The sequence below is a fragment of the Globicephala melas genome, chromosome X (assembly GCF_963455315.2).
Source record: "Globicephala melas chromosome X, mGloMel1.2, whole genome shotgun sequence".
NCBI classification, from domain to species: domain Eukaryota; kingdom Metazoa; phylum Chordata; class Mammalia; order Artiodactyla; family Delphinidae; genus Globicephala; species Globicephala melas.
The window spans coordinates 65,862,912-66,151,269 of NC_083335.1; the positions used below are offsets into that span (position 1 = coordinate 65,862,912).

General features: G+C 40.8%; 2 protein-coding genes and 1 pseudogene across 5 annotated transcripts; 2 read left to right on the plus strand and 1 right to left on the minus strand.

Annotated features, from left to right (window-relative positions):
• The first annotated feature begins 27,184 nt into the window (after positions 1–27,184).
• Positions 27,185–63,688, plus strand: RLIM (ring finger protein, LIM domain interacting). Of its 3 annotated transcripts, none has more exons than XM_060292463.2 (5): positions 27,740–27,754; positions 29,228–29,293; positions 54,228–54,420; positions 55,330–55,413; positions 56,706–63,688. In XM_060292463.2, the coding sequence occupies exons 2-5, from the start codon at positions 29,276–29,278 to the stop codon at positions 58,319–58,321; spliced, it is 1,911 nt and encodes a 636-aa protein (XP_060148446.1). In that variant the 5' UTR covers positions 27,740–27,754; positions 29,228–29,275; the 3' UTR covers positions 58,322–63,688. The 3 variants fall into 3 exon arrangements, with proteins under 3 accessions (XP_030703054.1, XP_060148446.1, XP_060148445.1); XM_060292462.2 differs by lacking the exon at positions 27,740–27,754 and adding an exon at positions 28,270–28,386; XM_030847194.2 differs by lacking the exons at positions 27,740–27,754; positions 29,228–29,293 and adding an exon at positions 27,185–27,402.
• A 30,434-nt stretch (positions 63,689–94,122) lies between these two features.
• On the minus strand, positions 94,123–212,954 carry SLC16A2 (solute carrier family 16 member 2). 2 transcript variants are annotated; one of them, XM_030847183.3, is made up of 7 exons: positions 212,939–212,954; positions 212,182–212,747; positions 107,494–107,638; positions 103,809–104,259; positions 102,351–102,494; positions 98,274–98,502; positions 94,123–96,669 (listed from the first exon to the last, which is right to left on the minus strand). In XM_030847183.3, exons 2-7 carry the CDS (start codon positions 212,615–212,617, stop codon positions 96,449–96,451), a joined length of 1,626 nt encoding a protein of 541 aa, XP_030703043.1. In that variant the 5' UTR covers positions 212,618–212,747; positions 212,939–212,954; the 3' UTR covers positions 94,123–96,448. The 2 variants fall into 2 exon arrangements, with proteins under 2 accessions (XP_030703043.1, XP_030703044.1); XM_030847184.2 differs by lacking the exon at positions 212,939–212,954 and having other exon boundaries at positions 103,809–103,977; positions 212,182–212,737.
• A 70,308-nt stretch (positions 212,955–283,262) lies between these two features.
• LOC115847408 (N-alpha-acetyltransferase 50 pseudogene) lies at positions 283,263–283,758 on the plus strand (annotated as a pseudogene).
• Positions 283,759–288,358: the final 4,600 nt, after the last annotated feature.

A 288,358-nucleotide genomic window follows, 5' to 3' on the forward strand; every position in this document is an offset into this window, starting at 1 on the left:
GCCTCTTGGTGGCTGCGGAAGCAGCCTTAGCATTTCATGCCTGTCTCTGGTGTCTGTGCTGATAGCCGAGGCTCACACCCGTCTCATTTAGGCGGTGCTCTGAATCCCTTCTCCTCGCGCACCCCGGAACAATGGTCTCTTGCCTCTTAGGCAGTTCCAGACATTTTCCCGGACTCCCTCCCGGCTAGCTGTGGCACACTAGCCTCCTTCAGGCTGTGTTCACACAGCCAACCCCACTCCTCTCCCTGGGCTCTGACTTCCAAAGCCAGAGCCTCAGCTCCAAGCCCCCATCCACTCTGGCAGGTGAGCAGACAAGCCTCTCAGGCTGGTGAGTGCTGGTCAGCACCAATACTCTGTGTGGGTATCTCTCCGATTTGCCCTCTGCATCTCTGTGGCTGTGCTCTCCTCCATGGCTCCAAAGCTTCCCCACCACCACCACCCATCTCCACCACTGAAGTGGCTTCCTAGTGTGTGGAAACTTTTCCTTCTTCACAGTTCCCTCCCAGAGGTGCAGGTCCCATCCCTATTCTTTTGTCTCTGTTTTTTCTTTTGCCCTACCCAGGTACATGGGGAGTTTCTTGCCTTTTGGGAAGTCTGAGGTCTTCTGCCAGCGTTCATTAGGTGTTCTGTAGGAGTTGTTCCATATGTAGATGTATTTCTGATGTATTTGTGGGGAGGAAGGTGATCTCCACGTCTTACTCCTCCGCCATCTTGAAGGTCTCTCTGTATCTATTTTTTTTCAGCTTCTTTTCCCTTAGAGCTTATTAGAAAATATTGAGCATAGTTCCCGGTGCTATACAGTAGGACCTTGTTGTTCATCTCTTTTATATGTGGTAATTTGTATCTGTTAATCCCAAACTCCTAATTTTTCCCTCCTCCCTTCCCCTTTAATAAACATAAGTTCGTTTTCCATGTCTGTGGGTCTATTTCTATTTTGTATATAAGTTCATTTGTATCATTTTTTTTAGATTCCATATATAAGTGATATCATTTGATATTTGTCTTTCTATGTCTGGCTTACTTCACTTAGTATGATAATCTCTAAGTCCATCCATGTTGCTGCAAATGGCATTTTTTCATTCTTTTTTATGGCTGATTAATATTCCATTGTATAAATATACCACACCTTCTGTATCCATTCATCTGTTGATAGACACTTAGGTTGCTCCCATGCCCTGGCTATTGTAAATAGTGATGCAGTGAACATTGGGGTACATGTATCTTTTCAAATTATAGTGTTCTCTGGATATATGCCCAGGAGTGGAATAGCAGGATCATACAGCAGCTCTATTTTTCATTTTTTAAGGAATCTCCACACTGTTCTCCACATCAACCACATACATTTTCTTTATCAATTCATCTGTTGATGGACATTTAGGTTGCTTCCATATCTTGGCAATTATGAATAAATAATGCTGCTATGAACATTGGGGTGCATGTATCTTTTCAAACTAGTGCTTTTGTTGCTTTCAGATATATAACCAGGGTTGGAATTGTTGGGTCATATGGTAGCTCTATTTTTAGTTTTTTGAGAAATCTCCATACTGTTTTCCACAATGGCTGTACCAATTTACATTCCCACCAACAGAGTACAGAGGTTCCCTTTTCTCCACATTTTTGTTCTTTTTGATGATAGCCATTCTGAGAGGTGTGAGGTGAGAGCTCATTGTGGTTTTGATTTGCATTTCCTTGGTAATTAGCAATGGTGAGCGTCTTTTCATGTGCTTGTTGGCCATCTTCAATTCCTCTTTGGAAAAATGTCTATTCAGGTCTTCTGCCCATTTTATAATCAGGTTGGTTGTTTTTGATGTTGAGTTGTATGAGCTGTTTATATGTGTTGGATATTAACCCCTTATAGGTCATATAATTTGCAAATATTTTCTCCCATTCAGTAGATTGTCTTTTTGTTTTGTCAATAGTTTCCTTAGCTGTGGAAAAGCTTTTAAGTTTAATTAGGTCCCATTTGTTTATTTTTGCTTTTATTTCCTTTGCTTTAGGAGACAGATCAAAAAAAATATTGCTGATTTATGTCAAAGAGTGTTCCATATACATTTTCTTCTAGGAGTTTTATGGTTTCAGGTCTTACATTTAGGTTTTTAATCCATTTTTAGTTTATTTTTGTATATAGTGTTAGAGAATGTTCTAATTTTCTTCTTTCACATGTAGCTGTCCAGTTTTCCCAGCACCACTTATTGAAGAGACTGTCTTTTCTCCAGTGTATGTTGTTGCCTCCTTTGTCATAGATTAGTTGACCACAAGTATGTGGGTTTATTTCTTGGTTCTCTATTCCGTTCCATTGATTTATGTGTTTGTTTTTGTGTCAGTAGCATACTGTTTTGATTACCATAGCTTTGTAGTATAGTCTGATGTCTGGGGGCATGATTTCTCCAGCTCTGTTCTTCTTTCTGAAGATTATTTTGGCTATTCAGGGTCTTTTGTCTTTCCATACAAATTTTAAAATTATTCATTCTAGTTCTGTGAAAAATGCTCTTGGTATTTTGATAGGAATTGCATTGAATCTGTTGATTGCCTTGGGTAGTATGGTCATTTTAACAATATTAATTCTTCCAACCTATGAACACGATATATCTTTTCATCTGTTTGTGTCATCTTCAGTTTCTTTCATCAGTGTCTTATAGTTTTCCGAGTACAGGTCTCTCACCTCTTTATGTAGGTTTATTCCTAGATATTTTATTCTTTTCAATATGATGGCAAAAGACATTGTTTCCTCAGTTTCTCTGATAATTTATTCTTAGTGTATAGAAATGCAACAGATTTCTTAACCATATTAAATGTTAGTGAGGATGTGGAACAACTAGAACTCTCTTATGGTGCTGGTGGGAATGTAAACTGGTGTAATCACTTTGGAAGTTTCTCACAAAGGTAAAACACATCTACCATCTGTTCCAGCCATCTCATTCCTAGGTATTTACCTAAAAGAAATAAAAGCACTACAAATAACTCAATTTCATTTCTTTTTATGGCTGAGTAATATTCCATTATATATATCTGTCACACCTTCTTTATCCATTCACCTGTTGATGGACACTTAGGTTGTTTCCATGTCCTGGCCATTGTAAATAGTGTTGCAATGAACATTGTGGTACATGTCTCTTTTTGAATTATAGTTTTCTCAGGGTATATGCCTAGTGGGATTGCTGGGTCATATAGTACTGTTTTTAGTTTTTTAAGGAACCTCCATACTGTTCTCCATAGTGGCTGCATCAATTTACATTCCCACCAACAGTGCAAGAGGATTCCGTTTTCTCCACACCCTCTCCAGCTTTTATTGTTTCTAGATTTTTTGATGATGGCCATTCTGACTGGTGTGAGGTGATATCTCATTGTAGTTTTGATTTGCATTTCTCTAATGATTAGTGATGTTGAGCATCCTTTCATGTTTGTTGGCAATCTGTATATCTTCTTTGGAGAAATGTCTGTTTAGGTCTTCTGCCCATTTTTGGATTAGGTTGTTTGTTTTTATGATATTGAGCTTCATGAGCTGCTTGTATATTTTGGAGATTAATCCTTTGTCAGTTGCTTCATTTGCAAATATTTTCTCCCATTCTGAGGGTTGTCTTTTCATTTTGTTTATGGCTTCCTTTGCTGTGCAAAAGCTTTTAAGTTTCATTAGGTCCCATTTGTTTATTTTTGTTTTTATTTCCATTTCTCTAGGAGGTAGGTCAAAAAGAACCTAGGGTCTGTCATGCAGAGTGAAGTCAGAAAGGGAAAAACAAATACTGTTAGCTAACACATATATATGGAATCTAAAAAAAAATGGTTCTGAAGAACCTAGGGACAGGACAGGAATAAAGACACAGATGTAGAGAATGGACTTGAGGACATGGGGAGGGGGAAGGGTAAGCTGGGACAAAGTGAGAGTGGCATGGACATATATACACTACCAAACGTAAAATAGATAGCTAGTGGGAAGCAGCCACATAGCACAGGGAGATCAGCTCGGTGCTTTGTGACCACCTAGAGGGGTGGGATGGGGAGGGTGGGAGGGAGATGCAAGAGGGAGGCGGTATGGTGATATATGTAAACATATAGCTGATCACTTTGTTATACAGCAGAAACTAACACAACAATGTAAAACAATTACAATACAATAAAAAATAAAAGGGGTAGGGTGGACTGACTAAACTGAGATATTTAATAGCTATTGTAAAATATATGTGCTATTTTCCTTGTAGCAAAGTTTTCATACTTAAAAAATATATATATTTTTACAGATAAATTTCAACTTAAGACATGTGATTAGTGATTTTAAAATGTACTGAACAGTTTGAGAATGTTAATATTAGACTCTATTAATTGATAAAGTCAAATGTGAAACCTGTACTCATTTATACATGAGAATACATATGCAACTTATTCATTAAAAAAAAAACTAAAAACATAATTCCATACAATGTTCATAGCAGCATTATCAATAGTAGCCAAAAAGTAAAGACAACCTAAATGTCCATTACCGGATGTGTGGATCAATGAATCATGCTATTATCTATACAATGGAATACTTTTTAGGAATAAAAAGAAACAAACTATTCACAGTAGAATATGGCTGAATCTCAAAATAATTCTGCTGAGTGAAACAAGTCAGAAAAAAGTACTTACTGTTTGATTCCATTTACATAAAACTTCAAAAATGTAAAATAATCTAGAATTGTGATGGTGGTTGTCTATAGACAGGGAGCGTGGGGGAGGTTGGGAAGTGATGAGGGTTGGGAGGGAGGGATTAAAATGTGGAATGAGGAAAGTTTGGGAGGGATAGATATATTTATTATCTTGATTTTGGGGCTTCATGGTGATATACATATGTCAAAACTTCTCAGAATTTATGTATTAATTACTAATCCTTGTTTCATTCTTTTCTCAACAAAGTATTTTTTCAAAATAAAATAAATTAAAATGACAAATGTAACATAGCTCTACCTCTGGACCATTCTCAGGATTATGAGAATGACCTGATTACTTTTTATCTTGTACCCAATGAACAGAAGATATATCAGGGTAACTGCCTCTGTGTGTGTTAATTCCTAATGTTTAATTATCTTTTAGGTTAATCTTATGTTTCTCATGCCGGACTCTGGGTTGCCTAAGAAGAATTCTTTGTTTCTCTGAATTTAGAGTGGAAACAAAATCCTAAAAGTTAAACCATAAGGCAAATCTTTGGTAAATTTGAATATGTTTAAGGATTTCTATTCAACATAAAACACCATGGATAAAACTAATACGGAGATGATAAAATTAGAGAAAATTTTTTCAATGTCTGAAACTGACAAAGAATACCTAAAGCATACAAGAACTCTGGCAAATCAGCAACAAAAAATCAGCAACTTGGAGAGACCTTCAAGATGGCAGAGGAGTAAAAAGTGGAGATCACCTTCCTCCCCACAAATACATCCAAAATACATCTACATATGGAACAACTCCTACAGAACACCTACTGAGGCAGAAGACCTGAGACTTCCCAAAAGGCAAGAAAATCCCCACATACCTGGGTAGGGCAAAAAGTAAGAGAAAAAACAGAGACAAAAGAATAGGGACAGGACCTGCACCTCTGGGAGGGAGCTGAGAAGGAGGAAAGATTTCCACACACTAGGGAGCCCCTTCACTTTTGGGGATGGGGGTGGGGGGGGAAGCTTTGGAGCCATGGAGGAGAGCACAGCCACAGGGGTGCAGAGGGCAAAGCAGAGAGATTCCCACACAAAAGATCGGTGCCAACCAGCCCTCACCAACTGAGACGCTTGTGTGCTCACCTGCCAGTGCATGTGGGGGCTGGGAACTGAGGCTCGGGCTTCGGAGGTCAGATCCCAGGGAGAAGACTGGGGTTGGCTGTGTGAAGACAGCCTGAAGGGGGCTAGTGCATCACAGCTAGCCAGGAGGGAGTCTGGGGAAAAGTCTGGAATTGCCAAAGAGGCAAGAGACTATTGTTTTGGGGTGTGCAAGGGGAAGGGATTCCTTCCCTGTGTGCCCACAGAAGGCAGAGCACCGCCTAAGTGAGCTCCAGAGATGGGCATGAGCCGCGGCTATCAGCTCAGACCCCAGAGACAGGTATGAACTGTTAACGCTGCTGCTGCTGCCAGCAAGAATCCTGTGTGCAAGTGCAGGTCACTACCCACACCCCCTTGGGAACCTGTGCAGCATGCCACTGCCAGGGTCCTGTGATCCATGGACAACTTCCGTGGGAGAGCACATGGCACGCCTCAGGCTGTTGCAATGTTACGCCAGTGGCCACAGGCTTGCCCCACATTCCAGTTATGACTTCTGTACCCTCCTTTGCCCAGGTCTGGTGAGCAAGAGAGCCCTAATCAGCTGCTGCTTTAAGCCCTTTGTCTGGGTGGGGAACAGACTCCTGAGGGTGGTCTACACACAGAGGTGGGGCCATAACCAAAGCTGAACCCCAGGATCTCTGTGAACAAAGAAGAGAAAGGGAAATTTCTCTGTGCAGCCTCAGGAGCAGCAGATTAAGTCCCCACAATCAACCTGATAAACCCTGCATCTGTGGAATACCTGAATAGACAATGAATGTTCCCAAAATTGTGCCAGTGAACTTTGGGAGCAACTGTAGACTTGGGGTTTGCTTTCTGCATTTAATTTGTTTCTAGTTTTATGTTTATCTTAGTTTAGTATTTAGTGCTTATTATCATTGGTGGATTTGTTTATTGGTTTGGTTGCTCTCTTTTTAAAATTTTTTATTTTTAATTTTTTATTATTTTTTAACTTTTACTTTTTTTAATTAAAATTTTTTTTTCCTTTTTTTCTTTTTGTGTGTATGCTTCTTTGTGTGATTTTGTCTGTTTGGGTTTGCTTTTACCATTTGTCTTGGGGATTCTTTCTGTTCTTTTTTTTTTTTTCCTTTCTTCCTTCTTTTCTTCTGAGCTGCGTGGCTGGCAGGGCTTTGGTGCTCCAGCCGGATATTGGGCCTGAGCCTCAGAGGAGGCAGGGCTGAGGCTAGGACACTGGACCACCAAAAACCTCCCAGCCCCACATAATATCAATCGGAAAGAGCTCTCCCAGATATCTTTGTCTCAGCACTAAAACCCAGCTCCATGCAATGGCCAGCAAGCTCCAGTGCTGGACACCCCGTGCCAAACACCTAGCAAGACAGGAACACAGCCCTGCCCATTAGCAAAGAGGCTGTTAAAGCCATACTAAGTTCACAGACACCCCAAAACACACCACCGGGTGTGGCCCTGCCCACCAGAAGGACAAGATACAGCCACACCCACCAGAACACAGGCACCTGTCCCCACCACCAGGAAGCCTACATAACCCACTGAACCAATCTCACCCACTGGGGGTAGACACCAAAAATAATGGGAACTAGGAACCTGCAGCCTGTGAAAAGGAGACCCAAACACAGTAAGTTAAACAAAATGAGAAGACAGAGAGATATGCAGCAGATGAAGGAGCAAGGTAAAAACCCACCAGGCCAAACAAATGAAGAGGAAATATGCAGTCTACCTGAAAAAGAATTCAGAGTAATGATAGTAAAGATGATCCAAAATCCTGGAAATTGAATGGAGAAAATACAAGAAACGTTTAACAAGGACCTAGAAGAAGTAAAGAGCAAATAAACAATGATGAATGACACAATAAGTGAAATTAAAAATACTCTGGAAGGAATCAATAGCAGAATAGCTAAGCAGAAGAATGGATACGTGACCTGGAAGATAAAATAGTGGAAATAACTACTGCAGAGCATAATAAAGAAAAAAGAATGAAAAGAATTTAGGACAGTCTCAGAGACCTCTGGGACAATATTAAATGCACCAACATGCGAATTATAGGGGCCCCAGAAGAAGAAGAAAAAAAGAAAGGGACTGAGAAAATATTTGAAGAGATTATAGTTGAAAATTTCCCTAATTTGGGAAAGGAAATAGTTAATCAAGTCCAGGAAGCACAGAGAGTCCCATAAAGGATAAATTCAAGGAGAAATACACCAAGACACATAATAATCAAACTATCAAAAATTAAATACAAAGAAAAAATATTAAAAGCAGCAAGGGAAAAACAACAAATAACATACAAGGGAATGCCCATAAGGTTAACAGTTGATCTTTCAGCAGAAACTCTGCAAGCCAGAAGGGAGTGGCAGGACATATTTAAAATGATGAAAGGGAAAAACCTACAACCAAGATTACTCTACCCAGCAAGGATCTCATTCAGATTCGACAGAGTAAGTAAAACCTTTACAGACAAGCAAAAGTTAAGAGAATTCAGCACCACCAAACCAGCTTTACAACAAATGCTAAAGGAACTTCTCTAGGCAGGAAACACAAGGGAAGGGAATAACCTACAATAACAAACCAAAAACAATTAAGAAAATGGTAATAGGAACATACATATCGATAATTACCTTAAATGTAAATGGATTAAATGCTCCCACCAAAAGACACAGACTGGCTGAATGAATACAAAAACAACACCCGTAGATATGCTGTCTATAAGAGACCCACTTCAGATCTAGAGACACATACAGACTGAAAGTAAGGGGATGGAAAAAGATATTCCATGCAAATGGAAATCAAAAGAAAGCTGGATTAGCAATTCTCATATCAGACAAAATAGACTTTAAAATAAAGACTATTACAAGAGACAAAGAAGGACACTACATAATGATCAAGGGATCGATCCAAGAAGAAGATATAACAATTGCAAATATATATGCACCCAACAGAGGAGCACCTCAATACATAAGGCAAATGCTAACAGCCATCAAAGGGGAAATCGACAGTAACACAATAATAGTAGGGGACTTTAACATTCCACTTTCACCAATGGGCAGATCATCCAAAATGAAATTAAACAAGCAAACACAAGGTTTAGAAGACACATTAGAACAGATAGGCTTAATTGATATTTATAGGACATTCCATCCAAAAACAACAGAATACACTCTTCTCAAGCATTCACGGAACATTCTCCAGGATAGATTACATCTTGGGTTACAAAACAAGCCTCAGTAAATTTAAGAAAACTGAATCTGTTTCAAGTATCTTTTCTGAGCACAACGCTATAGGACTAGATATCATGTACAGGAAAATAAACTGTAAAAAATACAAACACATGGAGGTTAAACAATATGCTACTAAATAACCAAGAGATCACTGAAGAAATCAAAGAGGAAATCAAAAAATACGTAGAAAAAATTGACAATGAAAACACGATGACCCAAAACCTATGGGATGCAGCAAAAGCAGTTCTAAGAGGGAAGATTATAGCAATACAGTCCTACCTCAAGAAACAAGAAACATCTCAAATAAACAACCTAACCTTACATCTAAAGCAATTAGAGAAAGAAGAAGAAGAAGAAAAACAAAAACCCAAAGTTAGCAGAAGAAAAAAATCATAAAGATCAGATCAAAAATAAATGAAAAAATGAAGGAAACAATAACAAAGATCGATAAAACTAAAAGCTGGTTCTTTGAGAAAATAAACAAAATTGATAAATCATTAGCCAGACTCATCAAGAGAAAAAGGAAGACTCAAACCAATAGAATTAGAAATGAAAAAGGAGAAGTAGCAACTTACACTGCAGAAATACAAAGGATCGTGAGAGACTATTACAGGCAACTATATGCCAATAAAATGGACAACCTGGAAGAAATGGTTAAATTCTTAGAAAAGTACAACCTTCCAAGACGGAAGCAGGAAGAAACAGAAAATATGAAGAGACCAATCACAAGCACTGAAATCGAAATTGTGATTTAAAATCTTCTAAGAAGCACAAGCCCAGGACCAGATGGCTTCATAGGTGAATTCTATCAAACATTTAGAGATGAGCTAGCACCTACCCTTCTCAAACTCTTCCAAAATATAGCAGAGGTAGTAAAACTGGAAAGCTACAAGTAAAAGAATGAAATTAGAACACTCCCTAACACCATACACAAAAATAAAATCAAAATGGATTAAAGACCTAAATATAAGACCAGAGACTATCAAACTCTTAGAGGAAAACATAAGCAGAACACTCTATGACATAAATCACAGCAAGATCCTTTTTGACCCACCTCCTAGAGAAATGGAAATAAAAACAAAAATAAACAAATGGGACCGAATGAAACTTCAAAGCTTTTGAACAGCAAAGGAAACCATAAACAAGACCAAAAGACAACCCTCAGAATGGAAGAAAATATTTGCAAATGAAGCAACTGACAAAGGATTAATTTCCAAAATTTACAAGCAGCTCATGCAGCTCAATAACAAAAAAACAAACAACCCAATCCAAAAATGGGCAGAAGACCTAAACAGACGTTTCTCCAAAGAAGATATACAGACTGCCAACAAACACATGAAAGAATTCTCAACATCATTAATCATTAGAGAAATGCAAATCAAAACTACAATGAGATATCATCTCACACTGGTCAGAATGGCCATCATCAAAAAATATAGAATCAATAAAAGCTGGAGAGGGTGTGGAGAAAACGGAAGCCTCTTGCACTGCTGGTGGGAATGTGAATTGGTACAGCCACTATGGAGAACAGTATGGAGGTTCCTTCAAAAACTACAAATAGAACTACCATATGACCCAGCAATCCCACTACTGGGCATATACCCTGAGAAAACCATAATTCAAAAAGAGTCATGTACCAAAATGTCTATTGCAGCTCTATTTATAATAGCCCAGAGATGGAAACAACCTAAGTGCCCATCATCGGATGAATGGATAAAGAAGATGTGGCACATATATACAATGGAATATTACTCAGCCATAAAAAGAAACGAAATTGAGCTATTTGTAATGAGGTGGATAGACCTAGAGTCTGTCATACAGAGTGAAGTAAGTCAGAAATAGAAAGACAAATACCATATGCTAACACATATATATGGAATTTAAGGGAAAAAATGTCATGAAGAACCTAGGGGTAAGACAGGAATAAAGACACAGACCTACTGGAGAACGGACTCGAGGATATGGGGAGGGGGAAGGGTAAGCTGTGACAAAGCGAGAGAGAGGCATGGACCTATATACACTACCAAACGTAAGGTAGATAGGTAGTGGGAAGCAGCCACATAGCACAGGGATATCAGCTCGGTGCTTTGTGACCACCTGGAGGGGTGGGATAGGGAGGGTGGTAAGGGGGGAGATGGAAGAGGGAAGAGATATGGGAACATATGTATATGTATAACTGATTCACTTTGTTATAAAGCAGAAACTAACACACCATTGTAAAGCAATTATACCCCAATAAAGATATTTTAAAAAAAAAGCTTTTGCACAGCAAAGGAAACCATAAACAAGACGAACAGACAACCCTCAGAATGGGAGAAAATATTTGCAAACAAAGCAACTGACAAAGGATTAATCTCCAACATATACAAACAGCACAGGCAGCTTAATATCAGAAAAACAAACAAACCCAATCCAAAAATCGGCAGAAGACCTAAACAGACATTTCTCCAAAGAAAATGTACAGATTGCCAGCAAACACAAGAAAGGATGCTCAACATCACTAATCATTAGAGAAATGCAAATCAGAACCACAATGAGATATCACCTCACACCAGTCAAAATGGCCATCATCAAAAAGCAATAAGTGCTGGAGATGGTGTGAAGAAAAGGAAATCCTCTTGCACTGTTGGTGGGAATGTAAATTGATACAGCCACTATGGAGAATAGTATGGAGGTTCCTTAAAAAACTAAAAATAGACTACCATATGACCCAGCAATCCCACTTCTGGGCATATACCCTGAGAAAACCATAATTCAAAGAGAGACATGGGGCTTCCCTGATGGTGCAGTGGTTAGGAGTCCGTCTGCCATTGCGGGGGACGCGGGTTCGTGCCCTGGTCCTGGAGAATCCCACATGCCGCGGAGCGCCTGGGCCCATGGGCCATGGCCACTGAGCCTGCATGTCCGGGGCCTGTGCTCCACGACAGGAGAGACCACAGCAGTGAGAGGCCTGCTTACCGTAAAAAAAAAAGAAGAGAGAGACATGTACCACAGCGTTCATTGCAGCACTATTTACGATAGCCAGGACATGGAAGTAACCTAAGTGTCCATTGACAGATGAATAGATAAAGAAGATGTGGCACATATATACAATGGAATATTACTTAGTCATAAAAAGAAATGGAGTTCTTCGTAGTGAGGTGGATGGACCTATAGTCTGTCATACAGAGTGAAGTAAGTCAGAAAGAGAAAAACAAATACCATATGCTAACACATATATATGGAATCTAAAAAAAAAAATGGTTCTGATGAACCTAGGGGCAGGACAGGAATAAAGACGCAGACATAGTAAATGGACTTGAGGACACAGGGAGGGGGAATGGTAAGCTGGAACCAAGTGAGAGAGTGGCATGGACATATATATCCTACCTAATGTAAAAGCGATAGCTAGTAGGAAGCAGCTGCATAGCACAAGGAGATCAGCTCAGTGCTCTGTGACCTCCTAGAGGGGTGGGATGGGGGGTGGGAGGGAGGCGCAAGAGGGAGGGGATATGGGGATATATGTATACATATAACTCTGATTCACTTTTTTATACAGCAGAAACTGACACAACATTTTAAAGCAATTGTACTCCAGTAAAGATGTTTCGGGGGTTTCCCTGGTGGCGCTGTTGTTGAGAGTCCGCCTGCCGATGCAGGGGACACGGGTTCATGCCCCGGTCCGGGAAGATCCCACATGCCGCGGAGCGGCTGGGCCCGTGGGCCATGGCCACTGAGCCTGCGCGTCCGGAGCCTGTGCTCCACAACGGGAGAAGCCACAACAGTGAGAGGCCCGAGTACCGCAAATAATAATAATAATAATAAATAAAATAAAGATGTTTAAAAATATCAGCAACTTCAGTAGAAAAATAGGCAAATGATATTTATAGGCAATTTACATAACAGCAAACCCAGAAGACTAATAAAGCATATGTAGAGATGCTGAAACTCATTCTTAATCAGAGAAATGTAAATTTAAAAAACAATGAAATATCTCTTTGTACCTATTAAATGATAAAAATTAGAAAGCAGGGTCGGGCCAAGTGCTGGTGGAGACTGGGGATGTAGGAACTCTCATGCAGTTAGGTTGTAGATTTGTAGTATCACTCTGAAGATCTAACGTGAAGGAGTTAAATTTAATGCATGTCCCATGCCCCAGCAATCTTCTTCCTGAGCTGGTATCCCGAATTCTTACATGGGTTTAGGCAGGGCTATGTTCACTGCAGCATAGTTTGTGGTAGTGGGAAGTTGAAGATGCTTGGAGAGTGAATGCAGCAGAAAAAACAGTGTGTTAGATGTGCACCTAGCAACACGGATGGAGCTTTTAAATGGTGCTAAGGAAGAAGTAAGATATACAACATAATGCCATTAGCATCTATTGGAAAAAAATATGCATATAGGGCTTCCCTAGTGGCGCAGTGGTTGAGAGTCCGCCTGCCGATGCAGAGAACACGGGTTCGTGCCCCAGTCCGGGAAGATCCCACATGCCGCGGAGCGGCTGGGCCCGTGAGCCATGGCCGCTGAGCCTGTGCGTCTCGAGCCTGTGCTCCGCAACGGGAGAGGCCACAACAGTGAGAGGTCCGCGTACCACAAAAGAAAAAAAATGCATATACACGTTTTGCAAGAATACCTATAAATGAAAAGACACACACTAAACACATTAGAATAGTTGTATATGGAGAGTGGGGAAGTGAAACGGGAGTCTCAAATGAGGATGAAAAGGAATATATTAACAAGGAGCAGGCATTGGCCAGACCAATGACAATGTGGAAATAAAATATCAGAATATAAAATCATTCAGCCAGGAGGCAGTAAAAGTAGCCAGTGTGCAGATTTCTACAAAGAGCTACAAAGGCCAGATTTCTGACTCTTCTAAAATCTGTAGGATAAGTAACAAAAAGGCAAATCGAGTGGCTCAGCCTAGAAGCTGAAATGCTAAAGAAAAATATCTAGAACTCATTCTCAGATGTCACTTTTAGACAACCTCTCTTTCCAAGGGTCCAATCCCTACAGTTGATCACACATTTTAAGATGGACTATATTTTGAAAGCTCACTTCTATGCAATTTAACACTAGCAGGCACTTTAAAAATACCATTTCTCTAGATTTATTTATTTATTCATCTAACAAATATTTATTTAGCACCTAGTATGCAAGGGTGAGACTGAGGATGTAGTCACTAGATTAGAGGCTGGGAGTATATTCTATAAGGGTACAGACTTTGCCAGTGGTATAGAAGTTTCACAGGACAAGGGTTTGAGTGGGGCCATAAGCTCCTGGACTAGGAATTTATTGCTTAGAAACCTATAATTCTCACTGACTCCTGTGCCACTTCCCATGTTTTCTTCATCACAAGGGTAATCCCTGCATCTCCCCACAAAATGCAAATTATAGGATTTTTAGCAGATATCATTCCCAGTGTAGGATCTGATGTGGTTGAGGGGCCTCAAAGTGGGTTAGAATTTTAATTATTCACAAATGAACACTTCCAGGTTAATTTGAAAAAGGAGTACACCTGGGTCACATGAGACCTCACTAGTGCTCTCTGCTATTAAATCTTTACTGAGTGTAGGGATCCTGCTGCCAGGATTTGAGTGTGGGAGACTTATAGGGCTTGCTGATGAGCAGAAGGAATATTAAGCCAACGTCTGCTGCATAGCACTTTGGATTTTCATAGTGACATTTATACCTTGACAGCCCAATAAATATGTAAGAAGACAGTGGCATTAGTGTGTCCCCCAGAATTTATACTGCCTCATTATCTTAACCCATTATAAATTCACAGTTGTTCAATCGGCCCATATTTCTAAACTCCCACCTCTACAGTCACCACTTCCCTGTGTAAAAACATACTACAGGAGATTTCAGAATCAATAATTCTCTATCAGAGGCTTTGAGGAAGCAAAAGTACTATCCAGTTACCTGCTGTGTCTCTGAGAGATGATTAGGCTCCAACCCATGTCCTCAGCTCAGCTGCAGCTATAATTAAGGATAAGCCATAATCTGCCTTTAAAATGTCCTCCACGTTCCATGCCTTCCTTGTACAGCCATAAATATTTTAAAAAATCAAATCATCAAGGGCTCAAATCTGGTCTTTATCCTGTCCTCCTATTTCTGAGATCAAATGTATAAATCCTTGAGCTCTGCTATCTGATTCTGAAGAGCTTGTTAGAAACCTTTTAAAATAATTTAGTGGTTTTAGGGGTTTTAACACTTATTCTCTCTTGGGCACCTGCTGATATCCTGAAGTATAAACTTTGTACTCTCATCTCAGTTTTGATGTGGAGTATGGAGTTCTGAAGATGAGAAATGAAATGTGACTAAAGACGTGTAAACCTGTCCTGCTTACCAGCCTCCCAACAGCACAAAGCCCTTATCACTTCAGCTGATTTAACACTGGCTTATAACAAGGAGCCCAGAGTGGGTACAGATAGCCCATTTACCAGTTGCCCTGGTATGTGGATTTTTATTTAAATATTACCAATAAAATGCCCAGAGAAGCTAATTAGTAGAGTCATAGAAGATTGGGACTAGACCCAATATCATCCAAACAGAGATAGCACAAGAAAATAATTGTTTGGGCTAAAGTTGACAAGCTTGACTGGTATGCCCCCCCAAATCTTTAATGGTCATTTGTACTCTTAGCCTTGGCAAGTACTTTCCTTTCCCAACATATGGAAAAAAGCCTGTAGAACTATAGCACTATTTTTAAAAAACCCTGTCATTTTTTTCTCATTACTGATGAGAAAGAAGTTGGCATATCTAAATATGCATGCCCACATAGGTACATAGGCTTATATGTATGCACATGCACGAATGCAGTTAGTCAACATTTATTGAATGCAGAACTCTATGTGGCAGGAAGTGCCAGGGGAAATTTTTTTTAAATGCCTAATCTCTGCCCACATGATAGTTATAGTCTAATGGACAATTTGAGATGCACAGGAAGATGAGCAAAAATTGATTACTCTAGAGATAAAAACCTCTTTCTCTTCCATAACATTTACTTTTTTTTCTTCTGAGTACAAAAATAATACATGTTTCTTGCAAAAACTTTGGGAAATAATCACCTATAATGCCAGTACCCAGAAATATATGTATATATTTAAATATATATCCCTCCAGACTTGTTTTTCCTATGCTTATAAAATGTCTTTAAAGGCTACAAACGGTATGATTCCAACTATATTACATTCTAGAAAAGGAAAAACTGTGGAGATAATAACAGGATCGGTGGTTCCCAGAGGTTGAGGGAGAAGGATGGAGGGATGAATAGAGCACAGAGGAGTCAGAGAACAGAGAACTTTAGGGAGTGAAAATGCTTTGTATGATACTATAACAATGGATACATGTCATTATACATTTGTGCAAAACCACAGACTGTACAACATGAAGAGTGAATCCTAATGTAAACTATGGACTTTGGGTGATAATGATGTGTCAATGTCGGTTCATCAATTGTAATAACAAAGGTACCACTCTGGTGAGTGATGTTGATAGTGGGAAAGGCTAGCCATGTGTGCAGGCAGGGGGTAAAGGGGAAAGCTCTATATCTTCCTCTAATTTTGCTGTGAAACTAAAACTTCTCCAAAACGTAAATTCTTTTTTAAAAAGTTGTTTTACAGAAACAGAATTACGGACATAGAGAACAGACTGGCGGTTGCCAAGGGGGAGAGGGTTGGGGGAGGGATGGAGTGGGAGTTTGGTGTTAGCAGATATAGGCTTTTATATATGGAATGGATAAGCAGCAAGGTCCTACTGTATGGCACAGAGAACTATGTTCAATATCCTATGATAAACCATAATGGAAAATATTTTTTTAAAAAGAATGTATAGGGCTTCCCTGGTGGCACAGTGGTTGAGAATCTGCCTGCTAATGCAGGGGACACGGGTTCGAGTCCTGGTCTGGGAGAATCCCACATGCCGCGAAGCAACTAGGCCCGTGAGCCACAACTACTGAGCCTGCGCAACTGGAGCCTGTGCTCCGCAACAAGAGAGGCCGCGATAGTGAGAGGCCCGCGCACCGCGATGAAGAGTGGCCCCCGCTTGCCACAACTAGAGAAAACCCTCACACAGAAACGAAGACCTAACACAGCAAAAATAAATTAATTAATTAATAAACTCCTACCCCCAACATCTTCTTTAAAAAAAAATGTATAGATATGTATAATTGAATCACTTTGCTGTACAGCAGTAATTAACACATTGTAAATCAACTATACTTCAATAAAAATATTGTTTTAAATGTCTTTAAAACAAAATTAGAATCATACTATGCATACAAAGTTATGAACTGTTTTTTCTTACCTGAGAATATGCCACAAAGTTTTCCACATCAATAATATCTCATCATAAAGTATGCAATAATTTATTAACAAATATCATAATTCACAACAATGTGAATATACTTAACACTACTAAACTGTACACTTAAAAATGGTTAAGATGGTTAAAAATAACTTTCAAAACAAACCAAAAACTCCCTAATTATTGAAGAGAGGGTATTTTAATTTTTTGCTATTATAAATAATTCCATAATGAGCAATCTTTGAGTGTTATTTTTGTGCATGTGCATATCTCTGATACTTTCTATAGGTAAAATTCCTAGAATTGGGACTGCTAAGCTCCCAATTATGAGCAAGGGTATGAGCAAAAATAGAAATATCTTTACTGTTTTTCCTTATTTTAAAAATAATTTGTGCTTGTAAATTTTTTCAGAAAATGTCAAAAAAATGTAAAAGAAACCCAAAACTTACTTTTAACCCCACTATCCAGAGATTAAACACTATTAATATTTTGGTAACTATCCAGACTTTTTTTCTTATATACAAATATGTATATATTATTATACATATCTTAAAAGGAGCATACTGTATTTGGTAACCTGGATTTTCATATCATAAATGTCTTTCCATACAAATAAATATAGGCAGGCATAATCATATTTCATTTCTGAAATACATTTCACTGAACATGTGTACCATAAGTTTTGTAAGCAATACCATATTTCTGAATATTTTGTTTCTAGTTTTGCATTATTAGCAACATTTTCTGAGCACTTATGTGATTTCCTCAGGATAAATTTCTAAATGTAGAATTGCTAAGTAAAATATTTATAAGGTTTCTGGGATATAATGTCAAATTTTACTTCAGAAAGGATGGACCAATGTATACTTTCACTAATTACAGGAGTTTCATTTTTTTAGGAGTTTCATTTTTTATCTATAAAGTGGTTTCATCCATACAGATGTTATTTTCGTACTTTTTTGTTCAAAGTTAATTAATTGTCTCAACATCACTGATTAAAAAGTAATCTATCATTCAGTTGATTTGGAATTCCATCTTTATCAGATATTTACTTGGAATATTTGCATATGGTTCAGGTTTTCTATTGCCCCCCTCCCCAAACTTGTATCTGGCACTACTTCTTTGAAATTCTCTTAAAATAATAATAATATTAAACGTCATTTGCTCTCAATTAAACTCTTCTTTAGGTACTCAAGTCTACAGAATTAACCTTGTCTGTAGTAACTGCCTACAGTGTGATTTAAAATGCCATCAAGCACTCCCACTTGAAAATATCTTCCCCACCAATCTGTTATGGCTCCCCCAAGAGACCTCTCTTTTGGTTATACCAAAGTTACCAAACAGGTTGCACATTCAAATTACTTGGGGAGGTTTGTTTGTTTGTTTGTTTTTAAGTACAGATATCAGTCCTACTGGAATCAGACTCGTCAGGGCAGGCTCTGGCACCAGTGATTTGGAGGTTTGGCAATCATTGGATTCTAGCAAAAAGATAACAGTTATCTCAAGAAGGCAAGAGTTAAAACCCATATATATTATCTGGAGAGAATCTCTCCCAATCCTCCTCCTAAGCTGAAAATTGATTTATTCAATTTGAGCTAATTATCACTTTGGAATAGGCCACCAATGAGGCTTGAACCCTAAGAGGAAAAGTACAGAACTGGCTTAATTTGGGAGGGAAGGAAGGAACATAATGCAGTAATAATATCTGGACAGCATTGGGTTCCAGGCCGGGAATACCAATCCATAAACAAAGTTTCTCTTCCTTATGTTTGTCAGCATGTTAAGTGTAATCAGCATGATCTTAGGTGATATTCAGGTGAACAGTCTCTATTTTACTAATTATGTATTGATTTTCCTCCATTTATGACAAGTGATACTGGTTTCCCATTTATAATAGTGATACAAAATATCCTTTTAAATAAACATATTTACGTTTTAAAAGGTGAGTCAATTTAAAGGGAAAAAATCACTGATAGAAAGAGGATATAACAAACTTTTGAATATAATTAGAAATAACTGAAGTTGGCTAAACACTGACAATGAGATTCCTGGGGTAGATGCTTGGAAGTCTAGTTTGGGGAAGAATGCCAAAGGGACAACTAAAATGAGCTTTGTCTATCTGGCAGCTTTGCTCAGGGTTAGAGCTAATACCAACTACATTGGTGCCTCTTAGGTTCCTCACCTCATCTTGTGCTGTCTTTTACTACATTTATTCAACTGGCAGCATGAATCATTCAAACTGTACAATTTCAACTTTACCCTAATGGAAAGTGACCTGTCCAGCTACACCGCTGCCTAAGTCTGATATTCCATTTAAGACTTTAGGCTTCTTGCTCAATCAAGTTCTGGACCAAAGAAGCAGGTGACCACTGCCCAGGCTTTCCGGAAGTCAGAAACTGCACCATTTCTGTAGGTATTTCCAAGTGCTTTTGTCCTGCCAAACCAAAACCAAAACCAAAACAAGAAAACAAGGAATTAACCTAAGCCAAAGAAATAAGTGACTTTAGCTGATTTCTGTAATGGGGGTGGGGCGGGGAGGGGAGAGAGAACTTTTATTTGAAAAGACCATGCCCATTCAAGATCTTTAGTATTGTAAGATATATAGAAATTCTGAGGAACAAAATTTCCAGCAAAGCCAGGTTTTCTATCTTTTCAATCATCTTTAAGAAAATATTTTTTAATGTATTATTTACTTGAGCCCTTGGTTTAGGAGCTTGGAGATCTGGGTTGTTAGAAGCAGCATCCAATTATAGTACAGATCTCTCCATTATTTACTAGTTGTGTGATCTCATGCAAAGTTTGGTTTTGCTGCTTTAAGCTTCATTTTCCTCAACTATGAAATGTTCATAACATCTCTCAAGGTTTTTTTGGTAAAAGTTAAATGAGATAATGTGCATTCTGTTCTTGGCACATATTAGGGACACAATGGAGGGTAACTATTAGTATCGTTTTAACTAAAGTCCATCTTCCAAACATTTCTCTGCAGATAACCTACATCTGAATCTTGTAAAGAGTTTATTTAAAACGAATATTCCTGAGTTCTACCCTAAGATGTCTGAATCAGATTCTTAGGATGAGGCCTAGGAATCTGTATTTTAACTAAATGCCCCTCCCATCTCTCCTTCTGGGTTTGAGATATAAAGGCTTTGTGAGGAAAGAAGTCTGCACTTGATTTTTTATTTCTCAGTGAGTCTGTGGGGAGAAGAGGTCTTTTGGAAGTTGGCACTTTTCAAAGTGCTGAGGACAGACCTTTCTATGAAGAGACTAAGAAAGCAGAGGTGTGTGTTAGTATTGACTGTGCAGTCCCAGAGGGCTCGATGGGAAGTGTTGAGAGAGTGCAAAACAGTGCAGATCATGATGGAAGTGGATTTACAGCTGACCTCTATGGAAATGAGAGTTTAGATGGGTGCAGGACCAGATGAGCTTGAAGCTTTCATGACGACTGAAGAGGATGGAGATAAGAAGCAGAGACAGAGTCATCCTCTCTCTAAACTTGGTATAAAGTTGTTTGATGCCAGAGAAAGTGCATAGTCAACTGAATCTATTTTAAACATTTTATTATTCACAGTTTATATAAATGACAAAGTATTTATTAAAATAGATTAATAATTGGAGATAAGATGGGTGTTTCTTCTCTAAATCCAAGTCTTCTGTCTTCTCCTTGGTATATTGCACTTAATTTGTTACAGGAAGATCACTTTCTGGTTGTTTTTGGCATGAGTTGAAAAACTGCCCTGTGCTTTCTAAACCAGAGCATCTGAAACCTTCATGTTTGGATACATAAGGTGCTTGATACTGCTTCCTTAAGCAGTCATTTTTATATCTCCCAAAAGTATAGAATGGAAAGAGAGATATTTCATTGCTGCTGTAATAGCTGGAAAAAAAGACATGACAGTGAATCTACTGAGTTCCCCTACTACTAATGTAATTAACCAGGCATCAGTACATATTTTATTTCTACTATGTTTGAATATTTGCAATATAATATTTCTTATTTCTAGAGTATAATTTACTGAAGGAGAACAACCCCAGTTAATTAACTTACAGGGCATTTGTGGGAGGAATGATATACATCACTATATACACTTTCAAAAAGATGAACTGAGTTCTAGAGCAACTAAGTCTTCAATAACAATGCTAGTATAAACATGGCATTGTGCTGCTAGGAATGAAAGCAATTGTAATCTTTTCTACTAATCTAAGGTGAATATACAAGATGTTCTTCAGGCTTTTAGGTTAAAAATATCTTCCACAGATGGTATGGAATAAAAGGGATTTACTCTTATGCTTTGTGTGCTTCACTCCCTCATCTTTCATTTATTTTTTTAACATCTTTATTGGAGTATAATTGCTTTACAGTGTTGTGTTAGTTTCTGCTGTATAACAAAGTGAATCAGTTATATGCATATGTATATCCTCCTTATCCCACCCCTCTAGGTGGTTGCAGAGCACCGAGCTGATCTCCCTGTGCCATGCAGCTGCTTCCCACTAGCTATCTATTTTACATTTGGTAGTGTATATATGTCAGTGCTACTCTCTCACTTTGTCCCAGCTTACCCTTCCCCCTCTCCGTGTCCTCAAGTCCATTCTCTATGTCTGTGTCTTTATTCCTGTCCTGCCCCTAGGTTCATCAGAACCATTTTTTTAGATTTCATCTATATGTGTTAGCATATGGTATTTGTTTTTCTCTTTCTGACTTACTTCACTTTGTATGACAGAATCTAGGTCCATCCGAACCATTTTTTTTAGATTTCATCTATATGTGTTAGCATATGGTATTTGTTTTTCTCTTTCTGACTTACTTCACTTTGTATGACAGACTCTAGGTCCATCCACCTCACTACGAATAACTCAATTTCCTTTCTTTTTATGGCTGACCTCAAACATTTTATAAATATAAACTTGTGGCTGACTTCCTAAAAAGTGTTGCCTGGGCCCCTACAATGGAACCAACACATCAGTTTTAGCTTCCACATATCTTCACAAAATGACTGTAGATGAAATTACATCCTCAGGATGCCTCCCTTCTAGACTGTGAACTCCCTCAGGACAGAGACTATATCTTTTATATCTGTAACCCCAAGACCTAGCACAGTGCCATGGTACACAATAAATATTGTTGAATGAATGACAACTGAATGAATAAAGGAATGAATGGATTACTGATTACCTTTCAGTTGTCCCTTCTCATCCTGCTATCCCTTTCCTCAGGGCAGACTGAAGAAAACATTTAAAATCCATTCATATCTTGAATATTATTATGAACTCCTAAAGGAATGACCTTAAGCAAAATGGAAGTGCTAAGAGGCAGATACTGGTTTTCTAGTTAATTGATTTTGATCAGTAATTCTTATGCAAAAAATTTTAATAAAGACATTAGAGGCAGCATCTAGACTAAATAAATATATATTTGGGTGGTGTCACTTTCTAAAAACAAAACCAGTTTAATTTCTTAAAGATAAAGGAGTTTGGACCCTTAAAATAGTAAATAAATCCACCATAAAGAAAATGCAGTCACAAACACATAGCAGCCATAAAGATCTTTAAAAAAACAAACAAAAAAACCCTTCATCAGATCATTTTTAAATGATCCCTTTTTAAACCTCTTTAAGAACTTCCCATTGCTTTTAGGATATGATCCAAAATCTCTAATTTGAACTATAAGCTAACTCATTGATTCATTCCAGAAATATTGATGAGTGTCTATTAGTATTTTAGGCTTGAAAAATACAGTGGTGAAGCACTGGGGCAAAGCCTCAGTTCCCACAAAACTTTACACTGGGAGTGGGCCAGTGGGAAGACTGACAGACTATAAACATAGAAATACAATCAATAAACATCATAAACAAATAGACAAGATAAATTCCAATGTGATGAGTGCTATGAAGAAAAGAAAATAGAATGATTTTCTAGAGAAAATGAGCTACTCTTTCAGTTTCCCAGGCTCCATTTTCTCACCCCAGGAAATCTGTGCAGGTTATTCCCTCAGGGCTCCTCCTTTATTATCCTTCTTTCCCTAACCATCATTCTTCCTTCAGCTCAAGTCTCAGCTAAAAATGGCAACTCTATGGGTTAAATATTCCTTTTATATACTAGTCCCAATGTACCAATATGTTGTCTCCTTTGTAATGTTCATTACATTTACGAGTATTCGGTCAATGTCTGTCTTGCCACAAGGGCAGGATCTTCTTGTCTGTGGTCTACTGATCTATTCCCAGCCACCAGCTGGGAAATAAAGTAGATGATCAACCTACAGTAGATGATCATCATATAATAGGTGATCAATACATTTTGTTGAGTAAATGAACAGAAGGAAAATTGGAAAATTCTTTTATTATTTTCCTGTTAAGGAAGGGATAAAAATATGTGAACATCACACATATGTAAAAAGCACATGGGAGAGAAATGCAATTAGGCTGAAGAGAAACTCAATGAGAATTATTCAGTGGGTTGCTTCCCTGGGTTCTAAGGTGGCACTGAATGCCATCATGGGATAAATTGTTTTGAGAAGAAGTGATATCCTAGGTGTTGGAAGTAAGCAGCCTCTTGGTTATAAAAGAGCATGGAAAAGTACATGGGAGGGAGAGAGGGGGAGAGAGAGAGAGAGAGAGAGAAGAAAGAAGGGAGGCAGAGGGGGAGGGAGGAAGGAAGGAAGGGAGGAAGGAAGAAGGAAGAGTAGACTTGTTGAAGCGTGGAAGGAATAAGCAGATGGGGAGATGCTCTTTCTTTTCATTTTCAGATTCAGACAGATTTTTCTTTTAAAATAAAAATGGCCCCTCCTCCCAATACCAAGAAATACATGCATATTGTAAATAATCAAGACAATACAGAAAGAGGTAAAGAATTAAAAATGACTAATAATCCTTTCACATTTTATTTGCATGTATATTCATCTAGACTTTTTTCTATGTATATTTACACATATCTTAATATAAAAATAGAATAATACATGCTATTTTATAAATTGTCTTTTTATTTAAAAACATATTTCCAGATCTAGCTACTCATTTCTAATGGCTGTGTAGGAGTCCATTATGTGGATGCACTGTATTTAACTAATTATTGTTGAATAGTTATTTTTCTGATATTTCAGTATTTCAATATTATACAACTCACTATGATTAACATCTTTGTACATTTATTACGTATATTTTTGAAAACTTGTCCATTTATTTTCCTTAAAATAAATTTCTGTTTGTGGATTTGTTGATCAAACAATATGGATATTTAGGCTTTTGATACGTGTTGCCAAATTACCTAAAAAAGGTTATATCAGTTTGTACCAGTAGCATATAAGTGTGCCCATTTCATAGTAACTTCATCAACACTTAATATTAAAAACTTTTAATCTTTGACATTCTGATAGGCAAAAAAGAGATATCACTGTTTTTATTTTTATTTCTGATTATGAGTGAGGTTGATTACTCTGATTAATATTATCATATGCTTATCAGCCAAATATTTTCTCCTTCTTTGAATTGTCTATTCATGCTCTTTGCACGTTTAATTGGGATATTTATCTTTAAAAAAAATTTATAATAGCACTTTTAGACTACAGATCTTCCTCAATTTACGATGGGGTTACGTCCCGAGAAATCCATCCTAAGTTGAAAATATCCTAAGTGGAAAATGCATTTAATACACATAACATATCAAACATCATAGTTTAGCCTAGCCTACCTTAAACATGCTCAGAAGACTTAAATTAGCCTACAGTCGAGCAAAAACATCTAACACAAAGCCTATTTTATAATAAAGTGATGAATATCTCATGTAATTTATTGAATACTGTACTGAAATACGGAATGGTTGTGTGGGTACAGAATTGCTATCAGTGTCTGGGTTGTTTACCCTCATGATGTGGCTGACTGGGAACTGCAGCTTGCTGCTGCTGCCCAGCATCACCAGAAAGTATCATACTGCATATCGCTAGCCCAGAGAAAGATCAAAATTCAAATCTGAAGTACAGTTTCTACTGAATGAGTATCTCTTTTGCACCATAGTAAAGTCAAAAAATCGTAAGTCGAACCACGTAAATTGGGGACTGTCTGTAGTGATACTAGCCATACATGCTTATCATATGTTTATCATATGTAGCATTTCTGCCAATTTCTCATTTCTCTTTTAATTTTATTATAAATCAGTACTACCCCTTAGCTGTCATATGGAAATTATTTTTCTCAGTTTGTCATTTGTCTTTTAACTTTATTAACCTTGTGTTTTGACATTCAGAAGCTTTACTTTCATTTATGAAGTTGTATTTAACAGTAATTCCTTTTATGGACTTTTTGTCATGTTTAGAAAGTCCTTCCACCTCCCCAAGGCTATAGACATATTCACCTACATTTTCCACTTCTTTTCTGATTTTATATTTTACATTAAGCCACGTTTGCCTCAAGAATATGTCAAGGAGTGGCTAATGTTATTGCCATAATCTCAATATCTGGCTTAATAGCAATTGCAGGCCACTGAAGAACTCATTTTACACATTCTAGGTAAAAGTTCTAGTATATGACATGTAATATAAGACAAAAGCTGAGTAGAGACACAATACCAAACTCATATTCCCATACTGTCAAAAATGACAATATCAAGCCTGTTGGAAAGTTGAACAGGGAAGTATGAGGGATATTGTTGTAACTGCTTGGAGTGAAATATATTTCTGGCTGATGAAATGGCCGTCATGCCGAGGCCGGCACTCTATCAAAAAATATTTGAGGGCCTACTATGAGCTCGCTGCGGATATAACAGTGAACAAAACAAAAAGGTTTACTGTTCTTAAGGGGGTGGGGTAAACAAATAAATAATATATTTTCAGATGAAGTGCTCTAAAGAAAATTAAGCAGGTAAGGGGACGGGTAAGACGTTATTTCAGATAGGGTGGTTAGGGAAGTCTTCTCTGGGGAGGTGACAGTTGAGAAAAGGTAAAGTAGAGGTGAGAACAAGTTTAGTTCGCTGGAATAATACTAAGAAAGCCAGTGTAGCTGGAGTGTTACCTGAAAACACAGAAAACAGAAAAATGGGGGAAAAAAAAACAGGGACACACCCTAAAACCGTGGTTGTTTTTCTTTAACTGTGAAAACGGCAGTTGGATGCTGGGTAGCTCATTCTCTACCTTCCTTCACACATTACCATCTAAGAAAGGCCTTCCTTAACCGCCCTTAAATTCCAACCTTATCAGATTTTCCCACCGTTTTACAGTCACCGCCCTCTTCCAAGGATTTCAGAATTACCATCTCAGAGAGGCCACCTCTGACCACTCTTTTTAAAACTGCAATTCCCGTTTGCCCCCACTGGGCGTTCTCCCGCCCACCTCCCCCCGCTTTATTTTTCTCCCTAGCATTTATCATCAACTATATATATGTTATACATATATATATACACATATATATATATAGTAATTATTGTCCCTCCCCCAAGTAGAATATGAAGACCCACGAGAACTGGGATTTTGGTCCGCTTTAATTTCCGCTGTATCCCCAACATCTATAATAGTGCTTGACACTACAGCTGGCGCTCGATAGATGTCGAATAAAGGTAGGATGCTGTATTAACCGGTCCGGACTAACTGTGTGAATCGACGTCAGGTTAGACTAGTATCGCATTTCTCACTCTGAAAAGGGTTTCCAGCAGTCAGACGATGACATCCTCCAGCTTTCAAAACTGGAAAGCCAACTTTCCCACAATTCTCAGAACACGAAATTTCTCGCCACAATTCAAAATGGCGGAGGAGGGTGGGGCCTGTCACATGGTGGGCGTCACAGCGGTTTTCCTTTTCCAGGCCGCGGCCCGCCTTGCCGCGTCGTCAGCCGGCAGCCTTCTCCTCCCACTGAGCCTTTTCAAGCAATCGCCTGGGATTGGCTACTCGGCTGGGAGTCGGGCTGCGGGGCCCGGACGCGGCATCATCACTTCCTGTTGTGGGCAAGCGTTTCCTGTCGCTGCTTGGTAACAATGGGGAAGATAATGGCTGCCTGAGCAACGTCTCCGAGCAGGCGCTGGGCTAGAGGCGGGTCTCAACCAGCGACTCATCGGAGGCGGGCTTGAGAGCGGCGGTAGGGGAGGCGCGCAGGAGCCCCGGCGGCGGCGGCGGCGGCGGCGGCGGCGGCGGCGGCCGGACCGACCGAGTCGGATCCCGACACTAAAACCGAGTAAGTGAAGCCTTGGGAATCCTGAGAAATGGATGGAGAGCGAGAGGAAGACAGCGGAGCCGCGGTTACTGCGTTCTCTCAAAATGGCCTGAGTGGCGCATCGTGGCGGAGGCTCAGCGCCGCCTCCGGACCCCAGGCGCAGGTTGCTGCGGGGGGCTCCGTGGCGTAGTCGCCGCTGCCATTTTAGTTGGGTGTATGGCCGACAGGCTCTTTGAAGAAGGGGAAGGAGGTGGGAAGTACTTCCTCTTCGTGGCCGCTCGAGCCGCGGCCGGGGCCCTCCAGAACCTTAAGAATTTTGGGCAGGCGATTTTCGAGTGTTGGCTTCAGGCGTGAGAATCTTTGACCGTCTCAGGTTTTTCTCTCCTCGGTTCTCTGGAGACTTCCCTCGCGTCCTCCTCCCCCCCTCCCTTTTACATGGCGGGCTTGGGTTTAGGAAATGGGGGAAAAATCAGGCTGCTCTAAGTTAGATGCTGAGAACTTGCGGGCCTTTATATTTCCCAGGATTTGCAAAACCCCGTTTTGAGCCCTTCTGCAGGGCACTATCAATTAGGCGCCCCCTGGGGCCACGATGACATCTTCCCTGAGGATCTGAGGCAAATGTGGTTTACTCCCTTGCTCGAATAACCCTGGCATATCCTTTGGCAGATATCACTGCAAGGATCCCCCCAAAAGGGAGGGAAAAGCTGTTGCGTGTTTGTTGTTTTTCCCTGGGTGAGGGTGGGAATTGGGCCAAATGATTTTGAAGTTAATTTCCGTTCAATCCGTGAGCAACCCAACCCCTCCCCCCTCAAAAAAATGCCTAAGGGTCTCGGCTTCTGCGGGCGGTACCTGCCACGTACGCCATAGCTTTAGTAACTAGTATTAACCGGTTGGGCTTCTGCTTCCTGAATACTCAGTCCCTTTTTCCCTTATGCTGATTAATTTCAAGATGGAGGAGACAGCCACGTTCCTTCCCTAGACAGTTTCACCATACTTATTCCACAGGTTAGTCCGGGATTCTGAGGACTAGCAGGCTTGTTATTTAGGTCATTCTTTAGTTTGGGGGCAAGAGGAAGCATTTATATCAGGTTGTCATCCACTGTTTGCAAGGTCCCAGAATAATTTTTTGCTGGAAATAAGGAGCCCGCATTTCCTGAATCAGAATTAAGCGCAGTGGCTTTGGATGATTGAAGGAAGAAATAGACATACTATTACTAATCATTTTTTGATTCTTCTCCTTATTAAAGACAGAATACTTATATCACCCCATCAGGTACATTATGTCCGTCCTGGATGACTTGAGAGCAGGCAGGCACAGTTATCGCTCCCCCAAAATCGGTTTTCTAAGTTGTAAAAATAAAGTACCCAGGAAGACCAATCTAAATATCTTTTAGTTGGATTTTAGTATACTCTTACTGAAAAAATGTTTTTCTTTAGCCTAAGATGTCCTGATGATCTTTCATACTTTAATTACTGCCTTAGGCTAGTGTAATGTGCCAAATAAGTTTTTGGAAGTAACTGAGAATCTGAAAATAATTAATGGTCTCATGAGAAAAGGCCTATTTTAAGTAACTTTATATTAAAAGGTAGATTGGCTCTCGGCCTTTAAAGGCTATCTTATATATAACATATAAGATTCCTGGTTCCCTCTGACCTTCTCAGTCTCCCCAAATATCCTAATACTAATGTTGAGTTACGTTGGGTTGTGGTGAGTGTGTGTGTGTATGTATGTGTGTGTATCTGTATCTAAAATATATAGGATATGTATTTTTTTGGGATGTGTCTGTTTCAAAGAAAATGTCTATCTTATAAAAGAGGAAGAATAATGGATTCTTTTTTTTTCTAGAGCAGAGAGTGAAGAAAACTAAAATCCAGTTTATTGTATTACAATACTATGTCATATAACAGTCAGGTAATTTATTTTTTGTTGCGTCTCCTGATGATTTATGTGTAGAATGCATGTTTAAAAATATTTATTCTGTTTTGCAGGCCCTGTAATTGGATGGGCTTATTTGATATATGTTAGTTGGTCTTGGGTATTCTTCATGATCAGAATGGGTGTTTTTCACTGGGAATTCAAAAGGTAGTGTTCCTGAGTAGCTGGAACCTCATTAGTGCTGTACCTGTCAATTTTTTTCCTTTAAAATAACGTTTGAAATTTACCAGTACCTGTATGGAACAGAAAAAACAATACAGAAATTTGCTGCCTTAAATTACTGTTGGAATGAGATGGGTATAAATAAATAGTGTTTAAATGTTTATTGAATAACAAAATGAATTATCAGTAGACTGTATTACAGGAATATAATCTCATTATTTTGTGTGACATTCGATTTTTTTCCTTCAAGGTCCAAAAAGTCATAAATGATATATAATACTCTAATTGGTATTAACTCCTTTCACCATCATTGTTAAGGTAGCCACATAATTTATTGCCCTAGCCAGGATGCTTTTAAGAGCAAAAGGGACATTATTAATAATGCATCCAGGTGCAAACCTGCATTGTCCCAGGCAAACTGCGATGGGTAGTTAGCCTAAATTCATAACTAATTTGTATTGAATACTTATGTGCTAGGTCCTGTGCTTCACATGCATCATTTTGTACTCCTTACAGCAAAGCTTCATGAGGATGTTACCTATTTTACAGAGGTAACTGAGACTCAAAGGAGAGATTAGGTAATTTGTCCTCAATTACATAGCTAATAAGTGGTAGAGCCCCCATTTTAACTCAGGTCTGTCTGATGCCAAAGTCACTAAGGTTTTATGTCTTTAGACTTAATTGCTATCTAATTAGATTGGAAATGCAAAGAAAATGAAAGGTTGTAATTTTTAAAATCTGTAGGTTATTTGCATCAAAAACTTTTGTTAAAGGAAATTTGCTTTATGAAGCAGGTGAGACTTATTTAGCAATTACACCCTCTTTTTTGGTCTGTCAAGGTTCCTATTTCAGCTGTTAACTGCTTGTGAAAAAGTTTGATAAACTTAATTTAAAATCAGAAGTGGCTTTAAGAAATAGCTTAATAATGAAGTCATCTAGAACTGTTAGGCTGATTGGATATATTCTTTCAGATTAGTGAACATGTAGTGAGGCCTTAAATAATACAGTAGATCAAATGCATTTATGGAATTATAATGTGTATATTACTTTTCCCAAAGCTCTAGCGGTTTGGGAAATAGAGCAAACCACTCACCAACCTCCTGTTCCCTTGATTTACTGTAAAGTAGATAACAAATTAGAAAGTAAAAAGTCCTCTGTCAAACCCAGACCAATCAGGTGCTAGAATTTTGGGCCACTGACTAGGGCTGGGACATGTTTTTCTTTTGTAAGTCTAATTCCTTAACATTTCTGTATAACACAGACATTTCCAAAACTTTATGGCCCATTGATTTTAAAAAGTATCCAACTTACGTGATCCTTTGACATTTTGATACCCAGTGTAAGAAAGCAGTAACACTTCTGTGTCTATTTTTCCTTCGTTATTTTTTTTTCCAACCTGGAATATGGAAGTTTCCCAGATAATCAAGCAGTTCATTTTACATGTAAAAATCTTGACAATCTTGAACAATTTGGGAATATATTTGTGAACTTGTGGTTTTGCACTTGAAATATATACTTGATATTTTTGCTGTAGATATTCTTGTATTTTAGTGCTTCAACCCAAGGTTTTAATTTCATTAGTCATAATATCACCAACATATGTGGGAGACAAATATCTGTAGACAGTGCATGGTATATGTATGTAGATTTGTGGACCTCTTGCAATAATTTCACTACTACAGGTTTGGCTGCTATTACAGCGTTTACATGGTGATGAACGTGATACTTTCTGTGGGGGAGAGGAGATATTTGTGTTCAGTGTTTTCAGTTTTTTCTGGAATGAAAAATGATCTCTTTCCTCTTGTTCTTCACTTGAGTGTATGAAGAAAGGATTTAACTCTAATTACAATTTTCATTTTTTATTGACCAAAGTTCCTGTTAGTGTCAATTACATCTAAGATGACCATATAATTTATCCAAACTGGGACACTTAGGCGTGAAAGAGGGCCATATTAATAATTACTACAGGACAACAGTTGTAGACTGCTACTCTTCTGGACAGACCGTGGATATATGGTCAACTTTGTCACCATTTCTGTGTAGGAGCACTGGTTCAGGGATCACAGTTGTCAACGTGTTTGGTTCTGTAACACAGTATTGTTTTCCTCAAACAATATAGCAGTCATTTGTATTTGTGTAGATAATATTTTCTTTTTTGGTCAAGTGATTTTAATTTTAAAAATTGACTTCACTCTTTTAAATAGTTCACTTTGGTGGAAAACTTATTTCTTAAAAAGTAGTACTTTACCATGAGATATCATCTCACACCAGTCAGAATGGCCATCATCAAAAAATCTAGAAACAATAAATGCTGGAGAGGGTGTGGAGAAAAGGGAACACTCTTGCACTGCTGGTGGGAATATGAATTGGTTCAGCCACTATGGAGAACAGTATGGAGGTTCCTTCAAACACTACAAATAGAACTACCATATGACCCAGCAATCCCACTACTGGGCATATACCCTGAGAAAACCAAAATTCAAAAAGAGTCATGTACCAAAATGTTCATTGCAGCTCTATTTACAATAGCCCGGAGATGGAAACAACCTAAGTGCCCATCATCAGATGAATGGATAAAGAAGATGTGGCACATATATACAATGGAATATTACTCAGCCATAAAAAGAAACGAAATTGAGCTATTTGTAATGAGGTGGATAGACCTAGAGTCTGTCATACAGAGTAAAGTAAGTCAGAAAGAAAAAGACAAATACCATATGCTAACACATATATATGGAATTTAAGAAAAAAAAAGTCATGAAGAACCTAGGGGTAAGACAGGAATAAAGACGCAGACCTACTGGAGAACGGAGTTGAGGATATGGGGAGGGGGAAGGGTGAGCTGTGACAGGACGAGAGAGTCATGGACATATACACACTACCAAACGTAAGGTAGATAGCTAGTGGGAAGCAGCCGCATGGCACAGGGATATTGGCTTGGTGCTTTGTGACCACCTGGAGGGGTGGGATAGGGAGGGTGGGAGGGAGGGAGACGCAAGAGGGAAGACATATGGGAACATATGTATATGTATAACTGATTCACTTTGTTATAAAGCAGAAACTAACACACCATTGTAAAGCAATTATACCCCAATAAAGATGTTTTAAAAAAAAGTAGTACTTTACCAATTAACACCAAAATTGCCAGTAATCAGTGACATTTACATTAATAACTTAAAAATAAACACATGAATCTTTTGGGTTTTTGAGTCATTTTTTGACTTCTTGAGAATAATGAGAAGTCAGAATTGAGTTAGTGTGAATAAGACCAAATTCTAATTTAGTGGCGTAGCTTGATAATAAAAGAGCATGAACTGGGTTGAACTGGGTAATTGAAGATTAAATTCACTGTCTAAAGTACTTGAGTGAATTGAAATGTCATTATAATGGTTTCTTTTTTTAACTAACTTGATCCTGTGAATTGGCAGCATTTGGCTTGGTCTCCATCCTTTGATTTGTTGACATTGTTAATATTCTTCGGTTTAACTGTTTTAGAGGGTTGTTGTAAATCAGAATTATTTGTGAGCTGCAGACTTCCTGCCAAGAGATTAGACACATGCTGAATCCTTTTTTTCCTGCTGTCCTTTTCAAGTGGTAGAGGTAGAAGAATATAAACCAGGCTAAGCTAACATTGCCATGCAGATATTTTATAATCCCATTTTGCTCTAGTAGTATCAGCAGTGGTGGAGGCCTTAGTAGCATCCTCTGATAGGCCAGTAATGGAAGTGATCAGCAAATTGTGTGGGTGGTGAGAGGTACCGTGCAATAAGTAAAGGCAGTGAAATATAAACCCTGCCCTGTTTTTTAAAGAGGAATGCTTTATATTTCTTTAAAAAAAAATAAGATAGTCATAAAAAGAGACAGAAGTGTATGAGTGAAATAGCAGTAAGAAAAGCACAGCTTCTAAGCTTACATCCTAGTTATTCATGTTTTTTCTTAAGCTTTATTTTTCTGACTTAGTATTGTAATGTGATGCAGGTTATATCTTATTCATAGTCACAGATTCATAGAATTGGAAAGGTATCTTGTAGATAGCTTAATCCAGTACTCTAATATTGATGGAGATCCTGAGACACAAAAGGTTAAATAAATTGGCCAAATTTACAGTTACTGTTACAGCCAAGAGTAGAATCTAGTATCCTGTCTTTTTCCATTTTCACAGAGCTAAATTCCACCCTGCTACTCATAGAATAAAAAAGCTATCTGGTAATCAACCTTTGATTTGCTACAAATGCTGTAAAATTTTAATGAAACATTCTATATAGGAACAATTCCCAACACTTTTGTATATAACTACATATACGATGGTATTTTATTTTCATGACCTCAGATTCAGCAGTTCTTTGTGATTTGACCTTTTTTTGTTTTTAACTATATTGAGTATTTTTCATTTTGGTGATGATATTATTGAGCTGACATTTTCATTATTCACAAGGCTTGCATGTCATTAATTCTCATCTACTCTGAGCTTCTTAATGAAGAAGCTCTGTTGCAAACACAATAATGTTTGCCCTTCTCTTTTCAGTATGACACATTTTTATGTTGGTACCTATGTTTTTTTTAATTGGCATGTTGTGCTTTAGAACACTATAGAGTTTTGGAGCTTGTATGAACACATCCAAAAGGTGACGATGCTCAAGGTATAATACTTTAGTAGTTGGTTGGTATTAGGTTACCTTGATTCCTCCCTCACACCATACCTTTTTGGTTTTTTGTTGTTGTTTTTGTTTTTCTTGTTTTTTTTGTTGTTGTTTGTTTGTTTGGGTTTTTTTTGGCAGTACGCGGGCCTCTCACTGTTGTGGCCTCTCTCGTTGCGGAGCACAGGCTCCGGACACGCAGGTTCAGTGGCCATGGCTCACGGGCCTAGCCGCTCCACAGCATGTGGGATCTTCCCAGACCAGGGCATGAACCCGTGTCCCCTGCATCGGCAGGCAGACTCTCAACCACTGCGCCACCAGGGAAGCCCTACCTTTTTGTTTTTGTTTTTGTTTTGTTTTGTTTTTTTACCTTTTTGTTTTTAAAAAGAGGTTATTTCTTCCAGACTTAATAGATGTGGCTTATTTTAAAACTGATATTCACACAGGCATTTGAATTCCAGAATTCAGTTTTTTAAGTCTGTTGTTTTGTTAACGATATATTTTAGTGCCTTAAATCTTCTTAATTGATGCAGTATGTCCATTGAATATAGTATGCATGTACTTATACTTAGCACCAGGTCTTCTGACCCATTAGTACTGAGCAGTATGTTTTCTATGTTTTTTTTTGTTTTTGTTTTTTTTTTTTTTTTGCGGTACAGGGGCCTCTCACTGTTGTGGCCTCTCCTGTTGCAGAGCACAGGCTCCGGACGCGCAGGCTCAGTGGCCATGGCTCACGGGCCCAGCCGCTCCGCGGCATGTGGAATCTTCCCGGACCGGGGCATGAACCCATGTCCCCTGCATTGGCAGGCGGACTCCCAATGACTGCGCCACCAGGGAAGCCCGCTTGCTGTTATTTTTGATATTATACATTCGTCCCTATTCTATAATATATACTCAATTCTCATTATTCTTGTAGATATTTTCTATAAACTCACCATAAGCACTGAATTAATGAGTACTGAATCCCAGCCCCTAGGGGAAATATGCACACACACACACACACACACACACACACACACACACACACAGTGGTAAGTAGACAGATATGTATGTATACAAATATCTCAGATTATGATCTTAAATTATAAAATCAATTCTTGGTAGTTTCCATTTTCTTTACAGTATTTTCTTTTTTTTTGCGGTACACGGGCCTCTCACTGTTGTGGCCTCTCCTGTTGTGGAGCACAGGCTCCGGATGCGCAGGCTCAGCGGCCATGGTTCACGGGCCCAGCTGCTCTGCGGCATGTGGGATCTTCCCGGACCGGGGCACGAACCCATGTCCCCTGCATTGGCAGGCGGACTCTCAGCCACTGCGCCACCAGGGAAGCCCCTGAACAGTATGTTTTAACTGACTTTTTGCCCTAACGTTATAACAAAATTACATTTTTTAAAGATTGGCGTACGTGGATTAGGAGAATTAAATGAAATACTTTTAGCAGTGGTTAGAAACATAGTAATCTGCATAATTTTTATTAATATATGATAATGACTGTAGGAGAATTGGAGATCACTAAAAATGCTTTAAAATTCTCAAGGTGAATAAAATCTGCTTTAAACTCCCTAGTTACAGAATAAATCTCAGGTTTGGTTTTCTTGCTGGCTTTTCCTCCCCGGAATTAAATTTACCTGACACAGTCATACATTTATTGACCAAATGAGTAGTTTTTGAAATGACTGGGCAAATTTTCTAATTTGGCTGCTTGTGTTCCAGGAATGGATTTGGATATATTGGCACACAGTATTCTGAAAGAAATAAGGGTAATAAAACATATTATTTATCCGAGGGGCAACTCTATTTAAAACAAAAATACTAAAAGTTGACTTATTAAAAAATAAGCCCTGCTGGGTTCAGACTGCTTATAAAAGCTGTTTTGTCATTTTGGAAGTTTTCGTACCGGAAATGAACATGGTCTAAATAGCTCACAGTGAGGATGAATACGTTGGACATGCCTATTGGGACTGAAGGAATGTATTTAGTTTATAGTCTTGTATACTACAAAGCTACAGTAATCAAGACAGTATGGTACTGGCACAAAAACAGAAAAATAGATCAATGGAGCAGGGTAGAAAGCCCAGAGATAAACCCAAACACATACGGTCACCTTATCTTTGATAAAGGAGGCAGGAATGTACAGTGGAGAAAGGACAGCCTCTTCAATAAGTGGTGCTTGGAAAACTGGACATGTTCATGTAAAAGGATGAGATTAGATCACTCCCTAACACCATACACAAAAATAAGCTCAAAATGGATTAAAGACCTAAATGTAAGGCCAGAAACTATCAAACTCTTAGAGGAAAACATAGGCAGAACACTCTATGACATAAAACACAGCAAGATCCTTTTTGATCCACCTCCCAGAGAAATGGAAATAAAAACAAAAATAAATGGGACCTAATGAAACTTCAAAGCTTTTGCACAGCAAAGGAAACCATAAACAAGACCAAAAGACAACCCTCAGAATGGGAGAAGATATTTGCAAATGAAGCAACTGACAAAGGATTAATCTCCAAAATTTACAAGCAGCTCATGCAGCTCAATAACAAACAACCCAATCCAAAAATGGGCAGAAGACCCAAATTTCTCCAAAGAAGACATTTCTCCAAAGAAGATATACAGACTGCCAACAAACACATGAAAGAATGCTCAACATCATTAATCATTAGAGAAATGCAAATCAAAACTACAATGAGATACCATCTCACACCAGTCAGAATGGCCATCACCAAAAAATCTAGAAACAATAAATGCTGGAGAGGGTGTGGACAAAAGGGAACACTCTTGCACTGCTGGTGGGAATGTGAATTGGTACAGCCACTATGGAGAACAGTATGGAGGTTCCTTAAAAAACTACAAATAGAACTACCATATGACCCAGCAATCCCACTACTGGGCATATACCCTGAGAAAACCGTAATTCAAAAAGAGTCATGTACCAAAATGTTCATTGCAGCTCTATTTATAATAGCCAGGAGATGGAAACAACCTAAGTGTCCATCATCGGATGAATGGATAAAGAAGATGTGGCACATATACACAATGGAATATTACTCAGCCATAAAAAGAAACGAAATTGAGCTATTTGTAATGAGGTGGATAGACCTAGAGTCTGTCATACAGAGTGAAGTAAGTCAGAGAAAGACAAACACCGTATGCTAACAGATATATATGGAATTTAAGGAAAAAAATGTCATGAAGAACCTAGGGGTAAGACAGGAATAAAGACACAGAAGTACTAGAGAACGTACTTGAGTATATGGGGAGGGGGAAGGGTAAGCTGTGACAAAGCGAGAGAGAGGTATGGACATATATACACTACCAAATGTAAGGTAGAGAGCTAGTGGGAAGCAGCCGCATAGCACAGGGAGATCAGCTCCGTGCTTTGTGACCGCTTGGAGGGGTGGGATAGGGAGGGTGGGAGGGAGGGGGATGCAAGAGGGAATAGATAAGGGAGCATATGTATATGTATAACTGATTCACTTTGTTATAAAGCAGAAACTAACACACCATTGTAAAGCAATTATACTCTAATAAAGATGTAAAAATAAATATAAAAAATAAAAATAAGCCCTGCTGGGTTAAGCCTGCTTATAAAAGGTGTTTTGTCATTTGGAAGTTTTCATACCGGAAATGAACATGGTCTAAATAGCTCATAGTGAGGTTGAATACATTGGACATGCCTATTGGGACTGAAGGAATGTATTTATTTAAAGTTTATAGTCTTGTATACTACAAAGCTACAGTAATCAAGACAGTATGGTACTGGCACAAAAACAGAAAGATAGATCAGTGGAACAGGATAAAAAGCCCAGAGATAAACCCACACACATATGGTCACCTTATCTTTGATAAAGGAGGCAGGAATGTATAGTGGAGAAAGAACAGCCTCTTCATTAAGTGGTGCTGGGACAACTGGACAGGTACATGTAAAAGTATGAGATTAGATCACTCCCTAACACCATACACAAAAATAAGCTCAAAATGGATTAAAGACCTAAATGTAAGGCCAGAAACTATCAAACTCTTAGAGGAAAACATAGGCAAAACACTGACATAAATCACAGCAAGATCCTTTTTGACCCACCTCCTAGAGAAATGGAAATAAAAACAAAAATAAACAAATGGGACCTAATAAACTTCAAAGCTTTTGCACAGCAAAGGAAACCATAAACAAGACCAAAAGACAACCCTCAGAATGGTAGAAGATATTTGCAAATGAAGCAATTGACAAAGGATTAATCTCCAAAATTTACAAGCAGCTCATGCAGCTCAATAACAAACAACCCAATCCAAAAATGGGCAGAAGACCTAAATTTCTCCAAAGAAGACATTTCTCCAAAGAAGATATACAGACTGCTAACAAACACATGAAAGAATGCTCAACATCATTAATCATTAGAGAAATGCAAATCAAAACTACAATGAGATATCATCTCACACCAGTCAGAATGGCCATCACCAAAAAATCTAGAAACAATAAATGCTGGAGAGGGTGTGGACAAAAGGGAACACTCTTGCACTGCTGGTGGGAATGTGAATTGGTACAGCCACTATGGAGAACAGTATGGAGGTTCCTGAAAAAACTACAAATAGAACTACCATATGACCCAGCAATCCCACTACTGGGCATATACCCTGAGAAAACCATAATTCAAAGAGAGTCATGTACCAAAATGTTCATTGCAGCTCTGTTTACAGTAGCCAGGGCATGGAAGCAACCTAAGTGTCCAGCAACAGATGAATGGATAAAGAAGATGTGGCACATATATACAATGGAATATTACTCAGCCATAAAAAGAAACGAAATTGAGCTATTTGTAATGAGGTGGATAGACCTAGAGTCTGTCATACAGAGTGAAGTAAGTCAGAAAGAGAAAGAGAAATACCGTATGCTAACACATATATATGGAATTTAAGGAAAAAAATGTCATGAAGAACCTAGGGGTAAGACAGGAATAAAGACACAGACCTACTGGAGAATGGAGTTGAGGATATGGGGAGGGGGAAGGGTGAGCTGTGACAAAGCAAGAGAGAGGCATGGACATACAAACACTACCAAACTTAAGGTAGATAGCTAGTGGGAAGCAGCCACATAGCACAGGGAGATCAGCTCCATGCTTTGTGACTACCTGGAGGGGTGGGATAGGGAGGGTGGAGGGTGGGAGACACAGGAGGGAAGAGATGTGGGAGCATGTGTGTATGTGTAACTGATTCACTTTGTTGTAGAGCAGGAGCTAACACCATTGTAAAGCAACTGTACTCCAATAAAGATGTGGAAAAAAATAAAAGCAAACAAAATGAAAAAAAAATAAAGTTTATAGTCTTGGCATATATTGGGAGGCAGTTGTCCATTTAGTGAAAAGTTGACTGGATTTGGAATCAGGAGGCCTGGCTTTAATTACTGGCTCTTTCCACTTAGTAAGCACATGGCCTTTGGTAAATCACTTTGTCTGTGCTTCTGTTTTTTATCTGTAAAATAGATTTGGTGGTTCCTACTTCATAGGATTGTTGTAAGGCTTCATTGAAATATAGGTGAAAGGGCTGTATGAATAGGATGGTAAGTATTGCTTATAACTAGGAAGAGACCTAAGTGATTTAAGAACAATTACACATTTGTTCTCTTGTTTTATTGGTAAGCTTTCCCAGAAATATTTAAGTTTAAAAATGGCTGATGCTAACCATATACTCAATCCAAAATTTCTGACTTGTGCACATGAATATTATAACTGAGTATAAGGTAACTAAAAAGATTTAAAATCTTCTCTTTTATGATGATAGAAGGAGCCCGGGGGAGGGGGATGGTGGGGATTCTTTTTTTCTCTTACATAAGTTAAACTGGAAATGTACCACAATGTTTTTCACCACAGAGTAGAATCTACAGACCCATTTTATTAACATAATTCTTAACTGATCTTTTCACACCAAAATGGAGAGAGATCTGTATTTCATCATTTGGACTGCAGTCTCCTGACATCTTTGTCATGCTTTAACCTTTAAAATGTTAGTTTTCACTTACCAAACAATAGTGACATTACATCTGTCGGGCTGAACTGAACTTGGCGGTTTAGAATTATTACATTTTTTTCATTTTTATACCACTTAGGTAGTGAAGGGACTGCTTAAAATGAGACCAGGTTCATTTGGGTGTATGTTAGTAAGATGATTTTACAAGGCATTTGAGGGCATTGCTTACATTCAGGATTTTCTTTTCTTTGAAGATGTATTGATAATTACTTCTAGTCCGGGGGACCTTGGCAGGTGTTACAGCCGTAACTCACCCCTTAAATGTCCATACAGGGTAGAGATGTCTTGCCAGTGCTGGAATCTCTTGACCACCACTCCCAACCTAGGGCAAGTGCAGAATGAGGCAGAAAGAATGAAGGCTTTGGGCAAAAGTAGGGGAGCAAATTGGCTTTTTCTCTCCCTGTGCCCTAATCAACTACAAGAAACAGACTGCATTTTAAATGGAAATCTATACCTTAGCAAAAACATTGTGTTCTGTTTAATGAAGCCTTGCCAGTTTGGTTGCAATTTTGAAATAAATGAGTGCGTTGCAGGGATGCCATGTGGGGAAAATATTTTCCTTTATTTTCTCTGGTGTAGGCAGGGGGAAAGGAGAGCGGCGTGTTATTATGGAAGTAATAGTAATTTGGATTTGTTCACATGTTGCTTTGTGAGTGTGTCTCGTTGCTAAAACTTTGAATTAAAAAGTAAAATTAAACCAAAATAAAAATCCTTCTTGAATAGAATAAAGCAACCTCTAAACTCATCAGGTGGGAGCTATTTAGGATTTAACAGTCTGTAAAATCACAGTGTTTGGGAGGGTTTTGAATGGAGGTATGACTTTTTTGTCTCTAGTTTCCATGTAGGAAATGTTAGAAATTCTAGAATGTCAAGAGTGAACTTGAAGATCGGTGAGTGTAGGAAAGAATCATCTATCCCATGTGTTTTTGTAGAGTATTATTTTATTTTTGGAAAATATAAAGGAGATGCATAAATAGTGGGTTTATAGAGCATAAACTATACATTGAGAACACTTTAAAGCTCTTTCCATATGTGGGGTTGCTGTCTTACAAACAGATTCTTTAAAGCTGCACTGTCCAATATGGTAACCCCTAAGCACATGTGGCTACTGGACACTTGAAATGTCACTAATTAACTGGAACTGAACTTTTAAGTTTCTTTAATTTTAATTAAGCTAAATAAAAAACTGAAAGTGTAAATTTTTTCCATTAAACACAACTTTGTTGTTTCATTAGGACTACATTTCACTTTAATGAAGGTTTAGCATTCAACTTGAGATGTGCTGTAAGTGTAAATTACACACCAGATTTCTGAGACTTAGAATTTTTAAAAAATATAAAACATCTCGCTAATTTTTGTATTGATAACATGTTGAAATGATATTTTGGTTATGTTGGGTAAATAAGATATTAATAAAATTAATATTTCAAAAATATAAAAAGACCATGTAAGGCAGGAAGTGACACTAGTGGTACAGACAAATGCTGTGTGCAGAGATGGATGAAAAATTTGATAGCTGAGATAGTAATAGCTTCTTAGGTGATAAGATTTCATTAAACCTTGAGGCGTGAGGGAAATGGGGAAAGACTAAGCGGGGGCTGAAGGAACAGCATTAGTAGAAGTGTGAAGGTAGTAAAGCGCAAAGTGTGTTGGAGGGAGGGGATGGGGCAATATAAGTGGACTGGTCTTACCAAGAAAACATTATAACAAAATTGTGCCACTGGGAATATGTGGCTTAGTATGACCCTAGGCCCAGAATAGAAAACCGAGGGGCTCTCCATCCTTAATGACATTTTAGTCCAAAGGGTCTTTTGAAATCAGTCTGTTCAAACTCCCACCTAATAAGGACAAACTCCCATCTAATATCTAGCCTCTGCTTGAATATTTCCAGAGATTGGTAATAGCTTGCTTCGAGAGACTGGTTACATCTCCACTTTTAGACAATCTTATTTGTTAGACTATTAAAAGACAGAATTATCTGCTTCCATGTTTCTTCAACTCTTGGCCCTAGTTTGACCCTATGGTTCTGCTCTCTTTCATGTTATAACTCCAAATATTTGAAGATGGTAATCATGTCCATTTTTAGTCTTGTCTTCAGGCTAGACATCTCCAAGTAATTCAACCATTTCTTTTTTTTTTTTTAAGTTATTTTCTTTGGCTGCGTCAGGTCTTAGTTGCAGCATGCAGGGTCTTCGTCACAGCATGCAGGATCTTCCTTGCGGCGAGGGCTCTTTGTTGTGGCACGCGGGTTCCAGAGCACGTGGGCTCTCTCGCTGAGGCGCATGAGCTCAGTAGTCGTGGCATGTGGCATTAGTTGCCCTGCGGCATGTGGGATCTTAGTTCCTTGGCCAGGGATCGAGCCCACTTTCCCTGCATTGGAAGGCGGATTCTTTACCACTGGATCACCGGGAAGTCCCTCAACCGTTTCTTTTATGGTATTCCCTGGCTTCTCACCATCTTGGTCACTCTAGATACTTTCTTGTGTTTGTCGATGTCTTTTTGGAGGTATTTTAAATGTTTCAAATACTCTGCATATAGTCTGAAGTGCAAGTTGCATTGGCACTGTTACCTACTTTTATCTGAACACTATGGCCTGGGAAAACAACATGTGACTCTTAGGTTTCTTAGCAGCCAGGTCAAACGGTCTTTTTATTGAGCTTTTGTTAACTAAAAACTTCAGGTCTTCATGTGAACTCACCAAGACAGGTTTTTTTCCCCTATTCTGTAATCTTTTTTTTTTTAATTTATTTATTTTTGGCTGTGTTGGGTCTTCGTTGCTGCATGCAGTCTTTCTCTAGTTGTGGCAAACGGGGCAGGGGGCTACTCTGCATTGCGGTGCACGGACTTCTCATTGCAGTGGCTTCTCTTGTTGTGGAGCACGGGCTCTAGGTGCAAGGGCTTCAGTAGTTGCGTCACGCGGGCTCAGTAGTTGTGGTACGCGGGCTTAGTTGCTCTGCGGCATGTGGGATCTTCCCGGACCAGGGATTGAACCTGTGTCCTCTGCATTGGCAGGTGGATTCTTAACCACTGCACCACAGGGAAGCCCCCCCTATTCTGTACTCTTACTATGGATTACTTCAGCTTGCTAACCCTTAAAGTGTTTAAGGTAGCACATTTATCATCATTTTGTTGATTTCAGCTCATCTTCACAGCCCAGAGAATTCAGAATATTTTTTGTCGTATACATCTTCATTACTAACTCCCAGCTTTGAGTTGTCTGTAGATTTGTTTAGCATGTCTTTGACATGGTTCTTTTAAAAATGCTAAAGACAGGGCTGTTTGCAGGTTAACATTGCTCCATAATCTTTGAGAGTGTTATTTAACAACTGTGAATCTGTTAAATTGTATTGTCATCAAGCTCCTTGCTACTCAGACTGATCAGCAGCATCAGCATCACTTGGAGGCTTATTTAAAATGCATGCTCTCAGGCCTCACCCCCAACCTACTGAATCAGAATCTGTATTTTTACAAGATTTCCATATGATTCGTTTGTATGCTGAAGTTTGAGAAGCACTGATCTAGTCCACATTTCTCCATAACGATAGGATGCAAAACCTTTTCAGACTCTGTACAGAAACCAAGCTAGACTAGTCGGCAGTATTATCCTGATGCCCCTATCAAAGAGTTTCTCATCCCTGACTGCACAATGGAATTACCTGTGGAATTTTTAAAACATCACTGTCTAGTTCGCCCCAGAGAAAGCTCCCCCAGGTGATTTTAATGTGAGAATCTTGTAAAGCAAGTTGTATGTGAAAGAAAACTATGTAAAGCAAATGAGGTTAATTTGGCAGTGAATTCCACTTCTGGTAAACATATTTCTTCTACGTGTTTGCAATGTATCTGATAGTCTATTGCAGAATTTCCCCCTAGGTTTCTCGTCAGATTTTGCTGTGCTATAGCTTATAGATGTCACTTTCTTTGAAGATTACATCATCTAGCATCTTTCCTGTTCTCTGTGATTTCTCAAAGATTATCATTGGAAATATTGCAGTTTTGGCTCTTGATTCTCTCTGAGAAATTTGGTTTTTTCCACTACTTCCAGTTGGAAGATGATTCTCCGTGTTGAATAAAACAGAAGTTGAGTGACTCTACCTACCATCTTCTGTTAATATACCAACGCCCCCACACACACATGTTTAGTACAAGACTCCATTCTTCTTTCAGCTTTCGTTTTTCAAAGCCATTTTAAAAAATCTTTCCTGTACTTCTGAAAGTTTCTGTTTCTTGTGGGCTTTAACCTCCCTGGCACTATTCTTAAGACTTTGTGCCATACTTGTAACAGTCCTTGGTATGTGAGTTTTCTGTTATCTTTGGTTCATGTCCTGCAAATGTCAGAACTTATCAGATGTTTTTCCCTTCTTTGAAAGCTTTACATTTTTAAAGCCTTTCAGCCCTACTGAGTTGTATATTTTTTTTGAATTTTATTCATTTTTTATACGGCAGGTTCTTATTAGTTATCCATTTTATACATATTACTGTATATATATCAATCCCAATCTCCCAGTTCATCACACCACCACCACTCCCCGCCACTTTCCCCCCTTGATGTCCATACGTTTGTTCTCTGCATCTGTGTCTCTATTTCTGCCCTTGCAAACCGGTTCATCTGTACCATTTTTCTAGGTTCCACATATATGCATTAATATACGATATTTGTTTTTCTCTTTCTGATTTTGCTCTGTGTGACAGTCTCTAGATCCATCAACGTCTCTACAAATAACCCAATTTTATTCCTTTTTAGGGCTGAGTAATGTTGCATTGTATATATGTACCACATCTTTATCCATTTGTCTGTCGATGGGCATTTACGTTGCTTCCATGACCTGGCTATTGTAAATAGTGCTGCGGTGAACATTGGGGTGCATGTATCTTTTAGAATTATGGTTTTCTCTGGGTATATGCCCAGTAGTGGGATTGTTGGGTCATATGGTAATGCTATTTTTAGTTTTTTAAGGCACGTCCATACTGTTCTCCATAGTGGCTGTATCAATTTACATTCCCACCAACAGTGTAAGAGGGTTCCATTTCCTCCCCACCCTCTGCAGCATTTGTTGTTTGTAGATTTTCTCATCATGCCCATTCTAACTGGTGTGAGGTGATACCTCATTGTAGTTTTGACTTGCATTTCTCTAATTAGTGATGTTGAGCAGCTTTTCATGTCCTTCTTGGCCATCTGTATGTCTTCTTTGGAGAAATGTCTATTTAGGTCTTCTGCCCATATTTTGATTGGGTTGTTTGTTTTTTTAATATTGAGCTACATGAGCTGTTTATACATTTCAGAGATTAATCCTTTGTCCATTGATTCGTTTGCAAATATTTTCTCCCATTCCGAGGGTTGTCTTTTCATCTTGTTTGTAGCTTTCTTTGATGTGCAAAAACTTTTAAGTTTCATTAGGTCCCATTTGTTTATTTCTGTTTTTATTTCCATTAGGAGGTGGATCATAAATGACCTTGCTATGATTTATGTCAAAGAGTGTTCTATCCTGTGTTTTCCTCTAACATTTATGTCTCGAATCCATTTTGAGTTTATTTTTGTGTATGGTGTTAGGGAGTGTTCTAATTTCATTCTTTTACATGTAGCTGTCCAGTTTTCCCAGCACCACTTTTTGAAGAGACTGTCTTCTCCATTGTATATCCTTGCCTCCTTTGTCATAGCTTAGCTGGCCATAGGTGCATGGGTTTATCTCTGGGCTTTCTATCCTGTTCCATTGATCTATATTTCTGGTTTTGTGCCAGTACCATATTATCTTGATTACTGTAGCTTTGTAGTATAGTCTAAAGTCAGGGAGTCTGATTTCCCCAAGCTCTGTTTTTTTCCCTCAAGACTGCTTTGGCTCTTCGGGGTCTTCTGTGTCTCCATACAAATTTTAAGATTTTTTGTTCTAGTTCTGTCAAAAATGCCATTGGTAGTTTGATAGGGTTTACATTGAATCTGTAGATTGCTTTGGGTAGTATATTCATTTTCACAATATTGATTCTTCCAATCCAAGAACATGGTATATTTCTCCATCTGTTTGTATCATCTTTAATTTCTTGCATCAGTGTCTTATAGTTTTCTGCATACAGGTCTTTTGTCTCCCTAGGTAGGTTATTTCTAGATATTTTATTCTTTTTGTTGCAGTGGTAAATGGGAGTGTTTCCTTAATTTCTCTTTCAGATTTTTCATCATTAGTGTATAGGAATGCAAGAGATTTCTGTGCATTAATTTTGTATCCTGCAACTTTACAAAATTCATTGATTAGCTCTAGTAGTTTCTGGTGGCATCTTTAGGATTCTCTATGTTTAGTATCACATCATCTTCAAACAGCGACAGCTTTACTTCTTCTTTTCCAATTTGGATTCCTTTTATTTCTTTTTCTTCGCTGATTGCTGTGGCTAAAACTTCCAAAACTATGTTGAATAATAGTGGTGAGAGCGAACATCCTTGTCTTGTTCCTGATCTTAGAGGAAATGCTTTCAGTTTTTCACCATTGAGAATGATGTTTGCTGTGGGTTTGTCATATATGGCCTTTATTATGTTGAGGTAGGTTCCCTCTTTGCCCACTTTCTGGAGCGTTTTTTATCATAAATGGGTGTTAAGTTTTGTCAAAAGCTTTTTCTGCATCTATTGAGATAATCATGTGGTTTTTATTCTTCAATTTGTTAATATGGTGTATCACATTGATTGATTTATGTATATTGAAGAATCCTTGCCTCCCTGGGATAAATCCCACTTGATCATGGTGTATGATCCTTTTATTGTGTTGTTGTATTCTGTTTGCTCGTATTTTGTTGAGGATTTTTGCATCTATATTCATCAGTGATATTGGTCTGTAATTTTCCTTTTTTGTAGTATCTGTGTCTGGTTTTGCTATCAGGGTGATGGTGGCCTTATAGAATGAGTTTGGGAGTGTCCTTCCTCTGCAATTGTTTGGAAGAGTTTGAGACAGATGGGTGTTATCTCTCCTCTAAATGTTTGATAGAATTCACCTGTGAAGCCATCTGGTCCTGGACTTTTGTTTGTTGGAAGGTTTTTTGTTGTTGTTGTTGGAAGGTTTTTAATCACAGTTTCAATTTCGTTACTTGTGATTGGTCTGTTCATTATTTCTGTTTCTTCCTGGTTCCGTCTTGGAAGGTTATATCTTTCTAAGAATTTGTTCATTTCTTCTAGGTTGTCCATTTTATTGGCATAGAGTTGCTTGTGGCAGTCTCTTAGGTTGCTTTGTATTTCTGCGGTGTCTGTTGTAACTTCTCCTTTTTCGTTTCTAATTTTATTGATTTGAGTCCTCTCTGTCTTTTTCTTGGTGAGTCTGGCTAATGGTTTATCAGTTTTGTTTATCTTCTCAAAGAACCAGCTTCAGTTTTATTGATCTTTGCTGTTTTCTTTGTTTCTGTTTCATTTATTTCTGCTCTGATCTTTATGGTATCTTTTGTTCTGCTAACTTAGGGTTTTGTTTGTTCTTCTTCCTCTATTTCCTTTAGGTGTAAGGTTGGATTGTTTATTTGAGATTTTTCTTGTTTCTTGAGGTAGGCTTGTATTGCTATAAACTTCCCTGTTAGAATTGCTTTTGCTGCATCCCATAGGTTTTGGATCGTCGTGTTTTCATTGTCATTTGTCTCTAGGTATTCTTTGATTTCCTCTTTGGTAGCTTCAGTGAGCTCTTGGTTATTGAGTAACGTATTGTTTAGCCTCCATGTGTTTGTGTTTTTTACGGTTTTTTCCTGTAATTGATTTCTAATCTTATAGCGTTGTAGTCAGAAAAGATGCTTGATATGATTTCAGTTTTCTTAAATTTACTGAGGCTTGATGTGACCTTAGATGTGGTCTATTGTGGGGAATGTTCCATGCGCACTTGAGAAGAAAGTGTTGTAATCTCCTGTTTTTGGATGGAATGTCCTATAAATATCAATTTAATCTATCACGTCTGTTGTGTCATTTAGACCTTGTGTTTCCTTATTAATTTTCTGTTTGAATGATCTCTCTATTGGTGTGAGGTGTTAAAATCCTGTACTATTATTGTGTTACTGTCGATTTCTCTTTTATAACTGTTAGCAGTTGCCTTATGTATTGAGATGCTCCTTTGTTGGGCACATATATATTTATAATTGTTATATCTTCTTCTTGGATTGATTTCTTGATCATTATGTAGTGTCCTTCCTTGTCTCTTGTAACATTCTTCATTTTTTATCTGATATGAGTGTTGCTACTCCAGCTTTCTTTTGATTTCCAGTTGCATGGGATATCTTTTTCCCTCCCCTCACTTTCATTCTGTATATGTCCCAGGTCTGAAGTGGGTCTCTTGTAGACAGCATGTGTATGGGTCTTGTTTTTGTGTCCATTCAGCAAGCCTGTGTCTTTTGGTTGGAGCATTTAATCCATTCACATTTAAGGTAATTATCGATATGTTATCCCTCCCTTCCCTCCCTCCTCTTTTTTCACTAACTTGAGTCTTTCCTTGACCTCCCAGGCGAAGCTTATAGCTTCTTTCTCTGTTGAGGAGGTTGGACTAGACCTCTAATGTCCCTTCCTACCCAGAGATGCTATCCTCTTTAGTGTCTTTTGTGTGTATGTGCTGAAAACAGCTTCATTGACTCAGGCATCCTTAATCACTGTGCTCCTTGGATCTGGCTCTATTTTCTTAATTGTTATGGGTTTGTTTTTTTGGGTACTTTTCTTCTCATGTGTTTCCCATTTAGAGAAGTTCCTTTAGCATTTGTTGTGGAGCTGGTTTGCTGGTGCTGAATTCACTTAGCTTTTGCTTGTCTGTAAAGGTTTTGATTTCTCTGTTGAATCTGAATGAGATCCTTGCCGGGTAGAGTAATCTTGGTTGTAGGTTCTTCCCTTTCATCACATAGCCACTCCCTTGTGGCTTGTAGAGTTTCTGCTGAGAAAGCAACTGTTAACCTTATGGAAGTTCCCTTGTATGTTTTTTGTCGTTTTTCCTTTGTTGCTTTTAATAATTTTTCTTTGTCTTTAATTTTTGTCAGCTTGATTACTATGTGTCTCGGCATGTTTCTCCTTCTGTTTATCCTGCCTGGGACTCTCTGTGGTTCCTGGACTTGGGTGGCTATTTCCTGTCCCATGTTAGGGAAGTTTTCAACTGTAACCTCTTTAAGTATTTTCTCGGGTCCTTTCTCTCTTCTCCTTCTGGGACCCCTATAATGCGAATGTTGTTGCGTTTAATGTTGTCCCAGAGGTCTGTTAGGCTGTCTTCATTTCTTTTCATTCTTTTTTCGTCATTCTGTTCCGCACCAGTGAATTACACCATTCTGTCTTCCAGGTCACTTATCCATTCTTTTGCCTCAGTTATTCTGCTATTGATTCCTTCTAGTGTATTTTTCATTTCAGTTATTGTATTGTTCATCTCTGTTTGTTTGTTCTTGAATTCTTCTAGGTGTTTGTTCTTTAATTCTTCTAGGTCTTTTTTAAGCATTTCTTGCGTCTTCTCGTTCTTTGCCTCCATTCTTTTTCCGAGGTCCTGGATCATCTTCACTATCATTATTCTGAATTCTTTTTCTGGAAGGTTATCTATGTCCACTTCTTTTAATTGTTTTTCTGGGGTTTTATCTTGTTCCTTCATCTGGTACATAGCGCTCTGCCTTTTCATCCTGTCTATCTGTGAATGTGGTTTTTGTTCCACAGGCTGCAGGATTGTAGTTCTCCTTGCTTCTGCTCCTGAGTTGTATTTTTTATAAATTACTTTCAGGATTATTTATTGATCCTTCACAAGTGGACTTTGTCATGTTGTTAGTGTTCAGAATATTAACTGCTTAATGTTAGCCAAATGTGGTTTTCTTTGGTTTGAGAAATTATGGATGAACTTTTTCCTTTGTGCTTTTCTGTAGTTTTAAAAATTAGCTGTGTGCTATTACCAATACTAAGTTGTTACTTAGGTACATATGGGAAATTTTGGCTTCCTTTTGTTTGTTTCTTTGATTGCCTGGCCCATATAACTTTTATGAGTGTTTTATTTAAGCTCTTGACTTGTAGTCTTCTTAAAGTTTCAGGTTATTATGAAAACAGTATATTTGAGAAATTTATATAGCTTACTCTTACCAAAAGTAAGGAATCTTGGTTATGAGGTTAGGAAACTCCAAAAATATTGCATCTCCCTCCCCTTCCTTGACATTTTTATCTTATTTGTTTAAACAATGATAGAGTAGTTCTAAAAATAATGATCTAAGAGAGACAATGGGGAGAGCTAGGTGTGCCCATGTACAGCCTGAAATTTGTTTAGACTCATCAGACAGGTAGAGAGGCTTCTTTATTTTTATATCTGAAAGACAGTTTGTTTTTATTTTTCTCTAGTACTGACTTGTAAACATCCAGGTACTTCATGTGTTGTGTGTGGGATTAAATCCTAGTACCAATATAGATTACCTCTTTTCTACAAATTGGATTTTCATATGTTTATGGAATTAACTTTTATTTTGTCAATATGAAGTTCAATAAGGTCAATCTGAGGTTGGAAGGAAAAGAGTTAGAGAATGAAATTTTTTGTTTGGATTCTTCTCTTAGTTTAGATTGTTTACTACCATTGTTTTTTCATTAGAGTGGTTAATGAGTGTGTGGAGGTCTGCCAATACAGTAATTATCTAATGCTGTACAAGTAGTGAATGACAATTAAGAGGTTTTGGCTAAACAGACACGTGAAAGGATGCTCAGTATCACTAATCATTAGAGAAATGCAAATCAAAACTACAATGAGGTATTACCTCACACCAGCCAGAATGGCCATCATCAAAAAATCTAGAAACAATAAATGCTGGAGAGGATGTGGAGAAAAGGCAACCCTCTTGCACTGTTGGTGGGAATGTAAATTGATACAGCCACTACGGAAAACAGTATGGAGGTTCCTTCAAACACTACAAATAGAACTACCATACGACTCAGCAATCCCACTACTGGGCATATACCCTGAGAAAACCATAATTCAAAAAGAGTCATGTACCATAATGTTCACTGCAGCTCTATTTACAGTAGCCAGGACATGGAAGCAACCTAAGTGTCCATCAGGAGATGAATGGATAAGGAAGATGTGGCACATATATACAGTGGAATATTACTCAGCCAGAAAAAGAAACGAAATTGAGTTATATGTAGTGAGGTGGATGGACCTAGAGTCTGTCATAACAGAGTGAAGTAAGTCAGAAAGAGAAAAACAAATACCGTATGCTAACACATATATATGGAATCTAAAAAAACCCAAAATTGTTCTGAAGAGCCTAGGGGCAGGACAGGAATAGAGGTGCAGATGTAGAGAATGGACTTGAGGACACAGGGAGGGGGAAGGGTAAGCTGGGACTAAGTGAGAGAGTGGCATGGATATATATACACTACCAAATGTAAAATAGATAGCTAGTAGGAAGCAGCCGCATAGCACAGGCAGATCAGCTCTGTGCTTTGTGTCCGCCTAGAGGGGTGGGATAGGGAGGGTGGGAGGGAGACGCAAGAGGGAGGGGATATGGGGATATATGTATACGTATAGCTGATTCACTTTGTTATACAGCAGAAACTAACACACCATTGTAAAGCAATTATACTCTAATAAAGTTGTTTAAAAAAAAAAAAAGGAAGTTTTGGCTAGTTTCATGTCCTATCCCAGAGCAGGGGTTGGCAAACTTTCTGTAGAAGTCCAGATAGTAAATTTTTTTCACTTTTCTAATCAAAATTGAGCATATTACATAGTTATTTATTTAAAAACAAAGAAACCAAATTTCCACAAAGTTTTTCTTGATAAAACTCACAATGTAATAATAATTGAGTACAATATTTTGTAATATAGGTCTACTAACGAGAAGAATGGTATTCTTTTGCTGACGGAGGGGTAACATTTTGCTTAATTGGGGCTAAACATCCTCCTTATCAAAATCATTTGCAGATGTTCATTTAGTGTTTTCTGACTTGAAGTGAGATTTTACATATTTCATCTTTGAAAATGTCTATTCACACATATAGGTAGGTCTTGCTCTCTAATCAGTACACAAGCATATAATTTTAATGAAGTATATTCACCCTTTAGAAGGTGTTTATAGAATTTTTCATTAGATTCTTCTCTTGATATTTACCTTTTTAGCAGGCATATCATTAGACGGCAGAGTCATCACTTTCAATTGTAGGGTAGGTGGAAGCTCCTCAGTTACACAGTTAAGTGGATTTTGAAATAAGGAAATTTCCTTTGTACTTGCATTGAGGTCCAAAAAACACTTCTGGAATTGTAGTTTGTGCTTAGAAAATATATCTGCTACAATTTCTATAGGAATGGAGCTCTCATTTCTTTGATAGCACAAGAAGTGCATAAAGCAGCTTGACATTGTGATTCCAGTGTTAGTTATTGTTGAAATGACTTTACTGTAGTATAAGATTTACATATTATAAGCACTGTAATTTTAGGTTGAGTTCATTCAGAAACATTATGAAGTCTTCAGAAAAAGCTAATTTCCCAAGCCATTCCTTGTTTGGTAATAGTAATTGAGAGTAGTTCCTTTCATTCAGAAACAAATCTAATCTTGGACCTGGGTACAACAAATCACAGTAAAACTTTACCAGTGCTAAACCATCAAAATGAGCACCTGGTAGAGCAAGTCAGGATATTCAGCTTCTATTTCTGACAAAAATTCATGGAACTCACTATGTTTAAGTCCACCATAGTGAAGTTCACCATTGACATCACTGGTTCAGTAATGATAGATACAAATATTTTCTACAGACTACCTATAACTACTATATAATGAATAACCATAGACTTTAAACACCTTACATATTCATAGGCATTGTAAATTTGTCCAAGTAGGTCTACACTTTTTTTTTAACCACTGTTTTAGTTGTAACACATCTTAGCAGATTCCACTTCATGTTGTGCTGAATTAGTGTTTCTCAGCTTCTTTGAAAATATTATCACCTGTAGTTAGTTGTTCCATGCAAACTCTTTATAGAGGTCACTTCTTTAGTTACTTCAAACTCCTCAAATAATCAATGTTTGCCTCCTTGAATAAACAGCTGAATAGTATCAGTTATATTTGTCAGCTCATCAAGAACCAAGGAAAACCACTCAAAATCATTTGCTCCCTTGTTTTTCACTTGATTATTGACATATCCCAATATCCTCAACTTTCTGAGCAACTGTTCTCATCAAAAGGCTAATAATCTTAAATTTATTTTCTGTGGACAAATTTCTTTAGCTTCTGCAGTCAAACACAGTTTAACTAACACATCATCAACAAATGGCTTTGCTTGCTTAGCCAACAAATGAGCCACTTGGAAACTTACTCTGGTTGAAGCCTCATTTTTTACTTTTGTGGGGAAATATTTTGTGATGAGATACTTTGTTTTAAATTTTTCAGACTGTAGCTTTCCTGTGAATTGGGAATATTGTGATGAATGCTTATTTAGTCTGATAATATTAATGTATATTTTATTATTTTAGCACAGTTTTAGTGCTGTTGCATTATAAATATAACCTTTGCCATCTAATAACAAAATAATCCATACTCCACTGCACCTTTAGGCATTTGAAGTCCATTTTCTCTTCATTTAATATGATGAGTGTGCATTGGTAATTAAAAAAATATCACAGTTTGGTGATAAGCATGGCACTTGAAATGCTGTCAAGTTATAATTGCATCACTGCAACTTACAATGCACAGATCGCCAGTGCAAAGCAGTGAGAGTGCTACATACAGTCTTGGTCACAACTACTCAGCTCTGCCATTATAGCATGAAGCAGCCATAGAAAATAAGTGAATGTGTATGGCTGTATTCCAATAAAACTTAAACACTGAAATTTGGATTTCATATAATTTTCACACATCACAGAATATTCTCTTAAAAAAACATTTAAAGGTGTAAAAATCATTCTTAGATCTCAAGGAGAAAAAAATAGGCACCAGGGCTAAATTTGGCCCATGGGCCATAGTTTGCCAACCCCTGACCTAGTCTTTTCGTAGTTTAACAGTGCTTTTCAGGAGTTTTTCTGTTAAGAAATTTCATTCATATGAGGTCTTAAAATCCACGTCTGGACCTGCATTCTGGATTTTCCCATAACTAAAACTGTTCTATAGAATACATACTGACTTCTGTTTTCAAGATTGATCTCCTTTCTCCTTTTAGATAATTTTCCACTTGTTCATCAAGATGGAAAGCTCAGATTCTAACGATAAAGGAAGCGGTGATCAGTCTGCAGCACAGCGCAGAAGTCAGATGGACCGATTGGATCGGGAAGAAGCTTTCTATCAATTTGTAAATAACCTCAGTGAAGAAGATTATAGGCTTATGAGGGATAACAATTTGCTAGGCACCCCAGGTATGCAATGTGTAGTTTAAGGATTTATATATGTAAATTGCTGGTCTTAAAAAAAAAGGAAACCTGTATTTTAAAAAAATGTTTCTTTAGCCATTATGAAGTATGATTTTAATACAAAGGATGTAGAGTGACATTAACTGCTGTACTTATTACATGATTTTGTTCACTCATATTTGGAATAATACTATGTCAGGTTTTTTAGTTAGGAATTATATTATGAATTTATAATGAGCTAAATTCAAGAGAGTGGACCTGAAAAATCTTTTTGTTATTTATCTTTATATAACTTACTAGACATTAGTAGTCTTGAGGAGCTAATGGGAACTTCAGTTCTTAGGAGAGACTTACTCTGTCATAATCAATCAAAGCTAGCCTTGGGTAAAATAGTCAATTATTCAGAACTTTGTGCTTGGTTATTCTCCTTTGCCTGATTAGGGCCCATTTGAATCTAGTTAAAATTCATTATCTCCCTTCCTCCTCGTTTCTTGTTAATTCTATTAACTTTGAGTGATTCCTTAAATTTTAAAAGGTAAGGTGTTAGTTAGCATGGCTCTTATAAGAGAGAGTGCATGTTGAGGCAACAGTACCAGACTTGAGTCAGAATGCCAAAGTTGGCATTCTTGCCCTGCCATATATTAATTAACACATCAGTCTCTCACTCAGTCTGTTTCATTGTTTTAAAATGCAGATAATATCTACCTCCCAGAGTTGCAGTTTTAAACAATGAGATACTGTATGCAAAAGCATTTTGTAAACTGGAAAGAAATGTGAATAAATATAAGTTGTAATGTCATGCTCTCAAATAGGTGAATTTTACCCAGGTTTCCTACTCACTCTCTGGTTGTCATCTCAGATGGATAAGTCATTGTTTTTTATTCATAATTTGGCAAACATTTTAAACTATTTTAGGTGAAAGTACTGAGGAAGAGTTGCTGAGAAGACTACAGCAAATTAAAGAGGGCCCACCACCACAAAACTCAGATGAAAATAGAGGTAAATTTTGCTTGGGGGTGGAGGATGGAATGGATAAGGAGCTTCCTAACGATAAATGTCAGCCAAAGATAATCTAGCAATGACACAAATTAATTTGGTGCTAAGTAACTGCTCATAAAAACAACTGGCATTTTCTTGATATTTGGTGAGAATGTTAACTTTTTTTTTCTGCTTCACCTTCGGGTTTTTTGTGTTAATTGGAGCATAGTGAGGAATGGCCTATTTTAAATGTGATTTTTTTTCTTGATTTTCCACCTCCATTGAAATTTCCCCCTACCTACTGTATTATTCCTTCCTTATAAACATGAGTTCCTCACCAGCAGAAAGACATGTTGCATTCTCTAATCTGATGGTTCTCAATGGGGTATAATTTTGCCCCCTAGGGGACATTGCCAATGCCTGGAGACATTTTTGGTTGTCATGACTGGGGGTTTGCTATTGGTATCTAGTGGGTGGAGGTCAGGGATGCTGCTAAACATCCTAAAATGCACAGCACAGCCCCCACAACAAAGAATTATCTGGCTCAAAATATAAATAGTCCCACTGTTGAGAAATCTTGCTCTTACCTGGGGTCTGGTGTTTCTCCCTCAATGTGAAATAGGGAATTTGACTAACATAAGAAACCATGATAACAGTTAGGTTCTCGAATGTGCCATTATATGTACTGTGCTAGGTTCAGACTGTTTACTTGGTCTGATCTCCAATTTCATGTTAATTTAAAATCTTGGTAATGTGAAGAAGTATTCAAATACTTTTAAACCTGTAAATCTCGTTTATATTTTTGCAGTGACTAAAGCAGTCTTGTATTTTTAAATGTCCCATATTATTAAAGGCACTTAAGTCAAGAGCCTAAAGAAATGTAGGCTAATGAAAATTTGACAAAAAAATGTAATTTGAACTAAAATATTAGCCCTGTACCTTAACTGGTGTTTACCTTGTTTGATTACATTAGTGTTGGCAGTGGACTGAAAAAATGTTGTCAGCTCACAGTGGTATGTTAGGCTCTGTATATGATGAAGTGCTAAAAATAGACTTCTTCCCAATTCCCTTTTTTTAAAAAAAAAATTCCCTAAATTTCTCTACGATTAGCTTGCTCTTTTAAAATGGAATTGAAACTTTCCTGCTTTTACTGCAAATCAATGCAGTATGGTTTACAAAAATCTGTAAATGTGAAATCTGTTCAGAATCTTTGTTCTTTTTTTCTAATATGAAGTTTCTGAGTACTCTTACATAATTTCCTAATTTTAATAGTTCCTTTTTCTCCCTCTCTCCCCTCCCTTTTTTAAAAACAGGTGGAGACTCTTCAGATGATGTGTCTAATGGTGACTCTATAATAGACTGGCTTAACTCCGTCAGACAAACTGGAAATACGACAAGAAGTGGGCAAAGAGGAAACCAATCTTGGAGAGCAGTGAGCCGGACTAATCCAAACAGTGGTGATTTCAGATTCAGTTTAGAGATCAATGTTAACCGTAATAATGGGAGCCAAAATCCAGAGAATGAAAATGAGCTATCTGCAAGACGTTCTAGTGGAGAAAGTATGGACAACAGCCAAAGGCAAGTGGAAAATCCACGATCTGAATCAACATCTGCAAGGCCACCCAGATCAGAACGAAATTCAACTGAATCATTAACAGGAGAAGCCCCACCTACCAGAGGTCAGAGAAGGGCAAGAAGTAGGAGCCCAGACCATCGGAGGACCCGAGCAAGAGCTGAAAGAAGTAGATCACCTCTGCATCCAATGAGTGAAATTCCACGAAGATCTCATCATAGTATCTCATCTCAGACTTTTGAGCATCCTTTGGTAAATGAGACTGAGGGAAGTTCTAGAACCCGGCACCACGTGACATTGAGACAGCAAATAAGTGGACCTGACTTGCTAAGTAGAGGTCTCTTTGCAGCTTCTGGAACCAGAAATGCCTCACAAGGAGCAGGGTCTTCAGATACAACTGGCAATGGTGAATCTACAGGATCAGGCCAGAGACCTCCAACCATAGTTCTTGATCTTCAAGTAAGAAGAGTTCGTCCTGGAGAATATCGGCAGAGAGATAGCATAGCTAGCAGAACTCGGTCAAGGTCTCAGACGCCAAACAACACTGTCACTTATGAAAGTGAACGAGGAGGTTTTAGGCGTACGTTTTCACGTTCTGAGCGAGCAGGTGTGAGAACCTATGTCAGTACCATCAGAATTCCGATTCGTAGAATCTTAAATACTGGTTTAAGTGAGACTACATCTGTTGCAATTCAGACCATGTTAAGGCAGATAATGACAGGTTTTGGTGAGTTAAGCTACTTTATGTACAGTGATAGTGATTCAGAGCCTAGTGGCTCAGTCTCAAGTCGAAATATGGAAAGGTCAGAGTCACGGAATGGAAGAGGGGGTTCTGGTGGTAGTAGCAGTTCTGGTTCGAGTTCCAGTTCAAGTTCCAGTTCTAGTTCCAGTTCTAGTTCCAGTTCCAGTCCTAGTTCTAGTTCCAGTGGTGAAAGTTCAGAGACTAGCTCAGAGGTATTTGAAGGCAGTAATGAAGGAAGCTCATCATCAGGCTCATCAGGTGCCAGGCGAGAGGGTCGACACAGGGCCCCAGTAACATTTGATGAAAGTGGCTCTTTGCCCTTCCTTAGTCTGGCTCAGTTTTTCCTCTTAAATGAGGATGATGATGACCAACCTAGAGGACTCACCAAAGAACAGATTGACAACTTGGCAATGAGAAGTTTTGGTGAAAACGATGCATTAAAAACCTGTAGTGTTTGCATTACAGAATACACAGAAGGCAACAAACTTCGTAAACTACCTTGTTCCCATGAGTACCATGTCCACTGCATCGATCGCTGGTTATCTGAGAATTCTACTTGTCCTATATGTCGCAGAGCAGTCTTAGCTTCTGGTAACAGAGAAAGTGTTGTGTGATTAAGGTCTGAACTCTCAGCTATGTAGCTGGTATAGTGATGGGCAAATAGGAATCACTTGCTTTATGTCCACTTTTTGAGTGGTGCTTAAATGTAAAGTAGCAACCTGAATTGAGTCATTGCTTTCTGAATGAATCATTGTCCTTCCTCTAATTTCTGTTCCAGAATAAAAGGAAATATTTAAAAAGCAACGTTTTAGGACATAAAAATCTGATTTCAGTATCAGTAATTGTTATTACTGATGATTTATCACATATAGTTGTCAGTTTCTCCTTTGTTATCTTAAAAGATCTGCCTTAGCAATGGCTCTTATCTGTTTCATGTTGATCTTTAAAGTTTCCTATGCCATAGGAAAGAGGGATGAAGGAAATTCCCAGTTTAGACTAAGTTACAGTACATGTTTCCTAAGTGATTGCTTAAAGCTATACTGTTCCCAGTTATTAGTTGGCACAAATTCACCTACATTCTGAATATCATTTGTTCACCTTTCAGACAAGGTGATATTATTGGACATGTCAGTGTAAATAACACTAAGGTTAGGATCTTCTAAGTGTATAACTGTCTCCTAAGCCCATCACTGTGGCACACTGTAGAGTGAGCTTATAGTTTAATTGAGATATTTATCTTGTGGAAATATTAAAAAAAAGCCTATGCTTGTGTAAGTGAAAAAAAATCACATTCATTTGTTTAAAAATGTAAAGCTATTTTGTAGAGGCTCAGTACTTTTCCAATGCACTGTTGTATTAATGCATTAAAAATTGTAAAGTACCATGCTTAGAAATGAAAAAACTGCTTTTTGTGAGCCAACATAGTAAAAAACACACCAAACAAAGTACAAAGCTGCTTTTGTAAGTGTGTAGATGTAAGAGCAGAACATATCTATGATATTTAATGTATGTGAACAGCTACTGTGACATGCAAAGAGGAAAGGACAGAGTGCAGAATTGAACTGCATTGAAGATCAGTGGAAAGTGTTTATTTTAACTTGGATTTAGGCAGGAAATGAAAGACAGGAGGAGTAAAGAAAACTGCTTGGAAGAACTTAAACTTTTCATGAAGACAGTAGTCATACAGATGTGAGTGAACTGGTTTCATATGGTGAGATCCTGGACACAGTATTCTACTTGAGCAGATGATGCAAATTTGGCAGAGCTTTGGTTTAAGGAAAACAAACCACTACCCCTTAGCACAAGTAACACTGCTGTTTTTTACAAGTCTGCTCCTCAAAAAAAAAAACCCAAAAAGCAAAAGATGGAGGAAAGAGACTATAAACCACTTTTAGCATAGAAATTGAAGTTGGTGCAGATGTGTGTACTAATAGGAAAGTCTCAAATTTGCATCGTTTTCGAGATTTGTCATTCAAGGTACCAATGGCCACTTGTTTAATGTTTTGTTACTATCTCTCTAACACAGACCTAACATCTCACATTTAAAGACAAGGTGAAGAATTAAGGGATTTTTATTCTTTGTGGAAAGTGAGTCGTGTTGGGTTATTTGAAATTGAAATTTTTAAATGTGCTGCCCATATCTGAAGATGAGAATGCTGACTCACAAATCTATGGGATATGCACTTTATGTTGTTTCCTTAGTAAGCTTTGTGAAGAACCCCAGTACTCTTGCCAGCTTTCTCTTGAGGCTCATTGGGGTTAGGATTAGTCTGACTGTGGAGGACTGTCTTTGTTTTTCTGGGAAAAGATAATGGGCCCAAAGAGAGATTGAACACATCCTTGGTCTTTAACAAAGTGAGCTAATTACCCAGGCCTAGTCAGATACTCTACAAAATAAACAAGTCTGCTTTAGAAATTATCTGGCCACCTTAACTGTTATCAACTCAGCTGTAAAGATTATTTCAAAGCTCATTCTTTCGTATTTTCCTCTGGCTTTCAATCCTACCTAAGTATCAAGGAAATTAACTTGTAAATATGGTAGTTGTTTACTAAGGATATGTACTGCTCTTGCAAGGAAATAATGTCCAAACAAAGCTTCACTTATTTTTTTTTAATATAAGCAGATTTTACTGTTTATGGCGCTTATGTAATACATTTTATCTTTTTAAAAAAATTGTCCATGTAAAAGTCAGGATTCCTTTATATTTGTGAGCCATGTCTCCTTTCCTAAGGGTGTATTCTTTGGTTTTCAGATCTGCAGGGTAGTCCTGATTGGCTAAAAACAAACCCAGTTTCCTCTTGGTATAAAATGTCCCATTCTTATATAGGGGTGTTCATTTTAAGTAGTTTAAAAACAACTGCATCACATTCTAAGCATAAAAGAAAGTTATTAACAGGTACCTTCCTAACCTCCCAAGATGTATTTTACTCATTTGTGAAGTATTAAAGAGGTAACTCATGCAGAATGCTGGTTATGAATGTAGATATTGAAGCTATTCATAAACACTGGAAATAGAATTTTAAGTTTTTAGCCTTCAGTAGGATGCACATATTGGACATGTGCATGTGGAAACCTTTTTCAGTAGCACTCATTAATTTCCATTGGATTGTGTAGAATGGATGCAAATATTTTAGTGGAATTTGCTACTTGATTTTTTTTTTGCAAGGTCCATGACCAATATGTACTTACTAGTATGGACATTGAAGACAAGGTCATTTGTAGGTGTCAGATGTACATTGGAGAACAAAAATCTTTTTTCCCACCAGCATCCAAACACCCGTTCTCTTGAGGAAGCATTTTCTTGCAAAAGACTTTACATTTCATTTTGTATCTTTGCACTTTTTCTTTATTACAGAAAGGTTCTGTCTTGAGGACCTAGTTTGAACTTCATGCAGTAATAGGAACAAGAAAAACAATGTTGGAATTACATTGTTCAAGGCATAGGGAAAAGTACTAAAAACGGAATTTCCTTGAATATTTCAGATTATTTTTTAAAATTCACTTACTAGTCTGAAACGTTTGAAGTGTTATGTTTAACTCCAAGCAGTTGACATGATTGAGATTTATTAATACTAAACAAAATTGAACAAGTTAGCTTTAAAGTTTGCAGACTTTATCTGTAGCAACACTAGAAGATGAGCCATATTCTTAATTTGGAATATTTGCTCTAAAAAGAACACATTAGTTATACCTCAGTGGTGTTGATGGAGGTGGGGATTGAGAAAAGTGTTCACATTAGTGTTGGAGTATAGGTAATCAGTTGTACAGTTAACAACGACAAAAAACGTTTAGCACCAGGATTTTATATATATATGTATGTGTGTGTGTATATATATATATATATATGTATAAAATCTCTAAAAACATGATTGTTGGAGTTCATCCAAACTTTAAGATTAGGAAACTATTAGCTATAAGTGTTACCTCAAGTAATTTTTTTTCCCTGGGAAAACACGTTCATTCCGTGCCAAGTATTATCTCCTAGTGTCCGTGTCTCAAATTATATTTATGAAGGGTTATCACTTAATATACTTTGTATTTAATCACCTGCTTCCCAGATGTCCACGACATAAAACGGGTCAAGCATCAGCCATAACTTTTGGCAGTTCGCAAAATACCCATGTGATAGGGAGGTGAGTGGCCATTTTTACAGCTTGCTAGAATACAGTGGCACCTTGTGGTTGTTGTTGATACTTTTAAAGATGGAAGATATTTTTATTCCTCCCTTTACTCCACCCCATTTCTTTGTTCTTTTGTGAACGAAAAATACTTGTAATCTGCCTTATTTGAGTTTTTAAGTTTTACCTTACTGGCTTCCCTGTCAAATGTATTACCAATATTAAATACGTAGAAGCCACGTGTGCAGGGCACTTTTGTTGTCTTATAAGACTATGCTGATTGCTACTTTCTAAAGTATTCTGTACCTTAGTAATGCAAGAGACTGATAAGGCACATGTTAAAGTGTCAGGCGTTTTTTTCCCCTTAGTATAATTCTTCAGTATGTGTAATATTCAGTAACAGTGTTGTAATTCATTGAGTTAACGAGTAAATTGTGCACTTTTGAAAAAACATTTGAAAATGTAAGTCAACTTATAACATGCTTCATTTGGAAAATTAAAGTGCAAGATCCAAGTAACTAGTATTTCAGTTATTTTTAAATCAGATTTTTAATAAGCAACTAAGAAATAGCTGTGAGTTACGTACCTGCCCTTTACAATTTTTAGCATTCTGAAATGAGTTCCTAACTGGAACATTTCTAAAATACTAATATTCCCAACAAGTAAGCAATCTCACTTGATTTAAGTAACTCCATTTTGTATCTAAAATACAGTATAGAATTGAGCTGTTGGACTCTCAAGGAATAACAAGTTTGTATCAGTTTTACGATTATTTTCATGTCTACATAGGTATTCTAATTCAAATTTGAAGAAAATAGGCACACCCTTCAACGCTCAGAGATACTTATTTTTGATTAGGATTTGTTTACTCAAGACCCCCAAGCTGCTTTATAGTTACTTAGATTGAGTGATATCTTAAAGACATGCAGTGAAAGTGAACCCCGTCATACCACTGTGCCTAGTTATTTCAGGGTTCCTCTATCAGTTCCTCATCTTGCAGATTTATCCTAATACCAAGGTATGGCTGAACCAGCTGTCCAGCCTTAACTCCTTTGAGTGCCCCTTTGCTAACGTTCTTTTAACTGAGTGATTTGTGTTTTAACTGTCCAATGTTTGGATTTTACCTCTTGATGGCTCCGTTTGTCCCTGGTGCTGCTTTTAAAGATGTAGGGCCATGTGATCAGGTATCAAGTTGAGTAGGTACGCAATTGGCCTGGTTATGTATCTGTGCCTGTTTTATCTTCTCCCAGGAAGAGCTGCTTTGGTATAGATGTTTACTTAGATTCAGATAAAGAACTGGGCAGCAATTTTGGAAAGCTTTCTGAAGCCTATAATAACCTGAGGGGATTTGGAGGGGGAACAATAACAAAGGCTGCCTTTATGTCTTTGAACATGAAGCACATAAATGTATGTTCTGTAAAGACTAAAGTGATTGTTATACCAGGGCTTCCTGACCTCTGGGAGAGACTTTCAAAAAAGCAGAAAGGAGCACAAAGTGAAGTGAATTTGGTTGGTTTGCTTTATCTGGTTTCTCATTTTCTTTCAATTTAAACCTGAACATAACACCCTTCTCCAATATCTATCCAGCAGACTCCTGGTTGGGAAGCCCTGTGTTAAATTTTGAGAATGTACCCAGTTTCCTTTTTCTTTTCTTTTTTTTTTTTTTGTACAGTGCTTTACACCTGCTAAAAGTTAACTTGTTTAATGCAAAACAAGACCTTGAAAGGTCAGTCATACTAAAGCTGGTTTGATTATTAATAGTTATCTTTTAGGAAGAAGCTTTTTCCCTATGTAAGATGTCATACTGCAGATTTAAAATATAGACTATCAATAAAATGCATGAAGTGATCATTTGTGCTTGATCATCTCTCCTTGGGTTTTTCTTTTAAAAGGGGGATCTGATTAAAGGTTCTGTTGCTTCACACCAATGTCAGATGTGGTTTTTAGAGTCAAGTAGAATTACAGTGCAACCTTGATTTTGATTCCCCTCACTGAGTGTGGGCAGGTACTGGTTTATGGAATATAACTTCCGTATCATGTAATTTAATGGCTTAATCTTTCAGTGGTAAAATAAAAGATTAAACTCTTTCTATATAAGAATCCGGGAAAGATTTATGTAAACGACATTTTAAGTAGGTGCATCTTTGCTGTTTCTTGTATTCTCACCATTGCCCTGACCACTCCCTTGCTTGATCTCTGTAAATACAAAAACTTGTCTAGGTGTGCATGTGTGCTCACACAGCTTTTGTCTTCCATCCCTACTTCCAATCTCTTAAACATGTTGCCTAAGCCACTAAGAGTCTTTGTTTCTAAGTAGGTCATCACATTCTGATACCTGGATGTGAGTTCCCCTTGCTACTGGTATTCATTTAGCTGATGGTGAATTTTATTACCATTTCATTTCCTCTAGTGCCTACAGAGCCCTATCATTGGCATAGGAACACAGTTCCTCGGGATTTTTGGTGTGGTCAGCTCTTCTTTTCCCCATGACCTTCCCAGGGTTTTACTTTTAGTGTCGTTCATGATTCTATTCTTTGAAACTCAAGAACACCAACACCACTGAATAGTTCACATTCTAGACAACAAAGTAAGCCAATACACAGGCATCATGTTGAGGGAAATTTAGTGAAAAGGACCATTACCTAGAACAGAAGATTTGATAAATCAGTGGATTATAGCTATACTCTTAATGGTCATTTAAAAAACAGGAAATGAAAGCTAGGGTCCAGTTTCTTTGAATTCAGGCAATATTTAAATTTAAGACCTTGCAAATGGATTACTAATGGCTATATTAAAAACAGCCAATTTTTTTCTCGTTGCTGTCAGGTGTTTTATTAAGTACTATAAGTTAATCCTCAGTTATTCTGAGGTTTATTATTACCACCCTGTTTTATAAATGATGTGACTGAGATACTGGCATTTGGTAATTTGCCCAAGGTCACATAATGAGTGGCAGAGTATTTCCAAGTCTGATCTCTGATTCCAGAGCTTATTTTCGTTGTGCTTTTAATCCTGCTGCCATAATATGGGCCCTAATTTGTTTTTTAAAATATTTATCTCAAGTCCTAGAGTAATTACTTATGAGGTATGATTTCTTAGAATAAACATTGGTTTTGGGTAGTTTGCCAAGGAAAACTCAAAGGGCAAGTCTGAGAAGGATGAAAGATCATATATTGTAAATTCTGTAAATCACTTTGGGCATTACTAAATACACATTAGCGCTATGTGTAGCAAGGTGTTTCACTTGCAAAAATTTGGAAGGAGGCTGGAATGTGTTGTAGAAATCTTTAATGTTAATGGTCATCTCAGCCTCATTAAATGTGCTCTTGGCCCCAGTTATGACTTGATTTGAAATATGAAATGACTAGAAAAAAATTGTAGCTTTTTTTCTTAGTATGCTAGCCAGTTTTATTGGCATCCAAGTTAATGCCCTTGAAAGTTGCCTTGGGCAACATAGGCATTCCAAGAATGTCATGCTTGCTCAGAAGATACTTGGAACTTGTGAGCAACTGAGAGAAGCAGCCCTCTTCAGTTTGTTCATGTTGTCATCCTTGAGATGAGTCTTGACTGTTTCAAAGAATTATCTTTTTCTCAGTGGATGGAGATTGCCACCCTTAAGCATATTCAGAAAAATACTGTGTTCTGAAAGCAATCACAAACAAGGCAGTTCAAGTAATAGATTTAGGATAAGTAAATGGCTGCCTAGGTGAGTGCTTTGATTATCACGCCTCATTCAACATTTAAACACAGGGAGAAATAGAATCCCTACTCACAAGGAGCAGGCGTTCAGTGGGGAGACAAGTAAAGTATTACAAAAACCTTAAAAGATACACATAGCATAATTATCCATCCCCATGCAAATGATATTTGAGGGGAGCAGTGAGGAGTAACAGAGTGAACAAGGGCTCATCTGAATTTAGAGTTTGTTTCCTCAGCTAATAGGTAAATATGTATTGTGCTTGCACTATGTACTAGGCATTGTGGTGGTCCGAGGTTTCTCTTCCCCTTGTTTTTGGCAGGATGGGGACCCGAAGCCTCTGAAAATGTTGCTGAATTTCTCAGTGGACAGTGTTGCTGACTGTGATGTACCTACTTTTAAAAAAATTCAGTTTCCCCTATCTGTACCAGATGTTCTAGAATAGTGCTGTCCAGTGGGAATATAATGCAAGTCACGTGTAATTTAAAAATCTCTAGCAGCTACATTACAAAAGGAATAAAGATAAGAGTTGCAATTAATTTTAATATGTTTAACCCAATAAAGTAAAACTCTTTTAACATGTGATCAATATAAAAATTATTAGAGATATTTACATTGTTTTTTTTTCATATTGAGTCTTCAAAATCTGCTATTTTACACGTATACTATGTCTCATTTTGGACACCAAATGCTCAGCAACAAGTGGCTAGTGGCTACCATATTGAACAGTACAGTTCTAGAACAGTATGGGAGAGAGTGATTAAAGTGGGTGGGATGCAAATGGTGATATGTTTTAAAAGTTCACCTGTAGATATGCACACCCTATCTGCTCACACTACCCTAGAACTAAATAGGCATCACGCTTTTACTTGCATGTCAAAGCTGTGGCTTAGAGTGTCTATCCAAGCTTACAAAACTACCATCTTTCTCCTCCCCTTTAGAGGTTAAAAGAATACACTCCCTACCAAAGCTTGAAGTCTAACCATTAACAATAGCAAAAGACCTTACTTAGCTGGTTGAGGGCTTTTATGATTAAGATTAGGGAAGCCCATCACAACTCCAGCATTATTTAGCAGCTAATAAATAGCAATTGTTAACATTTACTTATTGCAGGAACCAGCACCCAAAGTTTAATGTGGATTCTCTTAGTTATGTTAAAATAATACAAATAATTTTCAAGCAGTCGCTCTATAATCTGAAAGCTGCGTTTGAATACTCCTGGCATAGGTTAGAAACTGCTAACCTGGATTTACAATCTGTTTCTACTTTGTGGTGATAATATATATGCTTAAATGAGTTTCTTGGAATGGAAGGGGGAAGTTAACATGAGAACAGAGGCTACCAGATCAAACTTCAGCCTCAGTGAAAGTATTTCCCTACACCAAGTCTCTCTGATGCCATTGCTGAAAGTTTGTTTTGTTTGGCAACATGAAGTGAAATATTAACTCCTGTGAAGAAAGAGCTTTTGGAGTTGAGGTTTTAAAAACTGATTCATTTGGCTTGGCTTTACTTACATTTTCTGTGTGAATATAATGTAATATTTTCTGTGGCCTTTTTATTTAAGAATCTGAAAACCCACTTAGTAGTACAGGATGGATGTTGGTTTCTAGCATGGGTGACAAACCTATCTCTAGCACGTGAGTCAGACTGCTTACTTGGAAGAAGCCAGAGGAGCACATCACCCAGCTTCTTTCAGAATCTTCGGTGTAGCCCCTCTAGATTAAAGGTGAAAATTACGGAAGAGTCATTCTGGTCATTCTGTTTTGTCTTGGCCCTGCCCTTTCCTGGGAGAAGGAAAAGAATGGAACAGTGTCTGAGGCTCTGTTAACACGAAGGTACAGGATTGTTCCTAAGGAGAGCCCAACTTGGCAACTAAGCCCAAATTCTGCCCTATTGCTCAAATTAAAAAGAACACTTCCCTAATAATTAATACTATCTTCTCTGGCATCCAAGGTAATCCCTTTTCTCCACATGTGGGGACCAGTAACATCTACATTTTTAAATAGGAAAATCATTCAGCCTAAATCTACTAAATAGAAATATATTCCAAACTTCATTTTAGTGATGTTATCTAACAGCCCTTGTACAAATATGGGCACTGACTGGGCCCTTTCTCCGTTATTTATTTTTTTAAGTCTGAAGTCAAAATCACTTGGAAAAAAAAAAGCTGGAGAAGCCATTCTTCTTTTTTTTTTACCATCTTTATTGGAGTATAATTACTTTACAATGGCGTGTTAGTTTCTGCTTTATAACAAAGTGAATCAGTTATACATATGTCCCCATATCTCTTCCCTCTTGCATCTCCCTCCCACCCTCCCTATCCCACCCCTCTAGGTGGGCACAAAGCACAGAGCTGATCTGCCTGTGCTATGCAGCTGCTTCCCACTAGCTATCTATTTTATATTTGGTAGTGTATATATGTCCATGCCACTCTCTCACTTCGTCCCAACTTACCCTTCCCCCTCCCCGTGTCCTCAAGTCCATTCTCTACATCTGTGTCTTTATTCCTGTCCTGCCCCTAGGTTCTTCACAACCATTTTTTTTTATGATTCCATATATATGTGTTAGCATACGGTATTTGTTTTTCTTTTTCTGACTTACTTCACTCTGTATGACAGATTCTAGGTCCATCCACCTCACTACAAATAGCTCAATTTCGTTTTTTTTTTCTGGCTGAGTAATATTCCATTGTATATATGTGCCACATCTTCTTTATCCATTCATCTATCAACAGACACTTAGGTTGCTTCCAGGTCCTTGCTATTGTAAATAGAGCTGCAATGAACATTGTGGTACATGTCTCTTTTTGAAGTATGGTTTTCTCAGGGTGTATGCCCAGTAGTGGGATTGCTGGGTCGTATGGTAGTTCTATTTGTAGTTTTTTAAGGAACCTCCAAACTGTTCTCCATAGTGACTGTATCAATTTACATTTCCACCAACAGTGCAAGAGGGTTCCCTTTTCTCCACACCCTCTCCAGCATGTATTGTTTGTAGATTTTTTGGTGATGGCCATTCTGACCGGTGTGAGGTGATACGACATTGTATCACATTGTTTTAATTTGCATCTCTCTAATGATTAATGATGTTGAGCATCCTTTCATGTGTTTGTTGGCAATCTTCTTTGGAGAAATGTCTATTTAGGTCTTCTGCCCATTTTTGGATTGAGTTGTTTGTTTTTTTGATATTGAGCTTCATGAGCTGCTTGTGTATTTTGGAGATTAATCCTTTGTCAGTTACTTCATTTGCAAATATTTTCTCCCATTCTGAGGGTTGTCTTTCCGTCTTGTTTATGGTTTCCTTTGCTGTGCAAAAGCTTTGAAGTTTCATTCGGTCCCATTTGTTTATTTTTGTTTTTATTTCCATTTCTCTAGGGGGTGGGTCAGAAAGGATCTTGCTGTGATTTATGTCATAGAGTGTTCTGCCTATGTTTTCCTCTAAGAGTTTGATAGTTTCTGGCCTTACATTTAGGTCTTTAATCCATTTTGAGCTTATTTTTGTGTATGGTGTTAGGGAGTGTTCTAATTTCATTCTTTTACATGTAGCTGTCCAGTTTTCCCAGCACCACTTACTGAAGAGCCTGTCATTTGCAGAAGCCATTCTTGTTCTTTCCCCCACCCCACTCCAAAGTGTTCCCTTCAGTTCACGCTATTGGTGCATTTGATTTTGAATTCCTTATAAGTTAACTGTCCAGCATATATTAACTATGCCTGGCTTTGGCCTTACTTTCTCTTTAAAATGCCCGTTTATAAATCAGCCTAGAAACTCGAGTGGGCAAGATTCCTAACCCTGACATCTTTGTGGATGACTGAAATATCTACTTACAACTGTTTCAGAGAGGTACTGTGGGACCCAGTTGAAAGCACGCTGTGATTTACAGCATCCACCCTCCAATCACCAGTACTGTATACACACTTTGATTGCACTGAAAGGTTAATGTGAACTGTCAGCATGGCCCTGAAAGGAAAAGGGAAGGAGAGATGGCTATGGATTGATGAATAGACCAATAGGTGTCTTGAATATCTATCTGTTTATGGGTCACTGGACTAGGCTTTTTTTTCCCCACGTTTTTCTTCTTATTTGATACTCATAACAACTGGGGGGCAATTGGATATTTGAATTTTATCCCTGAAATAAAATCAGAAGTTAAATGATATGCTCCAGGTCCCACTGCTAGTACTGGTCATCAAAATATTTTTTCATTGGAATATATGTCCCAAGTACCATTCCAGGTGTAGAGGATACAATGGTGAACAAGACAAAGGCCCTTGCCTTCATGGAGCTTACATTCTAGTAGGGAGAGGCAGATACATTTGTAGATATAAATGAAGATGGTGACCAAATGCTGGGAAAAAAAGTAAAATGGTGTGATGTGATTGTGACTGAGATGGAATAGGGTGGTTATAGAAGACCTTTCTGAGGAGGTGACACAAGCTGAGAACTGAATGAAGAGGAAGCAGAACATTCCAGTCCCAGAAAATGAGCTCTGCTTATTATTTAGAGGGAGGAAAAGGAGCAATGTTGGAGGGGGGAAGCTGTAAGAGATAAGTAAGGGCCAGTTCATGAGGGTTTTATAGTCCAGGGAAGGGAGATAGGATTTTATTCCGAGATGAGAAGCTGTTGGGGTCTTGATCATGGGAGTGAAGTGCTGACTTTAACTCCTAAGTGGCAAAATCAAAGACAGATATGACTCTAGGGAGGCTGCTGCAAGTTCCATGATACCAGAGAAGACTCTCTCTTCCCTGCCCCTCTCCTTCCAAGTGTAAGTGCTGGGAAGCTGAGTCCACAGTACCCTGGAGATGGCTCTGCAGTGCTCTAATCTTTTCACTTATCTTTTCTTGTTTTCCTAACAATTTGGCTCTTTGTGTTATTTTATTCTAATCTGATTCGAATGACCCTTTTCTGCCATCACTGAGAAATCCTCAGGTAATGGAACCCAATGTCACAAATGAAGTGGAACAAGCTCTTCTCACTGAAAACTGTGCCAGCATTGCTCTGTTTTTCGTTGCTAATACCTGTAGGGGGCAGTGTTGTCCATAAAATGAACCAAAGAGACAACCGGGTTAATTTTTTCAAGAGCTGACTGTTCAGATCCTTTTCATTGGATGCCTCTTGGTGACTTCTTTACTTGTCAGTGATTTTACTGATGTGTAGGCTAAATTCAGCAAACTCAGATGAATCTAGGAAAGTTAACATACATTTATGGATTAGCTATTATTCCCTGGCATTTTATGAGTGACAGTCACCCAGTTCAGCTGCCTGCATCTAGGCAGGTCTACATTCAAACCATCCCAAGAGCTGAAAAACTGGAGACTCTGGATTGAAAGAATCCATTTATTGATTGGATATAGGGCCCTAACCTAACCATGGGAAAAGCGGTCCCAACCTCAGTGTCCAAGTTACTAGTTCATCTTCTGGGTTTCAGATATAGAAGCAAAGGGCCAAAGGAAATAGGCTCAAAGGAAAGGCAGTTCTGGGCTACCGCATGGGAATCGGGCCAAGCTACATGGAAACTGGCTCCTTTTCTGCTTGTTATGGTGGCATACATTGCTTCCCTAGTCTAGTAGGTCCTACTACCTCATCTCTCTGCCATGCCACCACTAACTTTTGGGATGGGTCTAATGGTGACTTCGTAGCCACAATCCCCCTGGACCCAGCCAAGTCCAGAGATGTTCAGGGCTGTAGGTGAGTGCACATGGAGCCTGGCTCATTTGCAGAAGTATCTCCTCAGGCTAAGCAACAAGTTTTGGGAAAAGGCCCTAGTTCAATTGCTGATTCTAACCTTGCCCTAAGATGATGAGACAAAGTGTCCTGCAAATAGCATATTTGACGTGGACCCTAGTCCTGTGCAAGAAAGACACTTGCCTAGGAAGATTACCTCCTCACAGCTTTTCCCCCACTGAAACTTCCCTCTGTCTTTGTTCCTTCAGAAGAATCTATTCACCTGGAGATCCACCTGAATAGTTAGAATTGTGTCTGGATAAGGACACACAGCCCTAGGAACTTTAAGAGGCAGTATAAGGATAAATATATTCATGCATAAAAACAGGCAATATAAGCGTTCAGGATCTTACCAGTAATGAGCAGCAACGATCCTATTGAGCAAATGGCCCATGGGAAAGGTGATTTGGGGACCTAAAGGTGCAGTGAAAAGACTATAGGTTTAAGAGCCAGTTAGATTCATATGCGTCTTACAAGCTGTGTGGTTTTAGATGACACATCTTCTCTGAGTCTCAATTTTCCTTTCTGCAAAGCGGGACTAATGATGCCTACTTTGTTGGGAAGCTTAGCGATCACGTAGGGAAATTCCCTAGGACTTTATTGGGAGGGACATTCTATTGAGATATTAATAAGATAGGAAAGTAGCATTTCCTAGCGTGGGAGAGGTGGCTGAGCCAACCTCCAATGGCTGTGAAATCTGTACATCTAATTTTTAAAATTAATAAATTTTGAGCTGTGTTGGGTCTTTGTTGCTGCATGCAGACTTTCTCTAGTTGCGGCAAGCGGGGGCTACTCTTCGTTGCGCTATGCGGGCTTCTCATTGCGGTGGCTTCTCTTGTTGCAGAGCACGGGCTCTAGGTGCGCGGGCTTCAGTAGTTGTGGCACGCGGGCTCAGTAGTTGTGGCTTGCAGTCTCTAGAGTGCAGGCTCAGTAGTTGTGACACACAGGCTTAGTTGCTCTGCGGCATATGAGATCTTCCCGGACCAGGGCTCGAACCCGTGTCCCCTGCATTGGCAGGCAGATTCTTAACCACTGCACCACCAGGGAAGTCCCTGTACGTCTAATTTTGAGATGTTTAAAAAGCATTGAGCTTGTGGTCTGGGAAACCAGCTTCAGTAAAGAGGAATGCATCTTCCCAATGTTCTTTGGATACTCAAAGAAGTCTACTAGGTGTATGAAGGAGACAGGCAGGGTACAGACACAGTTTTTCTAGAATAAGATGGGACCTGTCCATTATGAGACAGCAAGAAAAAAAAAACCCAAAAAGCCCATGTAATAGGCACCTGCTTTACCAGGTAAACTAGGATTACACCTAATTGCCTGTGAAGCAACAAATCAATGGCTAAAGATTTGTTGCTATGGCAACTTTTTTTTTTTTTTTTTTTTTTTTTGCTTATTCAGCATCTAGCCGCTATTTAGAGGCTACAGCAGGGCCTGGATAGGCAAGTAACTAGATATACCAGGTGCAAAACAAATGAAAAAAAACCCTACAATCTAGAAAACAACCCTCCAGGGAATTCCCTGGTGGTCCAGTGGTTAAGACTCTGCACTTTCATTGCCATGGGCGTGGGTTCAATCCCTGGTCAGGGAACCAAGATTCTGCAAGTCGTGCAGAGCAGCCAAAACAAAAACAAAAACAAAACAAGAAAAACCCCAAAATCTGCTGGTAAAATAGGATAAGTGGCAAAACTTGCATGCTTCTTTTAAAACTTGCATGTGGCTCAACAAAGATTCCACATATGCTGAGTGACGCTTAAAAAAGAAATCTTTGCTACAGTTGAAAAAGTTTGAAAAAGAAAAGAAATGTGGAAAGTGTGAATTGCTAAGGGCCCAGCAAAAGCTTTTGTCAGAAACCAGTGACTCCCAAAATCTTACCTAGAATTTCTTCTGTTTCCCCTCTCCTATAATTTAGGGGTCCTCTTCACTAGGAGCAGCAGCCCTCAGGTATATTTTAGCAACATTTTAGACACTGTATTTAGCAGCTTTATGTTTGTAATCAGCATGCCCAGGTCTGAGATGAACTGCGATTTTCCTTTGTTCTTCTAAAAGGAGTGAAGGTACTTCTAGGTCAGAGACAACCAGCAAAAAAACAAAAACAGGGCTTCCCTGGTGGCACAGTGGTTGAGAGTCCACCTGCCGATGCAGGGGACGCGGGTTCGTACCTCGGTCTGGGAGGATCTCGCATGCTGTGGAGCGGCTGGGCCCATGAGCCATGGCTGCTGGGCCTGTGCATCCGGAGCCTGTGCTCCGCAACGGGAGGGGCCACAGCAGTGACAGACCCGTGTACCGCAAAACAAAAAAACAAAAAAACAAAAAAAAACAAAAATACAAAAACAAACAAAACAAAACAAAAACAAAAAAATGCTGAAACAATTCATCCAGAGGGAACCCCTCCTCTCATTACCGCCCCATCACACAAAGGCCTGCTACTTTTCCTCAACGTGCTTGGGAACAGTTCAAGGCTTCAACCATCAGAGATCATAGTTCAAAGAAAAAAGCACTGTTAGACCCTTTGTTCTTCTCTAGTTAACACTGTTTGACTTTACTAACCCCCGTGGTATTTTTCCTTTATGTAAGAATTGTTTATCTTATTACAGAAGAAATTTCCCCATGGTTTTAACTATTCTCCATACCCTGATGACTCATCAACCTATATCTCTAAGGTCTGATCTCTCCTTAGAAATTTAGACACTCTTTCCCCCTCCCCCCACCCCAGTTGTTTGTGGGGCATCTCAATCTGAATATTTTATAGGCACTTGTTTTACGTGGAATATCCTCCTTTATTTCTTTAGGTGGTACCATATAGTGATCAACAGTGGATTTGAACTACTAGGCCCAGTTAATGAGTGGGCCATTTCGCAACAGAGGAGATTGTAAAATAGGCAAGAAGCTTCTAAGAAATCTTGAACATGACTAAGCCGGATCCTAAGGCTTAGTGTGAAGAGTTAGGAGTAAGGGTTAAAAAATCCACCTTAGCAATAAATATTTAAGTATATGGCTGCTAAAAAAGGTTAAGCCATCTAGGGGGGGAAAGCCAGTAAGGAGGAACACTCTTAAGGGAAATCTGACCCGCAAGAAAAACTAGAACTTTGATATAAGAGAATGCAATGGAACTGTGGGCGTTGGAAGTCAACGTTGGAAAGTACACTGGTGAAAGTTGAGTTTTGAGAGTCCCAAAGAAAGATAGATCTCAGGACAGTAATAAAGGTTGCAAGGTCTCACTGCTGCACCAACTAATTGTGAAACATTGGGCAGTCACCCGCCCTTTTGGCATCTTAGTTTCCCTATTTGTAAAACAAGGGATTTGGATAAGTTTTTTCCAGCTAACTCAAGTTTTAAATTTTTTACTTTTGAAATAATTATAAATTCACAGGAAATTGGAAAGATAGTAGAGAGAGGTAATATATGCCCTTCACCCAGTTTCCCTCATTAACTGCATCTTAGGTAACTGTAGCACAAAACCAGGTATCAGAACCAGGAAATTGATACTGGTACAAGTACATGTGTAATTTTAAGCCATTTTATCACATATGTAGATTCATATAACCAACACAACTATCAAGATATAGAACAATTCTATCACCCCAAAGATCTCCCTTGTACTACCAATTTATATTCAGAATCACACCTGCTTCCCACCACCACCTTTAAACCCCTGGCAATCACTAATCTCTTTTCCATCTCTATAATTTTGTCATTCCAAGAATGTTATATAAATGGAATCATACAGCATGTGACCTTTTAATTGGCTTTTTGTCATTCACCATAATACCCTTGAGATCCATCCAAGTTGTTGCATGTATCAGTAATTTGTTCCTTTTTATTACTGAGTAGTATTTCATTGTGTAGATGTACTACCCTTTAAATACTCATCTATTTTAGGACATTTTGGTTGTGTCCAGATTTTGGCTATTACAAATAATACTATGAACAATTGTGTAGAGGTTTTATGTGGACCTTTATAAGTTGTATGTAGAAAGTTTATAAGTTTTCATTTCTCAGGAGTGCAATTGCTGAGTCTCATGGTAAATGTATAATTAGCTTTTTAAGAAAGTGCCAACTTATTTTCTAGAGTGGCTGTAACATTTTACATTCCCACAGCAATATGAGAGATTCAGTTTCTCCACATCCCAGCCAGCATTTGGTATTGTCACCATTTATTATTTTAGCTGTTCTAATAAATATATAATGGTATCTCATCATAATCTTAGTTTGTATTTCCCTAATGCAAGAAATGTTAAACATCTTTTCATGTGACTATTTACCAAACATATATCCACTTTGGTAAAATGTCTCTTCATATCTTTTGCCTATTTCCTAACAGAATTGTTTGTGGGGTTTTTTTTCTGTTGAGTTTTATTTATATATTCTGGATATGAGTCTTTGTTAGCTACGCAGTTTGTAAATATTTTCTCCCAGTGTGTAGCTTGTCTTTTCATCCTCTTAACAGAATCTTCTGCAGAGCAAGATTTTACTTTTCATGAAGTCCAATTTATCAATTTTTTTTCCTATGGATTGTACTCTCCTTTTTTTCTTTGTACCTGATATTTGTTTTTTTTGGTTTTTTAAAAACATTTTTATTGGAGTATAATTGCTGTACAATGGTGTGTTAGTTTCTGCTTTATAACAAAGTGAATCAGTTATACATATACATATATCCCCATATCTCTTCCCTCTTGCGTCTCCTTCCCTCCCACCCTCCCTATCCCACCCTTTTAGCTGGTCACAAAGCACCGAGATGATCTCCCTGTGCTATGCGGCTGCTTCCCACTAGCTATCTATTTTACATTTGGTAGTGTATATATGTACAGATATACACTACGACTCTCACTTTGTCCCAGCTTACACTTCCCCCTCCCCGTGTCCTCAAGTCCATTCTCTAGTAGGTCTGCATCTTTATTCCCGTCTTGCCCCTAGGTTCTTCTGACCTTTTTTTTTCTTTTTTTCTTTTAGATTCCATATATATGTGTTAGCATACGGTATTTGTTTTTCTCTTTCTGACTTACTTTACGATGTATGACAGACTCTAGGTCCATCCACCTCACTACAAATAACTCAGTTTCATTCATTTTTATGGCTGAGTAATATTCCATTGTATATATGTGCCACATCTTTATCCATTCATCTGTTGATAGAAACTTAGGTTGCTTCCATGTCCTGGCTATTGTAAATAGAGCTGCAATTAACATTTTGGTACATGACTCTTTTTGAATTACGGTTTTCTCAGGGTATATGCTCAGTAGGGGGATTGCTGAGTTGTATGGTAATGCTTTTGCACAGCAAAGGAAACCATAAACAAGATGAAAAGACAACCCTCGGAATGGATTGTACTTTTGATGTCATGTCTAAAACACTCCTCTCCAAGCCCTAGGTCCTGAAGATTTTCTCCTATGTTTTCTTCTAAAAGTGTTATAGTTTTGCATTTTACATTTAAGTCTATGATCCATTTTGAGTTTATGTTTGTATAAGGCATGATATTTAGTAGGTTGAGATTCTTTTTGCCTATGGATATCCAATTGCTCTGGCATCATTTGTTAAAAAGGTTATAAATTTCTTTTGTACCTTTGTCAAAAATCAGTTGATCATACTTGTGTGGGGCTATGTCAAGGTTTTCTGTTCTGTTGCATTGCTTTATTGGGTTGGCCAAAAATTTCGTTCTTTTATTCCCATAAGATCTTATCTGAACAAACTTTTTGGCCAACCCAATATATATCTAGCCCTCTACCAATACCACACAGTCATGATTACTATAGCTATATAATGTCTTGAAATCAGATGGAGTGATTCTTCTCACTTTATTATTGCTTTTCAAAGAAGTTATTCTATTCCTTTATCTTTCCATATAAATTTTAGAATAATCTTGTCCATTTTTACAAAAAAAAATCTTGCTAGGATTTTGAAAGGAATTGAGTTAAAACTATCAGTTTGGGGAAAATTGACATCTTTACTATGTTGAGTCTTCCAATCCATGAACAGAGTATGCCTTTTGATTTATTTAGCTCTTCTTTGACTTCTTTCATTAGCATTTTGAAATTTTTAGCATACAGATTCAGCACATGTTTTGTTAAGTGTATACCTAAGTATTTCATTTTCTCTCTAATGATTGTAAATATTACTGTGCTTTCAACTTCAGTGTCTGCATGTTCATTGATAGTATATAGAAATGTGATTGATTTTTGTATGTTGATCTTGTCTACTGTGATGTTGCTAAACTTATTAGTTCTGTAAGGTTTTTGTAGATTCCTTGGGATTTTCTATATAGACAATCCTGTTATCTGCAAATACAGTTTTATTTCTTCCTTTCCAATCTGTATACATTTTAGGTATTTTTCCTTGTCTTATTGCAGTGGCTAGAATTTCCAGTACTATGTTAAATAACAGTGGTGAGAACGGGCATCTTTGTCTTGTTCCTGGTATTAGCAGGAAAGGATAGAATATTTCCTAATAAGTATGATGTTGGCTGTAGATGCTCTTCATCAAATTGAAGTAGTTTCCTTCCATTCTCAACTTTCTGAGAGCTTGTAATCATAAATTAGTGTTGTATTTTGTCAAATGCTTTTTCTGCACCAATTGATAGTATCATATGATTTTTCATCTTTAATTTATTGATATGGTACATTATATTGATTGAATTTCAAATATGGAAACAGCATTATATACATGGAATAAATCCCATTTAGGCATGGTGCACAATTCTTTATATTATTGGATTTGGCTTGATAATATTTTGTGGAGGAATTTTGCATCTATATTCATAAGGGATATTGGTGTATAGTTTTCATTTTTTTGTATTGTCTGGTTTTAATATCAGGGTAATGCTGTCCTCATAAAATCAGTTGGGAAGTTTTTTTTTTAATTTTTATTTATTTATTTTGGCTGCATTGGGTCTTCATTGCTGCATGTGGGATTTCTAGTTGCAGCGAGCAGGGGCTACTCTTCGTTGTGGTGCGCAGGCTTCTCATTAGGTGGCTTCTCTTTTGGCAGAGCATGGGCCCTAGTTGCGTGGGCTTCAGTAGTTGTGGCTCGTGGGCTCTAGAGTGCAGGCTCAGTAGTTGTGGTGCACAGGCTTAGTTTCTCCACGGCATGCGGCACCTTCCTGGCCCAGGGCTCGAACCCTTGTCCCCTGCATTGGCAGGCGGATTCTTAACCACTGTGCCGCCAGGGAAGCCCGGGAAGTGTTTTTTTGTCTTAAGTTTTCTAGAATAGAATGTGTAAAATTGCTGTTAATTCTTCTTCGGATGTTTGGTAAAATTTTCCAATGAATCCATATAGGCTTTTCTTTTAGAGGAGATTTTAAATTACAAATTCTATTTCTTTAATGGTTATAGGATTATTCAGGTAATCTATTTCCTTTTGGTTGAGTTCTTGTGGGGTTTGAGGAGTTTGTCCAATTTTCTAGTTATTGAAGTTTTAAGTGAAAAGTTGTTCATAGTATTCTCTTATTATCTTTTTAATAGCTACAGGATCTGTAATATAATCCTGTTTCATTTCAGATATTGGTGATTTGGATCTTCTCTCTGTATTCACTCTTACTAGAGGTTTATAAATATTATTGATTTTTTTCAAAGAGCTAAATTTTGTTTTATTGATTTCCTCTATTGCTTTCCTATTTTCAATTTTATTGATTTCTGCCTTTTATTTCCTTCCTTCTTCTTGCTTTGAGTTTATTTTGCACTTCTTTTTCTAGTTTCTTGAGGTAGGAACTTAGATTATTGATTTGAAACCATTCCTAATTTATACAATAAGCAATCAGTGCTACAAACTTCCCTCTCAGTACTGCTTTAGCTCTGTCCCATGTATTGTGATATGTTGTATTTTAATTTTCATTCAGTTGTCTATATTTTTAAAAATTTCCTTTGAGAGTTCCTCTTTGATCTATGCATTGTTAAGAAGTATATTGCTTAATATCTACTTGTTTAGAGATTTTCCTGTTGTCTTTCTGATTTTGATTTCTACTTTGATTCCGTTATTCTGAGAAAACAGATTATGTATGATTTCAATTATTTTAAATTTGTTGAAGTTGGTTTTAGGCTCGGGATATGGTCTATTTTGGTATATGTTGCATGGGTGCTTGAAAAGAATGTGTATTCTGCTGTTGTGAGGCAGAGTGCTTCTTTTTTAAAATTAAATACATTGTTTATTTAGTTATCTATTTTTTACATATTAGTGTATATATGTCAATCCCAGTCTCCCAATTCATCCCACCACCCCCTCCCCTGCTTCCCCACTTGGTGCCCATATGTTTGTTCTCTACATCTGTGTCTCTATTTCAGGCAGAATGCTTCTTAAATTTGGTTAGATCTCCCTGGTTGATAGTGTTTTTAGTTCTTCTATGTCCTTACTGATTTTTCTGTCTAGTTTTTCTATCAGTTTTTGAGACACAGTGTAAGAGTTACCAACTATATTATCTATTTCCCTTTTATTTTCTCAGTTTTTGCTTCAACTGTTTTGTAACACTGTTTAGGATTGCTATATCTTTTGGTAGTCTAACCCTTTTATCACTATGTTTTGTCTTTTTCTCTCTTGGTAATTTTATTTGCTCTGACATCTACTGGCATAACTTTTCCCATCCTTTTACTTTCAACCTACCTATCATTATATAATTGAGGTGAATTTCCTGCATACAACATATAGTTGTGTCATTTAAAAAATCCACTCTGGGGTTTTCAAGATGGTGGAGTGGAGGAGTAGGAGGACATGGAGTTCATCTCTCTACACAAATGCATCTACAGATGGAACAATTCTCACAGAACACCAGCTGAACAATAGCAGAAGACCTTGGACACCGGAAAGGACAATAAAGGACCTTGCATAACCAGGTAGGACAAAAGAAAGAAGGGAGAAAGAAGAAGAGAGGAAGTGGGATGGGACGTGCACCCCTGGGGGGGGGAACTGAAGCAGAGGAGAGGGTCCCACATCTGGGGAAACCCCTCACTGATGGGGAAATCGGTTGGGACAGAAAGGAAGCATCTGATGCTGTCAGAGGAGGGTGAAACAGCTGGTCTGTGGCAGACAGGATAGAGTGAGAGCTACACAGATGGTCCGTGCCACGGCCCTGCATGCCCCGGACTGGGACATGTGTCCACTGGTGCACGTGGGGGCTGGGAGCTGGAATGTGGGGATTGGAGAGCAAAACCCAGGGGGAGGACTGCTGTTGGCTGTGAGGAGACAACTTGAGGGGACAGGAGGGAGGAAATCCACAACTGGGAATGCCTGTGGAGGAAACCCAGACTGCCATGGAAGAAAGGCACCACTGTTGAGTGATGCGCAGAGGGTGGAGCCACCATTGCAGCCTCTCTCTCCCATGTGCTGGCCCCTGCCCCACCCCCAGCACTAGGAAAGGGCCTTGCTAGTGCTGGCCCTCATGAGCCTGCCTCCAGGCACTAGAAAATGCTCCCACTAGGGCCGAATCTCTCTCACCCATGGCTGCCAGCTTCTGTGCACCTGTCGCCACTGGGGCTTCTATGACCCAGGCAGCTGTGTCACATCCGCGGCCTGTTCTCACCAAGGCGGACCCAAGTGCTCTAGGACAGCCTTGGGAGCAGACTCCTGTGGGTGGCCCACACCCAGAGGTAGGGCTAAAACCACGGCTGAGCCCCAGGGGAGGGACAACTAAGGAAGAGGAACAAAAATCTTTCTGTCACCCACACAAGCTGCAGATTAAATCCCCGTAATTGGCTTAGTAGACCCTGAGTCTGTGGAATATCTGAATGGATGAGTGTTCCCACAAATGAAACCAGTCTAACTCTGACAGCTCTGGACTCTGGGGGCAAGAACACGTGGGAGTTGGGCCAGATCACAATCTGAGCTGTCCCCAAAGAGCCCACAGCAGGTCCAGAGACCAACCTAGAGACATTGGAGGGCCTCCTGGGGAGGTGGAGGTGGGCTGTGGCTCACAGCAGGGGCAAGGACACTGACAGCTGAGACCCCATGAAAATGTTATTATTACTATTATTTTTCTTATGTTTTGATTAGTTCTGTTGTTTGGTTTTTTAAATTATTATTTTTATTCATTTTTATATATTTTGGGGGGGTTGTTTGTTTTTTTCTTTTTAATTTTTAAAATTCTTTTTAATATATTTTTTATTTTTATATTTCTATTTTTACTTTGCTTCTTCATTGTTCTGTGTTTTTTCCTTTTTTAAAATCGTTTTTGTCTGTTTACTTTTCTTTGCTTTATTCTTCAGTTTGCATTCTGCTTTGTTTTGGTTTGTGTTTTTGTTAGTTTTGTTTTTAATTGTTTGATTTCATTTTTGGTTCTTTTGTTTGGTTGTTCTCCTGTTTTCTTTGTTTTTGATTTTGTGTGTGTGTGTTTGTTTTTCTCTGGTTTTGCTTTTACCGTTAGTCTGTTTTTTTTTAATTATTGCTGTTGTTGCTGTTTGTTTTTTGGTCTTTGCTATTTTCTTGGATTTTGTTTCTCTTTTTATTTTTGTTTGTTTTCTTCCCCCACTTCTTTTCCCTTTATTGCCATGACATGCGGCTTGCAGGGGTCGAGCCTGAGCCTCCAGGGTGGGCACGCTAAATACAGGATGCTGGACCACCAGAGAATTCCCGGCCTCGGGGAATATTAATCAGCGAGAGCTCTCCCAGAGCTCTCCATCTCAAATCCAAGACCAGCTACACCCAACTGCCTGCAGGCTCCAGTGCTGGATGCCTCATGCCAGACAACAAGCAAGACAGGAACACAAACCCACCCATTAACAGACAGGCTGCCTAAAGTTGTACTAAGCTCACAGACATCCCCAAACACACCACCTGAAATGGCCCTGCCCATCAGAGGGACAAGGTCCAGCTCCACCCACCAGAACGCAGGCACCAGTCCCTCCCACCAGGAAGCCTACACAAGCCACTGGACCAACCTCACTCACCAGGGGCAGACAAAACCAAGAGGAACTATGACCCTGCAGCCTGTGGAAAGGAGACCTCAAACACAGTAAGTTAGACAACATGAGAAGATGGAGAAATATGTTGCAAATGAAGGAGCAAGGTAAAAACTCACAAGATCAAATAAATGGAGAGGAAATAGGCAGTCTACCTAAAAAAGAATTCAGAGTAATTATAGGAAAGATAATCCAAGATCTTGGAAGTAGAATGGAGGCACTGATCGAGAAAATAGAAGAAATGTTTAACAAGGACTTGGAAGAACTAAAGAACAAACAAACAGTGATGAACAACACAATAACTGAAATTAAAAATACTCTAGAAGGAATCAATAGCAGAATAACTGAGCCAGAAGAACGGATAAGTGACCTGGAAGATAGAATGGTGGAATTCACTGCTGTGGAGCAGAATAAAGAAAAAAGAATGAAAATGGTCTCAGAGACCTCTGAGACAACATTAAATGCATCAACATATGAATTATAGTGGTCCCAGAAGAAGGAAAGAAAGAGAAAGGGTCTGAGAATATATCTGAAGAAATTATAGTTGAAAATTTCCCTAACATGGGAAAGGAAATAGTCAAACAAGTCCAGGAAGCACAGAGAGTCCCATACAGGATAAACCCAAGGAGAAACACAGTGAGACACATATTAATCAGACAAACAACAATTAAATACAAAGAAAAAATATTAAAAGCAGAAAGGGAAAAGCAACAAATAACATACAAGGGAATCCTCATAACATTATCAGCTGATTTTTCAGCAGAAATTCTGCAGGCCAGAAGGGAGTGGCAAAATATATTTAAAATGATGAAAGGGAAAAACCTACAACCAAGATTACTCTACCAAGCAAGGATCTCATTCAGATTCAACAGAGAAATGAAAAGCCTTAGAGACAAGCAAAAGCTAAGAGAATTCAGCACCACCAAACCAGCTTTGCCGCAAATGCTAAAGGAACTTCTCTAGGCAGGAAACACAAGAAAAGAAAGAGACCTACAAGAACAAACCCAAAACAGTTAAGAAAATGGTAATAGGAACCTTAAATGTAAATAGATTAAATGTTCCAACAAAAAGACTCAGACTGGCTGAATGGATACAAAAGCAAGACCCATATATACACTGTCGACAAGAGACCCACTTCAGACCTAGGGACACATACAGACTGAAAGTGAGGGTATGGAAAAAGAGATTCCATGCAAATGGAAATCAAGAGAAAGCTGGAGTAGCAATACTCATATCAGACAAAATAGACTTTAAAATAAAGACAGTTACAAGAGACAAGGAAGGCCACTACCTAATGATCAAAGGATCAATACAAGAAGAAGAAATAACAATAGTAAATATTTATGCACCCAGTATAGGAGCACTTCAGTACTTAAGGCAAATGCCAACAGACATAAAAGGGGAAATTGACAGTAACACAATAACAGTGGGGGACTTAAATATTCCACTTACACTAATGGATAGATCATCCAGACAGAAAATTAATAAGAAAACAAAAGTCTTAAATGACACATTAAATGAGATAGACTTAATTGATATTTATAGGACATTCCATCCCAAAGCAGAAGAATACACTTTCTTCTCAGGTGCACACGGAACATTCTCCAGGATAGATCACATCTTGGGTCACAAATCAAGCCTCAGTAAATTTAAGAAAGTCGAAATTGTATTGAGCATCTTTTCCAACTACAACACTATGCGATTAGAAATCAATTACAGGGGAAAAAACCTGTAAAAACAAAAACACATGGAAGCTAAACAGTATGCTACTAAATAACCAAGAGATCACTGAAAAAAATCAAAGAGGAAATCGAAAAATACCTAGAAACAAATGACAACGAAAACACAACCCGAAACCTATGCGATGCAGCAAACAGTTCTAAAAGGGAAGTTTATAGCAATACAATCTTACGTCAAGAAACAAGAAAAATCTCAAATAAACAGCTTAACCTTACACCTAAAGCAACTAGAGAAAGAACAAACAAAACCCAAAGTTATTAGAAGGAAAGAAATCATAAAGACCAGAGCAGAAATAAATGAAATAGAGATGAAGAAAACAATTCAAAAGATCAATGACACTAAAAGTTGGTTCTCTGAGAAGATAAATAAAATTGATAAACCTTTAGCCAGACTCATCAAGAAAAAAAGGGAGAGGACTCAAATCAATAAAATTAGAAACAAAAAAGAAGTTTCAACTGACACCACAGAAATACAAAGGATCATAAGAGACTCTTACAGGCAACTATATGCCAATAAAATGGACAACCTGGGAGAAATGGAGAAATTCTTAGAAAAGTACAACCTTCCAATACTGAACCAGGAATAAATAGAAAATATGAACAGACCAATCACAAGTACTGAAGTTGAAACTGTGATTAAAACTCTTCCAGCAAACAAAAGTCCAGGACCAGATGGCTTCACCAGCAGATTTTATCAAACGTTTAGAGAAGAGCTAACACCTATCCTTCTCAAGCTCTTCCAAAAAATTGCAGAGAGAGAAACACTCCCAAACTCATTCTACAAGGCCACCATCACCCTGATAACAAAAACAGACAAAGATATTGCAAAAAAAGAAAATTACAGGCCAATTTCACTGATGAATGTAGACGCAAAAATCCTCAACATAACACTACCCAAGAGAATCCAACAACACATTAAAAGGATCATACACCATGGTCAAGTAGTATTTATCCCAGGGATGCAAGAAATTTTCAATATTTTCAAATCAATCAGTGTGATACACCACATCAACAAATTGAAGAAAAACCATATAATCATCTCAATAGATGCAGAAAAGGCTTTCGACAAAATTCAACACCCATTCATGATAAAAAAAAAAAAAAAAAAAAAACCTCTCCAGAAAGTGGGCATAGAGGGAACCTACCTCAACATAATAAAGACCATATATGACAAACCCACAGCAAATATCATTCTCAATGGTGAAAAACTGAAAGCATTTCCTCTAAGATCTGGAAAAAGACAAGGGTGCCCACTCTCACCACTCTTATTCAACATAGTTTTGGAAGTCCTAGCCATGGCAATCAGAGAAAGAAAAGAAATAAAAGGAATCCAAATTGGAAAAGAAGTAAAACTGTCACTGTTTGCAGATGACATGACACTCTACATAGAAAATGCTAAAGATGCCACCAGAAAACACCTAGAACTTATCAATGAATTTAGTCGAGTTGCAGGATACAAAATTAATGCACAGAAATCTCTTGCATTCCTATACACTAACAATGAAAGACCAGAAAGAGAAATTAAGGAAACAATCCCATTCACCATTGCAACAAAAAGAATAAGATACCTAGGAATAAATCTGCCTAAGGAGAAAAAGTCCTGTATGCAGAAAACTGTAAGACACTGATGAAGAATATCAAAAATGGCACAAACAGATGGAGAGATATACCATTTTCCTGGATTGGAAAAATCAATATTTTGAAAATGACTATACTACCCAAAGCAAGCTACAGATTCAATGCAATACCTATCAAATTACCAGTAGCATTTTTCACAGAACTAGAACAAAAAATTTTACAATTTGTATAGAAACTCAAAAGACCATGAATAGCCAAAGTGATCTTGAGAAAGAAAAATGGAGCTGGAGGAATCGGGCTCCCTGACTTCAGACTATACTACAAAGCTACAGTCATCAAACCAGTATGGTACTGGTACAAAAATAGAAATACAGATCAATGGAACAGGATAGAAAGCCCAGTGATAAACCCACTCACCTCTGGTCACCTAATCTATGACACAGGAGGCAAGAATATGCAATGGAGAAAAGACAGCCTATTTAATAAGTAGTGCTGGGAAAAGTGGACAACTACATGTAAAAGAATGAAATTAGAACACTCCCTAACACCATACACAAAAATAAACTCAAAATGGATTAAAGACCTAAATGTAAAGCCAGATACAATAAAACTCTTAGAAGAAAGCATAGGCAGAACACTCTTTGACATAAATTGCAGCAAGATCTTTTTTGACCTACCTCCTAGAATAATGAGATTAAAAACAAAAGTAAACAAATGGCACCTAATTAAACTTAAAAGCTTTTGCACAGCAAATGAAACCATAAACAAGATGAAAAGACAACCCTCAGAATGGGAGAAAATATTTGTAAACAAAGCAACTGACAAAGGATTAATCTCCAAAATATACAAGCAGCTCATGCAGCTCAATTGCAAAAAAAACAAACAACCCAATCCAAAAATGGGCTGAAGACCTAAATAGACATTTTTCCAAAGAGACATACAGATGGCCAAGAGGCTCATGAAAAGATGTTCAACATCACTAATTATTAGAGAAATGAAAATCAAAACTACAATGAGGTATCACCTCACACCAATCAGAATGGTCATCATCAAAAAATCTACAAACAATAAATGCTAGAGAGGGTATGGAGAAAAGGGAGCCTTCTTGCACTGTTGGCGGGAATGTAAGTTGATACAACCACTATGGAGAACAGTATGGAGGTTCCTTAAAATACTAAAATTAGAACTGCCATATGACCTGGCAATCCCACTACTGGGCATATACCCAACAAAAACCGTAATTCAAAAAGGTACATGCACCCCAATGTTCATTGCAGCGCTATTTACAATAGCCAGGATATGGAAGCAACCTAAATGTCCAACAACAGAGCAATGGATAAAGAAGATATGGTACATATATACAATGGAATATTACTCAGCCATAAAATGGAAAATAATTGAGTCATTTGTAGAGACGTGTATCGACCTATAAAGTGTCATACAGAGTGAAGTAAGTCAGAAAGAGAAAAACAAATATCATATATTAACGCATATATATGGAATCTAAAAAAATGGTATAGTTGATCTTATTTGCAAAACAGAAGTAGAGACACATATGTAGAAAACCAATGTATGGATTCCAAGGGGGAAGCAGGGGTGGGATGAATTGGGAGATGGGGATTGACATATATACACTATTGATACTATGTATAAAATAGATAACTAATGAGAACTTACTGTATAACACAGGGAACTCTACTCAGTGCTCTACGGTGATCTAGATGGGAAGGAAGTCCAAAAAAGTGGGGGTATATGTGTACGTATAGCTGATTCACGTTGCTGTACAGTAGAAACTAACACAACATTGCAAAGCAACTATACTCCAATAAAAATAAATTTTAAAAGGAATGTAGGATTAAGTAGATGACCAGGAAAGTTTAAGTATTTAGGGTTAATTATTAGGTTTATTAAATAACCATATTTCTTTCAAAAAAAGTCCACTCTGCAAATCTCTATAGTTGATGTATTTACACCATTTATACTTAATGTAATTATTGATATATTATGGTCTAGTTCTGACATTTATTGTTTGTTTTCTGTTTGTTCCCTCTGTCTTTCATTTATGAATTTTATTCCTGCCTTCCTGTGGGTTAGAATTCTATTTGATTTTCGAGGGTATCTATTTGCATGGCTTCTTTAGTGGTTGATCTAAGTATTACATTATATGTACATAACTTATCACAGTCTATCAGAGTCGGTATTTTACCAGTTTTAGTGAAGTGTAGAAACCTTACCTCCTTTTTTGTCTTTTCACCGTCCCCCATTTATAGTATTGTCTTAGTTTCTCTATATACATTGAGAGCTACATCAGATATTGTTATAGTTTTTGCTTCAATTGTTAAACATAATTTAGAAAGCTCAAGATGATAAGAAAAACCTGTTGTATTTTTGCTCTTTTCATTGTACTTTCTTCCTTCCTGACATTTCAAGATTTCTTCTTTTGTCACTTCTTTTCTGTTGGAAGAGCTTCCTTTAGCCATTCTTTTAGGGTAATTCTGCTGGTAACAAATTTTCTTAGTTCTCTGTCATCTGAGAATTTCTTGATTTCCTCTTAATTCCTCAAGGATTTTTTGCTGGATATACAATTCTGGGTTGATAGTTCTTTTCTTTTAGTACTTGAAAAACTTACGACTTCTTCTAGCTCCCGTCCATGGTTTCTGATGAGAAATCTACTGTCGTTCTAATTGTTTTTTCTCCTATAAATAAGGTGTCATTTTTCTCTCACTGCTTTCAAGATCTTTGTTTGTTTGTGTTTAGTTTTCACATTTGACATGATGAGTTTTTGCATAGATTTCTTTGAGTTCCTCCTGTTTGTGTTTTGCTCAGTTTTTTGAACATACAAGAATATGTCTTTTACCCAGTTTGAGGAGTTTTCTGCCATTAAATAATGACTTTGAATACTTTTTCAGCCCAACTTACTTTCTCCTCTCTTTCTGGGACTCTGATGACATGAATATTAGATCTTTGTTGTAGTTTCAGCAGGCCTCCTCTAACAGTGTGCCACTGAGAGAAAGTGTGCACCACCTCATTACTGTCAAGTTGAGGTAGAAGTCTGGGATTCCCACTGGGCCTTCATTGACACCCAGGTGTTGAGGGGCTCCTCATTACTGCTTTGCAGTTCAGGTACCCACTAGGCTTCCTCTGATACCCACAAGGATGCAAGGGACTGGGATGCCTCATTACTATTTCCTACATTTTTCTGCATGGCTGGGATGAAACTCTGGGCTCCATATTTGGCTTTCTGTGACACAACCATGGTGATGGCGGGGAAAGGTGCTTTGTTATAGCATGATGAAGGTGGAATCTAGGCTCTCCACTTTGCCTTTGCTGCTTGGGGTGGGGGTGGGGCCACAATTTGTCCATGGTGTTTGACTGGAGTAGAACTGTAATTGTGTAAAAGTTTTCTGTTTTTCTAGACTGTCCCTTTCCTGATTCTTTGACTAGAGAGAAAAAAATTTCCTTGGGCTTTTTATGTCAGTGCCCATTGCCATTTCTGGGTTTCTGGCTTCTCCATCACCAAGTCTGGGATATGTAAGGCAAAAAGGAAACCTACAGCACTCACCTCAAGTGAATCACTCCTCAGGTTCTGCCTCAGGTCTTCACTCCTACCTGGTCTGCCTTCTTCTCTCCAACTTTCAGAGTCATCTTAGGTTTGTTTTATATATAATATCCAGCATTAAACTGTTCTTCATTGGAGGAATAAGGAAAACCAGTCCCAGAAATTTTAGCCGTCTTTGAGGTACCTCTGTGAATCCCCCAAAGAGTCACAGAGTACAGTATGAAAATTACTGGATCTGAAGCTCTCCACCATTTCACCTCTGACCTCCTTTGGGTCTTTGATTTCCTCCTGGTAGAGAACAGCCCTTAACTGTGTTGACCAAGGATTGTGAAGAAAGTACTTAGTTAACCAGAAAAACTGAATTAAGGTAAGTTTCTTTGTAGCCCCTGTGTTCTATCATTATAATGTTTAAAGTGCTCCTGAAGTTCACTAGTTACAACTATGTACACAGCTACTGAACTGGAACTAGCTTTGCCTAGAACTTGACTTTTCTTGAAACTTGCCTCTTCCTGCTTTCCGGGCCCAGCCATTGTGGTTGACAGGTGAGTCCTAACCTTGGAGGGACCTGGCTTGGATGCTTGAAGCTATTTACCCTGAAGGAAAGGCTTAGGCTAGGATTTACTGGGATCTGGGAATTTAGAGCCCACCAAAAAAATGTGGTACTGAAGGGTGGGGGCTGCTAGATGACAACAAGCTCCCCTGCAGATATAGGGAATCTCTCAGCTGGGGGCAGGGTAGATGAGGAGGAGGGTAATGGCCACAGTTGCTGAGAGGCATATACAGGACAAGTCCACCTCAGTGAGGTGTGTGGTCAGGGGTTTAGGCATGTTCTCCACTTTTCCTTTCCCCAGGTGCTATCTTGGGAACTCCCCTACCCTTAATTGCATGATATTTGCTACTCCCCCCTCCCCACTGAATCCCCTCTCCGTAGCTTGGCAAAGTGCTAGAAGTCTAGATGAGAGGGAGCCTCTGAGCTAGCTGTGTTGACCACTTAGACACACGAATCCTTTCCCAAGAAAGCAAGGCCTCCCAGGAACTGTTCCTCATGTCCTCTCCCCTCATAAATAGACCAGACAAAGTGTCCTTTGGGGGATCTATGGGCAGTTAGCAAGGCCCTCAGTGCTGATAGTTTTATTGAATAATAAGAGAAGGACTGAGGGAGTAAGGAATAGGAGAGCTCAGTTTGGAGTTTTATACCCATTTTGAGGCAGAGAGGAACCCAGAAAACAGTGTTGTATACCCCCAGGGAAAGGCAGATCAGAGACTCCTAATTCCTCTTCCACATTCCCCTCCCTGTACCATTCCCTCCAAGAGAGAGGCTGGGGTGGGTGGGTAGGGGGTGCACAAGGACTCTGGCTCAGCTTTTTCTCCTTTCCATGCCTCCATCTTGGGGCTGTGGTGCCACTCACTACCCAGAGCCTTCCTTGGCTGGGCCTGGGGAACCACAGGTACTATCTCCAGGAGGAGCAAGCAGGCTTTCTGAGAAGTCAAGGGAAAAGAGAGATTTGCTTACTTCCCTACTTTCTGTGAGGTGGGGTGGAAACAGCCTTGGAGAAGGAGTTTGAAAACTGGCATTCAGTTCCCCTCTGGGGCTTACTTTCCCTATCTGTAAAATAGGCACAGGAACAGCTGCCTTCCAGGGTTGGGGAGAGGGTCAAGCATGATGAGAGATATGTGAGCACCTATGAACTGTAAATTGAGCGCCCCCCTCCCCCACAGATGAAGGTGTCCTGTTATCATTGAAGGGAGTCTCTGTGTCCAAATATGCTGGGGGAAGGCCCTTGTGTTCTTGGAGCTGAAGGATGATGGGAGCGTGTCTGTGCACATGTATGGGGGAGGGGAGGCAAATGAGGAGGCAAGGTAGCTGGAAGGTCTTGGACTGACAGGAGGAAACTCTGGCCTTTGCAGGCTTTAAGGCAGAAGGATCTGCAAGGCTGGGATCCTCAGAAGACTCCACCTTGTGGGAGGAAGGATGTATGTGGATGAGTGTGGGAGGGCAGTGGAGGTGGTTACCCTGGCTCCCTCCCACACCACCACTTAGGCAAGTGGCTGAAGGAAGCAGTTTGATGGAGAGTAGGGTGGAAGAGTGTTCAGTGGGGAGCAAATTGAGGAGGGCAGGTCTTAGAGTTAATCTGGTCCATTCCTGGGGCTCTGTCCAGGTTTGGAGGAGGGTTCTCAAGCCTAGGAAATCCCACTAGTTCACCTCTGTGAACATAGGGCAGCTGGTGGGGGCTCACCTTCACCTTGGGTAGGATCTGGGGACCTTGTAGTGGGAGAGCAGGCCTGAGCTGAGAGCTCCCACCAGCAAGCATGGTTGCCCCCGGGAGTTCTGGGACAGATTTTATGGGGACAGCCGGCCCGGGGTTGGAGGATGGAGAGGAGGGTGAGGAGGATGGCTGCTCAGGACCAGAGCGGAGCGTTTCCTGGAGGCGGTTCTCGCTCCTAGCCCCCTCATCCTGGCAGGCCTCCTGCCTGGAATCACTTAGGTCCTTGGTAGTTTCAGGTCGACCCCGCCCTCGGGACCTCGGGGACAGATCTGGTAGGGGGCCGCTGGTGGGAGGGGGTTGTTGGACTGCGCAGCCCGAATCACCTCCAGGGCTCTGGACCCAACGCTCGATGGGGGCGGCGATGCTGCAATCCCTGGTGGCGGTGGCCCGGGCAGGGTAGTGGGGGTGGGGGAATTGAGGAGGAGCTGAGCTCAGGACACGCGCAGCTGCTGTCTATCCATCTGGCTCCCCAGACAGTTGGCAGGGCCCGAAGCTGCGCCCTCCCGCCTTCCTTCCCATTCACTTCCCCTGGGAGGGAAGGTTTGCTTGTTCTGGGTGGGCTTGATTCCCGTTCGAGCAGCAGGGGCAGATGAGTCTCAGTTGGCGCGTCTCCAGGGTTCTTACCCCTCCCAGGCGGGGAAATGGATGGAGAGCCACGGGGGGGCAGGAACCGCCCACCACTCTGCTTAAAGTGACCGGAAGCCAGCGGCAGGACCAGGAGAGCAGCCAGGGCCACTGGGGCCCCCCAGACCCATCTCCATCCCTAGGCATTCCCCAAGTGTGGGGTGGACATGGGGATACAGTGGGAAACGGTACCGGTTAGCAACCACATCCCCGGATCCCAGGGCCCAGTAGTTGCGAGGGCTGTGTAGGGTGGGTGTGTGGTGGGAAAGGAGGGTAGCTGTAGCCCCGCCCCTTTCTAGTTTCCCATCCCTGGAGCGGGTAGAGCAGGGTGAACGAGTATGCCCTGGGCCGGGGGCGCTGTACCGGTGCCGTTAGTCCCCATGTTGACTGGCCCAGCAGGAGAGCCCATGGGTTACCTTCCCTCCCCCTAACTGGACACGGGTTGACACTTGTTAGTCGTGAGCAATGGGCTAATTTTATCTCGCTCCAGCTCAGCAGGAAACCAACGCTGAAGAGCGCGTAGTTCTTCCGGGAGGCTGTGGCCGGGGTAGGCCAGTCGCAGGGCGATGGGGAGGGGGGAAATGCTGAGGCCTCCATCCCGGAAGGGGCGTGGTGGCCCCTGTCCTGCCCCAAAGGCTTTAAGGTGCATAAGCTCCGGGCCGCTGGGGTCCAGAAGAAGAAAAGGTATCTTGGAAAGAAGACAGTTCAGATTCCTTCTTGTGTTTCTTCTCTTTGTCTTCTCCACCTCTGTTCCTTTCATTTCTGAAATCCCTGGGTTCTAGCAAAGTGCCTGACACAGAGCAGGTCCCTAGAAAATATTGCTGAAATGACTTGAAAACCAGGCATGGAACTTTGTTTCTGGTGACCACTAGAGAGAGCTGAAAGGCAGGATTTGAAAGACCTTCTAAAGTAAAGCCTCCTCAACCCCTGCAGGAGTTGCATATCTAATCCCTTTCCTTGTGCCTCTGGAGTCTCCTCTACATTTCAGCTCATTAGAATTCAGAACTTGCTTCAAAGGCTCTGGTTCAAACCAGCACCCACCCTATCTAAGCACCAGCTGTCAGATACCAGGGATTTACTGGGGGCACCTGTAATTCCCGTCAGCTGGCCTGCTCTGCTGCTGTGAAGTGGCAGGGAACTGCTGGCTGCCTCTTCAGACATGAAAAGGCCCTGGGGGAGAGCATATGCTCATAAAAATTATGGGATTCCACAGCTTTAAAATCTAATGATCCTGAGTGACCAAACACAGACTAGGGCCTTGGGGCTACTGGGGGAGTGACTGAGGGGGCAGCAAACCTTCGTTGGGAGAGCCTGGGGCCAGGCAGCAGGACAGAGTAATTAGTCTCAGTGGAAAGTGATGAGGAGGCTGGCAGCTTGAGGATGTCTGCACTGAGTCAGGGGAGAAACAATAGCCAAGAGCTGGGTGGTAAACCACCCTCTTGCAAAGGAAACCAGTCTCCTCCACCCCTCTCCTGTTCAGTGTATGGCCATAGGGAGATGGACTTTATTTGTACCTTTTGGGTTGCTGAGGGTGGAAGGGCAGTAGGTGGGACCAGCTGTCCATGGCCAAGGCCACGTGGTCTGGAGTGCTTGGGAAGAGAGAACCCCAGAAGTATGTGTTGGTTGGGAGTGAGAGTAATTGTGAAAAGATGGGCTATGCTAAAATTCAGACATGGCTCAGATTTCTTTTTGCTTGGAGCTGGTTCTGCCAACACCCTTTTGGAAATGGGTTCACTATATAGTTGTTGAATGAAGTGTGCAAGTCATGTTCCCCTGCTTGTGTTGGTTTCTTCATCTGCAAAATAAGGAGTTTGGACTGGACTGGAAGTCGACCTGAGTTCAAGGTTTCAGCCTGCTCTGTCACTGACAAACTGTGTGAGCCTGCTGCAGTGCCTTATATACAGGCCTCAGTGTCCTCACTTAAATTCAATGCAGAGTATGGACAAGGGAGACTCTAAGGTTACTCCCAGCTTTGTCATTGTTATAGGTCTCTCTTCTGTATCACCCTCAATTCCAGGCTGCTGCCTGGCTGTATAACCCAGCTATATACTAGCCCATTCAAGTTCCCCCATCAATTACAAGGGAGAAGAAAAGGAGTACAGACCCTGGCATAAATTTGATTTGAAATGAGATTTCAGTTCTGAAACTAAACTTCCTGCTGTTAACCAGGTTAAGACTATTTCACCCATGTAGGCAACATAACACACCAAAGCTGGATTTTTAGATCTGTTTATTTTGTTCCAAACCTTCTGAGGATTTAAATGTCCCAGATCTCAAGCTCCCAAATTTTGTTCGTTCTCCTTGATTTAACTGTGGTGCATAAGAGGCTGCATCTTACCCTAAATATTAATACTGTGCTGCTTTCGCCAACCAACGTTCTCTCCAAAAGTGCACAAGCACGCACATGCACGTGTACATGTGTGGAAGAAGTAAACTGACACCCTGCCACGTTATGTGACACCTGATAGGGCAGATTTGGGACCTGTGAATGTCTTTCCTTCATCTGGAGAGAAGTGGGTAGCACCCTGATTCTTAAGAGCTATCCATACCATGAGCAACAAAGGAGGCCCCTGCAGAACTGCCCTCAGGTGACTTGGTGGGAGTGGGCAGGGAGCAATGGAAGCAGGGGCTTTGTTGCTCCAACATTTTCAATGGCCTCTTCTGGGACTTAAAGAGCTCCTGGGGCCCAGCTCCTCCTGTTCCACTGCTGTTTGGGATAACAGGATCATAATTAGGCAGGCCCCTTCCTATTCACAGAGCCAAGAACCAGTGGGTTTTCCTTTGGGGAATTGATAAGAGCTGGACTGGGACCAAGGGAGGGGGCTTCAGACTTTGGCCTTGAATGAAGCCATCAGAGGCCAACCATGCCCCAGCTGCCTGTTTGTAACGGAAAAACTCATGGGTGGGGACCACTGTCTTCTTTGGAGCTCCTCAGGGGCGATCTCATCCTCCTGGCCCTGGCTCGGGGTGGCAAGTCACTGTTAGCTCTAGGTGACAGCCAGGGATGCCTGGTAAGAAGATGATGAAAGGTTAGGGTAATAGGAACACAGCAGAAAAAGACACAGAATAGGGAGAAATACAAAGAGGCTGAGTGAGGGAGGCTGAGCTCCTAATACGGTGAGTTGTGATGGCCGGACATGGCGTGGCTGGAAATGATCTTCAGCAAGAGTGCTTCCCAGAGCTTAGGCATAGGGAAACATCTGGTACCTACTTCAGAGGGATGAAGATGGTCCAGAGTCTACCTTTCCTGGCACCTTTAATGCCCACTAAGTAGAGTGGTCCAGGATGCCCAGCATGAGAGACACATTAGGTAATAAAGGTTAGGATGGTTTCCTCTTCCTAGAAGTTTTCCAACCCTATGTGCAGCTGCTGCCTCTACCTTTGGGGGATCCAGGTTGGGAATGGGGTTTTCCCTCAAACAGTTCCTTTTCTGGCCTGGCCCAGGTGGAAATGTTGACCCGTCATGAATAATGAGAGATGGAGTTGGTCCTTCCCCAGGTCCATAACTATTGCTCCTCCCCCCACCATGCCATTCCCCCTGTCATCAGTCTTCCTCTGCCTGCTGAGAATGAAAGGAATTTCTTCACATTTTGACAGGTGGATATAAGGATTGGGAGCTGGGACAGCCTGCAGGTTAATGCATTGTCCTGGAAAATCTGTAAAAAATCAGTGAGTGGAATTTTACGGTGTTTAAGGTCCCTTTCCTATGTGATATTCTATTATTCCACTATAGGATTATAGCAGCTTGGGCCAAAATATGAGATGTGGCTCAGCCTGAGATGAGTGGAATTGATGCTAGTGTTAGGGGTGGGCTGGGCCAAGGTGAGGCTGATTGGCCCAAGCTCTGGGTCCCTCCTTTCTTCAAGCACCCACGAGTCTATATGACAGTCATAAAAAGAAATAGAGGGGGATGAGAAGGGAGAAGAGGCAGTAGAGGAAAAAAAGGAGAAAGGAAAGAAGAAAGCAGACTGTTAACCAACCATATGATGGGGAGACTCTCTGTACACTTGTAAAATGATGTCACCCATACCTCTTGGGAAGCCATAGCCCTCAGAGACTCTGAGGCTAAACAAGGCTCCTCATCTCATTTTACCTCTATGCCCTTTCCCTTGCACCCCCCGATGGTTCCTAAGGACAGATGGCAAGGAACTCCTCAGCACACAGGCTTGGATCTTCCCACCAGGCTCCTGGGGACACAGTAGCACCTTTGGCAGTTGCTTTTAGTGGGTGACTAACAAGCTGGGCCAGGAGTTCCCATCCTCCTCCTCCCCCAAGAGTTAGAAAGTATATGGAGAGGGTCCAAAGGCGAGGGGGTGATCCCAAGCTTTCCTAGATCCTGGGAGGAGAGGACCCTGGCAAGTTTAAAGGCATTCACAGGGAGAATTTGGTTAATGAGTTTGGAACACCTGGAGCTTTGGCTCCAGGGGGATGGTCAGGTGGCTGAAATGCTGCATGTGCAGGTTTGGGAACAAGTGTGCTGGTGGCAAAAATGTAAATGCTGAGCAGGGCAGGGTGAAGGGAAAGGTTTGGGGAGGAGCACACGATGGCAAATATGAGGCATTAGATTGGTTCCTCAGGGGTGGGGGAGCCTGGCAGCAGCTCTCCATTGGGGTCTGGGTCAGGGGTCAACATCTTATCCTTGCTGGAATCCCTTTGCTCTTTCTTGAACATCCTTTGATGCATCAGAGGGACAAACAAGAGGATTACAGCTCCGACGATCGGGGGCACACCAGCAAAGTAGAAGGCCACATGATAGTCCCCAAAACAGTTGCGGAGGAGGCCTGAAAAGTCAACAGAGACAAGTCAAGCCCAGCTTTGCCCTCTTGTACAAAGGTGCTCTCTGCCTCTTCTAGGGGCCATCACAATGCCTATCCAGAGACTCTTGGCCTGTACTGCCTTGACCCGAGAGCCCCCTCAGTTTAAACACTCCTAGATGGAAGAAACAAAACCTCTATTACAAAGACAGGCTGCTCCTCTCTGAGGCACTGGGGTTGCAGGCTCTTGAGGTTATGAAAGAAGCAAATGAAGCTTCTCAATTTCTCCATTTCTGACTTTCATGAAGCTACAGCTAACTTCTAGTCACTCCAAGGTATGGAGTTAGGAGGGAAGCTACTCTAAAAGAACTCCAGAGAAGATGACCAAGACTTGTTTTGGTTCACAGTGATATACCCTTCCACCCCCAGCTTGGTCTAGAGTGTTCTTGTGGAACAATTCAGCCAAGTTCCTATTTTCCCTTTCTTTGAAATGCCCATTTGCCCTAAGAGGAGGCTGTATGTGTATCCTTCCTTCTAGTTACAGATATGGTTGGCCCCTCTGGGTTCCTCTAGGTTGCCAATACGGTAGATGTGTTTGGCATGGGATACAGGGCCTTCCCTGCTCACCTCCAGAAGCTAATGTGGGACACCTCATGGGAGGATGAGCCCAGAAACACTACCGAAGAAAGGCAAGTAGGCCCTGAGGCTGCTTAGGAGGTAAGCAAAATGGAAAGAGATATGGATTCTGAGATCCACCTTTGGGATCAGGAGTTGGGTAGAGGCTCCCCTCCCCCAGTGGACAGTGTGGCTGTTGAACAAGGGCCTGAGTAGAAGGTTTTGTCACTGTAACACAGCATGACCAGTGCCCTCACAACACCTTGCACAGAATTGGTATTCAAGGAATACTTGTTGAGCTAGCCCAGTTGGCCAGCCTAGGAGACTCTAGCCTATGAATCAATATTTGCAATAAATCCTAAAGAAAGGAAATGATGTTCTCTTCTTATTAGTTTTCCTCGTTTCCTAAGTTCTCTGGGGTACCAACAATGTCCTTCTTGGAAGTGGACAGAGAAATTGGGAGTGCTGAAAGATGGCAAGCCAACACTTTGCCTGTTGCCTGCAGGAAGTGAGCCTCATTGGTCCAGTCCTGGGTTGTGTTCTTAATCAAATCTTTTCTACAGGCTCAGTTCAGAAGCTGGTAGAGGAGGAGGGGGTATCTCTAAGTCTTAATAAAACCAGGGCCCACTTTCTCTTCTCTTCCTGCTCAACTACCTTCCAAATAATTACTTGCCTGTAAAGAGAGAGAGAGAAGATTCTGGATCAATAGAATGGTCAGGAAGGCCAAACCCATTTCTCTCTCTACCGTCCCAGAATCAGCCATGTTGTCTACAATAAAACCCCACAGCAACAGATATACAGCCATGAAAAGCCCATCCCCCCCAAATGAATCCATGCACATATACTGTCCTTAGTCTCTTTCACCAGTGGTGGTAGGGGGTTTCATGCACTCTGACGAGGCTGCTTAAATAGAAAAGAAGGAGAAAAGGGACTTTAAGCAGAGGTGCTTAGGAGATCTAGGTCCCAAGGAAGACAGGACTCCCCCACTCATGCCCTCCCTGCAATATTAACCTCACCTGCAATGGGGGGTCCGGCAATCATCGGCAGGGCCATCATGCCCAGGAGGTAGCCAATGGCCTGTGAGGCCTGCATTGGGCCCACCAGCTCAAATGCGATGGGGGCCATGATGGTGATGAAGAAGCCATCACACAGGCCCAAGAAGAGGCAGACAACGATGAGGCCCCCGAAGCCCCGGCAGAGGGGAATCATCATGGACATCAGGCCCAGGAGCAGGAAGGAGATGACCTAAAGGAGCAACAGCCTGAGGTCATGTTGTGCTTGCCTGCCAAGACCACATAGTAAATCACATCTCCTTTCTCAGGGCCTCGTTTCTACGTCTGTAAAATGGGGCAAGGGGATATCAACAGAGAGCCCAGTGGACTAGTTACTTAGGCCCCTTCTAAGTCCTGCTTAGAAGGACTTAGGATTTAAAGATTTTAAGAGAGCCCCTATTTAACTTTGATTCTGTCAAGACTTTTAAAAGAGGAGGCATTGCTCCTGTCCTCAAAAAGTTGTCTTTTAATTGGATTCTGAGATAAAGGGAATTGCTGTTGCTGCTTTCTGATCCTGTGTTTGTCTGCCCCAGGCAACAGGGTCTGGGATCAGACCATGCTGGTATTTTCAGATCCATGTTAGATATGGGAAGAGGAAGGGGAGGAAGTGAGGATGACTTGAATAATTGAATAATGATTAGATGGGGGCATGAATGGAAGGCACAGCTTCCTGAAATGAGGAGGGAGCCAGTCCCCATTTTTGTGGGAGACTGATTTTAGAAAACACCTTGGTATGAAGGAGGCCATTGGGAGGTTCACCCAGGTTCCTTAGGCTTTAGGACATGGGACACACCACCCATCTCAGACACTCAGACGTTATGGCTCTGGGGGCTTCTGGGCTTGTCTGGGCACCCTGCGAAGGCAACAAAGGGGGCTCTAAGGAGAACCAAGACACTAGGAAGAGGTCTAGGGTGCCTGAAGCCAGTCCAGGGGTCACTGACTAGCCACTGAGCTTTCTTTGGGCTGAGCAAAATGACTCTGAAGTAAAGAAGCTGCCTTTCCAGAGGCTGGTTTTTCCCTCTCAATAGAGATAAGGGCCACTGGACACACAGCTGGCCTTTTGATGAAAGTCATCTGCAACCTGTGTCCGTGAGCCAGACTGAAGACCTGGGCTCCACCCACTGTAGCCAGCAGAGCCAGGTTGTCCCAGGGTCAGGGCTAAGGCCTGATCTGTTAACCAAGGCCTTGACAGGATCCAGGATTTTCTAATAGTTCACACAAGCAGGTTGACTTACCCAGGAAGCATAAGTCACCACATGGTAAGGGTATGTCACCACATCACCACATGGAAGGCAGGTAGGAGGGTCAAGGCTGTTTCAAGCACTAAAGATTTTCTGTGTTGTTGCTGCCAATGGGTTTGTTAGGCTAATTGGTTGGATTTTGCAGAGGATAAGAAATGTCCTGGTCATGCCATCTGAGGAAATCTCTTTGTTGAGGGACTTTTGAAATTTGCCCAAGATGTTTTGGGATAGCTAGGCAGAATCTAGGAATAAGAACCCAGATATCCCAGTTTCTCCTCTAGGAGATTCATGTACAACTGTAAGATAAAACCAGACCCACTTATCAACCAAGTCATAATGGTATGGCAATTAAGGAGTTAATACCATTATATAATACAAAGGACCCCATTAACTGATTTCAATTGGCTGTAATTACTACCTACTGTATCTAACTGCCTCTTAACATCCTCCACAAGGCCTTGCCAAGGTTCAGAAATTAAAAATCCCTCTTGGAACTGAGAATCAGGCCTCAAGAACTGGCCCAAAGTGAGGTTGTCCTGCAGGTTGTCACCACTTCCTTACCAACAGACTGTCCAGGGCCTTGATACCAGACACGTGCCTGTCTTTGTCAGTAGTAGGAACCACAAAGTCTAGTGGATGGCTCTTCAGAACCTGAAGCTGTGTACACTCCTTTTCTCTCCCAGACCAGTACTCCTGCATCTGACCCAGGGAGAAAGGGAGGCAAATTCTTGTGATGGAGTATCTTGAGTAGCTCAAGAGAGAGAAGTTCATTCATTGTTTTGTGCTTTCAGCCTGAGACACTTACCAGCACAATGAGTTTGAACAAATCACTTTCCCTCTCTGGGCCTCAGTTCCTCAGTTTGTAAAATGGAGAATTTGGACTACAAGTTGATGAAGATATGTTTCAGCTAAAAAGTTCCAAGATTATTTTATATTTTTCTAAGTGGTAAAACTGGGTCAAGTAAGAGTGGAAAAGGGGAGAGATTGTTGGGTGGGTAGGGGAAATGTTCAGCAGAAGCACTGGGCCATAAGCCTAGTTCTTCTTCTGACTAGCTAATGCCTCTGCCTCTCTTGGAACTCCCTCTGCACAATACAAAGCAAAAACTGCTTGGGCCCTACCTTTCTCCTAGGGACTACAGTGAGAAATGAGCTATATGGCTAGGCAAGGGCTTCTGCCTTTCCTCAAGATAAAGCCCTGGCCCAATACTAGCTTACCCTGATCTCCAGCACTCTTTGGCATCTTGGAGTTGCTGATATTGACAGGGAAGACCCACAGGGGTGCCATGTGGAAGAGGCTGGGAAAGCCACACACAGTCCTATGCAAAAAGCCACCCAGGTAAGGTCTTGCTGATATTGGCACAGGAATTTAAAATTTTATAATTGGTTTATCTCAATCACAGCCTTTTGGTTTGACCTTGGTCTAGTCACTTATGTCTGGGACTTGGTTCTGCCATCCATCGCTTAGTGTAAAGTGGAATATGAGAAGAGTGCTACATAGGAGTTCAGTTCTGCCATGACTGTCTGAGTCTTTCCCTCAGTTTCTCCATCAGTGTAATGAGAGGTTGGACTGGATGGACCATAATGGCACCCTGAGCTCTGACAAAGCAGATTCACTAGCTCTTGCAAATCTAACACAAAGTTAAACACAACAGGAAACCTTAATCATATCCTCATCCAAGACATACGAGGGTATTTAGGAAAACACTTGGGGCTATCAGAAGACAGAGAAATCCCTGCTGTGTGTATAGTCAGGGCCCCTTGGAAGTTCTTTTAGGACTTCTCCAGGATAGTCAGAACTCAACCACATTCCTGATGGACTGTGACCCACATGTTTTCTGGGGCTGCTGTTATCCCTTCACAGGGTTCCACACTTGGGCACCTTCTGGTAAACCCAACTGCTGTTGGCTCAAGCAAAAAGCATGAGCCAGGTCAGAAAGACAATATTGTTGCCCAGTAGACAAAGACAGACAGCTTGAGCAGTAGTCTGTATTAAAGCCAAACCAGAGCCCAGATCACACAAAAAGTGGCCTCTTGAGCATCCACATGGCTACTGCCCACAATATGAGGCTACCTGTGTCACTGTGAGAAGGATTAAAACTTCGCATGGCTATAACACTTTTTACTTCTCAAAGCCTGGTCACACCTGTATTCCTTTTGATCCTCACCTGCAAGGTGAGATAGGAAAGGCAAGGATTATTCTCATTGCACGAAAGAGGAAAGTGAGGTGTAGAGAGGGCAAGTGAGGTCTGGCCTTTTCTGGCAATTATTTTGTGTCTGTCAAGAGGATGGCATTTGAGAGCCAGTGTTTGGTGCCAAGTAGCTCTGGAGGTATAAGAAGTGATGGGTCTGGGCCTAGAGGAGAGAGACACTGGGCCACAGAGTACTGCAGATGCTCAAGACCCTCCAAGAGAGTATAAGGTAGCAATGAGTTCAGTCTTCAATGGGGGCAGCATCTAACTCCTGGCTTCAGTTTCCCTCTTTCAGATGGGAGAGCCTTTATTAATAAACATTTTCTTTGAAAGTGTTCTTAGAGGTTCTATTTACACTGACAGCTTTCACTACATCTTCACTCCATTTTGATGAAGGAGGCAGAACAAGGATGATGATCTTCACTTGAAAGCAAGGGAAATGGAGGCTTAGAGAATTTGATTGACTTTCCCATGTCACATAGCAAGCTGGTGTCAGAGCTGGGGCCCAGGCCACAGCAGTTATACATCCTACCATTGTATCCCAAAGGCTGGATAACCTAGCATCTGTGGCAGGCTGTTTTCCCCACAGTAGACAGGGTGGTCACACTCACCTGCAAGTAGATCTTCTTAAGTCCAGGAATGGAGTCACTGACACGGCCTGACACAAGGCGCCCAAGGCCTGAGGTAGCTCCAATACACACCAAGAGCACCCAGGTCTGCTTGATTTCCAAGAATTCCTCTTCCACATACTTCATCTGAAAAGCATAGCATCAGGTCCATGGGATAAGAGGAAGAAGAAGAGCTGGCTGGTTAATTGTTGGCATACCCAGAACCCTCTACTGCTTACTTCCCTGGACCATGGCAAGAGTTCCTTCTCTTGCAGCTCCCTCCTTTATAGCCTTAGCTCCAGAACAAGCTCTCTGGCTGTTTCTAACAGTTTAAAAGGCTGCATATCCCTTGGCTCTCTGGATTCTGGGTTTCTGAGCAACAGCTGAGGGCAGTGGGTGTCTCTAAGCCCCTTCCAAGCCTTGGCAGGACAGAATACAGCCTTAACAACTGAAAAAAGTCCAAGGGTTCCCCTATTTTCTCCTCATTCCCTGACCCAGAACTGACAGCCTAGGGTAACAGCAGGTCACCAAGGGAGAATGATCCACTAACTTCCAGGTAATATTCCAAAAGTGTGCTTTAAGAAACACAAGGTCTGTGGAAGATAACAGTTGGACCACAACCAACAAATCTTTGGTCATGTAAGTTGGGTGTATGGTGGTTAAACAAAGCTTAATTGATTTCTTTACAGCAGGATTTTTGGTACCTTTAAAAGATTGCTACACATTATGAAGCTAGAGAAATCTAGTATATGTTATTTCTTAAACAAAATTACTTGACCCCAAAGACTAGCATTCCATAAGACACACTCTTAGAAAACTCTATCATTGAGGGACTTCCCTGGTGGTCAGTGGTTAAGACTCCATGCTCCCAATGCAGGGGCCTGGTGATCCCTGGCTGGGGAACTAAGATCCTACATACCACAACTAAGCCAGCGTGCTGCAACTACTGAGCCCGTATGCTCTAGAGCCTGCATGCTGCAACTAGAGAGCCCAAGCACTGCAACCACTGAGCCAACATGCTGCGACTACTGAGCCCATGTGCTGCAACTAGAGAAGCCCACACGCCACAACGAAGAGACAAGGCACTGCAACGAAGACCCAGCACTGCCAAATAAATATAAAAAAAAAAGAAAGAAAAGAAAACCCTATCATTGGGTCATCTGAGGCAGCCTCCTGTATCCCGGTGATGCTTATCTTCTCCTGAAAATCCATCTAGATTTATCAGTGGGGGAAACCATAGGCATGGGCCTCCCCGTGAGGAACTTCCCCCATTTCCCATTGAGGTCATCCCTCAGCCTGTGCTCTTTCCTACTCTGGGTCTCTCCAACCACTGTTTTGTCTTTCTCCAAAGGTTCCAGGTCTGCCCTTTCAATGTCTTCTGCTCCTACCCTCTGGACTTCAGGCAGGTTAAGGGCAACTTCTTGGGGTCAGGTAGGGTGGACCCACCCTGGTATTCCTCACCAAGTGTACATAGGGAACGAAGTAGCCAAGGGCAGCAGCAGCGATCCCGAAGGCCCAGATGCGGTAGGTACGTTGGCGGAACACTCGCATGTTGAAGTACTTCCTGAGCTGAGCCAGAAAGCGTTGGCACAGGGTGTGGACACCTCTCTTGCTTGGGGTGTCCTGCGAGCTGGGCAGGAGGGGTCGGTAGGTGAGTGAAAGCAGCGTAAGAATAAACATAAAGGTACTCAGCACCTGGAAGGTTTGGGCGAGCTTGATCTTAGCCCCCAGCGTTTTGATGAGGAGGGGGAAGGATATGGAGAAGATGCTACTCCCAGCAGACACCACACCATTGGCCAGACCCAGACGGCGTTGGAAGTAATGGCCCAGGATGACGAGAGATGGCTGAAAGGCGAAGGAACAGCCACAACCAAAGAGAATCCCGTAGGTGAAGTAACGCAGGCTTAGTGAGCTGTGGGAGAGACACCAAGAGCTATCCTCAGAAGCCTGACCAACAATCCACCTGCCCTTCCCCCCTCACCCTCCTGAGATCTGCATACCCCCACCCTTAACCCATGGCCCCAGTTACTACTGACCCTCAGAATAGACAAGGAATAGGACCTTCTGATCCCCATTTTGTAGATGGGGAGACAGAGGCTCAGAGAAGTAAAGTAATTTACCCAAGGTAGCATAACTGGGAATCAGCAAAGCTTGGACTTGAATCTAAGTCTGTGTGACTCTAGTTTGAATCATAGTACCCCATCAGAGAGTACTGTTCAAAAGAAAGCCAAAACTAGCCTATGCAAAGTCTGGATGAGGGGCTACAAAAAGTAAGTCAGTGCGTTAGAGAGAATAGTTACACCTACTGCTCACCTAGACACCATGGTTGGGCTGGTAACCAAAGCTTTATCCCAAGTAACAAGAAAGTTCTGCAAGGAGCCAAGATTCTAGAAGGTTGAGACCCTCCATAGGACTCTTCAGTGTCTTTCTTCATGCTCAGGGCCCTTAATATTTCACAGAATGGTTGATGGTATTCTGAGAGACGCCCCCTCTCCAACCATGCCCATGGTCTGGATGTCCCAAGACCCTTTACTCCAGGCCCTAGATAATTTCCATGGGGATCCTAAAGTAAGGAGTTTCTATAACTTCCAAAGCCTGGCTCCTGTTGCTGGACATGATATGGACTAGCTTCCCAGAGTAGCTTGGCTGCTTGATGGGAACTGGAAACTCAAAGAAGTTGTGGGCCTGGCCAAGTAAGAGAGGCTCTGGCTTAAAACCCTTAGGCCCTGCTTTGACTATAAACTTCTATAACAGAAGGCAAAGTATCAGAAGGGAAAAGGCCATGGGAAGGTCAGCTTGGCTGGCCATTTGCCCTCAGATGATATTGGCACAAACTAGTGAAAAACTTTGTTTTCTTTTTGATGCCTCCACATATTTTGCAATACTTCTTATCTGACCACGTAATAACCTAATACTTTCCATGGTTGGGCAGTTCCTCTCCATAGATAGATCCAGTCCTCATACTAAAGGACTGGACCTATGCTGCAGAGACGAAGTGGTGCTAGTACTCATGATTCCAAGACAGCTATCATCATCATTTCTTTCTATCTGCTTGCATTCATTGGATATGAGCAAGGGCTTTGGTTTCAAAAGGGTTGCCTCTACTTAGAACACATAGCTAAGCCAAGTGCTCCTCTTCTGTCAGATTCCTTGGGGCTTCCTCCCATTAGAATCTAAGTACATTTGGGATTGACCTGGGCTGGGGGCCTTGTCTAAGGGAGAGGAGTTATGAAGGTCTGAGGGAGACCCTCAGGGAGGGGGCCAGTGGGAGCAAAGCATGGGATTCAGTTCAGGGAGCTGTGTGGTGGATCTATTTCTAGTTGGGCCCAAAGGCAGGAGGCCCCTGAGCAGGCTTGCCAAGGCCTCCCCACCCCTGCCTGAACTTTGCCCCACCTCACACCATCCAAAGGAACTCAGAGCCCTGATTCAAGCAACAGGAAAGATGACTTGGAGTTCTAGCCACAAGCAGAACCATTTTTCCACTGGATGTGAAGCCATCCAGAAAGTTTCTTGGCTTTGAAGATGTTCTTGCAGAAAGGGCAAAGGGGGTGGGGGAGGAGCTTAGGGGCTGGAGAACAGAACGCCTACTCCAATGTGCCTAAAGAAGAATGCCAGGAGAAAGCACATCTGAGCTCCTTCCCCTCCTGTAACTGAGCTCATGTGGATTGGAAGGAAAATGGGATCCGTATGTTGCTAATTTGTTTACACTTTGCTCTGCTTGGCCTTAAAAAACAGGCCTCTGATGTGTAGCTCTGAGACTGGAGCCGCTTCTGAGGCCTAGCTCCTTCCCACAAGGAGCCAGACACGAGCTTGCTGAGGGCAAATGAGGCCGACCACCAGAGGGGTCCTGAAAGGGTTTGGAGCTGCTGCCCTGGGAAGACTGAGCAGATTACAGACAGGATATGGTTTTCCCTGCCTCTGTCCCAGTTGGATGGGACCAAGCCAAGAAACCATTGCAGGCCACATCCAAGCTCTGTTGGAGGGTGGGCTGGGCAGCCGGAAATGCTCAAGTCATAAAGAAAGCTGGCTCAACCTCACAAGGCCCAGTTGTAGCAGAACACAATTATCATCCTCTGCTGTGAGTGGAACCTTAGGCCTGGAGAGCATAACCATGGTCCTTCTCTGGGGAGCCAAGCTCAGAAAGCAAGTCTCTGATAAGCTAGCCACGTCTCCAGGCTGGCATTCTCCTACACCAGCCCAGGCAGATTGGAAGTAGGAGGTACCATAACTCCCAAAGTGTCTTTGGCAGAAAGTCATTGGAGTTCTTTAGGAATCCCATATTCCTCAGGCTGTGGTGGAGGGTTTTTACTTCTCTCCTCCCCTACAGACATGCTTCTGGAGAGCTGGCAGAAAGAAAGCAGAAAATGAACTTGTAGCCTGCTCCTTGCCTGACACTACCAGTTTCTGCCAGTGGGACCTATGGGACCAGAGTTTGAGTTTACCTAGCTTAGGCCTAGTTGGGTAGCTGGGTGCTGGGTCTGTATCTCAGTGAGGGAGGCTGCTAAACATCCCTTCTCACACCCAAGACATGAATCTTTATCTGTTCCAAATCATCCATGCATTGCTATCCAGAAATGGAAAAGGACCAGAAATGCTAAACAGCCTTGGGCTCAGCTGACCTCTTTTTCAGCATAAGATTACCTTAGGAATCCTGTAATGGTAGGTGTTCACATGGGCTTACTCCAGAAGTTCATTTCCAGGAGGGCAGTTGAGGTCATGAGATGTGTGGCATATTGAAGGGAAATAGAATGGCAGAGCTGGAAGACACCTGAAAAGACCTGATCTAATCTCCTCATGTTACAGTATAAAAATTGAGGCCCAAAGAGGGGAATGGTACTCATGAATTGTTCCATTGCCATTCAGTGGCCAAAACTTGACTTGGGCCCAGCAGTATGAATGCCCAAGCTTTGGCTCCTCCCACCACTTTGGAACTCTTGGATCCTCTTTGGGTATATTCCCTACCAATGTGTCCTGGGGACCCTACCAAGATGAGTCCCATTGGACAATAATTCCTGGGAGCAGGGTCTTGAGGACCCTACATGGAAAGGGCCACAGGGGATTCTACAATGAGAAGAGTGTCTAGTTGAGGCCCAGAGAGAAGCCAACCCTCAGCCTTGGGCAAATGGTCGGCAACTCCTAGCCTTACCTGGTGAAGGAGCTGGTATGGAGGCCAATGAAAGCGACGGCAGCCCCTGCAGTTGCTGTGATTCGGCAGCCCAATCGATCAGTGAATATACTCACAATGGGAGAACAGAAGAAGATCATGCCCATTGAGAGGGCTCCTACCCATGCTGCAGAGAAAAGAAGCACAAAGACACCTTAGTTTAATGTGTTACCTGGTGGTGCGGCTGGTATCTCAGATCTTCTCTGGCCTTTCACTGGGGGCATTGCCTTGGTCTGCACTGCCAGCCTGCTAGTCCCTGATGGTCAGTGAGGTTAGGCAATTTTCAAAGTGCCTGTAACAAAGCAATGTGAGAACCAGGAGTCTAGTTCATAAGTATACCCAGAACTTCAAAGCTGGGGCAGGGAGCCTTTAGAGATCAAGTCTGTGATGGAGACTTCTAGCTAGCTACCACACAGCTACACTACATTTCTTAGCCTGTTCAGCTGTTTGGCTTGACCATGTGACTGAATTCTGACCAATAGCATGTGGGTAAAAAAGACTAATACCACTTCCAGGCCTGGACCATAAAAAGACTACCATGATGTTTTTGCTTACTTGGGAGCTATAACGGCAGAGTGACCTTGGAAGCCATGTATTAAGACTGGCAGAACTGCCATCAGTTCTGTCTGGGTCTGTGAATGGAGTGAAGTTTCCCCTCTCTCTCCAATCTGGAACCCCTGCCCTGAATGTTACATAAGAAGTAAAGAAATGTCTTGTCCTTTAAGCTACTGAATTTTCTAGGGCTATTTGTTATAGCAGTTAAACAAACAAACTAAAACAAAGAGATTCCTCTACAACCATTTTACTGATAAAGAAACAGCTCCAGAAATGTGAAGGGACTTGCCAAAGATCACACAGCAAGTTAAGTGGAAGAGCTGGGACTCAAACCTAACTCTCCTTATTTCTAGTCCAATGTTCATTGTATTATATCTCTTACTGGGATGAATGAAGCTTCCCATCATTGGAGGTGTATAAGCAGAGGTAGATATAAAACAGGAGATTTAAGCACTGTGGTCAGATTTGGACCAGCCAACAATTCAAGCTTCCTTCCAGGGATGCTAAGCCAGATTTATAGCCTTAGGCATTGGGCTACTTGGCTTCAGTGCCAAGGAACATGAGAATTAATTAAGCCTTCAGGAGCTTAGGTAAGACTTCTCTTGGTCATTGGAACAGTCCTGTGAAGATGCTAAGACTAAGGAGTAGGGAAGGCCACAGACAAAGGGCTCCTGGAATTGTACAGGGACACAGGGCAGGTTCAGGAGATACTCAAAGATTTATAAGGACACTATGCAAGAGGGTCATGTAACTCTCATGCTGAAATCCTTCATCAGAGCCAACGTTTGGCAAATCTCTGACTCCAAACTCAAATAAGAAGAGTTTATTCTGTTTATAAAGGCTCTTAAGTGTCTGTAACAATCCTCAACAGGGAGGAAGAAATTTTCCCTTTTCCTTGGATTCTTCCAGCCCATTTCCCCTTGCTCAGCCCTCAGAAAGAAAGCCCAAGCTTTTTTTGTTTGAAGGCTGTATCAAGTTTCATCATGGGCCTCTGTTTTCTAGGCTAAACAATTCTTAGTTTCATTAATATTTCTTCTTAGCTTTAATTTCTAAATCTGTATTACTTTGAGAGCTCTCCTGTTAACACATTCCTAGCCTTCATCATCATCATCAAAAAGTATTCATTGAGTGTCACCTGAACAGGATGCCAGGCCAGCTTCTGGCTCTCTTCAGTTGTGGAGCCCCAAATGGGCCAGAGGAGTGCAGTCTGAGGTTAGACTAGTCCACTGTCTGAGTCTCTTTCCTCAGTGCCTAATAGGTTGCTCAGATCTCCACTGGTAATCTTTGCTTTGCTGTGGGTGCCATCTTGAGTCTTAGCTGGCTGGCTCCAACAGTACTGGCCTGAGACCGCAAGAGACCCTAACTCTCATCACAATTTTACCTTATACCTTTCAATTTCACCTCTTATCAGCTATGGGACCTTGAGCAAATTACACAGCACTTCTCTAATCCTCCGACTTCTCATCTGTAAAATGGGGATTAAAATTCTCCATGTGCCTTCCCCAAAGTTTTTTTTAATCTAAAGATTATCAGATGTGATCATATGTATGAGAGCTTTATAAATACCAATAGTCACACCGTACATAAAAATTAATACAAATGGATCATAAACTCAAATGTAAAACTTAAAACTTCTAGAAGAAAGTATAGGAGAAAATCTTTTTGAACTTCAGTTAGGCAAAGATTTCATAGATAATTACCAAAAGTGTGATCCATTAAAAAATTGATACATTAGACTTCATCAAAGTGTAAAACTTCTGTTCTTTGAAAAATACTGTTATGAAAATGAAAGGGCAAACCACAGATTGGGAAAAGTATTTACAATACACACATTGATAAAAGACTGGTATCCAGAGTACAAGTGTGAGTTGACTCTCATAACTCAATAAGACAGCAAACAATCCAATTTAAAATACGGGCAAAAGATTTGAACAGACATTTTACAAACACAGGACGTGAATGGCAATTGAACACATGAAAAGATGCTCAATATCATTAATCATTCAAGAAATCCTTATTAAAACCACAATGAGATACCCCTATACAACCACTAAAAAGGCTTTTTTTTTTTAAAATGACAATACCTAGTACTGGTGAGGATATAGAGGAACTGGAAATCTCATACACTGTTGATGGGAATGTAAAATGGTATACCTGCTTTGGAAAACAGTTTGGCAGCTTCTTAAAAGTTAAACATACAGGGGGACTTCCCTGGTGGTCCAGTGGTAAAGAATCCATCTTACAATGCAGGAGACGCAGGTTCTATCCCTGGTTAGGGAACTAAGATCCCACATGCCAAGGAGCAACTAAGCCTGCACGCCACAACTACTGAGCTCACACGCCTCAACTAGAGCCTGTGTGCCGCAAACTACAGAGCCCACATGCTCTGGAACCCGTGCGCCACAACTACAGAGCCCATGCACCCTGGAGTCTGAGCGCCACAACTAGAGAAGAGAAAACCCTCACGCCACAACTAGAGAGAAGCCCACACGCCACAATGAAGAGCCCGTCTGCCTCAACGAAGATCCCACGTGCCAGAACTAAGACCCAATGCAGCCAAAAATAAATTAAAAAAAAAAAGTTAAACATACAATTACCATATGACCCTAAAATCATTCTCCTGGGTATTTACCCAAGATAAATGAAAAATTATATTCATACAAAAACCTGTGCCTAGATGTTTTTACAGATTTTTCATAACTGCCAAAACGTGGCAATAACTCAAATTGTACTTCAACTGGTGAATGGATAAATACGTGGATATACATTAAGACAATGGGATACAACTCTGCAATAAACAGGAATGAACTATTGATACAGGCAACAACTTGGACAATTCTCAAAGGCATTATGCTAAGTGAAAAGAAGCCAGACACAAATGATTACATTTATATGTAATTCTGGAAAGGCAAAACTGTGGGGTCAAACAGATCAGTGCATGCCAAGAGGAAGGGTGAGGGGAAATGACTCATTGTAGATGATCATGAGGGAACTTTTTGGAGTAATGAAATGTTATATATTTTGACTGTAAGTGGTGATATTCTTTTGTCAAAATTCATAGAACTGAGCATATAAAAAGGGTGAATATTACCATATGTAAATTATACCTCAATAAATCTGTTATAAAAAAAGAAGAGGGGGCAGGGAAGAAGGAAGTGCCAGTGTGAGATCTCATTTATGATGTATGTATTTTTATTCTGGCTGGATTTTCAAAAAAACTAGTTCAAGAGTATTATCAAAAATGAAAAAATACTTAAATTCAGTAAATTATCTTACTGTCATGTTATCAACTACAACTCACCATTATTTGGCCCTTCTGAATTTCTAAAATACAATGAAAGCTGATGATTGGGCTTGAAAGTATCTTTTGCACAGTCAAAGAAAAATTAAATTATATTGGATATAGCTTTTTATGTTAATGACATGTATTCATCATTATGGTATTATACAGAACATTTTCACTGCCTTAAAAATACCATGCTCCACCTATTCATTCCTCCTCCCCTCCCAACCTCTGGCAACCACTGATCTTTTTACTGTCTCCATAGTTTTGCCTTTTCCACAATGTTATATAGTTGGAATCATACAGTATGTAGTCTTTTCAGATTAGCTTCTTTCACTTAGTAATATGCATTTAAGCTTCCCCCATGTATTTTCATGACTTGAAAGCTCTTATTTTTCAGCACTGAAAAATATTCCATTGTCTGGATGTACAACAGTTTATTTACTAACTCACCTACTGATGGACATCTTGTTTGCTTCCACATTTTGGCAATTATGAATAAAGCTGCTATAAATATCTGTGTGCAAATTTTTGTGTGGACGTAAGTTCTTGATTCATTTGGTTAAACACTAAGGAGCATGATTGCTAAATTGTATGTTTAGTTTTGTAAGAAATTGCCAAACTTTCTTCCAATGTGGCTGTACCATTTTGCATTCCCAACAGTAGTGAGTGAGAGTTCTTGTTGCTCTACGTCCTTGCCAGCATTTGGTGGTGTTGGTGTTCCAGATTTTGGTCATTCTAATAAGTATGTAGTGGTATCTCACTGTTGTTTTCATTTGTATTTCCCTGATGGCATATGGTGTTGTGTATCTTTTCATATGCTTATTTGTCATCTGTATATTTTCTTTGATGAGGTCTCTGTTAAGGTCTTTGGCCCATTTTTCAACTGGGTTGTTCATTTTCTCATTGTTGAGTTTAAGGAATTCTTTGTACATTTTGGATAACAGTCCTTTATCAGATATGTCTTTTGTGAATATTTTCTCCCAGTCTGTGGCTTATCTTCTCATTCTCTTGATATTGTCTTCTGCAGAGCAGAAGTTTTTAATTTTAATGAAATCCAACTTATCAATTAGTTCTTTCTTGGATCGTGACTTTGGTCTTGTACCTAAAATGTCATAATCATACCCAAGTTTTCCTAAGTTATTTTCTAGGAGTTTTAGAGTTTCATGTTTTATATTTAGGTCTGTGATCCATTCTGAGTTAATTTTTGATAAGGATGTAAGGTCTGTGTCTAGATTAATTTTTTTGCATGTGGATGTCCAGTCGTTCCAGCACCATTTGTTGAAAAGATTATCTTTGTTCCATTGTATGGTCTTTGCTTCTTGTCAAAGATCAGTTGGCTATATTTATGTGGATCTATTTCTGGGCTTTCTATTCTGTTCCCTTGATCTATTTGTCTATTCTTTCACCAATACCACACTGTCTTGAATATTGTAGCTTCATGGTAAGTCTTGAGGACAAGTAGTGACAGTTCTCCAACTTTGTTCATCTCTTCCAATACTGTGTTGCCTATTTGGGGTCTTTTGCTTCTCCATGTAAACTTTAGAATCAGTTTATCGATATCCACAAAATAAATTGCTGAGATTTTGATTGGGATTGCATTGAATCTATACATCAAGTTGGGAAGAACTGACATCCTGACAATATTGAGTCTTCCTGTGCATGAACATAGAATATCTCCATTTATTTAGTTCTTTGAATTTTAGTTCATCAAAATTTTGTAGTTTTCCTCATATAAATTTGTACATATTTTGTTAGGTTTATACATAAGTATTTCATTTTTGGGTGTGCTAATGTAAATGGCATTCATTTTTAAAGTTTCAAATTCCTCTTGTTCATTGCTGGTTTATAGGAAAGCGATTCACTTTTGTATATTAACCTTGTATCCTGCAACTTTGCTGTAATTGCTTTTAAGTTCCAGAGTTTTTTGTCATTTTTTTCAGATTGTCTACATAGATGATCATGTCATCTGTGAACACAGACAGTTTTATGTCTTCCTTCCCAGCCTGTATACTTATTTCTTTTTCTTGTATTATTATATTAGCTAGAACTTCCACTACAGTGTTGAAAAGGAGTGGTGAGAAGGGACAGCCTTGTCTTGAACCTGATCTTAGTGGGAAAGCTGCAATTTTCTCACCATTTAGTATGATATTATTAGTAGTTTTTAAAATATGATTTTAAAATATTAATCTGAGTTTTTTTCAACTTTTGAAACAATTATAGATTTATAGGAAATAGCTAAGATAATCCAGAGAAGTCCCATGAACACTTCACCCAATTTCCCCCAATGGTTACATCATATATAACTATACTATAATATCAAAACCAGAAAATTGACATTGGTACAATATGTGTGTATAGTTCTATATCATTTTATCACATGTGTAGATTTGTGTAACCACCACTGCAATCAAGATACAGGATTATTCCATCACCATAAAGATCTCCTTTGTGCTACTCTTTCATAATCACACCCAGTCCACTCCCCCACTGTCCCTAACTCTTGGCAACCACTAATTTTTTTTCCATCTCTATAATATTATTTTAAGAAAGTTATAGAAATTGAGTCATATAGTGTGTGACTTGTTGAAATTGGCTTTTTTTCACCCAGCATAATTCCCTGAAGATGTATATTTGAAGTAAGTTTCTTGTAGACAGCTTATAGTTGGGGTATTTTTTTTTCCTGCCAATCTCTGTCTTTTAATCGATGTATTTAGATCATTTGCAAGGAAGTAATCATTGACATGTTAGGGTCATTTTATTTTTGTTTTCTGTTTGTTCCCTCTGTTTTTCCTTTCTCTACTTTCTTTTTCTCTGCTTGCCTGTAGGCTCCCTTAACAATTTTTAGAATTCCAATTTGATTTATTTATAGCGCTTTGAGTGTATCCCTTTGTATACCTTTTTAAGTAGTTGCTCTAGCTATTACATCATAGTTTACTGATGTTGACATTTCACTAGTTTGAGTGGAGTGTAAAAACCTAAACTCCCTCATGTCCTTTCACTATCCTCCATTTATAATATAATTTTCTTAAATATTTCCTCTATATACATTGAAACCACATCAGGAATCATTATAATTTTTGCTTCAACTGTTAAACATAATTTAGAAAATCCAAGAGAAGAAGGAAACTCTATTCTATTTACCCATAATTTTACTCTTTTAATTGTTCTTCCTTCTTGATGATCCAATATTCCTTTTTCTATTGTTTCCTTTTTGTTTAGAGAATTCCTTTGGCCACTCTTTTAGGGTAGGTCTGCTGGTGACAGATTCTCCTATTTTTCCTTCATTTGAAAATGCCTTGATTTCCCCCTTTGTTCCTGAAGGATATTTTCACCAGATATGCAATTCTGGATTGACAGTTTATTCTTTCAGCACTTGAAGAATGTTTTGTGACTTCTTCCTTCTACCCTCCATGGTTTTTGATGAGAAATCCACTATCATTTGAATGTTTTTCCCCTTAATTAAGGCGTCATTTCTCTCAATTTTTTCAAGATGTGTGTGTGTGTGTGTTTATATTTCAGAAGTCTGTGATGTGTTTTGGCATAGATTTCTTTGAGTTCACCCTCTTTGGGATTCACTCAGCTTCTTAATACTGTAGATTTTTCTTTTGCCAAATTTGGGAATTTTTCAACCGTTATTTCTCTGAGTAATTTTTCAGCCCCACCTTCTTTCTCCTCTCCATTCAGGACTCCTCTGATGACAGGAATATTACCTCTTCTGTTATAGCACCACAGTTCTCTGAGGCTCTGTTCATTTTTTAGAAATTTATTTTCCCCCTGTTGTTCAGATTGTATAATTTCTATTGTTCTGTCTTCAAGCTTACTACTTCTTTCCTCTGCCCTCTCCATTATTTAATGGAACCCATCCAGTGAGGTTTTAAAAATTATTATTATTTCAGTTTTTGTATTTTTCAGTTCTAAAATTTCCATTGTTTCTTCTTTGTATTTTCTATTTATTTGTTGAGACTCTATTTTTTCATTTGTCTCAAGTATGATTGTAATTGCTCATTGAAGCATTTTTATAGTGGCTGCTTTAAAATCCTTGTCAAATAATTTCAATATCTGTGTCATCTTGGTGTTTTCTCATTGAAAACAACATGTAGTCTTTTCTCGTTGAAGTTGAGATTTTCCTAGTCTTTGGTGTGACAAGTGGTTTTTCTATTTTACCTGGGAAATGTTGGATATTATGTTATGAGACTCGGTATCGTATTTAAATCTTGTGTTTTAGTAGGCCTACTATGACACTGTGCCAGCAAGGTACCACCACATTATTTCTAGATGGGGTGGAAGAGATGGGGATGGAAGTCCAGGTTCCCTGCTTAGCCTCCATGAACACCCTGGGGAGGATCGGTGCCTTGTTATGCTGAGCAGGGGTTGGTGTTCAAGATCCCCACTGGTCTTCCTCTGATCCTTAACTGGTTGGGAGAGGTCTTCCTCTGATACTTAACTGGTTGGGAGAGGTAAGAGTCTCTCGTTACTATTCTCCACGTTGCTTCAACTGATACTGTACTGAATGATGCTAAAAGTCCTAGTTTCCTACTTGGCCTTCACTGACACCACCTTGGCACCTCTTCAGGAATGGGAGGAGAGCCAGAAGTTACAGACTGGCAAGGGTGAACGTCCAGGTTCCCTGCATGGTCTCCACTGAAACAATGGACAGAGAATAGGCCTTGCTACAACTGAGAGGATGACATTCCTGGCTCCCTACTCAGTTTTCTCTACTACTACCTTGGAATGGTAGGCGGACAGATTGGGGCACCTTGTTATAACTGGGTGAGTATATAAGTCAAGGTTCCTTATTAGGCCTTTGTTGGTAAAGGTCAGAAGGTATGCATTTTTCCCCATGGTGTTTGGCTGGGGTAGAGTGGTTATTGTCTAAAAGTTTTCTGTCTTGATAGGCTCCTCCTTTCTTGGTCTTTTGGTTAGAGAAATCAGGCTTTTCTCAATGCTTATTTTATTTGTTTCTGTTGGCATTTCTGGGTTGCAAGCTTCTTCAGCTCCAGGTGTAAGATATATGAGGCAAAAAGAAAACCCAGGTAATTCACCACTGTGTTGTTCCTTGAGTCCTGAGATACCTAGTCCATCAACTTTCTTCTCTCTACCTTTTAGTCTTCTTATATTTGCTTTACATAATGGCCAGTGTTTTTAGCCATACTTCATGGGAGGAATAGGGAAAAGTACCTTGATATAGTTTTTGACGCTAAATGTACATTTAAAAAAAATGAAGCCATCTATATATGATATTCATTTATTTAAAAGTTATTTAACATCCTTTCTGGCCCAAATACACAGCTATCCCACAGGTACTGAGGATGCTAAATGAGTGACATATGGTCTTTGCCTTCAAGGATCTCACAGTAGAATAAGGAACACTTTTTTGAACAGGACAGTAAAATGTATAAATCCCATGGTTCAAGACCACAGTAAAATTTTCTATTTAAAGATTTTCAGAGAGGTCAGACATTCCAAGGGAAAGAAAATTTGCTACGTTAAGGAAAAGAAAGGTAATTTAATAGCTAGATCAATGACTGAAGAAGAATAGAACAATTGTTAGCAGGAAAGGTTATCAGAGGAAATTTTGTAAGAGAAAAATAATCAGCTATAACTATATTTAAAAAAGAAGAACTAATAGTGATAATAATAATGATAATTATAACCATGTTGATGGTAGAATGAGTGTTGTTGGTTATTCTTTATCTTTCTTGCACTCAATTTCCTTTTTTGGAAAATACAAGGCATGGGTAGAGGTTTTCTAGAACTCTTGACAGTCCTTGGACTCAAAGCTGGGGAGTTTTTGTTGTTCCCCATATTACCCTTGCTCTCATATGAGGAAGACAAAGTGATTTTTTTTTAATTCCCTACTGCTGATGACAAAGTGATTTTGATGAAACAGCTGAATGTGGGAGAGTTCAAAGGGTGAAAAGTAGACTTTAACAGGAGGTATAGAAGGCTACCTTTATAAACAGTCTTGGCAAAATCAGAGATGGCACCCCACAACTTTCCATCAGGCAGAGAGCATTATTTTCAATGCACAACTGTGCTAAGTGCCAAGCGTCTAATTTCTGACTAATAAGCTTTCTGTCCAGCAGAGCCCTAGGACTTTAAGGATTAACTATGTATAAACCCACCATCCACAACTTTCATCCAATGATACCCAGAATTCTCTTCAGCCTCAACCACTACCCTCAGGTGAGTTAAGTACTCCCAAAGAGTTGGCCCCCAAATACCTGTGCCTGAAGTGAACACAATGTCTATATTCACTGGACACCACCTCCTTTCCTCCTCTAAGCACCCATAGCCAGCTGGGCTTCTGTTGAGCCTGAGCAGTGCAAAAGCAGAACCCCAGCCTTTCCAGCTCCATCCTGGACCTATTGGCCCTCAAATTTCCTTATATTCAAAGTCTTTTCACTCAAGTGCCCAATTAGTGCCCTGGCTCCTTACCCAGGCTCACAGTCTAATGTCTTTGAAGTACAGGGAGTCTGCTCAGAAAAGAACTCAAATGCGAGACCAGATTCCCCATTCCTTGGTTTCCAAAAGCCAACTTCTCTGAGCTCTCCCTCTGAGTTGGAAAGTGGGGAGAGAGTACTCTAAGAGCCAAACTCTCTAAATAAATTATAGGCTTTCACAAATTCCTGTTGTTGTGGGGAACTAACAAAAGCTCAAATGAGGGAACGATGGAGCAAAGCCAAAGAAAGGGCAAAGCTGGGGAAGGGTAAAGGAGAGAGAGAGGTGAAAGGGGGTGACACGAGGGCAGAGATATCTCTATTCAGGAGCCCCTGCTTCATGACAAGGTGAACAGTATGATGAAAGACTAGCAAATAGGATTAGGAGCCATGTTCTGAAGCTTGCTATGCAACGCTAAGTGGAGGAAATGTCACTATTAACCAGAGTCCCTGTTGCCAGAAATATTCCCATTTCTGCCCCATCTCCACCCTTCTTCAGAGTCCCCAGAACACAGTAAAGAGACTAAACCTAGATGGGATAAGTGAACATGGTCAGAATGGCATAGGTAGGGCATGGGGACCATGTGGGGTTGGTGGCAGGTAGCTCAGGACTGTGCTGATGGTATGCTGGCACATCTAGCCAGTTGATCAGCACACATTAGTAAGATGACTGAAAGCATTGGTGGAATACATTTAAAAGGAGGCAAGTAAAAGCACTTCAGGGGTCAGCTGGGGCACTCCAGAGGAGAAAAATGCAACACTCTGGTCTTCCTTAGGGACTGAGATGGCAGGAGCCCTGCCTTTCATTCTCTCTGTGGCTGACTGGAGAGTGACCTCCAGCTGAGCTTCATTTATTAACTATTTCTCTAGCCTTGTGCTAGGAGTTAAGTGCTAGGTAGTTATTTTTCTGGTGAATAAATGTAACAATCTTGTTCAGGGAAGCTGATTCCAAAACTTTTTCTATGGTTTGATAAACATTATGTTGAGAAGCTCTTTCTTCCAGCTCTCAGCCTATCGAAGTCCATTTACTTTGGTAGCTACTCACAACCACCGTGTCTAGAACACTACTCCAGATCTGTAGCAAGCCTTTATTTTAAAATTCCAAAAGTGTTTTCATATTTGTCCTGGCAGTGTTTTATTTTTTCTCTTCATTAGAATGTGGTGGCGTTTTTCTGGGTTGGCACAGAAATACTGGAAAACATTCTTTTCCAAGCATTCAACATCTAAACAAACCCCATTTTTAACCTTCTACACTTTGTCTCAAAACATGCCAACTTTAATGGGCTACCTACTTTTGAGTGTCAAAACTTGTAAAGTCAAATAATCACTGAAAACATAAGTTGTCTTATTACCCCCCTTATTATTTTATTTGACCTCATTCTCTGTGCTGCTATTGTTTATTTACTTCCAGTTTTTGGAGTTGGAAGATCTAGACATCCAGTTCCTAATTTTACAGATAGTCAGACTGAGGCCCAGAGAGACTCACTTAGAAGTACCCATGTCAAGTCTGAAAATGCAGTCCTTCTAACTCCTGCCTCAGTCCTTCAGGGATGATGGGCTTTACTTAATGTCTTATGGCCACTGATTTGGCAACCACTGGTTTAGGACAATGGTCAGTTATCTATTCTAATGGCTAAGGTATATTAGAGGTGGTTCTTGAACCCAAACCATCAGTGCTTTGGAAGAACTACGACTTGAAACAGTTTCCTCAGTTTTCTCTGAGGGGGCTGGCTAGCACCTAGAGACTCTGATTGTCAGACACTCACCTGATAAAGAGTATGGAAAAGAGGCAGGAGACAGAGACAGAAAAGAAATAAGGAGACAGAGAGAGAGATGCATATATCTAAAATAGAAAGATTGATGATGAGCATATTATTAGAACTGCAAAGTGTTAAAAATGAAAGGGTCCTCAAGAATCATAGAGGGGGTAACCAAGATGGCTTCACTGGTGAATTACAAACATTTAAGGAAGAAATAATAACAAGGTTACACAAACTGTTGCAAAAAATAAAATAGGAGGCAATACTTTCCAACTCATTCTACGAGTCCAGTGTTACCTTAATACCATAACCACCATAAAGACAGCACAAGAAAAGAAAATTACAAATGAATGTCCCTCATAAACACAGTTGCAAAACGCTTAACAACATTTTAGCAAATTGAATCAAACAATATGTAAAAAGGATAAAACATCATGACCGAGTAATATTTATCCCAGAAATACAAGGTTAGTTCAACATCCAAAAATCAACCAATGCAGTATGTGATTATTAACGACTACAAAATTTTAAAATCCCATATAATTACCTCAGTAGATACAGAAAAACACTTGACAAAATTCAATACCCATTCAAGATAAAAACTCTCAGAAAACCAGTAATAGGTGGGGACTTTCTCAACCTGATAAAGGGCAACTAGTGAAAACCTATAGCTAACATCATACTTAATAATGAAAGACTAAAATCTTTCATCCTAAGACTAAGAACAAGGCAAGGATGTCTGTACTTGCTATTTCTATTTAATATTGCATTGGAGGTTCTCACTAGTGCAATAAGACAAGAAGAAGAAATAGAAGACATACAGATTATAAATAAGAGTTACTTATAGTTTTACAACTATCTCTGTTTACAGACAACATGATTGTCTATCTAGAAAACATTAAAGACTACAAAAAAGCAACTGGAAGTAATAAGTGAGTTAAATAAGCTCACAAGGTACAAATCAACATACAAAAACCAAATGTATTTCTATATATTAGCAATGAATAATTAAAAACTGAGATAAAAATACCATTTACAATACCATCCGAAATATGAAATATTTATGGATAAATTTGATGAAAATATGTACAAGATCTCTACATTGAAAATTACAAAATGTTGATGAGATAAATTAAAGAAGACCTAAATAGGGCTTCCCTGGTGGCACAGTGGTTGAGAGTCCGCCTGCCGATGCAGGGGACACGGGTTCGTGCCCTGGTCTGGGAAGATCCCACATGCCGTGGAAAGGCTAGGCCCGTGAGCCATGGCCACTGAGCCTGCGCGTCCGGAGCCTGTGCTCCACAACGGGAGAGGAGAGGCCACAACAGTGAGAAGCCCACCTACCACAAAAAAAAAAAAAAAAAAGAAGACCTAAATAAATGAAGGATATATCTTGTTCACAGGTCAGAAGACTCAATATTGTTAACATATCAATTCTCCCCCAAGTTGTTTTACACATACAATGCAATCCCAATCAAAACCCCAGCAAGGTTTTTTTTTTTGATAAAATTTGGCAAACCGATTCTCAAATTTATGTGTAAATGTACAGGATATAGAATACAAAAATAATTTTTACATTGAAGAACAAAGTTGGAAGGCTTATAATGACTTGATTTTAAGACTTACTATAAAATTACACCAATCAAGACATTATGGTATTGGGGCTTCTCTGGTGGTACAGAGGTTAAGAATCCGCCTGCCAATACAGGGGACACAGGTTTGATCCCTGATCCAGGAAGATTCCACATGACGTGGAACAACTAAGCCTGTGTGCCACAACTACTGAGCCTGCGCTCTAGAGCCTGCGAGCCACAACTACTGAGCCCACGTGCCACAACTACTGAAGCTCGCGTGTCTAGAGCCCGTGCTCAGCAACAAGAGAAGACACCGCAATGAGAAGCCCGCACACCACAATGAAGAGTAGCCCCCACTCGCCACAACTAGAGAACGCCTGCACTCAGCAACGAAGACCCAATGCAACCAAAAATAAAATAAATAAAATAAACAACAACGAAAAAAGGTATTATGGCATTGGCATAAAGATAGACATATAGATCAATGGAACATAACATAGTCCAGAAATGGGCCCACACATATATGGCTAGTTGATTTTCAATTTAAAAAATGTTAAAAAAATTCAATAGGGAAGGATAATATTTTTCAACAAATGGTGCCGGGTCAACTGGATATCCACATAAAAAAGAATGAAGTTGAACTAATATCTCACACTATACTCAAAAATTAACTCAAAATGGATGGTAGACCTAAATGTAAGAGCTAAAACTATAAAACTTCTAGAAAACATAGGATAAAATCATAGTGAACCTGGGTTAGGCAAAGATTTCTTAAATATAGCACAAAGAGCACAAAGTATAAAAATACATAAAATTAACTTCATCAAAATTTTAAAATTTATTCTTCAAATATACTTTTAAGAGAATTAAAAGACAAGCTACAGACTGGGAGAAAATATTTGCCAATTATACATCTGATAAAGGAGGACTCATATCCAGAGTGTTTAAGAATAATTTCTTATTTACAAAAACAAGAAAATAAAGAACCCAACTGAAAACAGGCAAAAGATTTGAACTGATACTTTACCAAAGATATATGAGTGGTAACCAAATACATGAAAGAATACTCAACATCATTAGCCATTAGGGAAATGAAAGTTAAAACCTAATGAGATGCCAATACACACCCATTAAAACATCTAGTATTTTTAAAACTGACCATACCAAGTGTTAGTGAGGATTTGGAACAACTGAAACTCTGAATTGCAGTTGCATAGTTGCTGGGACTGTAAAATGGTGTAATCACTTTGGAAAACAGTTTGGAAGTTCCTCAACTGGTTACATATAAAGTTACAATGACCCAGCAACCCCCCAAAATTAAAGCATATGTCCACATCAAGACCTGTACATGAATATTTATAGCAACTATATTTGTAGTAGTAAAAAACTAGAAACAACCCATGTCCATCAATATGTAAATGGACAAACACATTGTGGTATATCCATACCAAGAAATGGTACTCAGCAACAAAAAGGAATGAACTATTGATATATGCAACAACTTGGATGAATCTCAAAACAATTGCAGTAAGTAAAAGAAGTCAAATTTTTTAAATACCTACTTTTTATTCCATTTATATAAAAAGTCTAGAAAATACAAACTAATCTGTAGTGACAGAAAGAAGAGCAATGGTTGCCTGTGGATAGGAAGAGGACTTTGGAGGATGATAGATATGCTCATTATCCTGAATATGGTAATGGCTTCATGATGTATACATACGTATATCAAAACTTCTTGTACTGTGCAATTTAAATATGAGCGTGTTTATCGTATGTCAATTATAGCTCAATAAAGCTGTTTAAAAATAAAGTAACATTTTCCTACTTTTAAAAAGAGCTGTATATTTTCACAATTGAAAAATTAGAAAAACAAAGAAGCAAGGCAAAAAAAAATCTCCACAATTCCAATCACTTGGAGACAAGTATTTTTACCTTGATATGTATCCCTCCAGATTTTTCTATACATTTATATCTATATAGTTTTTTCAAATACAGTATATATAGTATACATCACTTATAAGCTGCTTTTAAAATTTTCTCATGTTTTAGAGACCTTTCCATGTTAATAAAATTCAACACCATCTCCCCAAAAGAAATACTGGAAGAATGGAAAGAAGGTAGAAAGGGAGGGGAACGAACAATTGATACATGTAACAACATGGATGAATCTCAAAATAATTATGTTGAGTGAAAAAAGCCAGAGCCTACCAAAAAATACATACCCTATGACTCCAGCTATATAAAACTCAAGAAAAATACAGATTAATCTATAGTGAGAGAAAGCATATTAGTGGTTGCCTGGGAGTGGGGAGGGGCCAGAAGTGGGCTGGGAGAGAAGAATTATAAAAAGACATAAGAAACCTTTTGGAGGTGATGGACATGTCCATTACTTTGATCACAGTGATGGTGTCATGAGTGTGCACATATGTCAAAACTTGTCAAATTGTATACTTGAAATATATGCAGTTTATTGTATGTTAATTATTCCTCAATAAAACTTTAAAAAACCATAGATGGGGAAATCGAGGCTCAGAGAGGACACAAACTACTCAGGGAGACACAGCAGGTCCATTGCTGAGCCAGAACTAAAACCCCATCTTTGGACTCCTAATCTAGTGCTCCTTCCACTGTACCACAATGCCTGACAGGCCTCCAATGATCTGCCCAACCACCAGGGAAGAGCAGCAGGGTCAGATGGCTGATTTTCTAAGCTCTGCTTTCAGCAGAACAAGAACAGAAAACAAATGCTGAAATGATGAGCCCCTTCCTTCCCTGAGACTGAAACTAGATAGGGCTCTGCCCTCAGCTTTGAGAACACTCCTGAGCTAAGGAGGAAGCCAGTTTGGGTAGTTCCTTCAAGTAGGCAGGTAACAGCTCTGTCTCCAGAAATAGCTCTCTCCACACTTGCAGTCCAGCAATTAGGAAGGAAACCTTGGATGGTCAGCCTGAGACAGATGACAAGGTAATCAATCCAGGGAAGACTGGCTGCCAGGATCAATAGGGCTTTGATTCTCAGAGCTGAGATAAACACTAATGTTAGCTACACAGTTAGGGACCTCCTGCTATGGCTTCAGGATGTATCAAAGCCAGAGGAAATCTCACTTCTGATATTAGGCCATGTTCCTGCCTCTGAGCAGGAATCTGCTGACAATCACTAGCACCATTGGATTCCTTATTAGAGCGGAGGGATGGAGGTAGGGAAAAGATGGCAGAGGGAAGGACTGGGGAAACATGGGCAGAACCCATTTTTTCAATGTAAAGTGCTTTTTCTAGGGATACTGACCCTTTCTGTTGAGTGTTTTATGAGAGAGATGGGGAAAATGAGGAAAAGAACAGAGGAAGAAAATCAAATCCCTGCAGACCAGAGAATATTACAGTGGTTGGCAACCTGCTTCCCAACAGAGAAATTTCCTTGAGCCTCAGCTTGGCTATCTTGGAACCAGGCTGTTGGGACCCGTACCACTACAAGGAAGGTTCTGGGATGGATTAGTCTTTCTATAATGTATAGATTAAGAGCACAGTCTCTGAAGTCAGAGAGACATGGGTTTAAGAAAAGATCTACTTACCTGCTGTTTGACTTTGAGCAAATTACTTCATATCTCTAAGCCTCAGTTTCCTCATCTGAAAAATGGATATTATAAAAGTGCCACTAAGTGTTTGTTTTGTGAAGATTAAGTGAGGTAATATAAGAGACCTGGCATGTAGAAATTAAATAATGTCCTGGAGAGAGCAGATGAAGACAGTCACTTCTCTCAGCTGTTACTGAAGGGAATCCCACACCCAGACACATACACCCCTCATTTAACTAGCCCAGATTTGTTGGATGGTCATTATGTAACTGTGTCTTTGTGTGCAGAAGTCAATGACTGTTCAGAGCAGTAAGTCTTCATGGCACCCCATGGGTTCCAGCACACCCCCAAACTTGAAAAGCAGCAACAGCAGCAACTAAGAGCCAGACCCTCGGCAGAGCAAATGCAAAGTGCAGTCTGGGCGGGCGGGGCACAGGCTACTTATCTGAGAGGTGACTCTGCAGTAAGGGTGGGAGTGGAAGTTGGCAGAGGGATGGAGGTCAAGATTTCAAATCTCTTCTTCCAATTCAATCTGCCAGGAGGAGTAAATCATCATGATGGCAAGGATAGGTAGGTGGACAGGGAAGGAAATAGCCAGCACTGAGCAAGTCAGAGATCATAGACTCAAGATAAACCTCTTGGCAGCAAGGAGGAAGGTCCCAACACCTTTATGTTTTAATTTCAATACCATCTCACGTTTGAAAAGTGTTTTTATCTTCCAAATGCTTTTCCAGCACTTACCTCATTACATCCTCATGGCAACTGTATAATAACCTAACATAGATAGGCCAGCAAATGTCCTCCTGCATAACTTCCTTTTCTTCATAGTGGTAGTAGTAATAGCTGAGACTTGTATAGTACTTACTATGTGGCAGGCACTATGTTAAATTCCTTATGCATATTAGCTATGTCATCTCATTTAATCCTCATAACAACCTGATAAAGTAAATACTGTAAGTGACCCCACTTACTTTCCGTCAACTAAGTAAACAGACTAAGAGGGATTTGGTGACTAGACTAGGGCACATGGCTAGTAAGCAGTAGAGCTGAGACACCAGCCCAGGTCTGTCTGATTTTAAAGCCCTTGCTCTTAGCTACTATGCTAAGGTATATAACCCTATTTTGCAAAGGAAGAAAATGGAGCCAGAGAGCTTGAATGGCTTGCCCAAGGACACAAAGCAAGCTAGTACCAGAAGGAGGCCTAACTTTGGGCCTTCTGACCCTCAGCCTAGTGTTTACTCCCTTATTCACTTCCCAGCCATTGGTACTACACTCCAGGTGCCCTGTGGTCAACATGCACTTGGAATGCCAGAGATCAGGTAAACATGCCATCTACCAACAAGGTCACAGTTTAATCTTTCATTATTTTATGATACCTGCTCTATAGATGAAGTAACCAAGGTGCAAAGGAGGCAAACAGCTTACCCCAGATTTTCCACTGTACCAGGAGCAGAGGAATTCCTCAAAGTTCTTAACTTTCAAGTCTGGGCTTGTTTCACTCGAATACCTCTGTGTGCCCACAAGGCAGCAAAGAAAGCAGTGTGGATCAAAAGACAATCAGACAAAAGAAACCCAGTATACTCCCTGTCTCCTTTTAATTGGATCTGTGGAGCCCTTAGGGCTGGGACAAAGAGAGCTGACACAGAAGTGAGGTAGCTGAAGAGAATGTCAGGGGTCTGCAGGGATAGGACAAGAGAGGTTTGAAAAAGCATATAATTTGGGTAGAGGTAGAGGGTAATGTTAGGGTCTTGAAGCCTTGGAGTACCTTTTTGTAGAGGCTCTGTGGTATCCCTTAAGAGGGTATGGAGAAGGCAGGAACACAAGCAGAGCTGTAAACCCATTTCTATCCTGGTCTTCAGCCATGAAAACAACACTGACTAAGAACCTGCCGGGATTTTGGCCTGGTACCAGAGACTGAGGTGGCTATGGTGCATTGCAAGCCAAAGGTCTAGCCAGTCCAAGCAGGAAGCTAACATACATGTAAAGGGAACTTGTCCAGTGATCCCAAATGCCAGGCTTGGGACCATACTTACCTGGTTGCATCTGCACTACCTAGGTAATTCAAGGGCATTGTCAAGTTTGGGAAGGTCTGTATTGGCTCAACTAGTATTTTTCAGTGTCAGTGACCATTGTGGGGAGTGGTCAGAAGGACCATTTGGTTGGAGCTCTCATTCAGAAAAGGTCTCCAATGTAGACCTTATTAATCTTGTAATTATCTTGTGAATGACATATACATATATATATTTTAACATCTTTATTGGAGTATAATTGCTTTACAATGGTGTGTTAGTTTCTGCTTTATAACAAAGTGAATCAGCTATACATATACATATATTCCCATATCTCCTCCCTCTTGCATCTCCCTCCCACCCTCTTGTGAATGACATATATTAATTACCTTGTATTTATGTGACGTGTGTTAAAAGCATATTTTGGCAATTCCTTGTTTAAAAGTACCCAGAGAGCCTCACAAAATACATACTGGAGACCACACACACACACACACACACACACACACACACACACACACACACGGTTCAAGTGGAATGTTAAAAAGATAACTGTGGTCATTGTGTCCGTAAAGGTGTGGAGGCAGGATTGGAAACCACCACTGAGGAGGCCAGTGTCAGAATTTTTTAGGGATGGTAGGAAGAAGCCTGGACTGGAGACCTGCCAATGAGAACAGGCTTAAGACTGAACCACATAAACAAGAGTTTGGAAGAACAACTTTTAGTGTTTATCTAAACCCACCTCCTCACTTTATGCATGGACAAACTGTGGCCCAGAGAGATTAAACATATCACCCAAAGTCACTAATTTGTTACAGCCTAAAGTAACATGTTACATATTTCTAGTACACAAATACTTAAGATATTAAAAAGGGACAGGACTCTTTCTGGAGAGGAGGGAGGAGAGAGCTGAGGAGGACTCCAAGGTTTCAAGTATGTACCTGCATCCCAGATAGTGCCAGAACCCAGGACCCTCCCACCCTGTGGAAGATGAACAGGATTTCAGGGAACACCTCAAAGAAAGTTACTGAGGGCCTACCTCCAGGGGCTCTTTCCATGCAGTGGGCCAGGGGTTGGTCGGGTCCCTGGGTAAGGCTCCCCACCTGATGGGTTTTGGTGGAGAATCAGGTATCAGTAAAAGCCAGGCTACCCAGCTCCCATTGCAGCCTGTTCTACTCTTCTATGTGGGTGGCATTCCCCAAGGGCCAGGGTGGGGGCAGGGTGAACAAGCTAGCAAACACCAAGGTGAAGAGGAGCAGGAGCTATTTGTTAAGACATGTGCTCTTTGGAGGGGGTGGCCTCCATGCCAAGACAAACTCTTTCAGAAATAAATATGGCACATAAAAGACTAATTATGGGTTTGGTCTTTGGGATTTAGTAGGAGAGAACTGGCTCTCTTCAGGATAAAGTTTTGCAGTCTGCAGTACCAGTCTGCAGCAGGGGAACATGAAAGGGCAGGGTGGGAAGGGGTGTCTCCAGTACCCCTCAGCAGGCTCCTCTGGCTAGGAAGTGATGTTTACCTAGGGGGAGACAGTTTTACAAAGTTGGTTTTACTAGGAACTGAAACAAAAGGGAGCCAGAGCAGAGATGCAGCCCACCATAAATGGCAGCAGCTGCATTGGATTCTTCCCTCTTGTGCTACTTGCCCAAGGGGCTTCAACTATACCCTCTCCAATCTTCCTCCTCAACTGGCTTATGCTGTTATCATCAGTTGCCACGAAAAAGCCTCTTCACCACCAGGCCTGGGGATAATAGCACTCTATCCCCTCCCACCCCGAGTTGCTTGCATTGTCTTGTCTGCCCAGCCAGGTAAATACTGTGTCCAACATGGCACAAGTGGAAGCCAGGCAGCTGTTCTGTACGCAGCCCAGGCCACGCTGGTGAGAGACACTAAAGAATACTTTGACAATTGAAGGCCCAGCTCTAGCTTCATCCTTTACCTTCTATATAACTTCAGACAATTAACACCTTCAAATTAATTTTCCTACTCTGTAACATGAGGGTAATAGTAGTCATCTTATAAGGTTAGTATAAGGACTATATAAAATAATGCATATGACTCTCAACCTGTCTCCTGTAATGAAGATAGAAGAAAATTTATTTAAGGGAAAGCAGAATTGCAACCTTTTTCTTTGGATGTAAAGTACCTTGAAAAGCTGTTGCCAGGCCTCTGGACCCAACAGGACCCTATAACTCTTACCTGAATTGGATTGAGCTGAAATAAAGAGGTAAAATCCTAAATCATCCATTGAAATCTTCTTGAAAGGGTTCCTGGACACAAGATGGCAGAGCAGAAGGACATGAACTCACCTTTTCTTATGGAAACCCCAAAATCACAACTAACACTGAACAACCACCAACAAAAAATGCTGGAACCTACCAAATAAGATACTCTATATTGAAAGACAAAGAAGAAGCCACAAAGAGATGGTAGGAGAGGCACAATTGTGATAAAATCAAATCCCATACACACTGGGTGGGTGAGTCACAAAAAGGAAAATAATTATACCACAGAAGTACTCCCACAGGAGTGAAAGTTCTGAACCCACGTCAGGCTCCCCAGTCTGAGGGTCTGGCAATGGGAGGAGGAGACCCCAGAGAATCTAGCTTTGAAATCCAGTGGGGTTTGATTGCGGGAATTCCAAAAGACTGGAGGAAACAGAAACTCCACTCTCAGAGGTCACACAGAGGGTCCCATGCACAGCAGGACACAGGGAAAAAAAGCAGTGACCTCATAAGAGACTGGGCCAGACTTACATGCTAGTATTGGAGGGTAACCTGTGGAGGCAAGGGGCAGCTGTGGCTCACTGTGGGGACAAGGACACTGGTGACTGTAGTTCTGGGGAGTACTCATTGGTATAAGCCCCCTTGAAGGTCGTCATTTTCTGACCAAGACATGGCCCCACACAACAGCCTATAGGCTCCAGTGCTGGGATGCCTCAGGTAAAAAAACCCAACAGGGCAGGAACACAGCTCCACACATCAGCAGAGGGGCTGCTTAACGACTTCCTGAGCACATATCTGCCAAATAAACACACCCCCTAACACGGCTCTGCCCACCAGAGAGACAAGACCCAGCTCCACCCACCAGAGGGCAGGCACCATTCCCTCCCACCAGGAAACCTACACAAGCCCCTGGTGCAACCTCACCCACCAGGGTGCAGGAACCAGAAGCAAGAGGAACTACAAGCCTGCAGCTTGTAGAAAGAGGACCACAAACATAGAAAGTTAGACAAACTGAGACAACAAAGAAATATGTTGCAGGTAAAGGAACAAGATAAAAACCCACAAGAAAACTAAATGAATAGGAGATAGGCAATCTACCTGAAAAACAATTCAGAGTAATGAATCCTATGCATCCTATGGGATGCAGTGAAAACAGTTCTAAGAGGGAAGTTTATAGCAATACAATCTCACCTCAAGAAATAAGAAAACCTGTAGGAACCAAGATGGCGGTGTAGAAGGACGTGCTCTGACTCCCTCTTGTGGAAACACCAGAATCACAACTAGCTGCTGGACAATCATCAACAGCAAGACACTGGAACTCACCAAAAAAAAAATACCCCACATCCAAAGACAAAGGAGAAGCCACAATGAGACAGTAGGAGGGGTGCAATCACAGGAAAATCAAATCCCATAACTTCTGGGTGGGTGACTCACAGACTGGAGAACACTTATACCACAGAAGTCTACCCACTGGAGTGAAGGTTCTGAGCCCCACGTCAGGCTTCCCATCCTGGGGTCCTGGCAACTGGAGGAGGAATTCCTAGAGAATCAGACTTTGAAGACTAGTGGGATTTGATTGCAGGACTTTGACAGGACTGGGGGAAACAGAGACTCCACTCTTGGAGGGCACACACAAAGTAGTGTGCGCATCGGGACCCAGAGGAAGGAGCAGTGACCCCAGGGGAGATTGAACCAGACCTACCTGCTAGTGTTGCAGGGTCTCCTGCAGAGGCGGGGAGTGGGGGGCTGTGGCTCACCGTGGGGATAAGGACACTGGCAGCAGAAGTTCTGGGAAGTACTCCCTGGCATGAGCCCTCCCAGAGTCTGCCATTAGCCCCACCACAGAGCCCAGATAGGCTCCACTGTTGAGTTGCTTCAGGCCAAACAACCAACAGGGAGGGAACCCAGCCCCACCCATCAGCAGTCAAGCAGATTAAAGTTTTACTGAGCTCTGCCCACCAGAGCAACAGTCAGCTCTACCCACCACCAGTCCCTCCCATCAGGAAATTTACACAAGCCTCTTAGATAGCCTCATCCACCAGAGGGCAGACAGTAGAAGCAACAAGAACTACAGTCCTGCAGCCTCTGGAACAGAAACCACATTCACAGAAAGATAGACAAGATGAAAAGGCAGAGGGTTATGTACAAGATGAAGGAACAAGATAAAACCTCAGAAAAACAACTAAATGAAGTGGAGAGAGGCAACCTTCCAGAAAAAGAATTCAGAATAATGATAGTGAAGATGATACAGGACCTAGGGAAAAAAATGGAGGCAAAGATTGAGAAGATGCAAGAAATGTTTAACAAAGACCTAGAAGAATTAAAGAACAAACAGAGATGAACAATACAATAACTGAAATGAAAACTACACTAGAAGGAATCAGTAGCAGAATAACTGAGGCAGAAGAACGGATAAGTGACCTGGAAGACAGAATGGTGGAATTCACTGCTGCGGAACAGAATAAAGAAAAAAGAATGAAAAGAAATGAAGACAGCCTGACAGACCTCTGGGACAACATTAAACGCAACAACATTTGCATTATAGGGGTCCCAGAAGAAGAAGAGAGAGAGAAAGGACCTGAGAAAATATTTGAAGAGATTATAGTCGAAAACTTCCCTAACATGGGAAAGGAAATAGCCACTCAAGTCCAGGAAGCGCAGCGAGTCCCATACAGGATAAACCCAAGGAGAAACATGCTGAGACACATAGTAATCAATTGGCAAAAATTAAAGACAAAGAAAAATTATTGAAAGCAGCAAGGGAAAAATGACAAATAACATACAAGGGAACTCCCATAAGGTTAACAGCTGATTTCTCAGCAGAAACTCTACAAGCCAGAAGGGAGTGTCATAATATACTTAAAGTGATGAAAGGGAAGAACCTACAACCAAGATTACTCTACCCGGCAAGAATCTCATAAAGATTCGAAGGAGAAATCAAAAGCTTTACAGACAAGTAAAACCTAAGAGAATTCAGAACCACCAAAATGGCTCTACAACAAATGCTAAAGAAACTTCTCTAAGTGGGAAACACAAGAGAAGAAAAGGACCTACAAAAACATACCCAAAACAATTAACAAAATGGTCACAGAAACATACATATTGATAATTACCTTAAACGTGAATGGATTAAATGCTCCAACCAAAAGACACAGGCTTGCTGAATGGATACAAAAACAAGACCCGTCTATATGCTGTCTACAAGAGACCCACTTCAGACCTAGGGACACATACAGACTGAAAGTGAGGGGATGGAAAAAGATATTCCATAAAACTGGAAATCAAAAGAAAGCTGGGGTAGCAATACTCATATCAGATAAAATAGACTTTAAAACACAGAATGCTGGGCTTCCCTGGGGGCGCAGTGGTTGAGAGTCTGCCTGCCAATGCAGGGGACATGGGTTCGTGCCCCGGTCCGGGAAGATCCCACATGCCGCAAAGCGGCTAGGCCTGTGAGCCATAGCTGCTAAGCCTGCGCATCCGGAGCCTGTGCTCCACTACGGGAGAGGCCACAACAGTGAGAGGCCCGCGTACTGCAAAAAAAAAAAAAAAAAAAAAAAAAATACAGAATGTTACAAGAGACAAGAAAGGAAAATACATAATGATAAAGGTATCAATCCAATAAAAAGATATAACAATTAGAAATTTATATGCACCCAACATAGGAGCACCTCAATACATAAGGCAACTGCTAACAGCTATAAAAGAGGAAATTGACAGTAACACAATAACAGTAGAGGAATTTATCACCCCACTTACACCAATGGGCAGATCATCCAAACAGAAAATAAATAAGGAAACAGAAGCTTTAAATGAAACAACAGATCAGACAGATTTAATTGATATTTATAGGACATTCCATCTAAAAACAGCAGAATACACGTTCTTCTCAAGTGCGCATGGAACATTCTCCAGGATAGATCACATCTTGGATCACAAATCAAGCCTCAGTAAATTTAAGAAAATTGAAATCATATCAAGCATCTTTTCTGACCACAATGCTATGAGATTAGAAATGAATTACAGGGAAAAAAACTTAAAAAACACAAACACATGGAGGCTAAACAATACGTTACAAAATAACCAAGGGATCACTGAAGAAATCAAAGAGGAAATCAAAAAATACCTAGAGACAAATGACAATGGAAACACGACAATCCAAAACCTATGGGATGCAGCAAAAGCAGTTCTAAGAGGGAAGTTTATAGCTATACAAGCCTACCTCAAGAAACAAGAAAATCTCAAATAAACAATCTAACCCTATACCTAAAGGACCTAGAGAAAGAAGAAGAAACAAAACCGAAAGTTAGCAGAAGGAAAGAAATCATAAAGGTCACAGCAGAAATAAATGAAATAGAAACAAAGAAAACAATACCAAAGATCAATAAAACTAAAAGCTGGTTCTTTGAGAAGATAAACAAAATTAATAAACCATTAGCCAGACTCATCAAGAAAAAGGGGGAGAGGACTCAAATCAATAAAATTAGAAATGAAAAAGGAGAAGTTACAACAGACACTGCAGAAATACAAAGCATCCTAAGAGACTACTACAAGAAACTCTATGCCAATAAAATGGACAACCTAGAAGAAATGTACAAATTCTTAGAAAAGTATAACTTTCCAAGACTGAACCAGGAAGCAATAGAAAATATGAACAGACCAATCACAAGCAATGAACTTGAAACTGTGATTAAAAATCTTCCAACAAACAGAAGTCCAGGACCAGATGGCTTCACAGGTAAATTCTATAAAACGCTTAGAGAAGAACTAACACCTATCCTTCTCAAACTCTTCCAAAAAGTTGCACAGGAAGAAACATTCCCAAACGCATTCTATGAGGCCACCATCACCCTGATATGAAAACCAGACAAGGATACTACAAAAAAAAGAAAATTACAGACCAATATCACTGATGAATATAGATGCAAAAATCCTCAACAAAATACTAGCAAACAGAATCCAACAACACATTAAAAGGATCATACACCATGATCAAGTGGGATTTATTCCAGGGATGCAAGAATTCTTCAATATATGCAAATCAATCAATGTGACACACCATATTAACAAATTGAAGAATAAAAACCATATGATCATCTCAATAGATGCAGAAAAAGCTTTTTACAAAATTCAACACCAATTTATGATAAAAACTCTCCAGAAAGTGGGCATAGAGGGAACCTACCTCAACATAATAAAGGCCATATATGACAAACCACAGCAAACATCATTCTCAATGGTGAAAAACTGAAAGCATTTCCTCTAAGATCAGGAACAAGACAAGGATGTCCACTCTCACCACTCTTATTCAACATAGTTTTGGAAGTCCTACCCATGGCAATCAGAAAAGAAAAAGAAATAAAAGGAATCCAAACAGGAAAAGAAGAAGTAAAACTGTCACTGTTTGCAGATGCAATGATACTATACATAGAAAATCCTAAAAATGCCACCAGAAAACTGCTAGAGCTAATCAATGAATTTGGTAAAGTTGCAGGATACAAAATTAATGCACATAAATCTCTTGCATTCCTAATAATAATGATGAAAAATCTGAAAGAGAAATTAAGGAAACACTTCCATTTACCATTACAACAAAAAGAATAAAATACCTAGGAAGAAACCTACCTAGGGAGACAAAAGACCTGTATGCAGAAAACTATAAGACACTGATGAAAGAAATTAAAGATGATACCAACAGATGGAGAGATATACCATGCTCCTGGATTGGAAGAATCAATATTGTGAAAATGACTATACTACACAAAGCAATCTACAGATTCAGTGCAATCCCTATCAAGTTACCAATGGCATTTTTTACGGAACTAGAACAAAAATCTTAAAATTTGTATGGAGACACAAAAGATCCCGAATAGCCAAAGCAGTCTTGAGGGAAAAAAACGGAGCTGGAGGAATCAGACTCCCTGACTTCAGACTATACTACAAAGGTGCAGTAATCCAAACAATATGGTACTGGCACAAAGACAGAAACATAGATCAATGGAACAAGATAGAAAACCCAAAGATAAACCCACACACCTATGTTCAACTAATCTATGACAAAGGAGGCAAGGATATACAATGGAGAAAAGACAGTCTCTTCATTAAGTGGTGCTGGGAAAACTGGACAGCTATATGTAAAAGAATGAAATTAGAACAATCCCTAATACCATACACAAAAATAAACTCAAAATGAATTAGAGACCTAAATGTAAGACCAGACACTATAAACTTCTTAGAGGAAAACATAGGAAGAACACTCTTTGACATAAATCACAGCAAGATCCTTTTTGACCCACCTCGTAGAGTGATGGAGATAAAAACAAAAATAAACAAATGGGACCTAATGAAACTTAAAACCTTTTGCAAAACAAAGGAAACCATAAACAAGACGAAAAGACAACCCTCAGAATGGGAGAAAATATTTGCAAACGAATCAACGGACAAAGGATTAATCTCCAAAATATATAAACAGCGCATACAGCTCAATATTAGAGAAACAAACAACCCACTCCAAAAATGGGTAGAAGACCTAAATAGACATTTCTCCAAAGAAGGCCTACAGATGGCCAAGAAGCACATGAAAAGCTGCTCAACATCACTAATTATTGGAGAAATGCAAATCAAAACTACAATGAGGTATCACCTCACACCAGTTAGAATGGGCATCATCATAAAATCTACAAACAACAAAGGCTGGAGAGGGTGTGGAGAAATGGGAACCCTCCTGAACTGTTGGTGGGAATGTAAACTGATACAGCCACTATGAAGAACAGTATGGAGGTTCCTTAAAAATCTAAAAGTAGAATTACCACATGATCCAGCAATCCAACTACTGGGTATATACCCAGAGAAAACCATAATTCAAAAAGACACATGCACCCCCATGTTCATTGCAGCACTATTTACAATAGCCCGGTCATGGAAGCAACCTAAATGCCCATCGACAGATGAATGGATAAAGTAGTTGTGATACATATATACAATGGAATATTACTCAGCCATGAAAAGGAACAAAATTGAGTCATTTATTGAGACGTGGATGGATCTAGAGTCTGTCATACAGAGTGAAGTATGTCAGAAAGAGGAAAACAAATATCGTATATTAACGCATGTATGTGGAACCGAGAAAAATGGTACAGATGAACCGGTTTGCAGGGCAGAAGGTGAGACACAGATGTAGAGAACAAATGTATGGGCACAAAGGGGGAAAGCTGCGGGGCGGTGGGGATGATGGTGTGATGAATTCGGTGATTGGGATTGACATGTATACACTTGATGTGTATAAAATTGATGACTAATAAGAACCTGCTGTATAAAAAAATAAATTAAATTTAAAAATTAAAAAAGGAAAAACCTCAAATAAAGAACGTAACCTTACATCTAAAGCAACTAGAGAAAGAATAACAAACAAAACCCCAAGCTACTAGAAGGAAAGAAACCATAAAGATCAGAGATGAAATAGAAATGAAGAAAACAATTCAAAAGATCAATGAAACTAAAAGCTGGTTCTTTGAGAGGATAAACAAAATTGATAAACCATTAGCCAGACTCATCCAGAAAAAAAGGGAGAGGATTCAAATCAATAAAATTAGAAATGAAAAAGGAAAAGTTACAACTGACACCGCAGAAATACAAAGGATCATAAGAGACTACTACAAGCAACTATATGCCAAAAAAATCGACAACCTGTAAGAAATGGACAAATTCTTAGAAAGGTACAACCTTCCAAGACTGAACAAGGGAGAAATAGAAAACATGAATAGACTGATCACAAGTAATGAAATTGAAACTGTGATTAAAAACCTTCCAACAGACAAAAATCCAGGAGCAGATGGCTTCACAGGCAAATTCTGTCAAACATTTAGAGAAGTGCTAACAGCTATCCTTCTCAAAATCGTCCAAAAAATTGCAGAGGGAGAAACACTCTCAAACTCATTCTACGAGGCCACCATCACCCTGATACCAAAACGAGACAAAGACATCACAAAAAAAGAAAACTACAGGCCAATTTCACTGATGAACATAGATGCAAAAATCCTCAACATAATGCTAGCAAACAGAACCCAACAACACATTAAAAGGATCATAGCGCATGATCAAGAGGGATTTATCCCAGGGATGCAAGGATTCTTCAATAATAGCAAATCAATCAATGTGATACACCATATTAACAAATTGAAGAATAAGACCATATGATCATACCAACAGGTGCAGAAAAACCTTTCGACAAAATTCGACACCCATTTATGATAAAAATAACTCTCCAGAAAGTGGTCTTAGTGGGAACCTACCTCAACATACTAAAGGCCACATATGACAAACTCACAGCAAATATCATTTTCAATGGTGAAAAACTGAAAGCATTTCCTCTAAGATGAGAAATGAGACAAAGATGTCCACACTTGCCACTTTTATTCAACACAATTTTGGAAGTCCTAGCCATGGCAATCAGAGAAGAAAAAGAAATAAAAGGAATCCAAACTGGAAAAAAAAAGTAAAACTGTCACTGTTTGCAGATGACATGATACTATACATAGAAAATCCTAAAGATGCCACCAGGAAACTACTAAAGCTCTTCAATGAATTTAGTGAAGTTGCAGGATACAAAATTAATGCACAGAAATCTCTTGCATTCCTATACACTAACAATGAAAGATCAGAAACAGAAATTAAGAAAACAATCTCAGACTTCCCTGGTGGCACAGTTGTTAAGAATCTGCCTGCCAGTGCAGGGGACATGGGTTCAAGACCTGGTCCCGGAAGATCCCACATGCCGTGGAGCAACTGAGCCTGTGTGCCACAACTACTGAGCCTGCACTCTAGAGTCCGTGAGCCACAACTGTTGAGCCTGCATGCTGCAACTACTGAAGCCCGTGCACCTAGAGTCTGTGCTCCACAACAAGAGAAGCCACTGTAATGAGAAACAAGTGCACCGCAACGAAGAGTAGCCCCCGTCGCCGCAACTAGAGAAAGCCAGCGTGCAGCAATGAAGACGCAATGCAGCCAAAAATAAATAAATAAATAATTTTTTTAAAAAAAGAAAACAATCTCATTTACTATCACATCAAAAAGAATAAAATACCTAGGAATAAACCTACCTAAGGAGGCAAAAGACCTGTACTCTGAAAAATATAAGACGCTGATGAAAGAAATCGAAGATGACACAAACAGATGGAAAGATATACCATGTTCTTGGGTTGGAAGAATCAGTACTGTCAAAACGACTATACTACCCATGGCAATCTACAGACTCAATGCAATCCCTATCAAATTACCAATGGCATTTTTCACAGAACCACAACAAAAAAATCTTAAAATTTGTATGGAGACAAAAAAGGTCCCAAACAGCCAAAGCAATCTTGAGAAAGAAAAAGGGAGCTGGGAGAATCAGACTCCCTGACAGAAGACTATCCTACAAAGCTACAGTCATCAAAACAGTATGGTACTGGCACAAGAACAGAAATATAGCACAGTGGAACAGGATAGAAAGCCCAGAAATAAACCCATGCACCTATGGTCAGTTAATATATGACAAAGGAGGCAAGACTATACAATGGAGAAGAGACATCTCTTCAATAAATGGTGCTGTGAAAGCTGGACAACTACATGTAAAAAAATGAAATTAGAACATTCTTTAACATCATACACAAAAGTAAGCTCAAAATGGATTAAAAACCTAAATGTAAGACTGAATACTATAAAACTCTTAGAGGAAAACATAGGCAGAACACTCTTTGACATAAACCACAGCAATATCTTCTTCAATCCATCTCCTAGAGTAATGGAAATACAAACAAAAATAAACAAATGGGACCTAATTAAACTTAAAAGCTTTAGCATAGCAAAGGAAACCATAAGCAAAACAAAAAGACAACCCACAGAATGGGAGAAAATATTTGCAAACAATGTGACTGAAAAGGGATTAGACTCCAAAATTTACAAACAGCTCATGTGGCTCAATATTGAAAAAACAAACAACCCAATCAAAAAATGGGCAGAAGACCTAAATACACATTTCTCCAAAGAAGACATACACATGGCCAAGAGGCCCATGAAAAGATGATCAACGTCACTAATTATTAGAGAACTGCAAATCAAAACTACAATGAGATCTCACCTCACACCAGTCAGGATGGCCATCATGAAAAAGTCTACAAACAGTAGATGCTGGAGAGGGTGTGGAGTAAAGGGGACCCTTCTACACTGTTGGTGGGAATGTAAATTGGTGCAGCCACTATGGAGAACGGTATGGAGGTTACTTAAAAAAACTAAAAATAGAGCAACCATATGATCCAGCAATCCCACTCCTGGGCATATATCTGGAGAAAACCATACTTTGAAAGATACATACACCACAATGTTCACTGCAGCACTATTTACAATAGCAAAGACGTGGAAGCAATCTAAATGTCCATCAACAGAGGAATGGATAAAGAAGATGTGTTTTTTACATATATACAATGGAATATTACTCAGCCATAAAAAAGAAGGAAATAGTGTCAGTTGCAGCAACATGGATGGACCTGGAGATTGTCATACTAAGTGAAGTAAGTCAGCCAGAGAAAGACAAATATCATATGATATCACATATATGCAGAATCTTAAAAAATGATACAAAAGATCTTACAAAACAGAAACAGACTCACAGAAATAGAGAATGCACTTATGGTTACCAGGGGGGAAGGTTGGGGTGGAGGGATAGATTGGGAATTTGGGATTGACATGTACACACGGCTAAAAAAAAAGAGATAAAAAATTTCAAATTTAAACAACAAAATAAAATACTGCATATGAATTAAAATGAATGGTATGTAAAGAAGGGGAGCACTTAATTTATCATGCAAATCATGCCAATTTTGAGAGGAAATTTTAATTTCAATAATTAGAATGTGACAATATACATAAACGGGGACATCCAGTTATTCTATTTATAGAGGTTGCCTATTATTAAGAAACCTGACTTTCATTTCTGCAAATGATCGCTGTGGAACATTGAGCAAATGACCTTCATTATCTGGAACTCAGACTGTCTATATGTGAAATAGAGTAAACAGGGTACAGTGGTAGTCTCAGAATTACACTGACGTTTATAATTGTTTCTTTGAGACCAGTCAGGATTGTGCATTTTACTTCAGAAATTTAAAGCACTGCTTTAAATTGCTAACTGAGTGAAATAGAGATTTTCAGCTTTCTGACCACTGTAATAAGTGTAAGAGCCCTGTGTTCCCTGGGTCTCAGTTCCCAGCTCCGAGAAAGAAGGGGCTGAACGCCACTACACCTATGCTTCCTCTCTCATCCAAAGTCTGACAGGGGTGGGTATGGCATGGGGGCGAGAAGGGAAGTGTGTCCCCCAAAGGACTGGAGGCCCACTGGGATCATTGTTTTTCATGGGCACAGGCCCCAACCCCCAGGGCCAGTGGCAAAGAGAGACCATATGGACAGAGTCTGTGGGTGGGGGCCCCAGGGACCAGAGGGCTCTTCACTTTCTGTTCCAAGGACACATACAGCTTCTCAATGCGTCAGTACTTATGAAACAGCCTGGAAACCAGAAGTCTCAGAAGCCAAACAACAGGAGTGACCAGGCGGGTAAAATAAGGCATTTCCTTATTTTTTCCCTGAAAGTTTCACTTAAACATCCCTGTGTGTCACTGAGCTCAGTAAGTAAAGGATCCACAGGACATTGTCCCATGCTTTTCCCCCCTTCTTTCCTGTGTCACTCCTCCACCCCCACCCCCACATACATAGGAGAAGAGTAGCAGGGATGGAGAAAAGGGGCAGCCTTGCTCCCTGCCCTTTATGTTAATTGTCAAGGTCAATGGAAGCTAAATCACAAACACAGGTTTGAAGAAGGCAATATCTTGGCCCTCTGCATGAGTGGGGGAAAAAGAAAACGGTTTCTCAGAACAATTGAACTGTTGCCATTTTTGGAGGCCTTGCAACCCACACTTTGCATCACAAGAGCCAGCAAGAGAAAGGGCACCCAGTTCATATTCAACTTCTGCTCAGAACAGCCACTGAAGACTCAACAGTGAGCTTTGGGGTCCCTAACCACTACTTTGAGAACCCCTGGCGTGATGAAGGGGAGCCTCACCTCTTCTCCAGGCCCCAGAAGTTGCCCAGTTATCGGTGACGTGACAAAAAGTTCCGGAGGGTAATCCGCACCCTTGACCACGTCTGCCTGGCCTGAAGAGGGGAGACCGATGGCTCCCCAAGGATACCTTCCCAACCAGCTAGAACCGACTCCTCCAGAAATGGGCACGGACAGCCAGGAAAGTGCCTGCAGCACAGGATGGTTCCTGAGCCCCTGAGACGGGCTCCGCTGGGTTCCCACAGCCCCTGGCTTCCTTTAGCCTGGGGGTAGCTCCCTGGGTTGGACTCACCTCTCGAGCGCTTGCCTGCCTAGCTAGGCTGCAAGCTCTGAGAGGGCAGGGACCACGTCCCACTTGTTCACTGTTCGGTTCCCAGTCACTCGGTCACTAGTTGTTGAATAAAAGAAGTAGCTAGGATACTCAGTGGCTCGTGGTGGGTGGTCAAGTTAAGCGTCCCAGCTCAGGCACTTGGTAGTCAGACATGCTTGTGACCTTTCTCCCTGTGGCGTGCATGCATGTGTGCCTGTGTGTGTGTGCATGTGTGTGCGTGTGTCCTGTATTTGCCCAGGAGAACCCAGGAGCTCCCTGAGTGTGGGTTTCATAAACTGGTTTTAGTTCATGCCACAACTCTGCTCCTTAGGGGACTGGCTCTCCACTTCACCATCACCCGCCCTGCCCAGGAAAGATCCCTCCTGAGGAGGTCTCCAGCTCTTTCCTACCCCAAGCTCCTCCCTGTCCCAGCTCTGTGTAACCTTGGACAAGTCCCTGTTTCCTTGTCTGGAAAGTGAGGATGTTGGGCTACATGGAGGGCAAGGAGCCAATCGGTGCCACAGTTGCTCATCTGCATGATGTCTCAACACTGCTACCTCCTGAACGCCTCGGGGATTGGGAGCAGGGACTTGAGGGCTCTAGAGCCCACTCTGCCACCATTGTGACTTGAGTTGTGGTGATGAAAATGGCTGTCACCCACCCAGGCACTTCTGGGTCAGCCAAGAAGCTTAGACAGACCCAGGCCTCGGCCAGAGGAAATGAGGCTCAGAGACAGTGGGACACAGGCAGGAAGACCCTCCTGACTGTAAAGGTAAATAAAACCAGCAATCATTTACCAAGGAATGTTGTGGGTCTCCCTTTCCTGGAGATCACAGAAACGTGGAAGCTAACAGGCCCCTGGAGATCGACTGGTGCAGCCCCCTCATTGTATAGATGAGGAAACCGAGACCCACAGGGAGGAAGTAGCCCACCCAGGGTCACAGAGCAGCGTAATGAAAGAGGAGAGACCCAGACCTGCTACCAGGGCTCTCGGGCCAGAGCTGATTCCATTACTCCAAGCTGAGAGGCCTCCTTCAACCACAGGGCAGCGCAGGCGATTCTCTGGAGTGTCTTCGCTGCACGGATGAAGACTCCCTGAGGCTCTCAGAGGGTAAATGACCTATGGGAGGGAGGGCTGAGGCCAGAGGCCAGAGGCCCCTGTCCTCAGGATGCCCAAGCCCAGGCTGCTCCCTGGGCAATCCCTTGCCTTCTCTGGGGGCAAGAGAGACCCCTATCACTCTGGAGTGTCTGATGGCTGTTCCTGCCTGGGGTCCGGGATCTCTCCTCAAAGCCTTGCCCGTACATTGAGCCCACTCACCCTCCAGAAGGCCCCTCACTCGGGCAGTCAGTCAGTTAGTCAGCTGCCCTTTGGGGAGTACCTTCCAAGTGACTCTGGGTGAGGCTCAGCTGGGGCAGGTCACAGATAACCAGAAATAAGTTCCCCGCACTTGGGGTGCTTCTGGGTGAGGGAGAGACTGAGGTACATGCACCCAAGGGCAGACACTTGGGAATAGAGAGAAATGGGCCAGGGTGGTCAGAGGAGGTGGGAACGCGTGGGTCTTTGACAAGATGCTAGGCAGGACCTGGACTAGGAGGCGGGGACAGAGTGGAGGCCTTCCCTGCCTCCTTCCTAAAGCCTTCCCCCGCCTTTCTGGAGGCAGGACAGGTGGAGGTGGCAGAGTGTGTTTATTAGGAGTTTAGGCTCCTGACATGAGTTCCCGGCCTGGCCCCCCCACCCCGCCCCGTGCCTCAGTAGCTGGGTGACCTTGAGCTCTTCATTTCATTGCTCTGAATCTCAGTCTCCTCATCCCAAGATTTGGGAATTAATAATGCCTCACATAACTCAAGGCAGGGCTCACAGGAGGCCTCAGGAAGAGCCCGGGGGTTAGTGGTTTGCAGGGTAATTTCGGTTTCTTGGGATTTCAGTATATTGTAGGGACATACTCGGGACCCAGAGTTGGTATAAAGATTGTTTTAGCTGAAGACATTTGAGCTTTGATAGACAACAGGGAAAAAAAGCCTTTTCTGTAGCTTCCCTTATCTGACTAAAAACAGCAACTTCTAGGAAATGAGGCTGCCAAAAATTCCTTCTCAGGGCGGATCTACTCCCGGAAGGTAGACTGTGAATAAAAAGTCTACGCCAAATCTTTTCCCCAAGTGAGTTTTGTGGCCCTGAAAAGATAGAAAGGCCACTCACACCTGTATAGACAAACATGACAGCCTCTCTTATCAAGTGTTGGTTCTCCTGAAAATCCGTGTATCTTTCCAAAAAGTCATTTATACTCCTGGCAAGTGCCTTTCTCCCCCACTTCATCTATTAAGATGGTATGTAAGACCCAAATTCCAACCACTCCTTTGAGTTATCATCACTGAGTTCTTCTGTGTATATGGAAGTTGCACATGTAAATACACTCTGTTTCTTTCTCCTGTTAGTCTGTCTTTTATCAGTTTCATTCGCAGGCCCTAGGTACTGAACCTAAGAGAGTAGGAGAAAAGTTTTTTCTCCCCCAAAGTGTTCAGAAAGGGGAACCTCTAGATTACCGTGTGGCCTTTATTTAGACCTTGACTCAAATAAACCGTGAAATCAGAACAAAAAATGAAAAACAATCAGTACTTCATGATATTGATGAGGCATTTGAAGTTTGAACACTGCCTGGATATTTGATGAGATTATGGAATTATTGATAATTACTTTAGGTGCTCTAATGACACTGTAGTTCTGTTAGAAAGAGAGTTCTCATGTTTCAAAGCTAGATACTGAAATGCAGTTACAATGATGTGATATCTGGCCAGGGGTTGATAATTGTTGATGCTGGGTGATGTCCACGGGAGCCTCATTATGCTATTCTCCTTGTATATAGGCTTGAAATTTTCCACAACAAAAAGTTTTTAATATGAAATAGAAAAGGGTGGATCAAGGAGATGTTTACCCAAATGTGGCTTAGCTGTCTGCCTTTGGAAGACTTTTCATTATAGAGAACAACAATCGCAAATTTAAGAAAAGCCTGGTATCTGTTTTGTGAGCAACAGCGACATATGACTAGAGACAGTGATTTCACCCCCTCATTTCAGCCCCCTCATTAGGCAGCATCTGTGCTGCTCCTCTCAGCCTGTGGCAGCCCAGTTTGGTTGCCAGGCAATGGAAGCCAGAAGCCAGAAGCCCTTTACTTGGGAGGGAGAAAGGGGGAAAGGGAGGGAGAAAAGCAAGGAGTGGGGAAGGCAGAAAGAAGCTGCCCAGAGGAAGGCTTGTCCCTGTCTAGCGGCCTGGCCCAGGGGGGATAGATGGGGTGGTGGGGTCCCTTGTTGGACGCTGGTTTCCTACAGCCCCCACTTTCCATGGTTTATTCCTGGGGGCAGCCTCACTGTCAGAGCTTGAGGCCCCACAGAAGGAGTGGGGTGGGGGTGCACACATGTACACCTCCTGCGAAGATCAGTGAGGTCTGCGGTTAAGTAAGATACCAACTAGCACCCACTCAGAGTCAGAATTTCGGACAGGCCTCCCCTGGGGGATGCTCCTGAGCTCTTATTGAGTTAAAAACAATTCTGGGAAAGCAGCTCGTCAAATGGAAATTCTCCACTGGTGATCACCCTTTGCTGGGGCCATTCCAGAAGGCAGGAGGGCAGGAGGCTTCCCCCTCGGGGTGGAGAATTCTGTCCTCGCTGTCTTTTGGGGAGGGAAGGCAGAAGCCTCTGGTGCTGTGCAGTGGCCTGGCAGTCTCATGGACGCTGACTGTGTTGGGGGGCCCTGTGTTCTGGCATTGGTTCAGACCCAGCTCTAACTGTGTGGGCCTGAGCCCATGTCTGACTCTCAATTTCCTGATCTCTAGAAGCCCAGGGAGTATGGTACCTTGCCTCCCTTCAGTCTCAGATGGGCTGGGGTTACAGTGCACACCCCACCCCACCCCCGACCCTGGGCAGGAATTGCTCTCATCCAGGGTAAAAGGAGCCTGGCCCACGCTGAGGCAGGAGGTAGATGGGCCCCAGGCTGAGCAGCTGGAGTTGGTCCCCTGTGGACAGATACTCCAAGATGAAGAGGAGGAGGAGCTGAGCCCTGCCCAGGTAAGAGACAGAGACCACATACTTCTCATTCTCGAGGTCAAGGAGACCTTCCCGACTATACATGTGCAGAAAGGCTCCTTGGAGGTCAAAAAGGGATTGATGTCAACCTACCCATAGGCCTCTTCACTAGAATCCATCTTGGCTAAGAGATGCGTGTGCACACATGGGAGGACCCAGAGATAAACCAAATACGGACTCAGAACCAGGCAAAGCAAGATGATTGGCCAAATTAAACCCGGAAGAAATGCCCCATATAAGTGATTCAAACTACCACAAGGGCGTGACTCTCTCTGAGCCCACCCGTGTGTGTGTGTGTGTGTGTGTGTGTGTGTGTGTGTGTGTGCCTATTCACACGTACTCTTTTTCCTCCTAATAGACACTTGTTTCACTACTTTCTGACTCTCTGTGGAAATTCATTTCTACACAGCTGATGGGCCAGGGCCTTGTTACTGGCCACTGGTCCCTGGTGGTCTAGTGGCAAGGATTCAGCGCTCTCACTGCTGCGGCCTGACTTCAGTCTCTGGCTGGGAACCGAAACCCTGCTTCAAGCCTCTGCAGGCCGAGGCCACCCGAGATCAACTCTACTTCCACCCACCAGGCCAGGCTGGAAGAACCAACACAGTCAGCGACCTCTGAGAGACAGAGTGAGGGCCCTTCCTAGAGCCACCCTGCTATGATCATGAACTACCTCCTGCTGTCCTGGGAGGTGGGATTCAGAGAAGCTCTAGGCAGGCAAGATAGGGGGTGAGGTCAGGCAGCTGCCCCAGAGATCAGCCTTTCAAGACCCAGCATCTGAGAGAGGAAGGCTGGCTGTACTCAGTGAGAAAAAAACGTCAGGGAGGCAGTAGTCAGGAGCTGAGCAGGAGCAGGGCCCAGACAGCCCCCTTTCTCTGCAGCATCTTTGTGGCTCCTGGTTGTTAGGAGCAGGCTCTTCCGTTGCTAAGCAACTGGAGCCTGGTGGATTAAAACCAATTTCCTGAGCTCACTGAAAGGGGGAGGGAGAGGAGGTACAATGCAGATGCCCTGGGGAAGCTCATCCCTGCCTCCAACCTTTGTCAGTGCACGTGGGTGGAGGTGAAGGGAAGGTGAGGTGCAGCTGGGAGCTGATCTCTAGGGAGAAGGTTGGGGGTGGGGTGGCTGGGGGAGGGCTATGCACCAGATATCCATTATAAAGACCAAAAGACCAGAGCGAAACTGGCAATTAAGATGCCAATTAGAGCACTAATGAATGCTAATGCTGCTCCTTTTTGAAACCCCAGAAAAGGCCTGCAGTCCCTGGGGTGTTTCTGAGCCACCTGACCAGGCCAGAAAGGATTGGGCAAGGTTTGTCCTCCAAAGATGGGAGGATCAGAGCATTTTAGGGTCCACGGGCCCCCAACAGTCCTGGGGTCCTACCTCTTGTTGAATGACAGAGGCCCCTCGACACGCTGCCCTCCGCCTAGATAATAACCTCCAGATGACAGGGAGCTCACTTCCTCCTGCAACAGCCCTTTCTGTATCTTTCCCATAGAGAGTGCTTTGCCCCACATGGCCCAAGTCTGTCTTCCTGTGGCTCTTTCCCGCAGGAGCCAAGGGAGTCATCCCAATCTGCCCTGCTGTAGGGACATGTAGCCTCTTTCTTCTGTGAGGCCCACCTCCTACCTCTTGCCACTACTCAAGGGACAGAATGGGTGGGGCCTCACCATCACTTGGTGCCCTCTGATCCCCCACCCCCAGCCTGGTCTTTAGCCTCCTTAAGGAAGAAGCCACTAGGATGGACAAATTTACAAAGAGGTCCTGGATCCAATTCCTGCCCCAGAGTCCAGGCTTCTCCCACTACCCTGCTCAGATGAGATCTTGGGTCAGAAAGAAGAGTCTGTGTCTGTGTTGGGGACTGTGGTGGGGTGTTTACAAACTTAACAGAGAGGGTTCCGGTTCTAGAATAGGGATGTAATAAGCCTTGTGGACCCATTTTCTAGTGAAAAAACCATAATTGGTATAATCTCTTAAACTTATTAAGAAGTTGTTCTAATATCATATAGCAAATGGAGCAGCATTTATTCAAAATACTCTAATAAATCTTGATAGGAACAAGAGTCCATGGCATTTGAGCCATGACTTGCTCCCATCTCTGCCCTCTCTTGCTCAATGTAATATAAGCTCTATTGTAGGTGAGTGTGGCCAATAATAGGGAGCTCTGTCTTCCTCCAGGTCCCAGTACTGGGCTACAGTTTTATTCCTGGAAGGATGGGATACAGGCATCTCTCATCCTTCCTTCAGCTCTGTGTTGCAAAAGCTTTGTTCCAGACAGGCAGGGCCAAGAGGATTGATAAGCCTTTCTACCACTCAGCTCCTATTGGTATGGTGAGAGCTCTACTCCAGACATGGCACCTAGAATATTGTCTCTGATAATCTCTGCCCTAATTCACTCATAGGGTAGAGGTTACATGTTAGGAAAGACAAGTCAAAAAAAGCAGTAGCTACCATCTTGCCTAGCACCCTGCTCATAGAGTTGGGGTGTCACTCTGGGAGATGTGAGATGCTCTCCCCACCTCCAGTTCAAGTACAGTGAAGCAGAAGTTTCCATCCAGAGGAAAGACAGACTTTTAAGATGTGAGAGCCCCTTTAGCTCTCCCTAATGGGACTAACTTTATGTGGAAAAGAGAGCGGAGAAGTTCTTGCCAAAGGGTATTGTCAGAAACAATGAAGTTCTTGATGTTGAGCAATTAAGAGGGGACTTGGAGCTTCAGAATTTTAGTAGCAACTGTAAAATGTTAGACCAGTTAGAAGTTTAACAGAGAGAACCAGGGAAAGAACTAAGAAGAACTATTCTAGGGTCTGAGCAAGCCTCAAGGACTGATAACACCCTGCCCCTGCAATGGAGCAGAAACTTTAATTGGATCAGATTGTGGAATAATTTATGCCCACAGGCATGATTAAAAAAAATAGTGGAATTAAGAAGAAATTAGTAGAGGCTAATAGCTGGGTGTGATACCACTAGAGATAGATCAGTTAGAAGCTAAATGGGAATCTCAATGAAAGAAACAGAGAATCCATTTGAAAGCACAGTAATCACTTGTAGTAGTGATGCTGTGTACATATCCATGGCTGCGACTTTTGAGGAGGTCGTATACTGCAGGAAATAGACCTCACAAACCTAGTCCAGAAAAGCCAGTAACAGTAGCTCGAGTTTTACGGTATATTTTTCAACAAAAAAATTATGAAACATGCAAGAAACAGGAAAGTGTAACCCGTAAACAGGAAAAAAATCAGGCACTAGAAGCTGTCTTGAGGGGGCTAAATGGTGGACTTAGAAGACAAAGCTGCTATTATAAATATTTGCAAAGAACTGAATGAAATCATGTTTAAAGAATTAAAAGAATGCATGATGACAATTTCTAATCACAAAGAGAATATCAATAAAGAGACAGAAAATTTTTAAAAGAACCAAATGGAAATTCTGGAGTTGAAAAGTACTGTATGTGAAATGAAAAATTCAACAAGGAGCTCAACAGTAGATTTAAGGCGGCAGAAGAATAAAATCAGCAGACTTGAAGGTAGATCAAAACATATTATGCAAATTGAAAAACATTGAGAACATAGAATTAAGAAAAATGAACAGAGCCTCAGAGAAATGTAGGGCACCAATAAGCCCACCAATATACATGCAGTGAGATTTCAGAAAGAAAGAATACTCAAAAATAATGAAAACTCCTCAAATTTGAAGAAAACATTAATCTACACATATAAGAAGCTCTACAAATAACAAGAGGATAATAAACACGAGGAGAAACATCCCAGAGACCCCATAATCAAAATGTTGAAAGCCAAAAACAAAGGGAAATCTTGAAAGTGGCAAGAGAAAAATGACTCATCATGGACAAGAGAAACTCCATAAGATTAATGGCTGACTTCTACCAAATAGAATAGAGGTCAGAAGGCAGTGGGATGACATATTCAAAGTGATGAAAGGAAAAAATTCTCAATCAAAAATATTTGCTATGGAATGTCCAAAATAGGCAAATCCATAGAGACAGAAAGTAGACTATTGGTCACCAGGGGCTGGGGAATGGGGAGGTTGAGAAGAGATAGCTACTAGGAAGAATCTTCTTGGGATGATGAAAACATTCAGAAATTAGAGAGTGGTATTGGTTGGAAAAAATTGGAAATATACTAAAAACACCAAATTATACACTTTAAAAGGGCAAATGTTATGGTATGTGAATTTTATCTCAACAAAAAATTTTAAAAAGTAAAGAGCTCAAATCATGAACCTAACTTTCCAGCTAAAGAAACTAGAAAAAGAAGAGCCAACTAAACCCATAGCATGCAGAAGAAAGGCAAAAATTAAGACTAGAACAGAAATAACTCAAATAGAGAATAAAAAGTGGAGAAAATCAATAAAACCACAAGTTGGTTCTTTGCAAATATCTATAAAATTGGCAAACCTTTAACCAGATGGACCAAGACAATAAAAGAGAGAAGACTCAAATTAGTAAAATTAAGTACAAAGAGGAGATATCACTGCAACCTTACAGAAATAAAGGAGCATAAGTGAATACTGTGAACAGTTGTATGATATAGACAAATTCATACAAAACCTCTACTCATAGGGTAGAGGTTACATGTTAGGAAAGACAAGTCAAAAAAAGCAGATAACAGATGATATAGACAAATTCATACATTAGATAACAGATGATATAGACAAATTCATACAAAACCACAAACTACCAAAACTGATGCAAGAAGAAACAGAAAACCTGAATAGAGATATAACAAAAGATTGAATAAGTAATTGAAATACTTCTCCCATCCTCAAAAATAAAAAACCTAAGCCAAATACTTTTACTAGTGAATGGTACCAAACATTAGAGAATTAATACCAAACTTCACAAACTCTCCACAAATAGCAGGGAACATTTCTCAACTCATGAGGCCAGTATTACCCTGATACCAAAGCTAGCCAAAGACATCACAAGAGAAGAAAACTACAGACCAATATCTCTTATGAATATTGATGTAAAAGCCCTCAACAAAACACTAGCAAATTGATTACACTAATATATAAAAAACGATTATACATCATGACCAAGTGAGGTTTATCTCAGGAATGCAAGATTGACTTAAAATCTGAAAATCAACCAATGTAATACACTGTATCAATAGAATGAAAGAAAAAAAACACATGATTATCTCAAGAGATACAGAAAATGCATTTGAAAAATCACAACATTCCTTCAAGATAAAACATTCAACAAATGAGGAATAGAAGGGAACTTCCTTGACCTGATAAAGGTGATTTATGAAAAACCCAAGGGCAATATCATATATGTTGGTGAAAGACTGATTACTTTCCCTCTAAAATCAGAAACAAGACAAGGATGTCTGCTGTCATCATGTCTGTTCAACATTGAACTCAAGGTTTCAGCTAGGCCAATTAGGCTAGAAAAATAAATAAAAGGCATCCAGATTGAAAAGGAAAAAATAAAACTATCTGTTTGCAGATAACATGATCTTGTATATAGAAAATCCTGAGGAATCTACCGAAAAAAAGAAAAAACTTCAAATAACCTAGCTCAGCAAGGTTGCAGGATACGAGATCAATATACAAAGATCAGTAGTACTTCTGTACAATAACAAACAATTTGAAAATGAAATTAAGAAAAAATTCCATTAACAATAGCATCAAAACATAAATTACTTAGAAATAAATTTAACAAAAGAAGTATAAAACTTACACTCTGAAAACTATAAAATATTGTTGAAAGAAGTTAAAGAAAACCTAAATACATGAAAATACATCCCATCTTCATAGGTAAAAAGATGTAATATTGTTAAGATGGCAATCTCTCCAAGTTGATCTACGGGTTCCATATCAAAATCCCAGCTGCATTGTTTTTTGCAAAGATTGACAGGTTGACCCTAAAATTTGCATGGAAATACAAGAGACCCAGATAGCCAAAAAAAACTTGAAAAAGAAAAAGTTGAGGACCCACACTTTCTGATTTAAAATTTGCTACAAATCTATAATAATCAAGGCAGTGTAGTACTGGCATAAGGATAGATACATCTATTAATGGAATAAAATGGAAAGTCCACAAAAATTACATTTATTGTGAATTTACTGCTTGCAAGAGTGCCAAAATAATTCAGTGTAGAAAAAGTAGACTGTTCAATGAAAGGTGATGAGTCAATTAGATATTCACATGCAAAAGAATGAAGACCCCTACATCACACCATATACAAAAATTACCTCAAAATGAAGCATAGTCCTAAATGTAAGAACTAAAACTATAAAACTCTTAAAAGAAAGCATAGAAGTAAATCTTCACGACCTTAGATTAGGCAATGGTTTCTTAGATATAACAATAAAAGCACAAGCAACAAAAGAAAACTGTAGATAAACTGGACTTCATGAAAATTAAGAACAGTTTTGGGGTTATATACCCAAAATAATTGAAAACAGGGACTTAAACAGATATTTGTACACTCATATTCATAGCAGCATTGTTCACAACAGCCAAAATGTGGAAACACCCAAATGTCCATCAATGGATGAATGGATAAACAAAATGTTGTATATACAAACAATGGAATATTATTCAACATTAAAAAGAAAAGAAATTCTGACACATGCTACAACATGGATGAACCTTGAAGACATTATGCTAAGTGAAACAAACCAGTTACAAAAGGACAAATATTGTATGATTTCACTTATAATGAAGTACATAGAGTAATCAAATGCATAGACACAGAAAGTAGAATGTTGGTTGCCAAGGGGTCAGAGGAGGAGAAAATGGGGAGTTATTATTTAAAGGGCATAGAGTTTCAGTTTGGGAAGATAAAAAATGTTCTGGATATGGGTGGTGGTGGTGCTTGTACAACAACGTGAATGTACTTAATACCACTGAAACATATGCTTAAAAATGGTAAATTTTGTTATGTATATTTTAGCACAATAAAATATTAAAAACTTTTGTGCTTCAAAGGACACCAGCAAGAAAGTGAAAAGACACCAACACAATAGGATAAAATATTTGCATATCATTTATCTGAAAAGTGCTTGTAAGGCCAACTGGCTCGAGGCAGGGGAACGCAATCAGACTCACAGGTTGCATCAGACCAAAACTTTCCAGACCACCCAGTTCCAGGAACTGACCTGGGGACTTTCCACCCGGCCCAGCCTTCCCACCTTTCGAGGGGCGGGACTAACGGTCCCAAGACTGACGCAACCGGCACCGGATATTGCCACGATACCCGAAGAGACGACGAAATAAGGAATAACCTGCGCCCTCCCGGATTCACCACACCCCTTTCCCTTCTTCCCCTATAAATTCTGCCCAAACCCTCGCCCGGGCACGACTTCTCTGGCCCCTTTCTCTCGGACCAGTGAACCTCGCCCAGGAGCGTTCCCAAATAAAGCTTGTTTAAGCTCTCCTCCGTTTCTTGGTGCCGTTCCTTACAGTGCTGAGTATCCAGAATATATAAAGAACACTTACAATTCAACAATAAAAAGACAACTCCATTTTTTTTTGCCACGCCATGCGTGGCCTGTGGGATCTTAGTTCCCCAACCAGGGATTGAACCCACGCTCCCTGCATTGGAAGCATGGAGTCTTAACCACTGGACCACCAGGGAAGTCCCAGCAACTCCATTTTAAATAGGCAAAGATTTTATGGTCTGGCATGTAAGGAGCTTGGAAGTCATCACTCCATCCTAACAACAAATAAAAAGCTGAACAAACTAAAAAATCAACAACTCTTCTTAGATTCATTAGAGAAGTGAGGTCACAGGGCAAATTACTATACTAAAAATTATAGAGACATACAGCTGAATACAGAGAATCACAGCTTACTAGAGCAGAAACCCATGAGCAGAAAGTTCCGTGAAACAAGCATCAGGGTAAGAAAACCTAAATTGTAACTGACAAATTGCTGGAGGCTCAGTGTGGACAAGTGTGAGTCTTAAAAACTCCACGGGAGCCTATCATGGTGGGGGTTGGGGGGCAACCCTTTTGTGAATTTTACCTCAGGAGCTCTACCAGGTTCTCACAGTGAAGACTGGAGAAAAATTCTTTCATGTTTCTAGCAAGGGGAGGGGGAAATGTAGCTATTTTGAAATATATCAGAGCATTCTGTTCTTAACAAGGTCTGTCCACAAGAGAAACTATTTTACCAGAGCCTAAACTGTTGAGGTTTTATCAGAGTCTAACTGATCTGGGGGAAGAGAAATACCCAATCAACCCCTTTTAGCCATCCTGTCCCACCTAAAGGGGAAAAAGAACTGTGACATACTTTTGAAGTTCACAGCCCAGAAGCACAGGCTCACTAAGAGACTGAGACTTAATGATAGGACTATAAAATACTTTCTCTCCCTCCCCACCACACCATACGACCACATCACTAAAGGCCTATTTACCAGAGTTCATTTTACCTAGTACATCATGTCTGACTTTCAACGAAAAATTACAAGCATACTAAAAAGCTAAAAACAGAGTGTAAAGAGACAGAGTGAGCATCAGAACCAGACAAGATATGGCTGGGTTGTTGGAATTATCAGACAAAGACTTTTTAAAAACTATGATTAATAATATGGTAAGGGGTTCTAATGGACAAAGTAGACAACATACAAGAACAGATGGACAATGTAAGCAGAGAGAAGGAAATTCTAAGAAAGAATCAAAAAGAAATGCTAGAGGGACTTCCCTGGTGGTGCAGTGGTTAAGAATCCGCTTGCCAATGCAGGGGACATGGGTTCGAGCCCTGGTCCGGGAAGATCCCACATGCCACGGAGCAACTAAGCCCGTGCGCCACAACTACTGAGTCTGCGCTCTAGAGCCTGTGTGCCACAACTACTGAGCCTGAGTGCCACAACTACTGAAGCCCGCACACCCAGAGCCTTTGCTCCACAACAAGAGAAGCCACGGCAGTGAGAAACCTGCACACCGCAACAAAGAGTACGCCCCGCTCACCGCAACTAGAGAAAGCCCGCGTGCAGCAACGAAGACCCAACACAGCCAAATAAATAAATAATTTTAAAAAAAAAAAGAAATGCTAGAGATATAAAAACAGTGTAACCGAAATGAAGAATGCCTTTAATAGGCTCATTAGTATTAGTAGATTGGATATGGTTGAGGAAAGTCAGTGAGACTGAGGATATGTCAATAGAAACTTCCAAAATGGAAAAGCAAAGAAAAAGAGACTGGAAAAAATGGAACAGAATATCCAAGAACTGAGGGACAAGTACAAAAGATGTAACATATGCACAATGGGAGTACCAGAAGGAGACAAAAGAGAGAAAGGAGCAGAAAAAATATTTGAAGCAATAAGGACTGAGAATTTCCCCAATTAATGTCAGACACAAAATCACAGATCCAGGAAATTCAGAGAACACCAAGCAGAATAAATGTCCCAAAACAACACCTAGGCGTATTATATTCAAACTGCAGAGAATGAAAGATAAAGAAAAAAAAATCTTGAAAGAAATTATCTTACCTAAAGAAAAGATAAGAATTACATCTGACTTCTCCTCAGAAATCATGTAAGCAAGAAGAGAGTGGGGTGAAATATTTAAAATGTTGAGAGAAAAATAGCACCAACCTGGAATTCTGTACCATGGGAAATTAACCTCCAAAAGTAAAGGAGAAATACTTTCTCAGAAAAATAACAATTGAGGGAATTTGTTGCCAGTGAACCTGCCATGCAAAAAAATGTTAGAAGAAGTTCTTCAGTGAGAAGGAAAATAGTGGGTGGGCCAAAAGGTTCATTCGGTTTTTTCCTTAAGATGGCTCTAGTAGCACCTAGCTGTCTTTCGGCTCTGTGCTTTGTGACCAGCTAGAAGGGTGGGATAGGGAGGGTGGGTGGGACGGAGGCGCAAGAGGGAAGAGATATGGAGATATATGTATAACTGATTCACTTTGTTATAAAGCAGAAACTAACACACCATTGTAAAGCAATTATACTCCAATAAAGATGTTAAAAAAATAAATAAATTTAAAAATATATTAAAAAAATAAAGTTGGTGAATTTTTGTGTAGCCATTTTAATATTGAAGACAAAAGAAAAAAAAGCAACATTTTCAGCATATTATGCTTTATTATTTCAAGAAAGGTAAATATGCAACTGAAACACACAAAAAGATTTGTGCAGTGTATGGAGAAGGTGCTGTGACTGATCAAACATGTCAAAAGCGGTTTGCAAAGTTTCGTGCTGGAGATTTCTTGCTGGATGATGCTCCATGGTCAGGTAGACCAGCTGAAATTGACAGCGATCAAACCGAAACAATAATTGAAAACAATGAACGTTATACCATGCAGGAGCTAGCCGACATACTCAAAATATCCAAATAAAGCACTGAAAATCATTTGCACCAGCTTGGGTATGTTCATTACTTTGATGTTTGGGTTCCACATAAGTTAAGTGAAAAAAACCTTCTTGACCATTATTTCTGCATGCAATTCTCTACTAAAACTTAATGAAAATGTTCCATTTTTAAAATCAATTGTGACGGGCGATGAGAAGTAGATACTGTACAACAACGTGGAATGGAAGAGATCGTTGGGCAAGCGAAAGGAACCACTACCAACCACACCAAAGGCCAGTCTTCATCCAAAGAAGGTGATGTTGTGTATATGGTGGAATTGGAAGGGAGTCCTCTATTATGACCTCCTTCTGGAAAACCAAACGATTAATTCCAACAAGTACTGCTCCCAATTAGACCAGCTGAAAGTGGCACTCGACAAAAAGCGTCCAGAATTAGTCAACAGAAAATGCATAATCTTCTATCAGGATAACACAAGACCACATGTTTCTTTGATGACCAGGCAAAAACTGTTACAGCTTGGCTGGGAAGTTCTGATTCATCCGCCATATTTACCAGATATTACACCTTCGGATTTCCATTTATTTCAGTCTTTACAAAATTCTCTTAATGGAAAAAATTTCAGTTCCCTGGAAGACTGTAAAAGGCACCTGGAACAGTTCTTTGCTCAAAAAGATAAAAAGTTTTGGGAAGATGGAATTATGAAGTTGCCTGAAAAATGGCAGAAGGTAGTAGAACAAAAGGGTGAATACACTGTTCAATAAAGTTCTTGGTGAAAATGAAAAATGTGTCTTCTATTTTTACTTAAAAAACCGAAGGCACTTTTTGGCCCACCCAACAATATAGGTCATAACTTTTGATCTACATAAAGAAAGGAAGAGCATTGGAGAACAGATGAGCGAAAGTAAAATAAAAACTTTATTTTTAATTGATCTAAGAGATCAATTTTTTGCTCAAAATAATAATAGCAACAGCATTCAATTACGTATACTTACATATAAGTGAAATAAATGACAGCAATGATAGAAGGGACAGCAAGGAAGAATTAGGATTATTTTGTTTTTATAAGATACTTGCACTACTCATGAGGCAGTATAGTGTTATATAAAAGTGGTCTTGGATTAGTTGGTTATGACTTTTTAGATATGATCCATAAAAGGAAGAATTGATAAGCTGTATTTCATTAAAATGTAAAACTTTTGCTCTGCAAAAGACACTGTCAAGAAATGAGAAAATAAGCCACAGACTGGGAGAAAATATCTGCAGAGGATATATTTGATAAAGGACTGTTTGTTATCCAAAATATACAAAGAACTCAAAATTCAACAATAAGAAAATAACAACCCGATTAAAAAATGCGCAAAACATCTGAACAGACACCTCACTAAAGAAGATATATAGAGGGCAAATAAGCATATGAAAAGACGTTCCACATCATGTGTCATTAGGGAATTGCAAATGAAAACAACGAGATCCACTACATACCTATAAGAATGGACAAAATCCAAAACACTGACAACACAAAATGCTGGCCAAAATGTGCAGCAACAGAAACTGTTATTCGTTGCTGGTGAGAATGCAAAATGGTACAGCCACTTTGGAAGATAGTTTGGCAGTTTCCTACAAAACTAAACATACTCTTACCATATGATCTAGTGATTGTGCTCCTTGGTATTTAAGGAAATGAATCAAAAAACCTATGTCCACACAAAAACTTGCACATGATTATTTATATCAGCTATATTCATAACTGCCTAAACTTGGAAACAATCAAGATGTCTTCAGCAGGTGAATGGATAAATAAACTGTGGTTCATCCAGAAAATGGAATATTATTCAGTGCTAAAAAGAAATGAAGTATCAAGACATGAAAAGACATGGAGGAAATTTAAATGCATGTTACTAAGTGAAAGAAGCCAACCTGAAAAGGCTACATACCATATAATTTCAACTATATGACAGCCTGAAAAAGGCAAAACTATGGAGACAGTAAAAGAATCAGTGGTTGCCAGGGGTTCAGGGGGAAGGAGAGAGGAATAGGTAGAGCATAGAGGATTTTTATGGCTGTGAAACTATTCTGTATGATACTTAATGGTGGAGTTCGACGTTTGTCAGAGTTCATAGAATGTACTGATACAAAGAGAGAACGCAATGTAAACTATGGACTTTGGGCACTGATGATGTACCAATGTAGGTTCACTCATTGTAATAAATGTATCACTCTGGTTTGGGATGTTAATATTAGGGGAGGCTCTGTGTGTGTTGGGGCAGGGGGTATATGAGAAATCTCTGTACCTTCCACTCAATTTTGCTGTGAGCCTAAAACTGCTCTAAAAAATATAGTCTTTTAAAACATCAGGCAAAAATAACTATTTAGATAGACATTTCTCCAAAGAAGAAATATGAATGTCCAATAAGCATACGATAACATGCCCAACATCATTAGAGAACTGTAAATCAAAAGAAAAAAAGAGATACCACTTGATACTCACTAGGATGGTTACAATAATAATAATTAAAAAGGAAAATAAATATTGGTAAGGATGTGGAGAAATTGAAATCGTCATTCACTGCTGGTGGGGATGGAAAATGATTCAGTTGCTTTAGAAAATATTTTGGCAGTTCCTTAAAATGTTAAACATAGAGTTATCATATAATCTAATAATTCTACTCTTAGGTATATATCCAAGACAAATGAAAATATATGCCTACAAAAAAAAACTTGACACAAATGTTCATAGCAGCATTATTTATAATACCCAAAAAAATGGAAACAACCCAACTGTGCATGAATTGATGAATGGATAAACAAAATGTGATATATCCATACAATAGAATATTATTCAGCCATAAAAATGAATAAATTAATGATACATGCCACAACATAGGAGAACCCTGAAAACATTATGCTACGTGAAAGAAGCCAGTCAAAAAGACCGCATATTGTATAATTCCATTTACATGAAATGTCCAGAACATGCAAAGACATGTGGACAGAAAGTAGATTAGTGTTTGCTGAGATGATTGTATGGCATATGAATTTTGTCTCGATAAAGCTGTTATTTAAAAAAAAAAGCTTAATAGAACAGAAAGTGATCTTTGAGTTGAGTCCTGAAGGATAATCAAATAATTACAAATGGTTTGGAGGCTCTTGAAATATGAATGATACAGTGTGAATGGAAAAGGTATGTGTGGGTGGTTTAGGTAGGTGCTGGGCGGAAAAATATAAGCCTGGAAAAGCAGCCTGGGAACTTGAATGGCATGCTCAGGAGTCTGGATCAAATCTCACCAAGTCAATGGAGATTCATGAGTTGTTTCTGGGCTGGGAACTGACAAAGTCAGATTTTCATTTTTATGGAGCATGTCCTGACAACGGTCAGTCTGCGGAATATATGGGAGGAGGCAAGAATACCAGTTAGGCTTTTGTAAACTGTGTAGTCTGCAAAGGCTGTCACTGGGGGCTTTCTCAATTATCTTCTCTGAGCTGCCTCCCTCAGGGCCTGCCCTGATCCTCGTTCCCACAGGGTCTCGTCTATACTAAGATTTTATTTTTGGAAAATTAAATATGCACAATTTTCAAGCTCCAAAAGAATTACTCAGAGGTGGCATCTCTGTTTCTGAGAGATACTTTGGTGACAGTGCCAGGAGCCTACCAGGTCAAAAGCAAACCAACCCTAGAGGTGGCCACAAAGTCCAGAGTAAGGGTCTTAATCTGCTTTCTGCATGCCACCCACACACTTAACTTAGGATATTCTCTGTTTTAGAAGCTTCCCTTCAACCCATAGCCCTAGACTCCAGTTCTCAGCTCTACCACTAATCTGCTATGAGGCCTAAGTCAAGTCCCTTACTCTTCTAGATCTTTGTTTCTCTGCCTATATCATGAAGGATTCTGAAAATATTTGCTCTAAGGGTCCTTGTCACTTTCCAGCTGAGCTTTCTTTAAATAGAGCTAAGGCTGAGTGGGCAGAGGAGGAACAGAGACAGAGACAGGAAAATAGAGAAGAGGGGTAAGCCCTTAGACCTCTCTCTCTGGCTGAGAGCTACCTGGGTATATGGTAATCTGGTTCAGCCTGGGAAGGGTGGGGACTGTCCCTAAGCCAAACATGCTCCCCTCAACCTGGCATCTGCCCTTTGGGAGTGTTCCACTTTCAAATTCAAAATGTACTTCATATTTTCCAATGTTCTCTGGTTCTCCAAATCTCAGGAGAACATATTGTTTTGGGTAAGATCGGAACCTATAAGAAGCATACCCTTCATTAACAATCTGAACAGTCCACTGAACAATGGCAAGCAGACCAAAAGAAACTTGGAGATCAGGCTTGGCTTAACTGTGGTGAGGATCCTTGCCCTCATCCCTCTAGCCTGTCTGGGTTCCTGCCCATACTTCACAGAGGCCTTATAACTGAGGAGAGACAACCCAGAGAAGAAGGCCTACCACTCTACAAAGCAGCCACAGTTTGAAAGGCTAGTATGGCAGTGTCACAGAAACTGGGGAGCCAGGTTTGAAGGCAGCAAGTTGAGAGCAGGGACTCATTCTCTGGGGCACCTAAAGGGCTGATGGGAGCTTAGTGACCGTCTATTCCAGCAGCTTTTTTTTTTTTTTTTTTTTTTTTTTGCGATACACGGGCCTCTCACTGTTGTGGCCTCTCCCGTTGCGGAGCACAGGCTCCGGACGCACAGGCTCAGCAGCCATGGCTCACGGGTCCAGCCGCTCCGCGGCATGTGGGATCTTCCCGGACCGGGGCACGAACCCGTGTCCTCTGCATCGGCAGGTGGACTCTCAACCACTGCGCCACCAGGGAAGCCCTCCAGCAGCTTTTAACTGAAAATGGTAGAAGGTAGTAAAGAGGGAATGGAGGGAAGGAGAGACGTCTTTGAATGAATCTGAAACCCTCACAGAAATTCTAGGTTGACCCAGGATAAGGTGACATACAGCACATGCTCACTAAAGTGTGAAGTTTCTTTCTTTTTGGCTATAACAGTCATTATCTTTGCTGGTCAGAAGTTCTGATTGGCAGTTATGACTTAGGCTAATAAGATGAGGAAATAAATTATAACATAATCAATATATTTATTAGTAAAAAAAAAAAAATCTCGCAAAATACATGGCCCAGGAGGGGAAATATTTTTAAGGGTGAAAAATTTGGGAACTGCTAATGGAATCCAAATATTTAATTTTACTCATGAGGAAACTGGGACCCAAGGAAGAGAAGTAACTTCTCTGAAGTCACATAGTGAGTGGACCTGTCAGTTATGGAGCCCAGATCTCTTAACTACCAGCCAGAACCCTGTTTCTTCTACTCCACTCCAGGACTGCCTGTTCCTCCACAATAAAGCAGGTGCTCAGAAAAGGTTTGTTGAATTGAACAAAACCCATCCATTTTGCCAGGAAAAATGTCTGGCTAGATTGGTTCCATGGTCATAAAGTGATCTGGGTTGGCAGAATTGGGCCAAGAAACTAGAACCCAGGCTAAAATGTATAACACCTCTCTAAGGCCACATCACTAAGTATTGGGTACTGTTGCAAAGCCATGGACTTCTGAACCATGCTAGATCTATGGCAACCTTAACTTAGATCAGGACATCATAGTCTCAATCCAAACCACAAGTTCCAGAACTCCCAGACCCCTCCTACTAGGTGAGTGTTTTATTGTGTCCCCAGTGTCACTGAACTGGTGCTCAGAGTGGCTGTGACTGGGTTGGAGCTTGGTAAAATAACTCAGGGAAAGGCAACTTTGTTTTCACCAGGCACAATTGGTCAATTTCTTTGTGTGGAGGAGAGGCACAGAGAATGAGAGTCCTAGAAGAAGCATGGGTCTGCAGAAGATCCCAGATAAAATATATTCAGGTGAGAGGAATGGTGAGTAGGGAGTCAGAGAAGTGGATGGAAAAATGCTGTCGCCTGAGCAGCTGTTTGGCATTTGTAGCTTTTTAGGAGCCAGGTCTAGAAGAAGCTCATAAAGACAATGAAAGTAAAAAATTCACACCAGCCCCAAGCACCATGGCTTTGAAGCATTGGTGAGAGAGTACGCAGTCTGAATCCACCGCCCATCCGGACTCCTGGAACCCTGGGGCCTTGGATGGAGCCTGTATCCTTCTTCCTAGGCTTCCCCCAATGGCGTTGCCTGCTGGGTTTGCAGTTCTCCGGGTTCCCTTCTCATTTCTCCTTGGAGGTGGTATTGACCAGCCCTCTCCCACCAGATAAGGACATCGTGTTCTTCCTGATCTGGGAGAGCAAAGCAGTCCACATTCCCTGGGGTCTGGGAGGGCCGGAGAGGGAAGTTCTAATGTTTGTAAGCAGATCCGTCAGTCTCCTGGGCAGCCCCAGGGGCTCCTGGTCTAGATATCCTCCACCACCTCCCTTTTAGTCCCCTCCTCATCTTTTTCCCCTCGCACAGCTTCTGGACTGCTTTGTTCACTGCCCAGAAACTTGCAGCTAGCCAAGAACAATGCATCCCACCTCCCTGGAATTGTCTCTTCAGTATGGGGGTTGGCTGAGGAAGAAAACTGCCGTGTGCTCCTCACTAGGCCTCTCTCCAGCCCTTTCCTGCCTGCCAGTGGGGACTGTTCTGGTGAACAAACACTGTCTCCAATCTACAGGATGGGCTTAGCACTACCTCCAGCCTCCCTGGCAGCCTAGCATAGCAAATAAAATACTATTTAAGCTGGTCCGAGTGGCCTCAAGGCCCAGGGGAAGTATCTGAAGAGTGAGCAAGGGCAGCAAGAACCTGGAGGGCTGCAGTAACTGATGAGTCAGTGCTTTGTAAAGGGTTCTGCTCCTGCCTTTCTCTGTAGTAATTCATTCTCAGGGACACATGCAGGGACTCCAGAGTCCAGGGCAAAGTTTTTGTGCTTGGATTCCCCATTCTAGGCTGCCCCTTCTCACACTGTGACAAAATCTTCTCAAGCCACACCCTCTCCTGGACTGACAGTCATCCTTGGTTTCCAAATAATCCCATAAGGCCATTTTAAATTTTGTTAAGGAAATATCAACCAAAATAAAATAAGAATGAAATAAAAGTATGGCCATTTCCTTGGGGAGTCCTGGAAGGAAGACATGAGATAGATATCATATCCTGTGCACAGATGCATGGATGCACACCATGCAATCTCTCTCTGAACCCCTTTCCTGAAACAACAGCTGTTTGCTGGCCATGGGCCAGCCCAAACCTAAAGGCCAGATCCCTCCATGTTGCCATAGTCTCTGGCTCAATGGCAGAGCAATAGGTCTGAAACTGACTATCTTAGGATTGTGTTCCCTGTTCCACTCATGGACTTGTAGTCTCTCCTATCTGAAGACCCTAGCCTTTATCTAGGCCAGTGGCTTTAAAAAGAAATTAATTCTGTCCTTTTTTGGTATTATATTTATTGGTTTGTTTTAGTAAATATATAATATTTACAAGGGCTTTGGCTCTTATTTCCCCACCAAGACAACTTTTTATACAAAACGTCTTAAGTTTTTCAACTGAAATTCTTCCTACATGGGTTTTCAGAAACCCATTCTTCACACTTGGGGAAGTGCTACTGCAGGGTCAACAATGTGTAATAACATCAAAAGGATGTAAAATATCAACAACAACAAAAACTGCCAAAAATAGCATTGAGAACAAAAGGGAAACACAAATGCAACATTCGCCAAGTCAGTTTCTGCTAAACACATTTTGAAAATGGAAGTCATCCGTTGAATTAAAAAGCACTTGTAAATGACTTACACAGAAATGTTCATAACAGCTTTATTTTTAATAGTCCCAAACTGGAAACAACCAAAATATCTATCAACAAGTGAATGGATAACTGTGTTATAGCCATACAGTGGAATACTACTTAGCAATAAAAAGGAACAAAATGGTGATACACACATTATTTTGAATCTCAAAATAATTATGCTGAGTGAAAGGATTTCTAAGACAGAGCACATACTGTATGAGTCCATTTATACAGAATTCTAAAAAATGCCAACTAATATATAGTGACAGAAGACAGACCAGTGGTTGCCTGGGGATGGTGGTGGAACAAAAGATATACTGTGCAAGGGCATGAAGAAACTTCTGGGGGTGATATGCTCATTATCTAGATTACTGCAATGATTTCATGGGTGCATACATTTGCCAAAATTTACCAAATTATAAAATTTAAATGTATGCAGTTTGTTGTATATCAATTATACTTTTATAACCTGTAAAAAAAAAGTAATTAGATACAGAGTAAAAAAGTTAATTGTAGCAGATGCTGTTGGGCTCACTCAATATCTATTTCAATTCTCTATTTCTGTCACCATTACAGAAGCTACAAAAGCTAAAAGCTTACCTTTCCAGACTCCCAGCTAAAAGTTAGAAAGTTTAAAAATCTTTCTAAATCCATGGAATCTCTTTTCCTTTCCAATTGCAATCTTACACTGAAGCACATTGTGTAAATTATATAAAAGCAGGGCTGCACTAGTGTGATGAGAGTTCTTGTCAGGATAGTGGAAACTCCACTCAATTTTTTCTCATTTGCTTTCTCCTCATCAATTCTCTCCCTCTGCTGTAGTCCCTGAGGGGTTCTGAATAATCTCTGGAGTCATACAGATCTCGTCTTTCCCAAGCTAGCTACTATCTCACTATCTGTCCTAAAAGAGATGGAGTCCAGTCTCCTCATTTGATAGGTGGAGAAACTGAGCCACAAAGAAGTGAAGGGACCTGCACGTGGTCTCACAAGGCAGAAGCAGAAGTTGCTGGCCCAAATGTTTTCGGAGTCCCAGGCCAGATCCCCGTGTTGAGCCTGTGGGCTTTCATTTTGATGGGATTTTCTCTTTAGTTTCTTCACAGGTGTCTTGAACCTCTAATTAATTCCTGCTACACTAGTCCTAAGCACAACTATTTCTCTGCCCCCTGCTCAGTCTTATTTCTCTTTGGTCATGGTCTTCCAGACCTGTGAACCCTCCCCGTCCTTTCTAGAGAAGCCCATTCTCCCTGGATCTGCAGCAGGCTTGACAGCAAAGTTGTGACATGCTGGGACAAGAACACTAAACTGGGACCAAAAGCTCTGGGTGAAACACTAGCAGTCAGAAGTCTCCCCAGGAAACAAGTACCTCAGTACAAGTACCACTTTAAATGAAGAGAACCTCAAGCCCCAAAGGAGCCTGGGAACCAGAAAACACAAACAACCTTGATTCCCAATCGTTCTCTGGATGCCTGCGAGGGGCTCCACCCAAACTCAGAGGGGCAGCTCCGGACCCTCTTCAAAGACACTGGGTCAACAGAGGTGGGGTTTCCGCCACTAGGGCGAAGAAGAGACAGGAAGAGGGAGTCCAGAGAGAGGGGCAGCTATGAAACGAGCTGGCCTGGCCTGGGCTGAAGGGCTCAGAAAGACACACTCCACTGAGGGTAGGAGAGTGAAGGCCACTGCAGGGCACAGGGTTAGATTTAGAGAAATCAGGAGCTTGGAGCCTTTGCTGCTGGCCTCTCCATATGGGGCTGGAGATGGGATTAAGGCTGAATCTCTCCTAGGAGGAGTTGGAAGTGATTAAGTTTCAAATCTCTGGGGTGGTTTTCGGCAACATAAAGCTAAGAGCTAGAATGTCTTTCAACTTTGTAATTTCTTTAATTTGGTAATGATACCAGAGCTGCAGACCCTCTGTTCCATATATCTGGATCTGTCTTTTAGTAGTAGATCCAACCCAGGCCAAGGAGCAAGGTAAAGAAGATTGTAACTCCGAAAAGAGCATTCATTCTTACAAAAGTAGGTCACCATGTGTGTTGCCTAGCACTGCGTGTGAGGGAACCGCCAAGCGAAGCTGGAAACAAGCTGCATAGAGGGGATGTCTCTGTCTTTGTCTCTGTCTCTCTCTTTCTGTCTCTCACACACACACACATACACACACACACTGCACACACTCCTTTTCCAACACATTGCTGTCCTTTAGAAGAACTTGAACACCACAATTTGGTTAAGAAAAGACTGAGAAAACAGAGAAAAAGTGGTAGTCACAAAAAATAAGAGCTGAGGCCCAGAAAGGGAAGGTCATAGAGAGTGTAAGGACTTGTTCAAGGTGACATGGTTTGTTAGTGGCAAACCTGGAGATAGATTTCCCTGACTCACAATCCAAAATGGAGATCAAGATGAAATGAATGCTTCTTAGGCAATACTATAGCTAGACTAAAGAAAGAGCTTCTTTGAAATCTTGCCATTTGTGACAACATGGATGGACCTTGAGGGCATTCCACTAAGTGAAATAAGTCAGATGGAAAAACATAAATACTGTATAATCTCATTTATATGTGGAATATAAAAACAAAACAAAAACAAAAACCCAACCAAACAAAAAACCCCAGAGCTCATGGATATAGAGAACAGATTGGTGGTTGGCTGAGGGTTGAGGTGGGTGAAGGGGGTCAAAAGGTACAAATTTCCAATTATAAAATGAATAAGTCATGGGGATGTAATGTACAGCACGGTAACAATAGTTAATAATACTGTATTGCATACTTGAAAGCAGCTAGGAGAGTGAATCTTGAAATTTCCCATCATAAAAAAAAATTGTAACGTTTGGTGATGGATGTTAACTGGACTTATTGTGGTGATCATTTTGCATATATACAAATATCAAATCATTACACTGTACACCTGAAACTAATTTAATGTTATGTCAATTATACCTCAATAAAAAAGAAACATCTTCCTCCATAAGAAGTCATATAAGACACTGAGTTAGAACACTGAAAAAAAAAGAAAAGAAACTTATTCATACAAGATTCTGATTTGGAGTAAAGCAAGACAATAAATTTGGATCACTCACAAAGTCTCTCTAAACCCTAGGGATTTTCTCCCAATGTTTAGAAACTTGATGACTGTTTTCTAAGGGTGGCTCACGGCTTCTCATCACATATGACCCTGGATATAGATCCAGACTCCAGGCCAATCCATTTGATTTCACATTGCTCAGAACTTGTGTTAGTCTGGGGCTTCCTAGAATCGGACAGTAAAATGGAAATAAATATTCGAGGATTTACTAAGGGAAATGAGAGCATGGGGAGGGGGACCTGGGAAGGCTAGGAGAGCCATGAGACTGCAGTGTAAGCCTGGCCCTGAACAAAAGAGAGAGGAAGAGAAGATTGGGTAGAGGTGTCCCAGTCTGCCCTACACTCTAAGGAAGGTTTGGCAAAGCCATCAGAGATTCATGTGACCAATTTCAGTCAGCAGTCAGAGGAGTTCTGTGCCTCCCGGGAATAGGCCTACTACCTTGGTATCTCTGCCATGTATTAGGTGCCTCAGTGCAAATGCTGGGATGGATTTCAGATCACAGCAGCCAAGGCCCTTGGTGGCTTAAGCTCCTTGTAGTTAGAGGTCATCAAGGCACATTCTCTTGAGTACCACAGAACTCCACCTTTATCTTCTACTGTACCCCTTCTTTGCCCAAATGCATCTGCTTTCCCCAAACCCACAGGCCCAGCTGGAACCTTGAGTCTCTAGAGAGAAGGAACAGAAGAGAACAGGGACCAGAGAGCCTCTACCTGAAGCACTGAAGTCAGACCCACCTTGAGCCGTGGTTCTTTTCTTCCATAGCTCTGCCTTCTGTCATGGGCTAACATGTTCATACCACCCATGCTAGTTGTCCATCGAAGCCATTCAATTCCAGCAGCCTTTCCAAGTACCCTGAATGTACACACTCTTTCTTGCTCCAGGCATATTCTTATCCTTCCTTTCTCTAGCCTCCTAATCACCTGGGTCTGGAGAACACAAAGCAAAGAATGGCCAAGGAGGTGGGGTGAGAGTTGGAGAGAGTGTCACATACAACTGTTTTCTTCCAACAGTGGGTATGACTATTAGGACCAGGCCAACATTTTGTTGACCCCCCTCCAATATACCTAACCTGCATTACTCTATACATCTGTACTGATAGGTATTAGAATACTTGTTTAGTGGATGAGAAAACTGAGGATACAGGTAAGCCACTTGCCTACAGTCACACAACTCTAAGTGGCAGAGGCACTAAAGTTACAATGAACCAAAACCTTGGGGGAAGGGGACCCAAACTTTGCCGTTCAGTGAGTTTTTCCTCTTTCAGAACCCCAGGGATTGACAGGGGTACAGCTGTCTCTGCAAGCTGCCTTCACTGGAGGCCATCACTAATCTACATTTCTTTCTGATAACTTCCATGTCTTCAACTCAGCTCCAGGCACTAGGGTGGCCACTGCCTCAGTGTCTGTTTCCCAGCATACCTCTCAGCTTCTGGCCTTGATAGGAGGCAGGAAAAGCCCTGGATTAAGATCAGGGTCAGGGCTCAGTTACAGATAGAGGCCAGAGCAGATGTCTGGAACTGGCTTGAGGGGATCCAGGCAAGGTTCTGGTTAGACAGGGATTGGAGCTTATCTGGGCTTTCTAGGCACTCCAGTCCATGCACCACTTAATGAAGTGAACAGGATAAGCTATTCTCCCACAATACTGGCCCAGAGGGATTTCTTTATTGCTGTAGCTTTGATTTTACATTTAAAAGTCCACAGAACACCAGTCCAGGAGATTTAACAATCACATTCTTGGGCACTAAGCCATAGGTGGTAGGAGGTAGAAGAAGGAGCAGAAATCTGACTAAAGGAGGACATCAAAAGACAACAACATAGCAAAGTGCCTATGTTGCCAAAAAATTATTGATAATCCCTTCCAGCCTGATTATGTAAAGATAGGTGTATATAGTATGTTGAAGAGGATGTTCTGTTTATTCAGTATTACTAATGTTTTGTTTACTAAAATATTTCAATAAATCTTACTTTTCTAAAAACAAAGAAAGCCTATTTGGTGGTGTGGGAAAAGATACACATATCTACCCCCTCATCCCTGGGTAAGTCAAGCTTACACACAACTATGGGCCCAGAGCCAGCAAGACAGCAGGCAGAGATGAACAGGCATCCCAGGAGTCCCAGTGACCAGTGTCTCTCTTCTCCCTCCTCTGTGCTAACTCTTCCTAAGGCTCTGGTGCATAGGAAGCATGCTCTATGTGTGAGAACTGTAAGTATTGATAGATGGGGTGGAAGCTGAAGGATATTCTAGATAGCCTGAGTCCCTTGGAGGGAGCCAGAGAAGAAACATGCCTTGTGTGGGAGGCTTCCAAGAAAAGTCAGAAACTGGGTAAAATTGTTTGTGGGCTTCTCACTAGAGGCAGACAGTCTCTTCATAAGCCTTTGTGATAGGTAAAGAAAGAGTAAGAAGGCTGGAACTAAAATAGTTCTGATATAGCACAAGAGGAAAGTTGATGACAAAAGGGTCAGTGGGGCTCAGGACAGTATCACTGATCCTGAAACTCAGACTTTCAGACTTCTAGGCCCTCCACATACCCGGGTTCAGGGTCTTGTTGAGGTGCAGGGTGACCGAGAGTCAATTGAGCAGAGGCTGGGAAGCCTGATTTGTTGGGAGTCTGTCCTTCAAGTCTCACAGATGTAAGGTTCGTTTTCTGTAGAGCAAGTTCTTAAAAAAATCTTGACTGTACATTAGAATCATCTAGAGAGCTTTTAAAAATGCTGCCCCAGCCCCCAGAGATGCTGATTCAATTGGTCTGGGGTAGGGCCAGCCCATCAGCATTTTTTAAAGCTCCCCAAGGGATTTTGATGAGAACTACTGCTCTGGAAGAAGCCCATAGTCTCAGTCTGATGCCAGCTTAGGTAACAGGTCAAGTGACTGGGAGTTGGTGGAGGTAGAGAGAGAGGAAGTAGCAAGAGATGGATGCTGTGGAAAGCACACACTGGCCTATGTGAGCCAGGAGATCTAGGTCAAGGCCCTGTTTCTGCCACTGCTTTACTGTGTGCCCCTGGTCAAGTCCATGCCTTTCTCTGTGCTCCCATATCTCCACCAGTATAAAAAAAGAGTTGGATTTCTAAGTGTCCTTCCAACTTCTTCAACATTCTAGGAATTTACCAGGCAGGAGAAGGGAGTGGGGGATGCTTTGCTGCTGCTGTGTGGTCAAGGCTTGGCCCGCAGGGGATGCAAAAAAGCACTGCTAACCCAGCCCACTGGGAAGGGCTGGTCTCAGGGACCTGCCTATCCAGAGCTCAAATTGGAAGGCATGCAAACTGTCCTCAGGTCCTCCTCAATTGTGAACCCACTAGGTAGAGGCAGTGCCTAAGTGCAGGCTCCCGTTGATAGCATCACATACAAGTTTATTAATATTATTTGCAGTAGTAGTAGTAGTGATAATGATCTTAATTTGACATCTAGATTTCCCATCTCATAATAATAACAGCTCAAATGTGTCTGCAGTAACATCCTAAGGAGCTTAAACCACTTCAACTGCATTCTCTTCTTCATTCTTATTATCTCCCCACTGGGAAGACAAAGGCCCAGGGAACCGAGGTAGAAGTGTACATGGTAATTCATATTTCAAGTCACTGTTTTCCAAGCTTGAGCCTGGCCAAGATTCTCAGCCCACACATTGGACTCTAAGAATGGCTTGCTGCCCAGTTGGGAAGGGAGCAAAGTGTCTTCTTCCACCTGCAATCTATACCTCCTTTCCCAGCCAGTGTCCTCATACCTCCTGGCAGTTTCTTCATCCATTTCCTGCCTCTCCCCATAGCCCTACTCATGAACCACAACTACAGAACACAATCCATTCAATAACAATTTCACCATGCAACAACCACAACTCACAAGTAAGTCAATTACATAGACTGAAAGCTTCTTGGGAAAGAGATCTTGCTTCCTCTTTCTCCTCAGTCCCCTACAGCTTAACACGGAACTGATCAGTTCAGTGCATATCTTTCACAAGAGGCCAGTTGGCTCATCTGATAAAGTTGCCAGGGCTAATCAATCAAGGATTGTAAGAGCCCAGTGCAGTAGCCAGATATTCATGGATTTTGTGAGCAGATATTTTGGAATACAGATCCAGAGCCTTGGCTTGCCACTGCAGGCTCTCCTTGTTCCTCTCCCACACAGTACACTCCAACCCGTGCCATAGAACTACTGTCTGCTCCCCACATGGCTGCCATGACCTGATGTCTCCTCTTCAGGTTCATTCTCCTCCTGATCCAGGTCTCCTCTACCAGCAATATAATGTAGGAGGAGCAACACTCCACCTCCTCCACTACCCCCCACCCCACTTGGGGCCCCTCTGCCTGGAATGGGCTGACAGACTCTTATCAAGGCCAATACTACCCTATCCCTTCCTCATTGCTTCCTCATCACCACGAGCAAGCCTTCCCTACTCCCCCAGCCAGAAGAACTTTTAAATTCCCTGGGGCCTTTTGCTCCCCTCTCTCATGGCCCTTAGCATTTTCTATTCTACTTTTATAATTAATCCCCCAATAACCCTAAGACAGCTCATTTGCTGTATGACCTTCAACAAGTCACTTAACCTCTCAAGCTTTAGTTACTCATCTGTAAAATGGAGATGACAATTCTCGCTCTAACCTCCTCCCAGATCACAAGATAACATATGTAAAAACATATAGTACATAATGATAGTTAATAAATATTTATTAACTAATATTTACTAACTAATATTTAGTAACTATCATTATATGTGCCAGACACTGTTCTAAGTACTTCATATAGACTAATTCACTTAAACCACCAAGCAACCCTATGCAAAGCACACATTTATTATCCTGATTTTGAGGAAACTGAGATACAGAGAGAGATTAAGTAATTTGCACAAGTATATACAACTAGTAAATTGTAAAACTGGATTTGAACCTAGGCATTCTAGTTTTTGAGTGCTCACTTGTATGACTTAGTAATACAACTCCAGTGCAGGCAACAAGATATTAATTTACATATACACACACAAATGCATACATACATATATATTCTTATATAATAAGTGTGATGCAATAGACAGGAAATGCAATAGAAATTTAGAAATCCAGAGTATAGATCGATGTGATTTAAAGCTGTTGAATAAAGTGTCATGGAAGATATAGTGACTTAAGCTAGGGCATGAAAGATGAATTGGAGCAAGGAGGGTATCAGAAGATGAGGGTTTAGTGTAGTCAAAAACCCAGAGTCAGAAGTATGTTTGAGGTACAGGGAGGAAAACAGTGAGGACACCAAGTTGGCTGGAGTTGGGGCATCATGGTAGCCAGAGAGAGAAAGGATAGATGAACAGTAAAAGGAATGGTCTGGAAAAAAATAAACATGATCTGCTGAGCAAGAGCTATGTGGGGTTTAAATGTAATTCTCTCCAGGCCAACGAAACCAAATTTATATGCATGAAGATGGTCACGGATGAGATATGTAAGTGGATTCAAAAAAAGTGAGTCAAGGTGAAAGGTATACTGTAACAGAGATAAATGACAGTTAATATACTTGGAGTAAGAAGAAACCTGCACAATTACAGAATGAAGGAGCTATGGCTTAGTAGAAACATATGTGAGAGATACCTAGGAGTTTTAGACAACAATAAGTTTAATAGGTATCAAAGTTGTGATGTGCTGCCTTATTGGAAATCTTGAACTGAGTTGTCCAAAATGTACTGATCAGAACAAAGGAGGAGATAGTTGTGCTTTCTTCTGCTCTGAGCAGACTATGCCTGGAGGGATGCTGTGATTCCAGGGCCCCACACTCAAAGACCAACTGGAATGTGTCTAGAGGAGAGTAGAGTGAGGACAATTGAAATTATACCATATGAGCATCAATGAAAGAAGACCTATATATATTTATATGTGCAAAATATATATGTATTACACATACCTATATATGTATATGTCACATTTGTGTCATGATGTAAAATGTATATGTGTATATATATATATAATCTATATTTTAAAATATACATGATATTTACATATACCTTGAACAAATTTCATAAAACAGTAATTACTCCTACTCTGTGTGACAAACTGACATTTTCTAATGCACTGTATTTTTTTAAAATGCAGAATATGAACTTACTAAATTAATTTCATGACCCACTAATGGGGTATAATGCACACTTTGAAAAACACTGTGCTACATAAATCTAGAGGTCTCCACATGCTCTAGGCCTCTACCCTTCTGTATTGCTCATTGCTTGCTCCCTGGTCCAAAATGGTACCTGAATTATGGGCATGTCCCTGCTCTTCTTTCCTAGAGCAGGAGCTATAAGACTGCCCTCAGCGGGACAAAAGAGAAGGCCTGCCCCCTCCAGGCTAGTTCTCAAATCCACTCTGCTGAGAGTAGTGGTGGTAATGCTTCAGGGAAGAGAGCTGAAGTTGGAAAGGTGGTGGGAACTGGCTGGCCCAGCTTCAATGCATGTCCAGTGTGGGGGTTGCCTAGGGGGCTTGCCAATTCCATTCTGGTCATTTTACCATGATCCAAGGGGGTCAAGGACCAACCTGCTGCTAGTCATTTAGCTCAAATTGTGCTCTTAACAGTGGACAAAGACATTGACTTTTCCCTTCTTCAAATAGAGGGCTTCCTTTGGCCCTTTTCCCAACTATGGGCTCCTCCAAGCCCCTTACTAATGGTAATGCATCCCTCCTCTTTCTGACAGAGCATGACATACTTGAATTCAGGCTCATTCTCTCCTACTTATAACACCAGGGAGGCTCAAGTACACGAAAAGCATTTGATCAGTGTGGCACATTTAAGTGTCACATTCTCCATTTGTCCCATGACAGGTGTGCGGGACCCCCAGGGGGATGACATTTCAATGCAAATAGGCATATCACTATGAGAAACTCCCCCTCATACACATTCATACACTTCCTTTATAATCCCTTCTTGAGCTACTGGGCCCTGAGGATCCAGAGTTCTCCTTGCCTCATAGCTTATCCCCCCATCACTAAACATTTACTTTCCATGTCAATTTATAGCCAAGCCTACGAAAGTCTAGCCATGTGACATGGTCATTTGTTCCTTGCCTGGAATAAAACATTGAAAATAACAGGTGTCATTGGCAAAGTGCATTGCAAGTCTGAATAATCTCATAGAGTCATAGAATGAACAGCAGAACTGGAAGTTACCTCAGATATTATGCAGCCTAAATCTGATCTTTGATCATGGAGCCTAACTGTATATACGAGGGAAGGTGGGAGGTATGGGTGCTCAACTTTTCAATTTATTGATTACACTTTTTAGGCTGCATACATTCTTTGTCCAATGAACATGTTTTGCCTCTCCTCAGAAAACTGCCTCTACCTCCCCTCTGAAACTCACCATATACCCACATACCCACTGCCTAACCCCAACTCCAACCTGACTCATCACACTCAAAGCATATGCACAAAACAAACTGCCTTTCTACTGGTTACATATTTGGAATCAGAATCATAGATGTCAGGGATTGGAAGGTTTCTTAAAGGTTATCCTTAATAAACAGCATCTTTAAAGTGCATGTGCTTCATCCACAGAGCTCTATGGAAACCCAATCCAGAGGGACAAGAAAGGAAAGACTAACTAAGAGAGATTCTACCCTTTCCAGTTTTCTGCCTGGTTTCCTTTAACCCCAGGCAGGGATATATTTTATGGCTGTATATATTTTATGGCTGAATGAGACTTTCAAAACCAAGACAAGGATTTGTTCTGTCATGACCAAGACTCCCAGGTCTTCAGGAACCTGTCCACCCCAACCACCACTAGGCCCAGGGGATACCATTTGTGCAACTTACTTTTCGTGGGCCATCAAAGACAGTGTAGAAGGGGCAAAAAGTGGGGGACCTTGAATGTTGTGACTTTCACTCATAGAAGTGAGATCTAATCAGTAATCCCTGTTGTCAGGGAGGGAGGCAGTGCCTTCTCTGAAATTGGCTTGGTCCAAAATCCAGAGTTTAGTTCTTTTTTCCCATCAGCATGAGCCAAATACTCTCTGATAACTAGATGGAGGTTTCTTTCACTTCTTGAAGCAGAGGTGGGGGGAGGGATTTGGTATTAGAATCCAGATCACAGAGCCTTAAACTGCCAGAAATGGAAGATTCCCTAAGGAACCATTGAGTTCAGCATCCAATTCTATAGAGGGAGAGACTTAAGACCCAGAGAGAGGAAGGAATATGCCCAAGGTTAAAAGATGGGTTAGCGGCTGATCCAGGTCTCCTGACTCAGCTAGCACTACTTCCTTTGGTTTTTCGGTCTGTTTAGTCTTCATTTGTTCAGTCATTATTCATTCAACAAATATTTATTTAGTATTTATTATATGCCAGGCAGGCCTTGTGTTAGACCCTGAGGCATGCAATGGGGTGTCCATAATTTCTCAATAGGAAGGGCATAAGGAAAGCAATTTGGCTGGAAGGAGGTGACTAAAGGACTTGTCTTGATGCTTGCTTGCATAGCAAGTGCATGAGTTTTACTTAGATTATCGATTTATTAATTATGGCTTTTGGAGATGCTAAAGCTTCCCAAGGTAGCCCTTGTTACTGTAACTGGTGGTAAAGGGAGTGTGGGCCTTCCTGGTAGACCATAGCGCCCTGTTCCGAGACAAAGACCATCCTATTATCCCTAGAGGATTAAGGCGGAACGTGGGGAGGAGGAGGGAGGGAGGGTTATTGGGAGGAGAAGGGTTAGGCAGAGGAGAAATCCCCAGAGTAAAACTGCCAAAAAGAAGAGTTCCCCACAACAGGATGAATCAAGTCCTTTCCAGTCAGAGAAACCACAAGCTGCTGGCACTGAGCCAGTGCCAGCAGGTGACCTAGTGAGAGGGGTGTATGGCTAAGGGAGTCAATGTGCTAAGATTACGCAAAAGAGAGCCAGGGAGGGGATCCTGAAAAGCGAAGTTAGCTGTGTCCTCAGGCTCTCACATCCAGTGGGAAAAGCAGTTTTCTGTTGCACCTGGCTGCCTTCAAGAAGCTGAAACATCCAGAGTGCAGTGGAGCCAGGCTGCACTGAGATATCACCCAGCTGAGGCCCACTGAAGCCAGCACAGTAGGGCATGAACATGTTATGCAAATTGCTCTGGAGGTTAGATCTTGAACCTGGGGTAAAAACACATCTTCTCCAAGAATGAACTCAAGATGTGGGATGAATAGGGCACCACGGGGTCAGGGAATGGGCATCACCCATTAGGTGCCCTCTCCCTTGACCCTACAGCGTGGCTCTTAAGTTAGCAGCATTCAATAAAAAGTGAAAGGCTCTGAGTCCAACCTCCTCATTGTGTGGTTGGGAAAACTGAGGCTTAGAGGGGTGAGGGCCTACTCCCCAGTCATATCAAGTAAACATAGCAGTGGTGAGGCTAGAACCCAGGTCTAATGACAGTCAGTGCTCCTTCTACCATACTCCCCTACCTAGATTGACACTGAGCTCATCTCAGTGAACAAAAATGAGAACTACAAGTCAGCCCTGCCTTGCCCTCCACCAGCCATCTTTCCATTCTACTTCTTACCCTGGCCCTGAAGAACAGCAGGCCAAAGATGTGGGCAGCCCTGTAGACTTAGAAAGGGTGAAACAGTGCTGTGAGAGTGATAAGCATAGCTTAAGATGTGGACATGAAGGAACACCTCCCAGGGTTTGCCTCAATGCTGGGTAATTGACATTTGAGGCATTTTTCAAAGCATGTCATTACCCTTGCACTTAAGGCTGCCCCAGGCGATAGTGTGATGGGAATAAGGCCAAAATTCCCTGAGATAAACAAACAGACACTTAGTTCCAGCCCGAGCTTTAGGTAACCTGCTGCCACTAGACATTCCGGCTCCCTCAGCACAAGAACTGGGCTCCCAGCTCCCACACAGCTCTGGACAGATTTCTGGCAGCACACACACTTGAAACTTTGCAGCTGTCCCTGCTTTCTGAAGGAAGGGGTCACTGTGGCTCCTGCCCCAACCTTTTATTCCTGGAAAAATGAAGGTGCAGAGGCTAAGAATGTGCAGCAATTTGAGAGTCTGGCTTCAAGGATAAAACTCAAGGACTTGGAGCCTCAGAGATGGGTCTGACTTGGCCCCAGAGTCAAAGTATGCATAATTCCAGAGACACAGAAAGATAAGTAATGGCAGGATGCAGAAGAGTAATATGTGTGTTCTATGCAAAGAGGGGATGGTAAGAACCAAGGCAGAAGGGCTCTGCCCTTATTTTCCTGTCTGGCCACTTTGCCGTAAGCCACTGACCCTCTGAGCCTCAATTTCAGCATCTAAAAACAAAAATCAAAGGATTCAACCAAGCAATTCCCAAACCTGGCCTATTATCAGAATCACCTGATGAGATTATTTAAAATACAATACACACTTTGGGGCCCCACCTCAGAAACCCTGATTCAGTAGATTTATCATGGGCCCCAGAGAAGCTGTATTTTTAACACATTCCCTAGATAATTTTGATGGTCAGCCAGGGTTAGGAACCACTGGACTAGATGACTGCTGTGGATCTTCTAGCCCTGACCTTCTATGAATATAAGTCAAGTTTGGACCAAGTACTTTATCATGATTATCAGTGTCACCATCCAAAAAGCCTTTATCATGCAACTACCTTCACATGACTCAGGTCTGGGCATTTCACATGGGGAGTTTGTGGGCCTCTCTGAAAACTCACAAAGATTGAAATTGACCACGTGTTCAGACCTAAAGGACATACCTATGGTCTCTTGAACATTGAAACTTTTATTTGAATAACTAAGTCAATAACTTAATAAACTTATTTAGGATGAGAAGGACAAAAGCTTATTGAGGGGTGGCAAAGGGAGAGGTATTCAATTACATGTTGGGGCAGGACCGGGTGGGGAGGAATGCATTCTCTATTGCAGTTAGGTAACTCTGTCATTCTGTCATCCTCATCTTCATCCGGGCCTCAGGCCAAAATCTGAACTTCAGACACTAAGAAAATAGACAGAGACCTTCATCTCTCTGTCATGACTGGAGGCAGGAGGCTGAATCCAAGGCATTAGGGAGAACTGTATCTGTAACAATGTCTTAGAATTCTCAAAGTTGAGAGGTTCTTTCTTCTAGATTAATTTTTTCTGCTGCAGGTTTACCTCACCAGTAATCTGGTCTTTGTATGAGAGGTAGGCAAGCTTAAAATACCAATCCCTAGATAATTATATGTCAGAATCCACTTGAACCTGGGATGCAATCTGCTTGCTCCATCCAAAGGTGTCACTGAGCTGACAAGAGAGAAGCCTGTCCCCCCTGTCAACTTTTCTCACAAAGGGGAAAGAAAGCAGAGAATTGACTTAGGTTGAGTCTGGAAACTGGGGGTGGGGAGGCCAGGCTGCCCAAGGAAAGACAGGGAAGATGCCTAGGAAATTTACCCTGTCCAGCTGCCCCTGGAGTGCAGACAAGGCAAACCATGTTTGGGAATTCCAGACTCGGCTGGCCAGAGGATGGGTGAGAGTGTACCTCTACTCTGGAATTGAGAAACCTGATTGGTCCCAGGGGAAGAAGGCAGGGGGTGTGTAGAATCTTGGCCTCCACAACTAAAATCAGAGTCCATAGATAGGGCAAGGAAATGGGAAAGACATTTGCCAGCTGTCCAAGAGCAAAGTGAAGCTCAGGGGTTTCCTGTGGGATTTCTTAGGCAGAGGGGCATGGTCAGCAGTCAAAGGAAAAGCCAAAAACTCCGATGACCGTGGCTGTTAAGAACAATGATTTGGAAAACAAATCCAAATACATCACACCTTTAAAGTAGCCTTGCAAATAAGACCCGAGAAGTCAGCGGTGGATACTGAAGTGACAGGCGTGAAACATGCCCACAATGCATTAACCTTTCCCCCAAACATGCCCATGGTCTCCTACCTTTGGCCCTCATTTCTTTCAATACACATTTATCACACACTTACTATATATAGTGCATTGTGTTAGGTGCTGGGATCATTACATCATTCTTTATAAATCACTGTACTCAATTGTATGTCTGTTCATACAGACATGAAACATGAGACTTCGTTCTCTAGCTCCCCTTGATCATAGCACCTAGCAAATGTGATATATATAGTGAAATAAAATAAGTCTTCTTGTAAGAACCCAAGCCAAATAGAGAAAGAGACGAAAAGGTAGTGCACAGTCAGTATCTTTTTGGTGCACTGCTTAACCTTTTTTAGGATTGCTGCCTGGTTTTATTTGATTCCTGGAGACTGATGGCTATCTTAATAGCTAATCCAGACTTCTCACCTCTCATATGCTTCCAGATGAACTTCCTACCCACCTCAACACACACACACACACACACACACACACACACACACACACAACTTAGAACCTGCCAATTATCGTCTACGTGCCCTTTACTTCACTCCTCTGAGCTTTGGTTTCCTCATCTGCAGTAATGGGCTAACAACATCCTGAGACAAGCCGCATCTTCCCAGATAGATTTCTCCTACTGGTTTGCATTGACTTGAGATTGCCACTGCTCTTATGGGTGAGATGAGAAAGCATTTTGGTGCAGAAAAGCCCAGCTAAGTTTGTCCCTGGGAGAAGAAAGAGGACCCTGTGGGAACATTGTGATTCTCCGCCAAAGACATAGAGATTCCAGGAACAGATGACTACCTAGTCTTCAGAGCAAACATCGGAGGGGGACAGGACATTAGCCAAGCTGGGCAACTTTGAATGTATGTGTATGGCAAGGCAGTCAGGGAATAGAGGGTATTAACGATAACAACTCTTCTTGTGCAAATAGCACTTTAGAGCTCTCCAAATATTTCCAGTTTATTCTCTCATTCTATCCTCAAAATAAGCAACAGAAATGTCCTAGATGTTTTTGCATACATATTTTTTCATTTAAACCTGAGTCAAACCTTGAAAAACAGTTTGTTTTTTTCCTATTCTACAAATGACAGAACTGAGGTTCAGGGCAATAAAGTACGTTGTTCAAAGTCAACAGGGAGATAGTGGTGAAATTTGCGGATAGTAGTAGAACCCATGTTTTCTGATTCCTTTCAGAGTGCTCCTTTCCCTGTAACAAATAACAAGGGTGAAGGAGTGAGGGGCAGGATATGGTGTCAGGAAAGCAAGGTTTGAAGAAGGAGGCAGTATAGAGAAGGAAGAGAGAGAGCATCAAGATGAAAGAAGGGGAATGGGAAGGTATCTGAACCACAGCCCCTCCACCCATAATAATTTCCCAAGTGCTGCTCAGGGCCCTCCTAGGGAAACTCCCCTCCCCAGATGTTGCCTCCACAGTCAACTTGGCTCATGCCAGACCCTGGCCACCAGGCACATCCAGGTAGTCTCTGATTGTGTAGATCAGTACCACCTCCACCAGACCTTGACTAATATCACTCTGTAAGCCAAACTGCCTTCTTCTGCTCAAGGTTGAGAAAAGGATGGAAAATTCATCATCACCTTCCAAGAGGAAAAGGTCTGATGGAGTAGTGGGGAAGGAAGTATTCATCTCAGCCTACCAAGGGCTGTGGACAATGCAGAATCAAGGTTGATCTCTGTGTGGGTTAATATCCAAAATATAAAAACAGTTTATATAACTAAACATCAAAAAAACAAACAATCTGATTAAAAGATGGGCAGAAGACCTGAATGGACATTTTTCCAAAGAAGATATACAGATGGCCAACAGGCACATGAAAAGATGCTCAACATCATTAATCATGAGAGAAATGCAAATTAAAACCACAATGAGGGCTTCCCTGGTGGCGCAGTGGTTGAGAGTCCGCCTGCCGATGCAGGGGACACAGGTTCATGCCCCGGTCCGGGAAGATCCCACATGCCACGAAGCAGCTAGGCCCATGAGCCATGGCCACTGAGCCTGTGCGTCCGGAGCCTGTGCTCCGCAATGGGAGAGACCACAACAGTGAGAGGCCCGCATACCGCCAAAAACAAACAAACAAACAAAAAACACAATGAGATATAACCTCACACCTGTCAGAATGGCTATCATCAAAAAGAACCCAAATAACAAATGTTGGTGAGGACATGGAGAAAAATGAACCCTTGTACACTGTTGGTGGGAATGTAAATTGGTACAGCCACTGTGGAAAACAGTATGGAGGTTTCTCAAAAAACTAAAAATAGAACTACTATGTGATCCATCATTCCACTCCTGGATATATATCTGAAGAAAATGAAAACACTAAATTGAAAAGATACATGGACCTCAATGTTCACTGCAGCATTATTTACAATAGCCAAGATATAGAAGCAAGCTAAGTGTCCATCAACAGATGAATGGAAAAAGATGTGGTATACACACACACACACACACGTGTGTGTGTGTGCGCACACACAATGGAATACTACTCAGCCATAAAAAAAGAATGAAATTTTGCCATTTGCAACAATGTGGATGGAATTAGAGGGTATTATGTTTAGTGAAATAAGTCAGAGAAAGACAAGTACTGTATGATATCACTTATATGTGGAATCTAAAAAATACAACGAACTAGTGGATATAACAAAAAAGAAACTCACAGATGTAGAGAACGAACTAGTATTTACCAGTGGATGGAAGGAAGGGGGAGGGGCAAGAGAGGGGTAAGGATTTAAGAGGTAAAAATGACTATGTATAAAAATAAGTAAATAAATAAAAATAAGCTACAGGGATGTATTGTACAACACAGGGAATATAGCCAATATTTTACAATAACTGTAAACGTAGTATAGCCTTTAAAAATTGAGTCACTATGTTGTACACTTGAAACTTATATAATATTATACATCAACTATGTGTCACTAAAAAAAGTTTTTTTAAAAGGTTGACCTCTGTCTGCAACTCTTAACTATACCATAAACCCAGAGAAATGCGCACACAGACACGGACACAGTCACATAAGGCATGGAGGGAGCTTCTCTGGGCCCATTTTGCAGGATTTTCTCATTTGCCAATTTAAGGAGATATTTCCTGTTTTTCACAGAGGGAAAGAATTACAGGGCCCAGGCCTAGAGCCCAGAGCAGCTTCTAGAGGTTGATACAGAAAGCACCTCACTTGGTACTTGGGGTCAGCAGTGCGGTAGCTAAGTCAGAGCTCCAGGCCAACAGACTAAGCTGATTGGGGGCCACTTGCTCACTCTTCCCTAGAGGGAAGGGGAGCATGACAGGGGAACACAGCAAAGTGACTCAAGGCTGCTTGAGTTTGTGAGGAAGGGTTACCATAGAGTTGCTGACCTCTAGAATGTCAAAGCTGGAAGGAGCTTTAAGAATCATGTAGATGGGGAATCTGATATCCACAGTGGATCAGGGAAAACATCCTAGGCTTGGGAGTCAATAGGCTATACTAGTGCTATACTAGCACTAGACCTTGGATGAGTTACCTAGCATTTCTATTCCTCAATACCCTTATCTGTAAAAAAAGGGAGGAGTATACTCCCCCTAGGGCTATTTTGAGAATTAAGTGAGATAATGCACGGAAAAAATATTAGCATAGTGCCTGGTGTGTAGTGGGTTCTCAATAATTTATTTTAAATGTAAATGGATTTCATACCATTAGTCAAGCAGAGTTGTGTTTGAATTCTGTTTCCCCTATTACTAGCTGTTTTACTTTAAGCAAGCTACTTTACCTCTTGGAGTTTCTTACTGAGATGAATCCTACTTCACAGGGCTCTTGTGAAGGTTCAAGGAGATAATTAATACATGTAAAAGTTTAGCATCGTACTAGGCGTATAGTAAATGCTCAATAAATATTGACTGAGTCTGAACTAGCATATCACAACATGAGACCTGGGTTGTTTTCTCAGTTGTGCTGCAGCACCCCATACTCTTTTGCTTCATCCTTTGTTTGAATGGTCAGGCAAATGTATGCAGCCTGAACAGAGGTTCAAGAAAGCTAGATTTGTCCATGTGAGGACTGAATCACGGTTTGGGGTTTGGCTTCATCAGCACTGGGCTAATGCACAGCTTGCACTTGCTAACTTGCACAGCTAACTCCTCAGCCACAGATAGAACAGGCTAGAGCTCATGAGAGAGTCACCCATCCTTCTCCTGGGGGCACAAATCCCCATTTCAACAGCCGACCCTAACACTCCTGGGGCCTCTCCAGCCATTTCCTTTGCCCAGAGCCTAAAGTGATGAGGGCAGGAGCTGAAAGGTCAGAGATTAGAAGGGGAGAGGCTTTCCTGTCTTATTGCTCGGTCTGGGGATACTTTCAGCCTATGTCTGGCCCACATCCTGTGAAGGCCTCTAGTGGGTCTTTACTATCCAGGTTTGTCTCCAAGGCAAACCTCATCTGTAGGTTGTATGTTTGGAGCTGGGAGGCTTTGTGTGATGTTCAAAACACTGGAAAGTTTCTATTACTTGAAAAGTTCCTTCAGGGAGGCAGGCTTAGAGAACTGGCCATCTGTCAAATCTTCCCCTTGCACTCAAATCTAGGCTTACAGGCACCTCAAGCTTACTCTCAAGCAGCTTCTTCCCACACTTGCCAAGCGCCTGTTGTTTTCAGAAACCTTAAAGAAATAGCTAGGCTTTTACTCCAATGCATGGATTGGCAGTTGGCTCCCAATCAGGATTTTGTGACTGTCGCTAATCTACCCCTAACCACTGACAAGAAAATAGTAAATCTCATTACACATGCCTCAGTTTCCTCACGTGTAAAATGAGATGGTGGTCTATGTGATTGCTCTCTGGAAGTTAAAAAGTTCACAACTTAATGAATCAGGGGGTCAGGCCTGGTGCTCATGTACACACACACACACACATGCACACACACACTCATTTATCCTCACCACACCCATGTTCATACACTCACATGTCCATACACATGTACATGCCCATAGTTACACACAGTTACATATACTCATATTCCCACTCCCACTCGTACATACTTTAAAAACTTTGATACAAATACATACACACAGTACACAAAATTGCACACACACACACAAACATACAATTTCTCCTCTTCTGAAGCTGACCAGGAAATAACATACTTGGGAAAGAGTTCCATTATATATTTATGGACGACAGCAAGAAAAGGAGTTCATGTTCAGAATAAATAATCCTTAGTCTCAAGGCTGAATCTCCCTGCCTTGCTCCCTACTACCCAACCGCCCCCCTCACACACATTTTTCAAGTCATACTTGTGAGGAGCCCTTACAGTTTGCCCTTTCCTGGAAAACTAGAGCGATATGGCCTAAACTTAGAATGAAAATACATTTTGGTCTGCCTGGGACAATCCTAGTTTATGCCTGTTGTCCCACCAGGCTATTGAAATGGGAACTATTATTATTAATAATAATTAATATTATAAATGGTGTCTGCTTTCATTCTTAAAAGTATCCCAGTTTGGAAAATAAATTATCTGATAGCCCTGCCTAAAGCTCTCCTCACCCTGGGCCATGGCTAGGCTACCTGGAATGAGGCCCATCACATCTGGCCTGGGCCTGCTCTCTTTCTGGGAAACCATCTTGCTCTTTAACCAAGCTTAACTTTTCAATTCTATCACTAGGAATACTTCTTGGTGTTCCCACCCTGCACACAAACAAAACAGTTTACTAGATCACATCCAGGTGATTAAGGGGAGGCTGAGGTGCTTTGCCTTTCTAGTTGGCCTCAAAGTGGGCATTAATCCATCTCCTTTTGGTGTCATCCCATTTAATTCCGCAGCTATGTTCTTCCTGCTTATAATCCCCAAAACCCTAACTTTTTTTCTCCTTTCCTTTCTCTTCCTTCCTCCCAAAGAGGAGAGCCTGATGAACCCAGGATCTCTCTGAATCCAATAAACTCCATGTGAACACCATCCTCTACCCTACTACTGAGACAGAGAGAGAGAGAGAGGGAGGGAGAGAGAGAGAAGGACCCAGGGAAGGGAGAGAGAGAGCGAAGAAGGAGGAGGAGGGGAAGGGGAAGAAGAGGAGGAGGAGGGGAAAGGAGAGGACAGGAGAGGGGCGATTGATTGATTCAACCTCATTTACGCTCTGTGACTAAGTTTCATTAGGCTTTTTGCCTAATTTCTTTTAGCTTCAAGGCATGTGAGCCAGTGACTATTTTCATGGCTAGATTAACTGTGTTTTGAAATAAATATGAAAAAACTGTCAAACATGGATACCAATATATTGTTCAGAATAGAGTGCTATTCACAGAGCATACTCTGGATACCACATACTACAGCTTGAATTGTGGCAGTAGCTGTGCTAATCTGCAAACAAAATGGAAGCAAGGAAGAGGCCCCAGCAAGGGCAAAAGGGACATTATCAGTATGAAATGGGGGGATTAACAAACAGGACCTTTCTCAGACCCTTAGAAAACTGAATGGTCTGGGGGGAAGCTGAAGGGTATGGTATGCTCACCTGTACAGCTATGGGGCTGTACATATATGTACATATGCATGTAAAAACATACATAGATACATATACATCTGCCTGTGTGTGGATATATATGTGAGAGAAAGAGAAAGAGGCTATCAGTATAGATAAATGTGTATCTGTGTGCCTATGGGTATGTGCTTTTAGTTGCCTATGTCATGATTATGTGTATAGTTTTGTACACACAAGTGGTTGCTTATACATATGTGCATCTTTGGTGATGCCTCAGTCCAGCTCTACATACATGAGTACATGTGCAAATCTACAGATAAACTTATGTACCTGGCAGCCATGATGATAATTCATATGTAAGGCTCAAATCAGTATTCAAAGGACTGTCACATCCATCCTCTCATTTGAACCTCATCGCAAGACTGAGAGATTATTACTCTCCCCCGCACCCGCCATTTTGCAGATAGGTAAAGTGAGGCTCAGAGAGGCCAAATGACTTGGCCATGGGTTGCAGATTAGGTAAATGGCAAAGTCAGGACTCTAATATTGGTCTATCTGATGTCAGATCCTGTTCCTTACCTATACCACACAGCACAAGGAGAAATGACGCAAAAGGGACTTGAACTTCAGGGTCTTCTTTATGACTTCCCATTGTAAAGCAATCTTTTCTGTTAGTGCTGAAACAAATTCCATGAAAAGGAAGAGGGCTCCAGGACCTGTGCTAGTCTCTGTTGAGCCATGGTCTGGAGACTGGCCTGCAAGTTGCTGGTCCTGCCTGGAGATGTGGCCAAATCCATTCATGGGACACAGATAAGCCATGGTCCTCTTGAGCAGGTATTCACTAGTGACACCCTGGAGCCCAAGGGGAGGCTTCCAGGGGTTAGGAGTCAGGACAATAGGTTTGTTCCTTCCCTATTCTCTCCTCTGGCTGTCTGTCTTTCTCTTCCTAAGAGCCACAGGCTCTCAACATCTGGTCTGACCAGTTCCACTGAGCCTTCCATGTTTGAGATATACTGTGAGGAGGGCAGGGAGCACAGGCTTGGCTAAGCCTGAATGTGAGTGGTGCCATCCCAGGGCAAAGCAGCAAATGAACCTGTTTGGGGTCCTGCTAACTTCCTGTACCCTGGCCACCAGGTCCCTCCAGCTGGTTGACCCGAAGATTTAAGGAAAACTTGCTTTTGGCTAGTCTTTCCATAGGCAAAATCTAGGTCAAAGCAAAAAACCACTGTGGCTCTTGGAACACACACAACTTTCTTGTTGTTCACCATTTGGATGATTAGAACCTGGTCAAGAGTAATAGAGATAATGATAGTAATTCCAAATCTTCAGGATCACTAATTTGAAATCCTTGGAGAAGTCAGGGCTCAGGGAAAGGGGGATGGTCTCCTAGTCATCTGCAGGCAGGAGATCCTCACCATTCCCCATCTCTACTATGACTCAGTCATCCCAACTGGTCACCAGAATTTTAACTTGCTAATATTTAGAGCCTCCCATAGGGGGCCCTTACTGGGACTTCCTGGCATTTGTCCTCCCCTCTCCCACCCGAGAAGATGAACCCTCCTTCCAGGTAACAGGATGGGAGGTCCCAATGGGCAAGGAGGTCAAGGGGCTTGGCAGGATAAGCTCTTAGGAGGCAGGACACAGAGCACCATGTTGTAGATAGAGTTGTTTGGGTTCAAAATTGTTGTATGTGTATGTGTAGACCACTCACAGTCATTGGTTCCCTCCAGAATTTAGGGAGGAGCTTATAGGCTGATGTGGCCAGTGCAGGATTACCCAACAGGGACTAAGTATGAATTTAAGGAATCAATGAAGCAAGGGCACCCCAAAATGAAAAAGTTATAAATTTAATGAATTGTTTCGGAATTCAGCAGTTGGAAAAACAGTGCTGCAAGCCTCTAAAGGTATTAATTCTGGCCCTGGGAATGACCAACATCAGAGAAGCCTAGATGGTATCTTGAGAAGGCACCTTTACCTCCAAAATTCCTGAATGAGTAATGCTAAACTCCCTTGGGCTCACTTGGGGTTACATTAGCTTACTAGACAGATAACAAGAACAGCAAATGCTCATATGTGCCAGTAAAAGCACTTACTATGTGCCAGACACTGTTCTGAGATATATATAACTCACTTAACAACCCTACTGGTAAGTACTCTTGTTATCCTCCCTTATGCATGACGAACTAGTGGCACAAAGAGGTTAAGTGCCTTGCCTAAGGACACACAGCTGGTAAATGGTGGAGCCAGGACTTACCCAGGCAGTTTGGCTCCAGGGTCAGTCAGTGCTCACTCAAGAGGGCTCCAAGAAAGGAGGACTCTCAGTGGTACTTTTCCCATAAGACACGAACTCCCTTTTAAAAAAATAAAGCTAAAATCTTAAAAAAGTGATATTAAAGTAGAGAATATTCAGGAAAGATGTCCAGGCATGTTGACTCAGCATATCATAATCTGTCCCACCAAATCTCAGTTTCACATTGAGGTACTTGCTCACTTGTGCACACATGCTCTCTCTTTGCCTCTCTTGGGTGGAATTCTTCAAGGAGATAGGATAGAGACCATGGGATAGCTATCATTTCCAAAACTCATCTTTCCTCAAATCAGGGAGGATCAGTTTTCAATTTTCATCAGAGAAGTTGTTCTCTTACACTCACTGTCTCACCATTCTTTATAACCTCTGACCCCTTGCCAGGAAGCACCCAAGACCTCTTTGGTTTATAGAAACCACTGGTTCTAAGCACCACTAAGTTTCTAGGAGGTCTAGCTTTTTCATTGCTCAAGTGGAGAAATCAAGGCCCAGAAATGGGAAGGGACTTGTCAAGGTCACAAAGACAGTAGCTGAGCCAGAAGCAGAAATTGGCTCTCCTGACTCCCAGTCCAGTGCTCTTTCTTGATCCCAGCCAGCAGGCCTTAGCTATGCCCAGATCCTTCCTTCCATGACACTTATTTCTGTCCCCCTTAGCTTTCTGACTCCCAATTTGTTTCAGGCTGCTATCAAGTTTAGGAAAAACTGTTCCAGGTTTCAGGGAGCTCCTACATCTCTGCCCCCATGGAACATGGAATTGGGAGACCTGGTTTCTAGTCTCAGCTCTGCTAAATATTAAGTATATGAGACGTTGGGCCACTCACTTGCCCTCAATCTGCTCTCCATTTTCTGCAACTGTAAAATGGGAATATGGTTCTCTACACAGCCCTTCCCTGCCATGAATTTTTCCTGAACTAACACAAACCACATTGACTTTTCATTTTCCAGAACCCCTCAACACACCACTTGCTGTGATCAAAGAAGTTGGCACATAATGAGATTCAACTGAGTATTTTATGTCATAACTGTCTCGGTTGCAAGGATAAACATCAATTAAGATGTGAACTACAAATGTACCACACACAGAAGGGATTATTATCGCTCAGTTGTCTCCCCCTCTTCTGGGGCTCATAGCATCAGACCCGTTTGGAACTCAGGGTGAGGGGCTGAGAGCTGCTGCCACTTCTGCTCTCAGGCCCTTTATCCCTCTTCTTGGACCTCTTAGAAAAAGTACCTGGCTTCTGACATGGAAGAGCAGGTGGTGTAGGCTGGGTGGGCTATGCCACAAGCAACTTGTAGGCACCTCATTCTGTGGCCCAATGTCCAGACATCCCCCTGTCCCATACCCTTTGCTCTAAATGTCCTCAGTATTTTCCTCTCCTCCTTCCCTTCCACTCCACTCCACCTGCTGGGTCAGGGACTTCCAGAGGGCAAAGACCCAGACATTGAGTAACAACCAAACTGTCCAATTCACAACCTTCAGCCGACCACTGCCCAATTCATAGGCTCCTCTCCACTTAGCTAAGTCCCTTTTCAAGTTACAATTCTACCAGCAAAACTTCATTGATTCCTCTGGCCCTCACATTCGTCTCTCCTTTTCCACATCACCACACCAAAATTGCATTCAATTTTATATATACATATTTTGCCACCTAGCAGTGATCTGTGGTTGTTTGGTATGTTATGTCTTCTCAAAGAAATTATAAACTTCTTGAGGAACACCTGTCCTTCTCTTGTTCATCCAAGGTCCAGCCTCCTAACATATAATAAACACCTATTGACTTGAATTGAACCAACATCAATTGAATTGAAGATGGAGAGTATGGGGAAGGCTTGTGAGCAAGGAGTGAACTATTTACTGAATACTTAGTGTGTGTTAGGCTGTATGCTAGATGCTTTATATGCCTCCTCTCATTTACTCTCGACACCAATAATGACAGATGTTATTATTATCCCTATTTTACACATGAGAAAACTCAGACTTCAAGAAGTTAAAATCTTTGTCAAGGCCAGCCATATGGTGAGTATTTGAATCTAGTGCTGTTTGATTCCAAAGCCTATATTCAAAGATTGGTTACAGCTTGAATGCTTATTAGCAAAGTGCTGAATGAATAAATTATGACATACCCATATAATGGAATACTGTGCAGTTATAAAAAAAGAGTGAGGATTTTATGCACTTAATGTGTAATAATACCCAAGATATATTTTGAAGTATAAAAGGCAAGGTGGAGGATAATGTGAATTAAAGGCTACCATTGTGTTTTTAAAATAGGATGTATACACACATACACAAATGCTTATACATATACAGAATATCTCTGGAAGGACACCCCAGATAACACTGGTGGCCTCTAGGGAGGGGAACAAGGCAGGCACAAGATAGTGTAGGACAGACACTTTTTTACCATCATACCTCTTGAATTCTGTCTCAGATTAAATAAATAAAATTACATTTATTACAACACAATACAATCTCTTTCCGCAAAGTAATGCCTGGGGATTAACTATAGAAAAGTTCAGGGAAAGATGAAGGGGGCAGGATGCCAGTTATTGAACTGGGGAACCCCCAAGGTGCCAGAAGTCCCACCCCTTACACCCATTCCCCAACTCCTCTTATAAACCAACCTTCACTACAATCATCTACCTATAATACTGATTGAGGTTACATCTTTCCAGATCTCAGTTCTCTCCCTGTAAAATGGGAACCAAATGGTTAGGAATAGGTAGTCTCTAAAACGCCTTCCAGTTCACACATTTAAATAACTGAAAGTCAAGATGGTATGTCCTAGTATATCTGAAATATTAGTCTCAAAGAAGGACTTGGGGATTTTGTTTTGTTGTTTACAACAAGAAAGAAAAACATTTTCATTGTGAAATGGTATAAACATTTGTCTACTAAATGGTATTAATGGAGGCTCCATAAGTGTTCACTGAAATGCTGCTCAAAATTGTTATTGCAAAGAAACCAAGATGGAGGAGGAGTAGGAGGACATGAAGGTCATCTTAACACAAATGCATCAAGAATACATCTACAGATGGAACAATTCTCACAGAACACCGGCTGAACACTAGCAGAAGACCTTGGACAATGGAAAGGACAATAAAGATTCTCGCATAACCAGGCAGGACAAAAGAAAGAAGGAAGAAAGAAGAAGAGAGGAAGCAGTAAGGGATCTGCACCCCTCGGGGGGAGCTGAAACAGAGGAGAGGTTCCCACATCTGGGGAAGCCCCCTCACCAACGGGGAAATCAGTCGGGACAGAAGGGGAGCATCTGAGGCTGTAAGAGGAGGATGAAATGGCCAGTCTGTGGCAGACAGGACAGAGTAAGACCTACACAGACAGTCCATGCCACAGCCCTGTGCACCCCAGACTGGAACGTGTGTCCACCAGTGCACACAGGGGCTGAGAGCTGGAACATGGGAATTGGAGAGCAAACCTGGGGGAGGACTGCAGTTGGCTGTGAGGAGACAGCCTGAGTGGACCAGAGGGAGGAAATCCATAACTAGGAATGCTTGTGGAGGAAACCCAGACTGCCACAGAAGCAAGGCGCCACTGTTGAGTGATACGCAGGGGGTGGAGCCGCCATTGCAACCTCTCTCTCCCCACGTGCCAGCCTCCAGCCCTGCCAGGTGCTAGGAAAAGCCCCCACCAGGGCTAACTTTCTCACGCCTGCCACCAGGCACTGAGAAAAGTCCCCACCAGGGCTGACCTTCTCACACCTGATGTCAGGCGCTAGGAAAGGCTCCCACTAAGGCCAGATCTCTCATGCCCATGGTCACCGGCTTCCCCACACACCTGTTGCTGCCAGGGCCCCCACGACCCAGGCATTTCATGCCACCTCTGTGCCCTGTCCTCACCAGGGCAGATCCGAGTGCTCCAGGACAGCCTCAGGAGCAGAGTCCAGTGGGTGGCCCACACGCAGAGGTGGAGCCATAGCTGAGCCCCAGGGTGGGGCGACTAGGAAGAGGAACAAAAAACTTTCCATGCAGTAGCACAAGCTGCAGATTAAATCCCCACAATCGGCTTGGTAATATCTTGCATCTATGGAATATCTGAATGGACAACGAGTGGTTGCAAAACTGAAACCAGTCTAGCTCTAGCAGCTATGGACTTTGGGGACTAGTACATGCAGGAGTTATGCCAGGTCAGAGTCTGAGCTGCCCCCACAGGGCCCACAAAGGGACCAGAGACCTACCTAGAGGTTTTGGAGGGCTTCCTGGGGAGGTGGAGGTTGACTGTGACTCACAGTGTGGGGCAAGGACATTGACAGCTGAAACTGCAGGAAAATATAATTATTACTATTTCGTCTTGTTCTGTTGTTGTTTTTTATTATTTTTTTAAGTTTCATTTAGTTTTTTAAATTTTTATATATTTTATATTTTTTTATATTTCTATGCCTATGTTGCTTCTTTTGTTCTTCTGTGTTTTTTCCTTGTTTTTTTAAATTTCCTTTGTTCTATTTTGTTTTTACCTTTTTCTCCTTTGTTCTATCTGTTCTTACCTTTTTTAAATATTTTTTAAATATTTTTTGTGTGTTTGTACTGTTTTCTTTGCTGTTTCCTTCAGTTGCCATTGTGCTTTTGTTTTTTATTTTTTGTTTTTGTTAGTTTTGTTTTTAATTGTTTGATTTCATTTTGGGATTCTTTTGTTTGTCTGGTTATTCTCTTGTTTTTTGTTTTCTCTGTTTTTGTTTCTTATCTTGTGTGTGTGTGTGTGTTTGTTTTTTTGTTTGTCTGTTTCTGTTTGTTAGGTTTTGCTTTTACCTTTGTCTGGGGTTCTGTTTGTCTGTTCATTTGATTGTCTATTTTTAATTGTTGTTGTCACTGTTTGCTTGATTTTGTCTTTGCTATTGTGTTGGGTTTCGTATGTCTGTTTTACATCGTGCCCTTTTTTCGCTTTTCTTTTTTTTGCTGTTTCTGCCAAGCTGTGTGGCTTGTGGGGTTTTGGTTCCCAGGCCAGAGGTTGGGCTTGAGCCTCTGGGGTAGGAGTGCCGAGTCCAGGATACTGGAACACCAGAGAATTCCTGACTCCAGGGAATGTTAATCAGTGAGAACTCTCCCAGAGGTCTCCATCTCAACCCCAAGACCCAGTTCCACTCAACTGCCTGCAGGCTTCAGTGCTGAATGACACACGCCAAATAACAAGCAAGACAAGAACACAAACCCAACAATCAGCAGACAGGCTGCCTAACATCATATTAAGCCCACAGACACCCCAAGACACACAACCTGATGCAGCTCTGCCCATAAGAGGCCAAAGGTCCAGCACCACACACCAAACTGTAGGCACCAGTCCCTCCCACCAGGAAGCCTACACAAGCCACTGGAACAACCTAATCCAAGGGGGGCAGACACCAGAAGCAAGAGGAATTATGACCTACAGCCTGCAGAGAGGAGACCTCAAACACAGAAAGTTAGACAAAATGAGAAGACAGAGAAATATGTTGCAGACGAAGGAGCGAGGTAAAACCCCATAAGACCAAATAAATAAAGAGGAAATACACAGTCGACCTAAAAAAGAATTCAGAGTAATGACAGTACAGATGATCCAAAATCTTGGAAATAGAATGGAGAAAACAGAAGAAACGTTTAATGAGGACCTAGAAGAACTAAAGAACAAACTGTGATGAACAACACAATAAATAAAATTAAAAATACACCAAAGGGCTTCCCTGGTGGTACAGTGGTTAAGAATCCACCTGTCAATGCAGGGGACACGGGTTCGATCTCTGGCCCAGGAAGATCCCACATGCCGAGGAGCAACTAACCTCGTGTGCCACAACTACTGAGCCTGTGCTCTAGAGCTTGTGAGCCACAACTACTGAGCCCATGTGCCACAACTACTGAAGCGCACGCGCCTAGAGCTCGTGATCCACAATGAGGGAAGCCACTGCAATGAGAAGCCCATGCACCGCAACGAAGAGTAGCCCCCGCTCGCTGCAACTAGAGAAAGCCCACATGCAGCAACGAACACCCAACACAGTCAAAAATAAATAAATTAATTAATTAAATTAAAAAAAAATTAGAGACTAAAAAAAAAACACACCAAAAGCACTGTCTTAAGGTTTCCTTTGCTGTGCAAAAGCTTTGAAGTTTCATTAGGTCCCATTTGTTTATTTTTGGTTTTATTTCCATTTCTCTAGGAGGTGGGTCAAAAAGGATCTTGCTGTGGTTTATGTCATAGAGTGTTCTTCCTATGTTTTCCTCTAAGAGTTTGACAGTTTCTGTCCTTACATTTAGATCTTTAATCCATTTTGAGCTTATTTTTGTGTATGGTGTTAGGGAGTGCTCTAATTTCATTCTTTTATATGTAGCTGTCCAGTTTTCCCAACACCACTTGTTGAACAAACTATCCTTTCTCCATTGTATATTGTTGCCTCCTTTATAAAAGATAAGGTGACCATATGTGAATGGATTTGTCTCTGGGTTTCTATCCTATTCCACTGATCTATGTTTCAGTTTTTGTGTCAGTACCATACTGTCTTGATTACTGTAGCTTTGTAGTATAGTATGAACTCAGGGAGCCTGATTCCTCCAGCTCCATTTTTCTTTCTCAAGATTCCTTTGTCTATTTGGGGTCTTTTGTGTTTCCATACAAATTGTGAAATTTTTTGCTCTACTTCTGTGAAAAATGCCATTGATAGTTTGATTGGGATTGCACTGAGTGTGTAGATTTCTTTAAGTACTATAGTCATTTTCACAATGTTGATTCTTCCAATCCAAAAACATGGTATGTCTCTCCAAATGTTTGTATCATCTTTAATTTCCTTCATCAGTATCTTATAGTTTTCTGCATACAGGTCTTTTGTCTCCTTAGGTAGGTTTATTCCTTGGTATTTTATTCTTTTTGTTGCAAAGGTAAATGGGAATGTTTCCTTAATTTCTCTTTCAGACTTTTCATCCTTAGTGTACAGGACTGCAAGAGATTTCTCTGCATTAATTTTGTATCCTGCTACTCTACCAAATTCATTGATTAGCTCTAGTAGTTTTCTGGTAGCATGTTTAGGATTCTCTATGTATAGAATCATGTCATCTGCAAACAGTGACAGTTTTATTTCTTCCTTTCTGATTTGGATTTCTTTTATTTCCTTCTATTCTCTGATTGCTGAGGCTAAAACTTCCAAAACTAAGTTGAGTAAGAGTGGTGAGAGTGGGCAACCTTGTCTTGTTCCTGATCTTAGAGGAAATGGTTTCAGTTTTCCACCATTGAGAACGATGTTGGCTGTGGGTCTGTCATATATGGCCTTTATTATGTTGAGGTAGGTTCCCTCTATGCTCACTTTCTGGAGAGTTTTTATCATAAATGGGTGTTGAATTTTGTCAGCAGCTTTTTCTGCATTTATTGAGATGATCATACGGTTTTTCTCCTTCAATTTGTTAATATGGTGTATCACATTGATTGATTTGTGTAGATTGAAGAATCCTTGCATTCCTGGGATAAACCCCACTTGATCATGGTGTATGATCCTTTTAATGTGTTGTTGGATTCTGTTTGGTAATATTTTGCTGAGGATATTCACATCTATGTTCATCAGTGATATTGGCCTGTAGTTTTCTTTTTTGTGACATCTTTGTCTGGTTTTGGTATCAGGGTGATGGTGGCCTCATAGAATGAGTTTGGGAGTGTTCCTCCCTCTGTTATATTTTGGAAGAGTTTGAGAAGGACAGGTGTTAGCTCTTCTCTAAATGTTTGATAGAATTGACCTGTGAAGCCATCTGGTCCTGGGCTTTTGTTTGTTGGAAGATTTTTAATCACAGTTTCAATATCAGTACTTGTGATTGGTCTGTTAATATTTTCTATTTCTTTCTGGTTCAGTCTTGGAAGGTTGTGATTTTCTAAGAATTTGTCCATTTCTTCCAGGTTGTCCATTATATTGGCATATAGTTGCTTGCAGTAATCTCTCACGATCCTTTGTACTTCTGCAGTGTCAGCTGTTATTTCTCCTTTTTCATAACTAATTCTGTTGATTTGAGTCTTCTCCCTTTCTTTCTTGATGAGTCTGGCTAATGGTTTATGAATTTTGTTTATCTTCTCAAGGAAACAGTCTTTTAGTTTTATTAATCTTTGCTATTGTTTCATTTGTTTTTCATTTATTTCTGATCTGATCTATGATTTCTTTCCTTCTGCTAACTTTGGATTTTTTGTTTGGTTGCTTCTTTTTCTGTCTCTAATTGCTTTAGGTGTAAGGTTAGGTTGTTTATTTGAGATTTTTCTTATTTCTTGAGGTAGGATTGTATTGTTATAGACTTCCCTCTGAGAACTGCTTTTGTTGCATCCATAGGTTTTGGGTCATCGTGTTTTCCTTGTCATTTGTTTCTAGGCATTTTTTCATTTCCGTATTGATTTCTTCAGTGATCTCTTGGTTATTTAGTAGCATATTGTTTAGCCTCCATGTGTTTGTATTTTTTAGTTTTTTCCTGCAATTGATATCTATTCTCATAGTGTTGTGGTCAGAAAAGGTACTTGATACAATTTCAATTTCCTTAAATTTACCATGGCTTCATTTGTGACACAAGATATTTGCAAATGAAACAACTGAAAAAGGATTAATCTCCAAAATATACAAGCAGCTCATGCAGCCCAATATCAAAAAAACAAACAACCCAATCCAAATATGGGCAGAAGACCTAAATAGACATTTCTCCAAAGAAGATATACAGGTTGCCAACAAACACATGAAAGGATGCTCAACATCACTAATCATTACAGAAATGCAAGTCAAAACTATAATGAGGTATCACCTCACACTGGTCAGAATGGCTATCATCAAAAAATCTACAAACAATAAATGCTGGAGAGGGTGTGCAGAATTGGGAACTCTCTTGCACCGGTGGTGGGAATGAAAATTGATACAGCCACTATGCAGAACAGTACGGAGGTTCCTTAAAAAGCTAAAAATAGAACTACCATATGACCTGCAATCCCAGTCCTGGGCAAATACCCTGAGAAAACCATAATTCAAAAAGAGTCATGTACCACCACAATGTTCATTGCAGCTCTATTTACAATACTCAGGACATAGAAGCAACCTAAGTGTCCACTGACAGATGAATGGATAAAGAAGATGTGGCACATATATATAATGGAATATTACTCAGCCATAAAAAGAAACGAAATTGAGTTATTTGTAGTGAGTTGGATGGACCTAGAGTCTGTCATACAGAGTGAAGTAAGTCAGAAAGAGAAAAACGAATACCATATGCTAACACATATATATGGAATCTAAAGAAAAAAACAAGGTTATGAAGAACCTAGGGGCAGGACAGGAATAAAGACGCAGACCTACTAGAGCATGGACTTGAGGACACAGGGAGGGGGAAGGGTAAGCTGAGACGAAGTGAGAGAGTGGCATGTACATATATACACTGCCAAATGTAAAATAGATAACTAGTGGGAAGCAGCTGCATAGCACAGGGAGATCAGCTCGGTGCCTTATGACCACCTAGAGGGGTGGGATAGGGAGGATGGGAGGGAGACACAAGAGGGAGGTTATATGGGGATATATGTATACATGTAGCTGATTCACTTTTTTATACAGCAGAAACTAATGCAATATTGGAAAGCAATTAAAATCCAATAAAGATGTTTAAAAAATACACTAGAAGGAATCAATAGCAGAATAACTGAGTCAGAAGAACAGATAAGTGAGTTGGAAGATAGAATGGTGGAAATCACTGCCACAGAGCAGAATAAAAAATGCAGAATGAAAAGAATTGAGGACAGTCTCAGAGACCTCTGGGACAACATTAAACACACCAACATTGAAATTATAGGGGTTCCAGAAAAAAAAGAAAAATAGAAAGGGTCTGACAAAATACTTGAAGAGATTATACTTGAAAACTTCCCTAACATGGGAAAAGAAATAGTAAGTCAAGTCCAGGAAGTGCAGAGAGTCCCGTACAAGATAAATCCAAGGAGAAACATGCTGAGACACAATTTGTTTTTTTTTTTTTTTTGCAGTATGCGGGCCTCTCACTGCCGCGGCCTCTCCCGTTGTGGAGCACAGGCTCCAGATGCGCAGGCCCAGGAGCCACGGCTCATGGGCCCAGCCGCTCCACGGCACGCGAGATCCTCCCGGACCGGGGCACAAACCCACACCCCCCGCATCGGCAGGCAGGCTCCCAATCACTGCACCACCAGGGAAGCCCACTGAGACACATATTAATCAAACTATCAAAGATTAAATACAAAGAAAAAATATTAAAAGAAGCAAGGGAAACCAACATATAACATACAAGGGAACACCCAGAACGTTATCAGCTGATCTTTCAGCAGAAACTCTTCAGGCCAGAGGAAGGGCAGGATATATTTAAAGTGATGGAAAGGAAAAATCTACAACCAAGATTACTCTACCAGCAAGGATCTCATTCAGATTCAATGGAGAAATCAAAAGTTTTACAAACAAGCAAAAGCTAAGAGAATACAGCACCACCAGACCAGCTTTGCAACAAATGCTTAAAGAACTTCTCTAGTCAGGAAACACAAGTGAAAAAAAGACCTACAAAAAGAAACCCAAAACAATTAAGAAAATGGTAATAGGAACAAACATATCAATAATTACCTTAAATGTAAATGGATTAAAGGCTCCAACCAAAAGGTACAGACTGGCTTAATGGATACAAAAACAAGACCTGTATATATGTTGTATATAAGAGACCCACTTCAGACCTGGGAACACATATAGACTGAAAGTGAGGGGATGGAAAAAGATATTCCATGCAAGTGGAAATCAAAAGAGAGTTGGAGTAGCAATACTCATATCAGACAAAATAGACTTCAAAATAAAGAGACAAGGAAGGACATTACATAATGAACAAGGGATCAATCCAAGAAGAAGATATAAAAATGGTAAATATTTATGCACCCAACATAGGTGCACCTCAATACATAAGGCAAATGCTAATAGCCATAAAAGGAGAATTTGACAGTATCACAATAATAGTGGGGGACTTTAACTCTCCAATTACACCAATGGATAGATCATGCAGACAGAAAATTAATAAGGAAACACAAGCCTTAAATGACACATTAGACAAGATAGACTTAATTGATATTTCTGGGACATTCTATCCCAAAGCAGCAGAATACAGTTTCTTCTCAAGTGCGCATGGAACATTCTACAGGGTAGATCACATCTTGGGTCTCAAAGCAAGCATCAGTAATTTAAGAAAATTGAAATCATATCAAGCATCTTTTCCAACCACAATGTTATGAGACTAGAAATCAATTACAGGAAAAAAAACTGTAGAAAACACAAACACATGGAGGCTAAACAATAAATTACTAAATAATGAAGAGCTCACTGAAGCTATCAAAGAGGAAATCAAAAAATACCTAGAAACAAATGACAATGAAAACATGACAACCTGAAACCTATAGGATGCAGTAAAAGCAGTCCTAAGAAGGAAGTTTAAACCAATACAATCCTACCTCAAGAAACAAGAAAAATCTCAAAAAAATAACCTAACCTTAAACCTAAAGCAACTAGAGAAAGAAGACCAAACAAAACCCAAAGTTGTTAGAAGGAAAGAAATCATAAAGATCATAGCAGAAATAAATGAAATAGAAGCAAAGATCAATAAAACTAAAAGCTGGGTCTTTGAGAAGATACACAAAATTGATAAACCTTTAGCTAGACTCATCAAGACAAAAAGGGAGATTTTAATTTCAATAAAATTAGAAATGAAACTAAATGAAATAAGAAACGAAATTAGAAACGAAAAAGAAGTTACAACTGACTACAAAGGATCATAAGAGACCCTTACGGGTGACTATATGCCAATAAAATGGACAACCTGGGAGAAATGGACAAATTCTTAGAAAATCACAACCTTCAAATACTGAACCAGGAAGAAATAGAAAATATGAACAGACCAATCACAAGTAATGAAATTGAAACTGTGATTAGAAACCTTCCAACAAACAGAAGTCCAGGACCAGAGGGCTTCACCAGCGAATTTTATCAAATGTTTAGAGAAGAGCTAACACCTATCCTTCTCAATCTCTTCCAAAAAATTGCAGAGGGAGGAACATTCCCAAACTCATTCTACAAGGCCACCATCACCCTGATACTAGAACCAGACAAAGATATCCGCAAAAAAGAAAATTACAGGCCAATTGCACTGATGAACATAGATGCAAAAACTCTCAACATAACACTAGCAAAGAGAATCCAACAACACATTAAAAGGATCATACACCATGATCAAATGGTATTTATCTCAGGGATGCAAGGAATTTTTAATATTTGCAAATAAATCAGTGTGATACACCATACTAACAAATTGAAGAACAAAAACCATATGATCATCTCAATAGATGCAGAAAAAGCTTTTGACAACATTCAACACCAATTTATGATAAAAACTCTCCAGAAAGTGGGCATACAGGAAACCTACCTCAACATAATAAAGGCTATATATGACAAACCCACAGCAAACATTATTCTCAATGGTGAAAAACTGAAAGCATTTCCTCTAAAATCGGGAACAAGACAAGGGTCCCTACTTTTGCCACTATTATTCAACATAGTTTAGGAAGTCCTAGACATGGTAATTAGAGAAGAAAAAGAAAGAAAAGGAATCCAAATTGGCAAAGAAGAAGTACAATTGTCACTGTTTGGAGATGACATGATACTATACATAGAAAATCCTAAAGATGCCACCAGAAAATTACTAAAGCTCATCAATGAATCTGGTAAAGTTGAAGGATACAAAATTAATACACAGAATCTCTTGCAATCCTATACACTAAAAACAAAAGATCAGAAACATAAATTAAGGAAACAATCCCATTTACCATTGCAATGAAAAGAATAAACTGCCTAGGAATAAACCTACCTAAGGAGGCAAAAGGCATATATGCAGAAAAATATAAGATACTGATGAAAGAAATCAAAGACGACACAAACAGATGGAAAGTTATACAATGTTCTTGGATTGGAAAAATCAATATTGTGAAAATGACTATATTAACCAAAGCAATCTACAGATTCAATGCAATCCCTATCAAATTGCCAATGGCATTTTTCACAGAAATAGAAAAAAATTTTACAATTTGTATGGAAACACAAAAGACCTCGTATAGCAAAAGCAATCTTGAGAATAAAAAGAAAAAGAGCTGGAGGAATCAGCCTCCCTGACTTCAGACTATACTACAGAACTAGAGTAATCAAGACACTATGGTACTGACACAAAAACAGAAATACAGATCAATGCAAGAGGATAGAAAGTCCAGAGATAAACCCACGCATGTATGGTCACCTAATCTATGACACGGGAGGCAAGAATACATAATGGAGCAAAGACAACCTCTTCAATAAGTGGTGCTATTCAATGCAATCCCTATCAAACTACCACTGGCATTTTTCACAGAACTAGAACAAAAAATTTTACAATTTGTATGGAAACACAAAAGACCCCGAATAGCCAAAGCAATCTTGAGAACAAAAAACGGAGCTGGAGGAATCAGACTCCTTAACTTCAGACTATACTACAAAGCTACAGTAATCAAGACAGTATGGTACTAGCACAAAAACAGAAACATAGATCAATGGAACAGGATAGAAAGCCCAGAGATAAACCCACGCACATATGGTCACCTTATCTTTGATAAAGGAGGCAGGAATGTACAGTGGAGAAAGGACAGCCTCTTCAATAGGTGGTGCTGGGAAAACTGGACAGGTATATGTAAAAGTATGAGATTAGATCACTCCCTAACACCATACACAAAAATAAGCTCAAAATGGATTAAAGACCTAAATGTAAGGCCAGAAACTATCAAACTCTTCGAGGAAAACATAGGCAGAACACTCTATGACATAAATCACAGCAAGATCCTTTTTGACCCACCTCCTAGAGAAATGGAAATAAAAACAAAAATAAACAAATGGGATCTAATGAAACTTCAAAGCTTTTGCACAGCAAAGGAAACCATAAACAACATGAAAAGACAGCCCTCAGTATGGGAGAAATATTTGCAAAAGAAACAACTGACAAAGATTAATCTCCAAAATGTGCAAACAGCTCATGCAGCTCAATAACAAAAAAACAAACAACCCAATCCAAAAATGGGCAGAAGACCTAAATAGACATTTCTCCAAAGAAGATATACAGACTGCCAACAAACACATGAAAGAATGCTCAACATCATTAATCATTAGAGAAACGCAAATCAAAGCTACAGTGAGGGGGCTTCCCTGGTGGCGCAGTGGTTGAGAGTCCGCCTGCTGATGCAGGGGACATGGGTTCATGCCCAGTCTGGGAGGATCCCACATGCCGTGGAGCGGCTGGGCCCGTGAGCCATGGCCGCTGAGCCTGCACGTCCAGAGCCTGAGCTCCACAGCGGGAGAGGCCACAGCAGTGAGAGGCCTGCGTACCGGAAAAAAAAAAAAAAAAAACTACAATGAGATATCATCTCACACCAGTCCAAATGGCCATCAACAAAAAATCTAGAAACAATAAATGTGGAGAGGGTGTGGGGAAAAGGGAACACTCTTGCACTGCTGGTGGGAATGTGAATTGGTACAGCCACTATGGAGAACAGTATGGAGATTTCTTAAAAAAACTACAAACAGAACTACCATATGATCCAGCAATCCCTCTACTGGGCATATACCCTGAGAAAACCATAATTCAAAAAGAGTCATGTACCACAATGTTCATTGCAGCTCTATTTACAATAGCCAGGAGATGGAAACAACCTAAGTGCCCATCATTGGATGAATGGATAAAGAAGATGTGGCACATATATACAATGGAATATTACTCAGCCTTAAAAAGAAATGAAATTGAGCTATTTGTAATGAGGTGGATGAACCTAGAGTCTGTCATACAAAGTGAAGTAAGTCAGAAAGAGAAAGACAAATACCATATGCTAACACATATATATGGAACTTAACAAAAAAAATGTCATGAAGAACCTAGGGGTAAGACAGGAATAAAGACACAGACCTACTAGAGAATGGACTTGAGGAAATGGGGAGGAGGAAGGGTAAGCTGTGGCAAAGCAAGAGAGTGGCATGGATATATATACACTACCAAACGTAAAATAGATAGCTAGTGGGAAGCAGCCGCATAGCACAGGGAGATCAGCTCGGTGCTTTGTGACCACCTAGAGGGGTGGGATTGGGAGGGTGGGAGGGAGGGAAATGCAAGAGGGAAGAGATATGGGAACATATGTATATGTATAACTGATTCACTTTGTTATAAAGCAGAAACTAACACACCATTGTAAACCAATTATACTCCAATACAGATGTAAAAAAAAAAAAAGTGGTGCTGGGAAAACTGGGCAGCTACATGTAAAAGAATGAAATTAGAACACTCCCTAATACTATACACAAAAATAAACTCAAAATGGATTAAAGACCTAAATATAAGTCCAGACACTATAAAACTCTTAGAGCAAAACATAGGCAGAACACTCTTTGATATAAATTGCAGCAAGATTTTTTTTGACCCACCTCCTAGAGTAATGAGAATAAAAACAAAAATAAAGAAATGGGACCTAATTAAACTTAAAGCTTTTTCACAGCAAAGGAAACCATGAAAAAGACAAAATGACAACCCTCAGGATGGGAGAAAATATTTGCAAACGAAGCAACTGAAAAAGGATTAATCTCCCAAATATACAAACAGCTCATGCAGCTCAATATCAAAAATACAAACAACCCAATCCAAGAATGGGTGGACGACCTAAATAGACATTTCTCTAAGGAAGACATACAGGTGGCCAACGAACAGATGAAGAAATGCTCAATATCACTAATTATTAGAGAAATGCAAATCAAAACCACAATGAGATATCACCTCACCCCAGTCAGAATGGCCATCATCACAAAATCTACAAACAACAAATGCTGGAGAGGGTGTGCAGAAAAGGGAACCCTCTTGCACTCTTGGTGGGAATGTAAATTGATAGAGCTACTATGGAAAGCAGTATGGAGGTTCCTTAAAAAGCTAAAAATATAACTACCATGTGACCCAGCAATCCCACTACTGGGCATATACCCTTAGAAAAACATAATTCAAGAAGATACATGCAGCCAGTGTTCATTGCAGCACTATTTACAATAACCGGGACATGGGAGAAAACTAAATGTCCATCAACAGAGAAATGGATAAAGAAGATGTGGTATACATATATACAATGGAATATTCCTCAGCCATAAAAAGGAATGAAATTGGGTCATTTGTAGAGACATGAATGGACCTAGAGGCTGTCATACAGAGTGAAGTAAGTCAGAAAGAGAAAAACAAATACCATATATTAACGCATATATGTGAAATCTGAAAAAATTGGTATAGACAATCTTATTTACAAAGCAGAAATAGATACAAAGTGGGGGGGTGAATTGGAAGATTGTGACCGACACATATATACTATTGATACTATGTATAAAATAGATAAATGATAACCTAGTGTATAGCACAGGGAACTCTACCTAGTGCTCTCTGCTGATCTAAATGGGAAGGAAATCCAAAAAAGAGGGGATGTATGTATACATATAGCTGATTCACTTTGCTGTACAGCAGAAACTAACAGTTTTAAAGCAACTATACTCCCATAAAAATTAAAAAAACAAAACCAAAAAACCTGCTGTTGCAGTCCTCCTCCAGGCCTCTGGCTTTCTGTGGCCTCTGTTCTCGGGGGCTATCCTGTTTAGAACATAAGGAAATTGGCCCACTCCGAAACTGAATACAAAGGAGCAAGGCCCCTTCTTTGCTTAATGTCCCCTGGCCCAGACCTTCTGACCCTAAATATCCCTTTCCTTCTTTTCACTACCTGCAGGTGAACAGAGGCCCTGTGAGAGACCCTCGGGAGGAAGTGACACCCTAACTCCACCCACCATCTGCCCCCAATGTGCAGCAATTCCTATTTAAAAACTCAGTCCTTGACTCAAAGGGAGGTTTGTGAGCTCCTGCCAAGAGCTGTAAATATTTCAACATGCCTTGTTTCCTTGAATGTATATGACCTGGGATCTGGCCCCTCCTCTCCCTGGGCTCCTAGAGAATTGAGGAACAAAGAAAACATGGCCAGTCCTTAGCTACAGGATACCCGGGTAAAACTGCAGAAGAATACAGAGGAGAGATGGGGAAGAGATGGCGTGGGGAGGTGGAAGGTGGGGAGGAGAGGTTGATTCCTCTTCCAGAAATATTTAGAGAAAGGTATAGCAACTCACTTTCTAGGAGCTGGAAAAGGTTACTGGATGATGATGATGATGATGTTGATGATAATAATAATACCAACCCCTTCACAATTTACAAATGTCTTTCACATACAGAATCTCATGTGACCCTTCATAGTCCTATAGAAGTAAATACTGTCAATCTCACCATGAAGATGAGAACACTGAAGGCTTGAAAGGTTATATGACTTATTCAGGCTAACCAACTAAAAAGAGATGGTTTCTCTGGCCCTGTTTTGGACCCAAGGACCATGACTCTGGGTAGAGTAAGACGGGTGGTTAGAAGAGTATGTCATGTATCACAAGACTGTGAGACTTTTGTTTACTAAACCCTTTCTTGGTCCTCTCTTTTTATCCCTTAGTCATAAGGATGCCCTGAGGCTACAGGAATGGAAAACTCTGCAGCAGACTTCCTTGGTAGCTGTGCTCCTCCCATCTTTAGTATGTATTAGGTGATATCTAAAGGCAGGAGTTCTGGTCTCATACTCTCTGGGTTCAAATCTTGGCTCTGCTATTATTTGCTATATGAGCTAAGCAAGCTACTTAACTTCTGTGCATCTTTCTCTTTATCTGTGAAATGGAGGAAATAATAGTACCTACCTCATAGAGTTGTTCAGAATTTAAATGGGTTGGTACATGTAAAGTGCTTAACATAATGCCTAGCACAGAATTAATTGCTAAATGCTAAATAAATGTTAGCAATTTCTATTGTTATTATTACTATTATTATTACTATTAGGGTGCTTGATGGAAGTAAGAAGCTAAATGTCAAAGAAATAACACTGTGGAAGAGCAGCTATCACTAGGCTGTATGCTTTGTGTCTTTTCCCCATAATAGGGAAAGCTTATAGGGAGTCATCTCCCTACTTTTACCCAGTCCTCTTGGGATCAGTGGCAACCCCACATGAGGGGCATGGGTGATGAACAGAAGAAGAGTTCTTTTCTTTGTGAGAAGCTCAGTTACCTAAACAAGTGACTGAACTTGTGACCTGAGTCTCATAGGCACCATGTTTTAAGCAACTGTGCTAATTGGCCCAGACAGACATCACACACCCAGCTATACACACGTACACACAGGTCTGGACACATGGGTGTATGCACATACCCTTCCAGCCTGGGTAAGAAGGTGGGTGGACAGATCCACAGAATAAATTAGACAAGGAGACTGTGTGGGGACTGCTAGTTTAGTGACATTTCCTTTCCTTTTTTCCCTTTAGCTGCATGGAAGCAGGGAAGCAACTAACCTGGGAGTTTCACTTCCTCCCTCTCCATCCTCACTGAAAGCACTTTTGACTCTAGTTAGGACATGGGTGTCTGTCTCCTCCCCCCTTCGACTCCTCTACAATCAATTCTGCAGTATTTTTTGGTAAGAAGAGAGATGATAGGGGCTCAAAAAAGAATGAAGAGTTCTATTCTATCGAGAACTGTTGAAGCTACTGAAAACCCATCTGAAGTCTCTGGAAGTTCAGTTGGCTGAGGAATTGAGGGACAACAATAGTGAGGATTTGAAGAGGAAGGGTGCAACTGACCAGGACATTTGTTGAATACTATTGAGTAAGACCTGCTACAATGCTATCTCTTTGACTGGGGTCCTGGGGCTGTGAAAAAAGGAGGTGTGGAAATGATGAAAAGGTTTCACAACAGCTATCTTACTGCAAAAATCCAGAGGTGATAGCTTCTACACTCTTGAGTGCTTCACAGGAAGTCACCCTTCCCCAAGAAAGTGGAGAATAAGAGAGGAGAAAGGGGAAAAGGGAAAAGATACTTCCACAGGATGTGTGGGAATGGGCCTGAGATCCAGTCTGGAGTGAGGCCTGTACAACATCCAAACCCCAGTTGTTCCTCTAATTGAATGAGGGAAAGAAGAGAGAACAATGCTGGGAGCAAAGGGATGGCGTATGAGCAGAGGTATTACAAATGCACTGTGAAAATAGGAGGAGCCAAGAAAATGTGTGGTTGGGACAGCCAGTTTTAGCCCTTCTTCTACCAACCCCAGAAACAAGCAAACAAGAGAACAGAGAAAGACAAGACTTCCAGGGTGAAGAAGCATGTACTTCCTCAAGCCACCCAAGCAGGCCACATTCCCTACCCACAAAATAAGTGCCAAGTAATTTCACACTAGTAATCATTAGTACCTTGACTTCAAGGCAAATGATTAGACATCCCTAGGCTTAGTCCTCTGTCACCCTTAAACCAGGAGAGGGCTGGAGTATTCTAAACCCTCTTCCCAATAACCTTTGAATACCAAGAGGGATGCAGGATAAGGAGAGGATGGAAGCAGAAAGAAACTTACAATAAATGTTTCCAAGCCCCACTGTTGGGGAGTTGCAAAGAGTCCATGCCAAGAGGTACAATCCAGGCTGGCCATATTCCCTCCATCACTCTTACCTAACAAGTTTCCCAATCTGGGCCCTTTGCACTAGTCCGCCACAACCCCTACAGAAGCTTCTGTTACATTAAACCTAATTCTGTAAAGAGATGAGAAAAGATGTTTTTCAGATAAAATACTCATAATCCATGGCTTGAGGTGTAGAGTGTGTATGTGTGTGTGTGTGTGTGTGTGTGTGTGTGTGTGTGTGTGTTTTATGAATAAAACTTTTTCTCTAAGGTTTACTCATTCAATTCCAGGTGAAATAATTCCTTTCAAAACAGGAAATCCCACTCCATCTTTCACACAATCTGAAAAGAATAAATGATTCTTTCAAAATGTAATAAAACAAAAAGATGTTGATGGGAAAGGCAGTATACCCTCCTGGGAAACTGGTCTGCTCAAAAGGTCCAGATGACATCCTTTATATATTTCTGTAAATGTTGATAGTCCATCTGTTTGTTTACTCTTCATGGCACTGCAGGAAATATTTCCAAAGCAAGTATAAATTCAGGGAAAAGGAGAGAGAGCTCTGTGCCTGCTACTTCAGTAGCCACACTCTCAGCTAAGCCCTGAGTGAAGCTGAAGTTGCCCAGAAATTGTGGATACTCAATATGGCCTTCTCTAGGATGGCAAGCAGCAGCCCTCTCATACCCACTACAAGGCAGCAGCCCTTAGCCAGCTATAAAGATGCCCTGTCTGAAGCCCCCTGAAGGAAAACACCGTATTGCACTTAGGAATCTTGGTTTACTCTTCTATCCTGAAGTAACAGAAAACCAAGATCATACTAATCATTTCTGAGAAATGAGAATGAGCTGTGGAAAATTAAGTTTCAGGAGAGGGGTCCAAACTGAGGCTTAAGGGAATGCTTGCAGTTTAATGCTTTTTAGAAGCAGGCTCAAATGCTGGGAAACAGCAGCATACAGAACTACTCTGCTAGCCTGCAGAAGGCCAAGTTGAGGGAATTCTCTTGGAGGCCCAATTCTATGCTAAGCAGGACATTCTGGGAGAAGCATTGTGGATCTGAAGTTGCCTTTACACGCTGGGTTAAAAAAAAGTGGGTCTTTTCAACAACATCAGTACATATGAGTTAGCCCCATAGTCTTTTAATACACATGGAGAAATGATGTCTACATGGTTTTTCATTGCTTTCCCAATCTCCTCCCAACCCATCCACACCCTCATTCAGGCAGATTAACATGTTTCCATTTGTCTGAATGAGTCAAAATTTATGCCAAGTGAATAGTAAAGAATAAAATATCACATAATTTTAGAAGGATAGAACAGCAGAGCTAAGAAGTTTATCTAGTCAAACCCTTTCACTTTACAGATAGATAAACTGAGGTACAGAGAGGTAAAGTGCCTGCTCAAAGTCACAGAGTAAGTCAGGGGCACAAGTTTTCTAGCTCCTAGTCACTGCCTAGTTAGTATTACTGAGATCACCAGCCCATTGGGATCCATATTTAGACTTAGAATGAGCACTCGAGGCTACTGGACAGTGAGCTAGGGATCCAACTTCAACTGGCTACTCCAGCTCAAACAAGCATCCCCCTGGTTGGCTTCCAAGTACCCCAACCTCTCCTCCTCATCCCCTCCGGTATGAGTCAAGGTCTCAGTTTGGGACCCAGCTTGGTTGGAGAGGAGTCAGAGGAGTGACTTGAAAGATGCCTGGCCAATGGCCCTGTGACCCAAAGCGCCATAGCAGGCTCCGAGCCAACCTTCTCTGGACAGTAAGCAAAAGCCTTCAGCCAAAGGCAAGACATTGGCAGATTTGCTCAAAAGACGCCTGGCTCTCAAAGTCAGCAATTTAGTTGTCAGCCCAGTGAGACACTGAACTAAGCAATGAAAGCCCCTAAAATGGGGAAGAGAAAGATAGCTTAAACTGTCCCTGGCCCCATCTATCTTTGGGACTCTGCCCAAAGGCAGATTGTATCATTTATCCCATGCCTAGAAAATTATGTCTCCATCAGAGTGGCCCATGAGCCTGAACTATCTTGTGCCCAATAATGAACCTTCCTGACCATTATTACCCCTTTCCCCAGGTGGTGAGAGACACAGCTCCACCCTCCTCACCTGGGAGCCTACAAGGGTCATGCTTATAAACTGCCCAGGAAAAGATGCCTCCCATCATATATTATGGCTCAGTGCTAGACTGGCAGTCAAGGTGGAAAGTGCAGGGTACTGGGTTTACTCTGGAGCACGTTCAAAAAGACCTAAGCTTGGAGACAATGTTAAAAACTCTGACTTGTTCCGCCTTGTCTTCTGGACCCCCAACCCTAACCTTGCCCCAGCTCCAACTCTTTTAGGGTTCCAGTAATGACCTGAGGCCTGCAATCAATGCTACCTTGCTCTTTCTTTCCTCCAAAATGCTTCCCTCTCATGCCAGGAAGCCATGATATACTTTCCACCAAATTGTTGGGTTGCCCATGTCCTGTTTGCTGCTTGGCCTGGGTTGGGGGAATTCCCAAATTTCCCACAAGCTCTACAAAAGTATAGGCTCATTTCTCTCTTGATTTTTTCCATTTTTCCCTAAATCGGACCTTGGTCACTTGCCTCCATCTCAAGAACCTTTTGTCTGCCAGTCATCCCAGGCCTAAGGCCCAGGGAAAGTTGGTTTCCTTTTCAAAATGGGTGAAGAGAAAGGACAAGATACATTGCCACCATAGAATTGTATGCACCACAGATTTCACAAAGACTGAACATTGCATGCTCTAGAATGGCCTGCATTCCACTTCCCTTCTACTCGCCATGGCTTTTTCACATGACCAGAGACCCCTCTGATGTGGAGTTAGCCCCCAGACATCAAAACAACCTTTCTCTGGGGCACACTAACAATAGTCCCAGTCATCTGCAGAGCCTTATACCCATTAAGCCAATCAGCACAGCTTTAGGACTGTGGAGATATTAGGCCTAGCCAAAGAGAATTTGGGTTGTGGGGTGCCTCCAAATATTAAATTCATAGCTTTCTAGAGATGCAAGCCATGTCAGACGTTAATAGAAATGGACAATGCACCAACCTCCTTGACTGTGGGAGTGTATATTCTATGTTCCTCAGAATGGCTATTGGGCAAACACTGGCTGACAAACATCTTAGCAAGCTTCTACTGGCTTATTCTATCCCTTTGAGACACCAGTGCTGTGGCATAGGTAGCTGAGAAATTTTGAGTAAACTGCAGAAAGTGTGTGGAGACAGAGGCACATTTGGAATCTCAGGACCTGAATGGTTGCTTGGCAAAGCTGAGGGGCTCAAGAAAGGTAGTGGTGAGGATGAGATTTTCTAGGAAGTCAGGAGTGTAGTGGGGTGTTCTTGACTTTTTTAAAATAAAAACTGAGGTGTTTCCCAGAGTCTCCAGTATCAAAAATAACTTTCATGAATTCAAGACACATACAGTAAGGACCCAAGCCAAAGTAGTCTGTGACCCTGGGGACATACCAAATTCCTCTCTGTCCTTTCCTGACCTATACTCACCATAACTTAAACTGGTAACCCCAGCCCCTCAATGGATCTAGTCTGTGTCAGAACACACACCAGCCACACCTCTGCACAGCTCACTGCTACCCCCGCTTCCCAGCTGCACTGTGAGGTCTTGACCGGAAAGTCTCAGCCAGCCCTCCCCCTGAGTCCCCTATGATCACCTACTTTGAAGTTTGTTCCCCAGCAGTGAACCTCTTCCTGGTAAAATAGTGGTTTTTCCAAGTTTTATTACACACTCCTAAGGCCCCAGCTCTAGGCCTGCTCACATCACATGAAAGCCAGGGCCTAGCTTCAGCCCATCCCCCATTACCTCCCATGAAGTTTTACCCAGACTTTGCCACTGACCCCGAAGGCCAACAGCCTGCCTTTAACCACAAGGCAATGCTCAGCAGGTGCCCTCCAAGGTAACCTAGGCAACAGCCAGAGGCCCTACACTGGCTTCCTTCCCAAGAGCCCCTGAACTGCATCAAAGCAGGGAAAATGTAGTCCCGGGGTGAGTGTGACAGTGACCTTCCGCCCAAATGTTGTTCCACACAGTCAGGGACCCCCTCCACTCAAGCGTCAACGCAGCCTGGGCAGTCCTGAGATTGCCTTGGACAGCCATTGCCGCACACTTGAACTTTCAAGTGGGGCCCGCACACTAGAACGCCGATGGATCACAAGGTCAGAGGCACCAAGAGTCCCAAAACCTCTTAAAGGGCAGCCTAGCAAACTAAAAAAAGAAAAAAGAGAGTCCTTGGTTGAGAGCCTAGGAGAGGCCCTCTAAGGGCTCAGGGAATCCACAGGTGGATGCCCCCAGAATTCAAGGTTTCTATTCACTAAATGATCCCCAGCCTCCCTCAAAGAGCAGCAGAAGTACGTGTTTGGGGGTGGAGAGAGGAGGGAACCCTTCAGTCCCAGGGCAACACTTATTCTGAGCTGCGTTTTAAAAAGCCACGTATTCTAAGCTGCAAACTTGCGGCGGGTCTCCAGTGGAGCTGTCCTGAGGAACCACAAGAGGGAGTGAGCCTTGAGGAAGACGGCATCCCAAGCCCCTCGGCTCGCTCCCGAGACTCCTCATGAGAACGGCTGAGGGGCTTCGCCGGCGGCTTGCTGAGAAAGCGGGATGGCTACTTTGACTTCTCCAAGTCCACAGGCAGGCTCGGGCTCAACGGGAGGAGCGCACAAGCCTGTGGTCCTGTGGCCGCGGAAGAGCGAGAGCTATGCCCCCAGCCCTGCTTGTCTTAGGGAAGAAGACCAAGTCAGCACCACACGAAGGCAGGAGGGGTGGAGGCCGGCATTCCGGCTAAAGACTAACGAGGCACCCAGCGGATAGCGGAGAGGCGCGGGGCGCCAGGCAGGGCAAGGCTGAGATTGGGGGCGGTGCGAAGTGAGCCTCAGGGCCCAGTCTGCCAGCCGCCTCACGCCTCTCTGGCAGGAGACCGCGGAGACTGCCTCCCTGCCTGCTTTGGGGTTCAGCTCAGAGGGCACAGAGATCCGCTCGCTCCCTCAGAGTGGCAGAGGACGTCCGGGCCCGGTTGGGCCGTAACCACGGCGGGCAAATAGACGCGCGCACACCCCCGACTCGCACTCCTTCCCTCCCTTCCTCTCTCTCCTGCAGATACACACGCCTGCCATGTGTTAGAGTCTTCGCTCAGTCACCAGGATTCCTAAAGTGTTTTTGACAGAAAACACCTCCGCTCCCCGTACAGGAACAGGGGCTGCTGCGGAGATCTGTGGTACAGTGTTTCTCTCAAAGTCCTCCCAACCTCCAAACTCTCTCCTCTCCCCATGTCTTCGCACTCCCCCCCCCCAAAAAAAACAAAAAACAAAAAAACCACAACATTCTGCAAATATTTTCCCCCAGTACACACGCTCAGAGTACTTTAAATAAACCCGAAAGGTGCGTCTGGATATGTCCCAGAGCAAAAAATTCATTCCTTGCGTATTATCAACGAAGGTCCCAGGTCCCACCCCCGGGACTTCTTGCGCCTAGTCTCCACAGCCGAGGCTGCCCAGAGCCCGGCAACCGGCGCTCTAGCAGCGCCACGGGCAAGGGGCAAGGGGGAGGAGTCCAAGCGGCGCGCTAGAGGGGTGCCTCGGACCAGGAGGTATAGGATCGGCGGCAGCCGGAGCGGACACCCTTGCCTAGAATGCCAGGTGGGGCGCGCGGAGCCGCTCACCTGCTTGGAACTCCACTTGGCGATTTTTCTCTCTTTCCTCCTGCAGCAACATGGAGTAGAGAATCCCGAAGGAGTTCTGGATGCCAAAGATGGAGCCGTTGCACCAGGTGGCAGCGAAGACCACCATCCAGCCGAAGCCACCTTCGGGGGGCTGGAAGCCGCGCGCGGTGCCGCGGGTCTCCACGGTGGGCGTGGGCTCGGGTTCGCGCACCGGCTCAGGCTCAAACTCCAGCTCCGGCAGTGGTGCAGGGTCCGGTAAGGGCTGGGGCTCCGGCTGGGGCTCTGGCTGGGGCTCGGGTGGGGGTACTGGCACGGGCTCGGGCTCGGGCTCCGGCTCCGGCTCCGGCTCGGGGCTACCCACCCGCTCCTGCTGTTCCTGGTCTGCCTCCCGCCAGGGCCCCTTAGCTTCCTCGCTCGCCGGGCTTTGCAGCGCCATCGCGGCCGGGGGACTGTGGCTTCTCGGGCCGGAGGAGCCGCTGTGTGGCTGGTACTTGTTTCTGCTGCTGCTGCTCCAAGCGCTGCTACTGCTGCCTCCTCCTCCCGGCTCCGCGCCCCAGCTGGCCAGCCTGTCCCGAGACAGACAGTCCCTCGAGCCCTCTCCTCCTCCTCCCCCATCCCCCCTCCTCCTCTCCCCATGTCATCTCTCTCCTCCCCCTCCTCCTCCTCTCCCTTCCCCCCAACCTCTTCCTCCCTCAACAGGCAGCCGCTACAGCCTCTCTCTTCTCCCCAGCCCTTCCTCCTCCTCATACTCGCCTACCTACTCAATCCGCAGCTGTCTCCCTCAACTCCCTTTCCAAACTACTGAATTCTTTTCTCCTTGTCCAGAAGACCAGTAGAGGGATAGTTAAAATGGAAAAACGAGAGCATAAACTATCCTGTTCCTCTGCCCTCTCCTCCCTGCAGGCTCCAAACGAGCATTGATCAACCCAGAACCCCCAGGGAAGACCCCGCCTGTCCTTTGCTCCCACTCTCTCCTTTCTCACAAGTAGCCTGGAAGTGGGGTGGCCCCAGGGACCCCAGGACGAGAGGTGGCCCTTGAGAGACCCCATCCCGCCCTCAGTAGTGCCTATGCCCCCCCTTGGGTTTGAGGGGGACTTGGAAGGGACACCCAAGCTCGGACAGAGGGTGGGCACAGTCTTCTCGAGCCCGGGGGCTCAGCCCCCCACAGTCCTGCGCAACAGCCCCCCCATCCCCGTCTCTCCCCCTCCACCCCCGCCCTTCCCAGCAAATCCCTGGCGGGGCACGGATGGGAGGAGACGGCCCGGCAGCGAGGCCCGCCTCTCCGGGCAGTCAATCAGGGCTTTGTTTGCGCCAACCTGGAGCCCAGAGGAGCCGTAGAGGGCCGGGTCTGGGCCGGGGGCCGGGCCAGGTAGGGAGGGAGGTGCAGTGGCACCGGAGGGAGCCGGGCCCGGGCGGGGCGGGAGCTAGAGCTCAGCTCAGGCTCCTCCCGGCTCTCTGTCCCGCATTGGGGAACTGGGAGTCAGGGCCATGTCGAGCCGCCAGTTCGGGCAAGGGCCGCTCAGCCCGCAACATCCCAGCTGGGTTGGTCCCCCGGGCCTCCGCCGCGGCTTTTCGGGCGCTCGGGAACTCGGCCGAGGCGCTAGCGGAGGGATGTCTTCCCAGCACCCACCGCGCCCTTCCGCCCACCTCGGGCATAGAGACACAAGAATCCCGGTGAATGTCCCAGACTAAGGCCCTAACCCCGCGAGGGTAAGGGAGAGTTTGCTCCCTACGGAGTGCGCGGCTCTCGGGAGACGGGAGGGGTGATCTGCCCTGCGGGCGGCTGGGCTCCCTGACGCAGTGCACGGCTGTTTCCAGCCTCAGCCCTCGGGGCCGGCCCCAGCGATCCCGGGAAGCTCTGCCTCCCCTAAGGGCCCGCGCGTCTAATGCACTAATCATGAGTTCGTGGTGTGGTTACCAAGCTACTTCGCTCCCCACCAGCGGGCGGGCAAGCGCCAAGCCCTTTCTACCCAGCATCTCATTAACCTTCTTGCTGGGTGAAAAGACTGCATGGCAGGTGAAAATGCAGCTCAGGGCTGTGACATGCCCAGGAACACAGTCATTAAGCACCTGAACGCGGGCTGAGCTGAGCGGGAGGGTAGAGGTGTCCCAAGTAGCTTGCCATGCCGTGAAAGGAATCGGCCATAATTCACAAATCACGGGGGCCATGCCAGTCAGCAAAGCAGGCATTGCTAGAGGAATAGAGCATTCCCTTATTGCCCGGAGGTGAGTATTTTTATCACCTGCTTTTTCCAAGCAGGAAGGCAGAGGCTCAACGAAATCAAGGCGTTTATTAGCCGAAGGTCCTGGGAAAAGTCAAGTACAAGGTGGAATTCAAGGCAAAGCCTCGTGCTCCCTGAGCTTCACCACAGGCGGCTGGGGCTTGGTGCTCCCCGGAAGAGGGACAGAGGAAGGAAAGGCAGGATGTGGCTGAGTTATCACAGTAGGCTTCCGGAGCACATAGTGGCCTAGATGGGCCTTGAATCTTGAGAAGGATTTTAACAGGCTGGGGGTGGAGGTTGGGTGTCCCTACCTAAGAAGGACAAAACAAAGAGGCATGGAAGGACTCTACTCATAGAAAGAGGTAAGTGAAAGCTAATCAGGCCAAAAAGTTAATATGTATGCTGCCTCTCCCAGGAAACGTTTGCATTTTAATAAAAATCCACAATGCTTCAGTCATGAGGAGTGACAAATCATGGACAGTATGGGCACTGGGGCTTAAGATTTGCTTTTTAGTCAGCGGTTTCACAGGACCAACTGTTGCCCTAGGGGAGCACTAGCCTTGGCTTCCATTTTCAGGGAACCTGATTAAGGCCCTGAAAAGGGCTATTTCCAACCCCAGAACCAAGAATAGACCCTGAAGTCTTGAAGCCCATCTCGGACTCCTACTGTCTAAATTCTGTTCTAGTTTGAATGTCTTTTTTAGAGCACTGGAGTGGGGGGTGTGATGACACTCACTGAGAAACTCTTGTGAGCCTAGTTGTTTAAGTTGTTTAAGTCTACAAAGCCATCAAGAGGCAGAACAGGAATCTTTGCTCATTTGTGTGAGCTTCAAATTATATGCTCCATCCAGGAAACAAGACTGCATAATTACCATCCCGCCATTCCAGAAACACATGCAGTACCTACCATTTTTTCCCTTTTTAAAAGGCATTTTATAATGGCTAGAGCACTGGCATCAAGAGACCTGGATTCTAATCATGGTTCTACCATTGCATACCTGGGTGATCCTAAGAAAGTTGTTTACCCTTTCTGAGGTTCAGTTTCTTTATCTGCAAGATGGAGTTAATACCCACTTCACAGTTATTAAATAGCATACTGAGAAGTATAGGCTTTATTTTGGAAATACAAGAGAGCCACTGAAGATTTTTGAGTAGCTAACTAATATTTTTAGTTCTGCCTTTTAGAAGAAAAACAAAACAAAACTGTGGTGCATTTTAGAAGAAAAACAAAACAAAACTGTGGTGACAGTATACTGTGGCTTGGAAAGATAAGAGGTAAGGAAACCAAACAATGAACCGGGTAAAAGAAAATTTCATGATCTGGAATAGGGCACTGACTGGGGATGAAGAAAAAGGATTGGCTCTGTGAACCATTGTTACGGTAGAGCTGACAAAAACAGATTTGGGTAGTGAGAGAAAAAGAAGAAGCAAAGATGATGCTGACATCTCTTGCTCAAGTGAAGGAAAGGATGGTCGTAGTGTTAGTGAGGATTGGGAATTAGGAGCCAAATCAGGTCTGAAGATGCCTGTGGCTGTCTCTTCTTCCAAACAATCCTGTCAATTACAACTTTAAAATACAGTTTTAATCATGACACTTCTCTGCTTTAAAAACTTTCAGTGATTCTCCATTTGACTGTTAAGTTTAAATTCCGCAACCAGGCATAAAAGGTCCTTTATGGTTTGGGACCAGCCTCATTTACTAAGAACCTTTATGTGCCAGGCTCTGTACTAAATACCAAGGACACAAAAAGACCTGGTACCTGTCTCTGAGGTACTCATATTCAACCTGTCTAGTTCCATTCTTTGACATTTTCTCCTTTCCCCTTTCTCCCATTCATGCCAGGCTCCAAACATACTGGATTATCCACCATTCCATGATGTATGGACACCTGCTGTTCTCTCATCCCTCACCACCCATTCTCCTCACTGTCTTCCAGTTGAGATTCTAATGCCTTTCCTGAATCTCCAGAGTGGGTTCAACAAAGCATATAGGAGGGTTAGTCTTGAACTGGGGAGATATGCCTCTTGCCTTTGTCATACCATTCAGTCATTCATTTTACAAATAGTTATTGAGCAACTACTGTGTGCCAGTCACCATGTCAAGCACTGGGAACATACAATTGTCCTTGTCCTCATGGAGTTTACATTCTAGTGGAAAATATTAATAATTATAACTACCATTTGTTGAATTTGACTCCACTAGACTGGGTGAAGACATTTTGAGATTGAGGAAAAGGGAAGAGAAGGATGTAAAGGATGAGACAACATTGAGAGTGAGGTGATAGAAGTAGGGCTAGGGTCTTGAGATGAATGAAGTTTTCTCTACAAATTTCTAGATCAGACTTGGTTGACAAACATCATCAGTAGTAACAAATCATTAGAGAGCACCTAGTATGTGTAGACTCATTCAGTTTGGCTCATGCTCACAAGTAAGTGATGTGTGGCCCCTGTAAACTCTTTAAATTATTGTACTTATCTGACTGTGGATCTTAGAAAACCCCAGTGAGGTCCTGGTTTACACTGCAAGTGAAAGAATGTGCTTTATTTCTGTCCCAAACAGAATAAGCGCACAATGGAACCATTCTAATTGCTTATGTTCTTGATTAATCATACAAGTGGTGAAGCAGAGCAGTGGTTCCTTAACCTGGTTACACATTAGAATCACCTAGAGACTTTTGTACAAGTTCTGCCTCCTGGGTCCCACTCCACACTTGCTGAATCAAAATATCTGGGGGTGGGAGCCAGGAATACATAGTTTTAACAAGGCTCCCAGTAATATTGATGCACTGCCAGGTTCTGAAACCACTAGACCAAAATAATAATAACCAAAAATTTGGATCTCAAAGACTCGTACAATTTCTCTAAAATTTCTCCCCAAACTTTGGGAACCAACATAAGGATGTTAACTTTTAATGTTGCCATGTAAGGGCATGTATCATCACTATCATATCATTAATGAAATGATGTTTTAACACTGAAATATAGAAAATGTAGAAAGGACATAGTCTTTTACTGAGGAAAGTCTTTCTCAAGAAAGGTCAGTTGGCAACAATTTTTCTCAACATTTCTCTGATGAAAATGTCACAGACTGCCATGGGTCTGCAGGTTAGTGCTTGGGACTCACTGGTCCAGATGACCTCTGAAAGCCTTTTATCCCTGATGTTCTCTATTTAGGTCAAATGTACTTCCTTGCTTTGGGCCTCTCCTATTTTTCGATAGAAGTCTCAAGCTAGAGTGGAACTTAATAGGTCATTCTCATCATCCCCCTGTCCTGCGCCTAAATCATCCTAACTACTTGAGAATGGATGACATATTGAGAACTTTCTCAAGAAGGTGGGTACATAATCTTTCCCTCATTTGCTCACTTTTCTTTATTAATGTCTATGAGGGTAACTAAGGAGTTCTGATGACACAGCAACACCTTAGATTGATTGTGAGAGCCAAGTGGGATTGATTGTGAAAAGGAGCCAGGATGCTTGTAGTGGCAAAAGAAATAGTGATGGCAAAAGAAGTCCAAAGGCAAAGAAGACTGAGGTTTTATTGTCCATAATCAGGAAAGAGTACTGATTTGGGGAAAGGAATTTGAATGTTGACACCTCCTGGTAGCCAAAGTGGAGGCATGGAAGGGAAAAGATATTGGATGTAGCCTGATTTCAATTTGAGCCAGGTGCATTAAAAACAAATCAATTGGCCATATGCATGGAGCCTGCTTCCTGACTGCCAAGGAAGCAATTCTGCTCAATCATTGGTCTATTATTAGAGCAGGCATAGAGGAGAAAAGATGACAGAAGCAACAGGAGCTTTATAGAACAAAATGAGATAGGACTTAACCCTCTGAGGGCTAGTACAGAACAGCAAAGCTTGAAGTGAGAGAAAGGGTGAAATGGATTGGTTTCCTGATCATATCCAATGGAGAAATAGAATGGGCTTTTTAAAGCCTTTTATTAATTAATTAATTTTTTCATTTATTCAAGAGATATTTATTGAGAGGCTACCATGTGCTAAACATTGTGCTAAACCTTGGCTAAAAGTTTCCTATCCTGAGAAGTGACACCTTTGTAGGGCTGGAACAGAGGTGTCTCAGGTATATGTTACAATGCAGTGTAAGGATGAACTTTGCCCTTTATATCTTGGTTTCTTGTCCTACACTGTGACCTCCTTGAGCATAGGGTCAGCATTATTTATTTTTATATCCTTAGCATTTAACACTGCCTGATACAAAGAAGGTACTATAAATAAATAAATAAATTTAACCACTTAGTGTAACAAAGCCCATAAACAATAGAGAAGAGGCTCATCTTTCAGATTTGTTGTGAGGATGGGAAATAAAATATGGAAAGCACCTGGCATAGCACCTGGCATGTAGTAGGTACTCAATAAATATTAACATGTAGTAAATGCTCAATAAATGTTAACAAGATGGTTTGCAGATTGCTTTCACTGGAAAAAGAAAACAACCTAGTATGTTCTTTGGCATTGGTTCAATTCCAAAATCTAGAGCACAGATGTCAGAGCTGGAAGGGACCTTCCACAAAATCCAATCTCATTACACAGATGGGAACACTGAAGCCTAAAGAGGGAATAGGACTTACTTAAGGTGATATATAAATTATCTAAGCTTTTCCTTCGAATTACCTCAAATACTTGTGAACAGCAATATGACATACATACATATAAGATAGGGATATCATTTTACAATCAACACAGGGAAAGGTTAAATCATTTACTCAAGGACCTATGATTCACACTGTGGCAGTCTGGCTCCAGGGTCTGTGATTTTTAACCACTAACACTTCTCTATCACAGCACTTATGAAATTATATTAAAATTACCCATTTAACATGTCTCCTCACTAGAACCTAAGCTCCTTGGGGATAAGAACAGTGTCTGACTTCCACTGTGTATAGGTATTCATTCACAAATATTTATTGAGCAACTATTATACAATCAGGAATTGCTAGCCTTAAGAGCAGGCCATATCTTTGAAGCCAGATTATCTAGCTCTGTGGGGCTGCTGGTTTTTATTTCCTTCCCTTTTCTAGTGTCTTGTTGAACATTTCAGCTTAGTCTCATCTGTTCTGTGGGGCATAAAGTTCTGGGCCAGGCTTGGGTCAGACTGTTAAAGGAGAATAATCAGAAACTTCAGGGGGAAAGTGAAGTGCCAGAGATATGATGAGATCTGGGAGTTCCTCTTCACATCAAGAGGCTTCTTCCATATGTTGATACATGCAGAAAGATAACTCCCCTAACACGAGGTCAGTGGTAGAGACACTAACTGCTGAAGAGAGTATAGGTGAGCCAAGTGAGGGAGACCTGGGGATGGGATGGGTTGGGGTTCAGGTTAGCAGCGGGAAGGCTGGGAGTAGACATAGTGTGTCTGCATCCTCAGACATTTCCTGGTCCACCTCTTTGGGGTGACTTCTCAGACTCCAAGATAGCCACAGACCTAAGGCCTTTAGGAACCCCAAGGCCCTTACACAGGAAATTTCTAGAGAGCAAGAGACAGAAGGATGAAACAGTGGTGAGTCTTAAGGCCGGAAGCAGGTATCAGCAGCTGAGTTAGAGGAGAGTGACTGGTATGCTCTGGTCCAGGGGCCAAGTTTCAAGTCTAACTTGCTGACCCTGCAGATAAAGAAAGCCAGTTAAAGAGGAGGGAAAAAATCATTCAGATGGAGCAAGGGCAAGAGTGCAAGGGGCCGGGGCAAGGGAGTTGGCTGGAAGGGAAGGACAAACAAGAAGCAGTTTATTTTTCTCCTTCAGTACATATATACACAGTTTCTTCTGTGCCTGATTAAACTCAGTTTTCTGAGGGCCTCTTCTTGGGTGGAAGAGGGGTCAAAGAAGGAGGAGTATATTTTGTTGAAACTTTCTGAGACCTGGAGGTACTGATCCACTTGCCCAAGGTCATGCTGTAAGTGGGACCAGAACCCTTCTCTCTTAACTCCTAATCACAGAACATTTTTCCATGCCACACTACCTCTTATCATGTCATTCAACTCCTTAAAAATCTGAGATGATTCCTCACTGCCTAAAAGGTAAAGTCCAGACTCCTGAGCTGCCACATGAGGCCCCTTCTTATCTGGGCTCTGTTCAACTCTCTGATTGGTTCCTGGGCCACTTCCCACAATGACATTTAAGCCCAAGCAGCACAGAGCTCTTTCCTTTCCCCCAAATGCCCTAGTTTCCTTTTTCTCAACTCACCCCCACCAAATTGAAATAATTTTACCATGAACACCTGTATACTCACCACTGGATTCTACAATTAACAATTTACTATATTTGCTTTATCACATATCTGTCCATCTATTCAGCTCTGTTGATCTATCAATCCATGTTATTTTTAATGCATTTCAAAGTAAATTGAAGACATTAGTATACATCTTTCCCTCAATATTTCTGCATGTATATTATTAATTAGAGTTCAATTTTCTTGCAGTTTTTTCCTTTTGAGGTAAAACTTACATATAGTGAAATACATAAATTTTAAGGAAACATTTGCTGAGTTTTGACAAATGTTAACCCAAACCCCTATCAAAATATAGAACATTACCATCACCCCACAGATTTCCCTCATGCCCCTTCCCAGTCAGACCCACCCCTACCTCATACTTGAGAGAACCACCATGGATTAGTTGTGTCTTTTCTAGAGATTCATATAAAAGGAATAATACAGTTTGCAGCCTTTTGAGCATGGCATCTTTCACAGCATAATGCTTTTGAGATTCAGCTGTGTTGTGCTGGGTAGTATTCCACGGTATTTGTATTGTATTTATATTGTATTCACCAGTTAATGGGCATCTGGGTTGTTTCTAGCTTGGGGCTGTTATGAATAAGGCTGCTATGAATATTTGTATACAAGTTTTTTCATGGACATATTTTAAGTTCTTTTGGGTACATACCTAGAAGTGGAAATGTCAGGTCATAGGGTAAGGTGTATGTTCAACTATATAAGATACAGCCAGAACTGTGTCAGAATAAGTTGTTCCATTTTACACTGCTGCCAGCAGTATATAAGAGTTCCACATCCTCACCAATATTTGGTATTTTCATTTAAAATTTTTTACTTTAGTCATTCTAGTGGATGTGTAGTGGTTTTAACTTGCAGTTCCCCGATGACTAATGACATTGAGTATATATTTTTTCATGTTCTTATAGGCCTTCTTTTGTGAAGTGTCTTTCAAATATTTTGTGCATTTTTTTAATGCCATGTTTATTTATTTATTTATTTATTATCATTATTATTTTTTTTATTTGCCGCACCGCATGGCTTGCAGAATCGTAGTTCCCCGACCAGGGATTGAACCTGGGCCACTGCAGTGAAAGCGCCAAGTCCTAACCCCTGGACTGCCAGGGAATTCCCTGTGCATTTTTAAATTAGGTTGTTCATTTTTTATTATTATTGAGTTGTAGGAGCTCTTTACATATCCTGAATACCAGTCCTTTGTCAGATATACGTTTTGCAAATTTTTAATTTGCAAAATTAATTAAAATTTTAATTTCAATACAGTCTAATTTAGCCACTTTTTTTCTTGTTTGGGTATTGCTTTCTGTGACTTAAATATGTGCCTACCTGCAAGTCATATTCTCCTATGTTTTCCTCTAAAAATTTTATGATTTCAGATATTACATTTAGACTTATAATCCATATCAAAGTAATTTTTGTGTGTGATGTAAAGTAAGAGTTGAGGTTTGTACTTTTCATATGGATATACTATTATTCTTATGCCATTTGAAAAGACTTCCATTTCCTCCATTGGATAGCTTTGGTTTCTTCTCTTTTTATTGTTAGCTCTTCTATCTAGAAAAGTGAATGTGTGCATATCATTGGATTTTCACAAATGGGACACTCCCATTAAACCATATCCCAGCAATCTTGTCATTACCAGCATCCCAGATGCCCCCTTTGTGCCTACTTAGAGTTAAAACCTGTCCTTCTGCTGTGGTGGTAACCACTATCCTGATGTCTAATAGCATAGATTACTTTTGCCTATTTTTTATACTTTATATAAATGGAATTGTGTGCTCTTTTGTGTCTGGCTTCTTTCCCTTAATTTTATGCTTCTGAGAGTCATCCATTTTGTGTACAGCAATAGTTCATTCATTTTCATTGCTGCATATTATTTTATTGAATGAATACACTACATGGACATGGACATTTGGGTTGTTTCCAGTGTTTGACTATAATGAATGGTGTTGCACATATGTATGCAATTCCATTAGATGTATACTTAGGAAGTGGAACTACTAGCTCATAAGGCATGCATGTCTTTACATTTTAGTAGATGCTGCCAAACAGTTTCTGAAGTGATTATTTCTATATATATTCTCACTAGTAGTTGCTCCACATCCTTGACAACACTTGGTATTGTTAATCTTTGTCATTTTATTTATTCTGGTGTAAATGACATTGTGGTTTTTATTTTATTTCCCTGATTAAATGAGTACCTTTTAATACATGTATCAAACATTTATTTGTCCTCTTGGAATTGTCATCTTTTTACTTGTGACCATTCTGGTGGGTGATTTACTTCCCTTTATACTTACTAAGAATATATTCTACCTTTAAGATCCAGCTCAAATGTCACCTTTTTGATGAAGCTTTCCCCATATTATAGGCCTTATAAATGTTCCCTCAGAATTCTCATAGCATTTTGCACTCAATTATAATATTTCACTTTTATTGTGTATCTATTTTCACCCTTTACTGGGTTAAACTGGGGCAACTCCAGATTTGCATCATGGGCCTATCTTTTTGTAATTACCTCCGTTACTAAGCTAGGAGCTCTTCAAGGACAGAAACTCCACCTTGTTTAATTCTGTACACCCTCTTTCATTCGCTGTCCCCACACTTACAGAGTGACAAGCACATAGTAGGTACTCAATAAACATTTGTTGAATTAAATGCATGTTATGGAATATATGACACATTACTTTGGATCTACACACGGCCTCAACAAATGGCTGATATTGTTGAGTTAATGCTAAAATAGATTTTATATGGAAAGCATTAAATCTAGTGATTGAAAGCTCTTCCATAGCCCTGAGACTCAGAACTAAACCTTGGATTCAGTTTCCTAGGCCAGAGGGACAGGGGCTATTTTTCTTAGGTCCCTGCCATGCTCCTAGAATGTCAGTTCCTTGGGAGCAGCGACTTTTATCTCCAGTATCTAGAAGAATGCCTAGACATAGTAGATGTTTAATAATTGGTTGTCACGTGAATAATAAAGTCAACAAAGTGGCCTGAGCCTCCACCCTCTATCCCATCCTGCCCTGATGTTTAAAATACTGTATTAGTGGCAGCTTCCTTCAAGTTATGCTCTTTCAAAATACCAATCCCCAAAGAGAGATGACTCATTCAACCTTTCACTTGTACATTGTGATTGACTGTTCACAAAGCAACTTGATGTTCAGTATCCCTTTTGATCTGTACAGTAATTTTCTGAGAGGTAAGCGGGTCAGGGATTATCATGCCTGTTTTGCAAAGAGGAAACTGAGGTAAAACAGAGAGGTGAAATTATTTTGTTCCAAGTAACACAACTAGTAAGTGAAAAAGCCAAGACTTGAACCCATGTTTTCTTATCTCCATCCAGAAATTTTCCCACCACAAATGAATTTATTGGATTGGTGAAAACTGGGGTACTTGAGATCCCTGGGGATGTGAATGAAGTGAGAAGGAGCCAGGGAGAAAACTACAAACAGAGACAAGGATCCTGAAGGGAGAAGTGGGCAGAGACAGTTGAAGATGAGTCTGGTGCTATGGCTGGTCTGTCCTCTCCCTATGCATTGCCTCAGGAGCCCCAGTTTTAGCAGGGCGGCTAAGCCTGATACCTATATCAGTAGAGCTCCCTCAAGGTGAACACTTTCCTGGTTGTGAGGAATCCAATCCAGCGGGCAGTTATGAAAGAAACAGTATTTTGGGCCCTCTTCCTATTAGAAGATTTCATTTTAAGGGTTTGGAGCTTTTGGGGGTATTTGGGGGAGCAGAGATGATAGTAAAAGTGGCCTTCAAGGCCCTGCCAGCCAATCAGCAACAAAATCCCTATGTCCAGGTTTCTGGGGAAGCAGCGCATGTGTGAAGGGGGTGGGAGTGGGTCCCCAGCTTCTCATCCAACTACGGAAACCAAATAGAGGTACCAGAATCAGATACTACTAATCAGTTACAGACCTATTTCCAACACTTCCTTTTTGAAGTGCTCCATTAACAAGTCTGGGCAGGGGAGGAGATTGGGAGGAGCCACAGCCCAGCACTCAGTACTTTTGGAGTTGAGTTTTCTGGTCACATTCAATTTGTTCATTCCCGTTTGGAGGGTGGGTTCTGTGTTTGCAAAGGCTATGAAGGAGTAGGCAAAAGGAAGGGACATTGGTGACAAATGTCAGTGGTTAAAAAAAAAAGCAAAAGACTGTATGGCCATGGCCTTGCAACTCCATACTTTGAAGGGTATTTAGTACCTATCAGTCCCCATGGTTGAGAGAAGAGAAGATCGAACCTTTGGACTAGGGCTGCTGAACTTGGGTAGGCCAGGGCTTGTGCCCACTCTCCTCCCCCTCCCCACTTTCATCAAGCCTTTCTCTGTGCTCTTGCAGCACCCTGTGCTCCCTGACCCAGCAGTCTAATCAGCTGTTTACTGAGATGTTTCACCCACTGGAATATAAGCTTTTTGTATTCTCAGGCACATGATAGGTGCTCTATAATTTCATGTTGTGTGTATGAGCAAATGAGACCAGGCTTTGGAAGATGGGGCCTCACAGGCACTTGACCCAGAGAGACATGGGAAATCATTGTACCCCACACCTGCCTTGGCCCTCCTGAGTCATAGATTCTGTACCAGTCCCAATTCAGTATGCAAATAGTATTTCTTCTCCTTCCTTTCCATCCTTCTTCCCTTCCTTCCTATGGGAGAGTCTGGATAGTGGAAGGGCTTCCTAATACCCTTGGAATATGGTACAGTGAAAGGAGAAAAGGCCTGGAAGTCAGTAGACTTGGGTTTAAGTCCCGGCTCTGTCACTGTCACTGAGTGACCTTGGATAAGTCCCTTGCCCTTTCTGGGTCTTTTACTGTCTTTACCTGACAATAGAATGAACTAGGATAAGTACTTTCCCAGCTGTGCTCTTTGGTGCCATAAGGTCATTTCCTGAAGTGTAATACAAGGACATGAGACAATTTTAAGTGCTACCAGAAATAAATCTTAAATTTCAATAGTCATGGATGTATTTTAATATGAATTAGAAAAAATATGCTTAGGACATTAAATTTATGATATTACATAGGATGAGGCTGAATTTATTTAAGAAAAAAGTGAGTCAATTTAAAGAAACATATTAAATAAATATTATCACACTGGCTGGTAGATAAGGTAAAATTATATAGGTGCTCTGAGTAGGATGGAAAGTTGGACCACGCTGCCCTAGAATTCTGAGGTATCTCTTCAGGCCATGATTGAGCCCAGGGCCTCCCACTGTCAACCATCACCACTACCCTTTAACCAAAAGAGTTGCATCTTTAAGTTGAAGAAAAAACAAAAACAAATCTCCAAACCCCCAAACCCTGGCCTAGGTAATCCCCAAGGGTCCCCCAGTGCTGACATTCTAACACTCTAAATCACAACAGCCACACTTGGACATTCTCCTGGCCCGAGGAGTAACTTGATGACTATGTCTGAATCACGTGATTTGAAAAGCTGCCTACTTTCCTGCAGTGCACTTCAGGCTCCAGGGCAAAGTTATGGGAAGAAAGTTGGAAGCTGCCATTCAAAATTAGCTTTGGGGGGTGGGGCATGGTGGTTGTGGTAATAGTCTCCAAAACCCAGCTGCCCCCTGGTGGCCATAGGATAAGCATCAATGTGTATGGATAAAGAGTTCCTTTTGGCCTGGATTGGCATCCATTCAGAGCAGATAGTTCCAGAGCACAGTGATTTTCAATAAGCCTCAGAGACTGTGGAGGATGGTGGAGTAGGGGTGGGAGTGGAGTAAGAATGAACCTGAGAAGTCTTTATAGCTCTGGCCATTACACCTGAGTTGGCTATATACCTTCTTCAGCCCAAGAGCAGAATGATAGAAAAAGGCTCACTAAACCCTGGACCTAACCCAACATTCAGACCAGTTTGCTTGACTCCCAAGTCCATCTCAAGAAGGGACTATTGGTGGTTGACCAGGCTCATCTTCCCATCCTGACATGTAATCTCAGAAGCAGCTTCCCTATCAAAGAACCGCTTGCTACTTCCACAGCACCAAGAGAGGCCTGGGAAGGATTTAATACTTTGCCCCATAATTTCCATCAGTTCTCGTGTGTCCATGATATTAACAACTGGTGTTTTCGCAAATTTATGCAATGTGCTTTGCAAACACAGCCTAAGAAAAGTTCTCTATTTCTCTAGTCTGCTTCTCTAACCAGTTCCCTCTGCCACCCTTAAAAACTGCCTGTTGGAAATTCTAGAGCCACTTCAGCCTTTGGACTGCATGTAGCACTCATGACTAGCAGAGCACAGTGTTTTAAGAATTAGGATAGATCAGTCAGTGAAAATTACAGAATAGGGAACTCCAGGTATACAACCCTCCCGAAAAGCAGCTAATGAGCTAGAAAAACTGTCAGAATTAGCTATGGAAAAACTCTGGAATCTAGTCAAGAACTTACAACAAGGGTACTTATAACACCAAGATTTATTAAAGAAAGAAGATGTTGCTTTATGGTAAGAGAGTGCTTTGGTGTTTTAAATCATCCACTTACCATCCCCCACACTCCAGATCAGCAGCAGCTGTGAGGACAGTAGCAGGCACAACTGGTGCAAGTTGCCAGTGCCAAAAGGAGCAATATGGACCTTACCCTTAAAGAATTGTGTTATGGGTCTCAACCTTCCTGGAGCCTCCCTCAAGAACTGGTACAAAGGTTTCTTTTTATTTTGCTTGACTCAAAGTGTCCACTGGAGTCAGGTGGCTTCCAGGGAGGCTATTGCCAAAAGCATTTAAATATACAGGTATTGGCCACAGCACCCTGAGGCAAAGGACAACACTTGAGACAAGCAATAGACACATCTAGAAGCCTGGGAAGGAAGAGAATGGGCAGGAGATATGTGAGAATAAGGACTATCAAAAGCTTTTATGTATACTGGGGAATCAAAAACCCATATACATAACAAGGACAGGACACATGCTTGAAGAGGCCTGAGAAGACCCTAAGTTTTCATCTCTGGCTGGTCTTCAGGATTGACACATGTAGGAAGTGGAAGCTAAGGCAGAGTCGTAAGTGACCCAGCTAAGCATTGAAGGAGTGCCCCAGCACTGAACCAATAGGCAGAGGTTGGGAGAGTATTTTTATCCTTCTTTTTTTCCTTCTATTTTGCATTTCTTGGCTCCAGGCGTTTAGGCTAAGTCTGTCAAAACAACAGCTGACCATTAAGCTAACAGAACACAGACTTCAGTGGGCACACTAAACAAAGGATATAGACTTCATACAGATAGTTTAGAAAAGTCACAATACAACCAAACAACAACCCACTATAGTCAGCAGAAACAAACCCTGAAGAGGAGGCAGAATCTGGTTTCCAGAGTTGTCACATTATAATATTCAAAATGTCCAATTTTCAATTAAAAATAGAGACATGCAAAGAAACAGGAAAATATGGTCCATTCACAGGAAAAAAGAAATGAGTAGAAATTGTCCATAAAGAAGCTCAGGGATTCAACTTACTATACAAAGACTTTAAATGTATGGGTATAATATGCTCAAAGAAATAAAGGAAACCATAAACAAAGAACTAAAGGAAACCAGGAGAGTGATATCAAACCAAATAAGGAATACCAATGAAGAGGGAGAAATTATAAAAAGGAATAAAATACAATTTCCAGAGCTGAGAAGTACAATCATTGAGAGGAGTTCAACAGCAGATTTAAGCAGTTAGAAGAAAGAATCAATGAGTGTGATTATAGTCAACTGAGATTATATAGTCTTGTGAGTAGAAAGAGAAAAGAATGAAGAAAAAAGAGTAGAGCCTAAGACACCTATGGGATAACATCAAAAGTACTATGTGCATAATGGGATTCCCAGAAGGAGAGAACAGAGAGAAAGGACAGAAAGCACATTTGAAAACATAATGACCATGAACTTCCAAAATTTGAGAAAAGAAATGACTCTATACATCCAAGCTCAATCAACTCCAAGAAGTGTAAAATTAAAGAGATCCACACTGAAACACATATTCAAAGTGATCAAAGGCAAAAAAAAAAGGCAGCAAGAGAGAAGTGACTGAACATGTCCAAGGGATCCCCAATAAGATTAACAGCTAAATTCTTTTTTTTACATCTTTATTGCAGTATAATTGTTTAAAATTGTGTGCTAGTTTCTGCTTTATAAAAAGTGAATCAGTTATGCATATACATATGTTCCCATATCTCTTCCCTCTTGCGTCTCCCTCCCTCCCACCCTCCCTATCCCACCCCTCTAGGTGGTCACAAAGCACCGAGCTGATCTCCCTGTGCTATGCGGCTGCTTCCCACTAGCTATCTATTATGCGTTTGGTAATGTATATATGTCCATGCCACTCTCTTGCTTTGTCACAGCTTACCCTTCCCCCTCCCCATGTCCTCAAGTCCATTGTCTAGTAGGTCTGTATCTTTATTCCTGTCTTACCCCTAGGTTCTTCATGACATTTTTTTTCTGAAATTTCATATATATGTGTTAGGAATGGTATTTGTTTTTCTCTTTCTGACTTACTTCACTCTGTATGACAGACGCTAGGTCCATTCACCTCATTACAAATAGCTCAATTTCGTTTCTTTTTATGGCTGAGTAATATTCCATTGTATATATGTGCCACATCTTCTTTATCCATTCATCTGATGATGGACACTTACATTGTTTCCATCTCCTGGCTATTGTAAATAGAGCTGCGATGAACATTTTGGTACATGACTCTTTTTGAATTATGGTTTTCTCAGGGTATATGCCCAGTAGTGGGATTGCTGGGTCATATGGTAGTTCTATTTGTAGTTTTTTGTTTTTTTGTTTTTTGGGGTTTTTTTTGCAGTACACGGGCCTCTCACTGCTGTGGCCTCTCCTGTTGCGGAGCACAGGCTCCGGACGCGCATGCTCAGCAGCCATGGCTCACGGGCCCAGCCACTCCGCAGCATGTGGGATCTTCCCGGACCGGGGAACAAACCTGTGTCCCCTGCATTGGCAGGCGGACTCTCAACCACTGCACCACCAGGGAAGCCCTATTTGTAGTCTTTTAAGGAACCTCCATACTGTTCTCCATAGTGGCTGTACCAATTCATAGTCCCACCAGAAGTGCAAGAGTGTTCCCTTTTCTCCACACCCTCTCCAGCATTTATTGTTTCTAGATTTTTTGATGATGGCCATTCTGACTGGTTTGAGATGATATCTCTTTGTAGTTTTGATTTGCATTTCTCTAACGATTAATGACGTTGAGCATTCTTTCATCTGTTTGTTGGCAGTCTATATATCTTTTTTTTTTAACATCTTTATTGGGGTATAACTGCTTTACAATGGTGTGTTAGTTTCTCCTTTATAACAAAGTGAATCAGTTATACATATACATATGTTCCCATATGTCCTCCCTCTTGCGTCTCGCTCCCTCCCACCCTCCCTATCCCACCCCTCCAGGCTGTCACAAAGCACCGAGCCAATATCCCTGTGCCATGCGGCTGCTCCCCCCACTAGCTATCTACCTTACTACGTTTGTTAGTGTGTATATGTCCATGACTCTCTCTCGCCCTGTCACAGCTCACCCTTCCCCCTCCCCATATCCTCAAGTCTGTTCTCCAGTAGGTCTGCGTCTTTATTACTGTCTTACCCCTAGGTTCTTCATGGCATTTTTTTCCTTAAATTCCATATATATGTGTTAGCATACGGTATTTGTCTTTTTCTTTCTGACTTCACTCTGTATGACAGACTCTAGGTCTATCCACCTCATTACAAATAGCTCAATTTCATTTCTTTTTAAGGCTGAGTAATATTCCATTGTATATACGTGCCACATCTTCTTTATCCATTCATCTGATGATGGGCACTTAGGTTGTTTCCATCTCCGGGCTATTGTAAATAGAGCTGCAATGAACATTTTGGTACATGACTCTTTTTGAATTTTGGTTTTCTCAGGGTATATGCCCAGTAGTGGGATTGCTTGGTCATATGGTAGTTCTATTTGTAGTTTTTTAAGGAACCTCCATACTGTTCTCCATAGTGGCTGTACCAATTCACATTCCCACCAGACGTGTAAGAGTGTTCCCTTTTCTCCACACCCTCTCCAGCATTTATTGTTTCTAGATTTTTTGATGATGGCCATTCTGACTGGTTTGAGATGATATCTCATTGTAGTTTTGATTTGCATTTCTCTAACGATTAATGACGTTGAGCATTCTTTCATCTGTTTGTTGGCAGTCTATATATCTTCTTTGGAGAAATGTCTATTTAGGTCTTCTGCCCATTTCTTGATTGGGCTGTTTGTTTTCTTCTTATTGAGCTGCATGAGCTGCTTATAAATTTTGGCGGTTAATCCTTTGTCGGTTGCTCCATTTGCAAATATTTTCTCCCATTCTCAGGGTTTTCTTTTGGTCTTCTTTATGGTTTTCTTTGCTGTGCAAAAGCTTTGAAGTTTCATTAGGTCCCATTTGTTTATATTTGTTTTTATTTCCATTTCTCTGGAAGGTGGGTCAAAAAGGATCTTGCTGTGATTTATGTCATAGAGTATTCTGCCTATGTTTTCCTCTAAGAATTGGATAGTTTCTGGCTTTACATTTAGGTCTTTAATCCATTTTGAGCTTATTTTTGTGTATGGTGTTAGGGAGTGATCTAATCTCGTACTTTTACATATACCTGTCCAGTTTTCCCAGCACCACTTATTGAAGAGGCTGTCCTTTCTCCACTGTACTTTCCTGCCTCCTTTATCAAAGATAAGGTGACCATATGTGCGTGGGTTTATCTCTGGGCTTTCTATCCTGTTCCATTGATCTATCTTTCTGTTTTTGTGCCAGTACCATACTGTCTTGATTACTGTAGCTTTGTAGTATAGTCTGAAGTCAGGGAACCTGATTCCTCCAGCCCCATTTTTTGTTCTGAAGATTGCTTTGGCTATTCGGGGTCTTTTGTGTTTCCATACAAATTGTGAAATTTTTTGTTCTACTTCTGTGAAAAATGCCAGTGGTAGTTTGATAGGGATTGCATTGAATCTGTAGATTGCTTTGGGTAGTAGAGTCATTTTCACAATGTTGATTCTTCCAATCCAAGAACATAGTATATCTCTCCATCTATTTGTATCATCTTTCATTCTTTCATCAGTGTCTTATAATTTTCTGCATACAGGTCTTTTGTCTCCTTAGGTAGGTTTATTCCTAGATATTTTATTCTTTTTGTTGCAGTGGTAAATGGGAGTGTTTTCTTGATTTCACTTTCAGATTTTTCATCATTAGTACATAGGAATGCCAGAGATTTCTGTGCATTAATTTTGTATCCTGCTACTTTACCAAAGTCATTGATTAGCTCTAGTAGTTTTCTGGTAGCATCTTTAGGATTCTCTTTGTAGAGTATCATGTTATCTGCAAACAGTGACAGCTTTACTTCTTCTTTTCCAATTTGGATTCCTTTTATTTCCTTTTCTTCTCTAATTGCTGTGGCTAAAACTTCCAAAACTATGTTGAATAAGAGTGGTGAGAGTGGGCAACTTTGTCTTGTTCCTAATCTTAGTGGAAATGCTTATAGTTTTTCACCATTGTGGATGATGTTGGCTGTGGGGTGGTAATATATGGCCTTTATTATGTTGAGGAAAGTTCTCTCTATGCCTATTTTCTGCAGGGTTTTTATCATAAATGGGTGTTGAATTTTGTCGAAAGCTTTCTCTGCATCTATTGAGATGATCGTATGGTTTTTCTCCTACAATTTGTTAATATGTTGTATCACGTTCATTTATTTGCATATATTGAAGACTTCTTGCAATCCTGGAATAAACCCCTCTTGATCGTGTTGTATGATCCTTTTAATGTGCTGTTGGATTCTGTTTGCTAGTATTTTGTTGAGGATTTTTGCATCTATGTTCATCAGTGATATTGGCCTGTAGTTTTGTTTCTTTGTGACATCCTTGTCTGGTTTTGGTATCAGGGTGATGGTGGCCTCGTTGAATGAGTTTTGGAGTGTTCCTCCCTCTGCTATATTTTGGAAGAGTTTGAGAAGGATAGGTGTTAGCTCTTCTCTAAATGTTTGATAGAATTCGCCTGTGAAGCCATCTAGTCCTGGGCTTTTGTCTGTTGGAAGATTTTTAATCACAGTTTCAATTTCAGTGCTTGTGATTGGTCTGTTCATATTTTTCTATTTCTTCCTGATTCAGTCTTGGCAGGTTGTGCGTTTCTAAGAATTTTTCCATTTCTTCCAGGTTGTCCATTTTATTGGCATAGAGTTGCTTGTAGTAATCTCTCATGATCTTTTGTATTTCTGCAGTGTCAGTTGTTACTTCTTCTTTTTCATTTCTAATTCTATTGATTTGAGTTTTCTCCCGTTTTTTCTTGATGAGTCTGGCTAATGGTTGATCAAGTTTGTTTATCTTCTCAAAGAACCAGCTTTTAGTTTTATTCATCTTTCCTATTGTTTCCTTCATTTCTTTTTCATTTATTTCTGATCTGATCTTTATTATTTCTTTCCTTCTGCTAACTTTGGGGTTTTTTTGTTCATCACTCTCTAATTGCTTTAGGTACAAGGTTAGGTTGTTTATTAGAGATGTTTCCTGTTTCTTAAGGTAGGATTTTATTGCTATAAACTTCCTTCTTAGAACTGCTTTTGCTGCATCCCATAGGTTTTGGGTCGTCGTGTCTCCATGGTCATTTGTTTCTAGGTATTTTTTGATTTCTTCAGTGATCACTTCGTTATTAAGTAGTGTATTGTTTAGCCTCCATGTGTTTGTATTTTTTACAGATCATTTCCTGTAATTGATATCTAGTCTCATAGCACTGTGGTCAGAAAGTTACTTGATACCATTTCAATTTTCTTAAATTTACTGAGGCTTGATTTGTGACACAAGATATGATCTATCCTGGAGAATGTTCCATGAGCACTTGAGAAAATTGTGTATTCTGTTGTTTTTGGATGGAATGTCCTGTAAATATCAATTAAGTCCATCTTGTTTAATGTATCATTTAAAGCTTGTGTTTCCTTATTTATTTTCATTTTGGATGATCTGTCCATTGGTGAAAGTGGGGTGTTAAAATCCCCTAATATGAATGTGTTACTGTTGATTTCCCCTTTTCTGGCTGTTAGTGTTTACCTTATGTATTGAGGTTGTCCTAGTTGGGTGCATAAATATTTCCAATTGTTATATCTTCTTTTTGGATCGATCCCTTGATCATTATGTAGTGTCCTTCTTTGTCTCTTCTAATAGTCTTTATTTTAAAGTCTATTTTCTCTGATATCAGAATTGCGACTCCAGCTTTCTTTTGGTTTGCATTTGTATGGAATATCTTTTTCCATCCCCTCACTTTCAGTCTGTATGTGTCTCTAGGTCTGAAGTGTGTCTCTTGTAGACAGCACATATATGGGTCTTCTTTTTGTATCCATTCAGCCAGTCTGTTTTTTTGGTTGGAGCATTTAATTCATTTACATTTAAGGTAATTATCGATATGTATGTTCCTATTCCCATTTTCTTAATTGTTTTTGGTTTGTTATTGTAGGTCTTTTCCTTCTCTTGTGTTTCTTGCCTAGAGAAGGTCCTTTAGCATTTGTTGTACAGCTGGTTTGGTGGTGCTGAACTCTCTCAGCTTTTGGTTGTCTGTAAAGGTTTTAATTTCTCCATCAAATCTGAATGCGATCCTTGCTGGGTAGAGTAATCTTGGTTGTAGGTTGTTCTGCTTCATCACTTTAAATATGTCCTGCCAGTCACTTCTGGCTTGCACAGTTTCTGCTGGAAGATCAGCTGTTAACCTTATGGGGATTCCCTTGTGTGTTATTTGTTGTTTTTCCCTTGCTGCTTTTAATATGTTTTCTTTGTATTTAATTTTTGACAGTTTGATTAATATGTGTCTTGGTGTGTTTCTCCTTAGATTTATCCAGAATGGGACTCTCTGTGCTTCCTGGACTTGATTAACTATTTCCTTTCCCATATTAGGGAAGTTTTCAGCTATAATCTCTTGAAATATTTTCTCAGTCACTTTCTTTTTCTCTTCTTCTTCTGGAACCCCTATAATTCGAATGTTGGTGCGTTTAATGTTGTCTCAGAGGTCTCTGAGACTGTCCTCAGTTCTTTTCATTCTTTTTTCTTTATTCTGCTCTGCAGTAGTTATTTCCACTATTTTATCTTCCAGGTCACTTATCCGTTTCTCTCTCTCAGTTATTCTGCTATTGATCCCATCTAGAGTATTTTTAATTTCATTTATTGTTTTGTTCATTGTTGCTTGTTTCATCTTTAGTTCTCCTAGGTCCTTGTTAAATGTTTCTTGCATTTTCTCTATTCTATTTCCAAGATTTTGGATCATCTTTACTATTATTATTCTGAATTCTTTTTCAGGTAGACTGCCTATTTCCACTTCATGTGTTAGGTCTGGTGGGTTTTTATCTTGTTCCTTCATCTGCTGTGAGTTTTTCTGTCTTCTTATTTTGCTTATCTTACTGTGTCTCCTTTTTGCAGGCTGCAGGTTTGTAGTTCCCATTGTTTTTGGTGTCTGTCCCCAGTGGCTAAAGTTGTTTCAGTGGGTTGTGACGGCTTCCTCGTGGAGGGGACTAGTGCCTGTGTTCTAGTGGACGAGGCTGGATCTTGTCTTTCTGGTGGGCAGGTCCACATCTGGTGGTGTGTTTTGGGGTGTCTGTGGACTTATTATGATTTTATGCAGCCTCTCTGCTAATGGGTGGTGTTGTGTTCCTGTCTTGCTAGTTGTTTGGCATAGGATGTCCAGCACTGTAGCTTGCTGGTCATTGAGTGAAGCTGAGTGCTGGTGTTGAGATGGAGATCTCTGGGAGATTTTTGCCATTTGGTATTATGTGGAGCTGGTAGGTCTCTTGTGGACCAGTGTCCTGAAGTTGGCTCTCCCACCTCAGAGGCACAGCACTGACTCCTGGCTGCAGCACCAAGAGCCTTTCATCCACACAGCTTAGAATAAAAGGGAGAACAAGTAGAAAGAAGAAAGAATGAAAGAAAGAAAGAAAGGAAGGAAGGAAGGAAAGAAAGAAAGAGGAAGGAGGATAAAATAAAGTTAAGTAAGATAAAATAAAATAAAGTTATTAAAATAAAAAATAATTATTAAGAAAAACAGTTTTTTAAGAAAAAAAAAAAGGAAGGGTAGAACCCTAGGACAAATGGTGACAGCAAAGCTGTATAGACAAAACCTGAAACAGAAGCATACACATACACACTCACAAAAAGAGGAAAAGGGGAAAAAATCATAAATCTTGCTCTCAAAGTCCACCTCCTCAATTTGGGATGATTCGTTGTCTATTCATGTATTGCACAGATGCAGGGTACATCAAGTTGATTGTGGAGTTTTTTTTTTTTTTTTTTTTTTGGTGGTACGCAGGCCTCTCACTGTTGTGGCCTCTCCCGTTGTGGAGCACAGGCTCCGGACGCACAGGCTCAGTGGCCATGGCTCACGGGCCCAGTCGCTCTGCGGCATGTGGGATCTTCCCGGACCGGGGCACGAACCCATGTCCCCCGCATCAGCAGGCGGACTCTCAACCACTGTGCCACCAGGGAAGCCCCTGATTGTGCAGATTTGATCCGCTGCTCCTGAGGCTGCTGGGAGAGATTTCCCTTTCTCTTCTTTGTTCGCACAGCTCCGGGAGCTCAGCTTTGGATTTGGCTCTGCCTCTACGTGTAGGTCGCCAGAGGGCGTCTGTTCTTCGCTCAGACAGGATGGGGTTAAAGGAGCAGCTGCTTCGGGGGCTCTGGCTCACTCAGGACGGGGGGAGGGAGGGGTGCGGATGCAGGGCGAGCCTGCAGCAGTAGAGGCCGGCAGGACGTTGCATCAGCCTGAGGCGTGCCGTGCGTTCTCCCGGGGAAGTTGTCCCTGGATCCCAGGACCCTGGCAGTGGCGGTCTGGACAGGCTCCCCGGAAGGGAGGTGTGGATAGTGACCTGTGCTCGCACACAGGCTTCTTGGTGGCAGCAGCAGCAGCCTTAGCATCTCATGCCCGTCTCTGGAGTCTGCGCTGTTAGCTGCGGCTCACGCCCATCTCTGGAGCTCCTTTAAGCAGTGCTCTTAATCACCTCTCCTCGCGCACCAGGAAACAAACAGGGAAGAAAAAGTCTCTTGCCTCTTCAGCAGGTGCAGACTTTTCCCCGGACTCCCTCCCGGCTCGCCGTGGTGCACTAACCCCCTGCAGGCTGTGTTCACACCGCCATACTCAGTTCTCTCCCTGCGCTCCGATGGAAGCCCGAGCCTCAGCTCCCAGCCCTGCCCGCCCTGGCGGGTGAGCAGACAAGCCTCTCGGGCTGGTGAGTGCCGGTCGGCACCGATCCTCTGTGCGGGAATCTCTCCGCTTTGCCCTCTGCACGCCTGTTGTTGTGCTCTCCTCCACAGCTCCGAAGCTTTCCCCCTCCACCTCCCGCAATCTCTGCCCGCGAAGGGGTTCTTAGTGTGTGGAAACGTTTCCTCCTTCACAGCTCCCTCCCACTGGTGCAGGTCCCATCCCTATTCTTTTGTCTCTGTTTATTCCTTTTTCTTTTACCCTACCCAGGTACGTGGGGAGTTTCTTGCCTTTTGGGAGGTCTGAGGTCTTCTGCCAGCGTTCAGTACGTGTTCTGTAGGAGTTGTTACACGTGTAGATGTATTTCTGGTGTATCTGTGGGGAGGAAGGTGATCTCCGCGTCTTACTCTCCCGCCATCTTCCCGGTTCCCCCCCCCAACAGCTAATTTCTTACCAGAAACCGTGGAAGCCAGAAGGCAGTGAGATGACATATTTAAAGTGCTGGGGGAAGAATCAAGCAAGAATTCTATATCCAGAAAAAAACAACCTTCTAAAATGAAAGAAAGGTATCCACTTTCCAGTACAGCATGTATGGAGCTTGGAAATCATCACTCCATCCTAAAAACAACTAAAAAACTGAACAAGTTAAAAATTAACAACTCTTCATAGACCTGTCAGAGAATTGAGGATGCAGGGCAAACTGATGTGCCCCAAATTGGACAGACAGACAGGCAGATACAGAGAATTACATTTACCAGAACAGAAACCCAAAGTGGAAACATCCATGGGAACCAGTACTGGGGTAGGAAAACCTAAACTATAACTGATGAATTGCTGGCAGCTCAGTGTGGACAAGTTTGAGAATTAAAAATTCCAGAGGGTCTAGTCATAGAGGTGCCCTGACACTTTTGTGATTTTTACCTCCAGGAGCCCTACCAGGTTCCCACAATGAAGATCAGAGAAAAATATCCTTGTGCTTCTAATCAAAGAATGGGAAAAGGAGCCATTTGGAAATATGCCCAGAGCATTCTGTTCTTCACAGTGAGGCCCTGCCTTCCAAACTATTTTATCAGGGTGTAACCTACTGGGCTTTTATCAGTGCCTGCCCAACCTGGGGAAAGGGAAATACCCAACTCTAGCACACTCTGACCTTCCTGACCCACATAAGGAGAAGAAAAAACTGAGAAGCCCTTGTGAAAGTCACTACCCAAGAGCACAAGCTCACTAAAAGGCTGAGACCTAATCGTAGGTCTGAAGAATGCTTCTCTCCCACACCTTATCACCACATTGATAAAAGCCACTTTACACCAGTTCCTTTTACACAGTACATCACGTATGGTTCTCAACAACAAATTACAAGGCATACTAAAAGGTAAAAAACACACTTTGAAAAGAAGCCAGACAAAGAAAACATCAGAACCGGACTCATATGGCAAGGATGTTGGAATTATCACACCAGGAATTTAAAATAAAATATGCTAAAGGCACTAATGGATACAGTAGACAGCATGAAAGAACAGATGGGTAGTTTAAGCAAAGAGATGGAAAATCTAAGAAAGAATCAAAAGAAGTGCTTGAAATAAAAAATACACTGTAATGGAAAAGAAGAAAGCATTTGAGAAAACAATCCAAATATCCATAAACAAGTGAATGGATAAAGAAACATTATACACACACATGCATGCACATGCACACAAGCACAATGGACTATTATTCAGCTTTTAAAAAGAAGGAAATCCTGCCATTTGCAATAACCTAAATGAACTTGGAGGACAATATACTAAGTGAAATAAGCCAGTCAGAAATACAAATACCACATGATTTCACTTATATGAGGTATGTAAAATAGTCAAACTCATAGAAACAGATAATAGAATAGTGGTTTCTAGGGGCTGAAGGAGAGGTAAATAGAGAGCTGTTGTTAAATGGATATCAAGTTTCAGTTACACAAGATGAATAAGTTTTAGAGATCTGCTATGCAACTAGAGTTAACAGTACTGTATTGTGCATTTAAAAATTTAAGGGGATAAATCTCATTTTAAATGTTCTTACCACAAACAAAACAAAGAGGCATAAGAAATGTTTGGAGATGATGGATATGTCTATTAATTGATTATGGTGATGGCTTCATGGATGTGTGCATATGTCCAAATCCATCAAATTGAATACATAATATATGTGCAATTTTCTGTATATCAGTTATATCTCAATGAAACTGTTTTTTTTTTCTTCTTTTTTTAACATCTTTACTGGAGTATAATTGCTTTACAATGGTGTATTAGTTTCTGCTTTATAACAAAGTGAATCAGTTATACATATACATATATCCCCATATCTCTTCCCTCTTGCGTCTCCCTCCCTCCCACCCTCCCTATCCCAACCCCTAGGTGGTCACAAAGCACTGAGCTGATCTCCCTGTGCTATGCAGCTGCTTCCCACTTAAAAGAAAAAAACAATATATTTCATGAGCTCAGTAGTAGACTGGACATGGCTGAGGAAATAATCAGTGAGTATGAGGATATGTCAATAGAAATTTCTAAAACTGAAAACAAAATTAAAAAGAAAGAACAGATATCCAAAAACTGTTCAGCAGCAGCTATGAAAGGTGTAACATATGCATAATGGAAATACCAGGAGAAGAGAGAAAGGAACAGAAAAAATATCTGAAGCAATGATGACTGAAAATTTCATGAAATTAATGTTAGACATCAAACCAAAAATCCAGAAATCTCAGGGTACAGCAAGCAAGATAAATGCCAAAAAATCCACACCTAGGCACATCACTTTCAGACTGCACAAAATAAAAGATAAAGAAAAAATCTTGAAAGAAATCAAAGGAAAAAAATTACTTTACCTATAGAGGGGTAAGTATAAGAATGACATCAGACTTCTCTTCAGAAACTATGCAAGCAGGAAGAGAGTGTGGTGAAATATTTGAAGTATTGACAGAGAGAGAGGGAAAAAGCACCAGCCCAGAAATCTGTATCCAGTGAAATTGTCCCTCAAAAGTGAAAGAGAAAGAAAGACTTTCTCAGACAAACAAAACTTGAAGGAATTCGTTGCCAGTAGGCCATTTGTGGAATAAATGTTAAAAAAAAAAGGGCTTCCTTGGTGGCACAGTGGTTAAGAATCCACCTGCCAATGCAGGGTACACAGGTTTGAGCCCTGGTCCAAGAAGATCCCACATGTCATGGAGAAACTAAGCCCATGCACTACAACTACTGAGCCTGCGCTCTGGAGCCTGCGAGCCACAACTACTGAGCCTGTGAGCCACAACTACTGAGCCCACGCTCCTAGAGCCCATGCTCTGCAATAAGAAAAGCCACCACAATGAGAAACCTGCGCACTGCAATGAGGAGTAGCCCCTGCTCACCACAACTAGAGAAAGCCCGTGCCCAGCAACAAAGACCCAATGCAGCCAAAATAAATAAATAAATAAAATAAATTAATTTTTAGAAAAAAGCTAATGAAGGTCATATAGTTTTAAAGCTGGAGGTGAATGCATTGTATTCCCCAAGTCCCACCCCACCCCTTCCTTCAGTAAATGCACCAGCAAGATAACAGTACAATTAAGAGTCCTGAGAAAAAGAAAAAAAAAAAAGTCCTGAGCCAAATCTGGGGATAAAATAGGAGGCCCCCAGCCTTATGACAAGTTTTTTTAAGTTTTTTTTATTATAAAAACTTGTATTTTTCTTATTCTTAATTGATAGAATACATAAAAGTTTGTTCAAAATAATAATAGCAACAATGCATTCAATGATTATACCTTATGCATAAGTGAAATAAATGACAACAATGACACAAGGGAAGGGAGGAGGAATTAGGACTACTTTGTTATAAGATACTTGCCTTACTCAAAAAGTGGTATAGCATTATTTGAATGTGAACTTAGATTAGCTGTAAATGTATACTGTAAAATAAAGGAGAGAGATCAAGATGGCAGAATAGGAAGATCTGGAACTCACCTTCTCCCATGGACACACCAAAACTACAACTACATATAAAACAACTATCTCTGAGGATGACCTGAAGACTAGCAGAACAGATTCTCTACAACTAAGGATATAAAGTAAAGGTCACATTGAGATGGGTAGGAAGGGCAGAGATGCAATCTAGTCAGAACCCACACCCCTGATGCAGTGACCCACAAGTGAGAGGAATATCACAACTGCAGAGGTCGCCCTTGAGGAGCAACTTATTCAAGCCACATGTTGGGCTCCCCAGTTCAGGAGACCTGCACTAGGAAGACACCCCCCCGTAACGTCTGGTTTTGAAAACAGTGGGGCTTACATCTTGGAGAGCCCAAAGGGGCTGTGGGAAACCAAGACTCCACTCCAGAAGGGCTCATGCACAAATTCATTTGCTCCAAGTTCCAGCACAGAGGCAGCAGCTTGAAAAGTATGTGGGTCATGCAAAAAGGAGAGCCACTGACTAATTTTAGGTCCTGTGCCAAAGTGGGCAGGGATCTTATGAAACTTTCTCCAACTATAGAAGTGCTATTGGGCACTATGTTTTTTTTTACTCTCCTTCCACCTAGCTGGCCCAGCACTGGAAGGTGCCATTTTACTCACTCTCCATCAACCTAGCTAACATTGTGTGCCTTGCCCTGGAGTTCCCTTGGGGACCAGCCTTGTTCAACCTGCTAGCCCCAGCCAGCTCCTCCAAAGTGTCTCCTGGCCCACCCCACCTGCTGGGTAGCCTCAGCCAGCACCAGTACCCATACAAAGAAACTCCTGTCTCACCCCATCCAGCAGGCAGCCCCAGCCAGTACTGGTGCTTCTCTAAAGTGTCTCCCACCCTAAGGGTGCAGCCCTGCCCACCAATGCACATGCAGCAATCTCAGGCCAACCACAACAAGAGGGTTCATGCAGCCCACACAGGGGATATCCCTGGAGCACCAGGCTCTGGTGACCAGAGGGGATTGCACCACTAGAGGGAATCAACAGCAGATTAAAGGATGCAGAATGGATTAGCAACCTGGAAGACAAGGTAGTGGAAATCACCCAACCAAAACAGCAAAAAGAAAAAGAATTTTAGAAATGAAAATAGTTTAATGGAGCTTTGGGACAACATCAAGCATACTAACATTCACATTATAAGAATCTCAGAAGGAGAAGAGCAAGAGAAAGGGACAGAAAGCCTATTTGAAGAAATAATGGCTGAAAACTTCCCTTACATGAAGGAGAAAACAGAGTCCAGCTACAGGAAGCACAGAGTCCCAAAAAAGATGAACCCAAAGAGATCCACACCAAGACATGTTATAATTAAAATGGCAAAAGTTAAAAATAAAGGGAAAATCTTAAAGGTAAGAGAAAAACAACTAATCATATAAAAGGGAAACCCCATAAAACTATTAGCTGATTTCCCAGCAGAAACTTTACAAGCCATAAGAGTGTGGTGGGATATATTTAAAGTGCTGAAAGGAAAAAACTTCATATAACCTAGAATACTCTATACAACAAGGATATTATTCAGAATTGAAGGACGGATAGTTTCCCAGACAAGCAAAAACTAATGGAGTGGACTTACAAGAAATGTTAAAGAGTCATCTTTAAGCAGAAAAAAAAAAAGGTCACAACTAGAAATAAGAAAATATGTGAAAGAAAAAAATCTCATTTGTAAAGGCATATATATAGTAAAGGCAGTGGCTCAGCCACTTAAAAAGCTAGAATGAAAGTTAAAAGACAAAAGTAGTACAATCAACTCTAACTACAATAAGTATTTGAGATATGCAAAATAAAAAGATGTAAGATATGAGGTCAAAAACATAAAATGTGGGGAAGGGGGAGTAAAAATGTAAAGCTTTTAGAATGCACTTGAACTTAAGCAACGATCAACTTAAAATAGACTGATATATACATCAATTTTCATATATGTATCTCATAGTAACCACAAATCAAAAACCTATAATAGATACACAAAAAAGTAAAGAGAAAGGAACACAAAAATAACACTAAAGTCATCAAATCACAAGGGCAGAGAACAAGAGAAGAAAGGAACAGAGAAGAACTACAAATACACCCAAAAAACAATTAACAAAATGTGAATAAGTCAACATATCTATCAATAATTACTTTAAATGCAAATAGACTAGATGCTTTAATCAAAAAACATAGGGTGGCTAAATGCATTAAAAAAAAAAAACAAGACCCATATACATGCTGCCTACTAAGGCTCATTTTGGATCTAAAGCCATTGATAGATTAATGGATAAAAAAAGATGTGGTGGGCTTCCCTGGTGGCACAGTGGTTGAGAGTCCGCCTGCCAATGCAGGGGACACGGGTTCGTGCCCTGGTCTGGGAAGATCCCACATGCCATGGAGCAGCTGGGCCCGTGAGCCATGGCCACTGAGCCTGGGTGTCTGGAGCCTGTGCTCTGCAACAGGAGAGGCCACAACAGTGAGAGGCCCACGTACCGCAAAAAAAAAAAAAAAAAGATGTGGTATATATACGCAATGGAATATTACACAGCCATAAAAAATAATGAAATCTTACTATTTGCAGCAACATTGGTGGACCTAGAGAGTATTATACTAAGTGAAATAAGTCAGACAGGAAGACAAATGCCATATGATTTCACTTGTATGTGGAATATAAAAAACAAAACCAAATAGAAACAGACTGATAGATACAGAGAACAAACTGGTAGTCACCAAAGGGGAGGGGACTGGTGGGTTGTGTGAAGTAGATTAAGAGGTACAAACTTTCAGTTACAAACTAAGTTAGTTCACTGGGATGTAATGTACAGCATAGAGGACATTGTCAATAATGCTGCAATATCTTTGTAGGGTGACAGATGGTCACTAGACTTATGGTGATCAATTTGCAATGTATATAAATGTTGAATCATTATGTTGTGTACCTGAAACAAATACAATATTGTATGTCAACTATACTTCAATTAAAAAAAAAAGAAAAAGACAAAAATAAAAACCACTAAAAATTTTTTAAAAAGAATAATTGACATGCTAAGAAAATAGAGAAAACAGAATCACATAAAATGCTCAATTAAAACCACTCAGAGAAGGATGTGTGCTCACTCCCTCTTGTGAGAGCACCGGAATCACAACTAACTGCTGAACAATCATTGACAGGAAGACACTGGAACTCACCAAAATGATACCCCACATCCAAAGACAAAGGAGAAGCCACAATGAGACAGTAGGAGGGGCGGAATCACAAAAAAATCAAATCCCATAACTTCTGGGTGGGTGACTCACAAACTGGAGACCAATTATACCACAGAAGTCCAAACACTGGAGTGAAGGTTCTGAGCCCCACATCAGGCTTCCCAACCTGGGGGGTCTGGCAAAGGGAGGAGGAATTCCCAGAGAATCCAACTTTGAAAGTTAGTGGGATTTGATTGCAAGACTTGGACAGGACTGGGGGAAACAGAGACTCCACTCCTAGAGGGAACATGGAAAGTAGTGTGTGCATCAGGACCCAGGGGGAAGGAGTAGTGACCCCATAAGAGAATGAACCAGACCTACCTGTTAGTGTTGGAGGGTAACCTGGGGAGGCAAGGGGCAGCTGTGGCTCACTATGGGGACAAGGACACTGGCAGCAGAAGTACTGGGAAGTACTCCTTGGCATGAGCCCTCCCAGAGCCTGCCATTAGCCCCAACAAAGACCCATTCCTTGGTTGCCTCAGGCCAAATAACCAACAGGGAGGGAACTCAGCTGACCCATCAGCAGACAAGTGGATCAAAGTTCTACTGAGCTCTGCCTACAAGAGAAACACCCAGCTCTACCCACCACCAGTCCCTCCCATCAGGAAGCTTGCACAAGCCTCTTAGATAGCCTCATCCACCAGAGGGCAGACAGCAGAAGCAAGAAGAACTACAATCCTGCAACCTGTGGAATGAAAACCACATTCACAGAGAGACAAAATGAAAAAGCAGAGGACTACGTACCAGATGAAGGAACAAGATAAAATCCCAGAAAAACAACTAAATGAAGTGGAGATAGGTAACCTTCTAGAAAAATAATTCAGAATAATGATAGTGAAGATGATCCAAGACCTCGGAAAAAGAATGGAGGCAAATTTCAAGAAGATGCAAGAAATGTTTAACAAAGACATAGAAGAATTAAAAACAGACATATAGAAGAATTAAAAAACAAACAGAGATGAACAATACAATAACTGAAATGAAAAATACACTAGAAGGAATCAATAGTAGAATAACTGAGGCAGAAGAATGGATAAGTGACCTGGAAGACAGAATGGTGTAATTCACTGCCACAGAAGAGAAGAAAAAAGACAGCCTAAGAGACCTCTGGGACAACATTAAACACAACAACATTTATATTGTTGGGGTCCCCAGAAGGAGAAGAGAGAGAGAAAGGACCAGAGAAAATATTTGAAGAGATTATAGTCAAAAACTTCCTTAACATGGGAAAGGAAGTAGCCACCCAAGTCCAGGAAGCACAGGGAGTCCCAGGCAGGATAAACGCAGGGAGAAACACACCAAGACACATAAAATCAAATTGACAAAAATTAAAGACAAAGAAAAATTATTAAAAGCAACAAGGGGAAAATGACAAATAACATACAAGGGAACTCCCATAAGGTTAACAGCTGATTTCTCAGCAGAAACTCTACAGGCCAGAAGGGAGTGGCATGATATATTTAAAGTGATGACAGGGAAGAACCTACAACCAAGATTACTCTACCCAGCAAAGATCTCATTCAGATTGAACAGAGAAATTAAAAGTTTCACAGACAAGAAAAAGCTAAGAGAATTCAGCGCCACCAAACCATCTCTACAACAAATGCTAAAGGAACTTCTCTAAGTGGAAAACACAAGAGAAGAAAAAGACCAACAAAAACTAACCCAAAACAAGAAAATGGTAATAAGAACATACATATTGATAATTACCTTAAATGTGAATGGATTAATTGTTCCAAGCAAAAGACACAGGCTCACTGAATGGAAACAAAAACAAGACCCATATATATGTGGTCTACAAGAGACCCACTTCAGACCTAGGGACACATACAGACTGAAAGTGAGGGAATGAAAAAAGAGATCTCATGCAAATGAAAATCAAAAGAAAGCTGGAGTAGAAATACTCATATCAGATAAAACAGACTTTAAAATAAAGAATGTTACAAGAGACAGGGAAGGACACTACATAATGATCAAGGGCTCAGTCCAAGAAAAAGATATAGCAATTATAAACATATATGCACCCCACATAGGAGTACCTCAATACATAAGGCAAATGCTAACAGCTATAAAAGAGGAAATTGACAATAACACAATAATAGTGAGGGACTTTAACACCTCACTAACACCAATGGACATATCATCCAGACAGAAAATTAATAAGCAAACACAAGCTTTATATGACACAATAGACAAAATAGATTTAGTTGATATTTTTAGGACATTCCATCCAAAATCAGCAGATTACACTTTCTTCTCAAGTGCACACGGAACATTCTCCAGGATAGATCACATCTTGGGTCACAAATCAAGCCTCAGTAAATTTCATAAAATTGAAATCATATAAGCCATCTTTTCTGACCAAATGCTATGAGATTAGAAATAAATTACAGGGGCAAAAAATGTAAAAAACACAAACACATGGAGGCTAAACAATACGTTACTAAATACCAGGAGATCACTGGAAAAATCCAAGAGGAAATCAAAAAATACCCAGAGAAAAATGAAAATGAAAACACGACGATCCAAAACCTAAGGGATGCAGCAAAAGCAGTCTGAAGAGGGAAGTTTATAGCAATACAATCCTACCACAAGAAACAAGAAAAACCTCAAATAAATAATCTAACCTTACACCTAAAGGAAAGAGAGAAAAAAGAACAAACAAGACCCAAAGTTAGTAGAAGGAAAGAACTCATAAAGATCAGAACAGAAATAAATGAATTAGAAACAAAGAAAACAGTAGCAAAGATCAATAAAACTAAAAGCTGTTTCTTTGAGAAGATAAACAAAATTGATAAACCATTAGCCAGACTCATCAAGAAAATATGGGAGAAGACTCAAATCAATAGAATTAGAAATGAAAAAGGAGAAGTAACAACTGACACTGCAGAAATACAAAAGATCATGAGAGATTACTACAAGCAACTCTATGCCAATAAAATGGACAACCTGGAAGAAATGGAAAAATTCTTAGAAACGCACAACCTGCCAAGACTGAATCAGGAAGAAATAGAAAATATGAACAGACCAATCACAAGCATTGAAATTGAAACTGTGATTAAAAATCTTCCAACAGACAAAAGCCCAGGACTAGATGGCTTCACAGGCGAATTCTATCAAACATTTAGAGAAGAGCTAACACCTATCCTTATCAAACTCTTCCAAAATATAGCAGAAGGAGGAACACTCCCAAACTCATTCTATGAGGCCTCCATCACCTTGATACCAAAACCAGACAAGTATGTCACAAAGAAACAAAACTACAGGCCAATATCACTGATGAACATAGATGCAAAAATCCTCAACAAAATACTAGCAAACAGAATCCAACAGCACATTAAAAGGATCATACACCATGATCAAGTGGGGTTTATTCCAGGAATGCAAGGATTCTTCAATATACGCAAATCAATCAACATGATACACCATATTAAAAACTTGAACGAGAAAAACCATATGGTCATCTCAATAGATGCAGAGAAAGCTTTCAACAAAATTCAACACCCATTTATGATTTAAAAAACCCTGCAGAAAGTAGGCATAGAGAGAACTTTCCTCAACATAATAAAGGCCATATATGACAAACCAACATCCAACATCATCCTCAATGGTGAAAAACTGAAAGCATTTCCACTAAGATCAGGAACAAGAAAAGGTTGCCCACTCTCACCACTCTTATTCAACATAGTTTTGGAAGTTTTAGCCACAGCAATCAGAGAAGAGAAGGAAATAAAAGGAATCCAAATTGGAAAAGAAGAAGTAAAGCTGTCACCGTTTGCAGATGACATGATACTATATATAGAGAATCCTAAAGATGCTACCAGAAAAATACTAGAACTAATCATTGAATTTGGGAAAGTAGCAGCATACAAAGTTAATGCACAGAAGTCTCTGGCATTCCTATACACTAATGATGAAAAATCTGAAACTGAAATCAAGAAAACACTCCCATTTACCACTGCAACAAAAAGAATAAAATATCTAGGAATAAACCTACCTAAGGAGACAAAAGACCTGTATGCAGAAAATTATAAGACACTGATGAAAGAATTAAAGATGATACAAATAGATGGAGAGATATACTATGTTCTTGGATTGGAAGAATCAACATTGTGAAAATGACTCTACTACCCAAAGCAATCTACAGATTCAATGCAATCCCTATCAAACTACCACTGGCATTTTTCACAGAAGTAGAACAAAAAGTTTCCCAATTTGTATGGAAACACAAAAGACCCCGAATAGCCAAAGCAATCATGAGAACGAGAAATGGAGCTAGAGGAATCAGGCTCCCTGACTTCAGACTATACTACAAAGCTACAGTAATCAAGACAGTATGGTACTGGCACAAAAACAGAAAGATAGATCAATGGAACAGGATAGAAAGCCCAGAGATAAACCCACGCACATATGGTCACCTTATCTTTGACAAAGGAGGCAGGAATGTACAGTGGAGAAAGGACAGCCTCTTCAATAAGTGGTGCTGGGAAAACTGGAGAGGTACATGTAAAAGTATGAGATGAGATCACTCCCTAACACCATACACAAAAATAAGCTCTAAATGGATTAAAGACCTAAATGTAAAGCCAGAAACTATCAAACTCTTAGAGGAAAACATAGGCAGAACACTCTATGACATAAATCACAGCAAGAACCTTTTTGACCCACCTCCTAGAGAAATGGAAATAAAAACAAAAATAAACAAATGGGACCTAATGAAACTTCAAAGCTTTTGCACAGCAAAGGAAACCATAAAGAAGACCAAAAGACAACCCTGAGAATGGGAGAAAATATTTGCACATGAAGCAACTGACAAAGGATTAATCTCCAAAATTTATAAGCAGCTCATACAGCTCAATAACAAAAAAACAAACAACCCAATCCAAAAATGGGCAGAAGACCTAAATAGACATTTCTCCAAAGAAGTTATACAGACTGCCAACAAACACATGAACAAATGCTCAACACCATTAATCATTAGAGAAATGCAAATCAAAACTACAATGAGATATCATCTCATACCAGTCAGAATGGCCATCATCAAAAAATCTAGAAACAATAAATGCTGGAGAGGGTGTGGAGAAAAGGGAACAGTCTTGCACTGCTGGTGGGACTGTGAATTGGTACAGCCACTATGGAGAACAGTATGGAGGTTCCTTAAAAAACTACAAATAAAACTACCATATGACCAAGCAATCCCACTACTGGGCATATACCCTGAGAAAACCATAATTCAAAAAGTGTCATGTACCAAAATGTTCATTGCAGCTCTATTTATAATAGCCAGGAGATGGAAGCAACCTAAGTGTCCATCATCGGATGAATGGATTAAGAAGATGTGGCACATATATACAATGGAATTTTACTCAGCCTTAAAAAGAAATGAAATTGAGCTATTTGTAATGAGGTGGATAGACCTAGCGTCTGTCATACAGAGTGAAATAAGTCAGAAAGAGAAAGACAAATACCATATGTTAACACATATATATGGAATTTAAGGGAAAAAAATGTCATGAAGAACCTTGGGGTAAGACAGGAAGAAAGACACAGACCTACTAGAGAATGGACTTGAGGACATGGGGAGGGGGAAGGGTAAGCTGTGACAAAGCGTGAGAGAGGCATGGACAATATACACTACCAAACGTAAAATAGATAGCTATTGGCAAGCAGTCACATAGCACAGGGAGATCAGCCTGGTGCTTTTTGACCACCTAGAGGGGTGGGATAGGGAGGGTGGGAGGGAGGGAGACGAAGAGGGAAGAGATATGGGAACATGTGTATCTGTATGCCCGATTTGCTTTGTTATGGAGCAGAAACTAACACACCATTGTCAAGCAATTATACTCCAATAAAGATGTAAAAAAAAAAAAAGCTGGGCACATAAAGGAAAAGATTGATCTATAGGACTACATTAAAATCACAAGTGTCTGTTTATTCAAAAGGAGTGATTAAGACTGTGAAAAGGCAACCCACTGATTCAGAGAAGATATTCACAATAAACATATTTGACCCAGGATTAATATCCAGAATATAAAAAGAACCCTTACAAATCTATATGAAAAAGACAGACAGAACAATAGAAAAACGGGCAAAAGAATTGAAAATACATTTCATAACAGATGATATCCATTGGGATTGACATATTCAGACTTCTATATGTAAAATAGATAAGTAATAAGGACCTACTGTATAACACAGGGAACTCTACTCAATACTTTGTAATGACCTATATGGGCAAAGAATCTTAAAAAAGAGTTGAGATATATATATAGATATATAGATATATAGATATATAGATATGTACAACTGATTCACTTTGCTGTACAGGAGAAACCAACACAACATTGTAAATCAGCTATACACCAAAAAAAATTTTTTTAAAAAACAAAGATGATATCCAGGGACTTCCCTGGTGGTCCAGTGGTTAGGACTCTGTGCTTTCACTGCCATGAGCCTGGGTTCAATCCCTCGTCAGGGAACTAAGATCCCACAAGCCATACGGCATGGTTAAAAAAAATGATATCCAAATGGCCAGTGAACATACAGAAAAGTGTTTGACTTCATAAATCACCAGGGAAATATAAATTAAAACCAAAGGGAGATACCAGTACACCCCCATAAGAATGGATTTTTTTTTAACTCAAAATATCAAGTGTTATCAAGAAGCTGGAGCAACTGGAAAATGCACTCATTTCTCATAGTGATGTAAACTGGTATAACCAGTTTGGAAAACTGGCAATAGCTATTAAAGTTGGAAGTAAAAGAATACCATAAAACCCAGCATTTGGGAATTCCCTGGCAATCCATTGGTTAAGACTCTGCACTCTCACTGCTGAGAGCCCACGTTCAATTCCCTGGTCAGGGAACTAAAATCCCACAAGCCGTGCAGTGCGGCCAAAAAACCCCCCAAAAACCAAACAAACAAACAAACAAAAAAATCCCCCAGCATATCCATTCCTAGGTATATATCAAACAAAAGTGTGTAATTAGGTACAAGAATGTTTATGGCAGCTTCATTCATAATAACCAAAAACAAGAAACAACCCAAATGTCATCAATAGTAGAATGGATGAATAAACTGTAATATATATAATAAACTATAATATATAATGGAATTTTTTATGGCAATGAGGAAAAAAAGAACTATTGCTATATGACATGAATGAACTTAAAAAATATAACCTCAAGGAAAAGAATATAGACAAACAATTATACATACTTATGATTCAGTTTATAAAAAGCAAAAGTAACCTGTGTTTTTAGAAGTCAGAGTAGTGGTTACCCTTGAAGGGTGGAGTATGACTAGAAGTATCCACCGGGGACTGCTGGTGTACAAGTAATGTCATGTGTGATCTGGATACTGGGTATAGGGGTGACTTAATAAAACATCATTGAAAAAAAACATCATTGAGCTGTACATTTATGATTTGTGTGTTTCTCTGTATGTATGATATACTTCAAAAAATTATTTCCTTAATAAAATGCAAGTGCAGGATGTAGAATAGTGTATCTATTTTGAAAAACACACATCAAATGTTATTAGAGGTTATTGCTGGGACTTGAGGACATTTTTAACTTATTTCTTATACATTGATATATTGTTTTCATTTCCTACAATGAGTTTACATCCTTTTTTTTCTTTTTTTTGGTTGTGTCTGGTCTTAATTGCAGCACACAGGATTGTCGTTGCAGCATGCAGGATATTTTATTGAGGCACGGGCTCTTCATTGTGGTGTGTGGGCTTCTCTCTAGCTGTGGCATGAGGATTTTCTCTCTCTAGTTGTGGCTCATGGGCTCCAAGGCACGTAGGCTCTGTAGTTGTGGCACACAAGCTCCAGAGTGTGTGGGCTCTGTAGTTTGCAGCACACAGGATCTGTAGTTGAGACTCACGAGCTCAGTAGTTGTGGCGCACAGGCTTAGTTGCCCCAGAGCATGTGGGACCTTAGTTTCCTGACCAAAGATCGAACCCATGTCTGCTGCACTGGGTGGGTAAAGGTGGACTCTTCACCACTGGATCACCAGGGAAGTCCTGAGTCTACATCCTTTTAATGTAAATTCATAAATGTGGTCATATATATATGCCTTTTAAATGTTTTTTTTCCTTTCCACCTTTTTCCTACCCTCTCTCTTCTATGTCAGCATGACCCCCACCTTATCATAGATAACATTTTTAATATTTGCATATCCTTCCAAATTTTCTCTATATTCCTAAAATCATATATAGATATACACACATATATTGGGGATGCTTTTGGTTATTGTTTTACATAAAAAGCAGAGGTGGGGGAGATAACACCCACACTTTTCACATATTTCTATTTTCATTAAATAATACAGACATCCAGGTCCAGGAAGCACAGGGAATCACAAATAAGATCAATGCAAAAAGGTCCACATGAAGACACATTATAATTAAAATGGCAAAAATGAAAGATAAAGAGGGGCTATTAAAAGCAGCAAAGGAAAAGCAGCTAGTTACATACAAGGGAACTCCCATAAGACTGTCAGCTGACTTTTCAGCAGAAACTTTGCAGACCAGAAGGGAGTGGCAGGATACACTTAAAATGCTGAAAGGAAAAAAGCCTAAAAGCAAGAAAACTCTACCCAACAAGGCTGTCATTCATATTTGAAGGAGAGGATAGTTTTATAGACCAGCAAAAGCTAAAAGAGTTCAGCACCACTAATCTGGCTCTATAAAGAACGTTAAAGGGACTTCTCTAAGTGGAAAAGAAAAGACCACAACTAGAAATATGAAAATAACAGAAGGAAAAGTCTCATTGGTAAAGGCAAATATACAGCAAAGGTAGATCAACCATTTATAAAGTAGGAAGGTGGAAAGACAAAAGTAGTACAATCATCTATGGCCACAATAAGTAATTAAGGGATACACAAAACAAAAAATGTAGAATGTGATGTCAAAAACATTAAACGTGGGGGAGGAAAAATGCAGGGTTATTAGGGTGCATTTGAACCTAAGAGATCATCAACTCAAAATAATCACATACATATATATAGGCTGCTATATGTAAACCTCATGGTAACCACAAACCAAAAAATCTGCAATAGATACACATACAAAAAAGAGAAAGGAAACCAAACAAAACACTAAAGAGATAGTCGTCAAATCACAAGGGAAGATAGCAAAAGAAACTACAAAAATAGCCCTAAAATAATTAACAAAATGGCAATAAGTACCTACCTATCAATATTTACTTTAAATGTAAATAGACTAATTGTGCTAATCAAAAGTCATAGAATGTCAGGATGGATAATAAAACAAGCTCCATATATATTCTGCCTACAAGAAACTCACCTCAGATCTAAAGGCACACATAGACTGAAAGTGAGGGGATGGGAAAAGATATTCTATGCAAATAGAAATGAAAAGAAAGCTGGGATAGCAATACTTGTATCAGACAAAATAGACTTTAAAACAAAGACTGTAACAAGACACAAAGAAGGACATTACATAATGATAAAGGGATTGATCTAACAAGAAGATATAACAATTGTAAATATATATATATACAACCAACATAGGAGCACCTAGTACATAAAGCAAATATTAACAAACATAAAAGTAGAAATTAACAGTAACACAATAATAGTTGGGGGACTTTTAACACCCTGCTTACATCAATGGACAGATCATCCAGACAGAAAATCAATAAGGAAACACTGGCCTTAAATGATGCACTAGATGAGAGGAGCTTAATAAATATATATAGAACATTCCAACCAAAAGCAGCAGAATACATTCTTTTCAAGTGAGCATGGAACATTCTCCAGGATAGATCACATGATAGGGCACAAAATAAGCCTCAATAAATTTAAGAAGACTGAACTCATATCAAGCATCTTTTGCTACTACAATGGTATGAGACTAGAAATCAACAATAAGAAAAAAACTCCAAAAAAACACAAATACAGGCTTCCCTGGTGGCGCAGTGGTTGAGAGTCCGCCTGCCGATGCAGGGGACACGGGTTCATGCCCTGGTCTGGGAAGATCCCACATGCCGCGGAGCGGCTGGGCCCGTGAGCCATGGCCGCTGAGCCTGCACATCCGGAGCCTGTGCTCTGCAATGGGAGAGGCCACAGCAGTGAGAGGGCCGCGTACCGCAAAAAAAAAACAAAACACAAATACATGGAAGCTAAACAATATGCTACTAAAAAACCAATGGGTCACTGAATAAATCAAAGAATATGTGGAATAGATCCTGGGATTCCTACACTTATATCTTTTCTCTGTCATTTATTTGTTCATAAATTTAGGTAGTTACCCTTTGGGCTTCAGTTTCTTCATCTGTACAATTAGGTTAATAATAACTATTCTTCAGGGATAATATGAGACCAGAAAAATGAGTTAATGAATATAAACTACTTTGTCCAAAGTAGTTGTTAAAGAAATGTTCCTATAAGGGTGTCCCATCACAACCTTTCTACTCTTTGGGTCTATAAGGCCCTTTGTCAAACTTAGATTGAGAAATTAATCAGTGCCTCAGCCATTTTCCTTCCTCCCACGTTATGGCATATTCCACTCTCTTACGCTCTTGTGGATCTTTATAATTTTCCTCCATGGATATGTTAATTAAGGTACTAGCATTACCCACACCTTATTCTCAGTGAAATAGCCTTGCCCACAGCTGGTATTGGCCAAGTAGCCACATTTTCTAGCATATGACTCCACCTGCTCTTCTTCCCCATGCCACAGCTAAATTTTTTTGGCAAGGGAGGGAGAAAGACCTTTTACAAGGGCATAAGTTGGCCTGTATAGATTGGCTTGAAAAAATTAGCTGGGCTAATCAGATACTTTATCTCTTAAATATAAAATATGAAACAGAAAACAACAATAATAAAAAACAAACTGAATTATTACAGCTAAAAGATCATGAGGTATAGTTGGGTCTGGAGAAGCCATGATAGGCCATGTACAGGGAGATTTATGAGTAATAAATAATTAGAGGCAGTCAAGTGGCAGTGGGATGGAAAGAAGCAGTCACTTGGTCACTAGAATGTAGACTCTAAGCTCTTACTGAAATTCTTTAGTGTTACCTTGAAGCCAAAACTATCCCCCAACCTAATCTTGGTGAGGTCCATTCCTGTTACAGTGTTTATTCTTGGATTTATGTACTACTTCTACACCATTACTTTACTTATAACCTTAGAATAAACTTAACTTTACATGAGTTAACTTTAGTGGGTTTCTTGTAAACAACTGAGCCTGAGGAAACCATCTATTCTTTCTTTAATTTCTCATGGATTATAATGGGACATTTTACCCTGGATAAAATTACCAAATACAAAGATGGATTTCATTTACACGAAACTTGCACCAAATAATGATACATATTAGTTGCAAGCACAATTGTGATGTCTCTGTAAATATTCTGCCTGGAAACCAGAGTGGAAAGAAATGGAGCTTTCTGATAGAATGCATGATCATTTAATATAGGCTGAAGGGTTGCAGTGGCAATTAGAAAGGAGCTCATTCAAATCATGTTGATATAAGTATGGGGGTGGAAGTGTGGTCTTGCAGAAATAATCAGGAAAGCCCAAGTCACTGCCTTCAAAGCTCTTGGCTCTGCTAGCTATATCAACACAACATGGGCTACCCTGTCTGGTTTGGCTTACCTCCAGATGAGTCAACAGGTTCTTAACTTGATGCTTTTAGAATGTTCTGGTTTGTCTCTAGGGTATTCTACCTCATTTTTCTTCCATCCTGTCACCATATCCCTTCAAATTTGCCCCTCCCTTTTCCCTGCCTTGGGCTTCCTGTCTTGTCTGGTTGCTTACTCTTTAGCTTTTTGTTACATTTCTGCCCTGCCTGCCTCAGAAGCAAACCTATGCACCATATAGCAGTTTCCTTATATGACAACTTGATTTTTGGAGAATTGACCAAGAGTTCTCTGTTCTATCCTTTCTGAGATCCCTGGTCGAGATCCTACAGATAGTCTGATAAATGTGTTTTATTCCTCTACCAATTTGGTGTCTATGTTCACTCTGGAACTCTCCATTCTTCAACTTCCTCCATAACAACCTCCCAACCCATTTTAAATTCATATATAAATCATCTACTGCTATAGGCTGGAAATAAATGCAACTACTTTGCTGGCATTGATGTGTGGCTTGGCTCTGGCTCAACTACTTGGGTACTGGCAAGAGTAACTAACTGGAGACTTCCCTGGTGGCGCAGTGGTTAAGAATCCGCCTGCCAATGCAGGGGACATGGGTTCGATCCCCGGTCTGGGAAGATCCCACATGCTATGGAGCAATGAAGCCCGTATGCCACAACTACTGAAGCCCGCGCACCTAGAGCCCCTGCTCTGCAACAAGAGAAGCCACCACAATGATAGAAGTCCGCACACCGCAACGAAGAGTAGCCACCGCTCACTGCAACTAGAGAAAGCCTGCGCGCAGCAACGAAGACCCAACGCAGCCAAAAATAAATAAATTTTTTTAAAAGGCAGGGAATGGATGGGCAGGCTAATTAAAAAAAAAAAAAAAAGTAACTAACTGAACTGCAGCATGTTAGCCAGTGAAAAGAAAGGGCCTGAAGAATGGACTGAAGCAGAGAGGGTAGAGGACATTCTTGGACATTGCTTCGACAGGTGCTAATAGACAAATTAAAGGAAATTGGTCCAGGGACTTAGGTATGATGATACTTTAGGTGTCTATGCTAAGATTCTTCAGTTACAAGTAACAGAAAACAATGAAACTACTTCAGGAAAAAATAGATACATTTACTATAAGGACTTAAGGGTGTCTCACAAAACCCAAGGTAAGAACATTACAGATCTCAGGAATGGACTAGAACAGGCAACTACAAAGTCTTCAGAAAATCAGACAGTAGACAATATCATTTTTTTAAATTTATTGTATGTATTTATTTTTGGCTGTGTTGGGTCTTCGTTGATATGCGTGGGCTTCCTCTAGTTGCGGCAAGTGGGGGCTACTCTTCGTTGCAGTGCGTGTGCTTCTCATTGCGGTGGCTTCTCTTGTTGCAGAGCACAGGCTCTAGGCACGTGGACTTCAGTAGTTGCGGCACGCGGGCTTGGTAGTTGTGGCGCACGGGCTTAGTTGCTCTGCGGCATGTGGGATCCTCCTGGACCAGGGCTCGAATCCATGTCCCCTGCATTGGCAGGCGGATTCTTAACCACTGTGCCACCAGGGAAGTCCCTATCCTTCTTTTTATAATGTTTCCTTTTGCTTCACTCTCTCTGATGAGCAGCTCCTCTGCTCCTCAGAAAGCATGGGGAAACATAGCTTCCCTTCAGGGCCATGGCATTATTGTTTACTTTCTAAGGTCCAGCCACAGACAAAAATCTCTCTCTCTCTCTCTCCCCCCACTGTAATTTCAAGTTTCTGGAAAGAGCTTCTAAATAATCAGGTGCTCATCCTTAGGCCAATCAACTTAGGCCTAGGATTGGAACAACAGTTATAAACCATATTCACTGCCATGATATCACCCCTATAAGGAAGAGAGTGGAAAATGGGGGATAATTTAAGGAATCATGTGAAGTGCACAGATGCTCCAAAAGGGATTCATCACTGTGGCCAAGCAGTTTTCTTTCAGTACCAAAGTGCATACATATGAGAACAAGCCCTAAAGGCCTCTGCTTCCTTTCAATCCCCTAACAGTGAAGTGAAGAAGACAGAGATTTAAACACAAAAGAAAGTTAAAGTAGTGAAATAAAGTGACTAGTAGCCTCCTTAGTGTGTTGAGTCAAACCAAAATGTAATTAGGCCTGTCACATAATAAGCACTCAAAAAATAAGTTAGCTATTATTATGGAAATCAAAAGAGGCTGGGTATAGTTGGACTCTGAGCAAAAAGAATTGGCTAATCTTTACAGATAGTTCCTGCAGAACGCAAAGGAACCTGGGAAATGTTTCTACTCCTTAGTAGGATATACCTCCATAAGAACCAAGATTTAGGTCTGCCACATACAACTCTCTCTTCCTTGCACAGAGCTGATCAACACTGACAAATTCTTGGGTTTACGTGCTACTTTTTCAAGATTCTGTGCAAACTTCCCTTTTGTTATGACAACACAACAATTACCTCATCTTTCTTACAGTTGAACCCAAGACAACTCCCCTCAATGAATTCCATTCCAGTCACATCTACTTCAGAATCAGCCTGATTGAACTTGGAAGGCTCCTGGTATCCTTGATTATGTTTAGAAAACATGTAGTGTACTTTATTGAAATGTGGGAAACACTCAAATAACAATATTATAAGCATATACTATCTCTCCAGGTTGGCTAAATTTTGTTAATCTCCCATTCCTACTGATTCTTAATAATTTCAGTTTGAGAGGCAGTTTCTGACTTTGTCTCCAAATGCACCCTTTTGGGGATGTGTGAATTCCTCTGGATAGTAGTCACATTGTACACACATATGAGAAATAAGAATATAAATAATGGGGATGAATCCACCTACCATTCCACTTGGTAAGTCTATGTCTTAGAGTGAGGGTTGGGAGACTTGAATCTGTCCTTCGCTTCGGCGATCTCAGGTCCTGTGTGCTTCTCATAGTGTAAGTATGTCACCACCTTTAGTGTGTTTCTAGTGTTTAAACATACATAGATTTCATGCAACAGGGACCCCAAACCCAAGCCTCCTACTTAATCTGGTGTTCAATTGAAGAAACAGGGATCTGTTCCAATGTTGGCCCTATTGATAGACATTGTATACATTTTTCACAAGTGATTTTCAAGGATTATTTTGACTATAGGTTATTCTCCCTTAAAAGTTTAATCCCCTTTAGAATCTGGCCTCAGCATAAAAAGCAATTTCACTGTACTAACTATAGTCTACAGGTTGAGAAAATGGCTTTTGTCCCCCACCAGCTTACTGAGAGTGTGTGTTTTGGACAAGCTACTAAAAAGGAAGTATATCATAGACAGGACAGGAAAAGATTTGGCCATGGACACCAATCCTCTGAGCACTTGGCAAGTGGTAGTGAAATTCCTCAGATGTACTCAGAGATAGGGATTGGAAATGGACGTTGTATCCTCATATTCCACTTTACAACCCAAGATTCCATTCTGTCAGTAGAGCAAAAGTTTATGGAAAAATCATGAATGGGGTAGTACATCTTCAAATCAGGACCCAGGAAAAAGGCATGGGTAAAAAATGTGCAGGATGAGGAATGGGGAGTAAGATGAAGTTCTGTTCAAATGAGGGCATTGATTGGGAAAGAATAAAATCCTGGAAATGGGAGTGGGGACCAATGGGAAGATTCCAATGAAGCTGGAAATGTATATCCCTAAATTCTACTGAGTCTTCTTTACCAGCCTTTCCACCTCTGCCTGTGAAGGTTAACTCTGCTTTGTCCAAAAAATCTGTAATGACCTCCCTTAAGGTAGTTTCTTTGCAAAGCACTGCTGACTCTCCTCAGTACCTACTTCACAACCCCCTTTTGCTTTTAGACATACACCTAGACTCAAGTCCCAGAAGCCCTTGAAGGGTGACCCACTAAAATGTGTGCTACGCACCAAAGCAAGTGCATGATTTTTCCAATTTATACAGACAGAAATCTAGAGAATATGTGTGGGAATGTATATTAAGAGGGTGGGATAATGATGGAAGGAAAATGAAGTTGAATCAGGCCAAATCTATTGATATGAACTCAGTAAGCAGAAATTATGGATTCAGTGTTTAACTCAAGGTGTTAGAAATGGCTCTAACAATTTGGTTGGTTGGCTGAAAATGGATCAAAAAGTTACCTACACTAAATGAAGTTGAAACGCCAGAACTGCCTTGGTACTATAAAGGAAGGGATCCAAAGGCTTAGAGAGACTGGAATGTTAGAGCGGATTTATCATTTAAGATCTACTTACCCACCCTGGAGGACACACCTTTCACCATGACTGTGAGAAATAAATTTGTGAGGGAAATTCCAGCTTCCTTGAAGAACTCTATGGTCACTCTTCTCCGTAGGGCAGAAATTACAGTGGAAACTGCTGCCACTGAAATGGAATCTTTAAATACAATGAGGATAATTGGAGCCTAGGGTTGCAGGGGCCAAATGGTGAAACTTAATCACCAAAGAGAAGATGGGTTTTGTTGCCGTAACTGACAATGAAGTCAAAGTAGTAATCAGAATAGTGTAACTTGCAGAGACCTTTGGAGTTGCCTAGTTGATCAACATGTCCCTAGAAAGGAAATAGATGGGCAATCTACTAAATTCTTAGTTGATCTGTGTAACTGGGAGAGTCCTAGTTTGAGTGAACAACATAGGACAACATATTTCTCATTTGAGTGTACTACTCTGACCCACTTATTAAATAACCTAAAAAGTTGCTAGTTTTGAGTGGGGCTTAGAATAAGAGAAGGCTCTACAACAGACAGGCTGCCATGCAAGCTGCTTTGTTACTTGGACGATATGATTCATCTAATCTGATGGTGTTTGAAGTGGCAGTGGCAAGTAGAGATGCTATTTGGAGCCTTGGCAGGCCCTTGAAGGTGAATTGCAGTGCAGGCACTTAGGGTTTGGGATCAATACTCTGCCTTCCTCTGTGGATAACTACTTTCATTTTGAGAAACAGCTTTTGGTTTCCTACTGGGCCTTAGTAGAGACTGAATACTTTACCATGGATCACCAAGTTACCATGCAACCTGAACTGCCCATTGTGAACTAGGTTATCTGTACCACGAAGCCATAAATTTTGCCATGTTCAGCAGCACTCTATTATCAAAAGGAAGTGGTAGATACAAGATTGGGCTTGACTGTACTCTGAAAGCCTAAGAAAGTTACATGAGGAAGTGGCCCAAATGCCACAAATCTATATATTTGTGGACTATGACCAATGATTTAGCTAGATGGTAGGGAACTTAGAAGAAACATGATTGGAAAATTGGTGACAAGGAGGTCTGTGGAACTGTTATATGGATAGATGTCTCTGAATGGGTAAAGAATGTGAAGATACCTATATCCCATCTAATTCTCAACAAAGCATGACCTCAACAGAGGATGATTTTAATAATCAAGTGGATAGAATGGCCCTTTTTGTGGATATCTCATAGAGTGTTTCTTAGTATTACCATGTCCTGGGATTAAATGTTCCAAGGATGTGGAGAAAAGGGAACCCTTGTACACTGTGGGTGGGAATATAAATTGATGCAGCCAGTGTGTAAAACAGTACAGAGGTTTCTCAAAAAACTGAAAACAGAACTACCATATGACCCAGAAATTCCACTCCTGAGTATATACCTGAAAAAAATGGAAACACTAATTCGAAAGGAGGACACATGTACCCCAATGTTCATAGCAGCATTATTTACAATAGCAAAGACACGGAAGCAAACTAAGTGCACATCAATAGAAGAATGGATAAAGAAGATGTGGTATATATATATGTGGTATATATATATATATATATATATATATATATATATATATATATATATATATATACATATACACACACACACACACACACATACATACAATGGAATGTTACTCAGCCGTTAAAAAGAATGAAATTAAGAATGAAATAATGCCATTTGCAGCAACATGGATGGAATTGGAGGGCATTATGCTAAGTGAATTAAGTCAAGCAGAGAAAGACAAATACTATATGATATCACTTATATGTGGAATCTAAAATCTACAACAAATTAGTGAATATAAAATAAAAGAAGCAAACTCAAAGATATAGAGAATAAACTAGTGGTTACCAGTGGGGAGAGGGAAGGGGGAGGGGCAAGATAGGGGTAGGAGATTAAGAGGTACAGACTATTGGTATAAAATAAGCTACAAGGATATATTGTACAACACACAGAATATAGCCAATATTATATAATAACTATAAATGGAGTACAACCTTTAAAAATTATGAATTGTTTTATTGTACACCTGTAACATATAATATTATACAGCAACTATACTTCAGTAAAAACTTTTCATCATTTTTTTTAAATTGTTAAAAATAAAGTTTATGGAAAACTACGACCACCCAATTCAGGCCCAAACCCTCCATGAGTGAATGTTTGGGACATCCCACCAGGCAAAGAATTATAATCAACAGAGGAAAAAGGAACTATGGAATGTGTAGTAGAAGAAGTTAGTTATAAATACCAGCTATGACCATGTGACCAGTTACAGAAATGAGGACTACTACAGTTAGGAGTATTTTTCCTTGATAACCTCCCAGGTTAGCTTCACTATGAGCCTTCTCATTATTGTCTCTATATGCTGCGAGAGTAGGTGCTTACCTTTTTAAAGGAGTGGTCAGAAAAGTGGCACTGCATGGCAATTTCTCTCAAATTTCTCTCCCAAGTCCTTGCTAATGGTGGTCTTTGTGGGTCTGGCAAATTGTGTAATAGCTATAACCAAGTAGTTGTCAATTTGGGTGGAGAAAGTCCCATGCAAAAAGAGGTTAGATTTCTCCATAAGATCAAATGTGTTTTTTATATGAATTGTTTTTGCTTTAACACTCAAGAGCTATGACTGCTTATTGTGAGCAACCAGTGTTGTAACTGTTGTAGAGCCCACTTCCACTAAATGTTATATAAAGTTTGCAGCTGGTATTGTGAGAGGTTAGGTTAGGGAAGAACTTGCAAGCTGGCTGCAGTCCTGATTTTTTAGACATGTCTTGGCACAGGAAACATCATGTAGTATACATTGCCTTCCTTATATATATTGGTGGCCAGGGAGGGTGTATTAGCCAGGGTTCTCCAGAGAAACAGAACCAACAGGAGATAAATAGAGATACAGAAGAGAGAGAGAGAGAGAATTATTTTAAGGTATTGGCTCACTTAATTATGGAGGCTTGGCAAATCCAAAACCTAATGGAATAGGATGGAAGGCTGGAGACTCAGGGAGTAGTTGTAGCTCTACTCCAGTCTGCTGGCAGAATTCTTCCTTGCCCAAGGGAAGATCAGTCTTTGTTGTGTTAAGGTCTTCAACTGATTGGATGTGACTCAAATTATGGAGGGTAATCTACTTTACTTGAAGTTCACTGTTAAATGTCAATGTCATCCCCCAAAATACACCTTCACAGAAACACCTAAAATGTTTGAGAAAATATCTGGGTGCTGTGGCTCAGTCAAGTTGACACATAAAATTAACCATCACAGAGGAGGTTCATGGTAAGGTGCCAATTTCTTTCCACCTCAGTAAGTGGGGATTGTATTAGAGGAGGAAAGAGATCATTATAATTAAAAGGAAAAGAGACCAATAGCTGCAAGAGTATACATTGTTAGCAGAGTTTATACTTATCATTATCCCAGAGATTACTAGAAGCTCTAATTTCATCTCTGTAATCCCATAGGGTGTGTTAGTGTTGGTTCTTGATTACAACATCTTTAACTTAATTGTACAATCATGAATATCCTAGTTGTAATATTGGGTACATACTGTCTCTGTGCATTCTTTAAATAAGACTTGATAGATAGCGGCCTATTGCTCTACTTACTTGATGGCATTAGTTAATAATAGTGGATTTCATTTCGTTTGAGGTAAAAATTGGCCCATAGGGCTTAGAAGGCACCTGGAGTCACCAACAGTATTATAGAGTCTGGCTTAGCAAGGAGAGGTGTTGCTAGTAGTAGTAGAGATAGGAGGAAGAGTACTAGTCTCAGTGTTGACGCCTGTGGTCATGTTAGTCGGATTGACCAATCTGAATAACCAACAAAGTGATTCCCATTGTCCTCAATCTGACCAGTGTGATATGAATGTGGCATGCTAAGGTGATCCATCAATGGGCATGTAGTCTACACTGGTGAATGCAGGAACATTTCAAGTAAGGAAAGGCCACAGCAATAGAGTAGGCGTTAAACTCAGAGGTCATCTTCAGCCAGCAGTAGTGGATCTAATTGTCCACTGTATATATCTCAGGGACAATTAATTCAACCTCTTGGGTGCCAGAATCTGATCCAGATTTGTTCCACAGTGCCTTTAGTAGAGCAAACGATGTGATGGCATATGGATGCCTCTCTCTCCACATAGTGGCGAGTGGTTTGCTCTGCTTATGCTGGAAGATGAACAGACACAGGCTGAGGATGGTTCCAGAGCCAATAGTCTGCATCAGGTCCTCATCAGGATTGAGGAGGAAATAGCTAGGATCTAGATTTTCTATGAGGGAGAAAGGAAAAGTTAAAGTATCAGGTGGTTATTCCTCTGCTGTGAGCAATAGTGTCAGGGTTACCATGTTCGTGAAAACTAATAATTGTGTTGTATGCAGTGTGGGTATATACAACAGCAGTGGTTGCAGCATCTCTATTGGTGGTCTCCTTATTTTCTGTGGATTTAAACATGGCATAGTTATGCCATGGTAGGGGAGACAGTGAGAATTTAATGTAATTGGGACTATCGACCGTATCAACCACTTGGGGGACCATTGTCTTCCAAATTCTCTCCATAGTCCTTGTTTTGTTTTGTTGTTTTACATTTTTATTGGAGTATAATTTCTTTACAATGGTGTGTTAGTTTCTGCTTTATAACAAAGTGAATCAGTTATACATATACATATGTTCCCATATCTCTTCCCTCTTGCGTCTCCCTCCCTCCCACCCGCCCTATCCCACCCCTCCAGGTGGTCACAAAGCACCGAGTTGATCTCCCTGTGCTATGCGGCTGCTTCCCACTAGCTATCTATTTTACGTTTGGCAGTGTATATATGCCCATGCCACTCTCTCACTTTGTCACAGCTTACCCTACCCCCTTCCAATATCCTCAAGTCCATTCTCTAGTAGGTCTGTGTCTTTATTCCTGTCTTACCTCTAGGTTCTTCATGACATTTTTTTTTTTAAGTTCCAAAAATATGTGTTAGCATACGGTATTTGTCTTTCTCTTTCTGACTTACTTCACTCTGTATGACAGACTCTAGGTCCATCCACCTCACTACAAATAGCTCAATTTTGTTTCTTTTTATGGCTGAGTAATATTCCATTGTATATATGTGCCTCATCTTCTTTATCCATTCATCCGATGATGCACACTTAGGTTGTTTCCATCTTCTGGCTTTTGTAAATAGAGCTACAATGAACATTTTGGTACATGACTCTTTTTGAATTATGGTTTTCTCAGGGTATATGCCCAGTAGTGGTATTGCTGAGTCATATGGTAATTTTTTTTTTTTACATCTTTATTGGAGTATAATTGGCTTACAATGGTGTGTTAGTTTCTGCTTTATAACAAAGTGAATCAATTACACATATACATATATTCCCATATCTCTTCCTTCTTGCGTCTCCCTCCCTCCCACCCTCCCAATCCCACCCCTCTAGGTGGTCACAAAGTACGGAGCTGATCTCCCTATGCTATGCGGCTGCTTCCCACTAGCTATCTATTTTACGTTTGGTAGTGTATATATGCCCATGCCACTCTCTCACTTTGTCACAGCTTACCCTTCCCCCTCGCCATTTCCTCAAGACCATTCTCTAGTAGGTCTGTATCTTTATTCCTGTCTTATCCCTAGGTTCTTCATGACATTTTTTTTCCTAAATTCCATATATAAGTGTTAGCATATGGTATTTGTCTTTCTACTTCTGACTTACTTCACTCTGTATGACAGACTCTAGGTCCATCCACCTCACTACAAATAGCTCAATTTCGTTTCTTTTTATGGCTGAGTAATATTCCATTGTATATATGTGCCACATCTTCTTTATCCATTCATCCGATGATGGGCACTTAGGTTGTTTCCATCTCCGGACTATTGTAAATAGAGCTGCAATTAACATTTTGGTACATGACACTTTTTGAATTACGGTTTTCTCAGGGTATATGCCCAGTAGTGGGATTGCTTGGTCATATGGTAGTTCTATTTGTAGTTTTTAAAGGAACCTCCATATTGATCTCCATAGTGGCTGTACCAATTCACATTCCCACCAGCAGTTCAAGAGTGTTCCCTTTTCTCCACACCCTCTCTCCAGCATTTATTGTTTCTAGATTTTTTGATGATGGCCATTCTGACTGGTGTGAGGTGATATCTCATTGTACTTTTGATTTGCATTTCTCTAGTGATTAATAATGTTGAGCATTCTTTCATGTGTTTGTTGGTAGTCTGTATATCTTCTTTGGAGAAATGTCTATTTAGGTCTTCTGCCCATTTTTGGATTGGGTTGTTTGTTTTTTTGTTATTGAGCTGCATGAGCTGCTTGTAAATTTTGGAGATTAATCCTTTGTCAGTTGCTTCATTTGCAAATATTTTCTCCCATTCTCAGGGTTGTCTTTTGGTCTTCTTTATGGTTTCCTTTGCTGTGCAAAATCTTTGAAGTTTCATTAGGTCCCATTTATTTATATTTGTTTTTATTTCCATTTCTCTAGGAGGTGGGTCAAAAAGGATCTTGCTGTGACTTATGTCATAGAGTGTTCTGCCTATGTTTTCCTCTAAGAGTTGGATAGTTTCTGGCCTTACATTTAGGTCTTTAATCCATTTAGAGCTTATTTTTGTGTATGGTGTTAGGGAGTGTTCTCATCTCATACTTTCACATGTACCTGTCCAGTTTTCCCAGCACCACTTATTGAAGAGGCTGTCCTTTCTCCACTGTACATTCCTGCCTCCTTTATCAAAGATAAGGTGACCATATGTGCGTGGGTTTATCTCTGGGCTTTCTATCCTGTTCCATTGATCTATATTTCTGTTTTTGTGCCAGTACCATACTGTCTTGATTACTGTAGCTTTGTAGTATAGTCTGAAGTTAAGGAGTCTGATTCCTCCAGCTCCGTTTTTTGTTCTCAAGATTGCTTTGGCTATTCGGGGTCTTTTGTGTTTCCATACAAATTGGGAAATTTTTTGTTCTACTTCTGTGAAAAATGCCAGTGGTAGTTTGACAGGGATTGCATTGAATCTGTAGATTGCTTTGGGTAGTAGAGTCATTTTCACAATGTTGATTCTTCCAATCCAAGAACATGGTATATCTCTCCATCTATTTGTATCATCTTTAATTTCTTTCATCAGTGTCTTATAATTTTCTGCATACAGGTCTTTTGTCTCCTTAGGTAGGTTTATTCCTAGATATTTTATTCTTTTTTTTGCAGTGATAAATGGGAGTGTTTTCTTGATTTCAGTTTCAGATTTTTCATCATTAGTATATAGGAATGCCAGAGATTTCTGTGCATTACTTTTCTATCCTGCTACTTTACCAAATTCATTGATTAGCTCTGGTAGTTTTCTGGTAGAATCTTTAGGATTCTCTATGTATAGTATCATGTCATCTGCAAACAGTGACAGCTTTACTTCTTCTTTTCCAATTTGGATTCCTTTTATTTCCTTTTCTTCTCTGATTGCTGTGGCTAAAACTTCCAAGACTATGTTGAATAAGAGTGGTGAGAGTGGGCAACCTTGTCTTGTTCCTGATCTTAGTGGAAATCCTTTCAGTTTTTCACCATTGAGGATGATGTTGGCTGTGGGTTTGTCATATATGGCCTTTATTATGTTGAGGAAAGTTCCCTCTATGCTACTATCTGCAGGGTTTTTATCATAAATGGGTGTTGAATTTTTTAGAAAGCTTTCTCTGCATCTATTGAGGTGACCATATTGTTTTTCTCCTTCAATTAGTTAATATGCTGTATCACGTTGATTGATTTACATATATTGAAGACTTCTTGCATTCCTGGAATAAACCCCACCTGATCATGGTGTATGATCCTCTTAATGTGCTGTTGGATCCTGTTTGCTAGTATTTTGTTGAGGATTTTTGCATCTATGTTCATCAGTGATATTGGCCTGTAGTTTTCTTTCTTTGTGACGTCCTTGTCTGGTTTTGGTATCAGGGTGATCATGGCCTCGTAGAATGAGTTTGGGAGTGTTCCTCCCTGTGCTATATTTTGGAAGAATTTGAGAAGGATAGGTGTTAGCTCTTCTCTAAATGTTTGATAGAATTCGCCTGTGAAGCCATCTGGTCCTGGGCTTTTGTTTGTTGGAAGATTTTTAATCACAGTTTCAATTTCAGTGCTTGTGATTGGTCTGTTCATATTTTCTATTTCTTCCTGATTCAGTCTTGGCGGGTTGTGCATTTCTAAGAATTTGTCCATTTCTTCCAGGTTGTCCATTTTGTTGCCATAGAGTTGCTTGTAGTAATCTCTCATGATCTTTTGTGTTTCTGCAGTGTCAGTTGTTACTTCTCCTTTTTCATTTCTAATTGTTTTAAAAACCTGTTTTGTCTTTGCATGGTATCTGCTCATGTAGGATGATAGGGTAGGTGAAAAACACAAGCAATGTTATTTTGTAATGCCCATTGTTGCATATGCTCTTCAGTGAAGTTGGAGCTTTGATCTGAGTGTGTAACACTCCCAAAGGCTGTAAAAGCTGTTTTGTTAACCTCTCAGTAATATTAGGAAAGACTGGTGCCTTACACAATAAGCCAGTAGAAGGTCTGTGTGGGTATTTACCATTGTTAAGGCATATTTAATGACTCTTGCTGCTGCAGGAAGAGGCCCAGTGAAGTTGATTTGCCAGTTCTGTTGTGGCTGTTCTCCTCTAAAAATTTCTCCAGTGTTTAGATTTTGGGCACTTGGTACAGTCTCTAATGGCCCTGTGTAAATGTCTTTCCAGTAGGTCAACTCTTCTATTAGCAATCCATTTTCATAACCCCATAATACTCAAATACCCTGGCCTCTTGGGTGCATACCAGTAGAAGGTGTAGGGTGACTAGTCCCAAAGTTCTGGAGACTCTCTGTCCTTCAAGAAGCTTATCTGTTTCAGTGGTCTGGTTAGTTAATCGGCTTTGGTATTGTATCATCCCTCCTCCATGCCTTGTTTGGTATGAGGTGAGATATGGTATACCAAGATGGGCAGAGTAGGAACCAATGTGGCAATTTTTTCCCATATCGCTTTACCCCCAAATGTCTCAACCTTGTATTTTCCAGCTGTGATCTTGTTGAAGTCCTGATGAAGTTAGTTGTTAGCCCATTAGCCATCACCCAAGAGTTGGTAAACATAGAGCCTTAGGAAAATGTTTGTCAAAGGCATGATTTAGTGCTAGTGGTATTACATGCAGCTCAGGCTATTGGGCACTTTATCTAACCCCCTTATGGAAATTGGAGTGTTTGGATCGGGATGATAAGCTGTGGTTGTCCATTGTCTGACTCCCTTATACCCCATGCTCACTTCATTGGTAAAGACAGACCATTGTTTTTCTCATTTTGAGAGTACTGACCATCCTCCTACCAGTCCCCATTGAGCAAGAAGTGGGGACATTTCTTGGGACTTTGGCAAGTTATCCTCAATGGCAGAGTATATGGCTATTTCCTCTTGGAGTTGTGAAACTCCTATGAGGCTAGGTTTCTCTTGATCCTTACTTGGCTGTGCCCCAGTAAGGCCTTAAGTTTCAATAAGTGCCCAGTATATCACCAGGAGTTGTTTCTCTACTGGTGAATACCTTTGACCCGAGTCTGGGGGCTTCTTATACCAAAAGCTTATGCATAGTTATTTACATGTCCTTTTGGTCCAGAGGCTCCAGAAAGCAATTTTTGGATTGGCCCAAACTTCTAATTATAAGTTGTGTCCTCAAGGTACTAGTGCGACTGCCAAAGTAATAGCCTCCTTTAGTTTATTAGCCTCCTTAGTGCCTGTTTTTGCTCAGGTCTTCACTGAAAGGTGAAAGATTTGTAGGTTTCTTGATAAACAAAGACCAACATTGGAGGGGAGGAACGTGTTGGCACCAAAGTCCAAATATTCTTTCCAAATCTTGGGCCTCCTTTACCAATGTGGGAGGTTTGAGTGCTAGGTTCTTATCTTTTATCAAATTGGGAATAGCTCCCCTTCTAAGTTCCAAATATAGCCCCCAAATTTAGCAGAGAGGGGCCTTGTATCTTATGTGGGGCAACTGTCCATTCCTTCTCACTGAGGTGCTTGCTCACAGTTTTAATGACCTGTGAGACAGTCTTAGGTCCGATGAGAAGGGTGTCATTGATATAATGCCAAAGTTGGGTTTCTAGTGCAAGTGGGTCAGGCATTTAGGTTGTGCCTACGAAGATGGTGCAGGACTATTTAAATACCCCATAGGCAACTGGAAAAAAAGTGTACAGCTGACCTACAAAGGTGAAGGTAAGTTATGGTTGACTCCTGTGAAATGTTTGTAGAATAGAACATGTTAGCTAAGTCTATAACTGTAAACCATTTTACCCACATTGTTTTAAATGTCATCCATTAAGATGACAATATCTAGTAGAGGTGCTCTAATAAAGAGAATATCTTTGTTAACTCTCTATAGTCTATAGTTATCCTCTACTCATTAGTTGTGGCTTTAAGCACAGGCGACACTAAAGAATTCAAACGTAGTAAGAATCAGTGTCCCTTCTTTAACTAAGTCAGCTATGAGAAGCCGTAATCTTTCCGTGCCTTGCCTTAGCTGGTACTGTGGCAACTTCACCACCCATACCAGTAGAAGAAGGTTAACTGGTTCTTACTCGGTGGTGCCCAACAACAGTGTAAAAGCCTTAGGCTTGTTCCACGAGGTTAACTGCTGACTAAAAAGGTCCATTCCCATAGTGGAGAAATAAAGATGGTGGCGGTGGGATGGGGAATAACTAGGAGAGAAGCATCTTTTAGCAATAACAGAACCAATTTTAATATTTAATCAGGTAACTTCCCTTTTAATTAATATTCTTCCCAAGCTGGTCACCTCCTGGGGAGAGGAGATCCCTTTAAAACATGACTGCTTCCTGGGGTTAGGGAGATATGGGTACTCATGTCCAACAGAGCCAGCCCAGCCAGTATTGATTATATTTTGGAACTGAAACCACAGTTAATGTGGTAAAAGGGTAATTTTCTGCCAGAAGGGGGCACTTCCATGACCACTAGATCCCTGTGTAGCAGGTCCCTGTCACTGGCAGAGATTAGGAGCAAGTATGGAGGTAAAGCTACCCCCAATGGGAAGCCAGTTATCGGTTGTAATCTAACTCTAGTAAGTATTGTAATTGTTGCACCTATTTACCAGAGGTTATTCAATTTGGGACCCTCCTGTCCCTTGGGTTGCAGTATAACCTCTCTTATTTATCTCAAAGCTCATGCTCAAACAAAGGCCTAGCTGTAGATGGTCTGTTTGGCCTAGGAGGAAGGTGATCTCACTGCTGACAGTAATTTTGATTTGGACCCAATGGGGTGTGTTTTGTAACAGGCAACACTTGATTCTGAGTTAGTCTTTCTTGAGTTTCTATTAAATCCAGGGAGGCACTTCCCTGGTGGTCCAGGGGTTAAGAATCCATCTTGCAATGCAGGGGACGCCTGTTCGATCCCTGGTAGGGGAACTAAGATCCCTCATGCTTCGAGACAACTAAGCCTGCATGCCTCAACTACTGAGCCCATGCACCACAACAAGAGAGCCCACTTGCCACAACTACAGAGCCCACATGCTCTGGAGCCCGTACGCCACAACTAGAGAGAAGCCTGTGCGCCACAACAAAGAGCCACAAAAGATCCTGTGTGGCGCAACTAAGACCTGACACAGCCAAAAATAAATAAATAATAAAACCTGGTCTTTTAAATAAATAAATAATCAATGAATGAATGAATCAATCAATCCAGGGCACCTATGTCCTCTTTAATGCTTTAGCATTAGTCATTGCCACTAAAGAAGACTTATATTTGTCAAGAGTCTTCCTGTGAAACAACTGGGTGGATTTAGGACTCAATTCAGCCTCCTCTGGACTTGCCATGTCATCGTGTGACACACCATGTATTGCCTGATAAGGCCACTCCAACCTCCCCAACTGGTGGAGGAGAGGGTTAACCTTGGCTAACATTTTCCACTGATAGTTGGCCCAGGCCACTATAGGCCTAACATAGAGTGCGAAGCCTTCCAAGCCATAAAAATTCACATCCACAAAGTATAAATTTGAACCAGGGTTCAAAGTTTCCCCTGGGACCATTACAACCTTCCACACTAATTGTGCAGGATCCTTTAACAAGGATACCATTTTTTTCATCTCATACTACAGCAGCCAGTTGTTTAGTTCAGCTCCCATTAGGTGGAAATTGCTCCTTACCAGAAACATCTCATGTACCCAGGCAGCACTTTTTCATCTGGTTCCTGAGCTAGGTCATTAAGAAGAGGCTAGGCCTCAGGGTGAGAGAGAGAATGTATCTCCTACACCAAGTGAAAACCAGTTTCTGGTTTTTGGCCCTCCCATTTTGTCTCTCTTGTTTTTATTACTTTGTGAGTTGTCACCAGTAAAGCAGAGGGCAAATTATCCCAGTCACTATTATGGTGACATCATGCTGCCTTTTCTTCTAGAGAGCACTAGTCCTCCTCCCCAGGGTCTTCCCCTCCATCTAGTCTCTCTAGAAAGTTTGGGCTTCTACCTCCTTTTCAGGTGGCATGCTGGTGAGAAGCTGCCTAGAGCAAGGCTTAGCATGAGACTTGTGGTTTAGAACACCTGTTCAGCAGGACAATGACCTTTTTCAGAGTCCTGGAAGGGGCAGGATTATATATTTCCTTGTCTTTAGTCATTTTAAGAAATGCTTTAGCCAGCTCACTCCAAGAGTTGGGATCCCCATATCCCTCTGGGGAAGGACTAGAATGACAACACCTGCAACAGCATAATTGAGTGTCACAACAGCAGAGGCATGCTAGTTATTTGCAAAAGCTCTCCCCTAACTGTGCTTAATAGAACAACCTTGGCCTAATGTCTGCCTTATCCTCCTTTGCTTGCCATAACAGTCCCCGTGACAAGGACATCCTCTCAATTCAGAGTACCCCAAATCACCAGCCTGGCTAAGGAGAGCTCTTATGATAGCCTGTTAAGGGGACACAGGCAGCTCACCCTTAGTCTAGAAGCATGAACTTCTCCCCTTTTCCTATTCAGGCCCACAGGTCTTACAACTTCCAGCACCTGCCTAGTGAGGGACCCAGGTGTGTGGGTTGATATCCTCTGGCTGATTGACACCTCTGACCACAAAAGTCAGTTTTAATGTTATGCATTCACTCAACTCCTGGTGCTACTGCTTGGCCAAGCTCATGAGATAAAAGGGAAAATCACAAAAAAAATATAGAGTGAAGTACAACAAAGAGCAATGCCATGCCAAAAAGACTTAGAGTTATTCCAATTTTGAGTCCCAATTACTTAAGGCTTTCAATGAACTATTTGATAATTGACTGTCTTACTGATAGGCTAGGGCCCATGTCAATTCCTTGATCATCATGGGAATCCTGTCCTTATCACCACATATAGTGAGCTCAAGGATTTTGAGATAAGACCATGAGGTGATGGTAGCACATAACAAGCTTAATTTGTGTGGCAATTGAACAGGTTGTATGAGAGAAGTCCTTCACAGCACATGAACTTCCAGAGAGAGCCATACCAGTCCACTACCCAGAAAGGGAAGAACGCAAGGGAACACTCAGGGGAGAGCAGAATCAAATAAGGGGTTAGGTACCTAGGCAATATCACTCAGCAGTAAGATGGGGAGTCTCTGGTTCAGAAAACTTCAATAGGTAGCATCAACTTGAGTTCTTTTATAGCTATAGGGTTAGTTTTTGTCTACATCTAACAGACGTTTGATGCAGTTTTGTGAGGTATATGAAGTAGGAAGTCTCCTAATGGCTAAAAATCTGCTTAGTTGCTCTATATTTTTAAAAATTGGAAGTGGTGGAGTCAAGATGGTGGAGTAGAAGGACTTGAGCTCACCTCCTCACAAAAACACAAAAATCACAACTAACTGCTGAACAACCATCAACAAAAAAGACTGGAATCTACCAAAAAAGATATTCTACATTCAAAGACAAAGAAGTCACAATGAGATGGTAGGAGGGGAGCATGTGTGATACAATCAAATCTCATATCTGCTAAGTGGGCCACCCACAAACTGGAAAATAATTACATCGCAGAGGTTCTCCCACAGGAGTGAGAGTTCTGAGCCCCAGGTAAGGCTCCCCAGCATGGGGGTCTGGCATCAGGATGAGGAGCCCCCAGAGCATTTGGCTTTGAAGGCCAGTGGAATCTTAACGCAGGAGCTCCACAAGACTGGGGGGAAAGAGAGACTGCTCTCTTGGAGGGTGCACACAATGTTTCACATGCACTGGGACCCAGGGCAAAGCAGTGACTCCATAGGAGTTTGGGCCAGACCTACCTGTGGGTCTTAGAGAGTCTCCTGGGGAGGTGGGGGTCAGCTGTGGCTTACTGTGGGGACAAGGACACTGGTGGCAGGAAATATTCACTGGAGTGAGCTCTCCCAGAGGTGGCCACATTGGCACCAGACTTGGCCCCACCCAGCAGCCTGCAGGCTCCAGTGCTAGGACGCCTCAGGCCAAACAACCAACAGGGTGGGAACACAGCCACACCCATCAGCAGACAGGCTGCCTAAAGTCATCCTGAGGCCACTGCCACTTCTAAACACACTCCTTGATACAGCCCTGCCCACCAGAGGGACAAGACCGAGCTCCACCCACTAATGGGCAGACCCCAGTCCTTCCCACCAGGAAGCCTGCACAAGCCTCAACCTCACCTACCAGGGGACAAACATCAGAATCAACAGGAACTACAAACCTGCAGCCTGTGGAACAAAGACCACAAACACAGAAAGTTAGAAAAAAATGAGATGGCAGAGAAATATGTTCCAGACGAAGGAACAAGACAAAACTGCAGAAGAACTACTAAGTGAAGTGCAGATAGGTAACCTACCTGAAAAAGAATTCAGAGTAATGATAGTAAAGATGATACAAGATCTCGGAAAAAGAACAGAGGCACAGACTGAGAAGATACAAGAAATATTTAACAAAGACCTAGAAGAAATAAAGAACAGAGATGAACAATGCAATACCTGAAATGAAAAATACACTAGAAGGAATCAATAGCAGTAAAAATGAAGCAGAAGAATGAATAAGAGAGCAGGAAGACAAATTGGTGGAAATCACTGCAGCGGAACAGAATAAAGAAAAAAGAATGAAAAGAAATGAGGACAGTCTCAGAGACCTATGGGACAACATTAAAGGCACCAACTTTTGCATTATAGGGGTCCCAGAAGGATAAGAGAGAGAGAGAGGGCCTGAGAAAATATTTGAAGAGATAATAGCCAAAAACTTCCCTAACATGGGAAAGGAAACACTCAAGTCCAGGAAGCACTGAGAGTCCCATACAGGACAACCCAAGGAGGAACACGCCAAGACACATATTGGTAAAATTGACAAAAATTAAAGACAAATAGAAAATATTAAAAGCAACAGGGGGGAATTCTCTGGTCGTCCAGTGGTTAGGACTTGGTGCTATCAGTGCCAGGGCCCGGATTCAATCCCTGGTCAGGTAACTAAGATCCCACAAGCCACATAGTGCAGCCAAAAAAAAAATAAAAAATAAAAAATAAAATAAAATAAAAGCAACAAGGGAAAAGCAACAAATAACATGCAAGGGAATCCCCATAAGGTTATCAGCTGATTTTTCAGCAGAAATTCTGCAGGAAAGAAGGGAGTGGCATGATATATTTAAAGGGATAAAAGGGAAAAACCTACAACCAAGAATATTCTACCCAGCAAGGCTCTCATTCAGATTCAACGGAGAAATCAAAAGCTTTACAGACAAGCAAAATCTAAGAGAATTTAGCATCACCAAAACAGCTTTAGAACAAATGCTAAAGGAACTACTGTAGGCAGAAAGAAAAGGCCACAATTAGAAACAAGAAGTTACGAATGGGAAAGCTCACTGGTAAAAGCAAATGTACAGTAAAGATACGAAATCATCCACACACAGATATGATGTCAAAACCAGCAATTCTAAGCAGAGAGTACAAAAGTAGGGTATGGGAAATGCATGTGAAATTAAGAGACCAGAAACTTTAAAAAATCTTGTATATATGGATATATATATATATATGCACACTGCTATATCAAAAGCTCATGGTAACCACAAACAAAAACTCTACAATAGATACACACAAAAAAAGGAAGAACAATCCAAACACAACACAAAAGATATTCATCAAATCACAAGAGGAGAGAACAAAAGAGGAAGGGAAGAAAAAGACTTATAAAAACAAATCTGAAACAATTAACAAAATGCCAATAGGAACGTGCATATCAGTAATTACCTTAAATGTAAATGGATTAAATGCTCCAACCAAAAGACATAGACTGGCTGAATGGGTACAAAAACAAGACCTGTATATATGCTATCTACAAGAGGCCCATTTCAGGTCTACGAACACATACAGACTGAAAGTGAGGGGATGGAAAAAGGTATTCTATGCAAAAGGAAATCAAAAGAAAGCTGGAGTAACAATACTCATATCAGACAAAATAGACTTTAAAATGAAGACTGCTACAGGAGACAAAAAAAGGACACTACATAATGATCAAAGGATCAATCCAAGAAGATATAAGAATTGTAAATATATATATGCACCCAACATAGGAGCACCTCAATATATAAGGCAAATGTTAACAGTCATAAAAGGAGAAATTAACAGGAACACAATAATAATGGGATACTTTAACACCCCACTTACCCAAATGGACAGGTCATCCAGACAGAAAATCAATAAGGAAACACAGATCTTAAATCACACATTAGACCAGATGGACTTAATTGATATTTATAGAGCATTCCATCCAAAAGCAGCAGAATACATATTCTTCTCAAGTGCACATGGAACATTCTCCAGGATTGACCACATGCTGGGCCACAAAGCAAGCCTCGGTAAATTTAAGAAAATTGGAAATCATATCAAGCATCTTTTCCAACCACAACTCTATGAGATTAGAAATCAACTAAAAGGGGCTTCCCTGGTGGTGCAGTGGTTAAGAATCTGCTTACCAATGCAGCGGACATGGGTTCGAGTCCTGGTCCAGGAAGATCCCACATGCCACGGAGCAACTAAGCCCATGTGCCACAACTACTGAGCCTGCGCTCTAGAGCCCATGAGCCACAACTACTGAAGCCCGTGTGCCTAGAGCCTGTGCTCTGCAACAAGAAAATCCACCACAATGAGAAGCCTGCACCGTGCAACAAAGTGTAGCCCCCGCTCACTGCAACTAGAGAAAGCCCATGTGCAGCAGCAAAGACCCAATGCAGCCAAAAATTAAATAAATTAATAAATAAATAAATTTATTAAAAAAAAGAAATCAACTAAAAGAAAAAAGCTTTAAAAAACACAAACATGTGGAAGCTAAACAATATGCTACTAAACAAACAATGGATCACTGAAGAAATCAGCAAGGAAGTCAAAAAAATACCTAGAGACAAATGAAAATGAAAAAGTGATGATCCAAAACCTATGGAACCCAGCAAAAGCAGTTCTAAGAGGGAAGTTTATAGTAATACAATCTTACTTCAGGAAACAAGAAAAATCTCAAATAAATAACCCAACCTTACACTTAAAGCAACTAAAGAAAAAAGAATGGATAAAACCCAAAGTTTTTAGAAAGAAATTTCAAAGATCAGAGCAGAAATAAATGAAATAGAGATGAAGAAAACAATACAAAAGGTCAATGAAACTAAAAGCTGGTTCTTTGAAAAGATAAACAAAATTGATAAACCTTTAGCCAGACTAATCAAGAAAAAGAGGAAGAGGGCTCAACTCAATAAAATTAGAAATAGAGAATCCCCAGTGGTCCAGTGGTTAGAACTCTGTGCTCTTACTGCTGAGGGCCCGGGTTGGATCCCTGGTCAGGAAACCAAGCTCCCCCAAGCCATGCAGCATGGCATAAAAAAATAAAACTAAAATAAAATAAATAAGATAAAATATAATAAAACAAAATGAAAAAGGAGAAACTGAAACCACAGAAATACAAAGGATCATAAGAGACTACTACAAGCAACTATATGCCAAGAAAATGGACAACCTAACAGAAATGGACAAATTCTTAGAAAGGTAGAATCTTCCAAGACTGAAGAGGAAGAAATAGAAATTATAAACAGACCAATCACAAGTACTGAAATTGAAACTGTGATTTAAAAACTCCAAACAATAAAAAAACAAAAACAAAAACAAAAAACTCCAAACAAACTAAAGTCCAGGACCAGATTGCTTCACAGGCAATTTCTATCATACATTTAGAGAAGAGTTAACACCTATCCTTCTGAAACTATTCCCAAAAAAATGCAGAGGAAGGAACACTCCCAAACTCATTCTATGAGGCCACCATAATTAAACCTGATACCAAAACCAGACAAAGATACTACAAAAAAAGAAAACCTGATGATCATAAATGCAAAAATCCTTAACAAAATACTAGTAAACTAAATCCAACAATACATTAAGAGGATCATACACCATGATCGAGTGGGATTTATCTCAGGTATGCAAGGATTTTTCAATATCTGCAAATTAATCAGTGTGATACACCACATTAACAAATTGAAGAATAAAAATCATATGATCATCTCAATAGATGCAGAATAAGCTTTTGACAAAATTCAACACCCATTTACAATAAAAACTCTCTAGAAAGTGGGCGTAGAGGGAACATACCTCAACAAAATAAAGGCCATATATGACAAACCCACAACTAACATCACACTCAATGGTGAAAAGCTAAAAGCATTTCCTCTAAGATCAAGAACAAGACAAGGATGTCCACTCTCACCATTTTTATTCAACATAGCTTTGGAAGTCCTAGCGACAGCAGTCAGAGAAGAAAAAGAAATAAAAGGAATCCTAATTGGAGAAGAAGTAAAACTGTCACTGTTTGCAGTTGACATGATACTATACATAGAAAATCCTAAAGATGCTACCAGAAAACTACTAGAGCTCATCAATGAATCTGGTAAAGTTGTAGGATACAAAAGTAATACACAGAAATCTCTTGCATTCCTATATACTAACAATGAAATATCAGAAAGGTAAATTAAAGAAACAATCCCATTTACCATGGCATCAAAAAGAATAAAATACATAGGAATAAATCTACCTAAGGCGGCAAAAGACCTGTATTCAGAAAAATATAAGATACTGATGAAACAAATCAAAGATGAAACAAACAGATGGAAAGATACACCATGTTCTTGGATTGGAAGAATCAATATTGTCAAAATGACTATACTACCCAGGCAATCTACAGATTCAATGCAATCGCCATCAAATTACCAATGGCATTTTTCACAGAACTAGAGCAAAAAATTTTTAAATTTGTTTGTACACACAAAAGATCCCAGATAGCTGAAGCAATCCTGAGAAAGAAGAATAGAGCTGGAGCAATCAGGCTCCCTGACTTCAGACGATACTACAAAGCTACAGTCATCAAACCGGTATGGTGCTGATACAAAAACAGAAATATAAATCAATGGAACAGGATAGAAAGTCCAAAGATAAACCCATGCACCTATGGTCACCTAATCTGTGACAAAGGAGGCCAGAATATACAATGGAGAAAAGACAGTCTTTTCAATAAGTGGTGCTGGGAAAACTGGACAGCTACATGTAAAAGAATGAAATTAGAACATTCTATAACACCATACACAAAAATAAACTCAAAATGGATTAAACCTAAATGTAAGACCACATCCTATAAAACCCTTAGAGGAAAACATAGGCAGAACACTTTCTGACATAAATCACAGCAATATCTTTTTGGATCCACCTCCTAGAGTAATGAAAATAAAAATAAACAAAATGGAACTAATTAAACTTAAAAACTTTTGCACAGCAAAGGCAACCATATACAAAACCAAAAGACAACCCACAGGATGGGAGAAATTATTTGCAAGTGAAGCAACAGACAAGGGATTGATCTCCAATATATACAAACAGCTCATGTGGCTCAGTATGAAAAACAAACAACCCAATCAAAAAATGGGCAGAAGACCTAAACAGACATTTCTCCAAAGAAGACATACACAATATAGGGGTGGGGGAGTGGGAGGTACAAACTACTGGGTGTAAGATAGGCTACAAGGATGTATTGTACAATACAGGGAATATAGCCAATATATTATAATAACTAAATGGATTGCAACCTTTAAACATTGTATAAATTTTTTAAAATTAATTTTAGAGTCATTGTTTAACATTCTTAGCAATACAGTGTAACATCAGATTTTATATTTATTCAAATAAAATGGATGAGATATCTCAAAGAAAAAGTTTTTAAAGGCATACAGATGGCCAAAAGTCACATGAATAGATGCTCAAGTTCGCTAATTATTAGAGAAATGCAAATCAAAACTACAATGAGGTTATCACCTCACACCAGTCAGAATGGCCATCATCAAAAAGTCTAGAAACAATAAATGCTGGAGAGGGTGTGGAGAAAAGGGAACCCTCCTACACTGTTGGCAGGAATGTAAATTGGTGCAGCCACTATGGAAAACAGTATGGAGGTTCCTTAAAAAACTAAAAATAGAGCTACCATATGATCCAGCAATCTCATTCCTGGGCATATATCTGGAGAAAACCATACTTCAAAAAGATACATGCACCCCAATGTTCACTGCAGCACTATTTACAATAGCCAAGACATTGGAAGCAACCTAAATGTCCATCTACAGAAGAACGGATAAAGAAGATATGGTATAGGGACTTCCCTGGTGGTCCAGTGGTTAAGACTCCACGTTTCCCATGCAGGGGGCACAGGTTCCATTACTGGTCAGGGAACTAAGATCCCCTCATGCCACAAGTTGTGGCCAAAAAAATAAAAATAAAATTGGGCAGCTCGATGCTTTATGACGACCTAGAGGGGTGGGATAGGGAGGGTGGGAGGGAGGCTCAAGAGGGAGGGTATATGGGGATATATGTATACATATAGCTGATTCACTTTGTTGTACAGCAGAAACTAACACAACATTATAAAGCAATTATACTCCAATAAAGATTAAAAAATATATCTTTAAAAAAAACCATAGGGGACACATATAAAATGGAAGGTTACTCAGCCATTAAAAAGAATGAAATAATGCCATTTGCAGTAACATGGATGGACCTAGAAAGAAGTACATCAGACAGAGATAGATATCATATGATATCACTCATATGTGGAATCTTCAAAATGATACAAATGAACTTATTTACAAAACAGAAACAGACTCACAGACTTAGAAAATAAACTTATGGTTACCAAAGGGAAAAGGTGAGTGGGAGGAATAAATTAGGAGTTTGGGATTAACATAGACACACTACTATATATAAAATAGATAACCAACAAGAATCTACTGCATAGCACAGGGAACTTTACTCAAAATTCCGTAATAACCTATATGGGAAAGGAATTTGATAAAGAATGGATATATGTATACATATAACTGAACTAATTTGCTGTACACCTGAACATAACACAACCTTATAAAACAACTATATTCCAGCATAAAATAAAAATTAAATTAAAAAAGTCCCAACACTCTGAATAAAATGAAATAAAACTTAGATGTGTAAAATTTGAGTTTGGTACTGTTAGGCTTTTGAGCTTATGGTCCAAGCCTGTTGTGAATAAGTAAATATAGGGGCCATCTTTAGCTTATTTACATAACAGTTGTGACAATCCTTTTTCTGATATAGACTTTATTTCCTGGTCGATATCAATGGCACACCTCTTCAGGGGAATTTTTCCAGCATCTGGCCACACACACTAGTGTAATGTGGCCAGAAAAACAGCAAACCCTCTAAGTTTTATATTTGATCATGAGTTTTTTCCATTATATCAGATAAGGGATTATACTTAAACTCTAAGTTCATAAATCTTCCAAACAATAACTCAAAGGGAGAAATATCATGCCTGCCAGAGGAAGTTGACCTTATTTTTAATAAAACCAAAGGTGAAGCTCTGGGCCATTGTAAGCTGATGGCTTGATATTATTTAGTCAAAGAATTCTTTATAGTTCATTTGTTCTTCTTGTCCAAAAGACTGAGTATGATAAAGAGTATAGCAAATTATTGGTTTAGTGTTTACAGAGCTCCTACATAACCATAGAAATGAAATGACTTTCCCTATCAGACTCCAGATATTCAGAAATTCCAAAGGTTGGGATGTTATAATTCAGTAAGTCCTTGAAACACTGAGCATCTGCTTTAGCTGCTAGGAACACTTCTGGCAATCCAGACATCATATACAACATTACTGATCAATCTCTTCTGCCTTCTGAAGGTGAAAGCTCTATGCTATCAACAGAATGTGTTCTCCCCAAATTCTTATGTTGAAACCTAATCACCAATGTGATGGTATTTGGAAGAGGGTCTTTGGGAGATAATTAGGGCATGAGGGTGGAGACATCATGAATGAAATTAGTGTCCTTATAAAAGAGACCCCATAGAGCTCTCTCGCCCCTTATGCCACGTGAGGACACAGCAAGAAGAAAGCCGTTTATGAAAAAAGAAGTGGACCATCACCTGACATTGAATCTGCCAGCACCTTAGTCTTGGACTTCCCAGACTCCAGACCCATGAGAAATAAGTTTATGTTGTTTATAAGCCACCCAGTCTGTGCAGTATTCTCTTATAGCAGCCCAAATGGATTAGGACACTCTATAAAGTCTATTTGCCACCAGATCCCAGGTAACAATGTCCTCAGTAGACTTATTTGCCTTACCTTAAGTGTTTCCTGTAAATAATTTTTCTGACAAGCAGCACACCTTTGTATTATTTCTTGAATTATTTGACCCTTATTCCAAATGTGGTACAATTCCAAGGTTTTCAGTATACTCCTTTTGTTTGAATAAGGTTGCTGGTGTCATGTAAAAGCCATCCAAGCATATAATAAATGAGATACAAAAATACTCCTAGAGTGTAATTCCCATATTCCTATGATATTCTTCATAGCTCTCCTTGGTTTCCAATTTTCTAAATCTTGTGGAGTTGTGTATTTCTGAAATTGTAAATAAGAGTTCTTGGATAGAAGTAATGGGGCTTCAATTTCCCCAGTCAAGACCTAAGTAGCCCTTTCTGTGGCTTGATGTGCAAATTAATTTCCTTTAGATATGTCATGTTGTTGTCTGTTATGAGTTCTACAATGAATTTCAGAAATCTGTTGGAGAAGCGGGGGTGACTAATAAATCAGCAATTACGTTTCTAGTGTGATATTTCAGTTACTACTGCTATGAGAAAGTTCCCTCTATTCCTCCACATTTGTTCCATAGCATGACAGATACCAAATGCATATTTACTATCAGTATAGATATTCACCTTAAGATTGGTGGCTAATTTAAAAGTTTGTATAAGAGCTAGTAGTTCCGGTGAAAGTTCACAGCGCAGCGGCGGGTCTGGCTGGCGGCGGCGGCGGGCGGGAGGCGAGTGCCCCGTGTGCGCTTGTGGAGATAGAGGCGCGCTCGACTCTCGAGGCCTCCGTCACCAGCTCAGCTCCCTGCCCTAGGCGAGGAGGGCGGCTTGTGGGGGGTTGAGTGGCCCGAGCTGAGGGTGCGGAGAGCTCAGGGCGGCGACAACAACGGTGTTGATATCGGTGGTAACAACGGCCTCAGCAAGCCGGGAAGATGGAAGGGCGGATCGAGCTGGGAGATGTGACACCACACAATATTAAACAGTTGTAGAGATTAAACCAGGTCATTTTTTCAGTCAGCTACAATGATAAGTTCTATAAGGATGTGCTGGAGGTTGGCGAGCTAGCAAAATTTGCCTATTTCAATGATATTGCTGCAGGCGCAGTATGTTGTAGGGTGAATCATTCACAGAATCAGAAGAGACTTTACATCATGACACTAGGGTGTCTGGTACCATACCGAAGGCTAGGAATAGGAACTAAAATGTTAAATCATGTCTTAAACATCTGTGAAAAAGTTGGCACTTTTGACAACATCTATCTGCATGTCCAGATCAGCAATGAGTCTGCAATTGACCTCTACAGAAAGTTTGGCTTTGAGATTATTGAGACAAAGAAGAATTACTATAAGTGGATAGAGCCCGCAGATGCAGGAAAACCTCAAAGTCCCTTCTGGCCAGAACGCACATGTGCAAAAGACAGACAACTGAACAAATTACAGATGAACTTTCTTGCACTTGCTTGTCGCCAAATAAAAGAGATGCCCATTGATTCCCCACCCCCCTCTTTCTTTTAAAGCTTTCCCCCTTCCTTGTTCTTGTTTTTCCTCCTTTCAAAACTCCTTCCCTTTCCTCTAAAGGTTTTAAACTTTTAAGGACTTATTAATCATGTTTGGATTGTTTTAGTTTTCTTATTTTTGTGAGGTGGTTTGACTGTAGGAAGGAGAAAGTATAAATACATCTGTCTAGTTTCACAGATAAGATATATGGTCCCAAAAACTTGTGTCAATTTCATTTCTTTTAATGTCCTGCTTTCACATTGAAGGGCAGAGTCTACAAAATACTGTATAATTCAAAGGACAAAAAGCAGCAGCAGCAATATCTTGTTCTCTAACTCATAGACAAGTTTAGTGTGTTTGTGGTACTTTGGATTTTTCAAGATTTTGTGGGATACCAATCCCTATACATTGCCTTCACTCCACCTTTTGTCCTTCTGAGTATTATCTCAGAAGTTGGACCATTGTTATCCTTGTAAGAAATACTAAGCTTATTTTGTTCTGTTAAGCAGTTATTTCTTCCTTCCTCGCTGGCGGCTGAGGGTAGGTGGGACAGTTTGAGTAGGTAGTATTATACTTTTGTCTCAGCATTTGAGTTAAACTGATTTTTGCTAATGAGTGGGCTGGTTGTTATCAGGTTTATTTTTCTTGCTGTTGATTGTTAGAAGTGGCATTAACTTTTAGAGTGTGGGCTGGTGAGATTAATTTTTAATATCCCAGCTAGAGATATGGCCTTTAACTGACCTAAAGAGGTTTGTTGTGATTTGCTTTTTTTTCTCCTGTCCTCTTTCTTCAGTAAACCCACAATAGGTAGTCAGACCTTAAAAATGGAGTTGATGTCCTCATAGGTGAGTGCCCCTAAATAAACCCGAAGCAGGCATTGTCTCTTGGACATACTAAAAAATACCTAAAAAGAAGCTTAGATGGACTTATGGCACAACAAATGAATTTAATATCAGCTAATGCAGACTGTTAGAAGTGTGGCCACTGAGCATTTGATTTTAGAGGAAAGAATATCTAGACAGTATTTTTGAGAATAACATAGCTGTGCTATTGCTTATCTGTTGGAGAACATCCCAGATTTGCTTACATTCTGTGCCTGTGATATTGAGTTTAAGAATTTGGGGGTGGGGGAATTGTTAAACATATTACTTCTATTCTTGGAAAAAAGTAGAAGTCTAGAAGCATTAATAACGCAAATGTCACTGTGACCTCCTCTACTGACAGGACTGGTTTATGCCAGATCGTTTTCTGGCACATAATGAGTGGCTTTGATGGGTCGATAACTTTTTGTAAGATAGAAGACATCTGAAATTTTCATGTTTTCCTCCATAATCCCATCTCCAATATTTAAAATTTTCTACATTGCCAATACTGGTGGCCCAAGAAGTGTTTTCATTAGACTTTAAAACAATGCACAGGGCTTGCATTTTCTGTCATTTGACTTTAAAAGGAATGTTGATTCATAATATTTATCCTCTTATGTAAATTCTGGCATAAAAGTTTCATCTCTTCATACATGTTGTTGAATGACAAAATTATTTTACACAATGTTCATGCACATTTTATAATCTTAAGTTCTTATTTGAGAATGTAAAAATACAAGGTACAGGGCTTCCCTGGTGGTGCAGCGGTTGAGAATCTGCCTGCTAATGCAGGGGACACGGGTTCGAGCCCTGGTCTCGGGGGATCCCGCATGCCACGGAGCAACTAGGCCCGTGAGCCACAACTACTGAGCCTGCGCATCTGGAGCCTGTGCTCCACAGCAAGAGAGGCCGCGATAGTGGGAGGCCCGTGCACCGCAATGAAGAGTGGCCCCTGCTTGCCACAACTAGAGAAAGCCCTCGCACAGAAATGAAGACCCAACACAGCCAAAAATAAATAAATAAATAAATAAAAAGCCAAGCATTTGAAGCTCTTTAAAAAAAAAAAAAAAAAAACAAGGTACAGTAGACTTCAACAGTCTTAGCTGAGTGTGAAGAATAATATAGAAAAGGAAGATAGTTGATAAATGAGTTTATAGGGTTATAATCTCAAGATAGTAAAAATGTAGAAAGACCATGCTGGTTTCTTGGGTATCAGTTTCTTAAGCAGTCCAAATCTAAGCTTAGAAGAAAAGTTTAGCATTAAGCACCTTTACCTTCACGGATAAACTTCAGCTTGCTCTTGCTAAGAGAAGAGTGCCTGAGTTACAGAAGGTATAATTAGTTTGAAAATTCAGCCTTTTTGTAAACTTCAGTTATCAAAATAGATTTTGATATATAAATGAGTTTTGTGAAATGACACTGCCTCTATTTCTATAACCATTTCACCTAGACTATCTAATCAGTCCTATGAATGTATCCTTAAACGTATTTAATGAAAACCAAATAGCTGCCTCATGACAATTAAGTACATATTATTTATGGAGGAAAAAATATTAAATTTTGAACTGTGTAGGCTCCCTATCATTTTAGTGTTTCTTTTTCCACACTAGTCACTGGCTTTAACCTAAATTGTGTTTGTAAAGGGTGAATTGTCCTACATCAAACTTACATGAAATAATTCCATCCACTTATGGAAGAGGAGGATGTAGAAGAGGTAGAAGGTGGGCACTAGTTCGTGTGCCTATGAGTCGGTAAAGACTGAAATAATGTCCCATGTTCAGTTGGTTATTTTGATAAAAATTATCATTGAGGTAAAACAATTCTATTAACTGGAAGATCACAGGATATATCCATTATATTTTTCACGGCAGATAGTTTTTCTGTGGGGCAAATAGGTAAAAATTATATTGTATGGTAATGGCATTAGGTTCTAAAGAAAAGAATCTGCAGAGAAATCTATGCAATATATAATTGGTCCAGATTAGTTTTTATTTGGAGAAAGAAGTTCAGAAATATCCCCAAAGCAGTTTACTCATCAACTGAAAGTCCTCCAAAAATAGAACTATTGGGAAACCATGGTATATGGGGTGGAAAAGAAAAACTCCCTCAGTTTTTTGGAGGGAATAACTTTAAAAATACTTAAATAGCTGAGTTTACTTGGTGCAGTTAAGATTTAAACTTATTGATTTTAACATTGCTGTTACATCTGAAATAAACTTACCTGATGTTCTGGTAAAAAAAAAAAAAAAGAAAGAAAGAGAGAGAGAGCTAGGAATTCTACTTCTTGGGCTGACTTTATATTTGGGAGAGGATAAGCCTCTAAAACCTCATGAGGACTGACTACTGTATATGATGCTTTTCTATTTCCCTGTGTGTCTCTCACTCAAATTCTATCCGTGAACAATATTAAATCAAGATTAGGAATAGGAATATCAGATAAGTCAGGCAAACTTTGAATATCTTCTGCTATAACTGTGAGGGAATCATTGTCTGCTATTTGGTCAGGATTTGGCAACAGAGTAGCTGGGTTCAAAAGGTTACACCTTCCTAGAATAACATTAGGATTAGACAATAAGACTTGTTCATACCTAGTCCAGTGGCACAGTGACAATGTTGTATCTTATGAATTTATAAAATAGCAGTAACAGCATGAGGTGCATATAAGTAAGTTAAATGTTCCAGAGTCAAAGCCTGAGACTTTTCAACTAGAATACCAACTGCTGCTAAGGCTTATAAACATCCTGGCATCTCTAGAACAAAAGAATCCAACAACACATAAAAGTAAGCAATAAGCCTATAATCAGAGCCTAACTTTTAAGAAAGTACACCACTTTCTTAAGTGCTCCCTTATTATCATTACAAAAAAGGTGGAATATTTTGTCAAAGTTAGGAACTCCTAATACCTTTGGGCTACTCTGTTTAAAAGGCTTCTCTAGCTTCTTTGGACTACTGTAAAGGTTCTGGTGATGCATGATGTGACATCTCAAAGAGATGGTTAGTATTTTCAGAAAATGCAGAGATACATTGCGTGCAATACCCAACCAACCCCCCAAATTGGTGGAGTGTTTTTTTTTTCAGAGTAGTTTACTTCATTTATAAATAAGCTGACTTTGTAATGGAACTACCTTTTGTCTATTGACTAATATGAAATGTCCCAAATATTTGACTTCAATTTAACGATACTAAAATTTATCTAGGAAGGTTTTATGTTCTTCAGCAGCTAAAAATATTATGAAAGCCAAAGCATTTTCTTTATAGGTATTTAAAGTCTTAACAATTATCAATAAATCATTCACGTATTGAACTAGCATGGGCCACGAAGGAACTTCTTCAAGTTCTTTTATAAATATCTAGAGAATATATAATAGGCAAATCTCTGAGAGATTCATTGCCACAAATATTGAAAGCCTCCATAGGTAAACACAAAGAAGAACCGTGATTCCTCAGCTAAAGATGAGAAAAGAAAGCTAAAAATAAGTCCCCTACAGAAAAATATTTAGGAGATGCAGGTATAGAGGTTAAGATAGTAGCAGGGGGACTTCCCTGGTGGCTCAGTGGTTAAGAATCTGCTTGCCAATGCAGGGGACACAGGTTCAAACCCTGGTCTGGGAAGATCCCACATGCCACGGAGCAACTAAGCCCGTGAGCTTACTGAGCCTGCGTGCCACA

Bases quoted from the DNA above. Each gene is read 5' to 3' on its own strand.
- RLIM (XM_060292463.2), top strand. The intron at 54,421-55,329 runs GTATGCAATGTG...AAACTATTTTAG, and splicing joins CAATTTGCTAGGCACCCCAG to GTGAAAGTACTGAGGAAGAG. The intron at 55,414-56,705 runs GTAAATTTTGCT...TTTTAAAAACAG, and splicing joins AAACTCAGATGAAAATAGAG to GTGGAGACTCTTCAGATGAT.
- SLC16A2 (XM_030847183.3), bottom strand. From the start codon at position 212,617: ATGGCGCTGCAAAGCCCGGCGAGCGAGGAAGCTAAGGGGCCCTGGCGG. The intron at 107,639-212,181 runs GTGAGCGGCTCC...TTTTCTCTGCAG, and splicing joins CCAAGTGGAGTTCCAAGCAG to CATGGGTAGGAGCCCTCTCA. The intron at 104,260-107,493 runs GTAAGGCTAGGA...TCTCTCCCACAG, and splicing joins CATACCAGCTCCTTCACCAG to CTCACTAAGCCTGCGTTACT.